Here is a 288,358-nt window from a genome sequence, read left to right on the forward strand (position 1 = left end):
TCAACATAGTTTAATAAATCGAGAAAAAAAAAATCTAAAATAACGTGGATTATACTAGTGAACTAGTATATTCAACTAGTGTTGAATTTGGACAGGAAAGGAAAAACAAAGTCAACAAAATGTAATAAATAAATTGTATAATGACCTGTTAAGTTAAGTACAACTACTACTGGCAGTATGTGGGAGGCAACAAAGAAAGAAAAAATCAAATTTTGTTTTGCACGCTTCTTAAAGCCTTGCATGACAGCTCAATGTTTGTGTGGGACATTTGGGGAAAAAAAAACCCTCAAAAAAACATGATGGATCTTTAATTTGGGGGAGGAGTCTCAAATGTAAGGCCCAGCAGCCAGAATCTGCCCTGTGAAGACTCAAATCCAGCCCACTGGACAGCTTAAGAAAATGTGAAGAAATGTATAGATTTAGAACCTTTAACTGTGTTTTCATGAGAGACTAACTCTGGACTTACTAATAGTGTCAATTTAAATATATATATATATATTATAGTTACAGGATAGTCTGCTTATATTAATAAACAATAAACCATCATGACTTCTTGTCATTTTATGCATGGAGTTTCACTGGTCTTCAGATCAAACTGGGCTGTATCTAGCCCACGATGTAAAATGGGTTTAAGGGATAAGCACAGAAAACGAGGGGACAGCTGTAGGGGAGGCTCCAATTTCAAATACTGGCTTCTTTTTGACTCTTCCACATTTCTGTCTACTGCAGGAACTATTTAGCTATTTTTAAAGCTTGTCTGATTCCATTAGCCTAATAATCCAGTGTTACTGGGTTATTTCTGAATGCCAGAACTAAAACCTTCTAAAATTCTCACAATATAAAAGCCTAGAAATATGCATGTCATGCATGACAAACAAATTGTAACATTATGTTGACAATAATGGGATTCTGATACAGTAATGCGGAGAAAGACAATACAGAAAGCATCATATTAGTAATAACATTTACAGAATGCTTGTATTAATGTTCTTGCAAATGTAAAAACAGAATGTGTGTGAAAAGGTAAAGGTTATTAAATATGGACATCAGCAAGCCTCCGGCACAACAGCAGTCTCATGTGCGTCATACTTATCCACTTCAACATAAAGTACATGATTCAAACACAAAAAAAAACCCACACCCTTCTCTTTATTCAGTGAGAATTTAATACACAAAGGAAAGAAGCAGCATGACTGCCCTCCTTGTAGATCAAAGCACATAAGCTCATTCTCAGTCTTCAAAGATATCCATGTCAAGCAGTTTTTGCAGCTATACAGAGAAGCTGGTACAATTCCTTCTTGCAATTCCAAAAAACACTTTTCTTTTAGGCTTTTCAAAACATACACTTGAGTAACACAGTACAAAAACTTTAAAAAGGTCTTGATCCTCTTTCTCTCCTCTGAAAATAATCTGTGTGCTGACCACTAACTGGGCAGCATATAATGCTAATCATAAGATCACTATCATCAGACTACATCCACCATCAGTTCAGTATAACAACACTAAAATGATCCTCATATGAAAATTTCAAAGATTGTATGGTGCTGATAATAACATTTAGCATGCAATGGATGACATAAAAAAACCTGATCATACCACCTTTGAACACACATAAAGAATGTGGTACTGTTTCGATCACATTATGTTAAAACTGGGCACCAAGTTTATGAAAAAAAGCCATCCATTTTCTTAATCGCCTATCCAGTTTAGGGTAGTGGGTAGGGATGGGTACCGGTATCATAAACGGTAGTAACCAGACCGAAAAGCAGCGCACAAGCCGAGAAATGCGCCGTATTTGATAGCTTGCTGTGAGACCTCACACCGTGCACATCTACTGCGGGTGGGTTGTCTGCTATCGGACCTGGAGTTAGCAACATCCCCCAAAAACCCGAAGATTAGAGTCCTGGCCCCTAGCCCTGCCAGTGTAGCAGAAATGATGACAGATGATGATGGCAGCAGCAGCCGTTCTTCTCTGGGTCAGTAGCTTAATGTTGTTCGTGTGTAATTTACGTTGAGTAGGCTAACCACGTTATTACATTAAATGCATGTAAGGTGAACTAGCAGACATCATCATAGCTACATGCGGCTGTCTTCTTGTTTGATGGCAGATACTCCCTTCACCCTGGCCAAAAAGGCTAAAATGACCAAAGAAAAAGTGGAAAACAGTTCAACATGAGAGGTTTTTGGACAAAGTTTGTGTTTTTTCCATTGTTTAAGCACTGCTTCCAGCCAAGAATGATACCATATATGCTCCAAAGCTGCAGAAAAGGCTAACATTGTTATCTTTTTACAAAAAAAACAGCTGAACATGAGAGGTTTTTGGACCAATCTTGTGTTCCCTATTCTTTAAGCACCGGTTTGAGCACCGGTTTGAGCACCGTTTAAGCACAGGCACCGTTTCAAAAGTACCGGTTTGGCACCGGTATCGGATAAAACCTAAACGATACCCATCCCTAGTAGTGGGGGTTATGGAGCTTATCCATCTGATCCTGGTTCAATCAATCAAATTCAAGCTTTATTATCAGTTTTAATTGTTTTCAGGGGGGGGGGGGGGGGGGAGTACAGACATTCTTTACTGAAGTAGAAGTACAGATACCTGTGTTTAAAAAAAAAAAAAAAAAAAAAAAAGATCCAGTACAGCTACTTTGTTATTGTACAGATATGTACAATAACAAAGTAGCTGTACTTCGTTATGTCCCACCTCTGCTAGCTTTACTATGCTTGCTGTAATGTGACAGTGAAGCTAATGAAACTAGAGATTTATATGCCTTAGGTGACAACAAGGGACGAATCTTCAATCACCTCTTATAGCACATCATCCTGTGCTTCCTAAATAATTTAATTTCCCCTATTTCCCTCCTCTGTCATCTCTAGTATTAGTTCATCTTGGAGAAAAAATAACTATCACTACCTACTACATCACAGAACATATTTCTAAACTTTGTTTTGCCAACATTTGACTTGCATAATGATTACAGTCATACTGGCAAGGCAATTTAGCTTGTAATTCTAGTGATATTACATAAACAGAAATTAATCTTACTCCATTGAACTTCTGTGGGGAAATAATTATATTAGATCCACTGCTGAATGTATATGTTTGCTCACAAAGAAATGAACAGTCTTTATTTTTTATGGTAGTCTCATTTTAATGGAGAGAGACAGAACAACAACCAAAAATCCAGGAAAAACAAAAAAAACAAAAAACATATTATATAAAAGTTATGAATTGATTTGCATGTCGTTAATGAAATAAAAATCTTGTCCCCTACAACCCCGCCAGAATCCCTGCTCCCACAGATTGGAATTTGACACAACCAACAAACCAATCAATCACAGAGACTCCTAATTTCAACTTGAAATGTGTATAAAGCGCACCTGTCCACAAAGTCCATTTCTTCCATTCCAACCTCTCCACCACCGTGGGCAAGACCAAAGAGCTGTCAAAGGACCTCAGGGACAAAATTCTGTAAAGATGAGTCGGCCAAAATCCCTCCCTCACACTCTCCTGCAAACTACAAGAAACATCTTACTGCCGTACTTCCCAAAAAGGGTTTCTCCACTGAAGAAAGTAATAAAGTCTCCAAATACCAAGTCATGCTTTGCATGCGGCTCAAATACTTTACATTTACTGACATACAAATCAATTTATAAATTTTATGTAATGCTTGCTTTTATTTCTGAAAAAAAAAAAAAAAAAAAAAAACACAACAACAACAACAACAACAACAAATAGACATTTAAATCAAGCTTTCTAAATTAGGATCCCTCCAGCTGCTTCTCAGTGATTGCATGCTGAATATTTTTTTCTGTAGGGCAATAGAGACAAATAAAAAATAAAGATTCATTAGTTCTCACAATGCATATTGACTCTGCAGTGCTAACTGGAAATCATGCCCTACAGTGCATTGGATCTGCTTAAGATAGGCGCATTTCAAATTGATATAAATTGCAGCCTATTAACTTTGCCTCCGAACACAGAAGATATCATATTGCATGTACTTTATTGTCTTTTATCCTAATTTTTGATCTGGACTCAATCACTTTGACTTCTGACTGAAATGGTAATGACCAGTCCCTCACTGAGTCTCCTCACCCAAACATGACTCAGTTCAGTTAGCCTTCAAAGAGTCTTGTAAGTAAAAGCCAGTTAGTGCCAAGAGTAGAAGAAAAGCTCACTGTCTGACAATCACAGAGACCTGGCATGACTTTTGCTGCCATGATGCCAGGTCTCTCTTGGAAATGAGATTTTTAATCTCAATGATTTTTTTTTTTTTTTTTTAACCCGGAGAAATAAAGGACTAATAATTATAAAAAAAAATGTTTTTAAAAATTACTAACAATGGTGACACAAAGGGATATTCAAGGTCATCCCTTGAAGTTCAGTTTACTACACAACTTTGGAACTTCTAAACTTGTCTGTATCTGTATCTAGTAAGAGTCTCTAAGATAGACCTCCCCATGTTAACCAAGCCTACCTTAGATATGAGCAAGAGAGAGATAGCTTAAGCCATACTGGCTTGGACATCACCTGAATTAAGAAGGAACCATCATGGACCCAGGCCCATGTGTGGTATGTACCACCAGCAGACAGAAGAAGTGACTGACATCCAGAAATCCTACCACTGACCAGACAAAGCTGGACTGAAAGTCAGCACTAATCATGGCAGGAACAAGCCGTAAGTACAAGATTCATAGAGGCAGGAGTCTACACTCGAGGCAAGACCCCAGGTGCAGGCTGCAGAAAGATGCTCCTGAGACAATTCAGCACATGACAGCCAGGTGCAAAAACGCCATAACCAAGTGGCCGGCATAATATACAGGAACATGTGTGCCGAGTATGCCCTAGAAGTCCCGAGGTCAAAATGGGTGGGTGGTTGAGCTAAGATCCTGTGCGACTTTCAGATAAAGAAAAACTGGAGATAGTAGTGATGGACAAGCAGAGGAAGACAGCGCAGTGATAGATGTAGCTACACCGAGTGATATCAACATCAGGAAGCAAGAGAAGTACCAAAGCCTGAGAGAGGAGAAGATGTGGAGGATGAAGGCAACAGTTGTCCCAGTGGTGTTCGGAGCACTCAGTGACCCCCAAGCTAGAACAGTGGTTCCAGTAGATCACAGGATCAACATCCAAGATCTTTGTCCAAATGAGCGCAGTCGTTCTGCACAGAACCCTCAAGCTCCCAGGCCTCTGGTAGACTACCCAAGCTTGAAGGATAAAGACCACCCACAGGGGTTAGATGGGGACTTTTTATATATTATATAAAAAAATGTATAACCATATGTTGGCAAATCAAAGGTATCTAAAACAATTGTTTTATTCTCTGTTCATTAAAATACAGCTAGCATAAGGTGTTCTCTTTTAACCACCACTCAGTGTTCGCTATAATGAACCTGTGTAATATATGGTGGTGGTTTAAATGAGGCATTCAAAATGCAATTTTGTAAGACAGAGTGTGGAAAGTTATGCATGAACAAAGGCTAAACTAAGCCTTAAAAAAGAAAAAGAAAAGAAATGGGTAAATTGTCAACTTGCTAAACTTTCTGCCATTGCCTTCCCATTGTTTGGAAATGTCACAGAGTCATACTGTGAAGGTCAATAGTTTAGAGCATAGAGAAGCAGACAGATACTTCAATGTTGCTAATTATAGAGGTTTTCAAACCATAAAGTTCATCTATAAAGTTGCAAAATATTTTCAGGTACAGGGTCAAAGTAGATGCAGAGCAGAAATACTGCCTGAGAATAAAGTGGCCCATAGTAAGAGCACCTCTACTGATTGTGACACACAAGCCATGAGGACTTTTTATTGTCCAAAAGTTTGCATAAAGAGTCTGCAATCAAAAGCAATCATATATATAGAAATATAAATATATATATAGAAATATTAGAACTAAGTGCTAGAGGCTGGTTAACATACCAGAGTAAGAAAATTGAGATTTCAGCTTCTTTAAAAAAAGGACTTCGAAGTTGCTGAGTCTTACAAAATATAACTTTATAATATGAATAGCCAGTTGTTTGGACAGAAACAAGAGCCCAATGCAGCCCCATGGACAAGGATTGAGATTTTGAAAAACAAAGACAATGTGGCTGTGTTAAGAGCAGCCAGAGCTGGAAAAACAAATTCTCTGCAGGGGTCAACCAGCATATTTCTACCTCATCATGGTGGCAGGAGTGCACAAAAAGCACAAATCTCAGATGGAAGCTCAATGTCATGCAGCATTCTCATCCCTACTACACTACTAAAGACCCACAAAGACAGAGCACAGATTTTTGGTATACCAAAAGAAGCAAAAGCCTGCATTCATGAGACTGCTACCCTTTCACAAGGAAGCTAATAATGGATGAATACGGGGATCTGAAGACTGTGTCTTGAAACTTGTTTTAATATTAATTAAGTTGGTTTCCAATTGTCATAGTTTGTTACATCATAACGTTTACTCTAACTCAAGTTATTAATGATGAGTGACTACTAAACAGGAACTTAGATTTTTTTGACATAGGAGGAATAAATTCAATACATTTTCAGGGGTGCCTTTGGGAACTGGATTTCGTGGAGAGTTAACAAAGAAGAGGTATACAGTTCTAGAGTTATCAGGCTTATATGGTTGATTGCGAGTCAGCTAATGTAAAGTTTTCTGATATTTCCTATGCATTTATTACTGATTACTATTAAAATGTTGAAAGTTAAACGTGTATATACACTCAAAAATAAAATTTACAGTGTGCAACCTGGATATCATGTTAATGAGAAATGGAAGGACAACCTAATATATTTCCTCTATATACAGCTGTTGCTGGCTCAGAGGCATAAAAATATAGATATAAAATGGTTTCATATTGATGTATTTTAGCTTGCTAGCATTTGTAGAAAAAAGCAGAAAAAAGAAAACATTGGGGCTAATGGGAATGTCATTCAGACATCTGATGCCTGTATAAAATTTCAAGGCAATTCATCTGACAGCTGTTAAGATATTTCAGCATCAAGCATTAGCAATAACAAAACCATCAGCACTTTTCTTTCTATCATAACTGAAAAAGCCACAGCGAGACAGAGCTGGTACAAATATCTAAAAGATAAATTGATAACCTTTTAAAGCGGGATAAAAATATATATGTACTCTACTAATTTTTAAGTAAGTCTGAAACACATCCATTATTCCACAAACTCTGAACCGTCTTTTCTTTTCTTTTTTTTAAACTGTTGAGTCATCTTTTTATTACTCTTTAATCTCTTCAGTCTTTATCTACCAAAGGATCTCACCACCACCATCCTTGAAACAAACTACAGAAGGGACTTTGTTCAGTCCTTGGAGTGGGTACACAAACAAATCTGACATCTAACCAGGCTAAACTCTTCAGGGAAACTTGGTGGCAGCCGCTTGCCATTACTCTCATGATTGGATCAATATTAATACAGCGAGTGAGTCAGAGACCTTTTTTAAAGGTGTGGAGAATGGGAGAAATAGTAAAGCAAGTCCTTCCCATTATTAGTTGTTTTTAGTGATAATTAAATGTGTCACCTTAAGAGAGCATTTAGTAACTAAATCCTCCTCCTGAATAATTGACTACATCTCCAGATACAAAAGCAACAGCTCTCCACCCATAACAGACATTAAAGCTAAAAGCATTAGATGCCTCCAGAGAGCTACTCCCACTACCAGTGCAGGGAGAAACACACAGAGAACAAAGTGTTTCCAATGTCAAACACGAAACACTCATGTTCTGTGCTGTCAGCTGTGGCTGACTGATAATACACTGAGTGCTGCTGATTTCCATATATGCACGGATATTTCATATTTGTACATTTTAACTACGAAATCAGAGAATTAAAGAACAGCGCCTGGCAGATAGCTGATGTAAAGCACTTTTGTAGTTCTATAAAGAGTTTTCCCTAAATATTTCTATATTTTTTCTATAAAATATGGACAATGTCATACACTGGTTCCATTGTGGACATTTGTCAGTCGCAGTGTAATAACCCTCTAAACCATACACTGCTTTGTCTGTTTACTTGAAACTGGACCATAAATTATCATCATGCTATACTGATTAGGACCTGAATCTAGCAACTAAGACAACAAACATAAATCAAGTGATCACTATGGCCACTTTCTCAAATGTCTACACGTGTATTTATGTATCTGTTTTTGGCAATTTTAAGAGTTGCCCCCATTACCATATGGTTAGGGTGGAAGGTTTACAGCATTTCTAGAGCTTATATGAATCCTTCATATACAAGTATTTGGTCTTGTGCACTTCTTGTTGGTTATGCTCTGGGTTTCTGTGGGTAGGTTCATCTTCTGAATGCCTCCAGGATAAAATGAGGCAACTTTCTCCCTCTTCTACACAAGATGTTTGTTTCTGTGTTTCATGGTATTGCAAGCTGGATTTAAAATGTAAAAAACAGCTTGAAAACTTCACAGATGGCTTAAACTATAACTTGATGAACCTTATAATGTTGAATTTTATTCCAGCTTTAAAGATAGGGTGATGTCTTCTCCACTAACCTCAAAGTTTTAAATTAAAACCCCAGTTTCATTTTATTCATTCATTTTTCTTTTGCGTGTCTATAGGCACTCCAGTGTTTACACTGGACATTATTTACTCAATTTACTGCTGACTTGACTTGAATCCAGAAATCTGTATTTTGACTAGTGAATACATCGTAGCATGTTTAAATTCTACTTTTCATATCTTCTTTTCTAGCTGCTACGCTGTAAAGCACAACTCCATTTTTAACTGAAGGCATTTCTTTCCCATTGAAAAGCAGATTTAGCCAACACCCTCCTTGGTTTTTTGCCAAACTGGTGACAGGTTCTGTCTTGATTTAGGTATGTGAAAGACAATGGGAGATTAATAAAGATACAGTCAATGATCTCTAGGACAAATCACCCTCCCATGTCATCCTTGTTTCCTCAGCCTTGTCCTTGTGCCAAGGCCTCTTTATGATCTACCAGCTGACTGAGAGTAAGGAAAGTGCTGAGTATCCCACTAAAGCTCTCACACACCTTAAGCTGAATTAATCTTATGTTAACATTCAGCTGACGATCTGTCTGTTTGTGTGCATACAGTAAAACACTGTCACGCCAGACACAGCAACAACTTTTGCGTTATGACTACACTCATGCAGCATTGTGTGCATCTTCAGCTGTTTGTCAGTTTGAAGCCACATTAAAGCTTGCCAGTAGACACACCCACAACTTGTTCAGTGCGTCTGTGCCTTCTTTTATGCCTCTTGTATAACATTACAATCCCATAAAACTGACAACCACCACCACACTCAACGTGTTTCATTATGTGCCAGCAGGGCAATATACTGTACCGAAGGGAACTGTTGTTTTCCAGAAACAAAGACGTTAATGAGCTATAATGCACTTCATGTTCCTGAGGAATAGCAAAAAAAAAAAAAAAAAAAAAAACTGGCACAAGAAAGAACTTTAATATGGGACCCCAGTAACAGCACCTCTGCAGAGGTCAGTGCCTCACTCTGGTGTGTTGAGAAACAATAATGTACGAAGGCTTACCTTGTGTGACACGTGAGATCCCACGTGGAGAATTCATGGTCATCGAGGTTAGTGACTACCTTGGCTGCCCTTGGCCAGACGGCGTGACGTTTGATAGGAACCAGCTCTTGACCGATCTCCTGTGTGGGGTCACGACTGCAGCAGGCACCCATCCTTCGACAGCAAAACACTTCTTTGTTTAATGACTAGGTGGTTCAACTCTTACTGGTATCTCCTACGGGTTCCTGATTTGCTTCCCACCATGCCAGCTGTAAGCATCTTACTCCTATTGTCCTGTCCAGTGTCACCAGTCCTCTCTCTGTCCACTCCCCATTTCTGACCACCCTAGTACGCGTCAGATGATTTCTCTCTCCAGGCTACATTACAAATGTTTTGGTGGCCTGCCCCAGGCAACTTTGCCCTCCTCCTTATTCTGACAGAAGTGTTACTGTCTCCCACAGCTAGCCAGACTTTAAGGGCCACAACATTGTATCAAGCATCTTGTTGTTACTCTCTCTCACTGTTTCCATCTGAGGCCTTCAATCCCTCCTTTGTGTCTGTCCTCGTTTGCTCAGTGAGGAACACAGATGGGCGCCCCACACTTTCCAGTCCCGAGCTTTGCTTTTTCTTCATAGACAACAGTCATGTAGAAAAGAGTGAGACAAGTCAGTCCTACGCTGCAGCGATGTGTGGGCTTCTCATGCGGAGAAATTCAACAGTTGCAATAAGATTTGGCTCCATGTTTCCATTTGTAGGCTCTACATTTCATGCATTTTTTTCCCATGTCTGAAGTTTATTATAGCACAATCTTCTGTAGACCTTTAGAGAAAATAAAAACAGACTCTTTCTAGTCTGTGTTGAGTACAAGGTATTAGAATTCTGCCTTTTTTTTAAAAACAACAACACATCTTTCCTGTCCTTTATTGGCCACTTTCAGACTCTAAAAGCTGAGGATCTTTTGCAGTTTCTTTTTATGGACAATAGATCTGCTTTGCTATGCCATTGAGTGCCAAAATTTTAGCTCACAATGTATTTATATATATTGCTACATATTTGTAGCAATTCATCAAACAGCTGTTAAACAACCACAAAATACTCTTTGTGCAGTCAATTCCCCTCTCTTCCACAACTTCTTAAAATACATGTCTGTCCTTCAAACTCATCCTCCCTCCTACAAACACCCCAACAACATCCTTTTTAGTGTTGTAACAAAAAATACCTTTCCTAGTTAACTGGGTTTATTTACTCAAAGATAATGGACATTATTGTTTATTAAATTATGACAAAAAAATAAATAAAATATTTCTATCAAATACAGCAACAATGCCTTTTACTTGGATCACTGCCGTGCAAATCAATACACATGCGAGTAAATAAGGGAAGTTACTCGCATGTGTAAGAGAAGCAAATACAGTCAAGACATAAAAATTATTGTTGCTTTTTGGTTTCTTCACCTAGAATCACCTGCCTAAGAGAGATCATGTTGACTTGTTGTTCACTGCCATGACTGCGTTATCTATCGTTCGTCATAGTGTGGCTTGCTAGTGTTCCACACCTGCTATTTTCAGGAGCAGGCAAAACAGAAAAATTTAATGGGGGGGTAAAAAAAAAAATCAAAGGATGCAGAAAAAAATACAAGGGAAAAGAAGGGAAAAATCAATGTTACGCAAAGCCAAGGTGACTTCAATTTATGAAGATCCTGGGATTAGGAGAGGTTCCAACAATCATTCAAGGCCACAGGCCCAAGAACACTTCACTGATGTAAACAATAATTAGCACATCTTAAAATTCAGGTAGTGTAAAATCAAAGGATTTATTTCATGAAGTCTACTATTGGCAAAGCAGCTCTGTAACAGAAAAAGCCAAGGCTGATGTACTACACAGCCAAAGGAAAGTAACCAAATCAAAGACCCTGTCTTTTTAAGTTGCTTTTTAAAATAACGCAACCTGATACAAAGCAAACCATATACTTTGTATAGAAGATGGGTGTAGCCTCCAGACATGAAAAATTATGCCCTGATGCTGCATTCTTCTTAGAGTCTGCAAAGTATAACAGCAAAAAGATTGTGTATAGAAAATTATCAATACACAAACTAGCATATGACCTCAATTTATAGTTTTATACTGACTGCTAAAATACTGACTTTAGCATAACTTGTTGTTCATTCTATAAATTACAATCTCATTTAGACAAAGCATAGTATGTTTAAGGGTATTGGTATTGAATGGTTGATTTCATAGACTGAGCCACCCCTCGAACCAAGATCATGATGGCATGTTTGTTGTGGTATTTCCCCTCTTTGTTGTGATCACTGTTGGAGTTGTTACTTTAAAACATCATTATTACAGATATTACACAGAACACCTTTCTTAAAAGTAATGCAGTACATTACTTCATTACTCGAAATGAAGTAATGTAAAGGAAAAAGGGTTCTTGGCTAGCTTAGCGTTAGCATGCTGCCTGTACAGATGCTTGCAAAGAACCGAAGCTGTGTTACCAGAATAATGCAGTCGTTTGTTTTCTGGATGCAATTTGCACTTTACCATTTATCTCATCCTTTTATGCAATAAAAATAAACGTCCATATCCATGCCACAGACTCCGTCGCCATTTCCCTCCTCTGACACGTCAACTGAAATTAGCTGACTGCAGCGCAAACGCAAGAAGCTGGATCGATGCGCAGGCAGACTAACAATTCAAACAAACTAGACTACCAGACACCAGTTTTCTACAAGAACCGGTTCTGGAGTCCCATCCCTACTGTTAACAGTGTTAAAGTTTATTTTCCAAGCTCAAATAAAAATTTAGATTGACTGTGCAAAAGGGGAAGCAGCAAGAGGTTAATGTTCTCTGATATGAAAAATAGCTGTTGAGTACAGTGGCGGGACATGACAGACATAACTGCACTCTCATCTTTCAACATGCAGGAAATCAGATGTGGCTGACATTTCAATAGATGGTATGTGAGTTTATGAATGTTTAAATGGTTCTTTTTTTGTATTTCCTTTTCATAATAGAAAAAAAAACAAACTCATTTTGAACTTTGTACCCCTACACACTGATTAAGACAAATGAAAAAGGCACCAGTCAAAAGTCAAGTGTGTTCAGAACATTCTGGACTTTGTAAATGATCACAACAGGACACTTTGTCATTAAGAGTTCAGAAAAGATCTGCAATTACCAAAAGTATTATAATGTGTAGTCATGTTTTGGATCGCAATCCCTTTTAAAATGGAGGACCATTTGGAGCAGTCATTTTAAAATTGTTCACATGCACATAATCATTTTACGGCTGTAAGCCTCTTAATCATTTTAATAACTTTTTTGGGTGCCTGTGGCTATTTATCCAATACCAGACCCCTTTCTCTGTTTGTCAGCATATGTATGAATTGAAAAGCACACAAAAAGCTGCACAGAAATTTTATGTGCAAATTGTCATCCTGCTTTGTTTTTACATCTTATCCATCATATTCCCATTAAATGTCACAATAAAGCACATATCAGCCTGCCAGATCAGTGCTGTACTCAGATTCTCTGTAAGAGTCTGTGGATTAATACCACAGCCTCAGGGCAAGGTTAAATATTCAAGAGATCCATTTTCAGACCAACTCCAAAGATGGTGTTAAACACACACACACACACACACACACACACACACACACACACACACACACACACACACACACACACACACACACACACACACACACACACACACACACACACACACACACACACACACACGACCCTAAAGACTAAGGTCTTTCCCAAAGAGAAAGACAAAAGAAGAGGAAAAGAAGAGAAGAGTCCCTTAAGAATACTGAAGGTGCACTGTCAGGAAAACTACTCCTTGAAGAAAGTGCCAGTATGTGGATTGTGGAGTCTGTTTGACACAACAATGAGTTGAGGAAACGCATAAATTATAGTTAAGAGCAAAAACCTGAAATGCTGTGAGTTTGATGAGGGCCTATCACTGCCACATTTAAAGCCCAGTAATTTACATATTGGGTTTCACTTGTTTAATCCACACTAAAAACCAGTGGGTAAAAAACAGTGAGCTGGGCAGTTATCCCTCTAATCTCTATAATCTATATAAAGCAGCACATACATGTCTCTTTTCTGTAGATGCTGTACTATTCTCATGATTTAAAGCTCATTAGATACAAAGGAAATAAATCAGTTTTCATATATGTTCATCCATACACATAAGATAACAACCTTTTACAAAGGTATTTAAAATAAGTTTTAGGTATGGTTTGATACAAAGGAATTTATTCATAATGTGAAAATGTAATTCCAGAAGAAACTGCAGAGAAACAAGTGTACCATGCAAATTAAAGGTCACAAATATCTGTTAAATTTTGATGTGCTATTGTCTTTATTCAGTGTTGCACAAAGTAATATGTCAATCTCATCTTTGCAGGTCATGTACACTTAACATCCTGTAACACCGACATTTGAAAACAGTGCTTTGTGAGTGCAAAGACATAAACACTTTTATCAAAGTGCAGGTTGCAATAAGTATAAAATGAGTCTAAAAGGATCAAAGAAGTCTTTCAAGTTGGTCAGAGTTAAGAGTTTCTCCAGTATTACGAACCAGTGAAAGAATGTGATTAAGCACACAAACACACAGAGAGCTTTTTTTCAAATCATTAGCCAGTGGAGATGCTGTCTGAATCTCTGTGGGTTTTCAGGATGAATAAAGTGAGTCAGATATAAACACTGACTCATCTTGTGTCTTTTCATTGATACCTCCATCTGCAGTTCAAAGTTTTAAATCTCATTTTTTGATCTTACTTTTTTTGATCAGAAACGTCTTTATTTTAACTTAGGCTTTCGTTACCAAATTACTTCAAATAACTAAATTGGAATCATTTGAGAAACATTATTTAGACGGGTGCATTTTTCCACCCACAGTCCCTAAAACCTTGGTTGAAGGAAGAATTTAAGGGAATGGCTCATCGTTTTTTTTGGGCGCATTAGCTAAAAATGTCCAAAATGAAATGAGGCGTAATTGTCAAAACCTGGTGCAATATTAGCAATACTGAATAAGTGATGACTGGATGCTTGACTCATCCAATTTATATAGAATTCGTACAACAATACCAGAAAAGTATTTTCATTAGGTGGACTTCTGTGAAGACTTGCTTATCAGAACATTTACTTTTTTATACTATAGTCATGACAAAAAGCAGTGTATTAGATCCCTTGGCAAGGCTTTCAGGACTGAAATAACTCTTCACAATTCTCACATTGATAACAAAGAGTGGTGAGCAACTGAAGGTAAGAGAAACAGAGAATAGGTAAGACACTGACCAAAATCAGCTACTGAAACATCTACTAAGCTACTGCTTTTCACATACCGTGTATGTGAAAAGCAGAGCCTGGGGGAAACCGTGAAAGAAAAGGAAAAGGTAATAGGAGCAGCCTGAGCAGATGCCATCTCATGGGAAGGCTTCTAAATTCTGATGAAAATGCACTCATCTTGTTTCCAAAGTCATTCACTACAAACATCCTCATCCTATAAAAATCTCTCTCACCTTATGAGGCGAGCAAACATCAAATATTTGCTCCACTCCAGAGCCAACATTCTTGCACAGGGAGATTTGGGATTTTTTAATGCTTAAAAAAAGAGCATGGTCAAAATGAACTAAGTGCTGCTTAAAACTGTCATATACATAAAACTGGCATTGTTCTAGTCAAATACCAAAGAAAAAACACTGTGACCTCTACAGCTTTTAGCTATTTAGAAGCAAATAAGTTAAAGCCCAGAGCAGGTGAGAGAATTATTTACCTTTCGACACCTTGGGAAGTTACTAATTTACATTAAGTCTATATTAGGTGTGTTAGATGACAGTCTGAGAGGCAAAAGCATGTCAGAAAACCAATATAATCCTGGCACATGTTAAGAAATAGTCCTTTGTAGAGAAGCAGGTGTTAGAAGTAAATATCTATAGGGAATGCTATTAAGAACAGAAAAAAAAGCCAGTGAAGACCACATTAGATATAAATGTTGTCCTTGGGCTGACATTTGCATGAAATAATCTTTAACTTTCCTGCTGTTCTAGGAAGAAAAGCAGAAATCGCTCAGCACTCTCAACCAATGATAACAATAAAATTAAAAACAAAATCTGCTGTTGTCAAAGCTTTCTCTTCCAGGCTTTATTTGTCTGCCAGAGAACTGTTGATTCTTTGGTTTAGCCAGGGCTCCACAGGAAAACAAAGCCTCTTTTTCACTTAAGAACAAAGGGCTCTAGATGGCGAGCACAAACCAGCCCTATGTTCTTCAGTTTTATTAAAAACTCGAAAAAGATTTTCCATCAAAATGAGGAAAAACATGCTTTTCCTGTGTATTACTACCCGTTTCAAGTCACATCAAAACGGTCTTTCATGCGGATTCAGATTTAATACAGCAAAGCCTTCTCTGTACATAACACCTATATTTAGGTCCATTCAGCTTCGTGTTCACCTAGGGTGCAAGCACTCATCAGAAACCCAGGGTCTGAGAAATGAAAAACACTTGTTAATACATCACCCAGCTTACATCCATAATACACCATCTTTCCAGGCAAAAATACCTTTTTTGCTGTGACTCATTACTAATCTTGTCATTGCGTCCTGTTCATTGTTTGCTTGATAATAATTCAAGGCTATTTTACAATGCAGAGAGAGAGTAGGAGCACTGTATTCTCTTAATGGAAATGCTCTTTTTCCCTTTTTCCATCAAGACTACAGTCATGCTGGGTGGGTTGAAGGTCTGAATGTGTGACACTGATAAAAACTGGAACCCACACACTGCTGACAAAAAAAAAAAAAGCATACCTGTTCAGCAAACCGTTTGAAGGTTTAACAAAGTCAACATTACAGGACAAAAACTACTCAGCAGCAGTGCCGATGCTATCTACAGCCAATGTAACTCGGAGCCTTAAAGTGTTTAAGTCTTGCAAGGCCATCCATACTCCCGACATTATTGTAAGCTGCTTTGAGAGAAGCCTCTTTGTCACGGCTTCGTGATACTATCATTGTGCTTACCCCGCCAATCACGCCGAATTCAAATGACAGAGGAACCAAACTAGGGCTGCCACAAACGATTATTTTGATAGTCGATTAGTCACCGATTATTTATGCGATTAGTCGACTAATCAGATCATCATCATCCACTGGACGTAAAACTAGCTTATTGCACCAGCAGCATCTGCTCTTATATAACTATCATTAGCTTACAGCTTTAAGCTTTTAAGGTGCTAACTAAAAATAAAGACAAGATGATAGTTTATTCAATTTTAATGAAATTTGCAGATTGTTTCGGTGAAGTTTAATAAACTCCTTGCTATCTAAAATATAACAGGACACTGGAGTATATTCTCCAGCATCTCACACTTCTGATAATCAGCTGTCTGCTTGACGTTTATTCAGCTGTGTAAAAACTATAACTTTAATCTCAGACAAACCGATTTACTCAGGAACAAATAAAATACTAAAAAAAAAAATAAAAAAAAAAGCCAAACAACAACATTTTTAATTTATCTAAGTGACTCATATATATTTAACCTGAGTAGCGAAAGACGGCGGTGGGTTTGAAAACGATTTGCGGGGAGTCCGGTGTTCTCACGGCGCTAGTGACCTAGCCCCCAGCTAGCTATCGAGCTAGTGGGTAACAGACGTCTCCGAAAACGTCGGAGCGCTTTTGAAAATATGTGGTGTCCTGATAAACTGAGCTGATATTTGAAGTTTACACAGCTACATTCTCGGCTGAAAATATGTTAAACGTTTATTTTGTGACCCAGAAAGAATAATAAGAGTAACATTAAAACTAACTAGCTGCCGCCATTGTTGGAAACTGCGCTGGGCCGCGCTATGAATTCTGGGACACAGCTTCTTCTTCTTCTTCTTCTTCTTCGGGGTTTAACGGCAGCTGGAATCCTTGTATATGCAATGCTGCCATCTTCTGTTTCAGTCCGTTATTACACTCTTAAATCCTGCTACTTATTCCTGCGTCTTTTGGGATCTTACAAAGCTTCAAACGACGCGTCGACTATTAAATCAGTCGTCGACGATTTTGATAGTCGACGTAATCGTGACTAGTCGACAAATCGTGGCAGCCCTAAACCAAACACAATTTTGAAGATCATCATCTCATCACAACCTGCATCCTTAGTTTTTCAGTGTCAGTGTCACGGTCGTTCAGGCAAAGCTCGAGTGTTTATATTTGTAGCAGATTTTACAGATTTTACATATCAAAATATCGTTATATCTAAATAACGATAATAAATCGTCTGGTCCTTAGCAGGTCTAGAAATTAAGTAAATACAATCTCAGATGAACAACAACAAGATGACATATTATACCAGGTCATCATTTCGAAACTGAGCAAAGATGCAGAAGCAGTATGTGAAAAACTAAGTCCACATTTACTGCTTCCATGAGAATTAAGAGAGAAAGTGGGAGCCAGGTGCTGCTAATACAAATGTACTCGATAACTGACAAAGTGTACCTACCCCTATAAAAGCAGAGGTGTTGGCAGCAATCAGGAAACAATCAGGTATCCAGGAGGTAATCAATGATCTTAGAGAAGGAATTGTTGGTTCCTATCAATGTAAGAAGTGTTATAAGCCCACTTCCAAACAATATCAATCTATGGTCAGATTATTCACAAACAAGGAAACATTTAACACAGCTGCCAGTCTTCCCAAGGTGGATTTCCAAGAAAATTTACCCCAGAATCTGATTTTGCAAACCTGAATGAACTGAAGCAACTCTGTAGAGTGGGCCACAGTTCCTCCAAAATGATGTGCGAGACTAAAAGTTATACAGAATCATTCAAATTATTGCTTCTGAAGATGGGTCTACAAGCTACGGTATCATGGGGTATACTTAGTTTCTTCGCATACTGTTTCAGCATTTTAGCTTTGTACTTCCTAGATAAATAAAGAAATGGTAAAACCTGTTGTGTTTTGTTCTGTCTGAAGTTATATTCAAGTCATTTAAGGAGCTCCTAAGGACCACATGATTTATTATGAAGCACTGATGGGTAAAACTTTTTTTTTCAAAACCATGACTGCAAACTTTACATCTAAGAATCCTAAAACATTTGGTATTTTTGTTTGATAGAGAAAAAAAAAACACATAAAACATTAACAAGTTGGAAAAAAGCTACTTCCAGATAAAGTAATATCCAGGATAATGGCAAAAGACAAGACTGAAGCCTGCAGGACTGGGCTAGCTGATCTACCCAACAGGAATCTGACATCTCTCAGATCTGCTCACTTACTTCTTTGTTTCACTGTGTGTGTATGGCATTGGTTTCAGTTTTCCTCACTGCCCCCTGCCTTCTTTCAATCCCCTCCAGTGAAGCTATAGTCATGCAGCCTTTCCTGCAAGAATTTTATCCCTTCTTGGGCCAGACTGGCAATGCTCCCCACCTCCCTGTACCAGGAGCCCCCTGCTGGGTGTAGCTGCAGAATAAGGGGGAAGAAAATCTGTTTGTAGGCCCTTCGGGGGAAGACAGAATCAGACATCATGTCTGTGTGCATGCACATAGCTACGAGGGCGAAAAAAAAAAAAAATCACAAAACGGGTACAACCAGGGAACTATTTCAAACATGCTTAAACAAACAGCCTCGGGACAACTTCTGAAGAGAGGTTACGTGAGAGGGTCTTGTCTGCAGCAGAGGAACTCGTCAAACAAACCCAAGTCATACTTACATCCCCCTTGTCCAGGGGAGAGTATAAGAGAGGATTATTAAAGCAAGTCCAGGCAAAGAACAACTGTATCCGAGTTTGGGGACAGACGGAAATGAAGTAACCAAGCAAACAGCCAGGGGCAGACAAACGATCTGGCTCTTGATTGTTGTCTACAGTGAGCTCATCAACAGTTCTGGGAGCCGCACAGATATGTTGAAGACAATCACGTTCTTGTGTCGCTGTGACAAAAAAATTAAACATTTTCACCTGTGACTATGCTCACACTGTGACTCCAGTCACCAAGCTAGACACAGGTTATGCACATAGACAACAATGAATGAAAAAGAACTGGTTTATAAGAGGTTACAGAGTACACTTTCACGCAGTCTCTCCAAAGAGAGAATTCATAGCACTGCATTTGGTTAAAACTGTCAGAAATATCTAAATAATGCAGGAACAGAGCTGGAAAAAGATGTTCAAACCCTGCCCGTTTCCTCACCTCCACAAATCTGCAAGCAGACTTGAGATTACATGTGATACAATCAACTGGTCGGTACATCCAGTCCACCTTAAAACAGGACATCAATAATAGGTGCTGTAATGGGGAAAGGAATAAAATTGAGCTGTTTTTCTAAAAAACACGCTGTTAGCAGTGTCACGGAGTGGCCAAACAAAATCCGCACAGATACACAGAGGGAGCTGCATCGTCCTTTTTGCGAGTAATAAAAACATGAAAAGCATTTTTCCAGATAGATGAGGCTCCAACAATGGAGTCCTGGGGGGCTGTTACATAAATTCGGCCTCTAGATAAATAGTATGGCTTTGACGTGGAAAGGATATTAGATGTCAAGAGTGTTATTAATTCACCATGGGTTTTTTTCTGTTCAAAAAAATATCAGCCATAAGCCAATTAAAACAAGGACAAACTAAAATGTTTGTTCCTGTTCCAGACGTATCTCTATCATCTTAAGAATACCTGAAATACCTGAAGCTTGACCCCCCCAAAGACTCAGGAATGTGCTTATTGTTATTTCACTTGAATGCTTGAGCGTCACTGAAGAATGATGTGCATGTAATGCTATAAATTACTATTTCTACTGCGGTTAACCTAAAGAGCTGAAAGCATCGTATCTACTTTGAATCCCAATCGAGGTATAATGAGTTTAAAAAAATACATTACAGATACATGTTCACATAGTTTTCAGCAAAGCAGGAGGCTTCTTGTTTTCAAGAGTTAAAATCTGGTTGTTGTTTTTTTAATCCACATTTGTATTTGCATATTTTTCCAGGTATGTTTAAAATTGTATTTTCTTTCATTTTTATGAGTTATCTTTATCTAAAGAAAATTTGTTTTAACTGAAACAATGTAACAAATACTTTTTCATAGGACTGTATGTACTACAATTTATATATTTATATCCAATTCCAAGCTGGACTGGAGAACGTTCTGGAACCTGTCCAGAAACTAAATAGCTGGAGTTCGACTTGTCAAAGGTTTGCAAATAATTGCTGTTTAATAGATAAATACAGATAGACTGCCAACAGGTTGCCATCAGTCTGAATGAATCAAACGTCAGAGGGATGTGTACTCCTTAAGATATTGCAAGCTTTGACACTTTACACTGGCTAAGTCTATTTTTGTCTTTTAGGTTGCTGTTTAGTTTGGGGATTGTTTTTTTTTATTTTTTTTTATCATCTCTGATCCAAGCCCAATTGCATTGTGCTCTGTATAATGACACTAAAGATCATGCACTCTTTAACCATCAAACAGGTCAAATCCCCACTACAACAGAAAAATGAACTAGCATTTCTACAAACGCACAGTCGCACTAAGCCCAGAGACACCCTCCTATTTTTTGTGTTTTGTTTTGTGATGACGGACCAGTGAAGCCACTCCCCACATTCATTTCAGAGAGTTCAGAGATGCGAGTGTGAACATGTATATGTGCACAGGAGAGCATGCGACCACATGAGTCCCACGTCCCAAGTGTGAGTTATACGTGGCATCTTCATCAGGCTCGCAGAGAGCTTTGCTACAAGGACGTCTAGTATGAAACGAACTGTTGAGACAGAAATGGCTCCTCAAGAATATGTGGCGCAATGCGAGGGTGCATCACAATCAAGACGACGCAAAGCATCAAGGCTGTGGTGGTGGTGGTGGTTGCACCACATACTTTGAAGCCATATGCATCTCAAACAAAGAAACTGCCTGCCAACAGCTTGATGGCCAATTACATCACAGATTGAGCGCTATGCCAAGCTAAATCAAAGTGTTGCAAAAATAAAAGGTTTTATTTAAAAAAAAAAAAAAAACATACACTAGACTAGATATTTTTAAAAAGACAGTAACTGCAGATTTTATGTATTTTCAATATCCCCATTCAGGATTATTTTTAGACAATCCCAACCAAAATGTATATCCCCGGTCACGGCTTACAAGATTTTTAATTACCCCACAAATAGTGATCTGCAATGAAGCAGACAGTATTTAAACATAAGCCAAAAAAAAAAAGAAAAAAAGAAAAGAGCTTCCACACAAAGAAAACCATAAAGTGCAACATAACCAATCGTTTCTCTCCGTTATCTGCAATGCCACTTAATTCTCTCAGCACAGAGAAAATGTAAAGCACTAAATCTGCCTGAGGGCGTTTTAAGGACATTTCAGGACCTTAAAAACACTGATTACTGAACAACTGAGTGGCCCATGAGCGCTCTAACAGGTGTTAACCTTCCTTCCTACAGAAGCTTATGTAAATACCTACACAGAGGAAAAAAACATGAATGCTAAACTAGGTTTCCAAAGATATAAACAATCAGTAATAAATGGTGGTTAGCCATTCAACAGACTGGAGACCTCTTTAGGGTTACCCCTGCTCTCTTTATGGCAGCTGGGATAGGCTCCCACCCCGCATGACCCTGAATTGAATAAGTGAAGGAAAAGGGATGGCTGGATGGATAAATAAAACATTTTTATTGTTTTGCTTTTGCACCAACCCTCTACATGTCCTCCTTTGCTCCATCCATGAATCTTCTCTGTGGTCTTCCTCTTTTCCTCCTGCATGACAGCTCCATATTTCACATCATATATCCAATATTTGCACTCTCTCCTCTGCACATGTCCAAACCATCTTTGTCTTGCCTCTCTAACTATCTTCAAATAACGCAATCTCAAACTCAGTGCATACAATAACTCTGTCTACTGCTAAAATTCCAGCTAGTTCCAGCTGTTTATTGAATTCCCTCCTGACTTTCAATCCTCTCAAAGTTGGTAGGAAAAAAAAAGCCTTTACATGACGATTTGTCCAGTCCTTGTAGGTCTCAGCGTGTCTTCACATTTGCAATCTGAAGTCTCATGTTTTGAATGAAACCCAGAGTGAAATTCCGAGTCAATACCACCAAAGTCCCAAACTTTTCTGTTCAGGCACTAAACAAGTGTTTTTCCTTCTCTGTCTGCTGGATTACACTGCCAAACACACAAAACTATTCTGCTCAACCGATCTGGACTCTTTACAACAAAGATATGGTCTGAATTTCCAAACTCTTTTTATGACTCTTTTTTCATAAAAAGATCTTTTTAAAGTTTAAAGTCGCCAAATAACTGCATCTTAAAGTTTTACCTCACTGAGAGGACAAAGGAGGGTCAAAGAGCTTTTTTTTTTCTAGTGAGAATTTTGCTTTCATTTCATACATCACTGAAGATGCAGAGATAAGCTCCTGCATCAGGGATAACGAGGCAGAACACAACACAGCCCCAAGACATTCATCTTTTTCACTTATCAGATATCAACTAAAAAAACAAAACAAAAAACCAGTGAGCATCTTTTGTGAGGTTTTGTAAAACAGTTTCATTGTTGTTTTCACTGCAGTCAATTTTTGGCACTTTTCTATAAGGATACAATTACGCAGGACAGTAAAGAAATAATGTTTAGCAGCTAATGCACTGAGTTTATATCCACACTCCCACCATAATTCACACATTTATTGATTAAGATCATGCTGATATTTACGGTGTTTATCAATTTAGAAACACCTTTCAGTATTACTGTGCATTTTATCAGCATATGACAATAAACTTTAATCTCATTCAAGCAGTTTCAGCAAAAACTCAAAAGTGTAACCAAGTAGATCAGTATTCCTGGGAATTTTGAATATATATATATATATATATATATATATATATATATATATATATATATATATATATATATATATATATATATATATATATAGAATAATCCATCTGAGACACTAAAGACAAAAACAAAAAGGTTTGTCATTACTCCTAATCTTATAAGTCCGTCACTGACGCCCAAAAAACCCCATGCACTGTTATCCCCCCCCCCAAAAAAAAGAAAAGAAACCATACCTCACACTGCAGTGAACAGCTGATACCGAGAGAAGACTACAGACTGTGTCTCAGCAGGGGGCCTGACTCTCACATAATCTGAGTTTTAATAAGCTTTTCCGACCCTACAATTAATTTGTAGGGTCGGAAAAGCTTATTAAAAGACCGCTGATTAAGGATCAAATGTCAGTAATCAGGTTACTAAGATTACCTGCAAACCATAATATAATATTTACACTGTAAAATTCTTGATAATACAGATTATGTCATGGGTGTAGGTATGCATGTGTGTCTTCAGCTTGTGTTACATAAGAGTCAGTCTGCCAGAAGGGTTTAATTGTTATGTACGCAATGAGAGTTGTGTTTCTTTCCTACAGCTGTTTGTAGGAGTCTTTTTATTTGACTATGTTAAACTTATAATACAACTTTAATATGATATGAATGCATTTACAAAACAATGCATTCAAACAACAACAGTAATTATCTTTGGCAGAGCCCATCACTGGCCCATAGCTTTAACAAGTCAATTAAACACTGACCTAATTACCAGAGTCATTAACCTGCCAATTTTAAATGCCTTTACATTTAAATCTCAAGTTAAAGATATATGGTGGAAAACCTATAACACATCTATAGTATATTGTGAGCCCAACAACCAAACCATACAGTTCTATACAATGGTTAGTAGAACCTGATCATAGAGGGTTAGTATTAAGAAGCTGCAAGTCTGCTTACTGGTAATCTTGAAAGAGGTCACATGTCCATCAGGATTTCTTTATTACATGGTTATCAGCCTAAACAACTATCTGCTGCCCTGTAGTACACAATAAACTCTGTAGGTTATCCAGGAGCTAAAATATGCAAAAAAAAAAAATTCAAACTACTTCTGGGATATGAGGAAGTTAACCAGAGATCATCTCTTATCACTGTATAACAAATTAACTCTCGTAAAAGCTCGCAAACACACGTGAGTGTGGGTCTGTACCAAAAGGCAGAACGCGAGAACATGACAAACACCTGATAGCCGCTTCTCACGCACAGCACAAATGAAAGCAGTGAGGTCATTAGAGGTTCAGCAGGTTAGCCCCAGGCACACCCCATTTAAATCCGCACTGTCCCAGCGGTCATTATTCCTGCTAGTAGCAGGGAGTTCGAGCCAGGAGCCATATTAAGCTGCACGGCAACTTCAAGTAACGCACAGGTAGCAGTAACGGAGACGGCAGCAGTATATGTCTGTAAGGAACTTACTTTATGAAGTAACTGGCCCCTTCGTCCGTAAAACCTTCCTCCCATCCGCAAGGCAGGTCTAAAATAAAACCAGACAACAGACTTGTTCGTAACACTTGAAACTTTGTCGGGCCCGGACCGTATAGTGAAGTTAGCAGCGACAAACACCGTTAAATAAGCAAATATGCGAAATAAGCACAGGTGAAACTGCCCTGGAGACCTAGCTTAGCTAGCTACCTGAGCGTATCATGTGTCCAGAGTTTACAGGTTGACCGGAGCGGGGATGGAGCCAGGTAGTGGTCCGTGTCTCATCGCTGCAGCACAGACAGAGAGAGGAGGGAAAAACACCTGTTACACCGCCGGGAAGAAAACACCGGGCAGACCCCGCCAACTCCCGTTAAACCGGGAGAGACGGCGCGATAAAGCGTTTGTTATCCCACTCACTTGATGAAGAAGACCCTGCCGTCCCCGCAGACACCGTAAGACCAGTGTTCAGGTAAGGTGTCCCGCCCGAGAGGCGCCGCCATGATCCGGCTTCAAGTCCTATTTCATCTCATTCCCTCTCCATGAAGTCTCCCGGGAGCTCAATAATCACTGCTAGGGCCAGCGCTGCCTTCAGGGACTCATCGGAAGCCCGTACATCCGAGCATCAACATGATCAGGCAGTTACAGAACAGGGCTTTAAACAGATGAAGATTAACTCCAAAATTTCTGGAAAGCAGGTTTAACGATTTTTTTTATGCATTGGTGTTTTGAACATTACCAATATAGGCAATATAACTGAATATAAAACGGACAGAAGCTGAAGTATTATATAGCATCCAGGCTTATATGTATATGTATTGAGTTTGTGTATATATAGTGAAGATTGCAGGGTTGTTGTTTTTTTGTTTTTCTGTTTCCCCGCCTCGCTTCTTGCCTTCTTTTTTCTTATAACTAATTTGCCCTTGTACTCTTTTGTCACCTCAGTAAAGACTCCTCTAACACATTTTTTAAGTCTTACTCCCTGTTAATCTTTCTCACCTTCACATTATGCTGACACAAGTTATTTCTCGTTATCTCTTATCTCATGGTTGTTACTTTCTAACCAATTACTTTATTCCCTATTATACAAATTTAAATTTAAATGGCAGCTCAAAGCTTAATCATATCTTTGCTTGCTTTCCAGACTCAGCAGTCCGTCTTGCCTCCTTTTACACTCATAGCTCCAATTAATTCAGAGATAGAAAAGCTTTAAACCCTGAACTGTCATTTGATAGCTTATTCCTTTCATTTATTATGACCAGAGGCTCAAACATTACCTCTAAACCTGTTAACTTCAGTCTGTGTATTCACATAGACACACATTTAGATTTACAGTCACAAAACATATCACCCAGTGTTTAAACAGATTTTAGGCTAAATTTAATTGAAAAAAAAAAAAAAAGCATTACAGTGAAAGGAATTTTCCAGTTTATTCTTGTCCATTTCTTTGAGTGTTGAGACTCTGCCAAAGCAATCTGGACTTAATGTCTATAGTCCTGGCTGTGGCTCTGTTTATGTGCTGCAAGCTTGTATGAGAAGCAATCAGCCTGAGCTCAAAATTGTGACTTTTAAGCGATTATTATTTTCACAGTTTCACCAGTTCTAGTCCAGTCAGAAACCATCAGTCATCTTTGCAATGACATCTTTGTGTCTTTTACTAAATGGTCCCATAAATCTGTATAAAATATACAGTTTCCACAGGAAACATTTATAAAGAAAAAAAGCCTGATTTGTTGCCCTTCTACAGCCATATATTCAAGTGCTGTGCTTTAAGTAGAATGTTCAGGTCTCTGTACTTTACTTCAGTAGTACTTGAGACAACTGTGTACTTTTACTCCTTACATTTTGAAAATGGACTTGTTACTGTGGAGCAGGGAAATTATTTTACTGCTATTGTTAAATAATCATCATCATTACCATTGCATTAATAATATAATCTGCAGCATTGATATTGCATTCAGAGGTTTAAACAGTGTGTGTCTTTCAGAAAGACTAAGTTGCAGGAGTTGACGGGAAGTTGCAGAGAGTTTGCAGAAGTGAAAGCAGAGTCTAAGTTATTCTGAGGAGCAGGCTAGACGAGGCTATTTGAATTACTAGGTTATTCAAATTGTCTGTTATACTTTTATATTCTTTTATTAAGCTTTTAGTAGAGGTTCTTGATTAAAACATTTATTCAACATAGTACATATAGTTTGAGTTAGGTTATTACACATAAGGATGAGCCTCTGGTCTGGTAAAAGGTCAGAAGTGCAACGGGTGAGATGAGAGAGCATGTAAGGTCAACACATACACACACATACATTAGTTAGACTCATTTATAGGTGAGAAGTTGGTCATGTTTGTCTCTGGAAAGAGGAACAGTGTCTGGCAGGATGTGGGGCTCGTGTTCCAGACGAGATAGAAGACAACGTTCTTTTAAACCGTGTTAAAAGTCATTGTGGTTTTGATTTGACGTATGTATATATTCTGTCTGTGACGTATGAAGGGGCGTCATTAATTCAAACCCTGATGCTATAAAAATCTGTGTATGCTTTGATTAAGTCGAAGATCAATTGCTGTCTGTGGTGATCTTCCCACGCGTGTAATCATTAAAATCAATTGTTTGACCAAGATCTTCTGGACCTGGTTGTTTGTACTCTCCTTCCTCAATCTTTGAACCTTAACATTACTTTTGCTTTAAGTCATTTGAGGGAAGTTATTATTTCGTCAATGCAGGCCATTAAACATCAAACTGATCTGAGTCTGAACAGCAACACAGGAAAGGAAGTCCTGTTCACCTATTAGTCACCAGGGAATGTCACATAAAAATAGATAAAAGAGCCAAAATGGTGTGGAATAGTCAGGGGTTAAAGTGGGCCGGTGTTTTTATTTATTTATTTATTATGCACAACATCGGAACGACTGCAGGTCGTGGTAGCAGTACTTCAGCATATAGCTAGCCCAACACAATATGAGCACAATATGTTTGAAGTCTTCTAGTTTTCTCATAGTGGTTTTGAGTGTTTGTTTTCTTTGTATTCTTTGTCTGTTTCCCCAGTCATGTCTCTGTTTATTGTCTCCCTTTGTGTTTGTTATGTCTGTATGTCGCACTCTCAGTGGTAGTTTCCTGTTTTATTTTGATAGTCTCTTGTCCTGCTTGTGTTATGTTCAGCTTTGTCTGACTTAGTTCACCTGTGTCTTGTTTTGCCCAGCCGTGTTGCATCTTCCTAATTACCTCATGTGTGCATTAAAGTCCTCAGTTTCCCTGTTGTCTTCATCATGTCATTGCCGTACTCCTCCATGTTGTGTGCTCAGCTAATGTTTTTGTTAGCCTTGCTGTTTCTACCTAATAAAGCTGCACTTTGAGTTTACTTTTGTCTGAGGGTTCCTGCATTTTGGGTCTGCTCTCCACCGGATGATCTGATATCCTCGTGTTGGTGTTGTTCCCAGACCATCATGAAAATGTTGTTCCAGGTTCAACATTGCAAGTGACCAATCACATTGTTGTGACGTTATTCTTTTGCGCGCCAAGCCATTCGTGCATTTATGAAATTCCAATGTTGCAAGGACGATATCAATTCTGCTTACTGTTTATTAAAGGGTTACGGTTAGGGTTAGGGTCAGGGTCCGTTGATCGGCGGACAGAGGCGGTTTCACGCAGCTTTAGTACAGTTTTTTGTTTTACGCCGGTTTTTCCCGAAGTCGCAAAAGTTTGACATCACAACATTCTGATTGGTCACTTGCAATGTTGATCCTGGAACAACATTTAGTATGATGATCTGGGAACAACACCAACACGAGGATATCAGATCAACCGCTCTCCACCTACCACCCAGCATGCCTATGCAATTCTGACTTTTTCATCAAAATTTCTTTTTTTTCAGAATTCTGAGAAAAAAGTCAGAATTAATAATAATGGATTGGATTTATATAGCGCTTTTCAAGGCACCCAAAGCGCTTTACAATGCCACTATTCATTCATTCGCGCATTCACACACTGGTGGAGGCAGCTACGGTTGTACCCACAGCTGCCCTGGGGCAGACTGACAGAAGCGAGGCTGCCATATCGCGCCATCGGCCCCTCCAACACCAGTAGGCGGTAGGGTAAAGTGTCTTGCCCAAGGACACAACGACCAGGACAGAGAGCCCAGGGATCGAACCGGCAACCTTCCGGTTACAGATACGCTTCCCAAACTCCTGAGCCACGGTCGCACCCCGAATTCTGACTTTAATCTCAGAATTCTGAAAAAAAAAAATTTTGATGAAAAAGTCAGAATTCTGACTTTTTTCTCAGAATTCAAGAAAAGAAGAAAAAAAAAGACGTGCCCACTTTTTTTTTTTTTCCAGTGGCCCTAATCCTCTTCCGTAGACACAAGTAAAATGTAGCCAATTGTGTTTATTGTCCCCCCCATCCCCCTACCCTGTGGTAGGGAGATGGCAGAGAAAATGGAGGGGGGATGGGGGTGGGCTTGTGAAGAAGAGAGTAAAGGAAAGATAGAAGAGGAAAAAGCACTAGGCGACAGTGGGGAGGAAAAACTGCCTTTCAACAGGGAGAAACATGAGGGTGAGGGTGAAAAAGAAAAAGAATGAAAAGGTGAGGGGAGAGGTTTTAGGAGAAAAAGGGAAAGAGGGAAGCAAGGGGGGGGGGGAGAAGGGGTGAAAATTAAGATGGAACAGAGGTGGAGAAAAAGGAGGCTATATCAGGTGAGGAGCAGCAGTCTCCCTCTTCTGGAAAAAGAGGAAGCGTTTTTGCTTCTTTTTCAGGCACTGATCCGGCACTTTTTTTCTCTAGGATGAGGGTTTTCAACTCATCGATTGTTTCTGCATTTTGTGTGTCAAGTTTCTTGCATCTTTTCTCCACTTCTGCAAATTTTGCTTCTTTTTCATCAAGCTTTTCTTTTAGTTCTTTAGATGTTGCCTCTTGTATTAGCTTTGCCTTGTGCATTTCTGTATTTCTCTGTTGTGCATTTCTTCTAACTGCTGACTTCTTTGGATTTCTTGAAACATACACTGCAGGTTTTCATGCGATTTTTCTTCTTGTTGCTTTTGAGCCTGTATTTCAGTGTTTTGGGACTTCAAGTTGTTAGAAAGTTCCTCAAGTTGTCTGTTTTTTCTCAGCATTTCAATGATCTTACTCTGCATCTCTGAGCATTGTTTTTCCAGTTTGTCCTTTTCTTCTTCCAGTTCAGTTGCTTTGTACTTCATGTTATTATAAAATTCTTGTATTTTTTTATTTTTCCTCTCAAAGTCCTGGAGAAGAGGAAGTTTTTCTTCTTTCTGTGTTATATTCTATTGCTCTTTATCTTGAAGAAACTCTTTATTTTGTTTCATCAAGCGTTATTTAGAGTATTTCTCTTCCGTGTCTTCAAGCTTGCGGTCCATTTCTTTCTGTTTTATGTCATGTTGCGTTTTCTCTTGAAGCAACTCTTGATTTTTGTGCAGGGTTTTATCAAGGCTTACCTGCACCCCACTGTATTTTCTCTCCATGTTTTGGAGTTCACACTGCATCTCTCTCTGTTTTATGTTCTGTTGTTTCTTCTCTTGGAGGATTTCTTCATCAAGCTTTCCTTGGAGCTCCTGGAGCTTTTTGTCTATGTCTTGGAGATCTCATTGTTTCTCGCCAATAATACCTTCCTTTTCTTGAAGTTGGTCGGACAGTTTTTTTAATTCAGCGCTCTTTCTCTCATTTTCTTCCATGAGGAACATAATCTTCTCTCTGTTCATGAGATTTTCATTCTGCATTTCTTCCAAGCGTTACTTGTTCACCCCAGGGAAGAGAGCTGAGGTAAGCTTGTCTTTTTGGATCTTCTCTCTGAGACATGCTGGAGTCTGGATACAGTGACTTTGAAAAGGATCCGAATGTTTCAGAATGCTTCTCTGGCAAACGATTGAATGCTGCGAATAATGGACTAAAAGTTGTTGCTTCTTACTTCACCGAAAGCCAATATTGTTCCGTTGTCATTCACGCCACAGCTTAGGGTCGCAATTTATTTGTTTTCCAGATGTTAACGTATTAATCGTGTTTTAGTAATACGTGAACATCTGTTATAGTTACATGTTTTCGTGTCATATGTAACTTCAGTTTAAGTGTTTTTCTTCTACACTGTCTGGACGTGTAACCTTGACAATACACAATGCAAGGTGCTGCAGTCAAGTGGCATGATTCATTATTGAAGAATGTCATAAATGGTTTGAAACTATTTTCTTATCAGTTTTTGACATTTTTCATTAAACGATTATCAAATTTAACTTAATATTTGAGTGTTTCTTAGTTTTAGACTAGCTGGTTAGTCTTCTTTTCCCCCCCTTGTTTAGTCGACTAAGAAATTAATTACCAGGAACATCCCTAGTGTGCAGATGTTTTGGGTTGTTTTTTTTAACTGAGTGGAGATCTTGCCATTGAGAAACTGATACTGTGAACCTGAGCCACCACTAGGCAGAGGTGGGAAGTAACGAAGTACAAATACTTCATTACTGTCCTTAATCTCTGTATGCACACAGAAATGCTTTTAATAGGCGAGAGAATGATTAAGGTGATACTGGAAATCAAATCAATCTCATTCTGATTTACTGCTGTATTCCTGTTTGCACCCAAACCTTAAAAATATGAGGCCAGCTATGATGGGTTTGGTGGTTCTATGACGATACAGAAACCCAGATTTCTCCTGACACTCTGCTAGTGTACGTGTAGGAGGAATATTGACAAAGCACATAGAATTAGGATATAATGTAAACACAGAATTCCACAGAATTTCTTCATGTAACTATTGTTTTCAGTTGGTACACTGACCTCAGTGAACGCTATTACGATATAACAAACCCCAAGAAGTCATTAAGGTGAAGAGATTTGTGGTCATTTCTGTTACCCGTTACCAGTGTTACTAGTGTTTTCATGATTACAAAATTTTAGCCAGTACTTAAAGGCACCACACTAGCGGGCTCCCACAGTGAAAAAACAGCAAAGCAAGAATGGTGCTCTGCCAGTGCTGTTTCTGAAGGTAATGGGCAGAGGGCATGAAAAATGTGCTGATTGTGGGCTCTTTTGAATATTTGCCACTTAGGTGATTTAACTAGGAAAGGTCTGATTTGATTTTATAAATGCTGCACACAGCTTGATTCCCAGCCAAGTCAGACACTTGTTGCCCACTTCTTTTTTACAGGGTCTTTAAGTAGGGCTGTTTCATTGTAGTTAAGCCTTAATGCTGCTATTTTTGCAAATTAGTTTCATAAGGTGAAACGCTGTTGTAATTTTGGTTTAAAAATAAAGTTTAGTATTATCATGAAACATGGGAGGGGGACTTATTATATCTACATTTACATATTTAACTTTGCTTACGTTTCTTTGAGCTTACCATACAGTTTCATTGTTTTTAGTGCTTTGTTATTGTTCAACAATTTAGAAAATAGTTTCTTAAAAATAGATGTCTTAAATTTTTTTGCATGTGAAGTTGACAATGTAAGTGGGAAGCTATGTAATGACTGAACACACAACATGATAGATACATCCATCCATTTTTCTTCCAGTTCAGGGGTCACAGGGTTGCTATATTCTATTCCAGCTCTCAGAGGGCAAGAGAGTACATCCTGTAAAGGTTGCCAGTCTAACACTGAGACCTACGCAATCATTTATGCTCACATTCACACCTACCACCAACTTCAAAACACCTGTTAACCTAACATGTATGTCTATGGACTGCAGGAGGAAGCCCGAATAATCGGAGTACAAACTCCACGCAAAAATAACCAGTGGATTCAAACTTGGAACCTTCTTTCTTCAAGGTGACAGTACTAATCACTGTGCCACCTGCATGATAGATGTTAGATTTTTTTTCCCAGGGGGGGGAAGAGAGAAAACAAGAGCTTGTATGAAAGAGTGAATGAGACATGCTGTATAAAGCGCTTGTATAAAGTATAAAATGCTGCCAAGAACCATCCATTTACCAAAGAAATGTCCAATTAAACTCCCCCAAAATGGGTTTAGTTTTTATTTATTATTATCTTCTCTTCTCTTTCTGTCTGTAAGCTAGAAAAGGTTTTACATTGATTCTAAACAAACTTTTAGGGGTGTAGAGTGGGGTCATGTTAAATTTTTGTAAATTTGCCTTATATCCACTGAGCATTTCAAGGTTAACTTAATGATTTATTGGTTGAAAATTGGCAAATAAAATTTAGAATAACTTACAAACTATGATTCTTTCAAGTGTGGTGTGTACTGTACATAGAGAAAGTACTATATAAAGATTCAAAATATGTTTCATACACTTACACCCATAATAAGATGACTGTCTAGACTTGTAGTTTGAGACTGTAATGTTTACTTGCAGCAAACATGTTATCGTTGGTTTTCCTCGGTGGCTCATTAAGATAAATACGAGCCTCCATCAGCTGTCAGACGCTGTTGTTCTGAGTCACTCATCAGGAACTCTGAGCTCACTGGAATTTCATTTTCCGAAGTGACTCCACATCCATGAGACATGTGATGGCATGCTTATGACAACATTCTGACACACCTTCCATGAAGACCTGTTATTTTGAAGTCCACATTTGGGAGAAAACAAAACAAAGCGTTCCGTGTGAGCTGTTGTTAAGTTCACAGTCAGGAGAAATCTTCTCACCAAAAACAGTCATTTCCTAAAGGGTACAATGCAGTGTGAAGAACACAAAGCCTTTGTTGATATTTGTCACAGTGGTCTTCATTTACCACTCCCTGGAGCCTATTCTAAAAACACAAATGTTTTCCATTGATTTCCAAACACTAGAGCATGTTAAACTCCATTTTGATTTTGATTTTGTTGTCGAGTTATAACAATTTTCCAATTTCAACACTTGTTTCCAGCAGGGAAGCATGGCCAAATAATCTGCTGGTTTAATTTTGCACATTTTTCACATCTGGGGATTTTCGAGTACATGTGTTTGGTACCCTCTCCCCTGTCTGGTTTCAGTTGCCAGCACTTGCTTTGTGGAGGCACCGCCAAATCAACAACAGAAACTCCTGACAAGGCAGAGTGAGCTGAAGGGCAGGTAGAGGTCGGCACGCACAGCCTCGGCCACTGAAATCCCAGGGGATTTTTCTACCATTTGGAGTGTATTTGTGTGGAAAGATAAAGTGCTCGCATATGAAAAAAACAATGAGAGACTTTTCCAGCCAAGTCATGATATCACAGGCTCACACGTCAGGAAATTGACGCTAACAGCTCTGCAGCACTATATGTATGTGTTGAGGTGCTGGCCCACCTAACCCTGAACTTACAGTATACACATACTGCAGATTTGCATACCAGAACATTAAAAAAAGGCACAGCCCCACTAAAATTCAATATTTGAGAGTTTTTTGTCTTTAAGGCTTTCTTTTTTTAAAAATATACGAATAATGTTTGTGTGTTACTAGCTGTCAGCTTTCACTTATTAAAATGAATGATTGAATTTACAAAAATGCATTAGAAGCAATATACATGGCCCCAAAACGCTTAAAAGTAGACCTTAAATGGCTTTTGAGGTCTGCATATGTACTCGAATATGTACTCAAAATGCCCTAAACCCTGGTTTCATACAGTTTTTTCTCTCCTTAAGGTCTTATGATGTCATTAAGAGTGGATATTCTTCATTGTACACATGGGTGGAGTTTCTGGGTGAGCACACAGAAGCATATAAATAATCATTCGTTTTGAATTTTTCAATCATGCAAAGCTACTTACATGCAATCAAACAAGCATGATAAGCATGGTAACTCCATTTAGCATGACTGCAGCAACATGGTACCGGCCCCCAACCAGTCATGACAGATGGATGACCCGTCCTTAAGCCTTGTTGTGCTGGATGTTTGTTTGTGTTAAAAGGGAGTTTTTCCTTCCCACTGTCACCAAGTGCTTGCTGGGGGGGGGGGTTCTTTATTATTGTAGCATCTTTACCTAACAATATAAAGCGCCTTGAGGCAACTGTTGTTGTTATAATGAACTTTTTTTTCCCTCTTGGGTGGCGTAGTACATCGAGCTGCAAAAACAACAGTCGCCTATCATCACTTGACAGTTGTTGCTGAACCTGTTAGTAAGTGATTACTCTGTTTTACACATATTGCAGACACAAAGCAACATAATTATCCCAGTGCAATGTTTTTCATGGAAACCCAGTCAGTGCTTAACTGTCATCACTAAATAGAATCAGATGCCAGTTCTTTGTTGGGTCTTTGAAATATTTTGTTTTTCAGTTATAAATATAAAATGTGTATTACTGCAGCTTAACATCTGTCAATATGCAGATTACACGGTACAATGATTTTGCACACTGCTGTTGAATCTGTGCATATCCTTACTGATAAACCACCTAGAAGGAGGCCCTGGATCCTGCATAATCCTCCTCTTTCTTTCTCTTCCTGCATCCTTCTTTAACATGAGTGCATGCAATGTCTAATACACAGTGACACACACATAAAAAGATACATCTGCTCACCGACTGCCACACTCACTTCCCTGATGACTCCATTTCCTGGATTAGGGAGACTCAATTATTTTGACTTTTCTTTCATGCATTTTATTGCAGCATTTTGTCATTGTGCTGACATTTTTATTTTACTGTGCTTGTCCTTGTCATCTTGTGTTCACTCACTGTAATTTGTTGCTTCTCCACTCCAACGCATTCTAGAGAATGCAGTTTAATTCCTACTGGTTTTTGGCCCATTCAAACTCTATGCTATCATCTGGAGGAAAATATCTACTATGTGAAAAAAGTGGTCTCATCTTATGCAGTTTGACTAGAGAATAGTGTGGGGTTGTTGTTTTTTTGGGTTTTTTTTACAAAGCAGACAGCAGCCAGCTGAGGTGTTTATCAGCCTGTGCCTGTTGCTCCCCTTCTTTTATTTATACTGCACAAAAACAGCAGTCACCAGGACATCCATTATTGCCAGTAGTGTGTGAAGCACTGAAAGACACAAGAGAAAACAAAGAAAGCAAACACAGAGAAACAAGACACCCGGATCTGGATGCAGGATGGGAACACTGTGGATCTGTGTGTACACAGAGCTGCCAGCGAGGCAACAAAAATGCAGATGTGTGTCAAAGAAGCGGAACGGTTGTGGACCAAATTTTGACAATTGTGACGATACCTCACATAGAAAAGTATATTTTTATACACATGAAATTCAAAGACTGAAATGAGTGACCATCTGTGGAGATTTTAAATGGGAAGTATGCTTGAATAAAATGACTCATATTTAATTTTTGAACCTCTAAAATCATCCACCTCACTTAAAGAAACAGTCTCTTTTTTAGAAATTATTTTCTTGATGCATCTGTCATGTCAAAAAGTTGTCTCTGAAAATAGCAGGCCAGTGGGGTAAAGAATAGTTTTCAAAATTCTCAAGCAATAAAACCTGCCTCAAGAAACAGATCGATGTGAAAGTAGCGAAACACACACACACACAACAAAGAACCACACTAAGTAAACGCCACTCTGCTGACTTTCAATGAAGGACTCGCTGTTCCAATCCAGAAGAGAAACTGCAGCAGCAGTTTTACATTAGAGATGTAAGACTCTTGATGTGTGCCATCTGCAGGTAAGGAAGGCAACAGCTGCAGGATTTTGACAGCTGTGCCACCTACAGACGGCTGCTGGCTGTTTTTATCACAAGGCTGAACAACAGAAATCTAAACATGAGTAGTTGCAATTCACTGAGGCCAGTAAATGATTTTTCAGTGTAGAAGTGTAGCTGTTTCCCCAGAAGAATGTATCTTGGTAATTGCCTGAAAAGCCTTAGTTTAATGTCAACTTCAGTGCTTTTAATAATGCAAAATAAATAATAACAGATCCAGTCTCCAGGTTGAAAGAACAACCAAACAGATGCAAAAATTAATTGAATTTGACAGTTTTGTACCTTTTGGTATTTGAGGCTTTATTTCAGGTTTCATCTGTGAGGTCTGAGTCGTCACTTTAAGTTTAACCCAAGATTTTTTGGGGAAAACAGGACATTTTTTGAGGGTCAAGAATGTCTTCTTGATCATTTGGAAAGTTAGAATAACAAATGATCAAGAAGCACTCCGAGAGCACAAACCTCCGACATGGCAGCTCACTTACCTTTAAGGAAATATCACAGTGTTTTCTCTGTATTCATTTTGTTTTCTTTGAGCTTTTTAAAAATAATTTAAGAAATGTTAGTGCAGTAAAAAAAAGTGCAAGCAGTTGTTGTTTTCCCTGTTGAAACCCATTTTTATATACCTGACATAATTTTGACTATAATTATTTTTCATGTGGATTTATGTGGACATAACACACGTGTAGCATTCATTTCACTGTTTGGTAAACTTTGTTTAAAAGTTTACATGAAAGCTAAGTGGAAAACGTTTTTGATCAAAGGTTTATGTTTTCCAAAATAAAAAATAGTCAGGAACATTGTACATGTATTTAAATATTTGTATTGTAACTGTTTGAATGTATTTAAACAGTTTTAACCATTCTTACTGTAATGAACATAACAAAGTCATAATAAAATGATATTTAGAACACCTGTATGTAATTCTCTATATGCAGTCAATACAAACAATGGCAGTAAGAAACATAGTTTTGAATAGCTCTATATAGCATTATTATCACTTTGACTTATCTATTGACCTTGAAGGAGAGGTCAGAAGTCAAATGTGACATGATATTTTAAATCTTTATGTGATACTTTCTATATGTTAACAATTGTAAGAATACTAGTTTCTCAGCTCAGTTTTAAGGCTTTTTGTTCATTTTCAACTACTAAATCATTAAGTTGACCTCGAAGACCTTGGTGGATCTGAGGCAAATTTGAATGGATTGTTAACATGACCCCATTCTGAACCCCTGCAAAGTTGGACCAAAATTCATTCAAAACCTTTTGTGCTGTTGTGTTTACAGACGCAATGACAGAAGGCACGCCAGCAAATGCTAACAGAAAAACATAACCTCCACCATGGAGGTTAAAAATTATCCGTATCTAATTGCCTGAAGGTAGCGCAAGAGTTCAAATTGTTGTAACAACAGATGCAAAGTACCCTTGACTGGAGGAGGAAACATATTTAGGGTATATTGAAGCTGCTAGGGCCCTCCTGAAAGATAGCTTGCCCAGTGATCACCTTGTCTCACAGTGAGCATTGTTTTGTGGAGAATCTGTTTCCTGTCCAGCTTTCTCTGACACTTATTCTGGTGCTTCTGGGACTATTTTGTAGTTTTGTTTTAAATCTTCAACTTGCTCATTCACTCTGGTGAAACTGCTAAACTCGGTTAATGTGTTCAAAATAGCAACGCTAATATCAACACTTGAGCGCTTATCTGATTTCTTTCTGACTCAACACAAAGGCATGCCATCACAGGAACATAACAGTATTACTTTGTGATTGTTTGAGCATCATATTACATCATTTGTCACCGTGAAGGAATTCTGAAGTAAGTCATGGCCATTCTAACCTGTGTTTTTTCAAAAATGCCAGAGAACCTGGTTTGGCTTTAAGTCCTCAGTAAACAGAGCTTTCAGACAGAAAGATAAATGTGCACAGAAACTATCAGCCTTTATCTGCCCGCTCCCTTCTTTGCTCTCTCTTCTTGTAATGGGTAACCAAAGCTTTCATGGATTCGAGGATGAGCCTTGGGGTCTGTGCCCTCGTCTAGATTGCGTCAACAATTGTTGGCAGAACAGCAAAAACCTCAGGTGGCAAAGAGATTCACGGGAATGTTCAGAAACACTCTTGATACGCCAGATAAACACACACAAACACACAGTTCAGCCATACACTTTTTTTGGCACCGTTCTCACTATTGTGTCTTATGTAAATGTGGGCTGAATAATGCATGGCTCTGCTCCATACAAGGGTTTGTAACTTGTGGAACAGCCCGCAGGCCTGGCAGAGCCTCACCCATCCTGTGTGGACTTCCTAAATGTTAAAAACATCACCTGGAAAACCAAATTTGGAGCTTCACTTTTAGACTCCAACAACACAGAAAAAAGTAAAGTCACTGTTCTGTTAATTTCAGTCTTTCCAGCGTTCAGCTGCTGAAAATGTGGATGTTCTGGCAGTATTAGTGAAAACATGTAAATGCAAAGTTTACAGTCAGTTTAATGAAAAAAGTCATACAATCATCACAGTTAATTGTGCTTTCTTTGCTGTCTGTGTTATATAAGTCATAGTTAACTTTTTTGTTTTGTTTTTTTTAACCTTTCTGCAAATCATGATCATCACCCGATGACTCATGAAATGTGTTCCCTTCACTGAGGCTGTTAAATGTGGTCAAAACCTATAAATTTGTCTTTCTCTGTCAAAAAAGACAAAAAAGGTTTTCTCCTTAGAAAGAAATCTGCCTGAAGTGAAAAGGTCAATATTTCTGAAACAATTTCACTATAAGTGTGAATTCTCTCCACTATGCTGCTCATATTTCCATTCGAGTTATGAGAAATTATCCAGTCAGTTTCTTCAGAAGACTTGTTGATGCCTACCGGACCATCTGGGACATTTTCAGCGTTGCTCTGTCTCCCTCTGGTGGAGTTCAGATGGCATCTTCAAGCTGGCTGTAGAGCAGAAAGCATATTAAGCTTATCATAATTGTCTTTTTTAGCTGATCTAGTATCCATTTTCCCCGTAGCATATGTCCGAATTTAAAAGGATATGCAAAAATGTGTAAAAATTGTCATATAAATTCTACAAACAAATAAGTTAATTTACATGAAAATATTGGCTTGTAGCTTCCTTTTACATCTGCATGTGTGTTTGTGTGTCAGATCCAGGGCTCAAATGTAGGAATCTTAAGGCAGCACAGCTGAGTCAAAAAGTCTTCCTGAGCAGCACAACACATGACAGACAGGCAGTAAATACAGGCATTCTGGCAGAAGACAAGGAGAGACTATCATTACCTTTTTATAAGGAAAAAGAGCCAAAAAAAAAAAAAAATCCCAATTAACATATGCACTGTATGTTGCAGGTTACAGTAAAACACACACACACACACACACACACACACACACACACACACACACACACACACACACACACACAATCATTAATTAGTGTGCCCCTCATCTGCATTGATCATTGCACTAATATGCCCCATGGACAGGCTTAACTTCCGGATGTCATCCAGTGGGGTGGCTCCCACTCTTCAATCACTGCTGCCTGGAGTTGCTGCTGAATCTGTGGAGGAGAAGCTCTGTCACTCAAGCGACTCTACATGTTGCAGGGCAGGCAACATGCCTGGTTGCCTGCCCTGCCACGACCATTTCAATGGCACGATCCCAGTAAGGTTGCCCCAGTTGTGGCATTCAATAACAGTCAGGCGTGACCTAATCCCAAATGTTGGTTATTATTATAAAAGCACATATTTTCCCACGCAACTAGTTTTTCTGATATAAAAAAAAATCATATTTTCATGATATAAAAGGATACTGGGAAAGCCTGGAATACTGTAAATGTAAAAAAAAACAATGACTTTAATATATCTCTAAAGGCCTTTACTGAAAAAAAATTGTATTGATTGAGTTAGCTGTAGGATAAACATCAAAATAATTCAGTTCAGTGTAATTTATACTGCATAATATAACAACAGCAATCACCTCAAGGATCAGTAAGTTACATGATAGGGTGGGGCAAGGTCTCACAATGGGCTCACTTGAAACCTTGGCTGATGGAGATCCACACTGGTTTTCACACCTTGGCTCATGTGATTAGGCAGATGATCAATAGTGGGTCCACGACCCTCTTAGGAATGCTCCCAATAGGTCTTAAAAATCTGACACGCTCTACCATTTGCCCTTAGATCTGAAGGAGCTTTTCGGATGAGAAGTGAAATATCTTCAAGAAACTTAAAGAACTACAGTCACTTTTCTCTCCAAGCTCCTTAGTTTACCATGACCTGGATGACTGAGAACCTTCACAGACATCACATACTTAAATGTGAGGCTTTATGGACAAGAGCTCACCTTTTTAATAAGACAACACTTCTAGTGATCCTGGTCAATCAGAGGCCTTTCCATCAGCTGGGTCAGTGCAGGATCTCACAAAAACCAGACTAGATTGGATTAAAGGGTAATTTGTTCTGTTTTCCCTTTGACAGCATTGAAAACTGGCGAACACATAAGAGAGACTAATGCAGTCTTAGTGCCTAAAAATCATGCTGAGCACTACTGTCACTACTGTAACCATCACCTTCTCAAACACCAGTGGATTAGTTGGTTTTGCAAGTTGGAAAAATCATGATAATAATAATAATAAAAATTTAAAATAAATAAATAACCCTAAAACATTGCAGTAAAGTATTGTAAATGTCATTTTGTGCTACGGGGACTGAATATTTGACCGAAAAAATGAACTTCCTTGTTTTGTATCCAGCAGGGAATTTTGTTGCATTTCATTACCTCTCTCTCTCTCTCTCTCTCTCTCTCTCTCTCTCTCTCTCTCTCTCTCTCTCTCTCTCGCCCCATTCATTTCCTGTTAAAAATTAAGCCAGAGTCTAGTTCCTTAAAAGTTGTGAAATGTGCATGCCTTTCTGTTTATTTGCCTTGCACAAACAGCTGTTCCCTTTTGTATGCAGGTCCAAACAAATTAAAACTCTGCAGATACCTTAATCTAATTTTAGACTCAGGCCTAACATTGGCCTAAAACTGGGTTCTCTTTTGAGTTAAATCAACAGCAAGTCATAGAAAAAACAACAACAACAACATCAACAAGAAAACCCTTTTGCCGTGATGTTACCAGCTTCACCACATGAGGGCAGCAGACCTACATCATTTCTTTGTGTCCACATAGCCTTGTGTCTCAAAGAGATGACTAATGACCATACTGGATGTCCAGATATGGTCATCTAGTTGCGGAAGTAAGCACCAAATATACATGCCATTCCAGGAAAGAGACTATTTTGAGTTACAGATTAATGTTTCAGAGAAGGCTGGAAGCTAATAAAAAAACAAAACAAGAAGTCACGTTATAAATATGCTGTTGTCGGTTTTAAACGGCGAACCCTTGAATGTGAATAACATGAATAACTGATGCATTCACGTGACTCTTAAAAAACGTGACAGGGGTCTGCAGCACATCTTGTAGCCGTTTCTTGCAGTCATCAATTAGTAACCATGATGTCTATGTGTGCTATGTCACGTACCAGAAGACGGTTGAAGAAGGCAATGTCCCCTAGTGGTTAAATTTAAACACGACATCTAAATTCAGCTCCAGCTTGAACCATCTGTCTGTATCGTCTGGGTGTTGTTCAGACGCACTAATCCACATAAACGGGCTATATACTGCCATGGATCACTGTTTACCACATAGCTTCATGTCTGACTATGCAATACTTCACACTTACTTAAGGAGGTGGATCTTAGGGAGAAAATAATAGGGAGAAAGATAATAACAGTAAGCATTTCTTCTATTACTGTTTTCATCCATGCACTTAAATTGGTGGTGAACCACTCCTTATGTTGCTCTCTCTGGAGCCAGTTGAAGGGCCCAGAAAGGACCTTTTAGTTGATTTTGTTGATCGGTGAGTGAGACAGAGTATTCTCCCTGGCGCATTCAATTTCAATATTGAACAAAAGGGTTGTGAAATAATTTGAATCACAAACAGCAAGTTTAAAAGGGAACATGTGTCTCAAAGAGAGAGTATAGATGAACCAAACACCTCATCTTATTACACAGACAGCCTGGATCGCGTAATCCATGTAATGGGCAGGACAAACAGACTTGTTGCGTTTTGTATTTCATGCACTCTGTCTGTATGAGGTGGTGTCAGACACAATAGCTGCTGGTAGGTTGCATCATCAGCTAATTGTGACCCAGGAGATACACTTCTCTGGCAGGCGAGTAAGAGGGGGCAACCGAATGTTTGTGTGTGTGTGTGTGTGTGTGTGTGTGTGTGTGTGTGTGTGTGTGTGTGTGTGTGTGTGTGTGTGTGTGTGTGTGTGTGTGTGTGTGTGTGTGTGTGTTTGACTGAAAGCCCACTGCCTCTGCTGTTGCTTCTGCTTCCACCACTGCTGCAATCACCTGCAATCCTTTCAGCGCCTCGCCACTCCTGCCGGTTGCCTGGAGACGGGGTCGCCTAGGCCACTGAGCTAATGGTACTGGGAGCAGATGAGGAGGAGAAAGATGGAGACAGAGATACAAAGAGAGGGGAGTGGGTTATAGAAGAAAATGGGAAGGAAGGAAGGGATCAACGAAGGAGAAGCTACTATATTCCCGGAATGGTGAAGTGATGAGCTTCATTTGGCCCTCATCACTGTCTGTCTTCTTGTAGTGCCCTTGAGCAGGACATAGAATCCTTGGTTGGTTATTCAGTGTTAAGCCAGTCAAGTCATGTCTGACTGTAAAATCAGACAGGCAGGCTAAAGGAAATTAGAGGGACAGATGTACCTCCCCCACCTTCACCACCCTGTATGCAAACACCAAAAAAAAAGAGAAAACCCCATAGATGTGAAAATTTGTTTTCCAGCTTACAGACGACGTTATCAGGCCAGCCTCTGAGAACAAAAGCAAAGCATCCAGAAAATGTACTCTCTTAACAAAATTCATTCCACAGCCTTGCACTCTGAATAACAAGCATGTTTTGATGTCTGTAAAGAACATACACGCAAGGACGGTCTGAGCACATCGTGTGAAAGACTTTCACATGTTTTTAGGGCTAAAAGAATAAATTTAATAGCAGATCATATTTAGATGAAAGGCCGTCACAAGCAGTACAGAGTTCTTGTTCCCATAAAAGCTCTGTGTGTCTGTCTGGGTTGTTTGAATTTCTGATAAATTGATTTCATACTCTTTTCAGATTTTTAGACTGAGTTAAAATTAAGTTCTGGCTTGAACTATTTTTGGTGCGGTTAAATGTATGAAATAACCCAAGTTAGTGATATTAAAGTATAATGAACTCCACTCAAGGGTGGGTGCAAGACTGAAGCAGATGGTGAATAACATACACAACATGCTGCAAGGGGAGGAGGTGGTGGGAGATCAGCAGTAGGCTTACCGCTGCGTTGACACAGCAACAATGTCAGTGATTGCTCACCTTTGCACCATGGTGTGTGCACATGTGGGAGGGGACGGGGTGGGGAGACCTGCTAATTGATTTCATCCCTCAGGAAAGTCATTTCATCATACTTTGTGTTTTTAACCCTCGTCTTACGACAGCCTTACGGCAGCCACTCTGCACGGAGACTCACGTCCCAGTGGGAAATTATTAGCTCCTGTGTGCATGTGTGTGGTAACATGTAAGGGAAAACACATGAGAAGTAAAAAAAAAAAAAAAAAATATATATATATATATATATATATATATATATATATATATATATATATTCATATTCATATTCAGATAGGGAGCAGGCCAAAGTCAGCACTTTGTATACAATAAAATTGTCTTGCAGACCTCCAGTTACCAAGCAACCCTTTTGACCTGTAAATCACCTTATCAGAAATGCACTTACCTTTATCTCTTCAGTGGTTGAAGTCCACAAAGGCACATGCTTTGTTGGAAATTTCACACCCTGGATGACCACACTTGGGTGTGTCCAGATGGGGTCAAAAGGTTAAACCAGTTTGTTTGGTCAGAGTCAGGCTGGAGGTGCTGATATCCACACTTTCTTTTCAGAATGTAGAGAAACTTGTCTTTCTCTGCACATTTACACAACCCCACACCATGTTTGTGCCATTCACGCTTTGAATCTCATCACTTTTCCAGTGATTTACTTATTTTTCAGCATTGTGTTGTTTGCAAATTTCTGGGACCTCAGGGCCACCTTTACTTCACCAATTTCTCATACGTATGAACTCATTTCTTTTTTTGTCCAATCATTTGTCAGGTTGTGAAACAAGCCAAACAGAAAAAAAGTTACAATGTAACAAATTTTATTGATTCAGAGCACCTAATGATCAATTTGCTCGGGACAGTCTGGCCACACAATGTTATTGTGACAAGCTGAGTGAGTCACAGAGGACAAAGTGTTATGCAGCAAATACAATCAGATAAACGCCCATCTTCACAATCAGCACTAAAAAGCTGCCATTTATGTGCAGGAATATAAGAAAATACAAGACAAAGACTTAAATATCAAATCCTAAAGTTGTAAGACAGTAAGACAAGAATTGCACCAGAACCTGACGCGTATCCATCATGCTTAACAAAACTTCTCAAAACACTTTGCAATATAAAGCTCTGCTTTTTTTGTGATATCCTTTTCTACTTTTTTCTAGAGTCACGACTGTGGTTTCTTCACACATAAAAACTGCTGAAAACAAAGGTAAAAAATAAATGGCAAACTTCACCAATAAGTTACATTACTAGGTCATTATATAAGGCATACAAAAACAACATTCCACACAGTAACGCGGAGCTTAAAATGAGAAAGTGTCAGTCAGTGCAACAGTTACACAATGTATAAAACCTTCTGAGGTACAAAGTTGTTCAACTCGACACCAAACATTTTACGTTGGCCTAACATCAAAATTCTAATTGGCCTAAATCAAAAATCACTGTTGCATTGCAACCAATCACAAGTTCTCATCCTAAAAGGAAATGAAACAGTCAGTGTTCAGGACCCTTTTGTTTTTTTCAAGGCACTGTCCAGGTAGGCCCGCATGTTCTCTCTGTGGGTCTGGGTGAAACAGTGGCCAATGACCTGCTCCAATTTATCAATTCGCCTCCGGAAGCGGTCACGGTCTCGTGCCATCTCTTCCCAGTGTCCTTTACGAGACGCCTGCCGCGCAAACGGCCAGGTCCGCAGGACATGGAGTTTGACAACAGGAGAAAATCGAACCTGAAATTCAGAAGAATTATATTATAGTTTATTGAACAATACTGGAAGTCATATGACGTTTAAGTGCTTGTATTTAGGGATCATAAACTCTAAATATCTAAAAGCTACATTTGAGTCAACTCTTTCCAACTCCAAGTACTGATTTTTCTAATATGACGTGACTTTGTCCAATCATAAGACCTTTGTGCTAACTTTGCAATACTGCTGCAACTCGATACACATGGAAGTCAGTCTCTCCTGACTCGCTGGTGTCACATGACTGGCTTAGTCATGACGACCAGTGTTGCTAAGCGAAAACAAACAACTCAGCTTAAGACACTCAGTCTGGAGGAAGGAATAAACAGTTATCTTTATCTCTATCTCTGTTTCACACACACGCAGTACATGAGTCAGCAGTAGGCCCTCCTCTTCATGATATTAACATTCTAACTTTAAATATGAGATCACCTCCTCTTCTATATTTGTCTGGGTCAGGGATGGGCAACTCCAGACCTCGAGTGCAGGTGTCCTGCAGGTTTTAGATGCGTCCTCGATCCAACACAGCTGATTCAAATGGCTAAATGACCAAATCAACATGTCTTGAAGTTCTCCAGAGGCCTGGGAATGAACTAATCATTTGATTCAGGTGCGTTGACACAGGGTGATATCTAAAACCTACAGGACACTGGCACTCGAGGCCTTGAGTTGCCTACCCCTGGTTTGGGTCAATGAACTGAGTGTGATTTCTGACAATATGTTTACACACTCATTCAGTTTAATATATTTAGCCCACAGCTAAAAAACAATAATAAATACACCAAAACTTTTGTATTTGGGTTCCTTTAACATCTCCATGTGGAAAAAGTGAAAGAATAAAAAGAAATTATCAGACAATTACCTTCTTCTGGGTGGTGTCAGCCTTGCTTTCTTTCATCTCTGAAGTTGGTGTGGGTGTTTGTCCAGATCTTTTCCAGGGCACTAGTATAGTCTCTGGATGGGAGTGATGCTTTGTCTGTCTCTCTGGCAACACAGGCTTCTGGGGTGCTTTTGCCCATTTCTTTGCTTTTGTGGATGAATTTGGTGTGTGGTGAACATTAAGAATATCTGAATCATCGTCTTGCAGGAGTGTTCGTTTTGGAGAGCTCTGAAGGGGTGCCTGGAAGTTCAAAGGGTGGTAAGGGTCATCCTTTAGGCAGAGAGATTTCCACAGTGATTCTTCATCCTCTTCGGATGAAGGGGGGATGGTGCTCTCCTTCTCCTCTGTGTCTGTGTCAGATTTTGGGGTTTCGCAATTAGATAACATGGTGGCTTGGGGAGCTGTGCTGCTGATTGTGCATGCAGTGAAACACATGGGATTGTAAGGGTCTTCAGGACTGCTGAAGAAGTCCCACAGCCTCTCACTTTCCTCCTTGTCGATGTCAGGGCTCGAACCATCCGAACTGGCCCAACTGCTCCAACTGCTCTCGCTGTCGGAGCGACAGACCCAGGTCTTTAGGCCCTGAGACCCCATCATTTCCTCACTGGCCTTGCTTACGGACATGAGGTCGGTGTCGCTACAGTCTTTTACTTCACTTTTTCTTTTGCCCATATCTGTGTTAGTTGAAATGCAGGCGGAGAAAAAGAAAGGGTTGTAAGGATCACTGGATTTTGACAGAGATTCCCAAAGTGCTTTACTTTCGTCACTCTCAAATTCTACTGTGTTCTGGTCTTCCTCACTGCTCCAGTGAGAGTTTCTATCTTCTTCTGATGTGTCCTGCTTGAAAGCTTTTTCCTTGGAAATATCCCATTTGAGGTCTTCCTCACTATTTTTTTGGCAGGTGTCGTTTGAACCCGAGTCCTCGCCGCTCGACACAAAGAAGTTCCAGTCGCCAGGGAAGCCCATTTTCCAGCCAGATTGGTGTCCCAGAAAGATGCCCTCTTCGTTGCCAGCTGTTCTGGACACAAACTCATCCACAAGCCCGCAACACAGGTCGTCAGCACGGAGACTGGACAGCAAGGCCTCAGCAGTGGATTTCCCAGCAAACGGGTCACCAACGTCTGCACAGAAGTTGGAGAGGGGATTTGAACCACCAACCATGTTGTCTCCCTCAAACAAAGAGGTGAAGAGGAATGATTCTGTTGGGTTTGTGGCTGTGGTCATGTGCTGGATATGCTGACCAGTCTCATCTGTGATTCTCACGTGAACCTCAAACCTGAACATTTGGAAAACTGGAAGAAGAAAACAAAAAAAGCTTTTAAGTACAATAAAATGTAATCAAGTTAAATTTTCTGAAGAAATAATTATTCCATTCATGCTATGAGGCCAAGACAAGGTTTGTGTTTGTACTGCAGTTTTATGTATTATTTCAAAGAAGGTTTACTGAGTGTAACATACAAGTCCGTGTGTTGTACTTCAAGTGTTTTACAGGAAGTGTTACTGTGATGTCTAAACAATGTTCAAATGCTGAAAACGCACGTAAACATTGCGGAAGTTGGAAAAGAAACACCATCTACAAAAAATAAAAAATCGAGGAACTATTCAGACAGTAAAACACAGCATAGTGTCAGCCCCATAGAATATTAAGTTTGCTAAAAGGTATGTCGTTTAATGAGTTACTATATTAAAAAAACTAAACATATCTTACACCTACACAGTGGTCTTATAATTTCCAACATCAGTAAACACACCAAAGGTTAACCTTAGCAGCTATAAAGTGGGCGTAAGACGCAAGGAAAAAACTTTTGATTTCGTCTCACTCTTACCTGACAGGAAAGTGTAGTAAATGACTTGAACCAGCAACCGAAGCTGTTCCCACAGCACGGTGAGCATCTGTTTAGTCCACGGCAGAATAGCCATTCCTCCGCTGCCAAACCTTTCCATCGCCGTCCGCTCAGAGCTAGTCTGGGAACCAACAACCGTAGCCATTTTCACGTCTTTCTTCTCGAGTTTCGGCGACTGTGTTGAACACAACTCCTCACGTATTCTGGTATTCCTCGTCGAAAACCAAGAGATTTCGCGTATTCGTCGGTGACAGATATGCGTCGATGTTTTGTCGCTTCATTTTTCGGCAAGACTGTGCCATTTTTTGGTGTCCTTCGTCAAATGTTCTCATGTATTTTCTCCATGTTCTTCAGCTGTATTTTCGTCGTTGTAGTAGCAGGAGTTGAATGTCGCGAGGTTGCAACACTCCCGTTAATATAAACATACTGACGTCACGCTGCACCGTGATTGGACAGAGTAACTGTATTCGCTTAGATCCCTACTCGTCTGCTAACTCCTCCCACAGGTAACGTAACGTGTGACGCATAGAAAGTGCCCGTAATTTCCTCAGCTTCCTGGAAAACCCGGGTTTAAAAGTGAATTTAGATAATAACGAAAACTTGTAGAGTTTCCCAGAGATAAAAACAAAATGTATAGAGATTGCAGCATTTCATTCATGAATGGACTTTCACTTTCCTTGCGTGACACGTTTTTTGGTTGTTTTCCTATACAAACCTATGTATAAAAACAAAAGCCTATTGGTTAGCATAAAGTGATGCAGAGAAGAAATGTATTTTTGTTAGATTTTACTCTCACTTATTCCACCTTTTGTCCCAGGGAAGTGGAAAAAGAGTTAACTTTGGAATTAATATTGAAACATTAGGCGCAAATTATGTTTTAGAGTAGAAACATCTGATGAGTAGCAGTTGTGCTCAAAAGAGTTGTCACGCTGTTATAAACAGACAACACTGGAGTGCGCTAGCTCTTTATGTTTTGTGTTTACATCCACTGCCTACTGACCAATCAATACTCCAGAAAATAGCATCATCATTCCTAGAAGATCCCTTGGACCTCTGTAGGGAGAGAAGGAGGGAACGTCATTCATCGAATGCAGTTTAACTTTCCTTTTGTGACACTTTCTTGGTTGAATAATTTCTTTTTCAAACCCATGTACATAAACAAAAGCCTATTGTTTGGCATAATGTAATGCAGATATCAAAGCAGGGAGATCAGTGCATAAATGGCAATGTACTCAATCAATGTATTTTTGCTAAAGTGTACTTTCTATGTCATTTATCCCACATTTTTGTCTCCTTTGAAATGGAAGAAGAGTTAACTTTGGAATTAATCTGTGAACATTTAGACACTGCAAATTATATGTAACAGTAGACAGTTCCCCAGATGAGCTTCATATATACATATAGATGTTTAGACAAATTTAGTTCTCAATTTCTTCTTTCTCTTGGCAGCAAGCGATATTCCAGTAATTTAATTTAATTTAAAAAGAAAAACACCTACACTGTACTTGTTGACTTCATATAAAATTGTGTATGTAAACTAAACCTATGTTTGAATTATGTTTTTTATATATCATCTTTACTCTCAAACCCTTATTCAGCACAGAGTTTGCAGCTGAGAAAATAAAAAATAAAAACTGTTGGGAGCAGGTTAGGTTTATAATAAGCAGCGCACGCTGATTGATCCTTTTATTCACAGCATGTTTTAAAGTGGACATGAAACACTACATGTAGGGGAGACCGGGGATAGTTGTAACATTTTTGACATTTCTGTCTGTAAATTGAAGCTCTTTTAAATTATGTTATTTGTATGTCTATGGGGATATATTCTGTGTGGGTCTTTAGTGCTAATGTTTTAGCCGTTGGCTGTAATGTTAGCTAGTTCATGGCTATAGGAGTCTGGGTCAGTTGTAACAGCAACAGTCTGGGTTAGTTGTAACAATGCAAATGTTACAAGTTGCCACACTATTACTTTAACTTATATTAAACAAGTTGGGGCAACGACATCAGCAGAGAGAGGTTCACTGGTCGCATTTGTATATGCAGTTAATGGTAAATGGCCTGTATTTATATAGCGCTTTTCTAGTCCCTAAGGACCCCAAAGCGCTTTACATATCCAGTCATCCACCCATTCACGCACACATTCACACACTGGTGATGGTAAGCTACATTGTAGCCACAGCCACCCTGGGGCGCACTGACAGAGGCGAGGCTGCCGGACACTGGCGCCACCAGGCCCTCTGACCACCACCAGTAGGCAACGGGTGAAGTGTCTTGCCCAAGGACACAACGACCGAGGCTGTCCAAGCTGGGGCTCGAACCGGCAACCTTCCGATTACAAGGCGAACTCCCAACTCTTGAGCCACGATCGCCCGTTAACCAGCCAGAGCCCAGACTTGAACCACTGTGTCAGAGATGGACCAGTAGGAAGTGGAAATAAGTCAGGATGGGTGCAAGAAACAGATTTCCTCATCTTTCTGAAGCACTTTGCAAACCACACCAAGGTAAGCCATGATAAAAAGTAATGGAATTGCCATGCTGGTGAACAACTACATTTTTTCAGCTTCATTGTTATGTTCAAAATTGGTGCAAGAGTTGTAGGTTATAATGCCCACTGAGCCAATGAGGCCAAACTCAAGGAAGACCAACCAAAATGAATGAAATATTCAGTTGCAGAAATTTCCATAATTTGTCTTTTTTGGGGGGTTGGAATATGTTCAAAAGCTAGATTTCTGCATTCTGTCACACACACACACAGCTACATAAATGGCTCTAAGTGCATTCATGTGTTGAATAAACAAAGATTACATGTTAATGTTTTGTTAGTACCCTTATTTCATTGTGTTACATTTCACCCCAGGATATGTTACAACTAACCCAGACTATGGGGTTAATTGTAACATTTCACTCTTCGTGTTTGAGACCATACCATGCAATGGGTAATTGTGCTGCAGAGAAAATAGCTGCACTATTTAATAGCAGAGACATGTAAATACTTTGCATTACATTTTGAATCCACTACCTTAAGTTTGATGAGTTTAACTGCAAAGCAGATAATGCTATTACAAATTGAAATAAAGTAGAAAAACTTACTTTTTGGCATATAAATTACTTTTTTTCGTGTTAAATTGTCTGTGTTTGACAAAATATGCTGATTTTTCACATGTGATAGCAGAACTGAGTTGGGCATGCACAGGATGAGTCACATCATTTGAAACTTAGCCCTGATTGGAGAAATTGGAAGTGTTACAACTGACCCACGTTACAACTATCCCCGGTCTCCCCTAATAATTATTTTATAGAAGAAAGCTGCAGCGCTAATTTCAAACAGATGAACACTTTGAATATGAGACAGGATAATACCACAAAAACCCAGCATTTATTACTGGCTGAGCCTAATTAAACTGATGTTATGCTTAGATGTCAACAAATGCATCGGTGGAGGTTCTCCATCCTTTCTTTGAGTCAGACCAGTGATCGACATTCAGTTTGAAACCACAAATGGGGTTGGGTAGGTTAATTCAGCAGCAAAATTACTACTCCTTCTGCTTACCTATCCATTTTGATCAAATTTGGTTAAATTATACACACTAAATCTGTAAAACCAAATACTTATTTAATTCTGATTACAACAGCTTAATATTTCAAAACCGGAGGTTTCTTCCTGTTAAAAGGGAGGTTTTCCTCCCAAGTATTGCCCCACTAAGTGCTTGGTCATAGGGAATCGTCTGCTTGTTGGGATGGCCAATACTTCAGAGCAGCCATTGCCAAAGAATACTGCAGTCCACTTGAAAAAAATAAAAAAACAAAAAAACCCTGAGGCCCACCGAATCTTAAATCTTCACTCTGATCAAAATACAAGATAAAGTGATGAATTTCCTTGAGAATTTAATTAGAAAAACATCAACATCATAGGCTGTTGGTTATAAATTGTTAAAGCAACCCAATCATATGCTCAGTGATAAGAGCAATGTGTGACCCACTAGCCAATGGGACACAAAAGTAAATTTAACTTAAAGTAACATCCTCCTATTAACAGTTTTAATTCACTTTTATATAAATCAATGAATGTATATAAATATGAAATTGTACATACTTGTAATTTCAAACTGCAGATTTGCACCTCACACTTTGGGAGCCCCTGCTATAAGGGGAACCCCCCAACCCTGAAAAAACCCTATATGATTTTGAACTTGGGCACAACTTGGGTGTAGGCCCAGTAAGTAATCACTGTGTTCAAGTTTCACTGTTATAAGAGGAGCAGCAATGTGGATTATGGAGGGATCAATGGGCGGACATCTTACCATTGCATAGCTTCATCAGTCTTTGCTACATCACGTTAACACAGACAATTTAAATACAACTTACTGTCTTATGTCACGATGAATAAACCAATATGAACTAAATGTTGTTTGTAATTCTTAAAAAATACATGCAAAGGCCTTTGACACATGGCCTGAGGAAATTCAATGTCACTTCTAGAATCAAGTCTTTTAGTATCTTCCACATATCCCGCTTTGCACACTGATGCTACAAATAGAATGAAACCTCAATACTTCAACTGTTTTGCTCTAACCGCTGGGTAAATTTTAATAGTTAAAATTATATAGTTACATCTTCGATTATTTAGTACTTCATTTTTGTTTAAAGACAAGCTTTAAAAAGAGATCCTGAAATTCCTCATAAAATGCTGTGAATGCAAACTACTCTTCGTGTATTCAGCTGCTAGTTAGAAGGAGCTGTATGCCGGCCTGTTTTCAATGGTACCCTGTGAAGTACCTATGATCTCAAAGAGGACCCAAAAACAGCACTGTTGGTATAGATAGTATTGCGAATGAGTATCTAATTCAAAAGTAATTTTCTTAGTAACGATTACCTTCCGAATATTGATTTTTTTGTGACAACCCTGAAGGGATCCTACCTTCCCAAACACAAACATGAGCACGTCGGCAGTGTTTCAGGTAGGTCTCAAAATTTGTGGCCATCTGAACTTATAAAAGTCTAATAAAAATAGTGCTTACGGTGTTCCTTTCTTCAGTTTAAATTCCCCACAATCAAATTAGGACATACTGGTTAGTAAAATGTGCAAAGACCCAAATAACTTCTCTAAAATCAGTCTGATCCAGGGTGGAATTTGGCCTTTGCTTAAAGAAAAGCTACTCCACTTTATATTACATTAAATAAACAGAAGCAGCCACTGTGGGGAAAAACATTACATTTACAGAAAATTAGAATATTAACCTTTGGTTTAAGTTAGTGAGCTGATAACCAGCTTTATGTGACCTTTTATCCTGATGTTGGTAAGTGATGATGAAAAGTGCCCTGGGTATGTTGAACTTTCCCTGTAGTATAGGGCCCTGCTCTCAATGGGCATGTATTGCTGCATTTGTTTTCCCCTAGGTGGTAGAGCAGGTCACCTACTATTCGGAAGGTTGGTGGCTAGACCAGTCTGTGTGCTAAATATCAGTGGGCAAGAGTCTAACCCCAAGTTGCTCTTCCATGAATCAACTGGAGTATGAATGCGTGTGTGTGTTACAAAGCACTTATGTAGAAAGAGCATTAAAAAAAAACAAAACATTGCTCGTGTGAATGAGGCAAGTTGTGTAAAGCGCTTTGAGCGCTCAGAGTAGAAAAGCACTGTAAAAGTACCGGTCCATTTAAATGTATTCTTTTTTGTATTCGGTGTTTGGCCTGTATTTCAAGTGCATCTCTAAATCTTAACATACACACAAAAAGACAAACAAACAACTCCCAATTTAAACGGTTTTATTAATCCAAAAGTGTAGAATTTATGCCACCAGAGCAGAAGCTGTAGAGGACTCACTGTAAACAGAAAGGGGAAAAAAACATTAGTAAACAAAAACCTTTGACTTAAAAACAAAAACCCATTAAATCTTCATATATATTTTTTTAGGGGAACAAGTATAACCATCTCTTTCCTATTACTCACTCATGATTTTTACTTTGTTGTAATTATTTCTTTATATTCAAAATTAAGTTCATGTTGGCCACATAAATTACAACCTGCTTAAAACGCCACATGTGCAAACCTACAAAACTACAGCTGAATAAAAAGGACCAAGTTGTCTTTTTAGAACATCAATGTGTCCATCCACACTAAACCACACATGTACACAAATAGTTTCACTGTGTGAAGGGGACTGGCAGAGACTGCACCAAGTAGCTGCTCTGCTAATTTACCTCCAGTTTTTCTCTAGCACAACAGAAATATCAATACTCCTAATAAACAATGAGGAGCATGACAATGAATTGTGCACTTCCATGTATACACTTAGTGAACATTACAATACAGTTAAACGATTAGTGTTGTAATAAAAACTACCATTTGTGACAATTTTTTTTGATAACAAACAGGTAACCGACATGCAAAAATTTAATTTTCCGATCCAAATAACAAGAAAAGCATCTCCAAAGCATCACAGATACATACTACTTCCAGTTGGGGGCCAGTACTCTCTTGGTCTTGTAGTAACGGGCCAGCCTGTGGATCCTGCTCTCAATGAGAATCAGGCGGAACTTGGCATCCTTGTCCTGCAAATATAACAACAACGTGTTGCATTCAATTCCCATTATATTTCAAATTGCTTGCATTCCAAAGAATAAAAATCCTTTAAACTGTTGATGACAACATCAAAATTACATTTTTAATTTTACATGGAAAACAAACTTATCTTCCAAGTTATGCTATAGGATCTTGTTCCAGGTCATTGGCCTAGCTTTGCTGTACCTTTCTGTTTCTCTCCAGGTGCTTCCTGACCGCCACAGCCTTCTTGATGAGGTGGTACAGATCCTCTGGCAGGTCAGGGGCCAGACCCTTGGACTTGAGGATCCTCAGAATTTTGTTGCCAGTGACAAAACGTACTTGGGCAACACCGTGGGAGTCCCTCAGAATAACACCTAGAAAGGTTTATAGACATGATAAAACTGAAACAGGCATGGGATTTTGCCAACAAATTAAGTTTTGCATAAATCTGCCAAAACAGTCTTAAAACAGATTTAAAAAATTCCAGAGAAATGAAGACTGCATATTGATTCAAAAGCAAAACTAAAAAATTTTCAAAGTGAGTAAATTGTGTTTCCTGGATTTATGTAACACAAGTGGCATCTGGCTAATGTAATTTTCCTAAACAGAGAAAGAGTTGAAGTTTTCTCTGAATGGCATCACATTTTTTTGTCACTGATGACAAGTCATTTTATTCAATGATTGTTTGCACAGTAAGATAAGTTGGCAATAATCTTTGTAGGACTTTTCCAAACGTTTTGATTTGACATGAGTTTCTGTGGACCCTTGAGGCCTGTAGCTATCAGTCAATAGGAAAATGTATACCTGCTCCATCTCGTCTTTACTTTACTCACAATACAGACAATCTATCCTAATTTGTAAATATCAGAGAAAACAACATACACTTCTTATTAGGGCTGCTCGATTATGGCAAAAATGATAATCACGATTATTTTCACTGAAATTGAGATCACGATTATTTGACGATATTTATTTAACCCTTTAAGACCTACCATAGAACCAAGTCCACCAGAGCTTATATTATTTTTTTTACATGCTGTAGTGCCATTTGTGGGAGCATTTCAAGTTGCTATACATCAATACAACTGTTATAGCCCATATTTTAATAATATGTATGCATTAAGTCCATAGTAATTACATAAATTGCAAAAAAGTGCAATAAACTACAAAAAAAATTGAAAATCGCTTTTGTTTTGTTTACATATATTTCTACTTGGAGAAATTTAAGAGGTTTATCTCTCAAAACTTTAAATACAATAAAGTTGCAAAAAATAGTTTACAACAACAGGAAATTTATTTTGAGTGTCTTCATAGTTTTATTTTGGAGATACAGTTTTTATATACTGCAGGAAAAACAAAAAACAATCCTATGATGCAAATTTGCAAAGAAAACAGCATGTGCATCATTTCACTGTGGGAAGTGTTACGAACAGCTGATGGATCGGCAAAGCGTGTTTCTGGAATATTATGTTTTTGTTCCTGCAAGCGCTTTTTATGCAATTTTTGCAAAGCTATATGTGGAAGGAAACCGTGACCGAGGACAAGCTGATGGCATCAGATGTAAGTACAACTCCTCCGGTTTCATATGCAAAACAAATTATTGCGCTAGCTTACACGGTTCAGGTTCTACAGGGATTTAAAAATAGTTACACAACACGGAGCGTGCTGCTCTGACCGGATTTAAAGGGTTAACAATGACTTTAAAAAATAATATAACATAGTGTGCAACACCACTGAAGTTTTTTTACCTCTCTTTTCAACCAACAGCAGTCACTCTCCTCTCCAAATAACTCCTGCTTAGCTTTCCGAGCTTCCCTCGGGTCCTCTTAATCAGCGGTCTCCAACCTTTTTTGCGCCACGGACGGTTTATGCCCGACAATATTTTCACGGACCGGCCTTTAAGGTGTCGCGGATAAATGAGGGAGGGGCTAATAATCGGCTCAGTCATTTTTAATGATCGTTGAAAGCCCAGATCGTAATCGTGATTAAAATTCGATTAATTGAGCAGCCCTACTTCTTATTGTATTATAATGGCTTAGAATGACAGTGTAAAAACTTAAGACTAGACAGTGTGTAATACATCTGGTTTACATTGCACTGAAGCTCAGAGGACAAAGAACAACAAGAACATGATAACAGCAACCCCAACGTTTACAATTATGAGAAATTCTGAATTAAAAATTACTGCAGAAATTTAGCATAATGGTATCAACATCATGGTCAGCCAAATATCTGGAAGGGCATCTAGCACAAGTAATGTGCAGCCAAACGTTTTTAAACTGCTCAGCAATATCTGAGTCTGCCAAAAGTTGTGAACTGAACTGTGGTGATCTTCAATTATTATAGTCATGTCATGTAATTAATCTCAACATCTGCATGTTGCAGGGAAGAAAACCTAAACTAGCACTTACCAATCTGGGAAGGAGTCAGACCCTTCTTGGCCAGCTTGAAGATCTGCTCTTTGACATCATCAGATGTGAGCTTCAGCCACTACAAAAATGGGGGACGGTATTAAAATAAAGGACGCGTGTTCAAAAAATGTGCAATAATCACTTCGCTTTAGCGAAATATAATGAATGTGTACTCACAGTGGGAACACTGCGCCTGTAAGGCAGAGCTGACTGGGACAAGCCCTTTCTGTAAGCGAGAAACAAAATCCCGTTAGTAGTGAGAACTTGACAGTTTGGTCAGAACAACGCAAAAACTATCGTCAAGTCAACAGGGGAAAAAACGTTAGGCCGGGTTATGCTCGCTTCATACTAGTGCTGGCTTACCGATCATGAATCTTAACTAAATGATCAGTTCACAGTAAATTAACTTTATCAGTAAGAAGAAACACGCGTGACTTAAACTTTGCAAGTTATACATTTATATGCAACATGATGTACAACTCGGGGAGTTAAAATCGTTTCGATGCGCAAATGTGCTAACTTGGCTACCACAAGCTAGCTAAAGGAGGATGTCGACTGACTGTGTGCATGTAAGTCAATTTCTCACTTTTAGGTTGAATCCCAGATTTCATTTTTGACCCCAGTCAGCCACAACATGTTTAGAAACTATCTCCTGCAAACAAAACCAGTCTACAGAAGGAAAATACCAACTTTAAAAGACAAAAAGAGAGCTCACCCGGGAGCGTGCATGCGACCCATGATGGCGGTAGAGGAAGAGAGGCCGCACACGCGACAGAAAATGGTATTTTGCGCCTGCGTCGGAAATGACGCAATGACGTAGACCGGAGTTTTGTTGACGCTACCTGACGTCAACAAAACTACCCTAGCTCAGCTTTTTAGTATCTCCCTCATTCTTCTTCAGTCTGACTGAATACTTGAGTTTGTAATAGCTGAACAACGATACCTTGTAAAGGACGCTAATTTTTATCACACTGAAACCGCTTTAGTTAGCGCCATTTTTTCTCAATTGAAGAAACTGGCCACTGACATGTGAGCGGAATTTGTGGGACACCAAGCTCAATATACATTGTGGAGGTAAACACAGACAGTGGTCCACCGCAACATACGATTTTTTCGTAAAATAGCTTCTCTTCATATCTGCAGAAATTAAGGTATTTCTCATCCAGCTGTAGTGTTATGTAGTACTGTGCAAAAATAAAACGGGAAATGGGAGCAGTAATTTAATGAAACGAGGGAACACACATGGAAATCCAGAATATAAGGCTGAAATAGAGTCTGTACAATTTCAAAGAGTATTTGTTGATCACCTCTATTCTTCACGGCAGCCTGAACTCTTGAGCAAGCTTTCTTGTAAATTCAAATATCTTCAGAAATAACTCCAGGCCTCTTGAAGGACACATCCTTTGGAATTTAACTGCCTTTTGTTCTGTTCTCTGTGAAGATGATCCCTGCTTCAATAACATTGAGATCTGAGTGCTGTGGAAATGCGAATGCCAGTCCATGACCAATGGATTGGAAGTGTGTTAGGGATCATTATGTTGAAAATGATGCTGTTGCCAATCAGATGATTTTCAGCTGGTATTACATGGTGGATGAAAGCCCCCACAATGTTTTAGAAATGGGTCACTGTTGTAACTCTTTTCTGACCTTCTCCATAAATAATGACAATGACTTAAACCAGTCATTTGAATTTAGATTCAACACACAAAGACCTTTTGCCACTGATTTTCAGTGCAGTTTGTAATTTGCAATACTTTCCCTTCATTTCTCTTAATGGCTGTAAACCCTTACATTGAAACCATTTCTCAAGAAAACAGATGTACTCCCAGATTCTTTATCAGTTATTAGATTATTTATTTTCTTTCCAGTTTAAAGAATACCGTTTACAGATGTTTATCTGCACGTTTCCAGGTTTTCTCAAAGTATCCATAACCATGACAAGATATGCCAAGTTTCTGGTTAATAGTCCTTTAGGAATCAGCTTGTTGGAGGAAAAATACTATTTTACGCCTGTCAAACTGAGTGATCTTTGGCAATTTGCATACATTCAAATGAAGTAAAGTGAGCAAAATACATGCAAATAAGACGATGGAAAATTGGTTCTTGTTCAATATGTAGATACCATACTGGTTTCCATTTTTATGCTTGAATGACTCACAGGTCAGAGTTAAGTAGCTTAAACACAAAAATTCTCAGAAGATGGTTGGGTACAAAGACTGAATTCAAATTGAGGGAAAGAGCAGGCAACATCCAAATAAAAACTTGAAAAAGCCACTCAGGAAGCCTGAAGAATTATTGTTCAAGAACAATTAAAGAAAAAATATATAATAGAAAGGTCTCTTGGGAGCAAAATATAAAGAAATTAGGGGGTAGCTCAAGACATTTGCACAGTACTGTACCTAACTTGCGGGCAAAAAAATTGAAACAATAGAATCAGTAAGCAGGTTTGTGTAATCTACCTTCAAACAAATTTCACACAAAGACCACAATTTTGACACATACGTTCCAAAAACATTTAATTTGCTTTAAGAAAGAAGGATTACAGTACACACTGATCCATTCAGGCAAGAGGTCACCAATTAGGAATAAATAACTGGCCATGTTAATACAAACTATGCTTCCTTTCTTTGTACAGCTGCTAAAAGAACAAATGAAGCCACTAATGATCATAACATGACGTTGTCTTGTGGATCTCTAAAAAACTTTTTAGAAACATTTATCTTAATTTCTTTATTAAACATTAACAACAACTTTAGATTCATAGTTAGGCAAGTAGAGAAGAAAGCAGCTAATCTCATGCTCACGATTCCTGTTCCCTTTTTGTGAAGACGTTTTAAGGTAAAGTTGTCCTTTCAGTATCTGATTTGTGTCGTTTTGCCAAAGCATTCCCTCAACTAAATGTCACAAAACCTGACTTGTTCTGGACTTCACTGGCAGCTATTACCATCCAGTGACTCATGGCATTGTTACACCAGTATTAGGCACTAGGGGTGAGTGTGGCATTGCTGCCCAAAGGTGAAACAGCCTCAGGTCCAGACTCCAGAAGTAACTCAGTTCCTGACTTGTGGTTTTGAACCATCTGAAGAACGCACCAAACAGACTACCAATCAGTGTCTTCAAACAATCATAATCTTCAACCCGAGCAAGTATAAAAGCATGTTCTGAAGCTTATTATACAAATTCCCCTTTTAAGGTGTGCTGTGTGAAAACAGTCAAGTAATACCACGAGTGAAAGACCTAGTATTGTGCATTTAGTGGCATTCCACTGTCACAAAAAAGGTTGCACTCCCACACTTAGACCTGCTGTGGAAGAACTACTGATATAGCTTTATAGAATATAGATTTTTCTTTAATAAGGACATCACATTGTTAATAAAATATAACCTGTAATAAGGCCATGTTGAGCGTGAGCACAAACAAAGGCACCTTGATGAAAGTGTGGTTTGATTTACTGTCCTTTTCATTACTTTTGGCACATTTTTGGGGAATATTAAGGTCATGGTTGATTTCCTGGCGCTCTGCTCTAACCCAGAGGTATCTGCTACAAAGCAGGAAACCCTGATGCCTCCTATTTGTCTATATAGAAAATAAACAAGGAAAATGTCAAAACAAGCCCCTTTTCTATTACTTAAAAAATAAATGTGTCAGCCTATATATACTCTTCTGAAAGTAAGCCGTTTTGGTCCTCTAATATCAAAATGTACAAAACGTTACAGCTCTTTGTTACACTTTAGGAAAACTGAGACAAAAGGAGGAGATTGTTTGTCACAAAAACAATCTTGATTAGCTGTAGAGGGAAGAAAAAAAGAAATGGTGAAGAATGAAGACCAGGCTCCCCCGTTTGAAGATTTGTGAATTAGCCCGAACGATCGCCCTTTGAGGGCACGTCTGAAGGAGTTTTTCACACATTCACGTCATATGGGAATAACCTCAGTGGCAACATAATTACATGCAACCTCATGGTAAAATTCAGCAGAATGTTGTTGCTCGTGGTATATGTTTGTCAGCAATGAGAACATAAGTATTCTTCTTATGAAATCTTAAGAATACTAATTACAACACAATTCATGTGGAAGAAATAGTTAATTTGGTTTAATAGATTTGAAAGTAAAATATTGCAGATTATTACTGAACGATCTGAATGGTAGGAAATTCATCCATAAAAGAAAAGAAGGAAAAGAAAGAGCAGTGCTGAAGTGAACTGAAAGCTGAGGTGACCACCATTTTCAAGTAAGCATCTGCTGCATTTCCCATATGATTTGAATGCAGCGCTGTTTTTTGTTTGTTTTTTGCTTGAAGAGGCAGAGTCAGAACTGTTGCTTCGGCAGAGGGAGGTGGGCAGGGGTTAGAAGTATGGAACGGCCGTTAGTTTGTACCACTTGACCGTCTCGTTGCTGAGGTCAAAGTCTTTGAGCCTGAGCGTAATGCCACCCAGGAAGTAGTTCTCACGCAGCGACTCAGCACTGAGCACGCTCAGCTGCAGCTCCCGAAGGCCCAGAGTTTCTTTGCTGTAGCCGCTGTACACCAGCTGTGGAAGAAGAGAATGGAAAAGTTAGCAAAGTGAGTGTCTTTAGGCAGCTGACCATGAAGTTCTTGGATTTCAGTACCTCAGTAGAACATCTTCATATCAAAAATAAATCTGTAAATATCAAAATAGTCTAACATTTTTACGATCATGGTTCTTAACAATGCCATACTAGATAATAAATATAGCTTATAGTATTTCCTAACCATCTCATTGAAGGTAGGATTCCTGGTTTTCCTTGAGATCTTTGTCTTGCGTTTGGAAGTCTTGTGTGGATCTGGAAGCAGGTAAGTCTTCACATACGGGTTGGGATCTGTTCCATCTTCAGAAACCTGACAGGAAAGAGACGGGTTAATTGTATGACAACAGAGAGAAATAGAAAAAGAATGAAATGACATGAACAGATCAAAACAGTATTTTAAAATATATATTTAATTCTTGAAGCCTACCAGGTCTCTGATGTGCATGACCATGATGAATAGAGTACTATTCCTGTAGGAGATTGACAGCTTCACTTCTCCTTCCACCCGACCAGAAGTGGGACTCAGTGGAGGCTCTGCAACAGTCACACGCCACACATAACTCTCATGAATCTGGATGCATGCAAATGCATTTTAAAATGCATATGCATTTTAAATTTTTATTCAATGAACCATTAAATATTTTTGCCTACAAACTCAGAGTGACTTGACAAACTGGTAAATTACTTGTCGATATTTATAAACAGTACATGGCTTAATGATAGCACAGTAATGAAAGCAAAAGCACAAACAGTGTCAAGAAAATGACAAACAGTAAATGGAAATGAAAAGTGATGGTATTTACCAGGTGCTTTGGCCATGGCATCCACACCTTCTGTCTTGTCATCCCGCGCAATTGGATGAAAGAATGTGTAGATCAGGTCACACTAGAAGAAGACCAGAAAGACTGAAAATCTATTCCTGATTACTATCATTCCAGTATACGGAGTGTGTTTGTTTGTGTGTGTGCATACCTGGGTAACCTCTGTGGAGCTTCTCATCAGGTTGTGGACATAGTTATTGAGCTCCAGCTTCCTCTTGGCTGCTACTTCTTTAATTTGGCTTCGGCCAAGCACCATTTTGCTGGGGAAACTAGAGAAAAAGAGAAGCAAGGTATGATTAGCCGATCTACTTTACAGAATCTGATGTAACACTTAGACCGGCAGTCACAACACTGATTACAAAAACAAAACAAAACACCAATTCATTATTAGGCTTACAGCAGGATGGCATTTTGGGAGTGTTAGCGAAGATTGCATCATCTCCAAAACATGATAATTAACTGGCCAGTTCACTATCTTACAGGTTTTAATTAGATTGATGACATTGTTGGATGATAAGGGAGTAAGCGGGTGGTGACAAAACTACCTTGGCAGCTTCCAGAGAGGGAAGAGGATAGTCAGTTTATTGTGGAGCTCTTGAAACTCGTCAAAAGTGCGGAAGACAAACTGTGGCTCATTCTGACCTTCCCTCAGGAGTCTCACCACATAGATCTGCACAGAGCGGAGAAACAGCCAGTTTACAGTTTGGGCAAAATCCAGTATGAGACGAAAAAGGAAAATCGAAAACAAAATGAGACTTCACTGGTGCTCACATAGTGCTTGTCTGGGTTATATCTCTTCTGAAAGGAGAAGATGGAGGCGTGGACGATGCGTCCCTCTTGTTTCAGAGTATATGTCTTCGGGGAGAAAGAGAGGATTGGCTCGTCATTGGCCGGCAGACCAGAGAATCGTAGCTGGGCAAGGTTGTGGATGAAGAAGTTGAACTTGGTGGCCACACTTCCTAGACTGGACTCTATGAGCCTGGGACAGTTAGAAAATAAGGGGAGGAAATCTGCATTAGATCAGGTGAAAATGAAACTAAATATTTAACATGCCAAAGACACAATTTTTAATTATGCTCCCTTGACCTTTGGCTATGTGAAGAAATAAACATTCAAAGCACATTTCCAGTTTCAATCCAGTCTGACTGGTCTTTCAAAAAACAAGCATGCCTTGTTCTGGTTGTACTTTTGTTGTGTTGTTGCATAGCGAGATAGCAGCTATTCCTGTTTTGCTCCTAATCATGTACTGCCACCTGGTGGACTTTTAGTATCTGACATCATAAACTGTACACTAAAGTATATCTTGCTACAAAACCTGCCACGTAGAGTGGAATGAATCAGAGAAAAGTATTAAAGTTGAACAAAAATGTGCTAAAAACCCCCCCCAAACAATAAACATGTCAAAATGTTTTTAGTTTTGTTTTTTGGACTGGAGGAGAAAGATGTTAATACATTTACCTGGTAAAGAAGATGGTGGCTTCAGCATCTGTGTTGTGTGGCTGCAGTGCATCAAACACATACTTTAAATCTTGAGAGCCGGTCAGCTCTGGGAGACCTGATGACATCATCTACAACAGACAGAGAAACACATGCCTGATATTTGAGGTGAATACCACTTGGTGACTTTTTTTGAGTTATCTGAAGTAGTTTTCTGCATGTTGGCCCACTTATTACTCAGAACTTTCTAACTCTGCTGTGTGTTCAGTTTGGAATATGTGCTTACTGGTGCTGCTTAATTGCACCGACAGGTGTGTCTACTATTTTGTTTGTCCAATGTATAATCAGCGAGGTCAGGCAAAGAATCAGTATAATTCAGTTCAGTTCAGTGACACCAAGACTGTCTCCGTTAGAAATGCAATAAACAGAAGTCTTTTCACTTAAGCAGAGCCTCTAAGTTTATTGCACACAAATTTCTAGGACAGAGAGGCGTTGATTTATTATGAATGCTCTTGGTTTGCATATCTTGTTATTTTGGCTCTTGCAGGTGTAAAAGAAAACAAGGTGACAAAAAGGAGGCCAATACCAGTAATAGGGACAGATGAAGATGTTAAATGGCACAGTCAGCAGTACAAAAGTACAAGAACAAAACTCGTTTTACCATCAATGTGTGTATGAACAGCTAGAGTGCTATGTACTATGCACATGTGTGTATGTACTCGGGCTTGTTTGTTTTGTTTTCTCTCTCACCAGTGACAACAAGTTAAGGAAAAGCCCGGAGTTCTTGCGGATGAGGTTGTAGGCTTGGCAACACAGGTCCACAAACAGCTGGAAGCGGCTGGTGGGCCGCTCGCCTCCGTTAATGACGTACGCCATGTCAGAGGTCAGAACAAACGGAGCTCGGTCTCTGATGGGAAAAAAGGGTGGAGACAAGATTTGACATCAGCTTCTCATAAAAGAGCAAAAAGTTTTTCATCACTTGTTTAAACCTCTGGGAAAACATGGCCTAAATTGACATCCTCCCTCACGTAAAACACTAAAAAAGGAGTATGTATGAATTAATACATAAATAAATAAATGAATGTATAAACATTTCAGCAAGAAAATGTTCCAAGGCCAAAAATAGAAGAGTGTAGTTGTAACAGAGCCAACCTGGACACTGTGTGAAAATCTCAGTTAAGAATCAGGTCATGACTGAAAACACACATTAATCTTACTGTGCTCAAAGTCATTATCCTCTGCTCCTGAAATACAGTCACCCACAAAGGAATTGTGGGGCCTTTGAGCACAGGGATGTACTCTAATATCTTACTATGCACAAAGTCTTCGGTGGGGTAGGTATATAATTTTTCGGGATTTGTTTGTTTTTTCACCTCATTTTGGGTGCTTGACATACCTTTCATCCATAAAAGTGAAGATCACACTTTTTAAATTGTTTGTGACAACTTAACACATTAGTTCTAAAGGCACTCAAAACAAACAACAACCAAAAAACACCTGTGTGCTGTGGGAGTCCCCTGGGAACTACGAGGGTTGTAAATCAATCATATCACTACGGCACACCTTCAAAACTTGATAGCGCGACAAAGCATCCTTTATCTATAGCAATTTCACACTTGCATCCATGATACATGTGAGATTTGATCATCACCTCTTGAAGCTGCCAAACATCTGGGCATGGCCCAGGAATTTGCCAAAGTCGATGTGAAACATGTGACCAGTGGAGCGCAGCATGATATTATCATTATGACGATCACAGATGCCAAGCACGTAGGTTGCAACACAGCATCCAGCACAAGAGTAGATGAAGTTCTCCGAAGCCTAAAGGAGAGGAGAAAAGGGTATTTTAAGCATGGCTAAATAAAGCGAGTACTGCAATGAAATTAAAAAAAAAGAAAAAAGGTTGCATGTTTGGATTAAGGATTCACATTTATAAGGGTCAAAGGTCAAACAGACTAACAAGTGCTTTAAATTTCATGAGAATATGTATCACCTTCTCATACTCATCCTCAGCGGGGTTGTACTTGCGAAGCCATTCTGCCAGTGGTTTGTCCTTAAAAGATCCTGTCACGCCGTACTCCACCTGGATCTTTCTGAGGGTGTCAGAAGAAGGCACCAACTCTACCATACCTACACAACAGCAAATCTTTTATTAACACTACACTGGCTATATAGTATATTTAACTGTAAATGTGGTAATTGGTTTACTCAACAAATTAGCTACATGGCAGGAATGCTTTCTAATAATGCTAGGAGCAATTTCAGATTAAACAGACAAAAAGGTGTAGGAGTATTTTTAGTACACATGTGTGCTTGGTTTGTAAATGGATATTTAAAGCCGACTGACGGGAGTGTGTCTTTATGTGCTTGTCTGTTACCTTTGTCCTTGCCAGTGGAGATGCATTTGAAATTTACAATGCGGAGGTCTAGACCCTCCTGCAGCCAGATTCGGTCCATGATGCGAATCATCTGCAGAGCCAGCATGTCCTGCCTCAGGTCTTCTCCGACCTGATGCATGCAGGTAGATCAAGAGAGAGCTAGTTTATACACACATAGGGAATCTTTTCTACTCTGTGCAATAAGTCTTTACAAAATTTGTCAATCAGAGAATCCTTAGCACTCCATTTTTTAGTTCAGTATAGTATTTATTTAAATACCTTGCACTGTTTCTTACAGTAAGCACACTATACACAAGAGTAATTACATATTATTTTTACCCATTTTTATTTTATTGAGGCACTTTAATTATCAAATCATTTGTTTTGTTATTCTTTTTCTGTTGAGATATTTAATTTTTTAAAAATACATTATTTTGTTTTTTTATTAAGCCACTTCATTTTGCATTTGTTGTTTGAGTAAACTGTATCTATCAATTACTGGCTGGTTTAAACTTCAGCCACCAGGGGGTGCAGTGTTCATATCAAGACTATGTAAACAGTTACAACATGTTTGTGTGCTACTGTGGGCTCCACTCATAAAACATGGAAACATGCATGAAAGACACACTCGAACCTGTTCTCAGGCGTTGTTTGACTTGCTGATCAGTGTACTCATTTTCAGCATTTTACATTGGGCGTGTGTGATTGTGTGTCTGCGCATACACTACCTTGAACATAACATTGATCTCTTCTCCCAAGGGGTCGGCGTTGACCAATGCCAGTTTGAGGGGAACAGCGTTAGAGTTGAAGAAGGAACAGGCCTACACACAAACAGCAATATCCTCTGCATTACATCACACTGTTATGTTGTCTTCCGAGACACATCCCAAAGTGATTTAGTGATTAGTGATTTCTCTACGGTTTTGATTTATTCGAGGATGTTTTTAAACCTGCATGTTACTCGGAAAAGACAGCCTGTGAACATTTAGCATTTTCTGAAATGTTATCATCCAGTAACTTCAGCAGGATAAACAAAGTAATGACTTTGAATAATGTAAAGACACTTATATATTAATTTTTTTTAAATTGTGAAAAATCATGCCTGCATAAATCATACAAGCTATATAAAAGGTACAGCAAGGTTTTGATTAAGGCTCACAGGATGGGGGCTCACACTGGCAGCTGTCATTTTTGTCGTGGTTTGTAGTTGATACCATAAGAGAAAGTAGCTGTAGCATTTCTTAATACAAGCTACATTTACCAGTGCTAGAAAGCTTTATTGTGCAGTGGTTGGTGGAAGAGAGTGGCTACAATTAGTCCGGTTCAGGACTTCTTCATCAAATCATAATGTGCACAGTAGTACATTTTGTCCTTTTTGCATTCAAGAGGACAGAAAATGTTAACAAAGACCAAACTTTGAGAGCCATGGATGTAAATCTTAATATAAATTTATATTTAATTGCAAATTAACTTATAGCTGGCAAAGCTGAAAGCTAAAATGTGCAGATGGAGGCAGGCAGCATGAGTCACCAAATGTAATCCTTTGTGTCTCATCTCTCACAATTCCCATTGTGCCAAGCAGTGATCCTCCTCTTACTTAGAAGAGTACAGCATTTACAGAAGTATAAATACATCATTTAGGGGATCTCATTAACCATGATAACCATCTCTGTAATATTTTGGAACATTTGTTCACATGCTTTATATTTTGTTCAAGTTGTAACTTAAGAAGCTCATTTCTTCAATTGTTTGAACTGAAACATTTACAGCAGCAAAATTCAGTTGAGGTTTTCTTCTATTCCTGCTCTGTGGTTGGTTCCATTAAACGATTATTTTATTTATTCTCTACACTTGATAATTTTGTCATCAGATATAGTCAGTATAGTGTAAAAGGTCTGCTGAGCTGGATACAATTTTAAACAACGCATAGTTAATGCATAGAGCGCAATCCTTTTTCTTCAGGTACAGCTAATGGTTTCAGATAATTGTTTAACTGTGTTTGTGTGTGTTACCTTAATGTTTAGCTCCTTTGCCACCAGACTGGGGCTGAGGGGCAGTCGGCAGCTGTTCCTCTGAAAGAAGTTCTGAATGTTTTCAAGGCCCTCCTGGAGTGCAACCTAACAAACGCAAACATGCAGATAGGTAAATACACATACACGTTTAGAAAGGACATTCTACATGGCCTTTAACACATGCACGAACACACATGTGCACATGCTAACCTGTCGTGTAGATCCACCAGCCTGTCGGACCCTCTCAGCAACGGCTCCCAGCAGCGTGACCAAGTGAGTCTGCTTCTCCAGCTCTGCCCTCAGCCTGGCTCCGCACAGACACAGCAGGACACCCAGCACCCGCTCATAGCGCTGTCCCCAGGTGGAATCTTGCACAGCATCCTTTAGCAGCCTGCAACCATTGTAGATATGGTGATGACCACTTTTTAAAATACATTTTCTTCACATCTATCACATGATTTCTCATATACATGTTCTTAAAGTCTTTAGGATTGTAATTTTTATTTATTTTTTGGCTGTACACTTACCAATAGAGGTAGTGTGCTATGTTTATGTTGCCTTGTGCTCTGGACAGCAAGAACATGACGAGGGCGTTTTTTAGGTGACACTCAAACTTTATTGCCTGGTGGGCATATGAGGAAACAAAAAACAGACTTTGAATTTTAACTGAAGGAATTGTGAGTGAGCACATGAGAAAAAGAATTTTAATAAAGAGGGAATAAATAGATTTAAAGTGGATGTAAAGCACATATTTTAGTGCAGACCTTTGTACATATAGCTATACCTGTACGAGCTGTGGCAGGTAGTCAGCCAGCTGATCATCGCTGCTCTTCTCAATCCAACTAACAGCCACGCTTCTCACCTCAGTATCTGCAAACCTACACAAACATACATTACAATGAGAGATGGGAGACAACGCACACATTCTATCCTCCTTTATATAAGTAAGGAATTTTTGTATTTGTAAAAATCTGTGTGTGTCTAAGTACTGAGCTCACGCCGTACTTTGAGTCAAGTAGCTCCAGCGCTGTTACGGGGGGCAGGGTGGGCCAGTGGTGCAGCAGGGAGTGAATATGAGCCATGCTGGCCCAGTCCCAGCTGGGCGCACTGGCCAGTACCTTAGGGAGGCTGCTGGGGTGGTCCCTCCGACAGTGGAGCCTATGGTCCCACAGCAGCTGGTGGTCTGCTCGCTTCAGCCTGGGGACAAAGGAGGAGGGGGGGGGGGGGGGGGGGGGGGGATATGTCTAAATGCTGTTTACATAAAATTAAAAGAAAGACTTCAACTCAAAAGTTTTTGAGTTACACACGTGTTTAAAAAGATTTGGTCATGACATCTCAAAACTCAGAAATCTCAAAATTATTAAAGACTCAAAAGTGATATTTAAAACAGACTGGGCCCTTTCAGCAGAATCCTACATAATGCAAAGCGAGCAATAAAATCTCTATAGTTGCAATGCACGTTTAAACAGGAAACTGAACACAAATTGGAAGGACTTCCTCCTTTTATGGTTACATATCTGTCGCATGTTTCACTAAGGTCGACTGCTAGTCCCTGAAAGACAACTAAATCACTTTTTGATGCTCTGCTTTAAACCCAAATCCTGGAGATTACTCCCCCCCTCCCCCCCTGACCCCTCAAATAAAAAACTCCAACTTGTACCTGACCCCGACCTTCCAGTAGTAAATAACAATTAAACTGCCTGCTTCAGGGAGTAAAGGAGTGTTGCACACACAAAAAAGACAGCTCCCGCTAAATAAGCACTGATGTGGCTCCACAAGCCCTGTGTCCACAGAGGCTACAGAAATGAATGGACAGGACAGCAAACAGGCGGTGAGAGCCCAGTGAGAGAGAGCTCTGCGTTAAAGTGCCGGTTGAGTCTCGCGGATGTTGGCAGCGTGGAGAGGAGATTTGGCTGGCAGCAGGCATAAGAGAGCATTTAACTGGGCCCGTAGCAGCTGGATGAACACAGACACGCTGGAGCAGACAACAGAGAGGCATGTACTGGGAACTGTGGCTGGCAAAGTCAGCAGCATCTTTTTAAAATCCCTTCTTAAATCTATTAAGTCTAATGGATTTTAGGTGGCCTGAAAGAAAGCCAAAAAGCTGCCTGCTTAATGGGAGACTTAACTAGAAATACTCTTTCTGTGCATATCTTTTTAAACTCTCATAACCCCAAGCACTGCAAGTCTAGTACAAGCCTAACTGGCATCAAAAGGGCAACGATTAGAATTTGAAAGCGTATACATTAAATTTGATGAGGTGAATTCTATTACAAAGACTGCCTTACACATCCTATTTATAAGCTTTAGAGTCATTTATCCATTTGCATGAAAAGAAAAAAAAAAACAAGGAAAAAATTAATAAAAAGAATATTGGGTTTTGTTGGATTTTGGACATATGAAGACAAAATAATTACAAAAATTGAGAAGTTATTAAATGCAGTAGTTGCTTTGAGCCTCTTGAATAACATCTGTTACGTGCATCAGGCTGAGTAACTCCAAGACTCGCTCTCTAGTGGTTTTAACTGATATCAGTGCTTTTATTTGACACCGCAAAATGCTGATACATTAACTGTTAAATACTTCTGAATTCTGCATTACAATCTTTCCCTTATACTTTAGAAAAACACAGGGAATAATCTCCTACCCAAAATTGGAAGCTCGGCTGCAAATTTTCTCCAGTTTTCGTCGGAGGTCAGGGTCCAGCTCCTCCAGTGTGTGGGGCTCAGGGCTGGGGGCTTCTTTGGGTCCAACATACAAAACATCCACTGGTGAGTTGGGGAAGTTCACCTGAAGGTAACAAAAAAACACCAGAGCAGGGCTCAGTTTATTAATAGGACTAAATTTTTAAGCGGAAAGAAATTTTGAATCAAGGTGTACAGCAACCTCACATATTTCTGCAGAGGAACTTGCACACCAGTATCTACTTGTCTTTTAAAGATATTCTCAACAAGCAAAAGCTGAAGATGTCTGCAATCACCAGGAAAGCTACAAAGTGTCTGTTGATGTTTAGGGGTCCAATACTTTAGGCAGTCATTGCCGGCAACAGATTTTCTACTAAACGTGATGATCCTGTTTGACTTAAAATGTGTCCAGTTGGTTGTAAACAACTACAGATGTACTATATGTTAATCCAACACACTGTTCTTTGTATTTGATGTAAAATGACTTAGTTCAGCATCATGAACAGCAGTGCTAATACCAATCATATGCAATCATGTTTCCAAAGAACATTTGTGATAAAAAAAAAGATAAAATAAATAAGATGTAATGATTTGCACTACAAAGAAAATACATCAAAAATGGAAACTTTAAAAAAAAAAAGAAAAAAGATAGTTGGGAAGAAGTCTGCACTAATGTTGTTGCCAACCTGCAGTACGATTCTTTCTGTTGGTACCCTCTTGCGGCTGCCTGCAGAGCTGGCAGCAGCGGCTGCTCCCTGGGCAGACGTCCACAGACACAACAGTCGGGTGCCCCTAGCAAGCACTCTGCAAAAACAGTCGGCAATAAACAACAAGAGCAAGCAATCCTAAGAAGAATGGCAAGAATATAAAGTTTTATGATCCTTTAATGTTAATTTCTGGCTTGCTAATTTTTTTTATATTTTTTGTTTTAGAGATTCAAAAAAGTAAAAGTTCCTTTACTTTCATCGATTACTTTTAGTGATTAAAATAACATGTAATAATACAGAACGTGTGATAACTAATATGAACATACTAGGTAAAATAAGTGAAAAACATTAAAACATAGGTACAGCCTTTACCGGCTGCTCTTCTTTCCTCACCGTCTGAAATCAAAGAGTGGCATTGAGACCTTGCCCAGCAGCTCTGGGGCTTTCCTTTGCTTGTTTGAGTCTGGGGAGCCACTGGCATTCTGATTCAGCACCCCAAACAGAGCCAGGCTCAGTATGGACTCCAGTGGGAGCACAGCTACTGCTATGGGGAAATTGATCCTTGGACAGACAAAAAGCAGTGTCAGCAGCATGGACAGACAATAATATTACATTATTGTTTGAAAAAACAGAGAAAGAAAGTGAATTGAGTACACTGAAAAGGAAAGACTTACAGTTCATCCCATTTGATGTGGTAGAAGAAGCTCTTATACGTGCCCACTCTCTTGGACTGGACTGGTTTAAACAAGTTCTTGCCATTGTGGGTGAGGGAACACACCAGGAAGTACTTCTCGTAACTGAAACAACCCCAGAAAACGTGTGGTTATTTGTCCACAACTAACTGCATATTCTACTGAACACAGAAAACATTGGGCAAAACACGGAGTTCTATCTAGTAGAACTCTAGTAGTCTGTTGATGGCATGTTGCTAGAATAAAGGTATAAAAAAAAAAGTCATCCAGTATTTAATTTTTCACACAGGTCTGTTTTCAAAAAGTGATTTCCACACGTGCACCAGAGCATGTCTTTTCTACCTAACAGAGAGAATGTAAATTTGAATGGCAATGATTGAAATTGAAGGTGTCGAGTGGATGCCACATGTCCTGTCTCCAACACAATCTAATTGGCGTTTTCAGTAATGACCTTGAGTCTGATGCAGACCATATTCTGTTGTATACTAAATAAATAAAATATACATGTAAATAAAAGAAAACTGATAATGTATTTTCACTACAATCAGCCTGATCTGCTGCTCAGAGCCATCTGTGCTGGCAGCTCTACCACTAGCCGTGGTGTCTCAATATGCTGGCTTCTACTGACACTCCAGATGGAGGACATGCTAGCAACAACAATGCCAAACGCTCAGCTTCAGTAAGGCAGCACTGGTATAACACCACAACACAAACATACTTAGCCACTAATCTGGGACCAGAAATATTGGAATCACTGTGTCCCTCTGCTATAAATATTTTTGGAGGGATCCTCGGAATAACTGTCACTGCAGCAATGTTTGGTGCTGGCTTAAAACAGCTGCTGGAAGAGGCCAAACCAGAGTAAACAGGCCTGTTATTAGACAGTTCCTCTCTTTATAAAAGGCCTAAACGGATGACCAGAAAATTACTATTGAAGGCACACTGCAACAATCCAAAATGATAGATTAAAAACTCTTCCCGTCTTACTGTCAGGGTTACAGCTCCTTTTTTCTTTGATAAGAGCATACAAATTCTTTTCAGATCTTTAGAGATCCTAACGTGGAGGGGGCTTGTCAGAAACGCCCTGATGCTGTTCACCAATGCGTGACAGAGCTGGGAACAGAAAATTCGGTTCAACTGTGTTCCAGACGCACTGAAACTGGACACTGGCATGGAAAAATAAGACACGGGGAGCAACACCAGTGCCATTTGTTTAGTAGAAGAAAACAAGACATTCTGTGACAGTACAGTTTAAGTGACTACTGCTTATTCTGGCACCAATGAAATATGCTCCTCATTCCTAGCTGCTAAACAAATTGTTAACTCTATAACACCACATTTGTTGAATCTTATATTGCTATTTGCTAAAAGAGAATTTATCGCTTCTTTGTTCTTGTAAGCATTGCATGCACCTGCAAAATGAAGCAATTATAACTTCAGATAAGATAAGATAAGATAAGATAACCTTTATTAGTCCCACACGTGGGAAATTTGTTTCAAACTGCTTTCCACCACCTTCTGTCTTTCTTTGATCTTATCTTGCATAAGTAAAACTGGGTGAAGTGTGGGTGGTACTAATAATACCAAGCAAGTGGGTGATTGTTCATCCATTTGTTCTTACCTAAAAGTTTTAATTATCCTACAGGAAAGAATAAAGTTGTTCAAAACAGCAGCCTTGATAAGGTTTGGTAGAAAATAAAATGTTTTGTTGCAACAAACTTTCAACTTCAGGTTTCATGTGGCTTTCAGCTGTATGCACAAATGACCAGCAACTGGATTATAACAAAGAAAATGCAGATGAAAATGAGAGATCTGTACTTTGTAAAGTGTGACCTACTGTATCAGCAAGCAGGAGTTAGTTTGTTACAAACACCCAAAACATGTAGATTTAATAGGTGTCCCGCATAAATATAATCACCCCACCCAGTATGTTTATATTCAGATCTGCATTCATCCACTGACTGCTTACCTGCTGACCCAGTTGGCTGGTATGCCGTGCAAGGCAAACAGTGTGAACTGAAGGTGGTCTGTGGTGCCAGAAGCTTCTTTGCTTCTCTTCACTTCCACAGCGTCTCCATCGGTAACCTGGGGCAATGGAGGGGAGTGGAAGGAGGAGGATGGAGAGGAGAAGGAGCGCAGGTAGAGCTTGGCCAGGTCATAGATGGCCTGTGTTAGCAACGCCATGCTTTCCTCCACAGGACTGGTGAGACCTGTGGATCCATGTTAGGTCAATATGTTATTAACAATGCATCTACAGCTCACTGTTGCAGTGTATTATAGATGGGAGAGCAAACACAGTACATGATTTTAACTTCATTTTCCTTAGACTGCAAATAATTTGCCAAAATTGTAACACTTTTCAACAAAAGCTGTTTCATCGTAAGGGGTGACAAAGAACTTTGAGCTGAGCTGTTTGAGTCTCACTGTATATTATTTATAGAACTTACCATTTGATGACTGGCCAGATGATGTCAATCCCATCTAGAAAGGAAAGCATGTTGGTCTTAGAAAGGCAAATGAAACTAAGCAATGGTATGAATGAGCTAGCGTGTGTGTGTGTGTGTGAAGTATATATGAAGAACGAACCATGGGTGAGCGTGTCCTGGGTAAATTGACAGAGTGTCTTAGTCTTTTGACTGCCTCTGTGATGGCTTGGGTCTCCACCTCATCTAAAGCACAGCACATGTTCTTTACAGTCTGCACCAGCCGATCCACTGTCTTATACTGGGTACTCTAAACAGAGACACAGAGCAGGTTAGTACAGCAACAAACTTCTGCATGCTAAAATTGCATCATTTAGTAAACATTATTTCGTTCTGGAGAAGGTAGCTCAAACACATCTTGAAGCACTCATCAGCAACATGCCAGTTTTAGGGTTGTATTGTCTTCACTCCCCCATTCAGGCTGCATTCAATTAACTCACAACAACAAGCAATGGCTGAAAAACATTTTTGTAGAAAACTGCCTTCCAAGAATGACCTGGTTTACTAACACGCATTTCAACAGACACAAAAATGGGCAGGGAATTTGAAAACAATGTTTGGGGTATTTTACGACATTATTAGTTTTTATTAGACTAAACTTTGAAATTTTTTTTTTTTTTAAACAAACTACCATCCTAATCATTTAACAATATTTTCTCTAATTGCACGTACCTCATTCTGTAGACAGATGTTGACTTGATTGTGATAGCCTTCCAAATAATCAGCCAGACCTTGTCTTCATGAAGATACACAGATATTAGGCGTGATCAAACAGTTCTTGAATCAGAGACATTGAAAAAGACACAAAAAAATCCCCCTCCAAAAACAGATGAACCTCATGTGATTTAAATTTGGCGAATCCCTCCATCAAGACAATCTTCTTGCTGACTTTTGCTTTTAGTGCAGCTGCCATTTCTAGATCGCTCTGTGAACATTCTGCTTGTGTGTCCCTCCACTGTTTTAAAACCATTACCTTTCAACTTAATTTCCATTTTGGGGAACGTGATGAAGTAGTAGGGATACAAGTCTGGTGAGCAAGATGGGACAACTGTGCTTATGTGGCAAAAAAACAAGAAAAAAACAAAACAAAAATCATATTTGTTTTCAATGAGTCATGTTTGACAAGTGCTATAGTTCTTCTCCCTTAGACACCTCAGGAAATTACATAGGCAACATCATCACAGTGCTGCCTTCTTCTCTTTGAATGAAAGCTGCTGAAAAGTGCTCCATTCAGAGCTGGGGACTAAATTTTCAACACCATTTGATGAATGTATATTTGCTCTTGGCATACATTTGAGAACCAGAGTGCAGAATGGCAGAGTGCACAGTAAAAAAGGGGTGAGAAAGAGACTCCCAGGGAGCAGTCTAAAAATAGCAGCAGCAGTGGAAGCCACCCAGAGGAGAAGTAGACTTTGAAAGAAAGCCAAATTAATATCAGGTAGAGTTTATGTTTCTTCTGGGGGTTTTTTAAAGGCAGGCTTCAATTATTTTTTTAATCACATCTAACTTTTCTGGAAAGAGCCAAGAGAGGATTTAAAATAAGTAAAATAACAGTAGGAGTGAAAATACAGGACTAATCATCAACTGAAAATGGAATACTAAGTCTGCTTGTTCTGAAGTTGTTTGTGACATTTCTAACTAATGTAGGATGCTCAGACCTTGTGACATTCTCCTTAAAAGGCCTCTCCACCAGGCCCAGGTGCTTCTCTAAGTTTATGGTAGACTTGTCATCTTCTGCCTAAGTAAAAGAAGGAAAACAGCAACAGTCTACCAACCAAAAGTATATCAGTCAAAACACGATTTTACCATATGAAGACTGCATGTTGTTGGTTTTCAGGAGTGGGTAAGGAGCCCATATGATAGGATGACAGAGTAACTCACAGTGCGTGCCAAGTCCCTTCTCATAGTTGAGTGAGAGAGCAGTTGTAATGTGATCTCATTCTCCCACTTCCTGCAGTTCTGAACGTACTCATGGCTGCCCAGGCTGTGTTTACTGTGGCACGTAGTGACAGATAAAAAGGGTTTAAATCAAAAAAGAAAAGAAAAAACAAACAATTATATGTTAATATTATAGAGCAATTGTTGAAAACATTTTAAAGGAAGGTTTTAACAGAAAGGGGTTAACCCACTGATGGTGTATACATTTCTCTAAAAGACAAAATAATATTTGCTTATATTTGTGCCTATTTTTAGCAAATGGGCCATTCAATGAAAACAAAATCAATCAATGCCAGTGACAGAGTTACAGACCCTCGAAGAATAATTTCATCCCAGAGGTGGGATAAAATTTTGCACTTTTTTTCCCCAGCATTTTTTAACCACGATAATTTCTTAACTACAGAAGATAGACATATTTAATGTTCAGGGCTAAAAAACATTTGTAAGCTCTGTTAAAAACAAAATAAATAAATCAGTATTTTTATACTCGCAGTGTCAGATTCTAAAGGGGAAAAAAAAGATTCCTTTTATATTTAAAGAATCCAAATCTCTGTTTCAATAACAAAACTGTGTCTGTGTGACAAAAACAAGCACTGGTACCTCACATATTTTTATCCATTTTTGATGAAAACTCTGAAAACTGTATTTTTGGTAAACTCTGTAGGATCATATTATCAAGTGGGATATGGTGCTGGTCAAAACAAGTTACCGTTCTCCTTAAAGGTCTTAAAACACATGTTGATACCAGACTCGTATTTTTTTCTAATACAGTAAAAGTTTTCCTTGCTAGCTTACTATAAATTCCAATAATCCAAAGATGTAATCCATAATAAAAATACAAGCACTTAAACAACATATGTTTAAAAGTATAAAGTGATGGTTACATACATAATGATTTTACAGTAAATGGTATCGTAGTTCTGAGTGTAGCCAGTGCAAGATTATTAAGCTTTATTCCAGCAAACGGTCGTGCAACAAACACAGCATTAATTTAGCCAGCAACTGATGACAGATTAAACACGTTGCCAAGATAGGAGACTCACAGACAAAGAGATGAAAGAGAGAAACTGAGAAAGAGAGTAAAAAAATGGATGAGAAAATAAACTTATTAGAAACTCCTGGGAGAAGTGGCTTCTCACATGCCAGTGTATTAGAAATACTCACTTTTGCAGCACCTCCTCCCGGCCACAGACTTTGAGCAAATAGCTGGAGAAGTCTACCTTGTCCAAGTCATCATGGACCCAGCACAGAGTCTGACTGATCAACAGCTCCACTGGAGAACTCACTTAAGGAGAAAAAAAAAAGGTATGAGAATTATCCAGAGACAATAATGAAGAAAAGAGAAGAAGGTAATCATGAAAGAGAGGTAAACGTGGAGCAGAGGCAAAAGATGGAAAGATCAACAGATGGAGAGGAAAAGGTAATTATGGAACAAAGCTGAGCACACGACCTACTGGGTTAGCATTAAAAAATACATTTGGAGCATTCTCAAAACAATTCACCACAGCATACCTGACAAACAAAAAAAAGACTAATTTGAATTAGAAAGATTAAAAGGTAAATAGCCAGTTCCAATGTTGCTTTTTTTGTGAGACTTGACCACAATACGTTTCTGAGGCTGTTAAAAAGCTGTTTTTGCAGGTGTAGGAACTGAACTCTAAATCTTATAGTGATCAAAATTCCTTTCTAACCACAAAACACATCCTCCCAGGTTCTGAACAGTTCGTGTTTCATATTTCAAATCAAACCAGTTCTCGAATCAAAGGCATTACCGCAGAACGCTGTGAAATGATATTAAGGGGGATTCTAGGCATTTGCGTGTCCTACGATACCTGATGTATCAGGCCAAGCGAAGCTTAGGTGGAGAGCGTAACTTGACACACAGCAGATTATTCTGCTGTTTACCTTCTTCAACTGAGTTTTTAAGCACACTGAATATACATAAACACAGGCTGACAGATAAAAAGACAGACACAGACTCTTCACACACAGAAACATCTAGACGTTGGATTAAGCACACATGCTCAGGTTACTTAAAAGAAGTTCATATTGACACACACGGAGCTGGACCACCCCTGCCTAAAGCAATAACACACCACCCTCCACCCTTTGGAGGAATGGTGAGGCTTTTCTTGCTGCTTAAGCAAGCACTGCAATGCCTGTGTGGCAATGGTGGTCATATATGTGCTACAAGAGCATTTTATAACAATGCAATTACACAGACTATGCCTCATTTTGGAAGTATTCTGAACTGGTAATGGAATTCCCAGCGGGCATATTTGAGGGCACCAGTTACAAGAGGAGAACATTCCGAAATCACATGTTAACCATTTCACACATGACTGGGGAATGGTGTTGGTGGAGTCACACTCGAACAAAAATATTAATGGTTGATTTAGTGCACATGCACGCACGCGCACAGAACTGAAAACAAAGTGAGACCAACAAAAGTTACTTTTTGTTACAGTGCATGTCAAATCCCTTTTATGTAGAATCCGAGTAAGAGGGTCAGAAGTCACTCTACACTTGTTAAATCTACAAGGCAAAGATCGGAAAGGTGTGAAGAGAGGAAATAGAGATTTATATTTTTGTAACAAGTCCAATTGTCAGAGAGAATCAAAGAGGGGGAAAAAAAAGAAGAAGAAAAAAAAAAAGAAAAAGAGGCCCACAACAGCAAAGGGAAAACCACAATAAGAAGAAAAGTACCATGCTAAAACATAACAGAAAGTGGAAGAGTTTAAAGTTGATAATTAAAGCATACTGTATTAGTGATTCTATGATACTAAGAATTTCAGGCCATCCATCCGTCCCATGGGGGCAGCAGCCTAAGAAGACCTCCAGACTGCCCATCTCCACAGCCACCTCCTGTAGCTATTATGGGGCGAACACCATGGCATTCTCAAGCCAGCTGAGAAATGTAATGTCACCAGTGTGTCCTGGGTCTAACCCAGGGCCTCATTTCAGTGGGACATGCCTAACACACCTGACCTAGGAGGCATCCTAGGCAGAGGGCCAAACAACCTCAACTGGAGAGCCCTGACAGCTTTCAGAGGAAACCAGTTTCCGTTGCTTGTATCCACGCTCTTATTCTTTCAGTCACTATCCACGGGCCGTGGCCAAAAGTGAGGGTGGGAATGCAGATTGAAGAGTACATCTATAGCATCAATTCACCACAGCAGACCGGTACATCGCACTCATTACTGCAGATGCTGCACCAATCGATCTGTAAATCTCTTGCTCCTTCTTCCCTTCCTCTTGAACAAGACCCTGAGATACTTAAACTACACTTGGCAACTTATTCCCAACTCCAAGTGGGTACTCCACCCTTTTCCGGTTGAGTACTATGGGCTTAGACTTCTAGGTGCCAATTCCCATTCCAGCCACAGCCAGTTTGATTTCTGCATTTTAGTTTAGTTAGACGTTACCTATTAAAAGTTCTTTCTGACAGAGGTTTTTTTTTGTAGGTGAAAGATTTAAGAAACATGGTGTTGTCGCCTCTCCAACACCCTCCCAGCAGCAGACGACAACCCGGGTCTTAGAATTTCACTTCTGTCATTCTCTACACATTTACTTCTCACTTCAAGCAATTCTCATTCTCTTACGCGAAGTCTGTACCTTTGGCACAGAGTTTCTTCATAAATATCATTCTTTGGTTTCTCTCCTTTATAAATCATCTCTTTACTCCCTTTAGCTTGTCACATTTTTTGCTCCATCCTCTTTTGTAATTCTTAAATGTATTGCTTCCTCCCCTTCTCACTCTCTTCCATCTTCCCTCTTCAGCCACAGTATGTAAGGAATCCCTGAGAAGGCAGCAGCAGTTCACAGCCAAACTTTACAACAATCAGTTATTTCTCTGTCGGCCTGTTCTCTACAATATGAGCACAGTCAAAGATTTCAGAAGGGCACAAACATTGTTTTTAATAAAATACACTTTCATTTATAATAAGAAAATCAGCTGCAAGTGGATGCACCACTAACAAAGTCACAAAATTTTGAGGCTTCCACAACAGATAAAAGATGAGCTACTGGGTGATAAATAAGAGAAGATGAAGATCAAATAGAATGTGTGAAGAAAAGAAAAAACTGAAAAAGATGGAGACAAGAAGGTGCAGAGTAGATGGGAAAAATTTCTCATGTGGCATTTTTAATTTGTAGTTTCTGAAAAAAGGACAAGACCAAAAAGTGGGTGAATGAAGAGCAACACTGAGAAAGGTTTAGGGTTAGCTTTGAGTTGAACTAATGAAAAAGACATCACTCATGGACAAAAGAACCCTATTTAGAAAGTGACTGGGAAGACAATGTAAACTATGATAAGAAGCAGGAACCTACAAAAAGCAAAAAAGTATTAAATACATTTCTCATAGGTTTTTTGATTTTGAACTGGGCTTTTCAGAGTGGTGCCTATGTCATAAGTAATATATATGTACACACTAAGGCCTGAGAACTTGTCTATGTCTAAGAAAATATGTTTGGTGTTAAAACGAAACAAGCATCATGGTTTTTTTTCGGGTATGGACACAGACAGTAAGATGCAAAATAATCTAGATATACACTCACACACAGACACACTGATCCTCAAAGACCCAGACAGTGGTGAATTTGGTCACACAGTTGGAATAACATGTCCAACAAAAGAGCGCAGTGGACTGCCTGACAGCCTCCAGTGTGTTTGGCTTCAGATCCTTAAAGACATGTCAGTCAGAGCGGTTGTAGATTTGTATGTGAATAAGGAGGGGTTAGCCAATTACAGCTCCCCAAATAAACAGGGAACTAAACCAAAATCCTTAATAGGACCTTGAGGAGGGAAAAAAAACACAACAAAAACTAACTCCACTTCCTTTTGCCCAACATGGCTACTGAATGGTGAGGGCACAAACCTTTATCTGTGTGGAAAAGGAACATAATATAATTCCCACGACAGAAAAAAAATGAAAAGAAAAATGTGTGTGCGAAGAGTTTGGCAACTGTGAATGTTGTTTCCTCCTTCAGAGCTCTCTTATCTGAAATTGGAGCTGCTCGCTCTTAAAGGCAAAGAGGCACAAGTTTCCTTTTTAGCCAATTCACGTGGTGTCCCATCCGTACAGGAATTTGGCATTTTGCACCAGGAAGCACTGTTTTGAAAGTCGCTAAGAATGGATCAAGCAATTGTCTGAAGAGTCTGAACCACAGGTTTGAATCATCACCAGTTTTTCAGCTTTCTGACTAACAAAGACATTGCCTATGGACCCCCTGCAGTAAGGAGATGTGCGAGTGTATAAATTGGATTTATGACAGTAGTTTTTTTGTTTTTGTTCTTTTGCACCAACAGCAAACTCTTTGGGCTTCTTAACAGGTTATTATGCAACAATTTTAGAACAGTTTGAGATCAAATAGGGGTGCATCCAACAAATAAGCTAAAACAAACTTGACACCTCTTTGGTTCCTTCATAGTGGCATTTGTATCACGTGACGTATCAAGCACATATTCTGTCCTTTCATCCTGTAAAGAACTGATTGAAACACGGCTCATAGAACAGACAATTTCTGACTTTGTTCAGATGCTTACCGTCACAGGTGAAGGTTACAGGCTGCTGAGAATCAGAGATTTCGATAGAAACCTTGACAGAACAGCTATTATCACCACCACCATTTCTCTGGGTAATGACAGGGCTAAGGACGAAGCCAGGGTTGGTTGCAATGTCATCATGAGGGAATTTGGAACGTAGGCTGGTAGGGGGAGAATAAAAATGTTAATAAAGAAAAAAAAATCAGAATACAAACGTACAGCACTTTCTGCTATTCATATTTTGGTCTACTTGGCCAGTGAAAATACATTAGGGGAAGCCAAGGCAAGCCAAGCATATGAATCAGCTGGCTTGGATGAGACTACTAAATGCAGGATGGGCAGTGTAACAGGAAAAATGGATGGAGGGGAGAAAGGAGAGCAAATCTGAATAGCACATTATGATTACACACATGGAAAAGATCCTATAAAATCACTGAAAACCAATTACTCTCCAGTCCCAAGAAGCTTCCATAAGGCCTCAAATTAGTCATCTGTAAGTGTCTGATGTTGACCGACAATGTTATGAAAATGCCCCCCCTACCCCCCCACCATGTTCTCTCAACAGAATCCATGCAAACCATTTGTTGACCCACAAGCATGCAGGGAAGTTGTTTGGCAAACGACAGTGGGTGTTGACTTTATTAACACAATGAAAATGGATTCTCCAAGCAGAGCGTCATCTTTACTCCACCCAAAATAACTACCGGAGTGAGAAATTCTGTACAGCCTCAAGCAATGAAGAGAATTGAAACCATGCAATTAAGCAAATGCATGCATGAAATTCTATATTTGGTAAAAGCATCTTTTTAGGCAGTTACAACCAACTAAAAGTAATTTCTGTGGCTGTGTGCTTCACTGCCTACAGGCCGCACTAAAGGGGCAGCCTTTGGATCAAAAAAAAAAAAAATGAAACCAACATCCAAGGGCAAAAAACTGCAGTTAGTGTAAATGTCACTTAAGACTATCTTAAAATTGACAGAATCCCACATGCCTAACTAAAAATGTGTATTTATAGCCTGGAACAAAAAAAAAGAAGCCTTTGGCCACTGTGGATCGTTTCATTTATAAAAACTATGAGGAGGGTGAATGGATCCTTCAACAGACAGGTGTCTCGACAAAAGTAGCAGTAGCCTACAAGGACTCCCCTTAAACTTAACTATTGACTTGTGGCTCCACTCTTTCATCCAAAGATAGTGATTCTTTTGCTCTGAAAACCAATATGGCGAAGAACTGAGACTGCAAACGAGTAACATCTCCCTACATTCATACATTTCTCTACATCCATCATTTACACCGTTTTAACTTATCAGTAGAACTAATGGCTCCAACTTGTGAAGATCCTGTGGTATGTGAAACGTGACTTTGTGAGCGGTTTAATAAATTGTTTCATGTTTATATTTAAGCATATAAGAAAGGCAATGGCAAGAAGAGGGTTCTTACGATGCTATGTCTTCACAGAAGGCAACGATCTCCAGGTTCTGTGCATCCTGTTCTTCCAGGGCGTCATTCTTTACCAGAGCGTTTCCTTTTCCCTTCTCCTACAGGAGCACAGTCAAACATGTAGATACCGAGTCAGAGAACTAGAATAAAACATGAATAACCTACCTACATATTTCAAAAGACAAGCAGGGCACAAAGAAAGCAGCGGGGGTATGGCTTCAGTGGCATTCGCTTTTAGTACGTTCAATTAAAATCTCCATATATCAGTGTAAAGGTGCTAAGGTTTAGCAATGCTAAAGGTCTTCACGGTGATTTGTGTTGATTGTTGGTGGTGGACTATTGAAAGGGCAGTTTGATTAAAGACAGCTCAGAGCTATGAATCCTACAGGGAATGAACATGTCAGCAATGGCAAAAGCTTGATGCCTATATAGTTTCCCAGCTATTTTATGCTGCTGCCTCTTAACCTATGGTCAAGCAGTAGTTTGGTTCAAGTCAAAATAAACATGACAACAGCTGAACTGGATATTTCTTACACACAATTTTTTTCTTTTTTAATCTCAAAATAATTTTAAGAAGTGAGAGTTCTAAATTTGTCTTGATCCAGCTCTGTCACTCACAGCCCAAATCCTGAGACAGCCCACTGGGAGTTACTCCAAGATTCCTGGAGGCTGGCCCAGTGCCGGGAACTCACAGTTACACTGTGCTCTTAACTGTGGTTCGACTGCCAGCAGCTGAGGAATGCACTTCCTGTGGTACAGGAAATGAGAAGTGAAAGGGTCCTGCCCCTTCCGGTGCTAGGCTCTAGGCGGTCTAAATAAAGTGCTCAGTCATGCGTTGGAAATCTGTGACTCTGACATAATTCCCAAAGAAGTCTGAGGACTGTGGGAAGGGAAAGAAAGAAAAGGGATGAAAGAAATATCTTAAATGCCATAATAAGAGTTTGGTTCTCCATTCAGAGACTTCTGAGGAATTCTGAATCCAGTTTTTTGAGGAGCTTGGTGGGGAGTATGGAGCTGAGCTTCTATGTTTTGATGACAATAAAACTGGACAATTAGCTTTTTTTTTCTCTCTTTTTTTTTTTTTTTTTACAGCTTGTAATGTCCTGCTAATTTAACCCACACAATTCCTTTTATGGGAATTTTTTTTCAGATTTTCTTGAGCTGCTCCTGGATCAAGTCTTGTGGGTTTTATGGAAGTCATCACGCAAGACTTGTGTAATGACTGAATAATTAAACAATGCAAATTAAAAAATTAATGAACATATAAACGAGCAAAAATAATAACAAACAAACAAACATACGGTAACAAAGAGATGGAATGTAGTCAGAACTGACTGGATTGCACTACCGGAAGGCAACATTGCAGACATTGAGGACAGCTACAAGTACCTGGGGATCCCACATGCAAATGAGAACCACTAAGAGGCTGCTAGGAAAGCTGCAACCACCAAGTACCTGCAGTGGGTCAGGCAAGTCCTGAGGAGTCACCTGAATGGTAAGAACAAGATCATCAACACCTACACCCTGCCGGTGATCAGGTACGCTGCTGGGATAATAGGCTGGCCAAAGGAGGAGATGGAAACCACTGACATCAAGACAAGGAAGCTCCTGACCATGCACAGAGGGTTTCCACCCCAAATCCAGCACCCTGAGGCTGTACACTAAGTGGAAGGAGAGAGGGGTTGGGGACTTGTGAGTATCACAATCATTGTCTAGGATGAGACAACAAACATCCAGGAGTACATCAGGAAGATTGTCACAACTGACCATGTGCTTAGTGAATACAGGCAGCAGAAACCCAAGAAAGAAGAGGATCAAGGGGAGGAACCATCATGGAAGGACAGGCCCCTGCACGGTATGTACCACCGGCAGATAGAGGAGGTAGCTGACATCCAGAAATCCTACCAGTGGCTGGACAAAGCTGGACTGAAAGACAGCACAGAGGCACTAATCATGGCAATACAGGAACAAGCTCTGGGCACAAGATCCATAGAGGCTGGGGTCTACCACACACGGCAAGACCCCAGGTGCAGGCTGTGTAAAGTTGCCCCTGAGAGAGTCCTGCACATAACAGCAAGGTGCAAGATGCTAGCTGGCAGGACATACATGGAATGCAAGTGGCCGGCATAGTATACAGAGACATCTGTGCCAAATATGGCCTGGAAGGACTGAGATCAAAATGAGATACGCCCCCTAAGGTGGTCCAAAATGACCCAGCTAAGATCCTGTGGGACTTCCAGATACAGACGGAAAATTGGTGATGGTTACCCAACCGGACAAAGTGGTGGTAGACAAACAGAGGAAGATGGCTGTAGTGATAGAGCGAAGCGATACCAAATGACACCAACATCAGGAAGAAGGAACATAAGAAGTTGGAGAAGTATGAAGGGCTTAGAGAAGAGCTCGAGAAGATGTGGAGGGGGAAGGCAACAGTGCTCCCAGTGGTAATCGGAGCACTCGGTGCAATGACTCCCAAGATAGGCAAGTGCCTCCAACAGATCCCAGGAACAACCTCTGAGACCTCTGTAAAGATACTGTGCAGGACCATCAAGCTCCCAGGTCTCGGGTAGAGGACCCAAGGCCAAAATTTGGGACCGAAAATCCCTGCAGGGATGAAGTAGAGTGGGTTTCTGCCCTGCAGTTTTTTTGGTGTCAAACTTTGTCTTAAATACCGTATTATCATCTACACATTACTCTACTGGAGAATAGTAGCAAATCTGTCAACATGGTATGTCTGAACAAAACATAATTATCAAGGTTGACTAAATAAATAAATAAATAAATAAATAAGGGTCAATTCTGTAACCCGAAAAGTACTGAGTGATCACATTTTCATATGTTTTACTTTCCGCATACGTGAAGGAATCTCGGTTCGAAGGGGGAAAAAGTTTTAAACAGCAAACAAACAAAAAAAAAAATCAATAAATACATACAGGACAAACAGAGTGAGAGAGAGAAAGGTATCAAACAAAAAAGAGAATGAAACTAAAAAACAAAATAAACCCAAAAAACAGGATCAAAATTGCAAAAGGAAGAAAATGCGAGGAAAGGAACAAAGTAAACCTCAGAAACCCAGCAAAGAATGAGACCAGTAGAGGATATTTGAAGTGTTTATGTTTGGAGCAGGATTGCTGCACCAAAAACAAACATGAGCAGATAATCCAATGAGGTCGTGTGAGCTGACAGGCATAGTACATCTCTCTCTCTCTCTCTCTCTCACACACACACACACACACACACACACACACACACACACACCGGGCTGTACAGTGAGACAGGCCAGTCTTTGTTTTGGTTGATCAATTTTGTTAGACCCAGACTGAGAGATCCTGGTGTCCAGAGTCATGGGAATGGCTTCGTATGCTTCACGAGCTGATTAGTCTTTAACGCTCCGCCTCCGTTTACTGTGATGTGTGATGACATTGTGTTTCTGGTTTTACAGTCTGAGTACAACAGATTATGATCGTCATGGTGGCTGGCCTTAAAGGACACAGAGAGTATGCTGTGGGACTGGTCACATCAAACCTATCAGTCATGTCTTGAACAATTACTTTCATCTCAGATTCTTACTAAAGACCAAATTTTCCACAAGTATACTGGTGTTACCAAATTTCTCCAATGAATGCACCAGTACACAAACTAGTCAAACACCCTTTCCTTCTAGTACAGCATGGTATTATTCAACCTTGCATGCTAGCTTTATTTGCATAACCTAGTTTTGAATGATGTATGCATTGATGGTGAGTGGATACTACATAAAAATGAAAAAACTTTAATATTAAAAAGGTCATGGATCCCATGACCCTTCGCCATAAACAATGGCTGACAATATAGGTAACGTCTTAAGAACGAAAAAAGAAAAGAAAGGCATGTTTGTTTTTGCCAGCTGAAAAGGAGCTGGGATAAGTCGAGTTTTCTCCAGCTTCAAAAGGAGATTTTCAACAACATTGGTTACCAGCGTTGTCTCACAGCGAGAAGTTCAAATACCTTCATCAGGTCAGACTTTTCAGAGCATAATTTGTATGTTTTTCAAGTGCCCATATGGGATTTTTCTGGCAACTGACTTCCTCACACATATTCCAGGACAGTCATTTTAGGCTAACTGGTGACTAGAAAAGTGATATATATCCAATAGTACAGGGGAGCAATGGTATCCACAGAGAATGTTGTGATCTGCGATGTTAGCCACTTAAGTAGCTTATGTGAACCACTCCCTTTGAAACTGCTGACCTTCACTGTTGCTTTCAAAGAGAGGAAAAGTCAAAGTACAAGCAAGATGACAGCCAGCTTCTGCTGATGTTGGGATTATACTCTGCTGTGTACATGAACACCATGAATAATGACTTCTTTGAAGTCCACCTGAATGGCATAACCATAGATTCTGCACTACAATTTAGTGTCTCTGTCTGAAAGAACCTTCCTGCTCATTCCCTAGCACACTCATGGACGGAGAAATTCCAACAGCAACATTCTCTGTTATCCAATACTTTGTTTCATTGTAATGTGTCTCTAGTTTAGAGAGTTTTCTACAACACACAAAGCATTCCCTTTTCATCACAATGCAATCACAAGTACTGCATTAACCACTGCAGTTGAAAGAAGCAGTCTTTTTTCTTTTCTACTGGTTCAGTTGTCATTTTCCCACCTACACTTTTACTCTCTTCATCAGCCATTCGTAATTCAGGAGCTTTCTTTGGCTTTCCCTCTCAGTCAACGCCCTTCTCATTCTCTCATCCCTCTTATTGTGTGTGTGTTTTTAATAAAAGATAAAAGACATCTTTGTAATGTTATTTTATTTCTGGCAATTTGTTTACATGTACTCATGACAAGATATAGTTAAGGATTGACCAACTAAGCCAAAGAACAGAAAAAAGTTCTGCATTCAAAAACAATGGCTACTGCGATGTCTGCCTGTGCTTGAGGGGCGCCAACATAGCCACAAATGTGGTCACAGGTAACACTCAAACACTCTCAGAAAGGCACTACTAACTGTTGTCAAGCTTACCACTTTACAGACTTGCAGGACAGATCTTTATTTTGGTGCACAAAGGCTGAAAAATTACATGAATATGTTTTTTTCTGAAACCCAACTTTGGTGAGAATTTCTTCCAGCTAACAGACAAAAAAGACTGAAACTTGTCACAAATTATTTCTCATAACTTTCCAAACCTGCTGAGAGGTTTGGAAAAGGTAGAAAATATAACCATCCTGAAAAATGTCCCTATTGGCTCGATTCAGTTCGGGGAGACAGGCTTGTTTGTCCTTGATGTCACGCATCAGTTAGTTGGCCACATTCCGCTTCAGACTGAGACACATCAATTATAAAACACAAGACTCCTGCTTAATCAAAATGACAGATGTAAAATTATCTGTCTTTTTCCTGGGGTTATATACAACAGTTATACAACACAGGCATACTAAATAACACTGAAAGACATAAAATTTCAGTAATATCTTCCTCAGCAATTGTTTAAAGAGAACACCTACGGCAGGGGTGTCGAACTCCAGGCCTCGAGGGCCGGTGTCCTGCAAGTTTTAGATCTCACCCTGGATCAGGACACCTGAAACAAATGATTAGCTCATTACCAGGCCTCTGGAGAACTTCAAGACATGTTGAGAAGGTAATTTAGCCATTTAAATCAGGTGCGAAGGAATCAAGGACGCATCTAAAACCTGCAGGACACCGGCTCTCGAGGCCTGGAGTTCGACACCTGTGACCTAAGGGCTTGAATCTATCCACGTTTTACCAACATTAAGACAGTGACTGACCAGAGTTATTTCTGAAGATGAGCAGCCATCTAAGGCATGCGAGACACATGGCCTAAATGTATCAGAGCACTTTAACTAAGTTCTTGTCAGACAGTCAAAATGCAGCTTTACCTCCAACATCCACACCTTTCCGCTGTCACAATTTGTAGTTTAGGTGATGTTGACGAATGCCTTCAGGAAAAGAGTACTTGAAAGTCTGCCTTGAGTCACAATCAAACATTTACTTACATTTACTAATTTTTTATTTTATTTTAGGATAAAGATAAACTTGATAAACAGTACCAACTACTTCTGGCCTAGTTGACTAATATTAGCATTCAGGCAAATGGCAAATAAGATGACCCATATTTATGTGCTGTACCACATTGATTTCACACTGGTTGAATGTTCAATGAACATGTGAAATGCTGAAACACTTTTAGAACAATTCATTCTCAAGGGTGGACAGACAGAAAAAGACTAGCATGGATCTGACAATTAGAAACCATAGCATGTCAACGACAAATGTGATGTGTAGTGTTGACAGATGAAATAACTGGTTACCAAGTTATGCAGTGATAAAAGCCAGCACCAATGGGATACCACTGGTTAGCATATAACCAGGTGGTGTAGTTAAGGTGTGCAGAAACAGCCACCTGATACATGCAACAAATGACAGCCCCCTGTTGCACCATTGTGATGTTTAGAGTAAGACAGATAAAACCCACTGCAGAATAGTGCGGCCTTACAGCACTTAGACCTAGAAAAGTATGTCAGCTGTCTAGAGGCCGTGTCACATTAAAATGACATAACCACATCCTGAACAAACATATAGATGCTAACCTACCAGAAAAGAGAATAGATTGTGCTAGCACTGCTAACATTTGCCATACTCCGTATACTAATCTGGCATCGTGTTTTTGCGCAGCAAAGTGCCACAGATATTAGCATTTGAAAGATGTTTAGTGACAAACATAAAGAGTGTGAAAAGGCTCAGGAAAAAATAAAACAAAAAAAATCCCTAACATTTGTATATGTTTAGCCATTTCTAATAATCTGATCTTCATTTTGATAGTTCTGACAGAGTAGCCAGGAGAGTGTTAAGTGTCCAACTGGAGTGGTATTGGCCCAGAATTTCACAATTGATGCAACCCTCACATATATTTTTTTTTTGCTTTTTTGTCCAGCTGCTGAGAGCAACTATTCACACTTTCACTTGTGGAATGACTGTAGGACTTGCCCTTCCCTTCAAAATTTAATTTGGCATGCTGATCCCATACAGAAATGAGCTGAAATGTAGCACAAGGAAAATAAAATAAATAAATAAATAAATTAAATTATATTATCATTTAACCATGAGCAATAAATAACTAAGAAAGGAAAAGCTAATTTCTTAAGTGCATGAATGAAGGACCATGTGCGTGTATACTACATATGCAGTCTGTTCATGCTTGTTTCTAACTGAACAAAGTGGCAGTACAGTTTCAGCTGGTGGCTGGCAGTAATTCCATGCCCAGCATCAGCATTGAGTTACAGTGTGTATCTAGACACCAGATAAGTCCTTACCTCTATGTGCAAGCCAAATGAGAATTACGCCTAGACTGTCAACATGAAACCTGCACACAAATAGTATTTGGCAAATATGGATATCTGACCAGCCATAAAGTTTTGAGAAGTTACAGAGTAACTTGAAACTGCTTAGCAAAAAAAAAAAAAAAAGGCTGGCCAATTCAAACTTCAGATTGTGTCAGAATAGAAAAAATATTGAATAATTAATATTTAACCTGCAAATGACCGCGATTCAACATGGAGGGCAAAATAGAACTACATTAGTCATCGGCAAAGGCCAAGGTGTAAAAACAGAGACAGTCTGACTTACTGCCAACATGTTGAAACATGGAAAACCATTCCAGACTCCCAGGTGTGCTTGTCTGGAAATACACTCAAGAGATGCTCACAGAAAGTTTGTCTTCCTAGAAGACTTATTGCCCTGAGTCTGAGTTGAGGTCAGGTGTAAAAAAAATATCTTTAACACTATTTTACCCCTTCACCTCTCTTCCTGGTATTTACCTGAAGTGTAGATCTAAGGATAAATTTTCTTGCCAATGTCAAGAAAATCAATTGGCAAACCCACACCCAAGTTTTTAAAGATGGAACTAGGAGGAAGGTAGTGAGTAACCTGGCACACAGATCCCATCCTCTGAGCTGTGGGAGATACGATATAATTCCTCTGGCAAACAAACACATATTTACATACTTTAAACCAAGTGCCACCAATATTCCAAACTCTCTAGTTCTTGGTATTGTCTAGGTTTTATATTCCAATATAAATTAACATAAGGAAGGGTAAGTGAGGCTTTCACAGAGTTCGAGCAATTACTGATAGGATATTGCTTCCTTTTAATGGGTTGTGTATACAAGCAGCTTCCATTAAGCTAAAATGTTTGAGCTTCACATACAAGAAAGTCTTTAACAATTTGGAGGCTGTTTCAACAAGAAATGCTGAGCTTTACATCAGAGGAACAAATGGCTTCGAGAACACAAATCTACTTCTTCTTTCAATAAGGAAGTGACCAGTGTCTATCGAAGTCATACTTCCTGTAATAAACTGAAACACCTAGCTTAAAAACCCCAAACAAACAGTATCTTAATGAACAAAGTCTTCATGAAGCAGAGACTGTGACATATTCGTAACTGGAAAAAGGACTTTGTCCGAAACATTTCCTAATTTCTCTTACATCTGTTAGCAGGATTATTATTGTGTGCATTAGTATCTCCCTTCTAATTGCTTAATTACTCTTCCACAATACTCTTCTTTTGTACCAGTAAGGAAGTTCAAAGGTTAGAAGACAGACAGCTGTTTCCCAGTGAGTCAGATATTTAACTGGAATGCACGTCACATCCCAGCACTGCAACATCTTCTAATAATGCATTTGGTTGGAAAAGAAAATTAAGTCTTAAATGCACTTTAGCACTTCACTACACTTATTCACAATGTATAATTAGACAATAATAAGAGAAAATGTGGCAGTGTGGAGGTGTGAGAGAAGTAAAATAGGTTGTGCGAGCCTTTAGATATGTGGGGGAAGAAAAGATTTGTCTGTGTGATAGATTTAACAAAAAGAGAAAAAAAAAAAAAAAGGTACAGTGTAGGCTTCAATACACACCACGCATTGTGATCTTCTTTCACAACTCACATTCAGATAAAAATGGCCTGTGGAGATAAATCTCCCTGCAAGTCTTTTTAATAACAAGAGCATGAGCAAACAGCCGCACACATGCTTAACTAACCTGCACTGAAAGACCAGAAGTGTTTGTGTAATTTAACACTACTCCCCTAAATTTAATATTATCTACTAACAATAGTCATACTGTTCATTATCAGTTATAATACTGAAAACTGAGTTATTTAGGCAACATACAGGCTAATGGTTTTTTAAAACAAATCTTTCGTACATCTTTCAATTCTCTGTAGAGTTATGAGTTAGCCTCATTTCAGACAATTTATGCATACAGCTAATGAAAATGTATATGGCCTCAATACCCTTGAAGAATGATGCATTTCAGGGCCCCTTTGCAAAAAGCAAATGCAAGGCCTGAACAGACACTGATGCTTTAGGGTGTATCACCGGTTCTAAAGAAAGAGAAATTACTTTGCTGATTACCATTAATTTACACATTTGATCCTAAAAAGCTAAACTAAGAAATCATAGCTGAGCACTGTAAGCCATCAGTTATTTAACAGACTGAAAACTATAAGAAATTGAAAGGAATGAAATTGACACCAGTAAGAAGTAACATACTGAAAGAATGCAAGGACACAACAAGCCAGAGACAAATAAAAATGACAGAATGAAAAAGGAAAGACAGAAGACAACACAAGACAAAGGGTAGGGGCAGTGTAGTAGAAAAGGAAACAGGGGCAGACACAACAGCCGATCGCTTGATTCTGACTCAAAGTCTTCAAGTTCAAGCACATTTGTTCCATCTTACACCCCATCTGCCCACACGACCGCATCTTATAATACATTCTTGCCAGATATAACAAGGGCTGGCAACCACAGGCTAACTTAAAGACATTCAAACAATAATCTTGGGAATGTCTTGTGATTTCTGACATTTGCTGGTATAAATTCAGCTCATAAACAACATTAAAACAGAGCACTGACAATCACAAAGCAAGTGAAACCATATATTTCAATATATGTTGCTGTGCTATTGAAGCTTTAGAGGTAGGGCTGTGTTTAATATGTGTACTGTGTACGGGCTCTACTGTAGATGTTTTCTGTCATAACAGATACTTATTGATGGTAAGTTCATTACATCATATTATTGTCTATTTGTCGGTAAGTTATCTAGCATCCAGTTGTCCAAATGAACAATATAAACAAGGTCAACCACTCCCAATAAAAAATGAGTTTACAGTGGTCCCTCGCTATAACGCGGTTCACCTTTCACAACCTCTCTGTTTCACTGACTTCTTTTGGTGCAATTTTCCGTTTTTTGGGTTTTTTTGACAGTGCATTATGTTCTGCATCCTGATTGGCTGTAGACCATTGTCAATAAAACTCCTACCGTGTCTCCTATACAGTACAGAATGCATTCAGCTTGTCAAACTTGCATAAATCTTCGATCGCTAGCAGTGTGACTCTGAAGTGCTGTACTGTATGTTTGTAAGTTTTCTCCCCAACAAACACAACAATGTTGACGAAACATTTTACAATACTGGTTTGATAAGTGCTATACAAATAAACCCTCATTATTATCATCACTGACTTAAAAAATATTATTACTAACTTTAAAAAAAATGAAAAAGTCTTAGACAGGATTTGCATGCATGGTGTGGAGGAAATTTACACCCTAGTGTGCAGTCTCAGACATGGTTTAGCAATTCCTGCACAATGTGGTTTGAAGTCTAGTTTCACTACTAAGTTCTTGTTCATGTCTTACAGACTATAGCCTCACTGTTTTCTGTTTGTCTTCTAGCTACTTTCTTTATTGGTGGCTCAATAATAAAGAGGTTTATACATTCACCTGACATGTGAGAAGACACAAATACCTAAACCAAGAGTCACCTGCTGTGGTGTTATCTTGTGAATAAAGGAGGAGTAAAAAAAAAAAGAAGCTAGCTAGCCACTTTCTGTGTCAAAATACATTTAAAGAAAAAGAAAAAAAGTAAATGAAAAAACAAAAAAAACTGGAAGATGGGAAATGTAAGCCAATTTGTTTTCATTACATGCTCAGAACACAGTAGCTAAGCAGTTCTCCCTAGTGAGTGTAAACGAGTGGAGCTGGCATAGCAAGCCAAGAGGGCAATCTGTTAGGTCATTCTGTTGCTGCTGTAGGGCACTGGGGATCTGTGAAGACTTGTTCCTGTTTATAACAGCACGGGCACCAACAAGCAAGCAAGCAGATTGAACAAGGAGAGATAGCAAGTACACACATCATCATCGCCTCACATACACAAAGAGAGCAGACAAGATTGAAGCAGATAAAAACAGAGTGTAGAGGGACATATCTGTAGTAGGCTAAGCTTTAAAGGCTCAAGTTACACGGCACAGTAGACTCACCACATGCTTGACCCTAGGCCTAATATACATGCAAGAGTAAGCAAGCAACCACCGTTTTATCCTCCTGAGCAAAAAGAGATCAACTGTGGAATGAACTGTATACAAGCTGCCTTTGATAAAAGGCAAGGTATGTCTGTATGTCCTAAGTACACACTTAAAAAAAACCATTTAACCATGCCAAATTATGTGTGAAATCCTTAAATAAAAAAATAAAAATAAAAAAAAAAGGTGGGGGGGGGGGGGGGGGGGGGGGTATGATACTCTCTATATATCCTGGTGTGACAAAGGCACCCAAGACCCATTGTTTGGTACTGACACACTGAAACACAATGACCAGGAAGTGGGAGCTTTGTCTAAATAAATTTTTTTTTTTAAGAATCAAGATTTGCAGGTGGTTTTGACCACTGTGAGTAAAGCAATGCAATATTTGAGTAAAAGGATCGGTGTATTGTCTGCATTTACATTACTCGTTTTTACCAGCTGTAGACAGTAGTAACTAAACATACCATAGCACCTTTTTATATTCCAGTATGTCTGAAAAGCACTGCCGATTAAACATTTTCATTTCAAAGTAGGAGCGTTTCAGAGTAGAAAGAGGAACATATAATGACACATGTATATTTTTGCTAGTAGGCCTCAGTATGGCTATGCTACTCTGTACAGAAATACTTGTCTCGCAACCACAACTCAGAGCTAAAGCCAAACGATGACAGATGGTTGTTCAGTTTTAACAAAAAAAAAAAAAAAAAAATTTGAGAAAACCCATGCCACTTGCCCACAGCACTGTCCCAAATGAATGATCTAAATAATCATTTTGAGAAATTAGATCACTCCCATCCAGCACGGCAAAATTATTCAGAAAATGGAGCTGTGAGGAAATTGTGAGGTGAAACGGTGGGCAGCTAACCACAATGAAATACTTAATTACAGGGAGCAGAAGTAAGGAGGATGTTTTGCTTGTGAATGAATAAGGAATATAGATGCAGTTGTAAGCAACATGTTCATGGGTGTTTTGGTTGAACGAGGTAATCTGCTATCATCTGCTCTAAAACAAAATATTTAAGCCCACTCACTCACCAATGTTTCAAGACCACTTGTTTTATACCCTCACTCATTCTAAAATGCACGTTTGCAATTATGCTGTGAGCACTCTAACAGTGGATGATAAATAAGGTCTGGATAAGGTAAATGGTTGGAAGTGACGAGTAGCAGTGCTTAGTATAACTGCTGATATTTAATTGATGGTGACCTGACTAAACAGGCAAACAACTAAACAACTAAACCATGTTGAGACATAAAATGATAAAAATTTCTCCTCCTTTATAAAATTGTGTAAACACTAAAAAGATGATTAGTGTGAATTAAAAATTCAAACTTTTCAATTTTACTGTGTTCCCACCTGATTGATTGTTTTGTGCTGTGACGAGGTCTCGGGGATGTTGAGTGAGTGACTCCTAGCGACGGGCGCTCCTGTTGATGCCCGCCTATGTTGTGACCGACCTGTGTGAGAAACTCTGCCTTCCAGTTTGGGGCTGCTGCTACTGTTACTACTGTTGCCTTTAGTCTCAAGCACTGCATCCCAGGGATCGCCCGCAGAAGCTCCTGACACAGTCTGTGAACTATCTACCGATTCCAGAGGTGCTTCCTCATTCTCAGACTTTCGCTTTGTAAGTGGGTCCAGATCCAGCCATTCAAAACGGCTGATGGAAGAAGATTCCATAACTGCCGGTTGTTGTGGTGGTGGGTTTGGTGCCAAAGAGGCTATACCTGCTTGAGAGGAATTAACATCAGTGCTGGCCAATCTACCATTCTTCAAGTATTCTGAGGTGCTAGCAATCTTGTCAAACAACTTAGCCATCTCTGGGTCTACAGTTGGCTGTGGGAAGACCATGGCAGCAGCAGGCTGGATGGGAGTGAAAGCCATGGTCGGCAAGGCCATGAAAGGTGTCATGGCTGGAGTGAATCCATTTTGAAATGTTCCTGGTTTGGGAAATGGAGCTGATGGGAACATTGGTGTGGGCTGAAGGGTGGGAGTGGACACACCAGAGCTAGATGGATTGGACAGAGCAGGTGTCCACTGGCTGCTCTGGAAAGGAGATGAGCTACAAGCATGGCCTCCAGGATAGGAGGCACTGAGGTTAAACCCCAGAAGTGACGAGGGGCGGGACACTTTGGAGCTGTTAGCTCCAAAGTTTTCATCAAGTAGGAGCTTTTCGAGTTCCTCATTGGTCAGTTTTTCAACATCAATATCCCTGAACGTATCCTGTTCTGCCTGTTTCTTGGTCTCTGGGAAAACAATGAGGTCCTTGTCCGGTCTATTAGTATAAGTTGAAGGCTGAGGAACAGTAGTGGTAGATTTAGATGGTTTTGGCTTAGAGGAAGACGAGGATACTGCTCCAGAGGAAGATGAGGAGGCTGTAGCTGTAAGAGTGTGTTTCTTCTCCCTTTGCAATTTTGCTAAAGCCTCTTCTTCCATACGAAGGGCTTCCTCTTTACCCACAACCCCCTTTGGCTGGGGGACATCCAGCTTGAACCCATTACCACTTGATATCTGGGCCATTCTGTCAAGTGGAAGGTGCCATGAATATGATGGCTTTTAAGTCAGCGTGGCCCAAAGGGTTGAGGAACAAGGTTTTAAACACCTAAAAGAAAAAAGAGAGAGAAAAGCTATTTATGACAACAGGATGATGTCAAACAGAATCAAAGCAAGGAAGAAGGAATTGAAATATTAACCTATAAAATTATTGAATAATTCTACCCATTAAGCTACAGATATCCAGGGGCCACAAGTAGTTGCATAGAATGGAGACTGTGTGCCCACCATGCTTTTTTTGTATTGATCAACTCCTAGTTTCACATACGCAGAGCCAATAATTACTTATGTGTGTTTTGAAGCTAGGGGCATCAATTAGGTCACATAACTAGCCTGGGCTACATCATAGGCCTGTCACACTGACAATGAACCTGATTCACTCACTCATAGCCAGAAATGATATTTTTATACACTTCTATGTGGTGTACATTACAAATATTTGTAAATGATCATAATCAAAAATCTAAACAATATTTGCATTTTACTTTTTTTCCCCAAATCCAAACTATTTATGGCTAACCTTCCACAACAGGAAACGACCAAGAGTTACGTCTATAATATGTGAAAAACATTGCTGCAAAGAGTGCTTTGTGATTCCAAAATGACACAGCGCCTACTCAAAGCAACCATTCATCGAACGATCACAGCCCTGGGGTTGAGTGAGTTCCTTCTCTCCCCAGGCGTCACCAACCTCTCCTGAGCTTCCCCTCCCATTGTGGTGGAGAAGGCTGGCTGTGCTGGAGCTCAGTCTAGCCTAACACTATTGTGCAGCTGAGGAATTTGGCATGCTAAACAGCCCAATGGCTCTCTCTCTATCTCTCTCTCTCTCGCTTCCTCTGGCTCTGTCTGAATCTGTTAGCATTATGTTAGCACCATGGCCCAAGACTGTCTTATTCAGCTGTGCAAACCCCAGCACGCAGTGACAATGTGGCTGCAGTCACTGAGCAAATGACTTAGATAGGTTGGTGCCAACTTTACCAAGAAAACAGCTCGGAGACATTAAATGCATGAAAAGTGTCACAATCCTTTGGTCCATGCTGCCATTGATGTCATAACTCCCTGCAGACATGCCAGACGATTTAGATATAACTGATTTTGCACTGAATGTAGAATGCAGCTTAGTGTTTGTTTATGTAGTCATAAATCAAAAAGGTCTGAGCATGTTAACTGCTAGCACACTGGGCGCTGATCACTAAATAGTAGCTACTTCCTGATTCTGAATGTAAACACTAGCTTAATCTGAGAAAGCATGTTCAAAAATACTATTCTGGTTTACTTAACTGTTTTGCACTGCAGACTGAGCCGATGAACCAACATAGGGAAAAGACTAAGGAAAATAAAGAATAGATTAACCTAATTTCTTTTTACTAGAATGATCCAACACTACACTGATGCTACACTATAAGAATTATAACAACGACTGCATTCAGGAGATGCTGAATTAAGATAGGAATGTGCGTTATCATTAAACATACAAGGGGAAAAAAGATTCTAGAGAAGAAGCCAAGAAAGAAAAAAAACAACTAGAGCCAAGTCAAGCACTGCAAATTGTGCCATCTCTCTGTGGCAACTGATGGCAGATACCAGGATGTGCTTAACCTTAATTCAACATCTGAGCATTACTTCACTACTGCTAAATTATTCAGAAGAGAATCAGTCTGCTGAGTCACATCCAGTAAAAATTATTGCTTAAGTGAAAAGGTTTATGGACAAAAAAAATCCACAGTTCTTCTTCTGGAAATGGTGATTTCAGAAAGCCTCAATCATGATTTTAAATGTCTTCCTTAATTTTAATTTACCTTTTAAGAAGCTTTACCTGTCACTATTATGTGCATTTATATTGTTTATTAGCTTGTTTTCATGGAATTAGATTTACATACTGAGATATACACATTTATCAGTTTTTAAAAAAGTTTTATTGTTTTGAGCAACATTTGGCTGCACAACATAGCACGATGAGGTTGAACTCACACTTTGACTTCAGCCCTAATGAGTGACAGGCAGTCTACACATCCAGTAACTAAGAAAAAGTGCAGAAGTAAGCAACACATTGTGGAGCTGTTCAAAGTTCAAGTTGTTTTTGAATAGTAAAATAAGTAACAAGTTTTTATTTTCTGTTTTCGGTACTAGTCACTTTGTTGCCAAGGCAGGAATCCAAGCCTGTAAACTAAAACAAAAGCTGACAGGATTATGCTGTATAACCTGGTGTTAAACTTCTAACTAGTTCTATTCTATGCCATCTCTATGCTTTGGGTGCAAATAATGTACTTTGCACATCATACCATGTATTTTAAAGCTTAAGTTACTTACTATTTTTGCAGACTTAAAAATATAAAAAGCCAACCATTTTGATCTCATTATATAATATTATAAGAAGTATATACATTAATATATACTTTTTAATATAATTATTGATTTAATATTGGGTACTTTGAGTATATTTTCATAGTTAAAACTTTCTATTAGGATTTATACATTGTATAGTAAACGATTTATTTTATAGCACCTATTTAAAAATTCTGGAAGCGCCCCTGCTCCACAAGCAGTTCATATTCAGTTTGAATTGATGATATGTTCAAAGAAGGTACGACCCTCAATTGATAATCGTCTTATAAGACCAGAGTGCTGAGTAGTTTTTCTGATACTATTAAGATCGTGTTGTCGTAATCCCCCGGCTCATCTTTTTGGGAATAACTTCAAGGAAGACACAGTTTGGTCCCATACCCTGTGTTTGTAGCTCAGATCTGTTGTTAGAAGCTTAGCTCTGTGGCCAGCCAAGAAATGTAGTATTACGTAACACTTAGAAAAAGATTGTAAATACGACGCGTTTGATAAAGCATGATCTGTACGTTAACAGAACAATATCGAGCAATTTCTGGCGTTAACAAACACACATATATTATTTACAGATTATTTTGACAGCTAGCTAACACGTCTGCTGATGCTCACCTGACACCAACATGATGTGTACTGTCAATAAATCACGAACATTTAGTATTTTCCCATTGTACACATCTTAAAATAAAAGCCAGCTTGTGATAAACAAACGAGAACAGTGACTTTTAACCAATAATAACAAACTTCTCTTGCAAACATCCGGTTAGCTCGGTTTAACTCCACTCCTTGATACTTTTAATGGCTGTTTTATTAGTTGTTTTTTTTAACTATAACTTTTGCCTGTGCTGGATGCTAAGTTAGCCGCTAAACCTGCTAAATGCGCGAACACAACAACCAAAAAGAACGGAACTGAGAGTAAACATAAAACACATTTGAATTTAACCATACAAGGACAACTTACAGGACTGTTCCGTGAGAGACAATGATTTAATATTTTAAAAGTAACCGGGCAACTGCTCTGGTCCTGCCAAGTACCCACAGTAACGAAGAAATGCTGATTTCCTCAAACGGGAAACGGTCGAACGCGACTCAGACACAACCGATGACTGCAGGCAACCACAAGATCAAACTTTTACAGGCAGACATGGGCTGTAAAAAGCTTTATTCCTCACCTTTTAGCGGTGCGGCGTTTGGAGCCATTTTTCCTGCAGCTGCATTTTTCCATCCACTTGCACAGAGGGAACGTCAGTTCCTGTTGAGGTCGTTGGTGGACTTTTGGTTGGACACAGTTGGGTAGCTTTTCTGCCTGGCTGGGTCTCGTTTTCATTTTGTGACAACAGCTCCACTGTGTGGACTAAAGTGGTCGGTGTCGAAAAGTTTTCATATTTCTATTATTTATAGAAATTCTATCATTTCTGAGGGGTGCTTTGGGGGTCTTTTAAATGAACTGGAACGTGTGAGACCAAGAACAAGGCAGGGAGGGCACAGTAAATAAGAATAATTGACCAGAAACAAAAAGAGTTTAGAAAAGTAATAAAGAAAACATTGTGTACAATTTTCCAGATGTCAAAACTATCTTGTGGTAATAGTGACCTTTAGGAAATAATAACAGTTGTCTTGCAAACTAACTCAGTACTGGCCAGTAACTGTTTATAAAGGTTTTTCACATTTGCACAGTTATGCTCCAGACCATAATAAAAACATAGTACTTGAAATCTGGTTCTGATTAAGAATGACATTTATTTTGCATTAAAAAGCTGTTTTTCAAAGTTAAACAAGTATTCAGATACTTTAATTAAGTAAAGTTTTGGAATTTGTAAAGTTCCTAAGTAAAAAATACATTATGCAGAATCATATACATTATGTTATTGGATCATAACTATTATATATATAACTTTTCTACCCATATGGAAAAGAAATAGTAAAAACATATATGATTTACTCATGAAAGTGGCCACTTTCATGAGTAAATCATATATAAATCATATAAGGCTTACATGATTTACTCATGAAAGTGGCCACTTTCTCATTACTTTCATATATTTTTTTTAGTAGGTATACAAAACATACAAGTTTCATTATATAATTTTTCAAGGGATCTTATATGTGTTTTCACTCTTGTATGCTTTTCATACAAGTTTCATACAAGACAGATAAAAACTTTATAAGATTTATATATATCTTTTCCATATGGGTACTCTGCTTGAGCCTTCAAAGTGCTTTATAAAACCTGCCTTAATCATACAAGCACCTATTTTCTACACCAAAGTGCTTACTACCCAAGATTCATACTTTAATGAAGACATCTGCTGGGAGCAACTTGGCGTTCAGTATCCTGCCCAAAGATACTTAGGTATGCTGACTGGAGCAGCCAGCCTTCCGATAACTACATGACCTACTGTACCTCCTGGCCCCAATACTTTAGCAATGCACTTTAAGAAAGTTATATTCTGTGGTGCATGAACACTTGAGATTTTTTTTAGTTCAGTTCATAACAGCTGTTTTAAGATTAAGGTCTTATTGTATAAGAGAGACAACAATCAGATAATCTATGAGCAAGTGCTTGGCAAAGGTGGAGAGAAAGAACTACCATTTGACAGGAAAAGAGTGCCACGAGAACCAGACTAGTAGCTCCTTAGGAAATGAGGGAAATGAAGAGCCAAAAGAGGAGCATAGCAGGAACACAAACAACAAACAGAGCAAAACACAAGCTTTGAAAAAGTTTGTTGTTGCTGATTTCTGTTAATTCACATCCTGGCCTGTTGGCCTATTGTTACCCAACAAATTGTTTTTAAAGACATTTTTAATACCTTTTTATGTGTAATTCAATGCAATTCTTATTTAATACAGTAAAAGTCAAGTAAATAAAGCACACATTTAATGAATTCATGTTGTGTTCTTATTGTTTCAATGCATGGGATGGCTGAAGCTCAGGAGATAAAGCAGGTTCTCCACTATTCAGAAGGTTGGGGGTTTGATTCCTGGTTGCTCCAGTCTGCATCTATCAGAGTATAAATGTATGCGAATGTTAGATAGAAAGCACTTAAGCATAGAAAAAAGAGAATGTTAATGTGGAGTATATATGAATGTGTATATACTCCCTGACTAATGTTTGTTTAATACCCCTTAGCGAGTTTCACTTTTATGAGGTGCTTTTGGTAGCTATCAACAAGCTTCTGGCATAATTCTGGCTGGATATCTGAGCACTCTTCTTGGCAGATAATAGTGGCATTCCCCATCTAGCACTGAGAAATGAACTTCAGTGATTTATCATCATAACACATTCGTTTTACTAACCACCTTGGCCAGTGTGTTTTATGTAGAGAAGATCAACAGTTTAAACATTTTATTGCTTCTTTTCCTAAAGGAGTGGTTTGAATAAATGTTTATTTGGTAACTTTTGGTACATTTGCCTTTCTGTAAAAGTAACCATAGGCCACTGACATAAGTACACGTTATTCAGATATGTCACCATCACTTTGCAAAGGTCTGGAAGAAAACCCAACTATCACCCATAAATGAATAGAAATTAGTAAGGATTTTCAGGTTTCAACCCTGGAACCACCAAGTGTTAAGCCTGCCATGAACTGGAAACTGCTGGAAGACCAGCATCACTGTCCAAACAGCATCACTGATCCATCTTCAATATCCATGAAGATGGATTACCCTCCTAATCGGATGCTGACCAAAAAAGAAGCCCCTGTTCCAAAATCAACACCTACTTTTAAAATGAAAATTTTAGCTGGCCACATGAACACCCCAAATGCTTTCTCAAGAAAAGTTTTATGTTCAAATAAGACAAAGCATGAGCTATTTGGCTATGATGACAAGAAATATGTTTAGAGGAGCACAAGTGAAGATTCTAGCCTAAAAGACTGTACCAGTTGTCAGGCATGGTGGGGGAAGCATCATGCTACGGGTCTTAATTGGTTGTAGTGGTACTGGTACATTGCACAAAGTGGTGGAATAATGAAAGAGGAGAACTACCTCCAAATTCTTCATCTTCACCTCAGATCAACAGCTAGATAGTTGGACATGTAAACATTGATATAGTAGGCTAACATTAACCATTTGAAATAGTCTTCCCAAAGCCTAAAATTCAACCTGTTGAAAAATTGAGGACATGGATCCATGCCAGGAAACCAACCAATTTAAATGAAGTGCCAATTTTGCCAGAAGGTTGTTGATGGGTACCAAAAGTGCCTGGTCGAGCTGTAGCTAGCTAACAGCCAAATATTAGTGAGGGTGTATGTATACTTTTCACCCTGCGAGGATTAAAGAAAATGCTAAATAAATTCAGACTTGATTAATGCATAAAATGCATTTAATTTTTACAAGATACATTTGAATATTAAATGGAGAATCGTGTTTTGGTTTACTTTACTGTTCCAGTAAGTCATTTCTTACTGTGAACTACAATTCACTCTTTACTCAAATTATTATTATCTACTCTTACTACTTTTTATTAGTAAAAGTAGCAGTAGTAGTAGAAGTACTTCAGCTGCTCCTCTTAAGGATCATCATTCAACAGATCATTTACTTTCAACTCACCTTGTCCATAGCATCCTCCTCTGTAACACTGACCCACTGCATGTCCTCCTTCACTACATCCGTGAACCTTCTGTGTGGTCTTTCCACTTCTCCTTGCTTGGCAGATCCATATTCAGTATCCCTTCCCACTATGTCCACTAACCCTCCTCTGCACCTGTCCAAACCATGACTGATTGATTTTGTCTTCAAACTGCTCAAGCTAATCTGTGCCTCTGATGTACTCATTTCTAATCTTGGCCTTTCTTAACATTTTCTGCTCTTCTACTTTCAGCTTGTCTTCCTTTCTTTTTGCTAGTGGCACCATCTCCAAATCATACATCATAGCAGGTGCCACTACCATCTTATTAACTTTCAGTTTCCCTCTTGTATTTCCCTCTTTAGACTATTATTTAGACTTGTCCACCTTCACTACCTCTTTTGTTGCAGCTTCACTTTTCCATCTGTCTCTCTTTAATTTACACAGGTATATCTAGCTTTTACTGACTTTCATGTCTCATCTCTCCAGTACATACATTCATGTCTCCAGACTCTCTTTCACTTGCTCCTTACTATCACTAGAGATCACAATGTCGTCTGCACACATGATCGTCTGTGGTAACTCTTGCCTGACCTCATCTGACAGCCTGTCCATTACAATCACAAACAAGAAGTAGTTCTGAGCAGATGCAACCCCACCCCCACCTTGAACCCATCTGTCACTCCTACCTCACACCTCACCTCTGTGCTGCTGTCCTCATGTATGCCCTGCACCACCCTCACCACTTCTTTGCTACTGCTGACTTCCTCATGCAGTACCACAGTTCCTCTCCTGGCACCTATGCTTCCCCTGCATCCACAAAGAAACAGTAAAACTCCTTCTGACCTTCCCTAGACTTCTTTATCAACACTCTCAGAGCAAACAACTGTGGTCTCTTTCTTGGTTTGAAGCCGGCTGCTCTTTGATCATCACCTTTCTTCTCAACCTAGCTTCAACAACTGTTCCCCATAGCTTCATGGCTCCGCAGCTCTACCACTCTGTAGTTACTACAGCTCTGCGCATCACCCTTGTTCTTGAAAACTGTTACCAGTATACTTATTCTCCATTCCTCAAGCATCCTCTCCGACTCTAAGATTATTTTAAACTGCTCTCTCTCCCCAAAGCCTTGACCCTTCACAGGTATGTCATTTGGACCAACTGGCTTTCCACTCTTCATCCTCTGCATAGCTCCCCTCATTTCCTCCTTACTAATCCTCTGCACTTCCTCTCATTTTCTTCATTCATCACCTTCTCATAGTAATCCTTCCATCTTCTCAGCACACTCTCTTCACTCATTAGTACATTTCCATCTCTATCTTTAATCACTATAACCTCTCTCTCTCAGTCTGTGCTTTTCTCCTTCCTTATTGTTCAGCCTCACATACAAATCACAATAAGAGTTTTCCTTCGCTTTTGCCCCCTCTCTTTTTGCTGAACACCTTAATTATAAGTACCCATTTCGACTTTCTTAAACTCACTCTCTCATTTTTCTCGCCAGCTTTTTGCTGAAATAAATAAATAAATAAATAAATAAATAAATAAATAATAGTTGACTTAATATAATATTTAAATGCAGGGAGTTTAAGAGTTTTTCTACGCAGTCTCATTGCTTTTTTGGCCATCATTTTAATAACAATAATAATTCTTAAGGCTTAAGGCTTCCTGCTATGTTTTCGAACGAGTGTATTTTCAGCTCTATGTTGGTCTGCAGCATGTCCAAGTGTAATCTATATTTAATTAGAATATCTAAATGAAATATAAGATGAAATAAAACATTTATGTTGTGTATCCCTACGCGTATCCCTAGTATTAAATGTCATTGTTAAACAGTTTTATAATATGAGTAGTGTTGCACACTAACTCCGCCCTCGTCTGGGGTTGACCGAACGCCACGTACAGTTTGGCTCAACGCACCTTAAGCCAACGGGGGGCGGTTGTTGATACACTATGAGTGACAGGTGTATTGACCAATCGCCTCTCAACGCGACTGTTTTGTGAAAGACAGTATACTTTCTTAGGCCAATAAGAGAAGCCAGAGGCGGTGCGTTGCCATGGTGAACACAACCTTTTTATATAGGTTGTAGCCAAGGGAGGCTTGTATTGGTGGTTAACAGATGACCGTTGTAAACAAGCTCCGGTGAAGCTCAGGCACTTTGAGGAACACTAAACCGTGAAAGCCAGGTGAAGAATAAAAAAAGAGGAGAGCAAAATAAGCTCCACGTTACAAGTAAGTATTATTTCACGCGAGGTGACGTTTACTAACGCCGTTCTCTCTGTCTGCTGAGGCTTAGTTTAGAGCATTTTCTACATCCATGTAGATAATGAATTAGCTGGCATCCTCACTGCATGATCCCTACTGAACAACCTGTTCCTTAAACTACACACTCAGTCCGATTTTGATTCACTGTGACTAACAGGTTCACAGCGTTCAACTTAGAAATCTCTAAGAAAATATTCTAAAGTAAGCCACCAAACACTTGTGCTGCACGGGCCCTTTCTTATGGGAATTGCTTTTCAGATTAAGAGTTATTTGCATAACCTTATCAGTGTTCTGTCTCTATTTGAAGTGTTGACTTGCACCACTTTTTAAAATTACATATATATATATATATATATATATATATATATATATATATATATATATATATATATATATATATATATATATATTTAATAAAGATACGGCAAGTGCTCATTTTGTTCTGACTGCAGAGCTTTCTAAAAGATGTACGATCTTCACCTAACCTGAAACTAACTCCTATCTTTTTTCTTATCTATTTTATGTATGCTTTGCTTGACCAGATGGTGAGGAGTAAAGCCTTGGCCCGCTGTGGCCTTGTTCTGCTCAGTTTGTGGCTGTGTATCCAGTCAGTGCCTATCAGTGTGGACAAGACCAAAGAAAAGGCTAAAGAGGAGGAACTTGGTCCACCCGAGAGTGCTGTGAGTCACACGGGCAGTGTGAAATAAAGGGATATCCTATTAAAATGGAGTCTTACAGCTAAGTAGATAAAGCTCAGGGTGATCCAGACATGAAGTCCGCTGTTTCAGACACCTTTCAGAAATGCTTACTGACTAAAGATTGATTGAAAAACAAACAAAAGCAGTGTCTGTTAAATTAGGTGTAACTGTTCATTAGAAGAATTAATTGACTGGGAAAAAATACCCATAATCGGACTGAATAATGTTATGCATTGACAAGCTAAATGTGGTCTATTTCTCAGGACACTGGGTTGCACTACGACCGCTACCTCAGGGAGGTCATTGAGTATCTTGAGAAGGACCCCCACTTTAGAGAAAAGCTCAAAAATGCCAATATGGATGACATCAAGGTGCACACTTGCAAAAACAGCCCAATATTTTGTAAGCTGGTTGTCGACGTGGACATTTTTTATTGAACTATGGTATGTTGACTGTCTGCTTGCAGCAAGGCAAACTTTCCAAAGAGCTGAACTTTGTTCAGCACAATTTTCGGACCAAGCTGGATGAGCTAAAGAGGGAGGAGATGAACAGGCTGCGAATGCTCATAAAAGCTAAACACGACATCAAGGAAGGAAATGGTAAGTATCTTAAAGAAAGGGGAAAAAAATGATGTGTCACTGAGAAACTTGAACTTGAAACTTCATAAGTTTGCACAGCAACTTCCGCAGTTTAAGTCAGTCCATTAGTTATGTTATTGAATGCAGAACTTAACTCTTGAAAGAAAATTATTATTCAAATTTAAATTTTGATCATTAATAGAGGAAGCTGTATAAATGTTCATACAGAATAGATTAACACAAGTGTAGGTAGAGAAAAGAAGCAAAGATAGAAGTCATAGGTCAATTTATTAAAAAACAAAAATGCATTGATATTCATGTAATCCTTTAACGCTTTCTAGAATAAATGTATTAAGTTTTGGTACAAAATGTGTTTGTAAAACCCAGCGGAAAAGAATAACCATGACACAACTCCAAAAAACCAAGTGTCTTTGTTTTACAGTTGAATAAATCTAATCATTATTCCTTTTCTTGCAGGCCAAACAGTGGACCACCAGGCCCTGCTGAAACAGTTTGAGCACCTGAACCACAAGAATCCACACACTTTCGAGGTGGATGACCTGGACCGTCTCATCAAATCGGTACACATACACCTAGTCATTAGCGCAGCTACTTGAAGGTTAATACTGACCCTGTTTCTCTGCACTGGTATGGCACAGTCACATTTATAATGACAGTTGCTCATGCAGAAATATTGCCATACTTAGCATAGCGTATCGGGAATTTCAGTGAGGGATGTTTAACTAGTCTGGCTTTTTTTTAAATTTTAGATGTAATAAGTTGGAGGCATTCACAGCTTTGTTCCCTTTGTTGGAGAGTGCTGACTCATTAGAGGTAAATGTGTAAGTTTTGCGAGACCAACATGTTTCCTGTGTGTGAAATGAGTATAAAAGAATAGTAATGGGGAGGCCGGCTTAATGAGTTTGCATGCCTCTGTAGTTTTACAACAAAGCTTCCAGTCATGCAGATGTAAATCCTAAAAATATTTTATATAAGTTTTACTTTTCTGTAGCATTTAGCTTTGCTCTATAATCATTGACCTACTATTTTGCCTTGGCACTGCTTGAGAAATGCAAAGAATGGTGATAAATGAGCATTTGCTTTGTTTTGTATTACCATAGCATTTTCATGTACTTTATGCTGAGCAAGTCCTTGCAGGGTTCTAGAATAAAGAGCCACCCAGAGGTTCTAATAAAATCAGGCCAAAATAATAATTTTAAACTCACAGATCCAGATTTTGAACTATGACAACAGTGTATTTATAGTACTCAGCAAAAGGTACAGTCACTATCAGAAATCCATCCATCCCTACATCCATATATCCATACATCCCTTTTCTTCCACTTATTCATGGTTTTGAGGGGCTGAAGCATACCACAGTTGTCATAAGGAGAGCGATAGGGTCCACCTTGAACAGGTTGCCAGTCTGTTGGCTAACACATAGTAAACAAAGAGGTACTGGTAGAACTTCAAACAGAAACGCCCCCATGCTGTGAGGTGGCAGTGCTAAGCATTGCACCACTGTGGGGCATTGTCTGTTATTAAGCCCTACCAATACAAAGAGCTTTTAGATTCTAGATACACACACCAGAATACTTTTGCAATCAAACCATTTGTCCAAATATGTTTTTTTTATAAATCAACTTATTGTTACTGCAGCTCTCAGGTTTAGGAAGTCAGAGGTACTGTTTATTCATACCCAGTTAGCACTCACTAGTATCCACTAGTAAGCATGCTAGCACTAAATGGATGAATAAATTTCACCGCATGAGCTAAATACAAAAAGCATGCTATATCTGCCTGGGTTGTCTCTGCATTCAATGCTGAGTGATGCTAAGACTGTGACATGGCTAGTAATTATTCAGCTCAACAGTTTGCTTCATCCTCTATGGAACAACTCTGATCAGGCATCTGGATGTTGAATAGAGTCCATCTGTTTCAACGAGGTGCATAAATCTGCAGAATTAAGAGGTGAATTCCACTTCCCAACTTTTTGTTTTTACGTCTAGGCGACTAATGACCTGGAGAACTTTGACAAGGACCGCCATGATGAGTTCAAGCAATACGAGATGATGAAAGAGCATGAGCGACGGCAACGCCTGAAGAACTTGAATGAGGAGGATCGCAAGAAGGAAGAGGAACACTACGAGGAAATGAAGAAGAAACACGCAAGCCACCCTAAAGTCAACCACCCTGTAAGACGCCAGCTATAAAGCAGTTCATTACGAATGCTAAGATTATAGCCAATGCGGGGGAACAAATGACATTGAAGCTGAATGATATTATTTGGAAAACATGAATGTTTTTTTTTTTTTTATGATAAAATTAACTCATTTAGTTGGGCCAATTTTATTTAGATTTATATGCAAGCCATAGAATAAAGATGCTAAATAGTGCTAAATACAAAACAAGAAAAAGGAGAAACCTTGATGTGTACCTCTGTGTGTGCAGGGCAGTGAGGACCAGCTAAAAGAGGTGTGGCAGGAGGCAGATGGTTTAGATCCAGAAGATTTTGATCCAAAAACTTTCTTCAAAATGCACGGTAACCATAGACCATACACTGAAGGTCGTTTAAGAGCAAAGAATGAATATAGCATTCAAATGTTGTCTTATTTGCTAGTGTGCCAAAACTATGGATGGTTAAAATCAGACACAGATTTCCGTTGTTTGTTTTGTGTTGCAGACAGCAACGGAGACGGCTTCTTTGATGAGAGTGAGCTTGAAGCTCTCTTTACTAAAGAGGTATATGTTTTATGTCTAACTCTGGTTCTGCATAGTCTGCGATAATGTAATCTGCAAATGAACAAGTCTCTGAGGTAAAATTTGTGCATTTCATTAAGCTGGAGAAGGTTTACAACCCAGAAAATGAAGAGGATGACATGGTTGAGATGGAGGAAGAGAGACTGCGAATGAGAGAGCATGTTATGAACGAGGTGAGCCACCACAAAACTATAAAATGTACAGATCATTGTCATGTTTATTAGCATTTCTAAAGTATTGATTAGTATGTTATGAAGGTATTCTCTGTTGTCAGAATACAATCATAATGTATATTTCATAACAAACGTGTGGCATTGCTGCCTGAAATCTAATGAATGAATTTAAACATCTGTGTGTGGAGTAGCTATTTTAGCAAGGAGCTAAAGGTCAGGGCCTTTGGGACGTATCTGGTGAGTGATTTATCTCGATGACAGTTGTTGCTCAAAATTGCTTCATGTATTGACATTCAGGTGGACACCAATAAAGACAGGCTTGTATCACTGAGCGAATTCATGGCAGCCACAAAGAAGGAAGAGTTCTATGAAAAAGACGAATGGGAGGTAAGAGCTAGTAAGGTTTGGCTTCCCTCCTGGCATTTTTGTGTATAGAGTAGTATTAAAAATTAATGTGAACCCAATGTTATGTTAGTGTATTAAAATTCAATTCAATTATTCATCAATATGAGCTATGAAACTATGAGCTTAGGCTCGCGTAAGTGCAACACAATAAACAGCTGTTTTCAGAAATTGTCTACAAAGGGTGAGATTCCAAATCATTAAACTCCCCAAGAGATTTAACAGCTGACATTATATCATGAAATCAGAAATGTATATGATTTCTTATCACATCATTTATTTATGTGCCCTCTGCAGACTTTAGATCAGAACCCATTGTACACCGAAGAGGAGCTGAGAGAGTTTGAACAACAACTGGCCAATGAGGAGAATGACATCAACAAGAAGTCGGCTGAGCTGCAGAAAGAGAGAGAGGAACTTGAAAGAAAACAGGAAGAACTTGATGCTCAGAAGCTGGGGCTGAAACAGGTGAATTATCTGTCAACTATCCATAGCAGATGAAATACAATCTGAAAATAGGATTTTTCTATACAGTTGCTTGACCCTTTCTACAGATGTAAGAATCTGGCTTACAGTGTGAAACATGCTGAATTGCACTTAAATCTTGTTTTAGAGACTTGTAGACTTGAAACATGCAGGCAATAGCAAACAAAGTCTTAAACCATTTTTATGCTCTTAACATTTTTTTGTCCTTCTCTCGCTGCTCAGGCAATGGAAGAAATGGAAAGGGTTAAATCCCAAAGCTTAAATGCTGATGTAAAACGTGAGTATGAAATTTATGATAAATGATGCTGGAAACAACAAATCACATGATGTTAAAGGTCTCTTAATTGCACTCTACTTCCATTTTAACATTTTTTAAAATCAAGTGAAAATTAACCACCCAGTCGAAAACCTGCATCCAGATCCACAGAACAGCCAAAATAAGTTATTTACTTGTGCATCCCCAATCAAAATACACTTAAAAAGATGCAGTGAGGGAAAAGCATTGTTATCCTTTTTAATAAGACGAGATTAAAAGCTTTTTATCATATCCTAATAATGCACATATGAATCTTTGTTACAGAGCCTGCAGCTCCTCTAACTGCAGGTGAACATGCACCAGTTGTACCAGGAAACAGTCAGCCACCTCCGCCTGGTCACCAGCAGCAAGATGTACCCGTGCCTGGACATTCTTAGCAGGCCTCACCACCCTGTGTGCGATGTGAGTGAGCATGCAAGTGTGCTTGTGTTTTCATGATTTCAATTTTGGGTTATTGTTTAGAATTTTCAAAACACACAGCAACACATAGGGGGGGGGGAAAAGATCTCTTAGTGCCAATGATGCCCTTCCTTCTGCTGGTTAAATCAACTGAATGAGCCAGCCTGGAAATGTGGAGCTGCTCCAGTTTTCTATGTGGACAATCAACCCTTTTGTTTTTGTTTTTTTTAATCTTGTATCACAAAAGGACTCTGTTCTCTATTGGAAGTTCTTTGGGGTGAAATGGGGAGGGCAGCTGGCCTGATAACTGAATGTTTAGTTTTGTTCACACTGTAGTTTCACTGCCACTTTTTCCTTAAGGAAATCCTTTCAGAATATTATTTATTTTTATGGTAAATTGTGAATTATTTTGGAAAAAATAAATGCCAGAAAAGTAAGATTAGAGCCGAAATGAAGTTTTATAGAAAAAGTGTTTCCTTCAATGTCTTTTCAAGCTGTTGTGACCTCTGGATCAGATTAGTGCAGAATAAGAGATGAAGTTAAATATATACAATATGTATTTAAATGTTATAATTTTTAATAATTGTGTTTGTGATTGTGACAATTGTATGGATTATGAAGTGGTTGCCTGGATGTCAGTGCTTAGGAGTGTCTGTGAATTTGTGTTTATTTATTCTCGAACCACTGTAAATGAAATGAATGCAGTAGGTTGAAATTTGCCTTGTAAAAATCTGAATTAAACTCCAGAAGGAAGCACAAGGTAAAAAACAACAACTAATTTTTTTTTCACTACAGACTAATAGCAAAGAAAAGATGGACACAAAATACTTTGAAGAGTTGAAGTAAAATACACTGGTTACTTTATTTTCAAACAACAACCTCTCTCCAACCTGGTATATGTGCTGAACAGTTTATGTTTATGTGACTTGTTAAAAAAGTACTTAAATGTCCAACTAATGTCCTGTGAAAAAAAATCATGAAAATGATGTACAAGGTTTGAATGTCTAAAATTAAGGTGAATGAGCTTGCAGATACAATGTTTCTGTCTCTTATTTTCATCACAAACCTCAAGTTCAACTCATCTTATAAACACAGTCATAAGTTAACATTCAGTTTTATAATTACTGTAGAATCTGAAGTGACATAATCATACTTCTGACAATAACTCACTGAACATGATTTAAAAAAACAAACAAAAAAACTTTCTTAATCAAATGGTCAGAATGGTGGGTTCAAATTCAGCTTCTTCCATATGATTCATTGAATCGCTCAGTGAGATAGGCGCCTGCTGTAACTGGCGGATATTTGTTGGAGCCATCACAGCAGGTGATCAGAGCCTCGTCATCCGGCTGGACAAAGTAAGCCAGAGACTGCCGTGTGCTGGAGTCTCCGACAGGAGGCAGCAAAACCCTGTGGAGCTAAGAAACAACAAGCAACACTAAACTATAATCCTAATGCCATGGCCATATGCAAAAACTTTTTTGGGAAGCATTTTAACTCTGTTGGCTTCAAAAAAGATCATGGGTCACAAAAACATATCTAAAGTTAAAGTAGGTGAGACCTTTCTTATTTCCTATAAATGACCCAATCTGACATATGTAGTCGCATTTACTTTTCTAGTTACAGTGCATTTCCATAACCTTGTCATAAAACCTTGGGGCGGAAATATCCCCTTCACTCACCACAGAGACGAACTGATCGCTCGTCCAGCGCTGCATCAGGTCAGCGATATTGATGAGGATGGCTCCGGGGATACAGGGAACAGGGATGAATTCACCTGAGCGTGTACGCACCTGACGGTCAAAAAGTGTCAGGAGGATAACAGGATTATTTGATACTTTGCTTGACTTTAACACATAATGTGTTACTAACTAAGCAAAACACATGACTTACAATTGAAGAAACAGTGATGACAGCTGTTTAAAGTGGCACACCACAGGAATTCCAGCTTAAGTGAGTTTGTAAATTAATCAGACCCTTTTTCAGTATGTTACCAAGCAACTTATGTGCTTGTGTGTCCCAGTGGTACAGGCCTTACCTGCAGACCTTCTGAGCTCTGGAACAGCAGAGTAATGCTGCCATAGTCTGAATGCTCTCCACATCGCAGCTGGCCCTCCTTTGCTTTCTCACAATTCACTGGTGGGTAGTAGAGAGATCGCATCGTAGTGCCATTTTTGTCAGCTAGAGGAGACACAGCAGTGTTGTCAATGCAGTGTATCTCTTGTTTGTTTGTACCAATTTATGGACCAATCCTCCAAAACCGTAATCTGGTCTGCCTTGAGGTTACACTTTACAAAAAAGAAAAAAAATTCTTTCCCAGGATTAATTTTTGTTAGATTTTCAGTCATTTCCCTCGTTTGTTACTCGCATTTACATGTGTCTTGTATTTATATTCATTTTTCTTTTATTTTGTGCTGTATTTTTGTTATTTTTTAATTTAGGAGAAGAGCTATATAAAGTACTAAATAAATATAATATATAGTACATAAATTAAGCTAACATGTCTTGGTTGAACATTTTGCCCTTATTAGTATTCTCCCTAATTTTGTAGAATTAGATACTGCCAGTTTGTGTGTGTGTGTGTGTGTGTGTGTGTGTGTGTGTGTGTGTGTGTGTGAATAAAACCTTCTCACAAGGTCCATATGATCTGGGATCAGTGACCGCCCCTCATGACATGTAGCTTGAACACTTAGTAAAACTGATCATATGCCACTGTACACTGGGTACAGTGTATGGGGTAAACATACTTCCTATTAAACGGTGTGCACGCAAGAAGACTTCTGGGTCGAGTCCCAGACTGTGGGCCATCACCCTCAGCAACCGAAGACTCAGCTCTTTGCAGTGCAGAAAAAAGGATGTCTGGAACTCCTGAAAACTTTTCAAACTGCCTGATGATGGCCATTTCTACAACAGAAAACAACAGAACCACATCAGAGTCTGACTAATGATAATACTGATATTGATATCTTAAAGTACCCATAGTATGCTCATTGACCTACTTATAGTTTCAGTGTTATAATAAGATGGGTTTATGCTTTAATGTTCAATACATCAAAATTTTTGGTATCCTGTTATCCTGGACTTTACTGTACCAGCTCGTGTTGTTTTGTTATAATGTGTATTTAATGTAGAGAATGAGTCTGTAACCTTGCTGGTACTATTAAAAGTGCATAGCAGCTGAAAACGGATTCCAATTCTGATGGCTTGTTTGTATTACTCTCAACGGGGTGTGTTTGTGTCACTATTTTAATGTTTGTTTTGCTGTCAAATAACAAAGAATGAAATATGTAAAAAGAACAAGTTTATCTGGAATTTTGTGATATTAAGATGCAGGACATGTCAGTGACTTGATGTGGATTTTGGCTTTTAACTTCAAAATCCAAGAAACAAGGACACTCTGGAGTCCAGAGAAAAACCACCCATGTTTCAGCACCTTGTACGACCACCTGTGGTAGTAATATTTAAAGTACTGCCTTCTGTGCCACTCTTTCAGATTGTGTTACTGTTCACACTCTTCATTATAATGTTGCTCCAGTTCATCGAGGTGTGTAGTTGTTTTGCTTATGCACAGTTCTGTTAATGTCCCACCACATAATTTCAAACAGGTTGAAGTCTGTACTTTGACCGTGCCGTTGCAACACTCTCATTCTCTTCTTTTTCATTCATTCAGTTGTAGATTACCTGGGATCTTTGTCCTTTTGCATGACCCTATAGCTGTTGGACAGATGGCCTCACATTAGACTCTAAAATACTTTGGCATGCAGGGGAGTTCATGGCCAACCAGTGACTAAGGGCCCAGATCCTGTAGCTGCAAAACAAGCCCAATTTATCACCTGCCCACCAGTGTGCTTGAGAGTTAGGATGAGGTATATGTGCTAATATGCTGTTTTTGGTCCCTGATAAACAAGGTGCTGTGCACTGTAGCCAAACATCTCCACTTTGCTCACATTCGTCCAAAGAAGAGATTGAGGAGTCTTGGACAGAAGAGTCTTTGTGCTGGCAACCCTTATGAACAAGAAGCCATATTTGTTCAGTCTTTTCCTAACTGGAACTTCATGAACTTTAACATTTAACTTCCAACTGAGGCCTATGGAGATGTAACTTTATTTCACTAAGAACTGCATGCTCTGACCTTGGAGTGAACTTGTAGGATGTCCATTCCAGGGATGACTGTGTAATTGTGTTAAGATTAAGGAAATGCCTCTGGAGAAAGTCTCCCCCAGGTCAGCAAACTGCCAAAACCTCTGCTCATATAGAGTTGGTTACACTTGCTGATTATCAGCTAATTATGTGCATTTGATGCAATCAAGTGTATTCAATAAGCAGCACCCCTGCTGCTACTTTCCTCTTAATAGGGGTGTACATAGTTTTTCAGTACTGCAGTTCAACATTTATTTTCCTGATTCCTCTCCAAACTTAACAGAGCTTTCTCTAAAGTAACAGATACTGAGTAACTTGTACTTTAACCCCCTGACTAATAACCTTGTGGCACCATGCAGTTGTTGTGTCTGAGCCCAAACTCTTAAGGTTAATCATAAAATAAATAAACTGATGAAAACAAACGATCAAGGCTTTTGCCTCCGAGTTATTACTATATCAGGATGAAGGGAGGCAGTGTTGAAAGACTCCTTCAGGTCCCCAGGTCGACGTGGATTCAACCTATAAAGAAATTATCCGAATTTAAACTCTCTTCCGCAGATACACATTAAAGTATAAAACGTATGCTTCCTACCTCTCCGTCTCCAATGACACCCAACCGTGGTTAGGGTTGTTCACGAAACTTTTCCTGCTGAAGGGTTGCTTCAGTTCATCTGGCTGCAGGAAGAATTTCTTGGATATCTCCATGACACAGTCCACCTGTCCAAACACACCAGAAGAAAAAGACGGATTCCAGTGTAAGTTCCTCGATAATAATTTTATTCTATCTAACTGGCCTCACCTCCTCCTGAGTAATCCCCGTGTTCCTCAGAAATGCAAAACCAACATCTCTAAATGCTGATTTCAACTCTGTGCTTAAACTCTGCCACTGCTCGTCAGCGACATCCTTCTCGCTCAGCCTGTAGGCGCCGAAATCCACAACTGGGATGTTCATTGTAAAAAAAAAAAGCTAAAGTTTCTTCAGTAAAAACAGCGTCGGGTTAAAAGACAGTCTGAGCTGAACACGAACAGTAAAAATAAATCGCAAATGTCCACCACTAGTATCTAGGCTTTCGGTCACATGACATTGTCTAGCCAATAGGAAAAATTCTCTTAATAATGCCAAATTGTGCAATAGCGGACTATCTTCTCACCTTTGGGTATCCTCAGGTGTGTTGTTGTAAATGTGGCAGCGGGCAATAACTGAGCTAAAAAAAAAAAAAAGAATTAGTTTCTGCCGTACATTTTCCTTCTCAGAACATTAATATCTCAAATGTTTGATTTGAAGAAAGAGTGGAGCATCTCCTTTGCAGGATGCGGGTTCATGGGGATTTACTATGTTGGTGCCACCAGTTGTATCCTTGAACGGTTCCCTCGGTTCATACAAGACGCCTCTAAAATCTATGGAGCCTCTGCAGGGGCTTTGACGGCTGCTGTTCTTACTTTGGGAATACCACTAGGTGAGATTTTAGCTTCTTCTATACCTTCACGACCTCCATTTATCTTCTATGTAGACAAAACATAGTATCTACTTTGATTATCTAATAGGCAGATATAACAATAGTGAAGAAAGAGGCAATGCCGCTATCAGCATAATATATATATATATAGTCTTTGCAAAACTGCAGTTAAGTCATAAATTACTTTTTTTTTATGATAAAATGTATTGCTGTTCCGATGGTGGAAAACTGAGCACAAACAAACATTTATGGGAAATTACAAAGTATTGCTAGAGCTAAATCAATTGTCTGAATCATAAAAAACAACCTTTGCTGTTTAGTTATAAAAACTAACTAAAAGATTTGTGTCCTATGTAAAAGAGCCACTGTGATGGAAAAACTGAGATATGCAGTGTACTTGTATGTGTCTGATATTATTAAAAAAGAGAAGAATTTATATGCAGATGTTGGCCCTTGAACAAAAATGACTCTGGCACCCCTAAGTTATTGTTTTAATTCTCACGTTTTTCCTCTCTCCCATCTTTGATTGTCTGCACTTTTTTTTTTTTTTGTCCCGTTTGGATCTTTAGCCATCAGAATTGTTGTCTTAAGGCCAAGAAAGATGCCAAGTGGATTTATTTTACCAAGTGGATCATCATGGCCTTGCCATATTGGTCCATTTGATTGACCTTTATTATAATTATGAATTTATTTTATTTTCAGTTGCTACAAACGGGACAGACATGACTGGGGGATAGGACAGGGAGAAAGAATGAAAGAAAGAGAGGGAGAGAAAGAAAACCAAAGGGGAGAAGAGACGGTGAGAAGGGGGGGAAGAAAGAAAAAACAAAACAAAAAAACCCCAAAACACCTGGGTCACCTGTATGGAGAAAAAAAACAGAAGAGAAAGCAAACAACAAAGAGCAACATAATAAAAAAAACAGCACCATCACAATAAACTAGCTAGCAGTAGATATCAGTAGATACTAAATAATAAACGATGCAGCACGCAAGATAGACAGCGCACAATGTGCTTTGAGGCAGCAGCCAAGAAAGCTGTAGTCCGCGTCTGTGAATACCCGTGTGTACACCTGTGTGCATACCTGTGTGGATCAGCATGCTTGCATTCCAAAGGTTTCTCCATGTAACGATCTGCTAGGGAGTGTGGGGAGCCACAGCCCCGTCCTCCAGGGCATGAAGCAGGTATGGAGGAGATCAAAACTCCAGACATCCAGAGGCCCCCAGAACACAAGAGACCAAGGAAGACCAACAGAGGGGCAGCCGCGCCACTGTTCCAGTAAGAGCTGAGGAGAGTCCCAGATGAGGGCTCACTCAGCAGCCGCGGAGCAGAAGCCAGGGGGAGTTGCAGTGACGCGCCCGTGAGCTCCGCCGGCAGCCAGCTGCGCCTGAGTGACCGAGCCCCAGGCCAAGAGGCCGGGGGCACCCCACCTCCGAAGTGGCCCGAGCGAGCCCCAGGCTCCAGACCCCGATAAGCGGCCGCCAAGGAGTGAGCCGGTGTGTACCTGGACGCCCACCCCCAGACACAAAGAACCACCAACGCACCGACACCTGAGGGAGTCCGCCACTGGCAGGGGAAGTGGTGGTGGGTGGAGATAGGCCTCCAAACCTTGGAGGGCCTGAGATGTCCCCAGAGAGGTGGCGCCTGATACCCAACCTGACATATAGACACAGACATACAGGCACACACAGATACAAACATCCATTCCCACCCTCATGCTCTCATATGCACTTACTCCACACTCAACCAACGTGGAGACAGACATAAAGAGACACTGTACACACGATCACACTCCCCAAGCGTACTCTACGAACCGGGTCTAGGTACCCTTGCCCCTGGAGGGGGGAACTGCACCCAGACCCAGGTGGTGTTACCCTTTTCCCTGCGGTGGGGAGAGGCAGACCACCCCGACTCCACAGCAGCAGGGAGGCCCCACACTCCAGACCGCAGTCGGACGGCCAACTCCTCCTCCTAGCCCCCCCGCTCCAGCAGGCTGCAGAGAATGGGGGTGAGAGAAGACTCCAAACCTCCCTCCACCCGCTCATTGTAGTGTTGATGCATGTGTGTTCTGAAGTGCATTTAAAACCCAGGAGGGCATGGAGCTACCTGCCAGAGAGCAGCAGGTAAGCGCATGGTCCCTCCTGCTAGCCCTCAATGTCTACGTGTATTCAAAATTGAGAGGTGGGCAACGACGCCAGGGGTGAGGTGTACACCCTGATGGTAATTTGGACTCCGTGTATCGTGCCCACCCCCAAGATCCTATATGTATGTGTAATGAGAGTGTGAGTAATGTGAATGTCTAAGTTGTGGGATAAAATTGAGGCAGAGGCAGCCAGAAGGGGACAGAGGGGGGGGGGGGGGGGGGGGGGGGTAGCCTCCTCTGCACCCTGGTGACATACCCCTACTCCAAGGCCCTGCATGTGTGGGTGGTTGTGGTGGAGCGGGAAGAGGGAGGCAGCTGGAGATGGGGAGGGAAGGAAGGGAGGGGCAGGTGACCCCTCCCTGGGGCCAGCTCCCCCGCTGACCCCAGTAGGCACTCCCATACTCCGCGACCCGCCAGGGAAAGGGGGCCCAGGCCCATCCAGACCGGGGCCCAGTGCAGGAGCGCCTCCCGGCCCCACAGAGCCCGGGACAGTCCACCCAACCCCACCACAGATAAAACTGCACCCACCCCACCATCCACTCATCTTCCAGACTACATGAGACAATAGACGCCCAGGCTGATTGTCTGCACTTTGCCAGAGATGGTTCTAGTCCCCTCTGGTGTTGCTGCATCTTATTTGATTTAAAGAAAAACACATACACAGGAAAAGTAAAGTACATTAGCCTAGTGAGCTTACTCAGTATCTCTGATTGGTGACAAGGGAAAGGAAAACAACTTTAGTACAGTGACTGAAGAATTGGCTCTCCGAGTCTCTGTAACAGTTATCGGCTATGATTTTTCTAATATCTTGTTCTGTATTTTTTTTTTTTTAATCTGGTGATGTTTTGAATCTGGTGAGTCTATTTGATATTGGATTCACATCATTAAGACTTGTCTAACCGTTCAGTGACCCCTAACACCCTCTGGATAGGGAATTGTCTAGCCAATAGGGTGAGGTCTTTTCCAAGCCTAGAAGACACTGATCCCAACAAGCTATAAATGTTTAATCACAGGATAAAGGTAACCATTCAGAAAAACTTTGCATTCATTTACAGCAACCCTTGTGTCTTAAGGACCAAGTGGACCCAAGGATCAAGGGTTCAGATTTTTCCTTTAGCTAGATGCAGAATCACTCATGTGTTACAGTCATAATAGGTCACTTTATCTCAAATCAGCCAATTCTTAAAATCTTTCCTGCTGGTACAAAGTTTCTTAACATCACAATGAACCAGGCTCTATAGTTTGAGACGGACATTAAAATGTGTGATAACTTGCTAGTTAAAATATGAAAAAAGTCCAGTGCTCCTGCAAAGTCCCATATTTGAGCACTCATTAATAAAAAAAAATTAAAAAGGAAATTAGTGACAGTTTTTGAATGAATGTAGCTGAATTTTACAATACTGCAAAATAAAGTATGAAGACTTCTTTTTTGCCCGAGACTCTTAGCCACAAGCATGAAAAAAAAAATCCCTTTTTATTCAGCTTTCATGCTGGATTGACCAAGTGTGACAAGGTGTACCACAAAAAGAAAAATATCAGAAGATAGTTTCATCTAATTCAAACAAAAATCTGGAGTTTTCAGATAGTACTTTAATTTATTTTATTTGCAAGATTTTAAGTTATCCACTTGTGGAATATTTACTGTTAAACCTTCCCTAATTTGTATAAAAATGTTATCATTTATAGTGTGGATGTAGAAAGAAAAAAAAGTAAACTAAAAAAAAAGCAAATTATACAATACAATACAACTTTATTTATAGAGCACATTTAAAAACCAACGGTATGCCGAAGTGCTTCACATAAAAGACAGAAAATAAGACAAAAATATTATAAAAATTAAATATTATTAAATATTATAGGACCATAACAAAGTACCAAGTATGCTAACAGGTCAGTGTCACTAATACACAGGAATACCATAAAATGCATATCAACTAAAACATGTTAAAATGACAAAGCCATTTAAAATATGTATAAAAGGTAAAATAGACGAAGTCCAGGGATTAGATACAGGCATTAACTAGCAGGAAAGGCAAGGTTAAATAAATAGGTTTTTAACCGTGATTTAAATGATTGGATAGAATCAGATGCGCGGATAGCAATAGGAAGGTTATTCCATAAATCTGGGGCAGCCAAGGCAATTGCACGGTCACCTCTAGACTTCAGACAAGATCTTGGCTTCACCAGGAGTAACTGAGTAGATGATCTCAGTGCTCGAGCGGGAATGTACGAACTAAGGAGCTCGATAAGGTAGCTCGGGGCTGCCTTGTTGACAATTTTAAAAATAAGCAGCAGTAGTTTAAATTGGATGCGGTATTTAATGGGTAGCCAGTGCAGGTCAGCTAGAACAGGGGTAATAGAGGTATACCTCCCAGTTCCGGTCAGAAGGCGTGCTGCCGCATTTTGAACAGCTTACAGTCTATGAAGAAGAGCAGAATGATCAAATCAAATTTAAAAGAGCTATCCAGCAACACGCCCAAATTGCTAACAGTGTCAGAGAGGGAGCTGGCAAGGGAACCAAAGGCATCACGAAATTGTCTGTGAAGGATATTGCTATCAAATACCATGATTTCAGTTTTCTTATCATTTAAGATAAGGGTTTCCTAAGAGCCACTCTTTGACCTCACACATGCACTCTTGAAAGCAGTGCAGAGACCAAGCAGGATCATCAGCAAGTTCAAAGTAGATCTGTCAGCATAACAATGATAAGCGATATTGTATTTCTCAAAGATTGCGCCTATAGGGAGCATATACAGTGAGAATAGAATAGGACCCAGCACAGATCCTTGAGGCACGGCACAGTAGACAGGTGTAGGGGAGGAAGAGCAGGTGCCCGGGTTGACCGAGAAGGACCTATTGAAGAGGTATGATTTAAACCAATCAAGGGCAACACCTCTAATGCCTACAGTATGCTCAAGCCTCGCTAACAAGATGCTGTGATCCACCATGTCAGAAGCCGAGGATAAATCCAATAGAACTACCGCAGAGCATCCAGTATCAGCAATTAGAAGAAGATCATTTAGGACTCTAAGCAAAGCTGTTTCAGTGCTGTGACGTGGTTTAAAGGCAGGCTGGAATTTATCAATAATATCATTCGCATCCAAATACGACTGGAGTTGTGAAAGAACTATCCTCTCGAGAATTTTAGACAGGAACAGGAGCTTAGAGATCGGTCTGTAATTCGCATAATCATTATGATCAAGGTTTCTTTTTTTTAAGACTGCGGCTGGACTACAGCATGTTTAAGAGCTGACGGGACACAGCCAGAGAGTAAAGAAGAATTCATTAAAGATAAAATACTGGATCCAATTACGTCGAAGCAGTCCTTGACTATGCGAGATGGGAGGATATCATATATAGGATTAGTATTCTTCAGTTGCTCAACTAATCACTTGAGAGCAAGGAGTGACACGGGCTCAAACTGATGGAAGGTTGATGAACAACCAGGAGTAGAAACAGGGCTCGACACTAAAGGAAGCGAGGACTTAAGAGAAGAAACTTTATCTAAGAAGTGAATGAAAAATAGTTCACAAAGAGCCGGAGAGCACACCAGCGGCATATCAGGACGGGGATTGACCACAGAATTACAAATTTTAAATAGCGTTCAAATGTTGTGACCATGAGCCAGGATAATTTTTGATAAGAAAGCCACTTTAGCCATTTTAGCAGCAGTTTGAAATTTCGAGCGGCTGGCACGTAGGATTTCATAGGATACCTGGCGTTTATCTTTTTTCCACCTCCTCTCATCACGGCGGCAGACGTTTAACCAGTATTGGGAAAAGGTTCTAGGGTGCTTCAATTTACTAGGTGCAACAGCGTCAAGGATAGAGGAGCATATGGATACCCGTCACCCAGGTTCCAATATGGATCTGGGCGATGTGAGTAAGAGAATCTGAGATTTAAAAGTGTTTGTCTGTCGTAGGTTATTAGTGCACAACCATCTGCTGAGCATAAAACCAAAAAAATAAGGAGTACTATGCCAAGGTCCAGTAAAAGGGGTAGGGAAGGTAAAAAGCAGAGGCACAGACGTGGACGAGGACAGCTTGCCATACACATCGGCGCCATCTTTGAAAAAGAAGTCCTGAGAGATTAATTAAACAAAAAACACTTTTTTTTCCTTTTTTTTTTTTTTTTTTTACAACAAATAACCATTCCAGTGCATGTGATATTGAGTTACTTTTCTTTATGCAGAGAAGTGCTGTGCCGACTTGATGTCAATAGCCAAAGAGGCTAGGAAGCACAAACTGGGACCCTTGCATCCATCTTTCAAACTGCTTCAGAGAGTGCAGGACACTCTGCTGAAGCATCTACCAGAAGATGCCCTTGTTCGAGCCTCTGGGAAGCTCAGCGTGTCCCTGACCAGAGTGTCTGATGTGAAGAACGTACTAGTGTCAGAGTTTGACAGCAGAGAAGAGCTCATTCAGGTATATTTTACAGCTTGGAGCCATTTTCATCCAGCAAAACTCTTCAAGGTTCAAGATTCAGAATTCCCAACTTTATAAGTATACAAAAAAAAAAGGATCAGATATGACTATTGACCTGAAAAATTTGCATTTCCTGCGAAAATGCAGTGTGGATGCCTTAACGCTGAAGATGTAATTTGAAAAAAGCTGAAAAAATTTAAAGTCGAAAAAAATGCTGCCCTGAGTAGGATTCAAACCTGGCCATACTGGTCTAAGGGCAGCGACTCACCTCACTGCGCCAAACTCATTCTCACAAAGAAGAGGTGGAGAGACTGACAATTCTGGTGAAATTAGCAGAAGCTGCTTAGAATTGTGCTGATAAGAGGTGAAAAGGCTAAAAAAAATTCAGAAGAGGTGAATAAGCAGAATTTGGGCAGAAAAGAGGTGAATCAGAAGAATTTCTGCTGAAAAGAGGTAAAGAAGCAAAAAGATGAGCTGAAAAGAGATGAATCAGCAGAATTTCTGCTCAAAAGAGTTTTTTCTGAAAACAGCAGAAAAAACTGAAAATTCTGCTGAAAAGAGTTCAATCAGCAGAATTTCTGCTCAAAAGAGTTTTTTCTGAAAACAGCTGAGATTTGTGCTGATAAGAGGTGAAAAGGCTGAAAACTTTGCAGAAAAGAGATGAATCAGCAGAATTTCTGCTCAAAAGACTTCAATCAGCAGAATTTCTGCTGAAAAGAGTTCAATCAGCAGAATTTCTGCTGAAAAGAGCTTTTCGCTGAAAACAGCTGAAAAAGCTAGTATTTGTGCTGAAAAGTGGTGAAAAAACTTAAAATTCTAATGAAAAGGGGTGAAAAAGCTGAAATTTGTGTCGAAGAGAGTTTAAAAAAAGTTTAACTGTTAACTGAAAGAAATGTTGCCATAAGCGGGATTTGAACCCCGGTCTCCCAGTCTGAGAACGGATGCTCAACTCACTGAGCTACAACTCAATAGCATCCACACAATTATACAGCTATCACTGTTTTCCTCATTGCTAAAATGGATTTAAAGGCACAGTGTGTAAAATCTCAACACTAGATGTCAGTAGATAGCAGTCACTCGAACTCTGTTTTATTACTCCTTTCCTGAATTTCTGTTTTTTATTTACACTGCAGGAAGCTATAAAACTTTGTTACAGAAGTCAGGTCAGGTTGCTGCTGTTAGCTGCTGTTAATGAAACTTTCTTTAAAGTGGATCTAACATACACTGAACAAAAATATAAACGCAACACTTTTGTTTTTGCTCCCATTCCCCATGGGATGGACGTAGAGACCTAAAATTCATTCCAGATACACAATATAACCATCCCTCCCAAACAGTGGTCACAAATCAGTCCAAATGTGTGGTAGTGGGCACATCTGCCATATTGAGATAATCCATCCCACCTCACAGGTGTGCCACATCAGGATGCTGATCTGACATCATGAGTAGTGCACAGGTGTACCTCAGACTGCCCACAACAAAAGGCCACCCTGGAATGTGCAGTTTTGTCTCACAGCAAAATGCCACAGATGCCACAAGCAATGAGGGAGCGTGCAATTGGCATGCTGACAGCAGGAATGTCAACCAGATCTGTCGCCCGTGCATTGAATGTTCATTTCTCAACCATAAGCCGTCTCCACAGGCGTTTCAGAGAATATGGCAGCACATCCAACCGGCCTCACAACCGCAGACCTCGTGTAACCACACCAGCCCAGGACCTCCACATCCAGCAGGTTCACCTCCAAGATCGTCTGAGACCAGCCACCCAGACAGCTGCTGGAACAATTGGTTTGCACAACCAAACAATTTCTGCACAAACTGTCAGAAACCGTCTCAGGGACGCTCAACTGCATGCCCGTCGTCCTCATCGGGGTCTTGACCTGACTCCAGCTCGTCACCGTAACAGACTTGTGTGGGCAAATGCTCACATTCGATGGCGTCTGGCATGTTGGAGAGGTGTGCGCTTCACGGATGAATCATGGTTCACATTGTTCAGGGCAGATGGCAGCTGAGAATGTCCCAGTTCTTGCATGGCCAGCATACTCACCGGACATGTCACCCATTGAGCATGTTCGGGATGTGCTTGACCGGCGTATACGACAGCGTGTACCAGTTCCCACGAATATCCAACAACCTCGCACAGCCATTGAAGTGGAGTGGACCAACATTCCACAGGCCACAATTGACAATCTGATAGACTCCATGCGACGATGTGTTGCACTGCATGAGGCAAATGGTGGTCACACCAGATACTGACCGGTTCTGGGTCCCCAGACCCCCAATAGCGCAAAAAACTGCACATTCCAGGGTGGCCTTTTGTTGTGGGCAGTCTGAGGTACACCTGTGCACTACTCATGATGTCAGATCAGTATCCTGATGTGGCACACCTGTGAGGTGGGATGGATTACCTCAATATAGCAGATGTGCCCACTACCACACATTTGGACTGATTTGTGACCACTGTTTGGGAGGGATGGTTATATTGTGTATCTGGAATGAATTTTAGGTCTCTACGTCCATCCCATGGGGAATGGGAGCAAAAACAAAAGTGTTGCGTTTATATTTTTGTTGAGTGTAGTTGGACTTGAACAATGAATAAACTCTCATATGATGTGAGAACGTAATCAAACTGTTTATTAGACGGAAAGTGTGATTTTTAGGATACTCAAACCTCACGTTAGTTGGCATAATGTCAGCTTACAACCAGCTATTGTTGTTGTTTGGCCAACTCATTGTCAGCTGTGCACAGACAGGAGGGTCACATATTTAATCTTCTGACAATAAGTAACTGCAACTAGGAATAAACAAGCATGTTTAAACATGTTTTCATGTGATAGAAACTTGACTTCAGTTCAGGAGATGAGGCCTGAGGTGAGAAGAAAGAGGCTGAGGTAGAAATGAGGGAGGAGAGAGCAGTGGAGGAGGAGAAAGACATGATGGCAATATACATACTCATAAGGTATATATGTGCTTGATCTCTAGCTGCATCTATTAGGTGGATCAGTGACGTCTGTCTCAGCCACTGTATTCAAGATGGGAGAGCAACATGGCTCTTATTTATTTTTAAAGGATTTTCAGAATCAGAATCAGAATCAGAAAGGGTTTTATTGCCAAATGTTGAGCAGGTTTACAACATTAGGAAATTGCTGCGGTGCTTCAGTGCAAACATGCTGTCATAAATTGCGCTTAAATAGACATGAAAAAATAAAAGTAAGAATAAGAATTAAAAGTGCTACGTAGAAAGATATATGCATGAGATATACATGAGATATATACATGAGAATAAGAATTAAAAGTGCTACGTAGAAAGATATATACATGAGTGCAGGTGGTGATCAGTGCCAAAACATGGAATCATGCAGTGAACACAGCGTAGGGTCATGAGCTAGTGGTGGGAACAGTCATACGGTTATTGTTCATGTGACCAACAGCAGAGGGGAAGAAACTGTTCTTATGGCGAGAGGTTCTGGTGCGAATGGACCGGAGCCTCCTGCCTGAGGGTAGCAGGTCAAACAGACTGTGTCCAGGGTGAGAAGGGTCAGCTGAGATCCGAGCTGCACGCCGCGGTGTCCTGGAGGTGTACAGGTCCTGCAGAGATGGGAGTCTGCAGCCAATCACCTTCTCAGCAGAGCGCACAACACGCTGCAGTCTATGTTTGTCCCTGATAGTGGCTCCAGCGTACCACACGGTGATGGAGGAGGTGAGGATGGACTCGATGATTGCAGTGTAGAATTGCATCATCGTCCGTGTTGGCAGGTTGAATTTCTTCAGCTGCCTCAGGAAGTACATCCTCTGCTGGGCTTTCTTGATGACGGAGGTGATGGTGGGCTCCCACTTCAGGTCCTGAGTGATGGTGGTACCCAGGAAGCGGAATGAGTCCACAGAGATGATGGGGGTGTCAGTCAGGATGATGGGGGGGAGTGGGGCTGTGTGCTTCCTGAAGTCCACAATAATCTCCACTGTCTTCTGGGCATTCAGCACCAGGTTGTTGTGGCTGCACCAGGACACCAGACGTTCAACCTCCCTCCTGTAGGCAGACTCATCCCCGTCCGAGATGAGTCCAATAACGGTGGTGTCATCTGCAAACTTGATTAGCTTGACAGACTGGTGGGTGGAGGTGCAGCAGTTGGTGTACAGGGAGAAGAGCAGAGGAGAAAGAACACAGCCCTGAGGGGAGCCGGTGCTGATGGTCCGAGAGTCAGAGACATTCTTTCCCAGCCTCACATGCTGCTTCCTGTCCGTCAGGAAGTCAGTGATCCACCGGCAGATGGGATCAGGCACATTCATCTGGGAAAGCTTGCCTCGGAGATGGTCTGGAAGGATGGTGTTGAAGGCAGAGCTGAAGTCCACAAACAGGATCCTGGCGTAGGTTCCTGTGTAGGGCCATGTTGATGGCGTCATCTACAGACCTGTTGGCTCTGTATGCAAACTGCAGGGGGTCCAGGAGGGGGGCCGTGAGGGTCTTGAGATGCGAGAGAACTAGGCGCTCAAATGACTTCATGACCACAGATGTCAGAGCCACGGGTCTGTAGTCATTTAGTCCAGTGATCCTAGGTTTCTTGGGGACAGGGATTATGGTAGAGGACTTGAAGCAGGCAGGCACATGACATGCCTGCAGTGAGGAGTTGAAAATGCCAGAAAACACTGGGGCCAGCTCGTTTGCACAGTGTCTGAGGGTGGCAGGAGACACACCGTCTGGGCCGGGAGCTTTTCGAGCATTCAGACTCTTGAACTGCTTCCTCACATCTGCTTCATGAATATGAAGAGTTGTGGTGGGAGGAGGTGGTGTGAAATCCTCTTTTGTGTGGGGTGAGGAGGGGGGTGTTGTAGGTGAACAGTTTGAAGGTGGTGATGGCTCTATGGAGGGGGGAGAGGTGGGGGAATGAGTGTCCAAAGTGTCTCTATTGTTGGGGCCGTTGGAGGTGTGAAGGCTGCCTGATGGCTCGTCAAAACGGCAGTAAAAGTCGTTGAGGGTGTTGGCCAAGAGCAAGTCATCAGTGGAGTGGGGGGTTTTAGGCTTGTAGTTTGTGATATTCCTAAAACCTTTCCACACAGAGGCCGAGTCATTCTCTGAGATCTGCTGCTGCATCTTCTCAGAGTGCTGATGTTTTGCAATGTCCACTTCTTTAGTGAACCTGTACTTGGCCTCTCTGTAGCAGTCCCTGTCTCCGCTTCTGAACGCCTTTCTCTTTTCCAGCCACAGCTTTTTGAGTTTAGGAGTAAACCAGGGTTTGTCATTGTTATAACTCACCCTGGTGCGTGATGGCACAATGCTGTCCTCACAGAAGTGGATATAGGAGGTGACAGTGTCCGTAAACTTATCCAAGCTGTTAGAAGCAGCCTTCATTGTGTCCCAGTCTGTAGACTCCAAACACGTGCGAAGCTCCTCCACAGCCTCGTTGCTCCACAGTTTTTTTGTCCTCACGACAGGTTTGGAGAGCTTCAGCCTCTGTCTGTACGCGGGGATTAGGTGGATCATGACGTGGTCAGAAATCCGAGTGAAGCGCGGGGCACCGCGCGATAGGCCCCGCTGATCGTGCTGTAACAGTGGTCTAATGTCCTCTCCTCTCTGGTCGGGCATTTAATATACTGCTTATATTTCGGAAGCTCATGGCTCAGATTGGCTTTGTTAAAGTCCCCAAGAGCAATGATGAGAGAGTCCGGGAATGTCCGCTCCATGTGGAGTATCTGCTCCGCGAGTGCGCACTGAGCTGCCTGCGCATCCGCGTCTGGCGGGATGTAAACAGCGGCCAGGATGAATGAAGCAAACTCCCGCGGAGAATAAAACGGTTTGCAGTGAATAAAAAGGTATTCCAGAGAGGAAGAGCAGTGCTGAGCAATCACTGTTACATCTGTGCACCAGCCACTATTAATGTAGAAGCAGACACCTCCACCTTTGGTTTTACCGGAGAGAGCGGCCTGCCGGTCCGCGCGCAGCAGATGAAAGCCCTCCAGCTTGAGCGCGCAGTCCGGGATGTCCTCACTGAGCCACGACTCCGTAAAACATAAGACACAGGAGGAGGCAAAGTCTCTGTTCATGCTTCTCATCAGGGCCAGTTCGTCTATCTTATTCCCGAGTGAGCGTACGTTGGAAAGGAAGATCTCAGGAAGAGCAGTTCGCAGTCCGCGTCTCCTCAAACGCACGAGTGCGCCAGCTCGCTTCCCTCTCTTTCGGCGTCTCTTTAAAGGATAAATTCAAGTTCAAGAACGGATCAATTTGCTGGAAGATGTATTTACACAATAATTAATTTCTGTTTATGAGTACATTTTCTTCTGTTAAATAACTTAAACAAAGTACCTACTGTACCGTTAAAGGCTGACCAGAAAGACAAGAGACAAGACAGGACAAGTAGAAGAGAATTTTTGAGAAACTAGGTAGAGGAATAATTCTGTTGTCCTCTCTGGCATGGATGAGTTTGTGTTTCTACATCCAATGTGACATAATATCTGACCTTTCCTAGGCCCTCATATGCAGCTGCTTCGTCCCGTTTTACTGTGGTGTCATTCCACCCAGATACCGTGGAGTGGTAAGTATATTAGAAAGGTTGAAATGACAACCCAGTTGACATTACAGCACATAAACAGAGTTACACTTAGTTGTGTAACAGTATTCTGGTTTCTATCTGTGCAGCTGGCAGCATATGGAGACATCTCAAAACTCTGCTTGTGTCTTATCCTGATTCGTGAAACCAAGTTGAATTAAAGTTCTGGATGACAGATATGCTAAAAGTGATTGAGCCTTCATCAGAAACTGTGTACAGTTTTTTCAGTGTTAAATAATCTGAATATCTGGTTCTATGTGGTTGTGACATGGACCAAGATTATACCTAATGACAAACAGCTTACTTTTCCATTCAGCACTATGTGGACGGTGCCATCACTGACAACCTGCCCGGTTGTCAACTGAAACAGACAATCACGTTCTCGCCATATGCTGGGAAGAGTGATATCTGCCCCCGGGCAAGCACACTAAACCTCCCTGAGGTACGCTTCAACAATGTCAGCATCCAGGTCAACTCAGAGAACCTCTACAGAGTGACCAGCACCTTCTTCCCTCCAGAGCCTGAGGTGTGTTACAGATTTGTGTAGATTTCTATTATTTTCATCAGTTTTCATCAGTTTGAATTTTTACAGGCAATGGCTGAAATTTGCAACAATGGCTACAGGGATGCTTTTCGTTTCCTACAAGAAAACAGTAAGGACGTTGATAATGGCGGCTAAATATTCATGAGAATAAACTGGCTCCAAAAGATTCAACTCAAAATAAAACAAAAGATACAAAATAGACCATTCCATAGAAGCGTTTGTCAGATTTGTTTTTCTTTACTCCTTATCACATTGGACTTCTTTGCTTATCACAGATCTGATCAGCAGTGAGTGTCCCATAAGAAATCTGGCGATCGATTCATTTAAAAATGTCTGCTGTGAAGTGGTGAAGGAGTCCAGCGTGAAGGCACAGCAGGATGGATTGAACACACTTCGGGAAGATCACTGGTGGTTGGATCCACACCTCGTAGAAAATCTCCCGATTGAAATTCAAAGGGGTAAGGACAGTTCGCCTGTGATGAGATCAGCAGGGAAAATACAGCAGACAAATAATATACCATTGAGCCAGTGCAATCATTTTTTTAATGCAGTCAAAGTAAATATGTTTTTTATTGTATTTGTGTCAGTGCTATGCGTGGCCTGCAGAGAGACACGTACTGCTGATGGTCTGTTCTCCTACATGACTGGGTACCTGCCAAAGAAAGTGACTTCTTACATACAGATCCCCTATTTTCTGCCTGTTGAGTTGGTCAGCTCTCTATCCCAGAGGTACTTACTTACTATTCTTTATGTTGGATCCACAACATTCAAATGAATTATGCTTACACTGAGCCCTTTTCTTCCCTGTGATCTTAAAATCAAAAACTGTTCTTTTGTTGTTGATGCCAAAAATGTATTTTTCATTCTCAACTACTAAACTAGGCAAACATTATTTAGTTTTTACTGTCAGTTATTTTTGGCAGAAGTAAAAATTTAAAAGGGATTTTCATTCTGGACCAATATTTCAGTCTAACCTTTAATGTAGGATTTTATACAGATTATTTCCCCTTTAGTGATAATGCCGATTTTACTTCAAAGTGCCAAGTGCTTTGACCTTTCACAGCCATTATGGATTAATGTGTTTCTCTCTCTTTGATTGCTTCTTTCAGATTAGTTTACTGGATTCCAGATCTACAGAGGGACATGAGCTGGCTCTATAGCATGGTTGGAGACATATACAAACAAGCATTGAAGGACAACAAGGAGGAGAGTGATAGGTAGGCAGTGAAAGGAAGATATGCTGTGCATTCTTCCACTCTTGATAAAAGGATGTAATGTGATTTCACTGGTGCAGACATGATATCATATGTCAAAGTACAAATGTGATAAATGTAGTCCTTAGTTTTATAGATGTCCTGAACCAAAGATTTGGATAACATGATTAAAATCTAGATAAGATAATTGTTGAAAAATCTGTCGTTAGATTTATTTCTTGGAACAATGGCCATGAGATGTTCTGACAGTGGATTCAGAAGATTTTCCACACATATTAATTTCAATGTTTGTTTTTCCAGTGAACCACCTCTGCGCAGATCTAAAAGCCTGACGTTAGGCCTGAACCTGTGCAGTGAAGGAGAAGGAGATATAAACAATTCCTCAGTGACCCCAGAAGCCACTTCTGCCTCTAGCCGTACCTTTACGTGCAACACACACAGTACATTGGCTCACATGCTTCTGATACCACCCACTGGCAGCGGCACGTCTGGGTTTAATGAAACCACCCTAAAACCAAGTGCAGGTAGAGGCTGGGGTTTGGGCAGAGTTACGGGATGGCTGGGAAATTCAACCAAACAAACTTGAAATCTCAAGGAAAAAAAAAAACCATAACAAGCAAAAACAACTGTGATTGTGTGTAGCCCAGTCTGAGAAACTGCAAGACATATTATCTTTATGCCAGCAGCTGGCAACATCAGCTAAACAAAGAAAACAAATAAATAAACAAATAATGAATTACAATAATCTTTTTTGCCACTGTAATAGGATATAATGAAAAAGAAAATCATTTATCTGTGTCATCATGCCTCAATGCCCTGTTTACAAGCTTAGATAAATCATCTCTTTCTTGCCTACAAACTATGCAAAATGGCATGGCCGGATTACCATGTTCTAGTAAGCAAGCTCACATTGCTCATTTTTTAAATTTAAAAGTATTGTATTTACGCTAAATAGAGAGGCTGTAGTCTATTTACCCCATCTTCTCCTTAAACACACTGCTATTGGCTCAGTCAGTTGTTCCTCACACATCACTGAACACTAAAGAGTGGACAGAGCCTTTCAGACACTGGCACTAAGGGCTTGAGATGGTCTCCTACTACAACTATACATACCTGACTCTGTGGACTCCTTTAAAATGCATTTGCAAACTTGTCTTTCATATGTATATATTCCTGCTATTTTCTATTGTGATTCTTCCAAGTTTTTATTTTGTTTATTCCGTAAACTTGTATGGCTCTTTGTGACTACATAGCTGTATAAGTGTTTTATCAATAAACTCCTAATATTTTACTTACATATGAGTATTTAATGTTTACTTGGCTTTCATTTGGATCCATTCTTCTCACACACAGCCATAATGCTCAAATTGGAGCTTTTGAGCATTAACAAACAAATGAACAGTTTGATGTAAGGTCCAAGTGTCAAGTAAATAAATAGAAAGGTGTGTGTGTGTGTGTGTGTGTGTGTGTGTGTGTGTGTGTGTGTGTGTGTGTGTGTGTGTGTGTGTGTGTGTGTGTGTGTGTGTGTGTGTGTGTGAGAGCTGGGGTGTATTACTGGAGCTGTAAAAGTAAATATGTATCTCATGGTATTTTTGATTTTGATGTTGTTGTTTTTTAAAATATCTATTATAGCTCTTGTAACCACATAAATATTTTTCAGATATAAACAATACAAATAAGCCAAATATTTGATTTGAACAAAGTCACACATTTATGTTCAATATTGGGGCAAATAAATAGAATCACTTTATTTATTTTTTATTTATTTATTTTATTTATTTATTTTTTATTGTTTATTTATTTCACCTAATACAATGCTCATTGGCTAATATGATATAACACACACGTGTTTCTTGGATTTTTTTGTATCTCATAAATTATAGCCCTTCACAAACACCTACTAACCAGTCAGAATGGTCATGGCGTTTTCCCACTTGTGCCTCCCATATTTTTGTACACAGTGCGGAGTTGTGTAACTAATGAAAACTGTATCACATGTCATACAGCGGGCCAAATTACAGTTAGTGAGCAACTCCAGCTTGTTTTCTATTTTGAAACGTTTGAGCCTAGTAAGTTGTGCAATACCACACCATAGCCAGCTAAAACACTCCCCGTTTACATCTGACTGTAGTGCAGATAACGCAGGTCAAGTCAAACCTGGGAGGTTCCTAAATGCACCAGCTGAACTCTGAGACACGACTGACAAAATGACAATATTATAGATATCGTTCTGAGTTTTAATTAATCTTACAGTCAATGGAGAAACCAGGTAAGATGTTTAACTGGGTCGAGGAGTGGAACATCTCTTTTGCAGGCTGTGGATTCAGGAGCATTTACTACGTGGGAGCTTTGAGCTGTATCCTGGAGCGGGCTCCACAGCTGGTTCATGGTGCTTCTAAAATTTGTGGATCTTCCTCTGGGTGTCTCGTGGCTGCAGCTCTCACTGTTGGCATTCCCATTGGTGAGTCACATTTAATGTACACTGCAGATTACAGTTTGTCCAGCTCTTCAACAGTTTGTTTCTTAAAGAGAAATTAAAGAGGAATTCATAAATAAAATGTAACTCTTGGTATCATTCTCATACACAAAATTGACCAATAAAAATATGCAAGTTTATTTTATTTCTACATGCCTTGTTGAATATATGAAAACATTTTGTGTGACATAATTCATGTTTATTGCAATGCGTTGTATTTTTGTATGAAATTTTTGTCTTTTTTTCATTTGCACTTGAAGTACCCGTCCATTCATGAAGTTCAGGCATATCTCAAAACAAATGGTGTTGTATCTGACACTAGGCAGTGTATTTCATAAGTTCCTGACACACAAACAGCTGATACAACAGTGAGAGCAAATTCCATAGGTCGCACAGAATTCAAGGTCAAGTGAGCGGACTGTAGAGGAAAACAACTGCTGTGCAATAAAAAACAGACATGTGGATAATGCAATGATACATCATAATGTCACTGGTTCTCTACATTAGCCTGAACATTTGGTTCTGCTCCATTTTCTCCCTCAGAACAGTTGTGTGCTGATATTTTAACCACAGCGAAGGAGGCAAGAAAACACACCTTTGGAGTTTTCCACCCGACCTTCAGCCTGCTCCGGACAGTCAGGGACTCCCTGCTGGAAAAGCTTCCAGAAGATGCCCACCTCCGGGCTTCTGGAAGGCTCTGCGTGTCTCTCACCCGAATAGCTGATGGGAAAAATGTTTTGGTGTCCGAGTTTGCCAGCAGAGAGGAGCTCATTCAGGTTGATCAGATTGGTGACTTTACAGAAAAATTGTTGGGATCTTTTAGGCTTCTCTGTTCTAGTGATCTAACCTCTTTACCTTTGCAGGTTCTCATGTGCAGCTGTTTTTTCCCTGTTTACTGTGGTTTCATTCCACCTTCATACCATGGCATGGTCAGTAGAGCTTAACTTTTTTTTGTATGCTTTCTTTGCTTTTACTGGTCTTATTATTGAAATAAATGAGTAGAGATTTCTGTGCCATAGACCATAGAGAATGGGAAAGAAAAACCGCTTCAAAGCTACAGGAGCATTTTATTGCCAGATTTCAGAGGCAGGTAAATTTGGGAATCATAGAAGTGGAACGGGATATCATTCATATATCATATCAAATCCTTTCTCATCACGCCCTGTTGCAGTTGAGCGAAGACAACCATCTCAGCAGTCTCAGCAAGTTTCATAACATAACCTTACTAATCGGTCGGTGATGTTATGGTGGGCATGGCCATCTAATACAGTCTATGGCTTTCTTGGCTAAAAGACGCAATATCTGGAGGCTTTGTTACAGCCAAAGCTTTTAATTTTTTTCTCTGCTCACACGTTAATTTTAAACTCATTCAAGGTTTACATAAGGTAAGTGGCATAGAGCACACAGGTAAAGAGGCAAGCACACTTTAAATTATGATTGAGCATACAAACAGAGCACACAGCATACGTATGATCTTTATTTGAGAGTAGTAATCCACCTTTACTTTATAAATGCTATGGCTGCTTGGTATATGAGGACAGTTCGTGACATGTTTTTGTCACACTAGATCTACTTCGTCATCTCAGCTTGCCATCAATTTTGATCATTTTTCTTTCTTCTAAGCGCTACGTGGATGGAGCACTGAGCAACATGATGCCGTTGTCCGAGCAGAGAAACACCATCACCATGGCGCCATTCTCAGGAGAGAGTGACATTTGCCCCAGAGAAGGGTCATACAATTTCTTTGAAGTCCACTACGGAAACGTCAGCATTCAGGCCAACACAGGGAATGTATATCGAGTCTGTACATCCTTCCTCCCCCCCAGACTTGAGGTGGGTTCATGTTCAGAGCTCACGACTTTAAAGCAGTAGAGTGTACAGTAATGTTTAACTGTTTGTTTGTTTTTTGTGAGGCAGAAGCTGGCTGAGATATGCCACAACGGCTACATGGATGCTCTTTGTTTCCTGAGAGAGAAAGGTGAGATTTTTCCACCTTCATTTTCTTTAGCATTTCTGGTTTACACCATAAAGTTATATTAAAACATGTTATCAACCAACTGTCTCAGATCTGCTTACAGCACAAAATATTCACAGCAGTGCAGTGGTAGGAGCCAAATCTCCTTGCTGTGAGCAGACGAAGGAAGTGGGTCGTGCAGAAGAGAGGATGATGAAGTGTCACAAGGAAAACCATCTGGACCACAGAGTCATTGAGAACCTCCCAGTGGCTATCAAGAAAGGTAAGGAGGTCAAATGAGACGAGCTGATCATCAGATATACAGAAGTTTTTGTAAGACTTTATTTTAATTGAAAAAAAATGTCCTTGTAAGAGCGCTGGTTCAAATGGTAAAGAGGACACAGAAATGGAACAGGAAGAGTGTAATGATTTGGTATGAACATAAAACAATCATCTTTATGTTCGCCTTTCATGGCCATTGGTCCTGGATAAACCCCAGTGGAGGTGGTTGCATTGACTCACAAAACATCAGTTGTGGTGTACAAACCTAAACAAGGGGTCCTGAAAGCCTTTTCAAAGATTAACTTCTGACAGTTAATGACATTTAGTTAAATCGATTATATGTTAATGCTAACAAATTGAAAAAGTATTACATTAGGAGGGCATTACTTGCATCCACCATCTTGATACTGCTGTATTCTTCAAGGTAAGAAGATAGAGGAATCTAATGTAGCTCATATTTAAATAATCATAAAATATTTCTTTACAATATCCTCTCTGCTTTCAGTAAAATGGTAGGCTGTAACAGTCTTTCTGATCTATTCGGTGGATTTATATAGACTGCCAGGTCCACTGAGCAGCAGAATATGATGTAATCTTAAGATTTTAAACTAATGATTTAAATTTCCCATTTTATGTAAAATGTATTAAATTGAGGTTTAAATGAATGAACAGTGTCATTTATACCACACACTAGGTCTCTCACAGGTAGCATGACACATAATTTTATGTAATTTCCACCCTTTGTGTGTCTGTGTTAGTGCTATGTGAGGCATGCAGGGATAGTCATGACAGTAGCAGCTGGAGGCCGCATTACAGGGACTTCCTCACAATGAATTTGTTTACCCATCTACTTACCTTCCTCATCTTACCTGTTGAGCTGACCATCTTTTTTACCAAAAGGTAAAGTGTGAACTGTTTGATCTGAGAGTTCCCTAATATCCTATTCTCTACTGGGCTTTGGAATGAACTTGGGTTAACAACAGCAATTAGTACTTCAATTTCTTTCTTTTTTCTGTGTTTTACTGTGACAGCATGGTGTCATTCAGCTGTACAGCACTTTGCAGATTGTTACTGTGGTCTGCAGATTTCTACAAGCAGAAATGGAGTATTAGCAATGATAGCATCAACAGGTATGTGTACATAAAAATTCACAATTTTACCTCTTTAAAAAAAAAAACTGATTTAACCTTAGGATTATTAAATCTCATTTTTGGCTTTCTTTACATATGCCATGTCTTTGTCACTCCAACAAACTGTATCTGTTGCTAATATTATAAGGAGGTAACATTAATGAAAAGCTCATCCTTTGTGTGATTTTCAGTTTTTTTCCTCTTCATATTCTTCAGCGCATCTCAAGAGAATAACTGCATCTGCAGGTCATCTGGTTCAGACAGCAGGAATCAGAGAGGACGAGACATAAATACACAAACTCTGAAATCAAAGATGACCTCAAATTCTAAAATGAATCTCTGCTGGGACACCAATGGCAACATGGACCTTATGCCCCCAGTCTCAACTAGAACTGCATCTGGCCAGGTGATGTTAAACACACCAGGGAAGGGACGTGTAATCAACCATAAAGAAAGTGGAAAAAAGATTGATTAAAGGAAACCAACAAAGGAAAACAAACAAACAAAAAAACTTCAGCATTTGCTGAACTTGTTGACATCTTATCAACACCATGAGTCTAATTGTAATGTACAACAGGAAAATAAAAGGAAGCCTTTTTCTTCGCAAAGATTGAACAATAGCTACCATGTGATATTGAAACAAAGGTAAAACAAAAGTATAGAAAAAGCATCATCAGTAAATTTTAATGGACAAATGAGTCATTCCGTGTGACTGATATAATCATAAACATAACATAATTCTACAATTCCTAAAGCAAAATAAAAATAAAATAAAACCCATTATATGTTTCGTAACACATTTAAAGGCTGGTGAGATGATGCCTCTGCAGGACCTCTGACATCGAGTCATCACTTTGCATCTCATCAGTTCATAGCACCATGAATGTAACATTTTAATGCTAACCAAGTCCTCCCTGCAAACAGAGGATCACACAAGCTCACACTGATCAGTCAAGTTTATAAAATAAAATTTCTGGAACTTATCTGCTGTTTAAACAGCAGATGTGAAAGTTCTCATTTACTGCATTGCAGTGCAGTGCAGTACAGTACAGTACAGTAAAAAGGCAAAACAAAGGTTTAAATGATGTGTGACTGTCTTTGAAAAGACAGTCACACATCATTAGCCACTTTCAGACAAGTATTAATTTGTATTCATCTTACAGCATCTTATCAATGGGCACCCCTGGTCACTCTGTTCTAAAAGTCAGAAGGGCAATCTTATTGGGCCAAACCTAGTAATATTTACGAATCACTTTAAGAAACAGACAGTATAAAAACTGGTGCTGAAGCACCTTAAACCAAAGGTCGGCATAATGATTCATGTGGTTGTCAAAAAAAATTCTCTGGAATAATGGTATGTGTGAAAAAAGCTCTGAGGAACATTACCATCACTTATGTCAGGACAGAGCACCATCGATGTTGAACGCACTGTGTCTGAAAGAGGCTACTGTCAAGTCCCTGATTTCACATATTTAAAAAGACTGCAGTGAAGACGATCATGCTGTATATGTTTACAAGATCACAAAGAATTAAAAAGGTGCAGAAAATATATTCTGCAAATTTTCTAAAAAGTCCACTATATGTTTTTTTTTAATATTCCACTCAGACACTAATTAAAAAGGAATTTTAAAACCTGACAAAAAAAGAGGTAAGAGCTAAGTTTGCTCAAGTCTCTGTGTGTAGCACAGGCAAGCCCTTTTCCTCATATGCTACCATCTTTTGGTCCGCTGCCTATGTCTGGAATCTGATCTGCAAAAGACTGGGTCATCCACTGTCCGTCTGGGAGCTGGCCATCAGCTGTTTGTGATACAGTCGCCTCCTGCGCTCCTTCTGGGGGTGGAGAACACAGAAACAGAAGCATTTTTCTATGCATGTAAGATGTGAACGAATGATGTCTGTAGCAAAGTTCATGCTCATGGTTACTCCAGCTCCTGGCCAGGATTGTGCCATCACTTTAAGACAAATTACATATGTCCGTGCAATTACATAACGCTACATTCACATCTGAGTAACAGACGGACTTATAAAAACTGAAATTTATACAAACTACACAGATTTATGCAAATCATACAAACTCAAGTGTCTCAACAGGTGGAGAATACAACTACCTGAAACTAGGAACCATAAGCGCCGAGGACTGTAGATGAATGTTAGGTGCATCCGAGCTCGCCCTCAGGCTCACCCTATCTGAATGACTTACCTGTATTTTCAGCAGATGAAAACGTGCAGTGACCGTTGCTCTGGCTTTCAGCTTGGCTTCCTTCAGGTCCTCTCTCGACATATGCTCCGCCATAGGCATCTTCATAACCAGGGTCGTATTGTTCTTCCTTTATTGCCAGCCTCTTGGCATCCTCTGTTGATATAAAAGGGGAAGAATTAACAAAATGCTTTAAAAAATTAATAAAATGGACAGGATATTAAATTAATGACTTCACTAATTTTAGTGGCTTTGAGGCATTTCTACAATATTAAAAGTAGGGAAAGTATCTATGGTAAATAACAGCGTAGTAGTTTTACTTTTTAAAAATTGAATTTTAATTAAAATTTCTAATTAAAGCCGCTGTAAAGGTACTTAGTGGTGAAATTCAGGTTAGACAGCCAAGTTACACATTTTTTTAAAAGAAAAAAACAAAACAAAACCCAAACACGCATACGCATGCACACACACACCCACCCACCCAGCCCTGGTCATGCTTACCCTTGGCCAGCTGAAGGTCAAACATGTAGTTGACCTCTTGGATCTCTGTGCTTCTTTGGACACCCTTCAGTTGGTCTCTGAGTTCTCTCAGTTTGATGTAGAAGTGGACTTTGTCCTGAGCACGAGGGAATTGGGCGCAACGAGCACTGGATGAAGGCATCAGAAACAAAGCCTGCAAAGAAGAAATAAACTCTTAAGTAAAGTCTTCAGAATGAAGTATCAGTTACTTTTAAGTATCACACTTGCAGTTCTTAATTTTCTAGTTGTCTATATTGATTTCCTTTGATATCAATATGTTGATCATATCACTTCTAACACAAAATATAAAGGCTTGCACATTCAATTTCGGGTCAGTTCCTATAATTACAAATTTAAGCCTTTATGAACAACATACTAGAAAAATTTTATTATTCTTAATATTATTTTCACACTTTGAACATTGTCTATTAAATTTATTGAATAAATACAAATAACAGATGAAAATATTTCTTAAATATTCTTGAAGAACAGCATGTATCTGTATCATTTCCACCAATATCTGAAGAAACTTTTAAAAACCTGACTGAAAACTGAGTTCTCACCACGTCACAGTCGGGGATCTTGTGTGGCTGCAAACCAAATTCGAGTTTTTGTGGTTTTTTACCAAACAGTTCTCTGCAGAACATTTCATAGATGCCTGTGGACAAAATAAGATAACTATTAGCTTAACTGACTTAAGCAAACTGTTTTATGGCAACTATTGCTCTTTGTTAGTAGGTGGGCTTACATTTTCCATTGAACACAGCAATAAGTGGCTTGTATTTTTTCAGCTTCTCCACAAGAATTTTGCCTCCTTCACGCAACTCTTTACTGGTGAGATGAAATGAAAGAAAAAGGTTTATGAAACCTATAAAATATTTATTTTCTAATATGATGACTGAAATCTTTTACAGTCATATACCTTGTAAGATCTTTGCTCCCTGGTGTTGCCCTGGCCACCATGTTGGTGAAGCCCATTTTATACTTAACAGGTAGGACGGTGTCATGCATGTGGTTGAGCTGCTCATCAGTAAATCCAGACAGAAACAAACACTTCCCTGAAATCAAAAAGTGACCAGGTGATTCAGCACCAAAGGCTAATAAATACGGACATTTTATTGAACCTGTGTACCCAGAAGAATTCCATACAGGAAGAGAATTTACAAACTTCACAGAGAAAGGACCAGGACATGTTTTATTCTGTAAGGTAAAAATCTGCACCACTGTGTCAGCAAATCAATAACCTTTCTGAAGCCTAAGATCCATTTTTATGTTACCACAAGACAACTCAAAATAATTACAGTATCATAACTTACAGAAATGATTTCCAGGACCTGGAAACCATCTTCCAATGAAAGCTGCCATCAGACCTGGATTGATACCAATCTGAAAGCAAACCGGTGAGGTTAGCCACGCTTATGTTCACATTATGGTCTAGCAGTGAACTAGACATAATATATAATTATCCAACTAAAAAGTGAATCTTACAATGACATAGTCTAGGTTGTAGTCCAGCAGGTCTGGTAGAGTCTTTTTCATGACCTCCTCCTCTGACATGCCCTTGAAGCGGTCTACTTTCCTCTTTACCTTCTTGAAAGTTTCATCAATCTTCTCCTGTTTCCCATCAGCCGGAGCTGCCTTTTTGGGCTTTGGACCTGGTTTTGCTTTAGGTGCATTTGGGTCTTTTGGTGGCTTTCGTGCCTTTGGGACTTTTGGTGGTGTGGGTGCCCCTGGTTCCTTGGGTTGAGCTGGTCTGCCTCTCTTTTTAGCTGGAGCTACAAGAATTGAGAAAACAAAAATAAAAAAAGATAAGAGACCATGATGTAAGTACTGTTGGAAGTCATTTGCTCTTGTGTGGTGTTAAACTGCAGTTTTGGCAGACTATTTCTATATATCATCATGCCCTAATATACAGCAAATAAATTCTATTAAAAAAAAACACCATATATAATGGTAAGACTGTCACACTAAACTAACATTAGATCCTAAACTGAGGATAAAGTGCAACAAGGGGAAAAAGTTTATAACCCGCAGTAGATTTTTCTTTGTGAACAGGCTGCGGTCAGCTGCCCTAGCAAAGCTTCCTCCTTCCTCCAACTTATCAATACATACTTTACACAACTGAGTTACTGACTACACAATATTCATGCTTTGGTTAATAAACTTACTTCCCTTGTCACTGTCTATGAGCAAAAGGAACTCTGAGCGACTGTAGGAAGGAGGAAGCCTTTAAAGCTGAGCACATCATGCTTAGGTGTAGCTCCAGCCAATTTACCTGCTCCTGCTGAACATCATGCAGCAGAAAACAAAACATAAAGGCCTAGTGCCCAGATAGGCAATTTAACTCATAATGTTTTGATGACCCCTATCAGACTAAATTACAGATTAACTGAAGGAATATCATTCCAGCCCATTTTAAACCCTGATCCTAACTTATAACTAGGTGTTAACACAATAAATATATCAAAGTACGTTTTGTCAAGTTGGTAGGTTCCAGCTGATCCATCACGGGTTCCGGATTAACCATGTTTGCCATAGCTGGCTCTCCAGCTTGATGCTCTGTATAGTGAAACTGATGTTCAGGAATGACGTCTGAATATTGAGCCTGGAGAGCTTGAAACTGCTGGGCAGACCGAACCCTGAGGTGGAGGAAATTTAGAAAAACAAAACAAAAGCACAAAATGGTTAAGTATTTTTACAACAATCAAGTTGGCTGTGTGAGATGCACTGTGGAGTTAAAACAGATGTTAGCTGGATTACATAAACTATGTGCTTTTTGTTTAGGTCTTTTTGTATTTAGCTGAGTGGTGATAAAAGAGCAAACACATTGATTTTAATCATCTAATTACTAGAGATGGCAAAATACCACTTTTTTATGTCCGATACCGATATCATAAATTTGGATATCTGCCGATACCGATATGAGTCCGATATAGTGTTTTTTAATCAATAAAACTGTTTTTTTAATATCTTGCTGCATTTTGTATAAGTTCATACTCAAGTTAAAATAAACAACAACACTAAAGCTATTCTGTTATACCTGTATGTAAAAAATACACTGCCCACAAAATATTTCATAGTTCAGCAATACTGATCAATCAAATAAACTTAAACCTACTCCATCCTTCCTATTCTGGTATTTTAAAGAGTACTTAGCAGAAATATTAAGCAACCTAACTAATAGGGTTGCAAACTCCCAGCAAAAAAAAAAAAAAAGGGAACCACCCCCCACCCTCATGATGCTTAATCGACGTAATCAACTATAATTTGATGCAGTGTGAAAAAAAATGCACAGAAATAAATTATTTTTCAAGAATAATTAAATAGATTCAACACCTAGTGGGCCAAAAACAAACAAGAGAGACGGACTCGCGACAGAAAAGCCAATCAGCTGATCATTAATCAGTTTCACGATTGAAGTAGCATCAGGAGAGTGAGAGAGAAGAGGCAGTCGCTCCATATATCGGTTGTTAAGCTTAACGTGGGAATGCTTTACAAACATTCAGAGATGAACTTACACACTTGCTTTACTTCTCTCTGGGATAACTTCATCGGAGATGAAATGCCGGTTTGGTAGTGAGGCTACAAATACACACAGCCGCTCTATCACGTGAGCACACTGCTCCGACGTGCCTATGAGCCGAGTTACACCGTGTCGCAAGTTTTGTGAGGAGCTTTTTTTGATATTTAATGGATCGGATTACATTTTTTATTTCTCTCCGATCCAGTAATTTACGTCCGTATCTGACCGATACCAATACGTAATATCGGATTGGTTCACTTCTACTAATTACAAGATCCCACATGTTTAATTTCAAGCATTTCTGACAGTAGTGCAACTTCATAAACTATTTAGTATAGCACAAACAGATTAAATCTAATTAAAACTAAACAAAAACATCAACAGCCTTAGTGGTTCTGCTATAAAGCAGGTTTACTGTGAATTAAATCACTTCTAAATATAGTAGGTAGAGCAGAAAAACTGGCACCTGACTCTATACTCTTTTCAAAACATTTAATATATGTCCGATTCAACTGAACTTATGGTTTTTGCTTAAACTCCCCCCCCCCCAAAAAAAACCCCCTCTTGATTCTTGTGCCTGAAGAAAAGCAACAGCTTGAATATTAAAAAATCCTGTAAATGAACTGAAATGATTTTGACATCTCTGTGTTAGCAAATCAAACACAACCACATTTTTCCCCCAATTGTGTTCCACGTATCAGATCACATCATAAGAACACTGAGCTCTGATTAAAGAAAATATACACCTTTATAACAATTGTTCATGATCCCAAATGGCATATTATTAAAAATAATGATGTAAAAAACAATACAAAATGTCAAACGGGCAACTATGTGCACATGCTTTCATTTCATAGTATCACACTTTGCCAGTTAGAGGGCAGCTGACATAATCTGGGTCCAGTCTGGCCACACTGTGGTGAGGAGGAAGACTCACCACTGTTGAAGGTACTCCGGAGATACAACAGGCAGTGATCCATTCAGCTTTTCTTCCATCTTTTGGGTGGTTTGACTTTATTAAATAAATCAATACGGATGTTGAAGAAACACAGCTAGGTGATGTACATGTGGTTTAACATATAAGAGTTTGGCAGTACATGAAATTGAACGCATGTGACAGCATACTTTAGTCAGGCTGTGGAGTTGTACAAGACATAAACCAAAACACAAACACCAACAAAAGATAATTTAAATGGCCGTGATACATTAAAGTAAAGTCAAATTACTAATAGCCGAATAGATTTAGTATTTATAACAGTGGATATTTTAAATAGAGCATACAGTATACACCTGCTAAAATGTTTACCCTTTTCTTCCATGGCTATGCTAACTAACAAGCTAACATGAATTAAAACGGTTATACATTTCCTGTTTTAAAACAGGTTTAGAATACGGTGCAATGAGGTAAAAGTTCGCGTTTGTGGCTATCAATTCAGATAATGATGACTATTTGTGGTAATATAAATGCTAAGATTTAATGCTATTCAGTAGCCGTGCCACAAGTACAGCTAATGTTAGCCAACGGCTAGCCGGGCAGTTAACTTAGCATGGATGAATGGCTTCGCTTCCACTAAGACTTCTCCCCATGAAATTGTAAACAATTTCTTAATATTATTACACGTAAAACATACCTGTTGAGGGCACTGATGAAACACTTCTTTTAAGGTAAGATGGTTATTATTTTTCCATATATTCACACACTTCTATTCATAACATTTGAGGTGGAACAGATGCAACAAAGACATGACAATCCTGCTACTCAACTTTGACACCGGAACATCTTAAGGGTAAGATGTAGGGATGAATATGAAAACTGTTCGTTATTGTAATAGGGAAAAATAGCCCTATTGAATATTTTTGCATTATAAAATATTTTTTGATATGTTATTTTTATAAGCATATCGGAGAATAGTGTTTTTAATGCAAATTTGACGGTATAAATCGTTAGAAATGAAAACGACACGCCCCTATTTTCGGATTGGTATGAGCTGCTCAGTTTAAACTCCGTGAGGTTGCTGTCTATTGGTTGACATCAGTCCCTAATTTTGCAATTAGGTGCAGCATTTCTGTATTAAAATATTTTATTTACAACTAACAGTCCCACAGCTATGACAAAACAAGGAAAAATAAGAGGACAGTTTCATTGTTTTTACAGAATTAATTAGAAATGATAAGATGATTCATAACAATAAAGTAGTAACAGCTCAGCTACCACTATTGCAGCATCTTATTACATCTTACAGGTTTAAAGACTACATTGACATACATTTCTTGTTTATTATTAGTTATTAATTATCTCCATTATTAAATTCATGCTGGATGCAAGAGTTATGCAAAAATCAGTAAATTTAGCCTGCTAAGACCTTGTTTTTAGGAGACTTGTATGCAAATTAACAGCGACTATCCCGCTTTTCAAAATGAGATTCATTATTCCCTTTAGAAGCCTAAACATTTTCACACTCAAGCGTTTTTAAAGACCAGTGCAAAATAAAAATGCAAAATTCTCACAAAATCATGAATCAGGTATTTTGATGCAAGTATTTCATTCAAGGCTTTCAAGAAGCATGAGAGAAACTCTAAATAATGAAATGCTCCTGTTCTCATCAAGCTTTGAAAATATGTTTTTTTAACTCAAAAATAAGCATTATTCAGTCTTTATGAATGCTTGACTGTGTTTCTTTTCCTATAGGTTATAACACATTTATAGCTTCTCATGATAACTCAAACAATCAGAGAATAGAAACACGCCAGCGTTAATTTACAGATTTAATAACTCTGCACTTACACATTAGAAATTCCAGAGTATACAGTCAATAAATCAAAAAAATACAAGTCTATGAAAATACAAAATAAGTCACTGGAAACATGTTTAATAAAAATTCAATAAATAGTATTTAAAAAACAATAACACCAAAAACATGCACATGTGTGAGTGCTGTGGGGGCTTTTCTGTTTTGTGCGTGACACTGTCTGGGGAACAGAGGTCTTCTTCTCTCACAGTGTTACTTCTCATCCTTGGTGAGGCTACTAGGTCAGCTGGTATTTGGTATCTGTTGAGCAAATGTCCCGAGGTGTTACACATCATTATAAGCTGATGGGCCTTTATGTGTGGGGTTTACATGTTTTCGCCATGCTCGCATTGGGTTCTCTTATGGTACTCCAGCTTCCTTTCACAGTCCAAACACAGACAAGGGTTAGGTTGAAAGAAAACTCTTATTTGGCCCTAGGTGGGAATTTGAGCATGAAAGTTTGTCTGTCTCTAGACCTGTGATTTACTGGCGACCTGTCCGAGGTGTACCCCGCCTTTTTCGCTGTGACTGGGATAGACTCCAGCCCCCTTCCAACCCTAAATTGGATAAGCAGAAAAAAAAAAAAAACAACAACCAATGGATGGATGGACACGTAAGCTACTTTTGATAGAATAAACACACAGATTAAACAATCTCAAGTTGTCAAGTTTCATGTGTTTTATGTCATTTGCTCCAAACTGTTTAATCCAGTGGTTCTCAAGCTGTGGGGCAGACCCCACTGATGGAGCACAGAGCTACTGCAGGTGGGATGTGGTTCCAGAGTAAAACCGTGAAGGGAAACTACACTGTATGAGTATTATTCTCTTTAGGTAAAAGAAACAAACAAAAGTTCACTAATGCTAATGTGCCAACCTTTATTTTACTAAAATTCACACTTGGATTTTTTTTTCTTTTTCTGAAAGGAAGTGCCAGAAGAAGTACATAAAAATCTCCTTAGATTTTTATATAAAAGTTGTTTAGTTGTCCCATTTCATCAACTTCCGACTACATGATAACTACACTACCTGAGTGCTCCAGTAGGCAGGCTTGTTTTTTCTCCTCCCCTGAATCTCTTTTATTTCGAGGAGTTGTTGCTGTGCCTGGTTTCTTCATGCAGTGCACTACAGCTTTCATACTCTGGATCTAGCTGCTCCTCTTTGATTGCAATCCTTTTAGCATCCTCTGCAGAACAAAAACATCAGCAGGGAGTCAATGATTTATTTAAGACAAATAAATCTGTGAAAATTGAAAAGACGCACATCTTTTTAAGCAGGTCCCTTTCTGAATTTAACTGAGATAAAGACGGAATAGCAATCGAATGCCTCATGTTTCAGCTGTACTGTGCAGCTGTGACATTTACCTTTAGCTAGCTGCAGGTCAAAAGAGTACTCTGTCTCTTCCACCTCACGGCTCGGTGCCAGGCCTTTCATCTGGTCTCTCAGTTCCTTCAGCTTGATGTAAAAATGCACCTTATCTTGTGCACGAGGAAACTGAGCACAGCGGGGGCTCGATGACGGCATCAAGTAGCACACCTGAAAAGAACATCAAATGCTATGAAGTCTGTTGTTTGTATAGCTGAGCAGATTTATGTTGAAATCATTTCCTGTTTCCACCTACCGTTTCAGTTTCGGGAATTTTGTACGGCTGTAGTCCAAACTCAAGGTTCTTGGCCTTCACACCAAAGGTTTCTTTGCAGAAGATTTCATAAATACCTGTGAAATTTACACAAAAATACCTTCAAAAAATAAAATCAATCAGCTAGTGCTAGTATCAAAACACTTCAACAAAAATGGAAAAAAGAAAATTGTTTGCATCATTTTACCTTTTCCATTAAACGCTGCTATTAATGGCTTGTATTTTTGTAGCTTCTCAAGTAACTGTCGGCCTCCTTCACGGATCTCCTTACTAGGACCAAAAAAAAAAAAAAAAAAAAAAAAGAGGACAAATTTTATTTTAAGTTACAAACTGTCTGTTTTGCATTTAGTTGTAGTCGCTTTAGTTAACTTTACCTGGAGAGATCCTTGCTGCCAGGTGTGGTCCTTTCTACCATATTGGTAAAGCCGATGCTGTATTTCTCTGGCAGGCTCTGGTCATGCATGTAGTTAAGTTGCTGGTCAGTTAGACCTGACAGAAACAGACATTTCCCTGGACAGAAAAGAGGAGCTGAGTATAAAAACAACCAAGTGGCCGTCTAGCACAACACTGGACTCAAACCAGCTTTTTTCCTCCTGATTAATCATGTTTTCCAGTTGTAGAAGCTCTAAATTTACAGAACTGTTATCAGCAGACATTGCTATTTTTTTTGTTTTTGTTTGTTTGTTTGTTTGTTTTTTATACCATATGATCATAGCTGATCAACACTACTTTGTAAGGCAATAAGCCTGCAGAACAAGCATGGAGCTACTTCAGGTGAGATATATAAATATATTTATTTTAAAGTAATGATCCATGTTGATATTTTACATCCTGAAGTTGAAATAAGCAACAGAAAATTTTATAGCTAATATTTCTAAGTAGCTACATCTAAAAATGTCTTGATGCATGCTCAATCATCCAGGTAAGTAAATCGACAAAAGTTGATTCTGTTCATCTGGACGTAGCGTTTTCAGTCGGAGAAAGTGCATCCCAGTCACGGAAGCGTTGGATGTAGTCTGTAAGAGATTACAGGATGCCCCCAACCTCAGCAACAAAACCACTCTCGGCATCGACCAAGTGTGTTTGCTTTTGGAACTTTGTCTTAATTCCACCTATTTTACATACAAGGGTCAGTTCTACTGGCAGAAACATGGGTGTGCCATGGGCTCCCCAGTTTCACCCATCGTGGCCAATTTGTACATGCTATCCTACCCTGGAACACCACCAAGTCATTGGTTCAGATATGTGGATGACACCTGGGTGAAAATCAAATCTCAGGATGTACCACAATTCATGGATCACATTAATTCAGTGGACCAACACATCAAATTCACCAGGGAGGATATGAAAAGTGGCAATTTTCTTCTTAGACTGTGAGACTGCATTTCGTTGCCTTGTACTTGTGACGTGTGCAATGAGAATAAAGTTGAATTCTATTCTATTCTATTCTATTTCCATCAGTAATGGGGGACATCTAAAAGCTGATGTGTACTGTAAACCTACGCACATGGATCAGTATTTAAGGTTTGACTCTCATCATCCACTGGAGCATAAACTGGGTGCCATCAGGACACTGCAACACAGAGCAAACACCATCCCCACTGACACAGCGGCCAGGGAAGCAGAAGAACATCACATCAAGAAGGCCCTGAGTAAATGTGGTTATCCCAGCTGGACATTTGTCAAAGCTGAGAAGGCGCCTAAAAAAAAGCTCCAGCCGATCTAGGAGAGAAGGACAACTGCAGCCTAAGCAAAAACCTGTAGTGATCTCGTACATGTCAGGAGTATCGGAACAACTGAGACGCATTTTTTCTAAACACCATGTCTCTGTGGCTTTTAACCCCAAAACATGCTGTGCCAAAAATTGGTCCCCCCCCCAAGGATCGGGTCCCCCGACACAAACAGAGTAACATAGCGTATGCTGTTAAGTGGCAGGAGGATTGCCAGGATTTATACATCAGGGAAAACAAACAACCTCTGGCGAAGTGGATGGCACAACACAGAAGAGCTAACTCGTCAGGCCAGGACTCTGTAGTCTATTTACACCTACAGGCCAGTGGACACTCTTTCAATGATGAGGATGCACACATCCTGAACAGGGAGGAACGCTGGTTTGAGCACGGAGTCAAGGAGGCCATTTACGTGAAAAGGGAAAGACCATCTCTGAATCGAGGAGGGGGCCTAAGGGTACATCTTTCGCCAATTTACAATGCTGTGATTGCAGACATTCCCCAACTCTCTGTGAATGGTACTCATGACCATTGATCACTGGTCTTTGATCACTGAGCTTTGATCAATGGTTGTTGATCAGTGGTCACGAGAATTTGCATATTAATGATCAAGGAACCAACCTCCCAGCCCATTGTTCATTCAGTGGTGCTAGTTTCAGTCATTATACAAATGTACTTTTTATAAGATTGTTGAAACCTGCAGTCAGCTGAGACTGAAGAAGTCACCTAGATGAGTGGTAAAACGTCTCTTTCACTGAAAACGCAACATCCAGATGAACGTCCAGAATCAACTTTTGGGGATACATCTAAAAACTTCAAGGACACTCCCTTATTCTGAAAAACCTACCTAGCAAATCCTAATACTCTATGGGGGATACATCAGAAATAGTGTTGCATAAATGTTTTGCTGACTCTTTAAACATCAATATTCACCTTTGAAAAGCTCTTTAAAATTTGATGTATTCTGTTGCCTGCATTCAAACCTGACAAGTTACAACATTCAGCTGCATTTCATCATCATATTGGCATCTTGGCCACCTTTAAGGTCTCTTAGAACAAGCCTTAGCTATAAAACAATAGTGACAATGCACCCAGAGTGGGTCAAACAGGGTAGAACTGAAAATGAACACTGGCTCATATTTATTATAGTCGGTAATGAAACTGAATTTAAACGTACAGAAATGGTTCCCTGGGTTTGGGTAATGATGTCCTTTGTAAGCTGACAATAGGCCTGGATTAATTCCAATCTGAGGAGAGACACAAAATAATTAAAGACCTAAAGACTGCAAGTTGGCCATGTCACAAACCTAAATCACAATTAGAACAAAAAACAAAAACACAGAACAAAACTGGAAATACAAAATAACTCACTATCAAAATGTCGAGATTGTAGGTAATCACATCTGGCAGTGTTTTAGCCATAACTTCAGCCACTGACATGCCGTTGAAGCGGTTGAGAGCTCTCTTGGCTTTTTTGGCAGCCTCAACCTCGTCGTCCTCCTCACGTGTCTCACCATCCTCCGCTTGCTGTTTCGGAGGTCGACCTCTCTTCTTCTTCACTGGTGTCACGTCTAAGAAAGAAGAGGAATTTATTGAGTACTGAATCAAAAACAAACAAATAAAAAAAAGACAATTAAAATACAGGCGACAGGATCTCAGAGAACGTATATTGAACAACCTATTGAGGAATTTTGATTTGTATTTTATGATGTCTTTTGTCTGGTTCATATGCAGCTCATTCCTTTAAACTGTAGTTAAATGTCTCCAAATTATTCTATGGGAAACAGAAGGCAAAAGTAGTTTTTTGTACAAATGGCAGCACACATATTTAAAATACATCAGATCTGAAACTTCTTGGGAAGAACTACTGTGATTGTAGCATCTTCCATTACCTTTAGGTGGACCTGAAGGCTGGTGCTGAATACTTGGCCCGTGCTGCTGTGTATGCTGTGTGTGTTGAGCATGCTGTATGTGTTGTGTATGTTGATGCCGTGGGTGGTGCAGGAGTGCAAGATCTGGGTGCTGCTGGTGCTCTCTGATGTTCTGCTGAGACACCTGCTCCGGGTAATGATTTGGGGCTGGAAGGTAGTTCGTGTAAAAAGGTTCCTGATAAAAATTTGGATCCCGGTGAACAGATAGCTCGGCCATGACAGGCTCATCCACGGGACCTTCAGTGTAATGGTCCATGCTGGGATAGGGTGCCACATGCTGTACCTCAGGGTACTGCTGGCTGGACTGGTACCTAGTAGAGATGAGGGCGTGAAGAAGTTAAGCAAAAAAAGAAAAGAAAAAAAAGGGACATGAAACAGGATCCAGGTACATCAGGAAAATGTGGTGTGTGGAGAAGTGGGTGAATAAAACTTAAACACAGGACACAATACTTGCAAAAACACATGCGCTGACATCCACTAGTTCATATTTTCTGCATTTCATTTACTGTTTTTTATGTAAAACAGGCACCTCAATTATTGTTCATTGCTTTTATCTAGTTTACTGATCATTTCTGATGATGCAACCTACAAAAACTAACCTTTTTGCACCTCTAATTGTGTATTTTTACAATAATCACAAGGTTGACTAGAATGGAATGAAGATACTTTTGCAGAATATGACGATACAAAGACAAACAGAGGCCAAATGTGTAAACTATTCATTTTAACCTTGCGTGAACTGACGTGACTCTCTACAGGTGACAAAGTTTACAAGTGCAGTTAAAAAAAGGCCTGTAGCAAACAAAGGTGTAATAAATGCTGGATAATGCGCTGGTATGTTAAAAATGTAAGAAAAAATATTTTAAATTAGTCAGACAAACATAACAGAATATATCAAGATATTCAGATTGTACAAGTATTGTTTTTCTTTTGCATGCCTAAATTTAAATCCAGAGTATTTCTGTTTCATATTATTCCTACATAATTACCCCTACTTCCCTTTAATCAGGAATCATGGATTACGGTAGTCAATTATCCTTCACAATTACACTTATCAGTTGCTACAATCCTAAATATAAAGTATACAAATGTGTAGGCTATGATGTCGAGTGTCAAATGACATTTATTTTCCTCCATCATGCATGAAAATGAAAACGAGTCGAGGAGATAACATGACAAGTTTCCCCAGACCTCCTGCCACCTCCAACACCAACTCACCACTGCTGAAAATAATCCGAGGGAACCGTCAGTGAAGTAAACTGGTTTTCTTCCATCTTAACTGTTGACTTATTTGAATACATTAACATTTATTCTGCTGCCAAACTCATGGATAAACATGAGAAATGTAAGCGGTAAAGCGCACACAGTAGCTTGTTGGCACAAAGGCAGATGCTACAGGAAGGTTTAGCTAACAGCAAACTGACGAGATTTCGAAGTTCTACAGTTGTTTTAAAAACGCAATTTAATATTAACAAACATAAATGTAAATGGGTAAAGTAACATACCTGTCATACATTTCTTTAGCTTTCAAATAAGGAAATAGGGACTGGGAGTCTTCCCAAAACAAAGACCATTTAAACGCTCAACATTTCGATTTGATCCGGTTGGCTGAAATGCTTACCGCCGCCTTGTGGTCACTGTGCGTACTGCAGGGATCGGATTTCGACGAGTATTTTAAATGCATCGGTGACGTCATATAATCGATAGAAAACTAAGAAGAACATTGCAGATCATTTAGAACTGTATTCGTGAAATCTGACACATAACACTTATTATAGAGCCTTGTACTAAAACTTTGCGAGATAACGCAAGCTACCGCTAAGCGGCGACAGACGGCACTTATCGCCGTGTATCAATACGAGTTTATGCTGTAGAAGAGTACTGCAACCGAAGATGGTTTATTTCCGGAAAGCTCATTACTTCTCCATAAAATCAGAGGCGGATTTATCGTACAATTGAGAGGAAATAAGAGTCCATGGAAAAAAAGACAGAGTGAGGACTCTCTATCAAAGAATTGCCAGTAGTTAGATAAACGTCACGATCTGCTTCTGGTCCTCAATGACAGACACTTGACTTTAAGCTAGTAAGAATGAGCTTTAGACTGTGGACATTTACTTATTTGTGACGGGAACAATTAAGTTAAGGTTTTAAAGTGTAGTTCTGTGTTAACAGTCTCCGTGTTTGGATGTTTTTAAACAGCGTGTTTTATGGCTAATCAGTAGCATCATGTGAATGGATAGCGGCTGTGGATGTGTGAATTATTCATATACAGTGCATCTGTACAATATGTGCAGTCTGCCATACATTTGTAATATGAAAAGGGATACTTTAGCTACATGGTAGTACTTTGACAGTGCTGCATGCACAGCGTCCCGGCGTTGTATTGAGTTTTTAAACATCTTCAACTAAATGGCAGTGGTGCTAATTTTAGTAGACAGCTATAGTTTTATTTAAGAAGAAAAGGGGATGCTTATATTTTTAGCACCAGATTGAAAAGGAGAGCTGAAAATGTATTGTTTATCTATACTAATTTCTATCTCTTCATATATTGTGTGCTGTTTTTGACCAGTGTTTTGAACCTGGTCACTTATCTTTTCCTCCAGGTTGAGTCAGATCAGTCTGTGAAGATGCCAGCTGGGGTGTCTTGGGCTCGGTACATCCGGATGTTAGGAGCCAGTGTTTTGGCCATGTTTGCAGGAGCACAGGCTGTCCATCAATACTACCTGCCTGATCTGGTGAGGGACAAAATTAAGCCTTAGGTATCAACAGAAGTAAACAAAGGCCAAAACTGGAAGCTTCTATTTACCAAATCGACCCAGGATTGTACTATACTGTCTAGTATGGGAAAACATTGTCAAACATTGGCCTGGTCGAACAAACACTTCAGTCTATCCTATGCAGAGACCTTCATCAAGGATGCCAAGATTTAGGTTTTCTGGTCACCAGAAAAGTGAAGCCAAAATTCAGGGAGTTGTTTTCTTTGGTCCTGAAATCCCTGAACTGGTGCATGACGATGAGTTCAAAAAGAAAGTGAGTAAGCAGCATGGGAAGCATTTGTGCAGGCTAACAGAGTTTTTTACATTCTCATCTCTCCTTTTTATCTGGAAATCTTGATGATGTCAGCAATGAACACGGGAAATGATTTTGTAGAAATATCAAAGTAAAAGAAAACCAATAGCAGCGAAAATTTAATCTGAGCATAAACTGCTTGTTCTTGCAGAGAGAGACGGGTGTGCGGTCCAAGCGTATAAGCAAGTGCCTTAAACCTTTTTGGAGCACACCGACTTCTTTTTATTTGGAATTTAATTAAACAGAAATAATCTTTAAAACAATTTTGGTGGTACATTCTTTAAATTCCAGATGTTTTATTATTATATTACACTGATATTGAAAAGTTTCAGAATGTCAGTGACGTGTATCTCAGAAATCTGATCAGTAAGCTTATATCGGATCGATAAAGAGCTGACGTTGTGAAGTTATAAGTAGCAAACAAAAAATATTTTTTGTAGAGCAGTGTTATGACCAGTTTTACAGCCTCCTTACTGACAAAGACATTACCATTGGCCCACCATACTATATGAAAGTACATCTTTATTGTTTCCTTTGATTTCAAAGGAAGACTGCAGTCTTTCTTTGTATTGATGTTGCCTTAATGTGGGAAAAAAAGATAATGTTGAAATCACAACAACAGTCTTCTCAAGGCGCTTTATATTGTACAGTAGATCGTACAATAATAGATACAGAGAAAAACCCAACAATCATATGACCCCCTATGAGCAAGCACTCTGGCGACAGTGGGAAGGAAAAATTCCCTTTTAACAGGAAGAAACCTCCGGTTGAACCAGGCTCAGGGAGGGGCGGCCATCTGCTGTGACCGGTTGGGGTGAGAGAAGTTTGCGTTTACTACCTGTTGTGGTGGTCACTCAAAATCCATCAACTCAGCCATTCTGCTGAGCATCACATCAAAAATGGCATCACTGCCAACCCAGACACCTCAAGCTGCTGTCACTGTTTCTCAGCTGGAAGTATGTTGATGTCCGATTCTTTGGTTAGAGTTGACATATTATGCAGGGAAATTGTGGTTGGAATTTGTGAGCAGTTTGTATTCACAGATGCATCCAACCAATGAGCTTTCACCTGTCAGGCTGAGTTAAACGTGCTTGCTGTTCTCTTTCAGAGTATACCAGACGTCCCACCAAAGCCTGGTGAGCTTCGAACGGAGCTGCAGGGCTACAAAGTCAGAGAAGAAGCCTTAAAGAAGGTTAAATCTGAACGAGATACCGGCTGATGTGGATCTACATCCTCTGTGTGACAGACACTGAAAGAAGCGGATAGCACTAGCCCCACTATTTCATGTGTGGGATGTCTGCACATAAATATCTTCTGTGGTTTCTTCTAATGGGACAAACAGGAGAAGAATAAAGTACCATACCATTGGCTATCAGGGATCTTAAGGATCTTATCCGGATTGTCTCTCTCTCCCCCCCCCCCGCTGTTATTGCATTTCTTCTTCCTTCTTGAATGTGTTTGCATTGTTGAAGTGCAAAATACTCTGAGGTTTTAATCATGAAAACATATAGCGGGAGTTGGAGTCATGAAAGAGTTTATGGCCTCCACCATGGAGATAAAAATGTTTTCAATTAAAAAAAGACATCAAACAAGAATTTTGGCAGCACTTTGTGGTACATGAGAGTGATTTAAACTGAAATGCATACAATTTCCTTTTTTGGAACAAAAAAATTTAATAGATATTTTTTTGGGCGGGGGAGTTGTTCCACTCATTGGATAACAGCATGAGACTTATGATTTTTAATGTTGACTGTAATTGGTTAGGGAGGGGGATATGAAGTGTTCTTAGTATAGTGTGGCATGCAATGCATTCATTTGATCACATTTTTTGTTGTATTCAAGCTTGAAGTGCTTTTCATCAAAATAGCTTTTGACAGTCCTTTTTTTTTTAAGATCACAAGTCTAAACTCCTACATGTTGGCAGGCGTAAAGTTTAAGTTAAGGTTAAATAACAATGGAAATAATGCCTTTCAATTGATAAGTGCTACAGAGAAGTAGAGTGTCAAATTATTTTTTACGAAGGAGTACATAAGTAAAGTAATAAGACCCCAACACTGATTGTTTGAGGGAGCTCCTATCTATCAATACAAACTGACATTATAACTGAGAGGGTTACACATAAGCCAAGATGGTGTTATAATTTCCAGAGGAGAAAGGTTTTTTTAAAAACTTTAATTTGGGCCTAGCTTTTACACATTTATTAATCGTGTTCAGTTGATAGTTATATAAATGCTGTTTAAATGGCTTTACCATGCAAGTATTGTAGATAATGCTTCAGGCAGCATATTTGATGGGAAGACTGGCTTCCGATCAAATATTATTGCCCTGCTTCTCTTCTGACCAGTTCATAAGCAAGTAAGGTTTATTTATGTAGCACTTTCCAAGAACAAACTTCACAATAAAGTACTTTACAAAGTGGTAAAAACCTGGTGGTCACAACAAAAGCACAGTCACCAGTACTTGTATTGCTCAGCACTGTTGGATAAGAATATGGCTAAGACAGAAGGAATGTAACTTAGTACGTTTACTCAAGTACTTTACTGAAAAACAGTACTTCATACTTTATTTACGTATTTCTGTGTTGTGCTACTTTCTGCTTCTGCTCCGCTATATGGATGCAGATGTCGTGCTTTGTACTCCATGCCGTACATTTTTAAATTGTAGGTTCGATAGTTTATAGACAGATCTTTTCTTCCCTGTTCATGGTTTCGGTGTGCCAACCCAGTGAAAACATCCTGGACACAGCCCTGACCCCGACCTGCGTATCATAGCAACAGGTTCAAACAAAAGGGGAAAAGATGGCGGCGCGGAGGGAGGAAGACGCAGCTGTTTATCTGGAGAAACACAAACTCATCGAGCTTATGGACAACCTGACTAGCATGCTCTTCTTTTACAGACCCGGTTAGAGCTTATTTGGTCTTTTCTTATACAGACACTGCATCCGGTTGTGCTAAAAACAAAAAGCTACTGCAAAATCTGGAAAGTTAGCTCATATGTACTTACTGGGAAACTAAAGGACTAAAACACCTGTTTGTTTACCCAGAACAGTTTTTGAGCAGGGGATTATAATGAACTGAAATCCAGCTGTAAAATATTGCAGACATAGCCTTTGTTGCTCTACATACTTATTTTGTGCTAGATAAAATATTCATTGGTTAACTGCTCTTTCTCTTGAGAGAAATGTCTGTTTTGTGTTACTCTAACATGGTACTAACATTTTGCTTTTAATTTTCATCACCATATGTCCACCATGATTGTTTTGTTTTACATTGTTTCTTGTGTATTTTTTCAGAGAAACCCAGGGAGTTTCTTATTGAAAAACTGGAGCAGCTAAAGCTGTCTCAACAGAGTGGTGTGATTGGGCCAAATCTGTTCGATGACTCTAACCTGGATGTAGTCTTTAGGATTATGGACCCTGATAATAAACAATACATCTCTTTTGTCCAGTACAAACAAGGTGAGTGCTGAACTACAGGGACAGGAAGCGACACCTTAAATACTTGGGATGGAGCTGAATGAGACGTAAAATGAAGGAATCAACAATGAAGCACTGTTGCTTTACAACCCAAAGATACTGGGTTCAAATCTAGTCTGGGGCCTTTCTGTGACGAGTTTGAACGTCCTCCCCTTATTGTTTCTCTTCACAGACCTCAAAATTATGTAGCAAATGTATTCATTCTTTATATAGCAAAATGTTATTGTAATAATAATAACCATTCATCCCCACAGCTTTGACAATGATGGGCATAAAAGACATCAATGAATGTCCCGATGGTGTAAATGAAGATCGGATATCCCATGAGACGTTCAAAACAGAAGCGTAAGTAGAGCTTAGCAGTGGTACAAACACAGTGTTTACCAGAATTTTAATACTCGGCGTTTTGCGAGGGCGATTGTTAACTTATTTTTCTGTTACAGGACACAAGGTCTGGAGAGGTGCTCAGCAACTTATGTACAGCTGTGAAGTGTTGAGGCTACTGCCCAGCCCAGCTTTGAACTGTTTAGTTTGAAATGTTAAAATGTGTATCTTTATCTACCAATAAATTCAAACCAAAAAAGGCACAGCATTAATGGTTTGTTTTTGCCTTTGTTTGTAGTCAATACAGCCTGTTGAAATGACCTCTGTCTGTCATTATCCACATCTATGTTCATGTTTAACATTATATTCACGATTGTTAGTACTTCTGCTAGCACTAGAACCGCAGTAAAACAGTTTTTGTGGAATAACGACTGTATTTATTGCAGTTTGACTGCGTTCCCTTTATCCGTCGTGGTTGTCTTGAACGCGCACTGGTAGAAGGCGTGGTCAGGAAGTGACATGTCCGCGTCCTTATACGGAGGACCCTCGCCTTTCTCCGGTGACTTGTAGGTTAAATTAGTTTATCTTTTTCGTCTCAAAGTTTCGTCAGTTTTTGCTGGGACAGCGCCCTGCGGAGCTCAGCATGGGTACCGTCCATGCCAGGGTAAGCAAAACTCCGCTAAACGTGCGAGCTGGGACTTTGACCTCCGTGTCTGTGTTTAAGTGAGTTATCTGACAGAGCGGCTGCTGGAGTGAGAGGCCCTCTGCACTGTAATTCAACAAGATACAAACAAGGCTCAGGCATTCAGCTCACTGTACAGAGACTGGATTCATTCAGGCCACAAGTTGTAGTTTTTTATTAACCACGGTAAAATGCTAAGAAGCTATTCCAACTGTGTGTTTTAGACTCCTAGCATGCTAGTGGTGTCTTTCCTTTTGCTGCAGTTTGAAAGGCTTTGGTGTGCTTAATGAACTTAAGTGAGGGTTGTTTTTTCCCCCCCACTGCTGTACTTATTATGTTTATGTATTTATCTAGTACAGGGCTGCGGGTATGGGTTTATTAATAAATGGGTCATATGTGAATAGGATAACGAGTGTCTCACATGTTTTATCGATGATACCATATCTTTAAAACTGAGCCAGATAGATGCAGTTTACTGACTTGCTTTAATAAGTAATAACAACAACAAAACTGTAAAAAAATTTTTTACAGTTTTGGTTGTAAGTAGTTTAAATATTTGTTTTGATTTTTTTCATCTGAATTTTGGAAATGATGGAGAACTTTTTTTTAATTTAAAAATTAAAAAAAAAGAAAAGTAAATTATTGTAATTCCCGTTATGAAACCTTAACCTTTTAGAAGTATTTCCACAGACCTGACCTCAATGTCCCCAACAGTATATAGAGCCCCAAGCCTGAATCACCCTGTAAAAATAAAATAGATTCTATGCACATATTCACATATATGCACAATTAATTTCACAGTCATTTTTGTTTGTTCAGTAAAACACTCTGTGAAGTAATTATATATCCAATTATCCAATATATCCATTTTACTATGTCCTGCAGAGCCTAGACCCTCTGCCCATGCATGGGCCAGAGTTAGGAGTTCAAGCTGACGACATTGATGCTCCGGAGATGGACCAAGAGCCGAAACAAGAAGTTCTTGAAAATAAAGATGTAAGGTTTATTCTGTGCCAGATTGTAAATGGGACGTACTCGGATTACCACTGTCACATTGCAATACCCATCTTTACACTATAATTACACTCTGCTTGATAACTCTTAAAAAAGGTGTTTTCTTGACAATATCATTGTTTTAATATTATTTAGTATTATTTATATATATATATTACAATTAGCCAATTTATCTAAATAATAACATTTATGTAAATACAAATATATAAATAAATGTATATTTTTTTCTCTTTGGGATCTTTACCATTTTTTTGTGCGTCTGTCTTCTCTGTTTTTCAGGTTGTGGTTCAACAAGTGCATATAGACGGGCTTGGAAGAACCAAAGAGGACCTGCTGACTTATGAAATCTCAGATGTTTTCCAGGCAAAGAACTTGATTGATGTAGGTACATATTAATATGTGTGAAATGATTGTTTCCTGTTCAGCTTATGGTTGTGAGTAGTTGTAACACATGGTTCAAACTGTTGTGCAGGTTATGCGAAAGTCCCATGAAGCGCGACAGAAGCTTCTGCGTCTCGGGATCTTCAGAAAAGTTGAAGTTGTTATCGACACCTCACGAGGTACTGGCAGTCACTGTGTGGTCTTCAAAAATGACTTTGTTATGATTACATATCAGACATATTACAATGAAGTCTTTATCTCAAACGTATAAGAAGAAATGGAAGAAAGCCAACCTATTCTCGTGATGAAAAATGTTGACCATGTCCTGCTCAAAAAGACATAGGAGGAAGCAAATGCTTGTTCATTCATATCTCTATTTAACTCATCATATTTCTTTTTGTTATAGAGTGTAATATATACATGCACACAAGCTTTAAATGTTAATAGTTATGACACTAAACTTTGACCATTGCAATCAAAATTTAGAGTTTAAGTATTTAACACCCTGTCTCATCTAAATACTTCTTTGTAAGTGTTTTTAATATATTCTTTTAACTGATTAACACACAGATTTTGTGCATCTGTTCAAATTCTTCTCCATACTATTCCAGATTTACTCCATAGACAGCTATTCACATGCTCTTCCTTGTTGTCCACACATAAATCTAAAAGTTATGACTGTCCAATTGCAGGCTTATTCATGTGAGATATAGTGGCAAGAAAAAGTAACTGAACCTTTTTGAAATGTTGTATTTATGAATACAGTTGTCTTAAAATATGGCCAGCCAATTTTCTGGGTCACAGTAATGTATAAACACAAGTTAGTTTTGACTAATAGCAGACAATTGATCTTATTGTTCATGCTGAATACATTATTCAAACTCACTTTTAGGTCATGGGCCATATACATGCCAATTTGCTCTCAAGTGGGCTGGAGAAATAAAACCAATGCATAATAACTACATAATTACAATGTTTTTCCTTCAGTTTTCACCTTTCTGTAAATGCAAAACAAGTTTATTCTTAGGACAGATAATCTCATCATATTTAAAGCAAAGTTAAAGACAGCTTAGTCCCCAAAATCTGTGCAATAGAGCTCTGTTTTTGTATGTTCATTTTCTGCTGTTACTAGATATACACATAAATTTACAGATCATATTGGAAAAGGCACAACTAACTTGTATAGAACTAGAAATACTTTTAATTCTACATACATTTTCATGCTTGTGTAGTAACAAACATGAAAACAGTGTTTTACCACCCTGCAACTTTCACAGTTTACATCCAGTGGCCCAAAGTTGACCTTGTCACTTGTCTGGATTCAGAATATGAATACCAAGACTACTGACATTTAAAGTGGAAACTAGAGTTGGCAAACCTTTAGTCCATGAAGTGAAACAACATTGATCTCAGGTTCAGGTCTCTAGATTCAGCTTAAGGTTTAAATGAGTTATAGGAGCTGGTTAATGTGCCAATACATGTCTCTACAATATGCAGGTTACCATGTTGACACACAACAGAAAAAGCTGTTTAAAAAAATTGTTGCACTTCTGCAGTTTGCTCACACACACACTCCACATCAGTTTATACAAGTTTATAAACAAACCCGGGTAACTGGAAAGAACTCTACTACTTCCTTACTGGTACTGCATTGATGTAATTGCTTCTGAGTAAATGTATAGCAGTTAGATATTTTGATTTGTTTTCTCTTCAGGGGAGGATGCTCTTCCTAATGGCCTTGATGTGACCTTTGAGGTCACAGAGCTGAGACGTATGACAGGCAGCTACAACACAATGGTTGGAAACAATGAAGGCAGTATGGTTAGTGCCAAAAAGAGCTTATGTCATCTTCCACTCTCTGAAAGTAATGCAGTGTTGTATATTTTTCTCTGTGTGTGTTAATGCAGCTGTTTAGTTCAGTGTATTTTGAATATTATAAATATTAGGAAAATGCTGATCAGTTTGTTGATTCTCCTTCATTTCAGGTACTAGGCCTAAAATTACCCAATGTATTGGGTCGGGCAGAAAAACTGACATTCCAGTTCTCCTATGGTACCAAAGAGACATCATACGGTCTGTCTTTCTTCAAACCCCAACCAGGAAACTTTGAACGCAAGTAAGACATGAAAATGATGTGCACATAGGCATTACCTGTATTGAGTCACCCAATATCAATGTAGAAACAAGTTAAACAGTAGAATTTACATTTTTTTCAGTCTAGAAAATTAAATATTTTAAAATGTATTAAATCATAATGTTATACGTGTTTCTCTACTTGCTGTAAGTACCCTCACTATGCTGTTGTTGACATTGTGGATTAAGTAGGTAAATGTTTGAGCACTCTTTGCCGTAACTTTCAGTGGGTGTATTTTGTAATTGCAAAGCATTATTGTACTGATGTTTTCCACTTTTCATATCATTTTCAGTATCACTTTGAATGTCTACAAAGTCACAGGTCAGTTTCCATGGAGTTCACTGCGGGAGACGGATCGAGGCATATCTGCAGAACTGAGCGTAAATACCTGCCTATTTCTGTTTTGTACAACTAAACCTATTTAAACTGGAACATTCTTGAACATGGTTTTGATGAATTAACACATTTGAGTAATATTTCAAATTAGATGAGTTTAAGAAAAACTACCAGAAAGTATAAGAATGTTTTAAGAGCCATAAAGTTCATTTCTGAGTTGCAGTATTGCTCCAAAGACATAGTTTGGACTTTTCTTGCATAATCTAAAATAAATATATATATATATATATATATATATATATATATCTTGGATAATATGTTGTCTCTAGCATTTCATAGGCCTTTATTTAATCATTATTATTTTTTACTTGTAAGGAAACTGCTATATTATAAATATAGACATATATAAAAACTGGTGCTGTCAAAATTAACGCGTTAACGTAGATTAAGCCGCCATCACGATTAACACGATAAACATTTTTTAATGCTATTAACGCATCTGGAGTATGGAGGGCAGAATGACTCAAAATTCCTGAAATGTTTCTGTCCACACATTTCTAGCAGTTTGTCCAAGTAGTTACATTCGCACACGCGCAAATGGGCAGTAAATCTGGTAGTGACGGGCAGCTGAACCAATCACATTGTGCAAGAAGGAATTTTCTTTTTACTGAAGCACTTGCAGCTTAAAATATCACATTGACGCGAAGCATACTCTAGTCAGGGATGCTGCTAGGACTTTGGCTAACACGTCATCCAGCTTGCGACAAACCACTCACGGAGCATCGGGGGCTCAGAAAGTCTACCTCGGACATATTGACTAAAACAATTGCCAAGTGAATTACAACAAACTGCAGACCTTTTAATGTCGTTGAGAACACGCGCTTTGGTTCCTCATTTCAAGGACTTGAAGTGCCTCCCCAAGCGTTACACAGAGAGAGAGTGGATAAATGTTTTTTTTAACATGAATGTTCAAGATGTTCAGTAAACATGTTAAGTGCATATATTTTACCTTTTTTTCCGAGTCTGTTTGCTCATGCAAAATGAATTGCAATTAATATAGATTAGAAATGAATGATATATATATTAAATACAGGGAGTGCAGAATTATTAGGCAAATGAGTATTTTGTCCACATCATCCTCTTCATGCATGTTGTCTTACTCCAAGCTGTATAGGCTCGAAAGCCTACTACCAATTAAGCATATTAGATGATGTGCATCTCTGTAATGAGAAGGGGTGTGGTCTAATGACATCAACACCCTATATCAGGTGTGCATAATTATTAGGCAACGTCCTTTCCTTTGGCAAAATGGGTCAAAAGAAGGACTTGACAGGCTCAGAAAAGTCAAAAATAGTGAGATATCTTGCAGAGGGATGCAGCAGTCTCAAAATTGCAAAGCTTCTGAAGCGTGATCATCGAACAATCAAGCGTTTCATTCAAAATAGTCAACAGGGTCGCAAGAAGCGTGTGGAAAAACCAAGGCGCAAAATAACTGCCCATGAACTGAGAAAAGTCAAGCGTGCAGCTGCCAAGATGCCACTTGCCACCAGTTTGGACATATTTCAGAGCTGCAACATCACTGGAGTGCCCAAAAGCACAAGGTGTGCAATACTCAGAGACATGGCCAAGGTAAGAAAGGCTGAAAGACGACCACCACTGAACAAGACACACAAGCTGAAACGTCAAGACTGGGCCAAGAAGCCAGCAAGGTGGAGGTGGAGTACTGGTTTGGGCTGGTATCATCAAAGATGAGCTTGTGGGGCCTTTTCGGGTTGAGGATGGAGTCAAGCTCAACTCCCAGTCCTACTGCCAGTTTCTGGAAGACACCTTCTTCAAGCAGTGGTACAGGAAGAAGTCTGCATCCTTCAAGAAAAACATGATTTTCATGCAGGACAATGCTCCATCACACGGGTCCAAGTACTCCACAGCGTGGCTGGCAAGAAAGGGTATAAAAGAAGAAAAACTAATGACATGGCCACCTTGTTCACCTGGGCCCTATTTCAGGAAGCCGGTTTAGAAAACTCAGAGTGAAAAACGATACTCAGGGTTGAGTAACCCCGAACTGTCCAACTCGGAATATTCGGTTTCAGAAAGGCTGATAACAATTAGTTCAATCAACGCGGAGTTGCTTTAACCCCAAATTAAGCGCGCGCACGAGGATACATAAAGCCCTGATTAGTGGAGCACAGATTAAGCGAGTCACCATGGAGACGGAGGGAAAGAAGGCGCGGTCAATGTATTTTACAGCGCTTGAGGCCGAAATTCTGATGGCAGTATATGCCGATAACATGCAAATTTTGCAGAAAAAAAGTAACACAGCCTCAGCTGCAAAAGAAAGGGAGCATGCATGGCAAAACATAGCCGACAGAGTCAATGCGTGAGTGTTAATTTAAACATTGATCTAGGGATTTCCACCCATTTAACACGTTATTTTATTATATTTTATTTCATTTTTTATTTCATACATTTTATTTTGTGACGTGATGTGAGCGCAGGTGCAACCCAACAGGCCCCAAACGTTCCTGGCAGCAAGTAAAAATGAAAATATAGTCCAAACAGGTAAGGTGTAATTGTATTATGAGCCATAGTGCTTGGTCTGTTTGTCCGATGTAAATCAATTGCAGTTAGAGGCTACATTAATTTCCCCTCTGTAAGCACTTATTGAAATTATCTGAGCATTACAAGTACATATTTGCTTACTCTGTATGCTCAAATGTGACCCGTTATGGCCACTAGAAAAAAAGCGGAGGCCCGAAAAACAGGTGGGGGTCCTCCTCCACCACCACCACTCACAGAGCCTGGCCACTTGGCTTCCACATTTGTGATAATGTTGGCAGCATCACATATGATCTTCACAGTGCAGAGAACACAAATTAGCATCCATTACTAATAATGAAATAATTTGTTAGTTTGAAATGCTACAGGGAACTATGTACCTGTACATTAATGCTGTGGAAAGACTTCCTGTTCACATAGTCTCCTTCATTTACTGAAGGAGCAATGATTGGAATGTGAGTGCCATCTATACAGCCAATCACGCCTGGGAACCGTGAAAATAAATGTAAAATTTAAGTAGTAGTTCAAGTATCACCACATCATGAATTAAGTTTTGTTCATCCTGCTACCTGCAATTTTGTGGCATCCCTCTTTGATAAATCTTGTGGGTCTATGACCGGGGAACACCACAGACGAGTACAGGAGACGTTTCAGTGCAACTGTAACATTCCTGACTGCCCGACAGACGGTAGCCTTGGAAACGTGCTCAGCGTCACCAATATTATACAGAAAGCTCCCGTTTGCAAAAAACCGAAGTGCGATACAAATAATATGTACAGAACTGAGAGGATGTCCACGATGTGTCACATGAGCAATATTAGGCCTGAGGATGTTATTCAAATAAATTGTAGATTGTGCTGAAAAACGGTAACGTTCACACAGGAAATCATCAGGAAATGATAAAATGTCCAAACGCGCTCTAATCACTCTCTCCCGGCGGAGAGCTCTGCGGAGAATTTGGGCTTCAACATCTACTGGCTCTTCAAGGAAGGAGCACGCCATGTCTGACACTTCCTACAGTCAGGTTTCCGACAAAGAGGCGGAGAAAGTCAGGGTTAGTTGAAGTAAACCTGCTAGGGGGCAGGTTAGCTTCACGGAGTGTGTCATCATAGTAACTCACTCAGAATTAATCTAAACTCGCTTTGTGAAACCGAAAACCCAGAGTTTTCGTTAACTCAGGGTATACTTACTCAGAGTTTGCACTAAACCGGCTTCCTGAAATAGGGCCCTGATCTGAACCCCATTGAGAACCTGTGGTCCATCATCAAATGTGAGATTTACAAGGAGGGAAAACAGTACACCTCTCTGAACAGTGTCTGGGAGGCTGTGGTTGCTGTTGCACGCAATGTTGATGGTGAACAGATCAAAACACTGACAGAATCCATGGATGGCAGGCTTTTGAGTGTCCTTGCAAAGAAAGGTGGCTATATTGGTCGCTGGTTTGTTTTTGTTTTGTTTTTGAATGTCAGAGATGTATATTTGTGAATGTGGAGATGTTATACTGGTGTCACTGGTAAAAATAAATAATTGAAATGGGTATATATTTGTTTTTTGTTAAGTTGCCTAATAATTATGCACAGTAATAGTCACCTGCACACACAGATATCCCCCTAAAATAGCTCAAACTAAAAACTACTTCCAAAAACATTCAGCTTTGATATTAATGAGTTTTTTGGGTTCACTGAGAACATGGTTGTTGTTCAATAATAACATTATTCCTCAAAAATACAACAATAATTCTGCACTCCCTGTGTGTGTGTGTGTGTGTGTGTGTGTGTGTGTGTGTGTGTGTGTGTGTGTGTGTATATATACATATATAGTTTTTTTTTTTTAAATTGTATTTCACAGGACCGAACCTGTGCTAAAAGAAAACTATTAAAATTCTCTTTGAGTGTAAGCATACATTCTTTGTGTTTATTCCCCATTGACTTCATTATATTGCATAAATGTCTGTTACAAGCTTAAATATAAAGTTGAAAAAGTGTAATTACAGCTATCAATCAAGTAATTGCGATTAATCACGATTAATTACAGAAAATTGTGAGATTAATTAGTTAATTTTTTTAATCTATTGACAGCACTAATAAAAAAATGAATGTAGCTTCTGGAAACTCTGGAAAGTCAAGCTAAATCTGAAGAGCCATAAACCTGATCACCAGTAGCAGGCGTCTCCTCTGCTTGCCAAAAGAAGTTTGATTAGATTGTGTAGAAGTGGAAAAAGGGCCATTTAGCTCACTCGGTAAACAATTTCCTGATAAATTCAAAGGCTCAGTCACATGTTTGAAGTCTTTATTTTAAACAACAAGACTTTCATTTTGTAAATTACAGCCCCTACTTACTGCTTTAGGGTGTGTCTCAGTCATCGCGTGATTGACAGTCGTTACCGTTTCAGACGTCATTGTTCTTTTGTTTCTCAATCAGATCCACCCATCGTTCATTTCATCCAGTTTCTAAACAATCAGGAATCAACACTAAAAATGCTTTCACAATGGGTTTTCATTAATCAATCGCTGATATCAAATTGTCCATCTTTTATGTATAGACTGTGGTTATACAGAATTGAATTCTATACAAACAACAGTTATTAAATGACATCTGATTATCAATACCCATAGTTTCCTGTGTGGAAGACCAGCCAAACTCTGAAGTGGGAAGGAGTATGGAGAGAGCTTGGCTGTCTGGCCCGCACTGCCTCTTTTCCTATACGGGAGGAGAGCGGCCATTCTCTGAAGTCCTCACTCTCGGTATTTCTCTGTTTGTTTTTTGTTTTTAAATTAAAATTTATTTGTTTTACAGTGAGGTTACAGTGAAGTTAAATGCTTATTTTGAAAAGTGGAAAAAGCCTGGATTTTCTCAAAGGCTCCATGGAAATAAACCTGCAAATATGATGTTTTGAATTGCAGCATGGTATGGTGATTGACACCAGAAACTCCTCCATCCTTCCCAGGAAGGGTGGTCTGTTGAAGATCCATCAGGTTTGTTGTTCACCACTAAATTAGATCTATTTTAAATGCTATGTAGAAAGTTAGTGACTATTATCATACACAAGCTTGACATTTTGTTTGGTGGTTGTGTAGGAACTTGCTGGTTACACTGGGGGAGATGCCAGTTTCTTAAAGGAAGACTTTGAGATCCAGCTCAACAAAACACTCTTCTGGGACTCAGTGAGATTTTTCATTTTACATTTCAGTCAGTTGCCACAAAATCTTCCCTAAAATTAGCCTGTTAAAAAGGCTGTTGTGCTGATTAGATAGCTTTACTAGCCAATTCATTGACTATATATGATTAATGATTATTGATGTCCAATAATAAAGTAATGGAAAAAATGGCCTGTTAACGGCTGGCCTCTTTTTGCTGATTCAGCTTGACTAAACACTGAATTTTTCCCTCAGGTCCTTTCTGCCTCATTGTGGGGTGGTTTGCTTCTACCCATTGGTGATAAGCCGACAAGTATAGCAGACAGGTAAAAACTCACAGCACACTGGCATTACTAACCAGAGGTTTGATGGTCCTAGAGCTTTGTAAATTAGGCTGTTGAAAGTGATGTTGCTGTCCAACATCTATAATGGTTAGCATTTAAATCTTTAAAAGACCACTTTTTATAATGGGAAACTTGGGTGGTGTCTGTAGTTACAAATAGGATCTTTTTCTACTAATTCAAAGCAGATTTATCTGCCTCCCTTAATGACTGTCTGACTCTGGTGTGGCTCAAAAATTTAAACTGTCTAGTCTTATCCCTAAAACCATCCATCAATCGTTTTCTTCTACTTATCCAGTTCAGGGTTGTGGGTGGGCTGGAGTCTGTTCCAATTGCTTTAGCAAAAGACATATAAAGTTCAGTTTAATTTAAATTTGTTGTGTGTTTTGTACTTTGTTGATATTCTAGGTTCTATCTTGGTGGCCCCACCAGTATCAGGGGTTTCAGTATGTACAGTATGGGCCCACAGAGTGAAGGTGAGGCATTATCTCAGATAAGCTGCTTGGTAACCAGAATGAAGTTTGATGATTAATTGAAAGGTTATGTGCTGGCTTTACTGGTATGGCAGGTGACTACCTGGGGGGAGAAGCCTACTGGGCTGGAGGCCTCCACCTCTACACCCCTCTACCCTTCAGACCAGGCATGGGAGGCTTTGGTGACCTCTTCCGAACCCACTTCTTCCTCAATGCCGGGAACCTTTGTAACCTCAACTATGGTGAGCTTTTAAAACAGATGAGCACTATGTGTAATTCTTCTGACAATGTAGTGTTTTATTCTATTGTATATAATATCTTATTCTTATTATCCTATCCTATTCCATTGTTTTTCTTAATTTTTGCTACTGTAACTTTGCACTGTCCACTTTCTGCAACAAATTTCCCACGTGTGGGACTAATAAAGGTTTATCTTATCTTATCTCTCTCTTATGCTTATTTTTTACCAAGACCGGATTAGGATTTTATGTTGTTAGGACAAGTATTGCTCAGATTATGAATACATGCATTTGCCTATATGGTTGGGTTCATATGTACATTTTTGTTCAGGTGAGGGGCCACAAGCGCATTTGAAGAAACTGGCTGAATGTATACGTTGGTCATATGGACTGGGCATTGTGCTGCGCTTGGGGAACATTGCCAGGCTTGAGCTGAATTACTGCATTCCCATGGGAGTCCAAAGTGGAGACAGGTAATGCTAATTTTATCAGCTAGTCTAAGCTAAGCTGATTGGGACTTATTTACGGTTTCTTTAAAGAAATATTAGGCCAATAGAATCACTGTAAATAGATGATGAATGATGAATTTTAGTCTGAAAAGAACAACACATTCTAACTGACCGCAATCAAATTAAGTATAGTGGTGGTTTCTTTAACGTCACTAATTAATTTACTGTACATTACAGATCTGTTTAAATGTGACACTAAAGAACTTATTACTCTAAGTTTGACAAGTGTGAAACTGTGTCTGAACATTGCTATGGGAAAATTAAGAAATGGATTACTTAAAAAAAATCTGTATTACATTGCAGTTGTAATGATGTGCAACAGAAATAAGCTAATAATTGTCTTTCAATTACATTTCAATGATTCTTTATTGTCTTTGCAGGATATGTGACGGGGTCCAGTTTGGAGCGGGAATCAGATTCTTATAAAACTGCATTTCTTTCCTGCCAGATAATTGCTTGTACATAATTGTTGCAACCAGTTTAGTTCAATAAAACTATTTGCACTGACTTTCTGTTGTGATCTGTGTTTTCTTATCATTACATTAGTGAGAAATGAAACAACTGGTCAACAGACCTGACCTTGAGTATGCCACAAAACTAGCTACGGATGGACAAAGAAAGCTCTATGAATCTAGGTCTTTATTTCCAAAGACTAAATTAAGACCTGTAACTTTGCCTTGTGGGCATATACAAATACATGCTACAAACCGATGGGCATTCAGCCTTAAACCACTGCCTCCTTCCTTTTGTGCAACTAGAATTTTTGTGTGGCTGATTAGAAATATATTTTTTTAAAAGAAACATAAACGTGTTTACACTGCCTATACAAGCAGTGTAAAACAAAAAAAAATATGTATATATAAGGGGCATTATACCAATAAAAATAGTATTACTTTACCCGTACTTATTAGTTAATGTATTATCTGTTTACGCTTAGTTTAGGGCCACAGACCACACAACTTCTTGACATGAGTAGTTTAACTGCGCATCGATTTGGCGCACACTCGTGTCACGTGCCTGCTGACGCTATGCGATTGGCCAAACCCGCGCATGCGCTGCACTCGGTATTCCGTAGCTTTTTTTAGCCAGCACGCCAGAGAGTAGCGCGAAGAAGACAGGCAGTAGGGGTATTCATTCAGGGGCTTCTTGAAATTTCATCTTTCCGTCCCGTTTCCTGACAAGGTAGCTCTCCACATTACGGCGTTGTTTGTTTCGCAGTCGTCCGGCGCGGAGCAAAAGCAACCTGCGACGGGTTTTACTTTGTGGATTTTTCAGAGGTCTTATCTGTGAGTAGCAGTCGCTTGAAATCACGCTGATGGCGGTCACAATTGAGGATCTCTATCGTAGCTACGGGATCCTTGCTGATGCCAAGGACAACCTCAGTCAGGTAAATAAACATCACCTTGTACGTTTTAAACTGAACATTTTCATGTTGCCTTGCAGCAGTGTATTCTTTTACTTTCAACGTTGATAACTTTTCTGGTTTACATAACATTTGTTTGTGTGTGCTAAGCTAACTGTAGCTAGTTATAGTAATGACCGGGCTAATGTTAATAGCTTCGCCGTGGCGATCCATAAGCCAAACCAAGTTTACTACTACATTCATTATTTTCAAGATGAAGTTTTAAACTTGTCCACTCGCAAAACACTTTTTCACTTAGGCCACAAATAGGAAGCGGCGATAGTTTTATTCAAATTTCACCGCGATCTATCTCATTTAGGATGTTATCCTATACGTGGACATTTTGGTCATATACAGAAACCATGATAAAGCTCAGGTTTTAGAAATTAAAAAGCTAAATGAAAGCGTTATTAAACATTTTGACATCTTAAAAAATATGTTGGATATATCTGGGGTGCATATGTTTATTGTGACTGAGCTAGATTTTTTTACAAAGTGATTTCATTTTAATAACTATTCATATAATAAGCTGAAAAGATTAAGTGAGGTAAACTTAAAAAAATAAGCAAACCCATTTTGCAAATAAACTGAAAACTACAGAACTGTAATCACTTTTTGTGATTTTTTTTTTTTTCCCCAGACCCATCATTAGATTGACTTTTGAAAATCAGTTAACCGATTTTTGTTGGTAGAACAACAAAGAAAGTGACTAGTATGCTGTGCTCCTTCAACATGTATGCCATTTTTATTTCTTTATTTCTTACCTTTTAGTTTTTCTCGAATCCCCATGTCCCCAGAGTTTAACTCGATCTATACTTAACCTTGGGGTATATTTATTGTCCCAAGTAACGACTGCCATGTCCCATCATTCTGCAGCACAAAGATGCCTACCAGGTAATAGTGGATGGTGTGAAGGGTGGCCCCAAGGAGAAGCGTCTGGCAGCACAGTTTATTCCCAAGTTCTTCAGCAGCTTTCCTGAACTTGCAGATGCAGCTATTAATGCCCAACTAGATCTCTGTGAAGATGAGGATGTTTCGGTGAGTATTAACTAACATATGTAGCCATGAATCTAAATACCTCCAACAGTAGCTACAAATTTTGATTTGCCTGTTTCCAGATTGATATTGGGGATCTTTCAGGGACTGAATGTGTTCCCGATATTCATTTTTATTTTATTTATTTATTTTTCTGTGTACTTTTCATTGACCAGATCCGACGTCAGGCCATCAAAGAGCTCCCGCGCTTTGCAACTGGTGACAACATCCCCAGAGTTGCAGATATTCTCACTCAGCTTCTTCAGACAGGTAACAATTTTTCAGATTTCACAAAGCTACTCAGACCCCACCAGTATTGTTTATCTCTGCTAATGTTTATTGACGTTTTTGTGCTTTCAGATGATACGGCTGAGTTTAACCAAGTGAATGCAGCACTTATTTCTATCTTCAAAATGGATGCCAGGGGTGAGTTTCTCTTTCCCCTGGGGGAAAACTGAAATGCAGCTAGGCCTGTTTTAATTATTAAAATGGACGTTGTTCACCTTGCCAGCTTTTTTTCTGCTTATAACCCTGGGATATTGGAGTGCAAACATTTACCTGAGAATATATTTACTTATTTACTTGTGCGTAATATCATGCTGTAACACATGTATTAAATGTTTATTCAGAAAGGACACTCCATATATATCACAACATTTTTTTTTTTTTTTTGTCATTCAGGAACCCTTGGGGGACTCTTCTCTCAGATCCTGCAGGGAGAGGATATAGTGCGAGAAAGGGCCATCAAGTTTCTGTCAACTAAACTGAAGACCCTGCCAGAGGATGTCATGACAAAGGAGGTGGAGGAGTACGTCTTTGCAGAAACAAAGAAGGTTTGTAGATAGTGTAGAACTGATTAACGAGTGATCGTTGCTCTGTGTCTGAATGTAACAAGGGTAATTTACATGAGAAGACATGTGGCTGTCTAGACTAGGGGTGTGTATAGAGTGCTGATTGTTTTGGGTGTGCCTGATGATCTTGTCTTTGTTTTGTTAATTACTGACATCGACTAACCTGTGACGATGTGAATCCCTCAACCCTTGCTTAATCCATTTAAGTGCAGTTGTTTTGGGTATGACCTTAAAAAGCAGAGGTGAGTTTCTCTCACTTGCCTATTGGCTACTTTCATCGAAACTGAGCTACCCTTAGTGGTCCTTCGTAGAGAAGGGCGAGTAAACACGTAAACAAGCAGCTGTGTTTTTTTTTTTTCTTGTTTTTTTTTTTTTTTTTTAATGTAAATCAAAGGACCAATTTTGAGTGTGCCGTATCTTCCAAAAAACACTTTAATAACGACGGCCCGCTAACATGCTCTACCAAAAATAGTGCTTTGTCGTGTATCTGATGGACGAAAGCTAAACCAGTTCCACACCACTGAAGTTGCAGCATTTTTACAAACCAATTCTGGTTCATCCGTTTCATTCAACAATCCGCTTTCGCCCTTCTCATTCTCCATCGCCGCCATGTGCGTATGAAAACAAAGGCACTGCGCATGCGCGTTTTACCCATATTCTATCGCAATATTTAATTTTCTTATCGTTGCCCAACATTATACCGGTATTAACGTGAACGGTATGATATGGCCCAGTCCTTCATTGGCATGTATAGCTGTCCAGTAGGTATTGGACCATGCATTTAGCATTGCAAAAAAATCTTTGTTGACCAAATTTAGGTTGGCTGTAGGAAAAAAAAAATTGACAAGTCACAAATGAACATTTTTGCATAACAAGACAAGAACACATTCTGAGCAGTTGTTTCTCTTCTCTGCAGGTGATGGAGGATGTGACAGGAGAGGAGTTTGTGCTGTTGATGCGTGTAGTGTCGGGTCTACGGGTACTGCAGACTGTAAATGGGAGGCAGCAGCTGGTGGAGCTGGTGGTGGAGCAAGCTTTCCTGGAGCAGGCCCTCAACCCAGCTGACCCTGACACTGTGGACCGCCTGCTGCAGTGCACACGCCAGGCCCTACCACTGTTCTCTGTAAGTACAACTTATGCACTTTAAAGCAGAGGTGTTAAAATCAGTGGTCTATTCAGTTAAAATGTACTTTTAGTTATGTTACTTTATATAATTAGTCATGTTTTTTTGGGGGTTTTTTTGTCTTTTGTAGAAAAATGTCCATTCCACACGTTTTGTAACCTACTTCTGTGAACACGTCCTGCCAAACCTCAGCGCCCTGACAAGTCCTGTGGCTGAGTTGGACATTCAGTTGGAAGTGAGTACCTTTAACTGTAAATGAGTGATCCTGAAGTGAGTTTAAAATGTAATACTGGTTAGTGTATCACGCTCACTCTTATGTAGTTGTATGTGGATGTTGTGAAATTAGTTTAATATTAATACAGTTGTGTATTATCAGTATTTATATCTTGTAAGAGGAAATCAACCTGCTGGGTGTCCCTCTCTCAGTGATCTCTAAAGATGACAGAGCACCTATCAAGCGCAAATTGATATCACTATGTTGAGTACAACAAACTTCCTCAACCACATTCAGATCACACCCTCTCAGACTTTTCTGGTGGAAAACCTGTAATTCTACCCCCAAATTTCTGCTGGTCAGTAGCGGTGCACACAAAGTATAGTTTTCTAGGTTGTATTTATTCAGCTCAGCCCAGCAATGACTGGCATGACAAATATGGTGACTGGTGTGAGGTCAAGATTCATAACTTTTGACATTTGGTGAGTAGTTGTAGTAGTAAACAAAGGCAGCATGACAGCCACCTGTTAGGGGTGTTAGCCAAATGCATGTTGCTAATGGGTCATTAGTCTGCACCATGTAACAATGCTTCTCATTAGCGATGCATATTACACTGAGATCTGCTAAGCTCTCTCTATCTCTGTCTCTGTGTAGGTGCTAAAGCTGTTGGCTGAGATGAGTCCGTTCTGTGGAGATATGGAAAAGCTGGAGGCCAACCTCAACATGCTGTTTACCAAGCTGCTGGTAAGAAAGACTTGTCCTGTTTTACTTGGACTGAATAAGGAATACATGGAAATGCATCAGAATCATCCAAGTCCACCAGTAGTTTCTCTCAGATTCTGAAACGTTCTTATTTTTTTGTTTTTTTTTTTTGTTTTATGTTAACATTTATGCAGGCTGGTCAGTCAGTTTTTGCTCTTTCCTTTTCCATGATTACATTGTTCCATATCCTCCTGATAATCAGCCTATTCAGTTATGTCCTCTGGACATTTGCTTTTGGTCTGTATCTTTTGACTCATTTGAGCTACCCTGCTTAGTCCTGATGTACTAAATAGAGGACATCTTGGGCTTTCCATTGATATCGCATGTGTTTGGGTGGCCTCTTTAAGCACCAAAGAGGAAGGAAATCACCAAAAAGTGGGAAAATTCTTTTCTTTTTTCTTTTTTTTCCCCCTTGGTTCTCAGAAGGATATGGTCTGTTTTAGTGACAATACGATCCCCAAAATGTAGTCGTCAGTACCAATATAAATAGAATTAAACCATTCTCAATACCTAGTTTAATATAATAAAAAAAAGGAATGCTCTTCCCATGTACTTAAATAACAATAAAATAAACTCCTTTTATTAAAAAGTTGTCTGAAAACACTGACATGCTGGCACATCATTTGTTTGAAATGTTGTTTTAACAGATGTTTCCAGTGTCTGAATGGGGAACAGTCTAATATTGTATTCATTTATTTCAAATCACCATGAAAGTTTGAGCTTCCTCAGACAAATGCTGCGTTAATCCAAATAATATTTTCATTATTTTTCATACTTTTTTTTTTTTTGGTTTATTTAGGAGTTTATGCCGCTGCCTCCAGAAGAAGTGGAGAATGGTGAGAATTCGGCAAGCGAGGAACCCAAACTACAGTTCAGCTATGTAGAGTGTCTCCTGTACAGCTTCCACCAGCTGGGCAAGAAGCTGCCAGACTTCCTTCTTGACAAAGTGGACGCTGAGCGCCTTAAAGACTTCAAGATCAGGTGAGGAATCAACTCAGTTTGTTGATAAAATCAAATGGTTTACACGAAGTGTGAATTTTAGCAAGTCTGTTGTGTTTGACGTAGATCATCAGCACACTTTTGACTAAATTAATAGAGTCACTATAAATTTAAATGTACTTTCTGTTTTACAGGTTACAGTATTTTGCCAGAGGCCTGCAAGTTTACATCAGACAGCTGCGAGTAGCACTGCAAGGAAAGACGGGAGATGCTCTAAAGACTGAAGAGGTAACATCTGTCAGCTGACATGTAATTGTTTAATATACTAGGAACTAGTTAACTAAGCAATCAATGACAGATCAGAAAAGGGTAATTTTGTTCTTTCAACAGCCCTGCTGTAAAGTATCATTGACTAAGTTGTGTTTATGTAATCAGAACAAGATCAAAGTGGTGGCCCTCAAGATCACAAACAACATCAACGTCCTCATCAAGGTAAGGCGTGAGCCTGTCTAATTTAATAAACCACACTAGGTTGCTTATATTTTGTGGTCAGTTAATAAACCAGATGAATAAAATGTAATTTGCTGATTGCTGTGTTCTGTCTTCTAATTGGTTGGGTTTGTTTTCTTTCTTCTTTTTTTTTCGTTTCTCCATTGCAGGATCTCTTCCACAACCCTCCATCATACAAGAGCACAGTCACTCTGTCCTGGAAACCTGTACAGAAGGCAGAGGCTGTAGCGTAAGTCAGCTCCTCCTTCTTGTTAATGTTACTTCTAGTCAGAGATGTTAGAAATACTTGTAATGTAGCAGTGAGGCTTGATGTGTGGAATCTGAATTGGAGCTTCATATACCTTTCTTCTTGTTTTTAGGCTTAAGCGTCCATCAACTGAGGAGATGGGATCAGGAGGCAGCACAAAAAAACAGATCTCTCCTCAGTCCCGGAGGGACGCACGACAGATCTACAATCCTCCCAGTGGCAAGTACAGCGCCTCCATTGGAAACTTTAACTATGGTGAGTGTTTGGTGGCACTTTGGGGTTTTTACACTGTTGTGTCACATGTTGACATTATTTATTTTATGTCAAGACAGCTATAGTAGAGGAAACAAATAGAATTTCCTTTCTGTATCTGGAATCTGCAGTATAACTTTGGATAACTGCCCAGACTTTGGGTTAATCTTGGAACCCTTAACTTGAGTGGAATTCACATGTGGGTCATTTTGTGGACATCTTTGGCTAGTGAAGAATTACTAGTATGCAACTTACCCAGACACTCCTCCAAAACAAAACTGTGTGTAGCCCCATGATATTGATTGTACACTACCACTTGGAGAAAGTATACAGTTAAAAGATATACTGCATTTGAAGTTCATGTAGCCAAAGACTGCTCAATGACAGTGCTTAGTACTGCTCTGACTACAGTCTAATGTAAGTCAGAACATTTCCACCACCAAATATCCTGCCCTTTGTCTACAAATACCTACACTACTGTACAAATAAGTTCATAGTACATTGACAATAAATATCAGTTTACGTATCAATGTTGGGCAACAGGATCTCGTTTAGGTAAAAGGATGGCTTACTGGAGAAAAACTGCACATTTTAAATGTGTTTGTGACACACAACTCCCCATCAGATCACTGCCACACTCATGTTAAGACATTTTTACAACGTGATTGAAGTCCAATATGACACTAACCTGCTTGTTTTTGACATTTTTCACTCTAGAGCAGCGTGGTGGCTTCAGAGGAGGCCGCGGAAGAGGTTTCGGAGGCAGAGGCAACAGGAGCCGAGGCCGGATCTACTGAGGCGGACACACAAACGCAGAGTACATATTGCTCATAGAACTGCATCACATCAGGATTTTTTTCCCACACCACCACGGACTATTTTTCATCTACTTAACTTTTTTTTTAATTATTATTTTTTTTAACTTGTACGGAGGATTTTTATTTGCTATGTTTTGGGAGGGGAGGGGAATTCTGCCTTCAGAACATCAGAAAACAGACTTTTCTACTTGCCACTTCAGCATTTACTTCCTGTATTCTTCTCATGTGTGGTCATAAAAAAAATGTAAATGTGTTTTTGCCCCTCGAGTTTTAAACATTATTCTGTGTATTTTTGTGGAACAAAAGACTGCCAAGTTGTAACCGATAAATATTTTTGTCAGATTGTAGTAGAAAAAGATGATGATCCTCTTGTTTTGCAACATGTTAATGAATGCTTTTTGTTTCTGTTTTATTTAATCTTGGTTTTCTTTTTTTTATTTGAGTTTAATTTCAATTGGCTGATTGTGCTACTTTGTATGAATCAATGAAGTAGTTTCATTGGATTTTTATGATAAACTTGTATGGAAGTATGAACTATAAGGTTTTGTTGTATTTGTTGTCAGATTGCAAATTTGGTATCACATCAGGATAACACAAAACACCTCCACCCTAAATCTTCAGATTTTTATCAGAGCACTACTTGAATCAAACTTTGAAACCTTTTCCAAGCTTGTTGAATTCTCCTCCTTCCATTCTTTCTGCCCCACCACCTTTTCACTCACAAACCTGTTCATCTCATTTGGCATTTCTACCCTCCTGCCTTTCCTTTTCCCTTTTTCTGTTTGCTCTCGTAAATCTGTACCAAACCAGAGTGAAGACGGGATAAATTTAGCCCACGATTTCTGGCATCTACAAATAGAATACACATGAGTGCCTTCTCCCCTGTCTATATGACTGCATCAGTCTTCCCCTCCCCAATCGGGTAAGTGTGTGTGTGTGTGTCTCAGAGCTTTGAAGAAGAAAAGGGTAGAATTTGGCTCTCAGTAATAGAAAGGAATATAAATAGTTGCTGCCTTGTTTAAATACAGACTTTATTTAAACACCCAGGTGGTGGAGGATGTGCTTCTTTTAGGCACATTGAGACATGCATACAGGCATCGTAATAAGAAGGGGCAACTTGTGCATTTTTAGCTTTATATTTTTAGTCTCAGGATCAACTACAAACTTTGGTTTACAGTTCAACATAATAACTTATAAGCCTTTACTGGTGCTTGATATAGCCCCAGTTCATCTGCGTGTTTGTCCTTGAAGCCCAGAGTTGTGATTTGGCTTTTGCCTAAATACTTCACCTTATAATGTGGAACTGTGGTCACCATTGATATGACTGCCTTTCCTGCACAACCCGTGCTCGTGATAAGATTAAGGAATATTATTCCTTGAATATAATTGAAACTGGTGTTTTAGTACATGTTATTTTTTAACACACATTTAACCGTCTCCCTCTAGTCAGTTGTTTGGATTCACAGTTTAGTGACTGAATTTTTGAGGATAAAGGGTTTTGTACGTTGTTTTACTTGTAATTGAAGCAACACACGAGGCAAGCTGTACTGGATTACCTCAGTCCATCTCTAAAGCAAACCTAACTTGGTGCATGGCTGTCGTGATTTCTAATCTTAAATAGATTTTACCATGTATTTATGTGTTTAATCTTGCTTCTTGAAGTTGAATAGTAACTTTAAAGCAAGTCCTAAAATGTGTTCGGGAAAAAAACCGTTCAAAACTTGTTCTAATAAAGATTCAAGACACAAACACATGCACACGGAGTAAGCTCTCAGTGGGCGCTACAGGTCCTCATGTGAAAACACGTGTGCTGTGTGTGTAGGTGGATGTTTTGAAGCAGTGGGGGCGCTCAAACTCTCCATTTTTCTGAATCGTCTGTGGCAGCTTTTTACAGTGAGAAAATCAAATCGTCCGAACGGTTAAAAACAAGAAAATATAAGCCTACAGGTTAAGAGAGGAGCGCAACACAACATTCAGCTTGTCTCACTGCTTGAAATGCGATCCAAGTATAAGGTGGAGGAACATTTAAATTACACTGAAAGAATGATCCGGCATTCAAAAGTGATCATTATATAAATGTGGCATCTTTTAATATGTTCTTTCTGGTTGCTTTACTGCAGCACAGCTGCTGCAGGAACAAATAAGCGTTGTATTTTCTTACTGAGTTGTATATAGCATTTGTATTCTATTGTATATATTATTCTATTTTATTCTATTGTATATAATATTTTATTTTATTGCATTCCAGTGTTTTCTAATTTCTGCTACATAACTTTGCACATAACTTTGCACTTTTGCTGTAACGAAACAAATTTCCCACCTGTGGGACTAATAAAGGTCATCTTATCTTATTTTAAATACAAACCAGACCTGTCCACAGGTTGCCTCTTGTCTTTGCAGAGTTTCCCCCCTAGAGGGCGACCCAGGCCAGGGTTTTCCTCCCAAACGTTGCCAGATCTATTTTTATTCCACCGAACGAGTCACTTAAACCTTCCACGGTGTCTTTTTTGTCTCTCTTTGTATTGCTGCTCGTGTTCAGGCGCATGGAGGAACACTGAGATCCGGGCAAAGAAAGTAATAATATTCCTAAATCACTCACCACCACCCTGCTACCCCCATAAGCTTCGCCCCCTTTGTCATGACTGAAGGTGAATTATTTACCACCCGGTCTGTTTGTGTCGGTCACTGCTTGCCATGTAGAGTGCTGGTGTACTCTAGAAAACTGCTAATGGTCCACGAATAACCGACATAAATGTCTGTGATATAATGGCTAGCACAATTTCGTGGTAATGTACGTTTTCTCCCTTTCTTTATTTCATTATTTTTCATTTCTTGAAAAAAATATATTTACACTAAATATAGTCTGATCGTTTCTGTTTGCTCTTACTGTACCGTTTTTGTCTTTATGTAGCGTTTATGGTCTAAGTTTATGTTTATGGTAAGCCGTTGGGGCAGAGTTTGGTTGGGGACAGTAGGGGGCGCTATGAGACCAAGAAAAACCCTCCCTTCATTGATCGTGACCAGGTATTTCCCAAACCAGCCTGCCAGCCGCCAGCCAGCAAATGCCTGGCACATGCGTTTTGTGTGGCACGCACGCACACACACGCACGCACACAGACACCAATGACGGAGCTGAAAATAATCAAATGGTGGAGGAGGAGTGGGCGGCAGCAGCGGGAGAAGAAGCGAAGACGACCCTCAGAGAGAAAGAGAGAGGGAAGGAGCGACTGTACGAACCCATGTGAGAGTAGAAGTAAAGGTAAATCAACAGTCTTGAAGCTCTCGGTGGAACTCGATGGGTTTCCTCACTTCATTAACAACCTTTGAGAGGGGGTGTTGTTGGTGGGGTGATCAAGTAAGGCCTTCATACCTCAACGGAGCTGAGACCAAATCTACACCTGTCATAAATGGGTGTGTGTTGGTAAACATACTGCAGTTAAGCTTATTCCGTGTATTTTATTGTTTACTGCTATGAGCATATATGACTTTGTGTATTGTGTACATTTAATTGTTGCAGTTCTGACAAATGTACTAGGTTGTGTCGTGGCACCTTGTATCATGACTTTTAACAAGCTCCTTGTTTGTCCTCCAAGCTCCACTCATGTACACTATACGATGCAGAATTGTGATTGACTGCAGTGGAATTTTGTTTGTGATTATTTTTTCAGGAATGCATGCATGAAAAAAGAGAATTTAAAGTTTGAGTATAAACTGCAGCAGCTGCCTCTGAAGTTAAGGAACAGACATGAGGGAGAGCAGTAGACAGGAAGACTGCTTCTTGGCAGTAAAGCAGTTTATCAGGTTTTTTCCTCTATCTATTCTAATATTCAAGTGTCCTCTCTATACCCAACAGCATGAAAAGCCTCACATGAACTCTAAATTTAATTTATAGGGGTGCTGTTTAAATACAGAAGTTAGAATGGGAATAAGAGTGAAGGGGATTTTTGCGGGGGTAAGAACATTAAGACATTAAGAATGACCAACCAAAGGTATCTATGAGAAATCCCCTGAAGTAATAAACTTAAGTGCTCCCCACTTTTGGCATCAAGCATCATTAGGTTAACTCTTTAATGTAAAGAAATATCCACCACAGATGACCGTTCCTGGATTTTCACCCTTCCCTGCCCTCATGAATGTCTGTGTGCCTAACGAGAGCTGTCCAAGGTGCTGAAGCTCTCTGGGCGTAGATGGAGCCTGAAGAAGTTGTCTTCGATGCTGAAAACACAATGTGTAAGATTTACCTCAAACTGCACCTAAAAGAAGCTTTGCTTGCAGCAACTTTTTTTATTTATTCAATTATTTTTGCTCTGTGACAGCAGATTTTGACTAAATTGTCGTGGAACGGCTCGAATTTAGAGGACAAAATTATGTGTCTTTTCAAAGTGTAGAAGGTGTGAGTTTAACAACAGTGTGCTCATCCAGAATAAAAGTGTAGTTTGATTCTTTCAGCTGTCACCTGCAGACTACACTTTCATTGCTGTTGCCTTTTTTTCAATCACACATATTTTTCTTCTTAAATCTTAAATCTTTTATCTCATCGCCCTTTATTATTGGAATCGTGACAGCCCTAACTGCAGCGTCCCTGAATTAATAAGGTGTCAGTGGCAGAAAGCACGCCGGAATGTGCGTGCAAAAATAAATCACTTGTGAGAAGGGAACTTTTTCTTCCCTTTAGAAAAAAAGCCCGCACCGTCCGCCCCCTCATGTACAATGCTGGGAATAGTAACAGCACTGTGAGGCTGGGCTAAATATAGCAGCCAGTGAGTGTTAACATGTCAACTTCAGCAGGAGTGCAGAGAAGCGGCTGCTGCACGTGTGACCGCTGTGGATGTACACAGTTTCGCTATAAATACTAACTCGCCGTTCTCTCCGCTGCCGTGTTTTAGACGCACGCCAAGCCCGGGGAGGGTTTACATGTGTGTGTACGCGAAGGCACGCTTTAATCCAGTAGGTCGCAAAAGACAAACGCAAATGGCCAAACAGGCAAGGATGGCTTGGCTTTTTTGGGCAATCAAGAGAACCTTTAGACCCTATAAGCACTACAACCAAGAAGCACGCATGAAACATTTGTAGACAAGGGAATGGCTTATACGCCTCACAACAGAGCCAAAGTCGTGCTTTAGGATGTAAAAGAGGGGCATATATCGATTTCTATGTTTCTCGCTTTTGGGCCCTTGGACCCCCCCCCCCCCCCCCCCCCCCAAAAAAAAAAAAGAAAGAAAAAAAATATCAGGCCGTAAAGCGACAAGATGACGTGCATCATCTGCAGGTAGGAATTTGCTTACACTATCCTGTTAATGAAAGATGTGTTTGAAAATATGCTTTCTGAATCTGTGTGTGTAGGGGTGGTGGGGGCATGAGGGGTTTATCACGAGCTCCTTTCAGAAAAAAAAGGTAGTAAAAAAAAAAGACCCCCCCCCCCCCCAAAAAAAAACAAAAAAAACAAAAACAAAAAAAACTTATGAGTTCTTCTCAATCGAAGAGACTTGTGCAGCAAACCGTGTATTTATTTGTGATGGAAGGAGATTTAAACACCCCCCCCCCCCCCCCCCCCCAAACCCACCACCACCCAACTACGTTACGTAATCTAGCATGTGAATGTCAAGAGACAGAGCGGCTCGAGTAGAGACAGAGACAGAGAAAAAGGAAGAGAGAGAGAGTATTGGTCTATGCGTACAGCTTCCAACCCATACCCAGGGAACACTATGTGCTCTGTGGTCCCGTGAGACTTAATATGTAAGACACCCCTCGACCCCTGACCCCATCCCCTCACACCCGCACGGTCATGCGTGTGCACATGGACACGACCTGGAGATTCCAACGGCACGGAAAGTATACCAACCAGAAATGACAGCAGCTGAACAGGTTTCTTCAGCGTTAAACTCATTTGTCTGTCCATTCACAGACTCCGCGGGAAGAAAAGAATTCTGTGAATGAGTGAGCGGGAATGGGATGAATGAATGAAATGAGTGAATGAAGAGCAGCGACAAAGAAGAAGAATAAGAACTAGAGGGCGCGCTTAGCTTCTGTCCCTTTTAATGGCTTCTCTCTCTCTCTCTCTCTCTCTCTCTCTCTCTCTCTCTCTCTCTCTCTCTCTCTCTCTCTCGCCCCCCTCTCCTTTTCCTCCTGCAGAGGGAAGTGCGCCTGCACGGACCATAACCAAGCATGGAAAACAAACACATACAGTACACACACGACTGATGCTAAGGATGCCTAGCGTTATGTGTGTGTGTTTGTGGTGGTGGTGTGTGTGTGTGACAGAGAGAGTGAGAGTGTGGGAGGGGGGTGTTCTATAAATAGCACTATAACTCTGCTTCCATTGACATCATTTAGGCAGGAGAGATGGAAAAATAAATAGGTGGCAGGGAAGGGAGGGGAGCAGAGGGTGCTTAATCTGGGCTTGAAATTCAAACAAAACCTGGCCAGCCATCCCTGTGTACACACTCTCAACAAAAAATGGTTCTACACAGTAAACATGGAAATGCATCTTCTGGTCTAGACTCTCCTTTGATTTTGGGCTTCATTAAGTTTTTGAACGAATCATTAGAACCAGAAACTTGAACTGCCGTCACCCAAATGTTACATGGATTGTATGCTACCAACCATCTGCTTGGACCTGGCAAAATAAATAAATAAATTGCGATATATATATATATTTTTTTTAGATCCTTATTTTTCTCTTAATTTCACTTCAAATTCATACTCCTTTATACATTATCTTCATTTTTTATTTATGTTTAGGGCATTTTTTTTAGACAGACTTATATCAAGCCGTCTTTCTATATTTGTGATGGTTGCAGTGCCTAAAGCATTGCAACCATCTTGCTAAGAATCTTTTGCAGCCCTCTTTTTTTCCATGTGCATGCTTGCTTTCATCTCCAGGGCCCAATAGTAAACATCAGATCAAAACACCGACTGTTTCCTAGAGAGACTGCAGCCCCCAAGTTGAAATGGAAAGCCATGAGACATCAAACAAATTAAAAGGACCTGTGTGTATACAATGGATACACAGCCATATACACACATAAGATCCAAGTGGAAAAGATGAGGGGCCATCACACACCCAAAGCTGATGTTTTTGGAAGGTATTATTGTTGACATGCCCTAAAAGGGGACAAGGCGGAGGGTTGAAGCTTTATAGGCTACAGTGAGAGAGTGGTCTTTTCATTTTGCTCAAGACTAACATTTCCTCTCAAACAGCCTGAGTCGTGTGTTTATGTTATTATGGAGGAGGAAAGGACAGCACACCGTTTTTTCCATGATTGGAGTGTCTTAGTCACACCCAGGATCACTCTCTGTCTTTCTATCACTGTCGTCAGCCTTGGCACTGACCCCTGAGTGCTGCGTGACTTCCACTGGTGCTGATGACGTCTTCTGTGATACATTTCTCCCCATGTGGGTTCCTCAACATGTCCTGTGATTACACATATCTGAGCCCCACATCCTGTACCTGTGACAATACTTCTTTCCATGTTGTTTCATTTTGGATTTCTTATTGGATAATGAAAGGAAACATTTCATGCGCACAGAGGTTGAAGGTTAGGTGCAGCTACAGAACCTCCAGAGCAAAGATTCTTAACCTCCTATAAGACCCAAGCTCTTCCATTGCATACATTTGTAATTTATCTTTGATATTTGGGCATATTGGGACCCAATGAATGTAAAAACAAAGAATTACTAGATTTTTGTTTTTAAGAAAAATGAGAGCCACATATGAGGATATTCGTTTAAAATTTTGATAGAACAGTGGAAGTATAATGTCCTCGTAAGTGGATATCAGGCCCTTCCAAAATCTTGTATTTTGGTCTAGACAACCCAAAATGTCATGTCCACATATATGGACGCCAGGTCCTAGGAGGTTAAGGACACTTAAGATGACCTATGTTTTCTTGATAAACCATTAATCTGCCATTTCTTTTTGGTAGTAACTTAAGCTGCTTAATGACACATTCACAAATTTAGGTGAAGATATAAAATCTTTCTTCCCTGTTGAAGATTACATACCTCACCTTCCTCCTCCCAAATAGCACTTACACCTTTTTTTTTTTTTTTTTTTTAGAATATTTGGCACACGATTTCTCACAGGATAAACCTAAGAATTGTAGTGTTAAATTGTTACAGTGTTTGAATTATGTGCTTCTCAGTTCAAGATGATGAATCATAAGGTCTAATTCAGTTGTGATAGTGAAGTATTTTAGCCATGGTCTCTTGGTTTGCCTCTTTTTCTACCTCTTGTCATCACATTCTCTCTCGTTCGTTTTTTCCTTCTCTTTCATGCTGACTTACTGAAGGCTGCGTGAATGGCAGAACAACCTTTCAGAGGAGACATGAGTCTAAAAATTCTTAAACATCATCTGTTTGCATTTGTGTGCTTTATAGCCACGCATGTGTCATTGACGCAAAAGTTGGCAATTACTTTTGATATCCTTAATGTTGTATAATGACAACAAAGATAGCAGCTTGTTGTCAAAACTTACTGGAATTTCTACTGATGCTTAATGGAAATGTTGTTTTTGCCCTCTGTGCTGGTTAAAATGTCCCACTGAAAACAGGACAGTACCCTTTAGAGATCCAGCATCTTAAAGGACCTGTTAAGTGCTGACAGTAACAACTGTCCTGTGGTTGCAGGCATACATTAAGAATTTAAGCCAAAGTTAAAACAGTGAAAACAATCAGTCCTATTTTAAAAGGAGTTGCCTAATTACATTGCTAAGTGTCCCAACAGGCTGTAAAATTATTGTTAGTGAGACCTGTTTGTCTCTCTCTCTATCTGTCTTTCTGCATGGTGTTCCGTCCTTGGACCTCGAGAGCTGCAGGTTAAATGGGGAAAAGGTTGTCAACATAGTCAGCTTGAGGCTGGAGGATATATTTAGACTGGAAAGACCAGAGGAAGGCAGGGAGAGACAGACAGGCAACAAGGAGGGAGAAATTCATTTTTGACCCACTTTCTGAAGCTGTTACTACCTGTATATCTTCTGAATCATTTGTATTTGAATCAGTGTTCTGCTTATTTGTGCTGTAATTTATCCATGCCTATTTGTGTATTTGCGGCAACAGTGGCTAATAAGGGTATATGAAATTCAGTTTGAATTAGAGTTCGTTTTTTGTGTCTCTCCCTCCCCACTGTTTAGCACTCAGACATGAGGTGCCGGGTCTAGCGCTCAGCCCCAGTCATGGTGGTGAATGGGGGTAAAAATCTTCGAATAAAACATGCTGGCACATCTCATCCACACCTACCCACCAACCCCCCACCCCAAACGCCCCAACCCCAAACACTCATAAGCCCCACCCCTCTCTTCTTGCCAGCTGAATTAATCTGATACTATTTTTGAAAGACAGTGTTTCTAAGGGATACCTAATGACGCAATGACGTCAATGCAGGTCAATAGCACACTGCTGGAGAAGAGGACCAGGGAGGAGGAGAGAGAGAGAGAGAGAGAGAGAGAGAGAGGCACAGAGAAATGGAGAGGGGGAGAAAGAAAGGAGTGGAAGAGAGGTGCTTTCAGATCTCGTTGTCGAAACACCCAAGACAGTTCCCAGTGTTTTTACACTGACTGTTTTTCTCCTCCTGAATCATTTATTCATTTTTTATATACTTTTTTTTTTTTTGAAATTCCAATAACTGCACGAGCTTTCAGTCGGGCTTACCCTGCACCATTCATGCTTTCCGTCCCTGTCTGGAAGTAATTCACACACGCAGACCAACGCACGCCTACGCATAGACAGTAAGAAAAAAAAAAGAGTATTTGGCGTGAGGTGAATCGTGTGGCGCGCCTCCCCGAATGCGTGAAGTCCCCCTGATTTGGCGGGCTATTTCTATAATCAGGCGCACATTTGTAACTCTGTGCTCTTCCCCTCCTGTCCGGCTACCACCGCCACCTTTACATTTCCAAACCCCTCACCCCTCCCCGAGACCATCCATCCAAACCCACCGTTCTTTTGAGCAGGGTCCTTGAATCTTGAATGCAAACACCAAATATTTTACCCTCCGACAACAACAGGGAGAGGACGCGCAACGGACTGACTTTCTCCATCCTGGCGAAGGAGGAGAGACTGTAGGCTGCCCTGTCCCCCTTTCTGCTCAAATCATGTATTCAAACAGAGTTTATAAAGACACAGAAAGCAAGAAATATTGCAGGTAAGTTTTTTCTGTTATTTGTTGCGCGAAACCCAATTCGTGGGCAGCTAGTTAGGGAAGTTTGCAGCCTGACCGTGCTTGGATATTTTGGGACTTAGTCACCCCCATCATAACCGGTTGATCTGAAGACAAAGGTAACAGCATTCTCACGAGACGTTCTGTAGTGGCAGGGAACGCCATCCAAAGTGAGGTTCGCCTTCACTGGGACTCAAAAAAAAAAAGACCGCAATGTTATGCAGATCATTTAAGAGGACGTATTCATTGTTGCCTATCCGTTTACATGCTGCTTGTAGTCGTGAATGTTTGCCTGCTAAAGCTTAACCTCACCACTTGTCTTTATTCCCTGCAAAGGGGATACTCAGCGCGACTTTTTTTAAGGGTCATTGCAGGGGATGCCGTTTGGTGTCTGCGCACTGATAACTTTGGGAACGTTCAGAATAGGGTATTAAAAATAGCAGTGAGACGTTTTTTGTTTTTGTTTTTTTTTGGTTGTGTCTGTGTGTGCATACTGGCAGCAGATGGGATTTTGCAAACACTCAAAGAGAGCGGGCTGCGGTAATGCGTAGGAGTATTCACGTGTTGGGGATCCTCTGCTTCAGGCTGCCTGATCTACTGAGATGCCTAGTAACTACTAAGAGATAGACAGAGAGGGAAACTTTGGGAAAAAACACTTTTTCCCCCAAGGCTGTGTTTACATAATCTGTATATATTTATGGATTTTTCTTTTACGGCCTCAACAACGGCGTTCTCCCCCGTCGTGACAAAGAAGTAGAACTGCATGGTAGATGCTCATTCGTGAGTATTAGTTATAAACTTATAGGTTATGCGTCCTTAGTCCTCCACATGTAAACAACTTTCTGCAGCGGACTTGCGTCAGCCCACACGTGTCGCCAGCTGCCTCGGAGGTACATGCTGTCTTGTTTTCTTTCATGGCCGCGATATAACCGCATTTGTTAGTCCCGTGAGTCTCAAAATGCTACTTGCATTCGCCGGAGCAACATAAGGTGGCGTCGTTATAAAACTCAAGTCTGGGAGGGAAGTTAGAAGATTCAGCAGAACAGGCAGGTTGAGCTGCCCTCACATGGCTCAAACAGCGACTGAGCTGTTCAGCACCACGGAGAGCTCCCTGTTCGTTTACGCACTCACATCCTAAGGTAAATTAGAAACTGTGGTCCAAAATGTTTAATGACGTGAAAATAAACGCATAAGGCTGTTTTATTTTCTATAGTTTGTTATTACTTCTTTGATGCTGTGAAAACGAATATTTTAAAGTTGTGCCAATGCGGAGAGGTTGTTACAGGTTGATGATAAGTTTACCTCGTACAAAAAGCGGTAATCGGAAACTGAATCAGTAAGTATTTTGTGTAACATTTGGCTTCAAGTCAGCACCACTTCACCTACGTTCATTTGTGTACACATTTTGAATATCCTTGACAAAAACTTGCCACAGTTACTCTGTGGTTTCAGACTGTCATAGATCACAGTTCTCTGGATGCCACACCATCGGTGCCAGGACTTTTATTTCTTCTGGTTGCCGTAGATAGTTCTTTATATCCTTGACTTTATGGTTGAACTCGTTGGCATGCGGGGGGGGAGGAAATGACTCAACGAAAACTGCTTAGAAGCAGCTAATCGCCTCGAGTGGCTAAAGCCGCTGCACAGTACTGTTCTTTTGCCTTAAAGGTCGTTTAAAAGTGAATCTTTTGTACTTTGTGCAGGTGTGGCCGGTAAAATTGAGAAATCCATTTGACAGACTTGGTGTACAAAGATCTTTGTGTGGTTTTTGCAGAAGGCACGCCTCCTGCCTGTGTCGGAGTAGTTGTGATAGTGAAAGGAACAGAAGGATGAGCAGTACCTTCTCGTTGTGATGTGAACTCGGACAAAAAGTGTGTTGTGTCTTGGTTTTCGCTGGAGTCAGGAGTGCCGGTTTTTTTTTTTTTAATGTTTTTTAATGTTTTTTATTTTTTTTTTTTGGAAGGGTGGAGGTGGCGGGGGTAGACAAAGTTTGGGTTAAAATTAAAGGAGGTTCTCTGGTTGGGTTTGTCGACACCACGCGGTGATCACCGTGCACTGCGCTGGCAAACCTTGGCTTCATCTCCCACTGACACTGCTTATTCCTTGATTGAATGATTGTAGACCACTGTATGTGCTCATACGTGCTTGCATGTAGTGTAGCCAATGTTTGTTTTGTGTGAGCTAAATCAGATATTTACTTGCTGTGTCATGTTTTATACTCATACATTTGTGATAAGAGCCAAAGAGACTACAAAATACGCAAAGAATAAAACTCCTTTTTTCATTTTTTGATTACTCGGGGTGCATTTTTGTCATCTCGGTATTCAGGATATCCTAAATCCCTTCTCTGAGCGTGTCCCTATACATGCATTCGCCAGCAGTCACGGACATACAGTTGGCCTACAGGCAGGGATAAAAATAGCACAAACCGATGCGACGGGCGCAGCCCTTTTCTCTTTCAGAGCCGACTTTTCTAGGTAGCTGCCACTCAGTTGGTACTCACTGCCTTCATTTCTAAAACCCTAGCACCATCCACCATAGGCCAGCCCGCCCCATCGGATAAAGTCTCGTGAATGTCCACGCGGCATGAGTGCAGATGGACGGCCTGGTGCGCGTAAAGAGGGTCTTACAGTAAAGATGTTATAGATACAGAAGAGGGCTGGGAGAGAGATTGAGCATACTGTGGAGGGAGGTTTGTTTGTACACCTTTGCACCGACAAGTGTGCGCTCCCGGGGGTTTGTTCCGTGGGCGAGCGGGGTCTGGTGCGTGGGCACGACCGGTGGAAAACAGGAGATTAAGGTTGTGTTTTCCTCTCCTTTGCTGTAGAGATACGGGTGTTTTGCCCGCCAAATGCACTGGATGCTGGGATATAAATTCTCCAAGACCAAAACAGCACCGACACTTGGTGTGTGGGGAGGGGGGGGGGGAGACATGGGTGGGAGGAGGGTGGCTGGAAAGCCAGATGCTTAGAGGAGGGTTTTCACCAAGAGATAACCTACTCTAAAGCTGCAGTTTCCACGAGTCCATACCATATTACCCACCAGTATATCCTCGTGTTTTATCACTCATATTTTTTCCTTCCACATGGCAAATTTTCGAAGAGAGCTGATGACAGAAAGGCAGCCTTTAATCAGACTCTCCGGGCTGTAAAGTGAGAGAATCTGAACGTGACGTCAATGCCTAGTAACTGACGCAGCCCTTAGAAAAAAGAAAAGAAAAAAAAGGCTTTTTATTTATTATTTTTCGTCTTCTCGTCAGCAAAGCTTAATTATTAAATATAAGAGTGCTATGTCGTATGTCGACTAAAAGAAAAAATAAAATCCTTCAGGGACCGCCGGGCAGTCCGTGCTGATCAGCATTTGGACCTATTTAGCGTTCATGAGTTTCAGCTGCTGAAGTGACACTGGGACGAGAAGATTCTGAAGAGGGCGACAAGACATCAAATATTGTCGATGGTAATGGCAGCGTCGACGAGTTCCAGATTTCAGTTGTTAGGTGGTGAAAGTGGCGTGTTTTAAGGAAGAGACGGACGTGGTGGTGCTGTTGAAGGCACGCTGGGTTGAGAGGGGGGGGGAAAGGAAAAAAAAAATCACTGCAATGATGCAACGGAGGGGACTCGGGGATCTTTGCAGAGTTGGAGAAGCAAAATTAATTTCCATTACATGCTCTTCACGTAAAGATCCCAAGCAGTGCCTTTTTTGTGGGTGTTTTTTTTTCTTCTTCTCCTTCCTTGTACTGTGACCTAAAAATAGCATCATAGTTTTGATCGTGCGCCAGAAATAGACAGACGGGTATCACTTGTATAAAAAGGAGGCGATCCTGAGCAAACTTGGACGTGCCACTGTAAGCCTACATAACAACAAATGGAGGACTTAATCTGTTGCATTTCTACCAGACTCTTGTTGCGGCTTCTTCTTTTTTCCCCTCCCTTTACTAAAATCTCAATTCTTGTCTTTCTCTTTCTGCAGTGTCGAACAAGGACGTGACTGCAAACTGGTGAGTGAGACGTTTGCACACACACTTATTTAATTCCGTGTACTTTTTGTTGTGTGGTAATTGCTTGTGCATGCTGCCGAGTGTCTGTGCGGTTTCTATTCCTCCAATTTTGCCTTACACTTTGGCTCATGCACAAAAAATAAAAAATAAAACTTACAAAAAAACAACCCCTTAACTTACGGTCCTACGCATGGATTTTGCTGGCATGCTTTACTAGCCATGTTTGATTGTAGAGCCGAAGCAACCCTTCCTGCAGAGTAGGAATCACCCCTTTTAGTAAATAAGCTAGTGCAAAAACTCCCTTTGTCTATTGGCGCTGTTGAGTCTCTATCACATATTTATTTTATTCCCTCCCATCTCTATGCTTAACCGCGAAAGCGAGGGGAACCCTTCTCTGATGAGCGCTTAAGGACGCCTTTCCCCCCGTCTTCTCCCCCCCCCCCCCCCCCCCCCCTTTTTTTAAAAGAGGAATCTTACTGACAGAAAAGCGACGCTGGAAGAGGAAGAGGAGGGAGTGATGTGAAGGAGCTGTTGCTGCAGCAGAGACCAGGCACACCGCATGGGGAAACCCGGGAGCTGTCCAGCAGCAATGGTGCTGAAACCACACCAAGTGGCAGTAGTGGGCTGTTGCTGGTGTGCTTCACTGTATGTGCGTTTGTATGGATGCGTGTGTGTGTTAAGGGGGCTTGTTGGTGTTGATCCCGGCAGCCAGAAGCTTTGTTTACTCCTGTTTGGAAACCAGGAGCTCGTATACTGAGCGAATCATCTGTCCTGGAAAGAGTATTGAAGCACCCCACCTTATCTAAGTTGCCCAAATCTACTAATGAGGGACACTCGCCGCCACCCCCCCCCCCCCCCCCCCCCCCCCCCCAAAAGAAAGATGTTTCTAATACAGTTCCTCCCGCCTGTATAGTTTGAACTGGCTCGACGGATGCCATGGGCAGAGAGAAGGAGAGAAAGAGGTACAGCCGGACTGACTTGGATCAGCTCTTCTCCTGCTGGCGTCAGCCTCGTGATTTCCTGGCGTGCCAGTCAAAATCATAAAGGATATATTCTCGCATCTCGCATCCCTACCAATCCAGCGGTTTGAACTGAAAGAGTTTGCAGTGCTCTTAAGAGCAGCTGCGAAATAGCTGAGGGTTTTCTGTGGGTTTTTTTTTCTTTCTTTCTTTTTGAGAGCTCTTCCCACGATAACTTTTCATCCCGGCGAGGGCTTCTATCAGAGCCATCTACTCCACGACAAATTGTGAAGGAATCAGCCCGTTTTGTTTAAGGTAGCTGTGTTAAATTAGCGAACGGAAAGATCACAACAAGGCTACAGGCGTCTGCACAGCTCTGCAGCCCGACTGGGGACTCGACGAGCGCGCTCACCCCGAGTCTGTGCACGACTTTGGCCAATTTCCTCAGTACATTTGCATTCTGGCTAAAGAGCTACAGTGGATTAAAACGAGCAAACAAACAAAAAAATAACAAAACAGATAAAAATCAACCAGCCACCGGTATTTGTCATACAAAAATCCCGTTCACCTGCGATACACTGCTCCACCTCTCCAAACCCCCCAAAAAGAAATTCTCATCAATTCTGTCGTTCTTCTTCGGGCAAAACCCGCAAATACGCACTCGAGGGACCATATTTTGCTCAATAATTCAACGCCAAGAGTGTAATTTCGGTGAAAAAAACACGGATTCCCGAATCGTGACTGCTAAAGTGAGTAATGTGCGCGTTGGCTGCGTCAAGAGAGGCAGTCACTGTGCAGTGCAGACGGTGGGGGAGAATCGTGACTGACTGGGTTGCAAATGAAAAGACCACCCAATAAAAAAATATCTACACCGGGAGGAGGGGAGGGTGGGGGTAGGGGTGGGGTAGAGGGCGCATGGCGAGAGGGAAGAGGATAGGAGTCTGGGGTTGGATTTGCACTAACCATTGCCCCCCCGACATTCCAAATACCTCCTTTCTCCATAAGCGTGTGATTAGTGTGTGCTTGCTGGGATGCTGGGAGCCAAGTTGAATGCAGACCAGTGTCATCAGTGATAGTGGGGCGGTGAAAATATGAGGGGGGTATACAGTAACTTCCAGGTGCATGGAGTTGAGGGGGTTATGTAGAAAGGGGGGTGGGAAGGGGGTGCACTGAAAGCTGCAACTTAGAAAAAACAAATTAAACATGGAACTTTTCCAGAGAAAAGAGGTAAGTTGTTCTTTTCATTTTATTTGTCCTTCCTCTAAAACGAAGATCATTAAAGATTCTTTCAACTTTTTGTATGTGTGAGGACGAGTGGTTTACGGTCGTGATTAACTCTTTGACTCCTGACGCCATGCTCAGCAACGTGTTGTTGTTTTTGTTAAGTTAAACATTTGTTGCTGTGTGAGCTGTGAACTACTGCAGTGAATCGCATGCCATATGGTTAATGTCATGTTCGCTTCCCACCTGTAAATGACTGAAGGATCGTAGGGACTGAATTTGTTACACGGAGACCCCCGTGTCGGTTTTTGCAGTGGTACCCTCCGGTGAACTCTGTAGGTGACCATGAGTCGCCTCAGATGCTACTTGCTAAGATGTGACGCGATGTAGAGGGCTGTACAAAGCTTGTTCGCACTTGTCCAAAGTCCGGTTGCTATTATTGTTAGCTTTGTTTTTGTACCATATTTTCGTTTGTGTGCATTCCCTCATTATTTTGTATACAGCTTGTAGCTGGCGCGTAAGGAAAGTCCAGGATGCCTTTACTTCTGATGAGGTGAAAATAGCTAATTTCTGTTGTCACGTGTCATGTTTATTATTATCGTCAGCGTTTGATACGTTTGTTATTTATCACACTATAAAACGCGTGGAGCGACGGTTGTTTTCGCAGTCTCGTTAGAGGCTCTGCAAACGCAAAAAGGCTGAAAAATAGAAACTGCTAACACTGACATAGTCGCATCAGAGTCGTAGATCCTAATATAAATGCATATATCCAAAGTATAAACTCTGCCATAGACCACAATTTGGTTAGCCATCTTTTTTTTCCTTTCTTTCTTTTTTTTTTTTTTTTTTTCAAAAAGGGGGGTCCCTATATGAGCGAGAAGCCGATTGGCTGATGACGAGGTTTAGTTTGCTCCAATAAGATCCCTCCCTGCTCTCTATTTATTGCCAGCAGTTTACAGCCTTGCTCCCTCCTCACCAAGCGCTCTGGAGCGGCTGCAGAGCGCCAGCGCTTCACTATAGGGAGACACACCACGGACCAGGGAATATAATACAGAGCACACTGACAACAAAACGCATCGATGCACAGCTCCCGTGGATCACACGGGCTTTGCACATCCGAGCGTTTGGATAAAAAATAATTATAGCAAATAGGAGAAAATATGAAAGAAACAGAGTAAGAGGGGAAGGGGAGAGGAGAAAGGATTGGTTGAGAGACGAGAAGGGAGATAGAGGAGGATTTAAACTGGAGGAGTGGGGAATCAGAGCGAAAGGACCTTGGACAGCTCTCAGTTGCAGCAACCGCCTTGGCATCCGGAGACCCCCCTCTTTCCACTGTCTTTCTTTCTTCCATCCTTTCTCTTCCTAATCTGTGTGTGTGTGTGTGTGTGTGTGTGTGTGCGCGCGCGCGCGTGCGCGCGTGCGTGCGTGCATGTTGGAAGGATACACTCGCCTCGGGTTTCCGAAGGCTGGAGATATAATCAACCGAGTCGGGATGGGAGATAAATTCACGGAAGCAGAGAGCAGAGGTGTCACGGAGTCTCCGTAGGACGGCAGCAGCAGTAGCAGCAGCAGATAATGTCCTTCACGAATCTTTTTGCGGTCTGGGCTTGCTGTTCATAACTATTAATCTGGGAAGCCCTTACCCCAAAAAGCATTTGCGGAGGGCGCAATCGCCGCGCCGAGACACCGACATCAGAAGACAGCACTCTGGAATTTTACAATCTTTCCTTTTAAGGGACTTCTTTTATTTTTTCTACTCAGATTTTCCTTTTGGTTCATATTTGTCTTTATTTACTCTTATCGTTTTTATCATTGCCACGGCTGTGGGGTTTTTGTTATGTTTGTTTTTTCAGCCCTAAGTGTGTCCTTTTTTCGTAGTCAACAGTTTTCTTCTTTGTTAGAAATTGTGTCGAAGCTCTGCAGCCACGTCGCACCCAAGTTTTCTTCAAACTCTTGCGTGCCTTTGTGCTCATAAAACAAAATAAATAATACAGTTTTGGTAACAAACATTTCGGCGGACCCCAAACTTCGAGCAGTGTAACATCAAGTCATTATTTCAGCCAAACACACCCAAACCCAACCCCGTCGACCACGCTGAACAAGTGACAGCAGGCCCAGCAGTGCAGAGTGTAAACATGGGGAGACCCTTGCAAGTTGCACGTGGAGGTGTGTGTGTGTGTGTGTGTGTGTGTGTGTGTGTGTGTGTGTGTGTGTGTGTGTGTGTGTGTGTGTGTGTGTGTGTGTGTGTGTGTGTGTTTTGGAGGGTGTGGTGCTTGGACGTCACTGAACCCCTAACTCCCTTCAAAAAAGAAACTGTGGGAAACATTCAAACACACACACACACACACACACACACACACACACACACACACACACACACACACACACACACACACACACCTGTAAGCAAAGTGCATATGCAAGGGATTCCCCAACAAGACCATCCAAACTGGCAGATGGAGAGGAATAAGGAACAGCTGCATCCCTGTCTCATACACGTAGTTACTCTGTGTGTGTAGCGTCCGTGAACATTCAAACAGCCTCCTCTTTAAAACACACACACACACACACACACTGAAAATGCACGTGTCTCCCTCACAGTTTTGTGAATAGTAGTTAATCCACCTCAAGCATCGCCCACCACTGTTCCCCTGTCAACGTTCCCCACAAAGAGCACACAGAGAGCCGGCCACGAACACGTCCTTCCAGTACGAACCAACAGATTACAAAATAAAAAATAAAAAAGATGAAAAAGATCAACTTTAGTCTCGTCAGCTTAGCGATTGGGTCATTATACTACCAACTTCAGTAGCACGAAACTATGGCTCATGAAGCTTCGTGTGAATGCAGTAAGTGGTTTCTGCAGCAAAAGTAGTCATGCCGATGAAAATAAAAGCAAGACATGAGCACCAGCTCTTTCAGAAGACACAGTAAAAAGAACGAAAGGAGATTCAATTCATTTTAGGGCGGAGAAGAAAAAACACACGCGACTTTGTGCCCTGTTTCCTCTCTGCTGTCCCATCACAGGTAAAGGGAATGAAAAGTGTGAATGATCAAAATCAAGTGTACTAATGATCCTAATAAATAAACATTTCCGCGTATTTGCAGTACAGATCCACAGAGCAGCAAGTGTAACCCTAGGATGGAAAAAACGGTTGGCTAAATGTGCTGAGTCCCACTCACGCTGACAGGAAAATATAGTTTCAAAAAACGAGGAAAAAAGTGTAGTTCAGGGAACAAAAACGACTTAATCACAAAGCGCTCAGTTGCGGCCCCGTGTCTTTTGGCTAAAAACGCAGAGTTCCCAGAAAAATGAACTGAGATGGGGGTGGGGGGGAGGAAAAAAAGTTCGTGACGTACTAGATAACCCACCGTGTAAAAATACATTTCCCAGAACATGTTTCTAATTTCGAGAGTGACGTTTGACCCAACTCTTGAGCAACGCATAGATCTCAACGAGGCACTCTTTAGATAATCCAAATTATCTAAAGAGTGTAAAACATAGAGCAGGGATTAATGAACTGGCAATAAAGTGTAAGAAAGCATAAACACGTATTGAAACGACCACAGAGATTACGTAAAACAAAAAAGCGTGACCTCTGACCCTCGGACTCGCCTTCCGTTTTTCTGCCTTAATAGCCATAATGATAAAAAGCCACACCTGTGTACAAGAATACGGGGCACTGGCTTGTCTCCTGCTTTCTGGGTGGGGATGTGAATGAAAACTTATCTTGGCACCTTTCAAAGGTGGCTTAATTACTGAATATTTACTGCGAGGATTCGCGTCATTTCAGCGCGTAAAAGCGGTTTTCTCAATGGTTTGTGGTGATGCGTCTGATGATAAGTTGCCCCCCCCCCCCTCCCCCCGTCCCCAAATCCCCCGTTCACATTATGTCTTCCGTCTGTCCCTTTAGGCCTGCGAACTTTTAGACGATTAAGTCTCACCATGTGCGCTTTGTCCATTTGTCTTGCAGGAGAGAACAATGACAACATGAGTGAAGATGGAAACGGGGTGACTTAGGAGCTCAGGTGGACTTGACTGCTGCTGCTGGAGCCTTCAGCTGGGCGCCGGTGAGAAAAGGTGACCTACGATTTGGATGTATGCACCGAGGATCGACTGAAAGAGGGACCGACCGATCGACCTTCCTTCCTCCCCCTTTCCTCTGTCCTCCCTCACCTTCTCTCTCTCTCTTCTCCATCTTGAGACAGGTAATTGCACGGGCTGAAATGTGTTTGAGGATGACGTCAAACACAAATCACCCTTCAAATTGTGTTTTGCGTAAGGCTCGTAATGACAGCTCGGTGCATGTGAGCAAGAGTTGTGTTTGTGTAGGGTCTCGTGCTTCTAGATTTCTATCATTTATATGTTAAAGTTATCATGGAGCTTTAAGTCAAATGGAAAATAATTGCCGTGATCTTGTGATTTATTGAGAAGCTGGAAGTAGCACAATGTAAATTTGCACTATACATCTGCATTGTACTTTGTGTATTAGTGAGTTAGTGGTTTTTCGTGTTTTAGTTTTTGCTTTTTTTCTGTTTAATCTGTCACACGGGTCCGTCGTGCTTTTTAGCTATATCACCTCTATATGTGCAATAGTATGAAAGAAGCCCATGCGCAAGTTTTAGCTGTCAGTCTGATGTTGTAATTGTCGAGTTCACGTGGTTTCAAGAGAACCGATTAGATACTCCGTGGTATTTGTGGTATGGGTTTCACAGTTGGATGTCAAAGTATATGATGAGCATTTGCTTGTTTGTAATTTCTTTTATTTTTTTTTCTATCATAATCTATATTGGAGTTGGTGTGAGCGTGGGTGTGCTTTAATCCTGTCTATAACTTGCACTGTATCTGGCTCATACTGTATGTTTTTGGCACCAGAAGATGTAAATTCTTACCTGCTATGTCACCTCTCATTGTGAGTCATCATATCGTACACAGTTCAGGCAACACCTTGGCGTCATGTTAGATTTACTTGCCTTTGTGATAACTCTGTAAAGAGGGGGGCAAAAAAGTGTCATCCAGCTTCTGAAAATCCATTGTTATTGTTGAAGTTATTATAAGTTATTATATGTTCCCACTGTAAACTGAAAAATGAGATCAAGTTAAATGTTATGGAGAATACAATCATGTCTGATCATGTGTAATGACTGGTGTTTGCCCTCTGGGTAAATTAGTTCTTCCCCATGGGGAACCTATGGAAAGCTTTATTTTTTCATCTCTGTTATATAACAGATGGTGTATTCAGGTGTTCCACAACTTTTTAGACAGGAAGTGGTAGTTCAAGATTGAGAAATATGCTGTAACTGTCAAAATAATAATATGGCTGTTTAGCAGGTGTAAGTGTGTGTGTGTGAGGATAAAAACCTGAAAATATGATTTTCACACAGCTTAAAGTAGCACAACAATTAGTTTCACAGCGCATTGCAGATTTGAATTTCTTACAGCTGTTTCTTTAGCCTGATATTAGTACAAAATTGTCATAATTTCTTCGTGTTCAGTAAATGATCATGGCTCTGAAAGTTAGGGAATTTCATGTGGGATACGTGTGTGTGTGTGTGTCTGTTTAGTCAGAAAGACATCTTGGTTTTTATTTGAACATATTTTGAAATTTCCATCTCCAGTACTTTTGCCTCCATACAGCAAACCTGTATGAAATAATTTATCATAATAATCTGCAAAATACACTATTTCTTTGGTGGAAAAATGTTGACACATAACACCAAGTCTAGTAAGTTGCTGTTGCAATTTTCTAATGCTGTGACCACAGCAGAACTCCACTTACCAGTAGTTTCCATTTGGGCGGTGTCAGAAATCTCACAGAAAAATCTCAAAAGCAAATACACCTGTGGTGATGATCAGACAGATTTGTGGGAAAATATCTCTATTTGAAATCTAGGCAAACAAACCAGTTAACTGATAACTTATGGCCTCAGAGTTCTCGTCACACCAAATTAGAATAAGGGAACGTCTGAAAAATATAAGCATCATTTTCTCTGAAAATTGGCATGTTCTTTTTCTTATTTTTAATCACACCACAAAACCATTTGATGTCTTAGCTCAGTGTCGTATGATGCTGTTGGGACTGTAGCCGTATCAAACTGTATGCTGACATTGCTTCCCCCCTCTTGTGCACAGAGAATCAGAATAATGTTTCAAACAGTAAATCACCACGATGGAAAAGTAAATTGGTAGGGGTAACAACTGGCAATGAAAAAATGTGATTGTGTTCATGCTGTGGAGTGTAACATAATTTGTCATGTGATTGTCACTGAATGTGTCCATTGTTTTAAAAAAACACAAGCCAAAAATCTCATCGCATTTTAAAAACTGTATACATATCAACTACAGGTCAAAATACACACTCTGCTGTGATCATATACTCATAATTTAATAGTCTACTCACCTTCATAAGAGTCACGTGATATATTTTACCTGAAATGAGTGGTGAGCATTTTTTCCTGACATCATCCCACCTGTGTATGACAAATCACAGCATGTTCCTAAATTTCCTCTTGTAATCTTTTCTGTTGTTAGCTACCAGTGCGGAGCTATATTTAGGGGGATGACGTCATGGTTAAAAGTGAGACCAAAGGGCTTTGAAGACATGTGCTACAAAAAAGAGGGAGTTATGTTAAACTCCGGATGCTAATAACACATCGGGTGTGTGCTTCATTATAGCTTCTCATCAAAAACAGATAATAAGCATTTATCCTTGAGGATTATCCCATGGACAGCAGCATCCATTTGGTTTCAGCAGTCTTGAAAACCACATGTGGATGCACTCAAAATTTATGTGGATTGACTCAATAGGCTAAGCTATCGTTCAGGGCTTTATCACAGACTGCATTTTATTTTTAGTGTAACCTCAATATTTGCCGTCAATCAACTATTTGAAATACAAACACTAAAGGTAGTCATGTAACAGAACTAAACAACAACAAATGGTTTTTTTTCCATGACTTTTGTTTTTATCCTTCTATCTTTTTTTGCAGGGGGATTCATTCATAATTTTCATCATTCGTTTCGCAAGCAGGAAAAATAACCACGTCCGTTTCATATATCTATCAAATCTGTTTTATTCACAAGCGCTGTAAATGGCAGCACGTTTGTTCTGTCTACCTTATGCTGGACTGAAGCCATATCAATCTCACCTTTGAACATGGATGAGTTGTCTCTGTTTATTTGTGTTTCTGTGGTTAAAGATTGTAGCTTCTCTGAACAAGGCTTGTGCAGCTCCACATTTTCCTTGATGGGAATGTTCATAGTGGAAAGACCAAAATCCCCGAATGACATTAATTGATGCTAATAAAGAGTGTATGCCAAAGCCTTCCACTGTATATTTTCTATCACTGTCTCATAGTTTCTTAGAAAATGGTAAAAACCCAATGAGTGACATGTTTGCACTAAGCGACACACTCCTTCAGGATGAGGAAAGTGGCTACTGTAGTAAAGTTTGAGTCAGTCCTGCAAAGGCATCCCCTATGCGAGGAATATTGCATTTAGCAAAATGGTTTGTGTTTCAGTCTTGAAATGGAAATAGTCACCAAATAAATTTTTTTGCTATTCTATGCCAATTAATATTTGTTTTGGAGAATGAGAATAGATGGTTTACATTGAGTGCTTTTGTCTAGGCTACAGAAGCTTAGTGCTTCTGATACCTTTGATTTTGTTGATGCTATTGTTGATGTTTATTATGGTTATAATAATAAGCATGGATAAAGTTCGAGGGCAATTGCGGCAACACAAAAAGGAACTTTTAATATGAAACAGAAAATGATTCTCAGTCTGCGCAAGCTGTGCGATTTATTGACCTGTCCATCCATCTGTTGGGCTGCTAAGTTTTTTAAGATCACTATGTGAGCAGTGACAACTTCAGTGCATAGTTTATAACGCTTTATTTTAGAACTCAGTCAAATGTAGCACTGATATAAGTCACTAACCTAACCTACTATCCCCAGCTAATGGTTAAATTTGCATCCATTAGAGAGAAAAAAGGTTTCATAGGAATTTTTCATGCTTTCTTAAAAATGACAGGTGTATGTAGTCTTAAAACATGCGCATATGTTTTTACCATGTAACATCCTACAGTTACGTTCCCCACTCAGGAGGTGTAATAGTGCAAGAGACTGCCACGGACATCACTGAACTATCACCATTATGCTACATTAGTGGAAAACCCCCAGATCCTCCTTTAGATACTATTCTAATGGAATTTGGAATTTGAATTAAAAACAGAGCTCCTTAGTTAATACCTTCAAAATCAAATTAAACTTCATTCATTCTAATGCTTATTCATATATTTTTGTACGAGGCATATGGAGTCTTTTTTTGTGTGTGTCACACGTATGATTGTGTTGTGTTGTAGTGGTATTAGACGCAAGTCTTCCACAGCTTTAAAACACTGAGAGCTGACGTGATGAACACTGATCATGTCTTTAAAATACAGTGTGCAGCTGGGGCCTTGGCATATATGTGCATATTACTTTGACATGCATTAAGTGCCATATTCATAAACAGTGACCAAGCACACACCACACGGGAGAGCTTCCTCCCCCAGCAGGGCTGTTCTACCATCCACACAACTCAGGAATGGCTGAGAAAAGCTCAGGGGATTACTTGACCTTCAAACTCCCTAGTCCCAGTCCAGTTGAACAAATGATCGACCCAAAATGACCACAGGACACCCTAAGAACTCTTGTGTTTCTGCCCTGATAAGTCTATTTTGAGTCATCCCATATGTAGAGTATGTTAACATATGTCAGTTACAATTACTGTTGTTGTTGCTGTGACCAAGTCAGTTTTTCTCATAAATTAATCACAAATTAATCAAGGTATCTCCTTCTGTTCTTTGTCAGTCTACTAACATTAATGTAATTCAAAAGTTGTACTTGGCAGATGTATTTGTGCAGATCCAAGTGACCGAGGCGACAGTCTAAACCACTGCGCCACTGAGTCCCAACCAGTTGTGCTGTCAAATCTGCTGCTGGTATCTTTTTTGTTTTTCTTTGAACTTACAGATAAAATCGGTGTATTTCAGCAAATCCAAAAGGGGGAATTAGCTGTTGTAATAATTAACTCCACAAGAAAATCATAAAAGCACAACTCATCAGAAGCTCGTATTGGCCCCTTTGGTGCAAATAACTTCTTATATGGTTACCATTCTCTTAATTCAGCTTTCTAAAATTTTTGACTACTCTTCCAAAATCCCTTCAGTTGCAAGATGTTTCTTTGAAAGTATTGCTCATTTCAGCAAGATTGAACAAAGAACATAATTGTTGTTGTTTTTTTTAACCTTTTCTATTTTTCCTTTGATGGATGCTTTTGTGTGTTTAGGATCATTATCTCAGTAAAAGCCTCACTTTTGCTTCGACTTTGCTTCAACTTCAACTTTCAGACATCAAGTGCTCTGTGTATTTTGTATGATACAGAATTCATAGATGAGTCAGTGACTGCAAGCTGCTCAGGGACAATGAAACAAATGCAAAGGCATGACTCTGTTGTGTAAAAACCCATATTGACTTCCTTTGTTTAGCTAGAGCACATTAATCCGATTAATCCGGGGCGATCGTGGCTCAAGAGTTGGGAGTTCGTCTTGTAATCGGAAGGTTGCCGGTTCGAGCCCTGGCTTGGACAGTCTCGGTCGTTGTGTCCTTGGGCAAGACACTTCACCCGTTGCCTACTGGTGGTGGTCAGAGGGCCCGGTGGCGCCAGTGTCCGGCAGCCTCGCCTCTGTCAGTGCGCCCCAGGGTGGCTGTGGCTACAATGTAGCTTGCCATCACCAGTGTGTGAATGGGTGGATGACTGGATGTGTAAAGCGCTTTGGGGTCCTTAGGGACTAGTAAGGCGCTATATAAATACAGGCCATTTACCATAATCCAAAAGTAACGGTCTTTGTCTAGATGTTCGTGAGAAAACTAGTTTTATCTGATACACTTTGACACAAATAGTTGCCAAAGATTTAAGTGCAGATCCTGTGATGGAAACTATGGGGCTCTAAGAAAGTCTGCTCTTGAGCTGCATGTGCAGGAGTGGCCGGTCATGAACAAAGTGACAGTCACTGCAGCATTAGCACAGAATTAAATACTGTGCTGGTGTTGGCCAGTCAGTGTTGAGTGTTGAAATTCATTCAGTTTTACTAATTAAATTCAGGTTGTAACTGAACAGTTTATAGCTGCCAGAAGAAGAAAACATTTTTTTTGTAGATCAATCTTATATCAATATGTTGGCTAAAATTCTCTACAAAATCCATTTTTCCCATATATTCAACTGGTGACTTTTTCTCTCTTTTTTGTTGAGAAAAAAGAAAAAAATCCCTGCTTGTCATGCAAAACTAAAAAACTAAAAAACAAACAAACAAACAAACAACGAGTCCACCCATGGTGATGGTGATGAACCTTGGCATACTGACAAGTATCTATCTAAGAAAACATGCATAACAAAGTGATAATAATCCTCCCTTCAAGTGAAATTTCGCTACAGGGCTTAACTTTTTTTTCATGGGTTCACAATTATAGTGTGTTTGATTGTTTGTCCCATTTCATTAATTTTTGCGATGCGTTATCCATTTTTTAGGTAACTATTCATATGAATAAAATGTAAAAATAAATCTAAACTTCAATATTATAAACCTTAAATAGAAGTAGCGTGAGTTTAACGGGGACCTTCAAGAGACAACACAAAAATGAGCCCTTTCTGCATAATTGATGCTTTTGTGTATTTTGTTTGTCTTCTAATAATGGCTGAATATTTTTGTCTGGCTCGCTGCAGTGTGTGTCTCACTGTGTAGAGCAAAGTCTTTTGGTGCTTCTGGAGATCTTGGTGTGATGATGCTGAGAACCGGATGGTTCAGCATTTGAATGGGGAGGAGAAACTGTGATTTTGGCTCTGTGTGTGTGTGTAATGGGGGGAGTGTATCGTCACCACCACTGCTGGCCGTGACTCACAGCGCACAATGCTTTTCGCTTCTCTCTCGAGCCCTTTATTTATTTTTAGCTGAGCAACGTTTTATACGCCCGAGCTGTAGGCCTGCACACAAGATGAAACACACATGTGATGCAGAACATACATTAATTTATCCACACCAAGATACCACAGTGTGTGTGCATTTTGTACTTCTTTTTTTTTTGCATTGATATCTGAGCCTGATGAGCTTTGCTGTTAATCACATTACTTGTATGATAATTATTTCAGCCTGTGAACAGACACTGGAGTATGGCTACAATGGATTATCTTGAATATGAAATGAATTCTTCAGATTATAATTGCAGATTGAGTGTATGCATTGATTTGGAAATCTTCAGGTTAAAAGTCTTCTCAATTTCTTACAAACACCAGCCTATATTTAGTTAAAAAGTTTAAGTAGTTGTATTCTGGTTCTCATTAAATTATAGACATTAAATGGCTGTTGTAGCAGAACCCTAAATATGTGGAAGTGTTCAACCTGCACATTACTACATTAGTTGTATGTGGCTGCACACTGGGTTAATGTGCGTGTCTCAATTAAAATGTTACCATTATGTACAGATTAAGTATCTATCTGTAGTAATGTATAAATGTGTGTCAGCATGGAAAGATCATACACAAACCTCAAATTTGTACCTCCGTGCTCTTTAAGTAAATACAGTCAAGTACGTACTCACATATCTGGACATAATAACAATAAAAAAAAAACTCCTGGTCCTTAAATTTAGGCAATTAAACTGGTTCTTAAATAGCGCTCTTCTACTCCACTTGAGCACTCAAAGTACTTTATACAACATGTCTCATTCACCCGTTCACACACGCATTCATAAAAACACTGTTTTTCTACAAGAGCTTTCTAACCTTAACACACATTCACACTCCGATGAACGCATTAGGGAGCAACTCAGGGTTTAGTATCTTGCCCAAGGATACTTTGGCATACAGAGTGGTGCAGCCACCAACAACCAGCCTTCTGATTTGTAGATGATCTGCTGAGCGGCAGCCACTGCATCGACAAACTGTCTCATCTGAGTTGACCAACACATGACATACCACATTATTTCATGTAATTGGCAAAAAAAATTAAGAGAAAAGGTGCATCCTTACCACTACCATCGGAATTAAGACAGTAAGGAGAAGCTTGTAGTGATCTTAGAAAGACTGGAAATACATCAGCAATGAAGGATATTAGAGGAGCAATTGTTGCTTTCTCTCAATCTGGGAGGATTTATCTGGTCATTTTCAAATGATCTGATGTCCATCATTCTGCAGTGAAAAAGATTATTCAGAAGTAGGAAACATTCAGACAGTTGCCAATCTTGCCAAGAGTGTACATCCCAACAAATTCAAGGTCCCAAGGTCAGACTGTGAAATGCTCAGAGAGACTACAAAAAAGCAAGAGCAACATCTCAGTTAGCATTTTAAATGATAAAGTCATGATGGTATACTAAAAAAAAATGAACAAGTATGCCTTGTTTGGATCTTTTCTCTCTAAAAAAGTGGCTTAGGTTTGCAAAGCAGAATCTAAATAAACCACAAGACTAGAACAATGTCCCTAAGACAGAAGAGACTAAGTGGAGCTGTTTGGCCATAGTACCCAATTAAAACCAAATCAACACAAACACCTCAGATCAACTGTCACGCAGGATGAATGGTTTGGGCTTGTAGTGAGGCCATCTGTCCGATAGCTAAAGTTTAACCAAAACTGGGCCATGCAACAGGACAATGATTCCAAGAACATCAGGTACAACAGAATAGCTGAGAAAAAGAGTATAAAATGCTGCAATGGCCCAGTCAAAGGACAGACCTTAACCTCAGAGCTAGTTGTCGGACACAGAAGTTGACAGTTCCTCTCTGTGTATTTTTGAAGTCCACAACGAAACTGCAAATGCCCTCATGAAAGTGGTCAGAAAGAGAGTTCAGGATAATATTCTAAAGGCATAGGAAACAATACCTTCAGCCTCTGGCTCTACTGAGGAATTTCAGAGATGCGTAAGGAGGCAACCTTGAAGTGGACTTTAGCCAAATTTAGAACAAGTAAATATTGCTAAAGATGGGCAGTAGAGGAACCTCTTAATCACAATCATGTATGTGTTCATTTTCACCACTATATATAAATTCACATATTTTATGATTCCATGTATCTTACAGCAGTACATTATCACAGCACAGCAGAGCACAGTAAAGCTGGTCACTTTTCTGAGGAGGTAGAGGTATCCAGCTTGCCTCCTGCAGTGCATTATTTAAGAGCTCACTATAGCTACTCCTTCTAGTTATAGTAGTGCCTTAAAAAAGTGCATATGCTTATGAAAAATACCATATTTTGGTAGGCAAAACAAAAAATATGTTACAGTCCTATTTGGCTCTACAAACCTTCATATTGCTTTAGTTCCTTATTCCGTATTATGCGAAGTTGCAGAGGTAGGAATTAATTAGATTATGTCAAATTAAAAGCAAAGTAAATTACAAAATGATTCAAAATAAAAATGGCAGCTTTTATGTGGTGTAAGAAGTGTCAGTTTTGGATTAGATAAGTTGCTCTGGATAACCTATATCTCATCATTATCGGTCAATTCCCATATGTGCAGGTAATCAGAATACAGGACAGGTGTGGAAGACCAGTGCCGGTGATTGCATGTGATTACACTGCTGACCATGAATGACATATAAAAGGTTTGAGGGTTTAGGGACATTAGAAAAAGACATATCATCTCATCTGGTAGCTACACCGATGCTACCTGTAACTGTCATCTAGTCCATCCCGTCCCTTATCACCATCCTTTCTACTTTGACCTGATTTACAGTTTCATACTGCTTTCCTTTCTTTTCCTTTTTTTCTCCATGTTTTCAAGTTTTTGCCTGTATTTATTTATTTATTGTCATTGTCAAGAACAATGAAATTGCGTTTGGGGCTTCCATACAACCCAAAAAAAAGAAGAAAATAATAAATACCCCTTAAAACCCAAGTGTACATATTTAACCCAGTGTGACTCCAATGCAATAAGACAATCCTTAGCAATAATGTTCGTAGAAATTCAGACAAAGACCTGAGAAACATGACAAAATACAACAATGCAACCCATTCAATATTATTGTACTGTGAGATATGATATCAGATATGATAGTTATCTATTTAAGAAAGAGGGGGGGGCAGGAGGGGGAAGAGAATAAAGATATGATGCACCAATGCAGACCAGTTCATTGCTATTAAGAAGTTGGATATGGTTATTGTCCGTGAGAGGGGGGCAGAGAGTTCAGGAGCCTCACAGCCTGTGGATACAGGCTGTTGGCCAGTCTGGATGTTCTGGCCTGTATAGACCTGTACCTTCTCCCTGAGGGCAGCAGATGGAAAAGGTGGCGCGCAGGGTGATGTTGGTCCCGCAGGATACTGTGCACCCTCCTCAGACAGCGAGTGGGGAAGATATTACTGATCTCTGGCAGACTTGTTCCAATAATTCTGCCAGCTTCTTTCACCACCCGCTGGAGTGCTTGCTGATCGGCCTTGGTGCAGCTGGGGAACCACACTAGAAATCCATACGTCAGAACGCTGCTGATGGCACAGTTGTAGAAGTTCAACATCAGAGATCTGGGAATGTGTGCGCTCCGCAGTCTCCTCAGGTAGTAGAGGCGCTGTTGGGCCTTCCGTACAACTGAGGTGATATGGTTGCCCCAGGACAGGTCCTCGGTCACAGTTACCCCCAAGAATTTAAAACTGCTCACCCTCTCCACCGCCTCACTGCCAATGAAGAGAGGCAGATGGTTGTTATGACCCCTCTTCCGGAAATCTACAATGATCTCCTTGGTCTTTTTGGTGTTTAAGACCAAGTTATTGTCGTGGCACCATGACTCTAGTTGTTGCACCTCTGTCCTATAGTTTGTCTCATCATTGTTGGATATAAGTCCGAGCACTGTAGTGTCATCTGCAAACTTAACAATGAGATTGGACGCGCAGGAGGAAATACAGTCATGGGTGAAGAGAGTGTATAGCAGAGGGCTCAGAACACACCCCTGAGGGGCACCGGTGTTGACCACAAGGGTGGAAGAGGTGTTCTTACCCACTCTGACACTCTGTCTACGGTTAGTGAGGAAGTCCACAATCCAGTTGCACAGAGAGGAGTTAAGTCCCAGTTGGTGGAGTTTGGGACGGAGTTTGTATGGCCGGATGGTATTAAAAGCCGAGCTGTAGTCTACAAAGAGGAGCCGTGCATAGGTGTTCCTGTGTTCCAAGTGCTTCAGTAATGTGTGCAGCACTGTGGCGATCGCATCCTCGGTTGACCGGTTCTCCCTGTATGCAAACTGGTGCGAGTCCAGGGATGGTGGAAAAGCAGCTCTGATGTGTTTAATGACCAGTCTCTCCAGGCATTTGGCGGGAATGGGGGTGAGTGCCACAGGTCTGAAATCGTTCAGACATGTGACATTTGACTGTTTTGGGATGGGAACGATGGTTGCTGCTTTGAAACAGGATGGTACCAGTGAACAGGACAACGAGGTGTTATATATAGAGGTGAAGACGTCCGCCAGGTCCGCAGCACAGTCTTTTAGCACCCGGCCCAGCACTCCATCCGGCCCGGCCGCCTTCCTGGTGTTAATGCTCCGGAACACACGCCTCAGCTCATGAGTGCTCAGGACCGGAGCAGGGTCGGTTGAGGGGAGAGGGGACAGGACAGGGTCGGTGTTCTCCCTGTCAAAACGGGCATAAAAGAGATTTAGATCCTCAGCCAGAGTAGAACTGTCGGCTGAGGGTGATGGTGTTCTTCTTTTGTAGTCCGTGATAGCCCTGATGCCCTCCCGGACCTGCCTTGGGTTTGTGTTGTTCTCAAACCTGGCCTCGATACGCCTCCTGTGCTGCTGCTTGGCAGTCTTGATGCCTCTTCTCAGGTTGGCCCTGGCAGCACTGTATGCCTCCTGGTCCCCGGATTTTGAAAGCTGTATCCCTCATCTCTTCTGCTCCTGTTTCCAAGTTTCCATCTCACTTGTGATTCCCCTCTCTCCCCCTTCCCTCTCATCTGTCTCTGTCTCTCCCTCTCTTTATCCTTCTCTCTCATTCACTCCATCTCTCTCAGGGGCCTGAAGTGAGGATTGACAGAGGGGAAATCCTGACTGACTGAAACCCAGCAGATGAGTTCTTCTCTTCTCTTCTTTCTTTTTTTTTTTTTACCTCCCACCCCTTCGCTTTCTGCTCTTCCATTTCTCCACCCTGAATGCCTGCTACTTTGTCTCTCTCGTCTCCTTCACACCCGTGTCCTTCATCTCCTCACCCCGTGCAGCTAATTGTTCCTGATCCAGCCTTGGCTTCTTGGATTAAGGTACATACATACTCCCCCTAAAAACAAAAACAAAAAACAAACAACAAAAAAAGAACATGTTTTTAGTTGTAAGGTCAACGCTGTCATCCTGTTAATCAAAATCAAACATTTTTGTATCATCACCAGATACGTGTCTCAAACAAAGTAACAAACAGACACTAGAAAAAGGAGAGATATTAGGGAATGGACTACATTGACAAATCACACCCTCTTTTTTTGAAAACATTAAAATTATACTCAGGGCTAATTTTTACCAGGTACAACTGTATAACCTAAAGCAATCCAATGCCATAACCTGTTTTACAGAGCTCATTGTTCAGTTAGCAGTGGGGCATTGTTGACTGCCAAGTTTAAACGTGGTAATCTAGTGAAACACGATCATTTTGCCTTTCCATTTATATGTGATTAGAAACTTGTTGTATGTGTGTTTGATGTACATGACCTTTGTCCTGAAAGACTTCTGTATCAGTAAAAACAAATTACAGGCATCTGAACATCGAGACATGTTTAAAAAACTGGCCACAAGCTGTATGTTACAATATTTAAGACAGTGCATAACTGAACTGTGGTGACAGATGGAATAGCGTTAGGAAAATTCTCAATATTTGAATTACACAGGTTTACCTCAATGATGGAGATATTACACACTGTGAGCACGTCAGTCCTGTTTGTGAATATGTTATCATGAAATCAGGCCAGTGTTTAAAGATGTGTTACTGTTTTTAAAATGATATGCTTAGCGATCATCATTATGAAAAAACCTCAGATGTCCATCTCATTGGACTTTTACACTTGCTCTGGCCTTCCTTTGTTCAGTAACTTTTATACCTTGACAATACTTTCATAAGAAAGATCCATTATTTTAATCCTTTTAATCCTGTTTTGAAGCTAAACAATTTGTTAAGTTGCTTTTGTTCCTAAACTGAAACAAAATAAGGTGAAAAATATCTATCTCCTGTTTTCTGGTTGGATAACTTTTTGAGGTTGACTTCCAGTTGGAAGTTAACTTGTTTTCTGTATTGAAGTGTCTATGCCAAAGGTCTTTGGTTTTGTACTCTACAATTCAGAGACTAGAAATAAACCATGGTCTTCAAATAGCAGACTGAAATGTGTCATTTAACTAGACACTGAATGAACGCTTTTAGCACACTTTTGATATTTTTTTTAGCAAAACAAACAAGCTTTATTATTTGTCACGTAAAGTATCATGCAGAGTACAATGTGTAGTGAAATGCTCTTGCAGACAGGCTACAGATGTAGCTGTGCCATTCCAGGGCTTTCTGGTTAGCATGAGGGGTCTAGCCAGGACCCTTACTGGGTACTGGGTGGGAATCAAACTTGCGACTCCTGCTCCAAAGATGTGTAGTCTTACCACTACACTATCTAGCATGCATAACTGTAAACTGAATGCATTTTAGTTTTGCACTGTCTGACATATAAACTAATTTTCTATGTCAGTTATATGTCAGTTTATATGTGCATTGATGATGCTATATTTTCTTAAAGAGCTTTAAGAAAAGTAAGACCCTCTCTCTCTCTCTCTCTCTCTTTGCTACTAAATCCATGGAAAGTTGAAATTGCCTTAGCATCATGGTTTGATGACATCATAGAAAAACAGCAAAACATTTAACTGACCAAAACATTGGCTTGAAGGGCTGGTTACTCCAGTTTGCTCTGTGTGTATTCACTACAAAGGATTCGTATTTGAACAAGACTGGATTGTAATATGATCTCATCCTATGTATATACACAATCAGAAATCTGCATTTTGTTTTCATCGCTCTTGCTAAATTTCAAATAAAAACAAAAACCCCAAAAAGGTGACACAAGAGGTGATTAAAGTCTAAATATTTTAAATGAGTATTAGGCTACGTTCAGACTGCACGGCGAAAGCGCATCAAATCTGACTTTTTTGACCCTATGTGACCCATATCCGATCATGGTATGACAGTTTGAACAACACAAATCCGATATTTTCAAATCCGACCTAGGTCACTTTCGTATATCGTACCAAATCCGATAGATATCTGATGTTTTAGAAAGCAACTGCTGTTTGAATGGCTGTTTGAATGGTCATGTCGCATTAAATCCATCTTTTACGTCACTGACACAAGACAGCTGCCAATTATCAGCGCCAGAGAAGACAAACGAGAAAGCATGGCGGCAATTGTTAAAGCACAGGCTCTCTTTTTTCTCTGTGTCCTTCTTTCTCTAATTAATTTGTCAAAATTCTGTCGGTTACGACTGTGCAGACACTGATAGACTGCTGCAACAACACCTACAAGCTCTGTAGCTGCCATTTTTACTTCCGTAAACAGAGTGTGTTGTGTGTGACGTCTTCTTTTGCGCATGCGGCCCGCTTTAAGGGCCATGAACCGTTCACACTAGAGCGCGTTTGCTGTCACATTTTATTTGTAGCGTGAACAACCAGACAAAAAAAATCGGAGTTGATCAAAAAATCGGAATTGAGCATTAAGACCTGCAGTGTGAACGTAGCCTTTGTTTAGCAAGTTTGTACTATGAGAGAGATTGTATTTGAATCTCACAAATTTCTTGCATATGTATATTTCTATTTAATTTTTTTTTCTTTTTTTCGTAGGTGTATCTTATTAGCTCAACTTACAATACCATGGGAGGATAGGCTAGCAATTTTAAACCAGCAAAACAAAGCAAAGTACCTGGACTTGATAGGTGAAGCTGTCATCAAAGGGTGCCATGCAAACATTTTTCCCATTGAAATGGGCTGCTGAGGTCCTATGCAACATCCATACTTTCTGCAAAAGCTCTCCTTGCAACTGAAGCACTTAAAGAAAGTCATTTAGGGAAATAGCCTAACCGCCTTTTGAAGAGTACAGGTTAAGGAGCGAAATGCTATGAACCTGAGATACCTGCTGATGATGCAGAAGGGTCCTCAGCATACAGGAAGCTCCAACAATCCTCCCACCAAGTGACATCAAGGAAATCTTGCTATGGTCTAGCTCCACCATATTTTGTAGCTACAAAGACGTCAGCTTGTAGCAATGCATTGTCAATGTTTATCTCACTTGCATTCTTGTGACCACGGGGAAAGGCCCACTGGCAGTGGGGGAAGACCCACAGACATCTGTGAAAAAACAGAAAACAGCTCAGAAAGGCAGCAGGCAATAGTGTTAGAGTTAGCACTCTGCATGAGTAAACTACAAGTACTAAAGAAAGAGAATAAGGCTAGGCAGATTGGGGGTATTACTCTGCCAGAATGGACAGACCATGTAGCCAAAAACCCGGAAAGCAGCGTAAGAACTACAAAACTAAACTGGGCAAAAGAGGTACGTGAGGTAAAACGAAGTTGCTCCAGCTATGGCAGAATATTTAAGCATCAGACTTCACCAACTGCAGCAATGCAAAGGACCCAGAGGGCAATCTCTGAGTATATGAGTTATGCTTGTCAGTCAGTGGAGGACCTGAGCCAGGAGGCACACCACAGTGCTCTGGCCCTCTGGCAACTCATGTTGCTCAAACAAGGAATGTGAATGGAGAGAGTGTAGTGGTAGCACATGATGATCTCTTCAGAAACATTCCACTGGTGGAATATCCTTACCAGTTACCAAGGCTAAAGCCACACATCCAGTTTAACATAGCAGGATTTACTATGGACAAAGTGAGACCAGTTGTGAAAAAAGCCCAAGCAGGGTTCACCCCTGGACCATCAGGGACCTCATATAAGATCTACAAGAACTATCCTCAGCTGAAAAGTTTATACAAACCCTTACACACACTCTGGAAAAAGAGGAAAGAGCTCAACCTCTGGACACTTGCTGAGGGCTGCTTTGTACCTAAAGGGAAGATGTCAGTTGGGATTGAAGCGTTTCAAGAGAATTCACTACTGGATGGTGAGGGGGAAATATTCTGGTCCACTGTTGCTAAAAGACTGACATCTTATTTGTTCAATAATGAATACATTGATCTTAGTGCCCAGAAAGCAGGAGTTAGGGTATTCTAGTTGTATGGAGCATGCATCAGTGATTGGCTAGATTAATAAGAAAGCAAAGAGTAACAACACTAAACTCTCTAATGTATGGCTGGATCCAGTGAAAGCATTACCTGAATGTAATCCAACAGCTCGTTCAACCTGCATTAGAGAACTATCTAATACCACCAGAGATAGTGCAGCTTGTAATGTTATACATGAATAGATTGAAGATGAGGTTCGCTGTGGAAAACTTTACCTTTAAGTGACATAGGCTGGAGAAGGGCATCATAGCAGGATGTACAATTTCTGTTGTCCTGTTTGCAATGACTCTACTGCTAGTGGCAGGTGGATAAATGGCCTGTATTTATATAGCGCTTTACACATCCAGTCATCCACCCATTCACACTCACACACTGGTGATGGCAAGCTACATTGTAGCCACAGCCACCCTGGGGCGCACTGACAGAGGCGAGGCTGCCGGACACTGGCGCCACCGGGCCCTCTGACCACCACCAGTAGGCAACAGGTGAAGTGTCTTGCCCAAGGACACAACGACCGAGACTGTCCAAGCCGGGGCTCGAACCGGCAACCTTCCGATTACAAGGCGAACTCCCAACTCTTGAGCCACGATCGCCCTTGAGCCACGATAAGGTAAAGAGTTCCTAAATCAGAGGACAGCACAAGACATCCTGCCTGTCAAGTGTTCTTAGACAATCTAACTGTGATGACTTCATCATTCCAGGGCAACACAGTGGATCCTGAGTGCACTGGAGAAGATGGCAACATGGACATGGGTGGAATTTAAACAGGAGAAATCCAGAAGCATCCTTAATGGAAAATGGGCAAGAAACACTTTCAGTAACCTTCAGAGATTCTAACAACTCAAGAGCAAGGGATCCAATGTCTTGGGAAGAATTATGATAGCTCCCTGAAGGACACCGACAATCCCAGGGATGCCAAATCTCAGTTAAGTACTTCGCTCAAATCAATTAACAACAGCCTGCTGCTTGACAGTTCAAGGTTTGGTGCTTTCAGTATGACATCATACCCAGACTACAATGGCTATTCCTACTGTATGCCTTCCCCATGCCACAATTGGAAGCAAAGGAAAGGCTGTGCAGCAAATTTCTGAGAAAATGGTTGGGCATTCTAATTCCCTTTAGCTTGGTAAACCTGTAAAGCACTTAAAAGCCATTACCAGTTTCATCACTGGTGGAAGAATTCAAAGCTACCAAGGCAAGAGCAGTGGGTACACTCCTCCCATCAAAAGACGAGAATGTCCAACAGGCCAACAAATCTATTGGATGCAGCAGGAAGTGGAAGTCACAAGAAGCAGTATTGGAGCCAGAAGCATACTGGAAGCCCCAAGAAATCATCAGTGTGGTCTGTGAAGGTTGCTTGGGTGCAGAGGCAGCAGAAGATGACTGCCGGGTGAAGGCGATGGGGCTTGCATCTCCAGGCTTTTGGATGCAGTGGGACCAAGCACTTGCTGGACTAATGTCCTGGAAAGAACTTCTTACCATGCACCATGGCTGATCTACCAACTCCAAGCAATTTAAAGATCTGGGGGAAGGAGGAAAGCTCATCATGCCTGCAATGTGGCGCAGTACTGTGCACACTGAGCCACATCTTGGGAGGATGTCCAAAAGCACCGGGAGAGAGGACATGACAAGGTTCCAACAGAAATCACCAAATAGGTGGGCTTCCAGAAAGCTATAGCCCACAAGAACCGGGTACCTCCTTGTGTAGCCATCCATTTTCACCTTCAAGGCAACCAGGCTCCCAGGACAAATACAACAGCCACGAAGAGGGGGGAAAAGCTAGTGAACCTGAGATACCTGCTGATGATGCAGAAAGGTTCTCAACATAGAGGAAACTCAAACTATCCTCCCACCAAGGGACACCAAGGAAATCTTCCAATATAACTCCACCATATTTTTGGAGCTCCTACAGTATCAGCTTGTACCAATGCATCTTTGATTTTTATCCAACTTATGTTTCCCCATAGACATGGGGCAACAACAAGCCTTAGAACTCTGGGTCTGTGGACCAGATTGTGTTCTGAGAAGGATGGAATGTATATATAGTATGAAACCAACAGTACAGAACTAGAAAAAATCTGAATAAAAATGTTCTTGGTCTTGCCTTTTTTAATCTAAAAATAATAATTTTGCCAAACAAATGAAAATATTCAATTCTTTCTGGTTGTATCCAACTATTCAAAAACAGACATTAATCTATTAAAAATGTGAGATGAGGTGCTGGTTGTACAGCTGCTGTTATTGTGTATATATTTATTTATATTTAGATTTCTTCATACATTCTTATATAGTTCTATATTGTGTATTGTGTATTTTGTTGTACAGTTATTTTATTTTCAACTTTAATTTATATATTTATCTTTATCTTATTCTTCCCAGTTAAATTTACCCTTCATTCTAATTTGTGTTGTACAGTTATTTCATTTTTAACCTTAATTTATATTTTATTCCTTCCTAGTTAAATTTACCCTTTTTAATTTTTCATATTTATTTCCTATCTTATTCATAGCCTTTTCCTTTTTTGTTTTCTTTAGGTCATGAGCAGTTGTCCAAGCATTTCACTACATATCGTACTGTGTATGACTGTGTACGTGACAAATAAAATTTGAATTTGAATTTGGTTCTGTGACTATTCTGCAATCTTCTTTTTTTTCTCAGTTTTAATAAATACCATAATGTTAATCGCAACAATCATCTTTTACAATTTATTTATTTATTTTATTTTTTATAAGATACTAATTATTATTTCAATTATGTGACATGGTGAGTCAGAAAGCTCAAATCATCATACAATTTGCAAGCTTTAAATACAGATTAACACTGGCGGTTGCAGAGGTTATGGCCAGTGTACCGACCATGTGTATGGATGATGTTAATTTCCAACACCCGTCCCTTGATAGGCATTAACTCATGTAACAGTCTGAAATGTATTTTCTATAATACCAGATTAAAGCAAGTACCTACAAAAGAAAAAATAAAACACAGCACACAAACAGAAAGAGTTTTCTATATGAAAGAGTTCGTATAGCTAGCTTTTATTTATTTATTTTTTTAAATTTATTTATTTATTTATTTTTTTATTTTTGCCTGTCCCATTTGGCTCTTTTGCCATCAGAATTATTGTCTAAAGGCAAAGAAAGATGCCCAACGGATTTACTTTACCAAATTGACCATCCCAGCCTTGCCGTAATGGTCCATTTGATTCACCTTTTATTGTTTATTTTATTTTCACTTGCTGAATATGGGACAGACTTGACTGAGGGAAAGAAGGGGAGAAAGAAAGAGGGAAAGAAAAACAGCTGAGAAGAGGGACGGGGGAGAAGGGCAAAAGACACAAACCAACAGAACGGGCAGAGAAAAAAAATGCGTATATCAATCACCTGGATCACCTGTTGAGAAAGAAAAAAGAAAACAAGCAGAAGAAAACAAGAGTAATAGAATAAACAACATCACAATGATATATGGGAATATGACAGTAAATACTAAATATTAAACATTATTGTGCAGCACATAAGATCAACAGAACACAGTGTGCTTTGAGGTAGGAGCCAAAAAGGGTGTAGTTTGTGGGTGTGATCACCCGTGTGTACACCTGTGAGCATGGACGCGCTTGTTTTTTTAAAGGTTCCTTCATGTAATGATCTGCTAGAGGGTGTGGGGGGGCCACAGCCCCGTCCTCCAGGGCATGAAGCAGGTATGGAGGAGATCAAAACTCCAGACATCCAGAGGCCCCCAGAACACAAGAGACCAAGGAAGACCAACAGAGGGGCAGCCGCGCCACTGTCCCAGAAAGAGCTGAGGAGAGTCCCAGATGAGGGCTCACTGAGCAGCCGCGGAGCAGAAGCCAGGGGGAGTTGCAGTGACGCGCCCGTGAGCTCCGCTGGCAGCCAGCTGTGCCTGAGTGACCGAGCCCCAGGCCGAGAGGCCGGGGGAACCCCACCTCCGAAGTGGCCCGAGCGAGCCCCAGGCTCCAGGCCCCGATAAGCGGCCGCCAAGGAGTGAGCCGGTGTGTACCTGGACGCACATCCCCAGACACAAAGAACCACCAACGCACCGACACCTGAGGGAGTCCGCCACTGGCAGTTGAAGTGGTGGTGGGGGGAGATAGGCCTCCAAACCTTGGAGGGCCTGAGATGTCCCCAGAGAGGTGGCGTCTGACACCCAACCTGACATATAGACACAGACATACAGGCACACACAGATACAAACATCCATTCCCACCCTCATGCTCTCATATGCACTTACTCCACACTCAACCAACGTGGAGACAGACATAAAGAGACGCTGTACACACGATCACACTCCCCAAGCGTACTCTACGAACCGGGTCTAGGTACCCTTGCCCCTGGAGGGGGGAACTGCACCCAGACCCAGGTGGTGTTACCCTTTTCCCTGCGGTGGGGGGAGGCAGACCGCCCCGACTCCGCAGCAGCAGGGAGGCCCCACACTCCAGACCGCAGTCGGACGGCCAACTCCTCCTCCTAGCCCCCCCGCTCCAGCAGGCTGGGGGTGAGAGAAGACTCCAAACCTCCCTCCACCCGCTCATTGTAGTGTTGATGCATGTGTGTTCTGAAGTGCATTTAAAACCCAGGAGGGCATGGAGCTACCTGCCAGAGAGCAGCAGGTAAGCGCATGGTCCCTCCTGCTAGCCCTCAATGTCTACGTGTATTTAACATTGAGAGGTGGGCAACGACGCCAGGGGTGGGGTGTACACCCTGATGGTAATTTGGATTCCGTGTATCGTGCCCACCCCCAAGATCCTGTATGTATGTGTAATGAGAGTGTGAGTAATGTAAATGTCTAAGTTGTGGGATAAAATTGAGCCAGAGGCAGCCGGAAGGGGGGGGGGGGGGGGGGGGGTAGCCTCCTCTGCACCCTGGTGACATACCCCTACTCCAAGGCCCTGCATGTGTGGGTGGTTGTGGTGGAGCGGGAAGAGGGAGGCAGCTGGAGATGGGGAGGGAAGGAAGGGAGGGGCAAGTGACCCCTCCCTGGGGCCAGCTCCCCCGCTGACCCCAGTAGGCACCCCCATACTCCACGACCCGCCAGGGAAAGGGGGCCCAGGCCCATCCAGACCGGGGCCCAGTGCAGGAGCGCCTCCCGGCCCCACAGAGCCCGGGACAGTCCACCCAACCCCACCACAGAGAAAACTGCACCCACCCCACCATCCACTCATCTTCCAGACTACATAAGACAAAAAACACCCAGGCTGAGATCTTCCTCCACCTCTCCTGTATCTCCCCCTCCTGCAGAGAGAGTTCCTGAAGAGAGGAAAGCTCCTGCAAGATGTGACAACCTCCCCCAAGATGTGACAACCTCCCCCACCAGTTGAAGAGCCCCCCAGGTGGCTCGACGCACCGGCGGCACCCTGCGCCAGGGCTGGGCCCCCATGCACCCACCCGCCCACAACCCCGGCAACACACCAACCAGGACCCAAGCCCCCGAGGCCCAGCCAGGGCCCCAGCCCAGAGACGGAGCGCCCCCAGAACCTCACGCCCATCCCGGACCCACCCAGGGGCAGCCAGGCTACCAGGTCAGTAACCCACGTCCGTCAGCACAGACCCTCCCCTAACCCCGCTGCACGCAGCCACGAGGAAACAGTCACCTGAGAGCCAACAGAGCCCCTAATTGGCCATGACCGCTACCCCGGGTAGGTATAGCTAGCTTTTAGCTGGGACTTCACTGTTATACAGAAAGTTTTAAGAAGCTGCTTTGAACTGGCAGGTAGCCAGTAGGAAATGCACTTTGTATAAATGAAGTGTCTAACGCTACACTTTCTCCATCATGTATATTTTAGGTGTTAATGACAGTTTACATAAGTCATAAAAGCATTAAATTGTCAGCACTATGTATTTTATGTACAGTCTTAAATAAGTTAAGTAAGTAATAAGTAAGATTCAACTTGGAGTAATTAAAAAATAATTCAAAATTGAAAATCTTAAGTCATAGAACATGTTATTAGATACACCTTTCTAGTACTGGGTTGGACCCTTTTTACCTTCAAAAATCCTTAATCCTTCATGACATAGACTCAACAAAGTGCTGGAAACATTTCTCAGAAATTTAGTTACATATTGACACGGTGGCATCGCACAGCTGCTGCAGATTTTTCAGCTACACATAGATGATGTGACCCTCCTGTTCCTCGACATCACAGAGGTGCTCAATTAGACTGAGATCTGATGACTGTAGAGGTCATTTGAGTACAGTGAACTCACCATCATGGTCGGGAAAGGCACTTGTTGGGGTTTTCTGCTTCTGCTACTGTAGTCAAGCTGCTTTGCGGTTTGAAATATTGCATGCTCAGAGATCCTCCTCTGCATACGTTGATCATCACGAGTGATCAATTTAGTTACTGTCAGTTTGAAACACTCTGGCCACTCTCCTCCAATCTCTGACATCAACAAGGCATTTTCTGTTTGTCAGTCTGAAATATTGAGATTGAGAGTCCATCTGGCACCAGCAACCATGCCATTTCATTTTTAAAGTCACTTAAATTACCTTTGTTCCCCATTTTGATGCCATTTATTTGGCTGATTAGATAATCGACTTAATGTACAGGTGAACATACTTACCTAACAAAGTGGCTAGTGAGTGTATGTGCAGTGATGAAATCTAAATTCTACCTTGGCCAGGCCTTTGATAGCCTGATTATTGATCGCTGTGACTGTTTTAATTACATATGGTCATGCTTGGGACCAAGAGGGTATACAGCATGAACTATTAAGAACAGTTGCATGAATGAAAGCTACATGAAATTATATGCAGTGTCTTGCAAACAAGTTTGGAGACTTGCCCTAACATTTCTACTTAGCTGTTTTCAGGTAAACCATCCTTATTAGGGAGACCAAAATACCTATAATTCATATCTTTAATTATCACCTTTAATGTGAATGTGTCATGTTATAACTTCCATCTAAACTGTGCAGATTGGTTTCTAAGACACCTCAATGATCAATGTGAACTACCATTACCATATACAAAGCTGAACCATTTATAGAATATAAATAGTTACAACTATCAGATATTAGCTATAAGTTAACTGTTTTTTATATCGAGTCTCCTCAACAACAAAAAAATCACAATAAAAAACATTCATATTTAACTGATGTGTCACTTAACTGGCCTTGTGATCACTTCTGTCTGTCAGGCAATTAATATCTTGTTGTTAAAATATTTTCTCTTTCTTCTTACATATCATAAAAAGATAATGGGCTTCAAAGTGTGTTGCAAGAGACGACTGTTCATTTCTCACACCCTGCCAGCAGTTTTTTTTTTTTTTAACCATGACTGTTCTTTATTTGTATGGCTGACGATACTCTGATTTTGAGTTATTGGTAGATTTGTTAGAATATGTTCAAAATGTACAAAAACCCCAAGAGCTATTCATAATAAATATAATACATTTTTATATCTCTATAAATATTCAGTTATTCTGTGATATTTTATCTCTTTGTGAGCTGATGACACTGATTCTGTTTTGTTATTAATTATTATTATTAGCTATTTTACAGATTAAGTAACATCCCTTAAGGATATCGTTCCACTGTGTGCATCTCCCGAAGTCTGCACTTGCCTATTAATATTGTTGTGACTTTTAGAAACTGTATATAAAGTGGGGCAAAAAAGTATTTAGTCAGCCACCGATTGTGCAAGTTCCCCCACCTAAAATGATGACAGAGGTCAGTAATTTGCACCAGAGGTACACTTCAACTGTGAGAGACAGAATGTGAAAAAAAAAATCCATGAATCCACATGGTAGGATTTGTAAAGAATTTATTATTTTATTTTCTATGGGGTTGAGGTCTGGAGACTGGCTAGGCCACTCCAGGACTTTCAAATGCTTCTTACGGAGCCACTCCTTTGTTGCCCGGGCGGTGTGTTTTGGATCATTGTCATGTTGGAAGACCCAGCCTCATTTCATCTTCAAAGTTCTCACTGATGGAAGGAGGTTTTGGCTCAAAATCTCACGATACATGGCCCCATTCATTCTGTCCTTAACACGGATCAGTCGTCCTGTCCCCTTGGCAGAAAAACAGCCCCATAGCATGATGTTTCCACCCCCATGCTTCACAGTAGGTATGGTGTTCTTGGGATGCAACTCAGTATTCTTCTTCCTCCAAACACGACGAGTTGAGTTTATACCAAAAAGTTCTACTTTGGTTTCATCTGACCACATGACATTCTCCCAATCCTCTGCTGTATCATCCATGTGCTCTCTGGCAAACTTCAGACGGGCCTGGACATGCACTGGCTTCAGCAGCGGAACACGTCTGGCACTGCGGGATTTGATTCCCTGCCGTTGTAGTGTGTTACTGATGGTGACCTTTGTTACTTTGGTCCCAGCTCTCTGCAGGTCATTCACCAGGTCCCCCCGTGTGGTTCTGGGATCTTTGCTCACCGTTCTCATGATCATTTTGACCCCACGGGATGAGATCTTGCGTGGAGCCCCAGATCGAGGGAGATTATCAGTGGTCTTGTATGTCTTCCATTTTCTGATGATTGCTCCCACAGTTGATTTGTTCACACCAAGCTGCTTGCCTATTGTAGATTCACTCTTCCCAGTCTGGTGCAGGTCTACAACACTTTTCCTGGTGTCCTTCGAAAGCTCTTTGGTCTTGGCCATGGCGGCGTTTGGAGTCTGACTGTTTGAGGCTGTGGACAGGTGTCTTTTATACAGATGATGAGTTCAAACAGGTGCCATTCATACAGGTAACGAGTGGGGGACAGAAAAGCTTCTTACAGAAGACGTTACAGGTCTGTGAGAGCCAGAGATTTTCCTTGTTTGAGGTGACCAAATACTTATTTTCCACCCTGATTTACGAATAAATTCTTTACAAATCCTACCATGTGAATTCATGGATTTTTTTTCACATTCTGTCTCTCACAGTTGAAGTGTACCTCTGGTGCAAATTACTGACCTCTGTCATCATTTTAAGTGGGGGAACTTGCACAATCGGTGGCTGACTAAATACTTTTTTGCCCCACTGTAAAAGATGGAGATAGTACTGTGCCATCACCCATTGGTTTTTGGACCCTACAGTTTTAAGACTTTGTTTTATTGTAGCCAGAACTTACCCTTCTGAAACACTGGTTGGAGTGAGATCAGCAAGGTTCAATAGCAATACATTCATTGAAAATATGAGTTTAATGCAGAGGCACACAAGTCTGCCAATTAGTGCGAAGTAACAATGTAGCAAAATGCAAGTGTTTCATTCAATAAAAGTGAAGCATAAACTTCTTGTACAGGCTTTACTACTCAGCAAGCCATTTTATTTTTTTTAAGAAAGTTTCCATTAAAAATCCTCTAAAGGGTCCCATCACAATCATCACAGAGGTCCAGTTCAATGACCCATGGACCTACAGCTGTGTGTTAGCAACTTATCAATTAAAGGAGGTACACCCATAAATTTGAGTCCTAATTGTGTCTGTGCTACTATGCTATAAACAGACTTTTTTTCCCCATGGGAGTCTGTGAGGGCTGACTTGAGTTGGAAGGCAGCTTCAAGTGAAGACTCAAACAACTGCAGATTTTGGCGCTTTTCTGTTGGCCTCATCTTTTTGTGCCACAGGTTGCTATTTTGTCTTAAGTGAGGATGAGGATGAAATTCTGGGACTGTAATCTGTAAATGTCAAAAGTTACACACGCTCCAGTATTAGAGGTGTTCTCTTTGCTGTGATATGTTTGTGGCTTTGGTGCTGAAATTGTTTTGTTTTTTTTAAACATTTTTATTCTCTTCATGTTAGAATGCTAAAATAGTTTTTAAATTACTCATGGATCTAAAATATAACATTTAATAAAAATATTTGCCTTCTTTTACCTTTGTTGACTTACAAAAATAGAGGTAATCAGGTGTGCTATTGTTTTGAGTTCTGTGGTTGAACTTTTGGTTTGAGCTGTCTAAAATTTACTGTTCCATCAAAGCATTATGAGTAAATCCACAAAGTGTTTGGTTTTCTAAATTTGTCAATCGTATGCAGTACTTTGGATGCTATGGCAACCATCCAGCTGTTTCAGCTTCCCTACTGATGTCATCCACACTTTTACATGGTTATGCCACTTGAGCCTTGAAAGACAAGACAAGCTTTTACACTTACAAATATTACATTATCATTATTTTGCAACTCTACTGAGACTTTTCCTCCCCTTGTCATAAGCTTTTTCATTATGTATTGAGTCTGGAGTAGTAAGATTTCATTTGTTATATGGTTTAATATGAGTTGAAATGAGAAGTCCAAACACGCTGTCATGTTTTTATCTCTTTAACACAATTTCTAATTACTGTAAATGCGCTTCATGCTGATTCACTTTTCAAGTATTGTTTCATAGAGTTATATGACATTGTGAGAGTTCTCAGGTTATTTTCCCGGGCTATGTGTGGGTATCGATACTATCTTCTTCAGCTGAGGTGTGTAAATCTCCTGTCATCTGACTCACAGGTGGAACTATTAAGGGACTAATAGTGGGACTATTTCCTGTGTTTTGATTTCCTGTTTAGAGTGTTGCACAAATTTTAAATCCACAGTATTCCCTGATCAGGATAGTTTAAGGATTAAATGTAATCCCAGGAAGTTGATTCTCTTCACGCGGACGCAGCATTTTCAGTTGCAGAAACGTTTTGCCAAGTGACCTCTTCAGTCTCAGCTGACTGCAGGTTTTCCCAACCTGACCAACAGTATATTTGCAAAATGACTGAAACTAGCAGACTGACTAACAATGGGCCGTGAGCTCAGTGAAACTGAAACTGTCATGATGTCCAAAACATCATGACCACTGATCAATGGCCATGAGTGCCATTCGCAGAGTTGGGGAATGGCTGTAGTTCCAGCATTGTAAGATGGTGAACTCAACTGAACTCTTTCAGGAATGGTTGTTCTCTTTTCCCGTTTTAGCATCTTACAATGCTGCACACCCATTCCCTAATTACCCCCCTTCATGACATTTTGTATATTAACGATCATGAAACAGAACTCACAGCCCATTAGTAGGCAATGGTGTTAGTTTTGGTCATTATGCCAATATACTTTTTATAAGGCTGGAGAAAGCTGCAGTCAGCTGCGACTGAAGAAGCCTCTTGGATGAGTGACGAAATGGTTTCGCCACTGAAACTGCGGCGTCCAGATGAGCAGAATCAATTTTCTGTGATTTCCTTACCTGGATGATTGAGTGTGAATCAAGACCTTGGCTGTAATATTGTGTCTTTAGTTTAGGCTATAACCTTCAAGCCCCTTCTCACACATGTACGATACCTGCGTATGCAAACACCTCACATGATCATGTAAAGTTATGCCAGGTACTTGTTTCAGTAAGCATAAGGGGTACCCAAGATATGTGTTTGATTAGTCTATGTTAATGTATGTCCCAGTTAGAGTACATAAATAACATGCTCCTCATATGAAGCAGCTCTCTTGCTCAAATCCTTGATCATCATGGCACAGACTCTTGGTCAGCATTTGCTTTCTTACAGCTAACAAGCAAAAGAAAAACACCCTTTTCTGGAAAATAAAAACAACTCCTTTTTTGGATTAGGCTCATCTAAAAAATGTGGAAAATACTCTTGTTGTTTTTTTACAGCTGATTATTTTGATAAAAGAAGGGCAATTTGAGCCTTTGTTACCTTTGAGAACCATGATAAAACTATTAATTTGACAGTAATGTCTATTAAATTTAAGGTTGTTTGGTATAAAGTTGGCATATTTTTAAAAAGACGTGTGGCTCTGTGTCTGTTATCCATGTAATAGTAAAGGGAAAAAAGGCACAGTTTAGATCACCTCGTCTGCATGTCCTGTAGCCGCCTTTCCACCACCTTGTTCCACCCTTCTGTCTGGTTAGGGGAGCACTGAGCGACACTTTTACTGACAATGTATTTGACTTTGAATCTGAGGCTTTTATCTGTTGTCTAGCCTCACCTAACCAACACAGATCTGCTTTTTTTGTCAAGTGAGTCAAAAAAATTGCTTGTCCAAATAGGTGGTCATGAAAAGTGATTCAGCAAAGTAGGAAGGAGGGAGGAACACATGCACTCAGACAAAAACACACACACACACACACACACACACACACACACACACACACACACACACACACACCAGTGCATGTCCGGACGTCAACAGCACTCTGAGGGTGTCTCTGTGGCTTCATAGACAGAGATGAATAAAGCATCACAGCATACAATCCATTTAATTCTCACACAGACGCACGCAAATGCACAAATATAAATAGACAAAATTTCACATCCGAGCCTTTCTTCCTCTAACCCATGCAAACACTTACGTCAGCGGGTTAAATTATTCCTTGAAATATTTCACTGATGCTGTCCCATCAATGGGCATACATGCACATGCACATGCACACATGCATATGTACAGACAGGAGCTATTAATGGTTTTCCTGTTTTGCAGCTGTTACTTTGAGGACTGAACTGTCGATGAGACAAAACAACTTTTAATAGAGTAACTTCACTTTACTTTTTAATTTAGTCAGTTCAAACTATAAAGTCAAACTATAGCTTAGTCTCATACCTCAACTTTATTTAAATAAATATTTCTTTTCTCTTTTTTCTTTTTTCCAAAACAGGAGATGTTCACGAACAAGTTGAATCAGACGTGATAACAAACTGTTCCTCACTTTGTCTTCACAGTTAATGGATGACGGTAAACACACACACACACACACACACACACACACACACACACACACACACACACACACACACACACACACACACACACACACACACACACTACTCTCTCGCAAGTGTTTGCATATGTCAGGAATACACAATTTCACAAGTAAATTCTCACTCGTATACTGATGCTTTTGTACAGTTACTGACTCACTCTCACACTCTCTCTTCCACTTGATCTCTCGTCATCATCCCTCTCACTGCACGCACACACACACACACACACACACACACACACACACACACACACACACACACACACACACACACACACATTTATTAATAAATCTGCTGAAGTACTATCTTGTTTATTTTTTCCCAACATGTAACGTAGTCTAAAACAGTAACAGTGAACAAGCGGACTTTTAACATTATCATTCATTCATGAACACAGGTATGCACAAATAACCTTACAGCTTTGAAAAATTCAAAGATTTAATTTTTATGAAATTAAAAGTTAAATAAAAGTGTTTGAGGTAAGGATAAGAAAAAAGATTAAGCAGTGTGTGTGTGTGTGTGTGTGTATGTGTGTGTGTGTATGTGGCTGAAGGTGGGGGTGGATCATTTTAAACCACATGTAGCCAAATAAATACGCTTTTTAAAATGTATGCTTGTATTTTCTCATAACTATAACTTCTCTTCTTACAAACAAGAAAGCACAGATGCAGACAAACATGACAAAATATGTAGCTGCTGTTTTATTGTTTAATCTTTCTATTAATAACAACTCATCCAGAAACTACAGTCCTTTCATCAACTGTTTCAGATCCATTGTATTGTAATTCATGTGTTGTCTGATGTATTTAACATTTTGAATGTGAGTTTACTTATATACTGAGTCCACATGAGGCCTTTTCCTTCAGAGACTACAAAATTATATTTGCCTCAAAAAACACTATCAGTAGCTACAGCAACACACAGAATATTTCATTAAAACTCCCTCACTGACACTTGCAACAAAAATTAGAGGCTCCTGACTGAGTTTTCTTCTGGGTACATTTTATCTCAAAACTTAAAGGACTAATGCATAAAAACAACATATGACTTTTTCTTATAGTTATAATGGTTCTAAAAAATATTTGGGAAGAGAAAAAAAAAACAGAACTAGAAATTGCTGCAATTTTTTAACATTTAAGACATTTTGAACTTTGCCTTTTCATGGGTTTTACCACGTGTGCACCACGTATCAAAATGTATAATTAGTCAAGGTAAACCTAGAAGAAAATATAGAACTTTAAGGTGAATTTATTAGCAGCAAATCTTAATCTTTGATTTTAAGTTTTGTTTGGGCAGGATAATTTCTGCTCTTGTAGCAGGTTATGTCCTCCATTACTGTAAATGTTGCTTTGTGGGACACATAATTTTTTCAGTAGTAGGCCCAAGAGCAGGCAACAGAGACAGTTAATATACATTCAAGATTTATTGGAAATTCACTTACCTGCCACCGCACAGATGTAACCAGCATTATTTGTTCTGGAGGTATAAGTTCAGCTGGAACAATGTGAAAGATTTTAAAAGCCATTAGTGTCATATCAGGAAACAAAGGCCACAGGCCTTAGCCAAACAAATTTAGGATCAATTCTTGTAAAATTTTTATAAATAATATGTCTGAACGACATAAAAATATTATTCTCTGAAACATTCAATTTGAAATAATTCACAGTCTAACTTTAAATGAGGCCTCGACTAAAGTTCAATCAAAGCCTAAAAATTATGTGCATTGAAATCCTATGGAGCTAAAGAATGAGGCACCACGAGGCTCACTGATCGCTAACTCTCAAAATGTTCCTGTCTTGAGCCTCTTGAGGAATGTGTTAACATATGAGAGGTACAGGTTAATGTTACTAGAAGCAACAAAGTAAATATATGGGAAAAATAATTTTGAGAAAAGTATTGTTTTAAGGAGGACTTGACCTACCTTGATCACTTTTCACTCAGATAATAACACAAGACCTTACTGCAATACGATGATTTCAGTATATTTAAATGTTTTCTTTATTCTAAACATTTAGAGTTAATACAAATTGGTTTGTGTTTTATGTAGAAGACTGTAATTGCAATCTAGAAGAAGACTCACCGTTAGACTGAAGGAATTTAGAGGATTTAGAGAAAAGGGTAACTGTGCACATACTGTGGGGTGAATATCGAGACATACACCTAGACTGACTATGAAATTTAACATCTTCAAGGTCACTTGTGTAAAGTCGCAGTTAAAACCAAAAATATATTTTTCTCAATTATATCTAGGAGTTTTAATCTTCCTAAATCAGTTTTACAATAGTTTTATTGAAATTACTTACATTTTTAATAAACTTTGAGAATGACCGATTGCATAGTGGCAAATACATATACAGGCACACACACACACAAAAACTCACACATAAATCAGTTTATAAATTTTGTTAATAAATTTATTTAGTAAACACAAGTAGTAACTAGTAACAGAAATGAAGGTTTAGATAAGCAGTTCATGAAGGTTCTCACTAAATTTAGACTCACCCACTGAGGGGAAAATTGTATTATTCAATTACTGCGTGTATCTAAACGGTAGACAGAAAAGTGGTCAACAGGAGACCAAATAAGAGTAGTTATAGCAGCAAATTATATGTGAACCTAACTCCAGCTTCCTGCGTACACTTTACAGATTTGCCCATTAAAGACAGCCGTTTTTACAGGAAAATCTGAAAAACAAACTGGTTTTTTTTCCTTTTTTGCTCTGAAACAGCATGCTATTTGAAGTTTATGCAGTCACCTTTGAAAGAGTTTTATAACCACAGAGGTCAACAAGGATTCTCGGTTCAAAACCAGCAGTAAACATTAAAACATGGTTGTGTTGTCCACAGGGAAGAGTAAAACTTAAATCTACATGATGTAGTTCTTCTCAAAGCCAGGTATGCATACACTCATTACAGCTTGAAAGAGAAAGAAATACAAAAATATTGTCACATTTTACACCAAGCTTTTTTGATTAAATGATTTTTTGCACAGAATGTTACAATTACCTCACTAATAGACATTTATTTGTGTATAAAAACAACATAATTTTGATTGAAAATCATTAAAAAAAAGCTTGAGCTGACAAACTGCATCACAGTTTCACTAAGCCTAGAGCAAACAAGCAGTGAGTCAGCATAGGAAATAATGGTGTAAGTAATATAAATTAAAATATATTTTAAAAAACCCCAACTCTTTTCAACTTATCGGATCTTTATAACATATGAGGATCATAGTACGAGCAGTGTGACTTGAATTGTCCAGACATGTACAGTATTCTTAATCTGCTGTCTTAATTTGCCATTAGGATGTGAGTCAGACAATATCAGGAAGATTTAAGGTCTTACTTCAGGAAAAAGGGCTGGGAATTTGATCTCCAAGATCATCATTACTCCTTTTAGTCATTTTAGCTAAAATGCATAACTAAAATCAGTATAATTTTATTTAGTCTAAGTTGTAAGGAAGTTAATGGATCAAATCTATTTTTTTTTTCACAGTTTGCTCTCATACCTATACTGTTGATGGTCTGCAATAGCATTTTAACATATATTTGGAATTTGATTCTTGGATGGGTCTAAGGTGCACACAAGCAAAGAAGAAATCAACAGTGTCACCAAAAACCTCATTAAAATCTTTACAGGTTCCTACAAAAGTTCAGCTTACAGATCATAGCAATGAGACAAGAACATAAAAAGCACTGCACGTGCTTCTACACTATGAAAGAAAATGCAGAAATGATTCTGTAAGTATACAGATGATCTTTTCTCAGCCTGAGATGACTCAGACAAAACTAAATAACTTTTTTCTTTCTCTCTGTCACAAGCCTGTACAATCTTAAACGGTGTCCACATACTATGTGCGGATGCCTCTGATCTGGAGCTGCCTGTTTTTTGTTTGTTTTTCTTATTGTTCTTTTAAGAGGAAGCTACTTGTGGATGTTGTGGGCACATATTTCCTTTGATTTTACTCACGAGTGTATATTGTGTTAAACTGTACAAAGTGTCCAAAATGTGCTTCTTGGGTATTCGTCACATTGTCAGGACACTTTAATTGATAAAAAGTCAAAATGGTGCATTTAAAATAGCGCAAACATCTTGGTGGCCATGTTTACTATTTCCTCTAGTTTAAGATAAAAATCTATTAGTAAAACATATAATTTCTTTTAGTTGGTTAACAACAGTGCTGACCCTAATCCAACAGTCCACACTGGCTGCTATATTGTTTATGGGATGTGTTAGAAATTTAACTTTATACTTTAAATTTGAAGCTCGGACAGGATTAAGATGAAAGCAGACAAGAAGGAAAACGACAATGGGACAAAGTTATACTTGCAAAGCCTAAAAATGTTTTGAGATTCTAATAAAAAGTTCATGTCACAGATCAAAACAAGAGAAAATGTATATGCTGGACAATGTATTTTTTTAAATAAACGAGTACAAATGCATACAGTTGAGTACAAATAATCTTACAAATAATTTTACTTAGAAAAGGCAATTTTCCTTCACTTCTATATCTTCGTCACTTTGGTGGAAAGTACAATTATGTTCACCTGCTCCACTTTTCCTGTTATTTTCATTTCAAGAGGTCAGAGCTAAGCTTGTAAACTAACGAGTTTTAATGGACTCTTGTGTGCTTAGAGACTTCTGAGTGGTTTTGTCTGCTTACTTGGAAAAAGATTTCTTTGCTTTTATTGACAGGTAACATTCAATTGTTCAGTGAACTTGTAAACAAACTTCTTCTCATCACACTATCAGGAAACTCTTTAATTTGTCGAAAGTCAAAAAATAAAATATAAAATAAAATATAACATTTATAGATAAACTGGAACAACTATGATTGCCTTTAATTGGAAGTAAACAGGAACAAGAGAATTTGAAGATACTTGCACAATGAATTTATTTAAACAAAAGAGTACAAAAAAATGTAAAATACAAAAACTGATTCTTAAAAAGAATCTTCTCAGGCTGACCTGATTCAAAGAATACAAGGGTACGTTTTAAAAAGTGTATTTACTTTGGCTACGTGTGGTTTAAAATGATCCTCCAGCCACACACACACACGCACAAACGCACACACACGAAATGCTGCCTTTCCATTTTCCATTTATCACTCATAAAATCTCAAACGTCATATGTGGAAATGTCCCTGCCCTGCAGCTGCTCTCTGTTTGTTCTTGTTCTTGTTGTTTTTCTTTTCTTTTCTTGTTTTTCATACGTTTCCTTCCTTTGGATGTTTTTAGCACTACTTTACTTCGTAAACAAGGTAATTTACTCAGGGCATAAATGTGAGTTCTTATGTACTGAGGGTTTGACACTGGTTGCCTCAAGCCCACCTGATTATGGTGAGTTATGAACTTTTTTGAGTGTCAAAAAGAAAAAAGATTTTTCAAATAACTTAAATATTCTGTCTGTCAAACTAAGACATATATTTATTTTTCTGTCTAATTTAGCTTCTACTTTTCCTTAATTCAGTTTAATGTAGAACTTGGACAGGAGAGAGAAAACCAAAAAAATAAAACTGAGTAACCAACCTTTTTTGTGTTTAGAACCATTGGTTTTAGTTTCATGTAGTCATTCAGTGTAGTTATTGGTTGTAGTCTGAACACAGCAGCAGTGATAAACAGGGTGCATGAATGATGACGTATATACATTCTTTTAGCTCATTTATTTTTCTTGTGTAAATGCAGTTTTTCCTGTTTTGATGATGATGTTTTGATGCATTTAGTCTTTTTTGTACTGTCTCCCTGACATGAAAATTCAAGTACAGTGTAGCTCTAGAAAAATAAACAGGATCAGCTGATCATCACAGATCACCCAAGAGCCTCCCCACAAGGTTTTAGGATACTAATGTGCAAGTTTAATTTTATGACTAACCTGGTTAGATTCTTCCAGCCATACCCCCTCCATACTTTGAACTAAATGATCCAGAAAGATGTGCTCTAAGTTGTGATACTAAACAGTGCATAAACAGGGGGGAAAACTGGACAGGAGACTAAAATAAGAAGGATTCAGGGTTTGTGTTTCCTTGACTAAAAGCTGTGTTACACAGATACACTGATTACAATTAAAGAAAACCACTAAAAAAGCATGTTAAAAGCAGTATAATACAACTGTCAGCTCAATTTATGACACACATGAAAAAAAGAGTAAAAAAAAAAACAGAAACTAAGCTTTGACTGTGTTTCAACAAATCTAGTCACAAAGAATGTGATAAATTATACTGGAAACAACTGAATTAAAAGATTATGACATGCGGCTAAATACTTTGACCATATAGTGTACATGACATTGTCAGGATACTTATTTAAGAAAAAAGCATAGAATTGAAATAGTCCTCTCGTTTACTACTTTCATTAATTCTAGATTTTAAAAAAATGCAATAAAATAAAACAAATTAGATTCAAATTATTTAGAGATCACTTTTGGAAAACCATCACATCAAATCCACTGTCTTTTCCCAGTATGCCACTCCACTACAGTCTTTCCACAGGATCAGAGCAGTGCTAAACTCATATGTGTCTTACTTAGTGGTGTGCATCAGTAATTCAACATTATAATTTAAATTTGCAGCGTGTAACCAAACTGACAAATTGCAAAGCCTGTGCTTTATTATTTTAGATTTTAACATAACTTATTAAAACAAAGGAGTAAACATAAATACAAACAATCTTCAAAGTAATTTTTCTTCACTTGCATGTGTACTTCACCTTTGCATAAATTCTAATTGTGTGACTGTCTTCAAGTGCTCATCTTGTCTTATTATTTTCATTTTTCAAGAGACTGAAGCTAAATTTGCAAACTAAAGAGTTTTAATGGAGTCTTGTGTACTTAGAGACTTCTGAATGGTTATGTGCAGATTTTTGTCTTTGCTTTTCCCAACAGATGACATTCAATGAACTTGTAAACAAAGCTCCTCAGCTGTTGGGCACTCAAATGTATAAATAAAAGAAATCTAATTACATTTAGGCAAAACTGGAATGTGGAAAATGAACAGATTAAATCCACTGTCTTTTCCCAGCATATTCACTACACTAGTTTTTCCACAGCACTAAACAGTATTGCATTTAATCCAGCAGTCCAGACTTACAGCTTGTTTACTGTTGATTGTTTATGGTATCTTTTTAACTTTAAAGTTACAGTTTGGAAAAGAGTACGATGCAAGCAGGTAAAGAAGAAAACAAAAGTTTAAACAAACTTTGAAAGCAAACCTGCTTAAAGGTTCATCTCACATATGATAATGTTTAGATAAAAACGGAGAAAAAATTCAGTTAATTTATTAAATAGAAATGAATACAAAGAATCTTAGAGATAATTCTGTTCTCAGAAGCTCCAATTTTCCTTCACTTCCACATCCTTTTCCCTTATGTGAAAAGTGTAATTGTGGGGAACTCTTCAGCTGCTTCAGCAGTCCTGTTATTTTCTTTTCTAATAAGGCTGGAGCTAAATTTGTAAGCTAAAGAGTTTTAATGGATCCTTCTGTACCTGAATGCGTCTCAATGGTTTTGTTTGCTTTCTTGGAAATTGTTTTCTTTGCTTTTATCTATAGGTAACATTAAGTCACTTAGCAAACTTGTAAACAGAGCTCTTCTCTTTTTGGACACTCATCACACACGAGTACAATTAAAACAATGCACGCATCATCACGTGTGCGACCTCCAGTAGTTTAAGATCTAATTTATACATAAAATAAAACAAATGCGATTATGTTTAGCTGTAGCTGGAGTAAAATGTAAGCAGACAAAGACAACATGCATTTTTACATGTATTCTGCTTACAGGGAGGGCCTCAGCTTTCCATCTATCACTATCACATGATTTCAGATTGAATAAAAATGAATGTCCTTGGTCTGCAGCTGCTCTTTGCTCTCTCTTTATCCTGGTTCTTGTTTTTAGAGGTGGCACCAAAACTTTGAGCAAATGTTTTTGGTTTTGAACAGCAAAGTTTTTGAATGTTGGACCTGTTATTGTGCAGATATGGACAGATGTGTTCTGTGCTGTTAATGACAGATCAACCTTTGCTCAACATTCAGTGCTGATCAAATGTTTTGCTACTGCACGTACATCACATTGTCATGACATACTTTAGTTTGTTGAGTCAAAAGGTTTTTCATCTGTCTCACAGCTCCATAGAGCTGATGAATCCCATTTTTAGGCAATAATATTTTCATAATTTTCATAATTTCCTCTTTTTAATATATATTTTAGATGCTATGAAAAGTCACAAATACTCACACTACCTTTACTAAAAGGGGCATTTTGCTATTTTATATGTGAATTCACAACATACTGACTGTTTGACATAACTTTAAGCTCATCTGATTGTAGGAAAACTGTTGAACGTAATAACAAATACAGGATTTTTAAACAACTTTATATTTTGTCTCTAATGTAGTTAAGTGTCTCTAACTCTCATTAATTGCTGGCTTGGGTATAAGTCAGAAAAAAATAAACAAAACAACAGCAGCTATCCAAACTTAGGAAAAGCAAACCCTCTTGTGTCCTAATCATCTTGATAGGACATGGTCACTGTAGGGCCTCCTGTACTGTTTCAGCATCATTAGTCATTTGCGTTCATGAATAACCTGTTTAGATCATTTTATACTGCTGTGATTTAGGATTTTTACACTTCACTGTGCAAATTTCATGCTGTTTTAATCTAAAACTTCAGTCCTATGCTTACTTACCTACTTCGGAATACCGAGTTTCATCATGTCTCCTTTATGGATTAACTGAAGGCTGACATGATGATTTGAGTTACACCATTCAAAGCCATGTTGAGGAAAATTTGTAAATCTTTTTTTATACAATAGCATCTTTTTTTACCTGCTATGGTACATACTTCAGTATTTTTCTTTGTCAATTTTTAAAAATGTTTTCAGTTTCTTACTTAACTATGAAACCATATGCAACACAGCTTAATACTTTTTCTTCGTTGTGTATATTTTCCTAACTGTGATTCTCTGTCAAGGCTTATGCATTCTACACATGTAGCTAAATCCATAACTGTTTTAATGGATGAGTATGTTGATATTTTATTATTTTATTTTGGGGGGTTTCTCTCTCTCTCTCTCTCTCTCTCACACACACTCACACACACACACACACACATACACACACAAAAAAGAACGTAGATATCAACTTTAAAGTAATTTCATGCAGCTAGTCATTGGTTGGCTATAACTTAGCATGCAGACTTATTCATCCACTATCTGGAAGGTTGATGGTTCAATCCCCTGCTCAGTCTACAAGATGCTGGTCCCCAGAAAACTGCACATTGATATATCTTCAGTGTGTATGACAGAAAAATATGAAATAAGTTCTATGGGAGTACTGTTTGTAGTTTATAAAGTTTTTTGGGGGGTAGATTAAAGGTCTAGAAAGGACATTGCAAGAAATTGTAATCAACTTTCGATTTCCACACTACCATGGGATTAAGAACCACACAATATTTATTTGGTTTTACAAAAGAGGTAAGAGTTACTTCAGCTGTACCCTGTGTTGGCTCTTTCAAGCAAGTTAATTTAATACTGGTGCCTGACTGTGGGACTGTTAACAATCACCAGGAGTGCAGAAACTTTTCTGTCATGAATACAAAGATTCAGTGCTTAATGTGCTGAGATCAAACAGGGAGGAGTGTTATTTCCTTTAAGATCTTATATGCTCTTACTTGTTTGTGGAGATTTTTATGATTTAAAGGATTAGAAACAAAGGAACAGATGTACGTCAGTGTTGCGGCTTCAAACTTCAAGTCAAATTGTAATACCTGATTTTCTACAGGAAGCTTGTCTCAGTGTGGATGGAGAAAGAAACACCATAATTTCACACCTCATTCAGCTAAAAGGTTGTTTTAAATGTTCTGTGAGTCCCTTGTTTGATTTTATCCTTTTTAATCTGCCTACTGAAAACAATTTCTTGTTTTCTGAATTCAGTCACATCACATGTGATACTGTAAGATTAACAACGACTATTAAATTAAAAACAGAAACAGAGCAGAAACTCTAATGTCATAGAGACAAAATTAGAGTCCTTGCTTTTTTATTTGACCTCTATTGAGACCCGATGCTCGGCAGCCATTTTGCTGCAAACACTCTATGGCTTGGTAGTCAGGCATATGAGAGGTTGGAGGATAAAAACCTCCTCTTGTGTCATTATTGTGGTTGTTTTCCATATCTCCATGTATCTTGTTTCCATATCTAGATGTAAGAGGGGGGGGGTTTCCCTAGCAAAATTGGCTATAAAAGCCTGTCATAAGCAGTGTAGCCTCCTCTAGTCTGACAGAAAATGGCTGACTGTACAGCTGAAAGCACAGAGCTTCTGAGAAGCAGAGCAGTACTCCTGCATCTCTGCTTTTATGGCAAGGATGTTCCAAAAAAGGTTGACATCAAACACTCAGAAATTAGAAATGATGGCATTTTAGATAACAGATGTTATGAAAGAGGAAAATTTGTGGTCATCTTTTTGAAAAGTACTACAGTTATATTAATATTGGTTTTACATTACAATACACAGAACATCAAGCAACATGCACATGCAGTGAGTGTGTGTCTGTCATAAAAGAGACAATAAAACTATGAGGATCTATACGCACAGACGCGCACACACTCACACACATCCTTGAAGGTTCACACTGAGACCTTAAAAATTAAATGGAGACGCTCATTTTAAAGAAAATATTAATTGTAGTAAACGTAAAAAAACAAAACAAAAAAACCCCATTATCAGTCTTAATCCACAGATACAAGCTAGGATTATATTTTATTATTATTATTTTGCTGTTCTAGGTTTAAGAAAAAACATGAATAAAATGTATATATATGTATACATATATCAAAAACAAGAAAAAAAACATAAAAGATCTGTATATAGTTGATATATGATACTATAAAATCTTCAACACACAAAACCATACTGAGTTTTGTGTGATGGGGTTCAACTACAACGTGTACACATGCAAACAGAAGCAATGTCAGCAGGTGAGAGGTGTACAATCGTCAGTTTGGAGTAAAAAACAAAAACGATATCTACATGATGTGCTTTAAATATTTGTAGTGATCACTGGCTATGGTTTGTGAATTACACAGCGCTTATTATAATTCATCATTGTTGTGTGTGTGCATCTGTATTTCCTTGCTGAAACTAATAAAAATCATCACATAGACTGACTGTGCATGTCAGTTGGTGTGTGTCTGCAATTGTATTCATCTGCTACTACATGACTATTTTGTGTAACTCACATACTATATAAAGTTACTGTCACATTTACTCAATACTTAATGTTTGTGTGTGTGTGTGTGTGTGTGTGTGTGTGCGTGTGCGTGTGTGTGTGTGTGTGTCACTATAACATAGCAGCAGATGCAAAATCAGTCCTGCTTAGAAGGCGAACTGTGAGCGGCCTGTCCTGTAGGCTGGAGGGCTTGAAAAAAGCAGGACACCCACTATTTGTGTCCCACACCAACAAAGAGTCCCAGCCCTGTTATCCTGGCTGACTGTTTTACCATTAATTACAGTCCCAACACCGAGCACTGATTAAATATGAAAGCTATACTTTTTTTTTTTTTGCATGTTTATTTTCCACTGCTTGATATATGTTTATGGCATCTTAGCTGTAGCCTGGTCATTTGCTGCACATAATTTGGGGTCAGTATGTGTGGATGTTCCCAACAGTGTGTGCACGAGATTTATCTTTAATCTTTGTGTGTATTATTAGGTCAAAAAGAAAGAAAATGGAAACTAACACGACCAATGACAGAAAAGAAGAAAAGGTTAGAAAACAAAAGCTCTTGGATCCAGCAGGGTGGGAGCAGCAGCTGGACGGGCCACACTCAGATCAAGCAACACTTTTGTTTCCATCAGCACCGCCTGAAATTCCAGAAAGTCAAACAGGTTTAAGTAAGACACATCCACACCCCCTGCACTCAGAACCAGTCAGAGTGGCCTAATCCTGGGGCAAAGTAAACAGGGTGTGACCTGTGATTGCTCTAGTATGAATGAAATCTTTTCTTATTGAATGTGAAGTTATAATTTTTGAAGAAACTACATTTCTCAAAATCTAAAGTCATTTCTTTCCACCACAAACTCAGAAAACAATTATCTCAGTTTCAAAAATTAGAAAATCAAGGCAAACCCTAAATACATTTGGCAAGTTTGCACAGGTACAGGTGGAAAACAAATTGCAAAAACAAGCAAAAAAGGTGGAGCAAGGAAAGGAAAAGAGCCCAGTCAAGTTCCAACAAGCACAGCAGGAATAATCTCAGTTAAAAAAAAAACATCTATAGCAATGAACCAACCAGTTTATGTCAGTAAATGCAGGGAAATTATGCTTCCGCTTAAGTACACCTCCAAGAACCAGTTTTAAACCACCTTTTAGACTACGTCAGCATATTTGAGACTCTTTAAAGCTGCAGAAAGAGAGAGACTTAGTCATGATTAAACAATGCAGGTAGATAAATTGTATTCCAGCTCTTAAGTAGCTTCTGGAACATAAGGCGAAAACACTACCCCGGCCTAATGTGACCTAAGGTGACATCGCTGATTATGGAGTTTGTTTGTTTGTTTGTTTGTTTTATTTCTTGTTAGTAAAACTTTGTTATTTTAAGACATTCTATCAGCTATTGATAAATTAAATCTCATACTAATTCTCTGATTATCAAACCAATGTCAGGGGTTGCTGAGTGGATGTGGAGAAAAGGACTGAAACGCAGGACTCACGGTGAAGATTCAGGGTGTTTATTGTGAGGGACGAATGACGAAAACAGGAGATGGCTGACTGACTGAATAACTGAATGAACGGCTGACTGATCTGAACTTGGAAGGCAAACATGGGTCATAGACAGCAGTGACAACATCAATGACGCGACGCCGACCAGGAGACAACTGAGGACTTAAATACACTGGCTGAACAATGACTGATAGGTGACAGGTGAGTGAGCAGCTGAACACAATTGAACTAATGATGCATGGAATAAGAACTAGAACATAATGCACACAGAGTAACGTAACACAAAACAGGAAGTGGAACGTACAGAGGATAAACAGTGAACATGAACTGAAAATACTGGGTCAACGACCCAGAAACCCTGACAACCAATTCTTTAGGGACCCCATAAAGGAACTTTGGATCCTGAATTAGGGAAGAGTTTTGAATTCCAGAATACCAAATCGGAGTTCTTTATCTTTCAACCACAAGAAAATATAAAAATTTGTATGTCGCCAGAATTTTAAACTCTATATTGAAGACTTAGGACATGAAAACAATGGGAAGACCACTTAAAAAAACAGAGAAGTTCAGCTTTCTAGGAAAAACGGCACTAAAGTCCCTTTAACATTGAAAACATGCGCTGGGTAAATCTCTGCCCTACAGGATTAAGTATTTTCTACAAAATTTGTAAAAATGTCTTGACAAGAAATGATCCGAAGGGTTTTTTTGAGTCTGTACCGATGCTTCTGTGTCTGGATTTAAGCTTAATGATTGCTTACACAGTCAACCACCAGTTTATAAGGTACGGCAAGGAAAGACTAACACACTCTGATACAGTTTGAATTCATTTCCCAAAAATATCTTATGAGGACTGTAAAAACTTTGATATTTGTAATAAAAATTGTTAAATGGAAAAAAGCGATATTGTGTTATACTGATGGACGGTTCTGTTTATTGATGTCAATAGGGTGGACAAAATAATGGAAACATCTTTCAGTATAATGCAATACAATACAGGATAAAGCTGAATCTAAACCTCTCTAAAACCAATCTTTCATTTTAAACCATTTTAAACCTTCAATCACTTTTTGTTGTACTGATTTTATTTACTGATTTATTGTAGGACTGTTGTATCATAATACCAAGGATTATTAATTTATTTTAATTTTGAAGGTTAGTGGCAAGGTTTGCAGAGAGACACCTTTAGAAACTGGCTGAATAAAAAAAAAAATATGTCTAAATCTTCATCATATTGAAGTATTCTTCTAAAGGCAAATATGAGACAATCTGAGAGCCTAAATTAACATATATATGTACTTACTGGAGACCTAAATACCTCACATATGAAGTATTTAGAAATTCTACTGCAGGGTCAGCACCTAACTCAGAGGTTATTGTGCCTTGGCGCACACTTGGTGCCAGGTGGCTTGCTGTCCTGTGCGTCATTTTGAAAATTCCTCACAGCAGATACAGTAAGAGCTGGTGAAGTGGCAAAATGGCATTTTGAGATATCGTACTGATGTTGTAAACGTCTGAAATGTCAAGCAGCAGATTAAATGTAAAAAGTTGTGTAATTTGAATGTAAATTTGAAACTGCTTTTAATGCAGATGTAAAACTGCTAATGCCAAACTTAAAAAAAATACATTTTATTTTAACTCCTTTAAATTTTGCTCACATGGTGGTATTGCTTTCTAATTTACTAGATTCTGTGTGCGTGTATGTGTATGTGTGTGCATGTTTATGTGTGTGTGTGTGTGTGTGTGTGTGTGTGTGTGTGTGTGTGTGTGTGTGTGTGTGTGTGTGTGTGTGTACAGAAATTCTGTTTCTGATCACTTTCGTATATAGCTACTAAATGTAAAATTGTGCACAGTGTGTGTAAGAATGACTTCATGCACATGAATGTCAATGCCTTCAAAAACGTGAGCGTCAATAGTTGTCCGTGTGTGTGTAGGAAATTGCGTTTGTCTAAATGTCTTTCTGAGCACCTACGTAGATATATTCCAAGTGTGTGCAACATAATACACATTAACCCACTCATTCCCACAGAGCTGGACATGAAAAAGTAACACTTCTAATAAAATTGTTAATGTAGAATTGCAGGAAGATACCTAGACATACACACACATGCACACACACTTCTAACAGCTGGAAATGGTGTGTGTGGAAATGAAGTGGTGTGTGTGTGTGTGCGTGTGTGTGTGTGTGTGTGTGTGTGTGTGTGTGTGTGTGTGTGTGTGTGTGTGTGTGTGTGTGTGTGTGTGTGTGTGTGTGTGTGTGAAATAGACAAAGCTGAGAGAGACAAATATTTAAACATATAACAGTAATAAATATATAATATTATATTAATTAAACACTAACTTTACCTGTGTGTGGGACTATGAGGCGTTCATCTATGAACAAAACTGTGACACGTATGACACATAAACGTGAAGCTTATTTTAAGGTAACCTTATTTTAAGGTTATGGTAAAAACTAGTTTGTGGTGCCGTCAAGGTGGACGGTGGTTTTAGAGTGTAAGTGGGTAAAATGTGATCAGCTTAGCCTCTGAAAATATGTCAGAATGAGCGTGTAGCTGTGTGGTGAGGAGAGACTGGCTGAAAGTTAAACATGAGCAATGCTTTGTGGTTTGGATTTTTTTAAAGGCAAAATTGAAACTGTAAACATGCAGAAGGATCCCCAGACATAGACACACGCACGCCTAACGGCTCCAATCTGTGTGTGTGTGTGTGTGTGTATGTAACCACAGCAGAAAAAGCTTAGATAGACAAATATTCAAACTTATAACCTTATATTTAATAATCCTTGGGTACAACTTTACAATTTAGGAAACACTAATTTTAGTTGTGTGTTGCACTACGAGGCATTTCTGAACATTGCTGAACAAAACTGAGACGTGTGATGCATAAATGTGAAGCTTATTTTAAGGTGGTTTGTGGTGCTGTAGTGTCAAAGTGGACTGTAGTTTTGGGGTGTGCATAAGTAAAATGTGGTCAGTGTAGGCTCTGAAAATGTGTGAGAAAGAGTGTGTGACATGCGTGACGCATAAATGTGTAGCTTATTTTTTTCTCTTTTTTGATATCTGAGAGAAAACTATTTTATGACAAACACTTTTTACAGAGCTTTGGGTAGAAATTAGCTGCTGTTCTGTTCATTTTAATGTGTTTGTAATGAAGGAGAGTCATTATTATCCAGGGTGATTTTTGCGTGCGTGCGTGTGTGTGTGTGCGTGCGTGTGTGTGTGTGGGTGTGTGTGTGTGTGTGTGTGTGTGTGTGTGGGGGGGGGGGGTGGTAAATTAGCAGTTTATATGTTCAGGGATGCTTTTTGTAGTTTAAAAGCTATATGTTTCAGGAGGTGCAGGGTGTGATGCTGTGAGTGTGTGTGTGTGCATATGTGAGAGTGGGAGTGCAGACACTGTACGTCTGTGTGTCTCCATGTTGTGGACATGCAGGATTCAGAGTTGTGTGTGTTTCTGTGCTCAGTTTCAAAATGGACATTTTTTTCTTTTCTTTTCATTTGTCTGTAATAGTAAGACTTTGATTCGATGGTATAGACAGGAATAAATATTAAATGTGGAATGTTTGGATTCCTTCTTATAAATATGTTTGCTTGCCCATGCGATTGTGTGTGTGTGTGTGTGTGTGTGTGTGTGTGTGTGTGTGTGTGTGTGTGTGTGTGTGTGTGTGTGTGTGTGTGTGTGTGTGTGTGTGCGCGCGTGCGTGTGTGCCATTGTTTAATGTGTGTGCTTGAGCATGTTTCACTTAGAAAAAAAAGACTCCACTGTATGTACAGTGACAGTAAATGTAATAGTTTGTAATATGATGTCTTTTCTTGCAGAACAATGAGATACACACATGGACAGAAGGCTGAACATGCTCATGGGTGGCTCTTCAGCTGGACACACACATGGCAGGTGATTATGTGTTGTATATGTTATCTTATAAAAACAGGAGTAAATGTATGTCCTGTCAAACTGCATGCATTTTAAAATAATCTATCCATAAGCCTGTCCTTAGAAACTGTTTATTAGCTAACAGAGGGAAACTGTAAATACTATAATTTCATTAGAAACAGCTGATTTTACCTTTTTTAAAACGTTGGGGCACAAGCAAAAGCAAACGTCTCTACTCTCAAGACTGTTAAAATATACTGTGAAGTATGGTTTTATATTTTAGTGTGTATATTATGCTAAAATTGCTTAAATTGTAAATGCAAAGAAACGACCCAGATGAGTCATATTTGCTGTGATGTTTCAGTCGTCAGTCATTTATAAAATATATGAAAATACGAGTTGCTTAAGATTGTTAGACTGCTTTGTTATGTTTGATGAAAATAAAATTTGACTCTCTCTCTCTCTCTCTCTCTGTGTGTGTGTGTGTGTGTGTGTGTGTGTGTGTGTGTGTGTGTGTGTGTGTGTGTGTGTGTGTGTGTGTGTGTGTGTGTGTGTGTGTGTGTACATATGTATTTGCCACTATGCTATCGGTCATTCTCAAAGATCCTGTGACCTTGTTACCGCCGTCGGACCGCAGGTATGTAAGAAATCAAAACATGTAAAACTTAATTATAATAGTTGGTAATGATATTGTAGAGAAGTTGCACTGAATTTGTGTCTCTTGTCATATATTTTTAAGGCTTTGAATATGACTCTCGGGGCAGATATTTGTGAATGGAGTGATCAGATTTTAGAGACCGTTTGCGTCTTCTATAAGTCCTGAGTGTTGCCACTTTCACGGAAAACATTGGGGGCATGTAAAAGGAGAATTACGCCCCATTTTGCTGTGCTGTGTTGCTGGAAGGCTTGTGATAAAAGTTGTGTTTCGGGCTGAAATAAACGTGCTGCTTTACAGACGTTATATTGTCAGGTAAAGAGGCACAAATGGGACAGGGAGTAGTCGCTGTGGGGTGGACAGCTGTGCGTAAATGGCATCCCAGGACTAGTCTGGTCATGTCTGGTAAATGTATGTCTGATGACAGACGTGGATCGACCTGTGTAGAGCAGAGGTCAGTTGTTTACTTTTATGAAGCTTTGTTCCCGTTGAAGGACGCTCTCTGTGCGTCTTAGGCCGTGCGCATTTCAGCACCACGGAGGTGGACAGCAACGCACAAAGGGCTCAGAATTAAAGGAAACCTCGACACATTGTTTGAGTCTCTTCTAAATTCTGGTCAGTGCTATTTAAATATAAAGTGAAATACTGCTAGAAGAAATATTTCATATTTTAAATGCTACTTATATTCATGTTAAAATATGAAATGAAAGGCTCCTAGCTTCAGCAGCGACCGTCGATGTCTCTTTTAATACTTTGTCAACGTCACTCGTTACTCTGAACTTTGTGTCGTTATGGATTTTTTTTATATATATATATATATATATATATATATATATATATATATATATATATATACACACATAGTGTGAAGCGCTTTGGGGTCCTTAGGGACTAGAAAAGCGCTATACAAATGCAGGCCATTTACCATTTACCATATACCTCTTAATTTCTAGCAATTGTTACTACCCTTATAATTCATGTTTCATAATCAATTTAGGAATATTGCAGATTACATCTGGACAAACTAATGCTGAAGGGAAGGGAAGAAAATATTGTGAGAGTAAAAACGGATTTGTGGTGCTGTGAAGCCAAAGTGCACAGTGGCTTTAGGGTGTGTGGGGGTAAAATGTGGTTAGCATAGGCTCTGATCATGTGTGCGAAAGACTGTGTGCCAGTGTGGTGAGAGGAGCGGGGCAGAAACTTAAACATGGGCAGTGCTTTGTGTTGTGCGACTTAGATGAGAGGTGCTAAGGGTTATCGATACTGGGTGGGGTGGGTACAATTTTCATGTACACAAAATAAAACCCTTGAAATAGGAACAAGCCGAAGCTGTGGTTATATTTGTGATTACGTGACAAGCTGGTAGAAACATACAAATAAAAACATGCTTGTACCTTTTGGTATATTTAATATTAAATGTGCCAAAATAATCCAACATCGTGCACGTGAAGAGTCGGTGGGGAAACTGATATGCAAATGTGTGTGGTTCACTTTCTCTGCGTGTTTAAAGTCTTACAGATACAGACACGTGTGAACATTTTCACGGGGAAATTGTGCACGTCTAAATCCTAACTTTTTCCCTCTTTTTAGCTATTGGACTGCGAGGACGTGGCCGTGACGTGACTGTGGACTTTCAAAACATCTGATAGACCGTGTGCCTGTGTGTGTGTGTGTGTGTGTGTGTGTGTGTGTGTGTGTGTGTGTGTGTGTGTGTGTGTGTGTGTGTGTGTGTGTGTGTGTGTGTGTGTGTGTGTGTGTGTCATTAGTAAAAATAAATAAAATTATATATATTTTTGAAATCCATTTAAAGACAATGTGATGCTACTATCTTTCTTACATAAATTGTGCCAGGGAAATGTAATTTCCCTGGCACAATTAAACATTAAGTCTATTGTTTTAATGTTAAGAAATTGCCTGCATATATTTGTTGAATAAACAGCCTTATGTCAGAGCCTGTGTGTTGATTATTATGTATTATTATTTAATTCAGCTATGTGATATTGGCTGTGTTGAGGTTGCAGGATGTAAATCGGTATTAAAAAATATTTTAAACATGTGTTTTTTAAAGATTACTTTGTAAAAGATGAGAATTTAACACGACATTTGTAAATGTATTTTATGTCTGCTGTATGTAAGGGTGATTGAGAGACAGCTAGTCACTATACTCTTAATTTTACCCTGTTTGAAGCTGTTACACAACTTGCTGCTCCTTCTCGTCAGTGTCACGTTGACTTCGATCTCTTCTCTTCTGTCAAAGAATACGAGCAGCTGCATTATGTCTACAAGCAAACAATCTTATTCGTATACTTTTGTCCCTCTGCTGAGTACATGACAGCCCTCGTTTTGTCTCGCAGACCTTTTATTTGTCACAATTTTACGTTTAATTTGCGTGTGTGTGAGAGAGAGAGGAAGCATGGCGGCAGATGGGTGTGCTGGAGACTCCAAAAGCTGCTGCAAATAGCCTTTCGGGGTCGGAGTTGGGGAAACAGAGCACATACTGCCGAGCTTAAAATCATGGCAGTCTGTTCTTGTGAAACATCTGGACTCTGTAAGCATGACTGGCTCATTTGTGTGTATGAAAATGTAGACAAAACAATAAAATAAAGCGACGGAACATTCACACGACTGTCTCAATGTTTATGTAACGCGCGCACACACATCTCATCCTTGCTCAATGTTTTGGATGATGGGGAACTTACTACGATCGGGCAATCTCGCGAGAGTGTGGCTAACAAGAGTGTGGTTGGGCATTGTAGTCTTCCCTTTTGGGGAGCACATTTTTGCATGTTACGACAGAAATGTCTGTGACGGAGTTATCTGGAACAAAGAATTTAATCGGGGCACCAAAAAACCCTTCGCCGCACTTATCTCTGCATATTTAGTAGTTATCAGCAGTGTGATGCAAACAGAATACCTAAAATAGATGACTAACTCGGATCTAGCTAGGAACAGGCTGACCTCACTGATTGGCAATCACTTCAGCCAATAAAGCATGTCCAAATGCTCTCCATTGGGCGGGAGGACGCGCACATTTTTCACCAATGAGAGCATCCTTTCATTCATAAAGTGGTGTGGGCAGTTTTTTTTCGCAGGCGTGGGTTTGGAGGGTTTCATAATCCTGACTGAAACCGTCAAACCTGTTCTGGTGAGAGCCAATACCTGACTCAGGATGGGAGCTGCCGTAATGTTTGTCCAATCACTCCTCATCCCGGTCTCCCTTTGACCCACCCCATTTCATACAGAAAATCGAATGAATGGGGGAAGCTCTGCTTTTGACTGACGCGCAAAGCAGCCTATAGAGGGGCTGGATCAATCGACGGGCACCTACTGCAGGCAGTGAGGAACAAGGAAGGGCGGTGCAGAGTAGGAGGTGGGCGGTGCACTTTAAATCAGGCTAGACAAGTGTTGGGGGAGTGTGTGTGATGCTACAACCTCCTTATAAAGGGACTCTCTCACGTTGTGGCTTGGAAATTAGAGCACATTGCCTAAAATTGAGGTCTCCACATACACACTCACACACACGCAGAGTCACCGAGAGCCGCTGCCGTGAACTGGATGAACGTTGAGGAAATGATCAGCTGGGCCGAAACGCCTCTCTTCTGGGTCGGTGCATTCACTGTGGCCTCCCTGACGCTGTGGTTGCTCTACAGGCTGCTCACAGGCTTTAGGATCTGGGTTTTGGGAAATGGACAGCTGCTGTCTCCGAAGCTAGGCAAATGGGCAGGTGAGTAGGGTCACATCAATTTCCAAGCCACCACAGCACATTCACGGTCACGAAGAGGGCAGCTCAGAAGTAGGCAGGTGGACTCTGCTCGAGCACCAGAATGAGGTTATTGAGCGCAAACTTGACTTTGGCACACAAAAAACTGCGTTCTGCGTTTTTTCTTTTTTTGTGGATTCATTCAAGGGGAAGTTGGTGTTGCGTAACAGGCGCAGGTAAGCAGCTGATTGACTGAGAAGATAATTGTCCTTATTACCTCCAACTGTTTTCATTTCTTCTCACGTCAAACACAGCACACAGTCTCCTGCCAAGGGCTCCAGTCAGCGTTTTCAAAGCACATTTGGAACGGTGCGGGGATGCCCCACATTGGTGAGCCAGGAGCCAAATTGCGCAGGCTATGCGCACTTTTCACAGAGCTGTTTTATGTGGGTGAGCTCTTAGCCGGAGCACTACTGAACCACATTAACCCATCCGCATGATGTAGGACAAACCCATATGCTTAATTAAAACGTGACCTACATCTAGATCATCTTGCATGTCATTTTCAGTGGTTTACCCGTAATTCTTGAAACGTGCCTGAAAAATGTGTTCCCCTTCCACAGCATATTTATACTGGCGGCATTTTTTGTATTTCTCATGTCGCCGGTTTCTCACTAATCAGGTCTTCTTGTCCTGTCCTTCGGTTTGCCTTGCAAACCTTTCTCATAAGATTAATGTGTCATTATTGGATTTGACTGTATAATTTACACTAAAAAAACGTTTTTGTCAAAACGGAAGTGACTTCGGAGTCATACCTAAGTGCGTTATGGTTTGATAGAGACTTGTCTCATAGGAATCGCCCTGCCATGGCTTGACCCACTTCTCTAGTCCCTGTTTGGAGAAGACTGCTGCGTCTGGAGCGTCTTGCTGCGCAGTTTGGCAGGCGCTCTCTTTCGCGTCGGGATAGGTGGATATTCTACCCCCTTCCTCTCCAAAAGCCAGGCGGATAATATAAATGCTTGTTTTCCTTTTTCTTTCAGTCACACAGATGTTTATCTGTACATTGTGGCGCACTTCTTGACGAAACCGTCAGTTTTGTAAAATGTATGTTTAATTGAGGCCCTTTGCGCCATTAGAGGGGCTGAAATGTATGACGCAAAGGTAGGGCGGTAGGATGCCTTTAAGAACGACTAATGCACGTTTTTAAGTGATTCTGATGGAATATGCGGAGGAATGTCGGTGCACACCGATGAGTCATGCGCTTGTTCATCGCTTCGTCATCCTTTGGCCATATAGGAATGCCACCTTCACGTCATCCCACCCACCCACAGTATGTTATCAAGTGCAGCACTAAACTTCGCATTAATCTTTTTCCTGCATTTTTATTTACCTCGAATGTTTCATTATACAGTTTTATTCTAGCACAGCCCATTTTGTGTGCGTTTCAAATAAATGTGATCTTCGTTATTTGTAAAGCTCCTGAGTTAGGGGCGTAAAGGATGCTCTAAACTAGAAGATTACATGGATCTTTTTTTTTTTTTTTTTTTTTTTTTTTTTTTTTTTTTTTTATTGGAAAGGATTCTTACGGAACTTTCCCACTCCGTCACATTTGTTCTTCTCTTACGCTTTACGTAAGATGTGAACATGCCACTCCCTGAAACCAATTGGTGCCACCAGTCTGACAAGTCTGGCGTACGTTTCCAATCACAACGGTCGGAGATGGCAGGACGAAAACAGGTGTGCGCGTTAGGAGAGGTGGGGGCATGTGTGATCGGGATGAGGCGTGCGCCTCCGCCGGTTACACCAGATGTGCGGGTTTGGCCAGTTTAGGCAGTGGTCTGGTTTCTTTAACGCATGCACGATACATCGTTTTACTACCGGTCCCCACCTTTCAGAGATCCTTGTTGCAACAAGTCCTCCTTCTTCCAGCTATTGGATAGTGTGGGAAATCGCTATTTATTTATACCCTTTGCAGTTGGGCAGCATGAATTTAATCTGTAGTGCTGTTCAGTTTTAGTTTCCTACAAGAACAATATGTCCTCTGAATTTATAACTTTTATCATTTTAGAGAATTTAGAGTTTCTATTTACTAATGACAGTGAATATTCCGTCTGTCATATACAGTTTCTTTGTCTAAGAACACATTTGAAACTGAACTGAAGTATTTGATCAGAAATGCAATTTAAACGTATAGCTTCTTAAACGTATGTGAAGTTGTATTTGGTGGGGGAGGGGGTCATTGTACTTTATTTTAGATGCATATTTCTAGAACGGGCTTGCTTTCTATAAAAATCTCAGAGGAGGCGACTAGTATTTCCTGCTGAAACGAGTTTCAACGTTTGAAGGTAGGTTTAGGTGAAGAACTTGCTTCGCTTTCTATTCAGATATTAGTTTGTAAGGTTTTGTTTCCTCGTAATCACTGTACACGCTGTCTGTGTTGGGCTAAAACTCTGCTGCTCTCATATGCAGAGCAGAGCAGGGATTTCTCAGGAGTTCCTCTGCCAGTGGTTTTCCCCTTAGTGGATGGGACTCCTAGTGGCTGAACAGCAGCGCTGCAGTATGAGTCAAGGCGGCTTCCCCAGCCTCTCTATTGCACTGTTTTCACATACTCACCCTCCCCATCCCCTGCCAGTCTGAACCATCTCTACAGCTCAGTTCTGTTAAAGATATTCAGCAAAAGAATGGCAGCTCTCTAAAAGACATTTGAAATTTACATTTAATTGCCCTTTTATTTATTTTTATTTAGCAGCTTTTTAAGATTATTTGTGGATTCATGGGGGGGTATATTGCACAAATCTGCCTTTCAGGCATTTGATAACAGTTTAAAGGATTTAATATTTGGTGGTATAATGTTATCAAATTGTTTAGCATTTAGCATTGCTTTCAGTTCCAGTAGGGAAGCTTTCCAGTCTAACATGCAGCAGCCCTCGGTTTTCTGGTTTTTCTGCTCCGTGCTCCCTCCTCCAGTCTTAGCCCCCAGCATCCTGTATTATGTAAGGGAGCCGGTGTCGGTCCTGTTGCATGTGTGTAGATACAGGGAAATAAACTGAACCAAAGACATGCCCCCCCCCCCCCCTTTCCTTTTTTGTTAAAGCAAAGGTGGGGGGCATAGTGATGTTACATGTGCCCTGGAATCCACCCCTCCGGCCCTGTTCCCCCAATTCCCTTGACAGCAGAGTTTATTGAGGAAAATGGTCCCATTATATAAGAAGGATGCAGCCATTCATCAGCTCAGCACATGAGTGACAAAGGCTTGGGTCAGCACTTATGCAAGAATTTTGCTCAGTTCGGCTCAGAGAATAAACCAGGGATTGCGAGTTTATCAACAGACCCAGCAGGCAAACCAGAGTTTCAGTGCTGATTATTATGGGAGAGTAATCTTCAGTGCATTTTTTGTGAATAGACATAAGGCTTCATTCATGTTAAAAAAAACAAACAAAAAAACATCCACATGTGTGAATGAAAGCCAGCTTTGTGTGTGTGTGTTTCAACTGAGGCAGGGTCTCCACTTTATCCTTGTGAATGTGCCTTCCCTTACTGCTTTGTGTGAGTGTGGGCGGAGAGGAGAACACTGCTGTTCATGTGATGAACACGCTCTGTGACACGTGCCTGAGCCAGGGATGTTTGGTTTAAAAAAAAGAGGGGGGGCAGAGAAAAATCTTCCTCATCTCAACCCCCCACCTCACTTCATTTCACCCATCTCCCCATACAGCAAGTGGGTCTGTTTATAGCTACAGTATATTCCTCTGAGTATGTTGGCTTCAGTTTTATTTTTGTTTCACAATTCTGCATCACTTGAAAATTAATGTATTGGGGTTTCAATAACTGAGGCTCATAGAAGAGCAGTTAAACATCTGATCCTTTCTTTGTATATTATCTGTATTTTGGATCCATTTGCGACTAAATTCTGACAGTTGTATTCTTGCATGATTGTTTGGCGTCTCTAGAACTTAGACAACTTTACTACAAATTTGTCTGTTGCTCCACTAAACATTTCTGCTTTCAAACTGCCACTTAAAGCCCTTAAGCTTTAAAAAAACTAGCAGAAATCCCTCCAAATGTTAAAATATGAATGAATTACATTTATTTGGCTGCAGTGTTTCTAGCTGAAGCTCCAGCACCTTCCAGATTACTGACATTTTAAGACATGCACACATAACCAAGATGTAGAACAGTTCAGCAACTGTCATCTGAAAGCGCCGTACTGGACCAGCAACATATTTCTTGTTGCTGGTTTTACTGCCTCGTGTCAGGTTACATCAGTAATTTGGTTGCGAGCCAACATGCCAGCGAGGCAGTTTGTTCAGTTTTAAGTGTCTGTTGAAATGAACTGCTAACATTTTGGGTGTCATTCTTTCTGGGTTGTACCTATGCACAATAATGTACTGTATCAAGTTTTAAAAAGGCCCAAAACATCATAAAAGACACCTCACATCCTGGCCACTCCCTGTTCGAACTGTTGCCCTCAGGCAGACGGTACAGGGCAATCAGAGCAAGGACTAACAGACTCAAACACAGTTGTTATCCAACTGCAATAACACATCTGAATACTACAAAAAAATGTCCATCACGCCACTCTTGTGTTAATCTATGCACGGTCTGAAGCATGTGTGTGGGAATGTATGTGAATGTTTTACTGTTAAATCTTATTAGTATTTTAAGTATTCGATCTATTTTATTTATTGAATTTTATTGTTTTATTTATATTTTGATATTGCTAGGGATGATGCAATGATTGGGGACCATTCTTAATTTCGTTGTTCTCATGACAATAAAGATTCTGATTCTGAAGATGGGTACATAACTAACTGCTACATTTACACTTGTTTTAAAGATGTAATCAAGCATACAAGTGGTTGAAAGCTATCATTTTTCTTTTTTTAGTAAGTAATAGAAGCATGGGTGTAATTCACTTTAGTTCTGTACAGCATGCTATTTCATTGTACGCTTTGTCTGAAAGGTGAAAACAAATCTCCTTACTGAACACACTGCACATTCCATCCTTGCCTTAGCAGCACACGGTCAAAGAGCAAAGTTTTTCCAGCTCAGAAATCATCTAGTCTCAAACCAAGTACTTGTGTGAAAAGAAATAGATTTTTAAACAAGGCATGTGACTGAAGGTGGGAGAGGGGGACAGGACTATTTTTTTTTGCTCTGTACCCAAATATAGATGCTGCTTCTATCTTTGGCAGCTCTGAAATACACATTCTCTTCTCTGTCTCACACCCACCCTCCCCTCATCTCTTCTCCCTGTTCAAGCTTATTTTATATCAACCATGTGACTTGCCTCCCCTGCTATTTAAAGCTGTGTGGGTGGGGGGCTGGAGAATAGGGGGGGAGGGGTATTTTGGTTAAGGGATGTAGACTTTGGAGGAAGGGGCGGGTTTGTCTTTGGCTCTTCTGCTGCATCCCTCCCTCCGTCCCCCCCTTTTTTTTTTTTTTTTTTTTTTTTTGGGAGACATAGGAGGGGCTGCTCGTTGATAGGCAAGTTTAGGGTGCGACAGATTACATAACAGTACGTAACAGGAGTGGGGCATACAAGGACCGCAGTCTCTCCTCACTGAGAATCTTAATTGGGGGTTTGGTGTTGGTGGCGGGGAGGGTTCTGGGGAGTTTATAGAATTATTTTAGTTTTGCCCTCCTGTCTGTAAGTTCATTTTTCTGAGATGAAATAAGACTACACCATGCGGGTAAACACCCCTAAAAACTAATTATTTTACTCTCATTGTGCCAGTGAATGATCGGTATATTAATAAAGATTGGATGTTGTGTCTTTGTCCTTTAACAGCTGCTTACCCTCTCATATAACAGCTCATGCAATGCAGGTTAGTCTAAACCGAAGATCCTTTAAATATCATGAGATGAAGACATTGTGCTCTTTGTCTGCCGCTCACCATATCCTTTTTGTTTTATTTATTTTCCCCCTAGCCTGCAGTGCTTTAGTTGGTGTTGGGGCTTCAGTTGGAGAGATCGGGATGCAGCAGCAGCAGCCTGGCTGTTGTGACAATGGTTGTGGGGGATCTTGTTGGTATTCAGGTGTTGCGGCAGGCAAGCAGGCAGCTCCCAGACAAGGCAGTGCAGGCGCTGCTATTTTTACTCCTCCTGCTGCTTTTTTTAGACCCTCGAAATAGTGAGCAGGCAGTGGCAGGGCTGCTCCACTGCTGAAGAGGGAGGGAGGGAGACGGAAAAGGCTGGGGGGATGTCAATACCTCAGGACATGTTGTGCAGCACTAAGCACAGCAGAGCTGCAGTGCAAACGCGCCCCCGTCAGGGCGCATCAAAGCCTACATGATGGACCAGTTTTCTCTGAGGTGTTGAAATGGGGTGGGGTGGGGGAAGACACACTGGGGGGGACTGGGTTCAGAGCTGAATGAGAAGCAGTGGTGCACACACAATGGTGCCAGCGTGTGGCGTCAGTGTTACGGTCACTCACGTGCTTGCTTGCATAGATCCTTCCTTGCGAAATTGCATCTGTGTGTCACTTTTGTTCACGTAAGAGCGATTCTCTCCTGCTGGGAGGCCACTGGCACATGGGTGTCACTGACTGAACTGTGTCTTTTGAACATTGTGTTCTCCGTACATAATTCCATACTTGTAAGTTTCAGGTTATGCAGCTTAGCTCCACTTATGATGGCTCAAACACAAAATCTCTTAAAACCAGAAGAACCGTGTCGTCATCCCACTGTACTAGCTTCCCCATTCTTCACACGGGTGAAGACGCACACATACACACATTTGACTGTCACTCAGTCCTAGGAAATGATTATTGAGAAAATGGTCCTATTATATAATGGGTGGGAGGAGTATAGTCATTCATAAGTGCAGCACGAGGACTTGGAGAGTGCGGCGAGGGGGCATAAGGCCTGGGGAAAGTGTGCAGGGTGGACTTGGTTGTCTGATGCACTGTGGAAAATCACAATTCACAGTATGGTGACCTTAAAGAGTTCTGATGAGTTCTGAGTATTTTTCTCTTTCATTGTTGACTTTAGTATAAAACAGTTTTGTTTGTTTTTTTTTTTGTTCCCACTTTCCTGTACAGAAAACAAATCACATCACCATTATAAACTTTAGGTTTCCACTCTCTAATTGTCACTCCAGAATCATTGCTCATCAAATGGAAGATAGGCCAAATGGGTTTTAAGGGCAGGAAAAAAAAAATGTTAAAGGTTTTTGTATTCTTGAAATGCTTGATATTCATAACCTGAGCGCATGTATCTAAGTGATAGATCAGATGAGTAATGTCATGTTGCAAAAGATGATGCATTTGTAAGGCATGCAAATGTATTCTTGCACAGGATCTTCTTTCAGGTTAAAGTTCAAGCAGCGTTGATGCGTACGCATTTCTGCTGCATTTTTGATGCATTCCTGCATACAAGTGTAATCCGCAGGTTAGTCATGCAAGAAAATGATACTCGTGTCCCAGCTGCCCATCTGTGGGGTGAATTTTCCCCAGTGTACTGAAACTCAACTGGTTCATCTAGTACTTTGGTTTCAGCTGTCATTCTTGTCATTCTTGGTTTCATGGCTTATCAGTTTGTCGTCCTTTTTTTTTTTTTTTTTTTTTTTTTTTTCCCCTTTTTAGTCAGGGCTTTTCCTCAAATGTTGATGCAAGTTGTTTCAGAAAAAGCTTTCTCTCTCCGTTACCTCCAGCAACCTTGTGACTCCAGCTGTGCTCATTTCTGTCATCTAAAATAGTTTCACACTCATCTTTGTTTGAGTTCATTATACTTGAACAGATGAGCACTAAGATCAAAACTCGCATGAAGGTCATCAGGAAAGAGGCTGCTGATCCAGTTCTCGCTAAGCACGTCTCATGGAAGGATGATGTTTTCACTTACTGTTATATTGTGCGTTTATGGCTTTATTTAAAAGAATAAGGCCTGTAGCTCACAGGAAATAAACCCCATCTGTTTCAGAATGTACCACAAAATATATTTTTATAGACATTTTTACCTTGCAGCGGCTGTCTTGTTGCCTTTTTAAGCTGCCACCTGCATCTGCATCAAGAGCCTGATTTGGTACATCCCATGCCCATTGAAGCTTTTCTGCTAGGAGCATTTCATTCGTAACATAGGGGGGACGTTTAAAAATAACCAGGGATCCTGCTCTCTTTTTCACTTCCGACTTTGTGCTACTCTCTCTCACTCCTTTCACTCCCCTTTATCCCCTCTACCCTCCCCATCTCCCTCTCCTCCACCGCAATCCCTATTCCGTGTCTTTCTCCTTCACTCAGTCGCTCTCTTGCTTCGCTCCTGTTCTATTTTTAGCCACCCCTAGGATCCCTCCTCTCCCTCCCCACCACTGCCACTCTCCCTACCCCACTTCCCCCTCCTCTTTCTCCTGCTCTATGTTCGTCATCGCTCCCTCCTCTCTGCATCCCCTCTCTCATCTTGTCTTTTTTTTTCAGCTCTTTGCCAGAGAATGTCCTATGCCTCCATTAATCTTTCATCATGCCTTCCTATTATATTAATGATTTACAACTATGTGCTTGTATATTTGTAAGTACCCCTCACACTCTCACAGCCTTTTTTTTTTTTTTTTTTTTTTTTTTTTTTTCTCCCTTCTCCCCACAATCCTCTATCAGTCAAGCAGAGGCTGGGGTTGATGGGCAGTGAAGGTTTAAAAATAACCGTTTGCTTTGCAAGGTGAGGGAAAACTCACTCTGAACATCAGCCTCAATCTCTGCATTGTGGTCTCCTTGTGTTTTTGGCATTTCTTCATTAATTTTTTTTTTTTTGTCTTGTTTTTTTTTTTTTTTTTTTTGTTAATCCTCTCTGCTGTTACCAAACAATTTCATTTTTGCTGCTTTCACCTACAATTTGCAATATATGCACCCCTTGTGCATATACTCTTAATTTGAAAATCGGTGAGTATTTAAGTCAAAATGGACTTGACTTATCGGAAAAGCTGTCGTCATAGAACTTAAAGCAAGGCCTCCCTAAACGGCAGGTGAATAGTATTGTAGGGCGTGTCTGCCACATAAATCAGACTTATGTACATGTCGTTCAGAGATTGACATGCAGAGATGACGTCCGATAAGATGGTGACAGACTGACTCCGTTTTGCAGTCACCTGCTGCTTCTGATGATGAATTGTGGCTCATTCAATTTAGTTTACCTAGATTGGGGAACTAGTTATTTCAGTCCTGAAGTCTTCCTCATTATTTGAATACAATTCAACTTGACCCCGGCCTTGCTGTGTCACTGTCTCAAGAGAATCTGTACTGAATCCTGGCTTCTCTGTTTCTCTACAGTTGTGACAGGAGCCACAGATGGAATCGGGAAATCCTATGCGGAGGAGGTGAGGCTCCCGAACCCTTATTTATTTCATTTCTTTCACTGAAAATCTATGACTCATGCACATGTGTGTGTATATAGATATACACCATGTACACTCGTAGGGGAGAGCTCTTAAAGGCCTATTAACATGTAAAAGTCCTCCCTCTCTCTCTCTCTCACACACACACACACACACACACACACACACACACCTCTCTCTTATTGGTGCTTGTACAAGGTAACAGCCACACGTTGAATAGGGGCTACCCTGCCACGTGTCTTCGCACATAACAGAGTGGGAGATCCGGCTGTATCATGGTCATGTAGAGCCTTTGACTCATACTGTTAGGGCTACAATGTGTCTTGTTGTTTGTCATGCAGTGATGGGCAGCATTTTGTTCCTTAAATGTTTAGGTATATTGGTAATTGTGCACAAGCACTTGATAGAAATGCTACTTTATTTGTGTATCGGTTCAAAATAATGAGATTCACACCAGATTCAGTCAAAGGGCTCGACCTGTGCTATAGAAGCAACAAACAACATAAGTGGTCAACAGGACAAAGATCTGAATTGTCACAATCGCTAGTCTAAAGCCTTTTTAGTTGGAAGGATTTCCACAACACAGTTGACAGAACAAATGTGTTCATATATGAAAGTTTGAGTCTTTGTACTGGATACTTTTTGCATTATTTTTGTATGCTGGGTTTCCTTCTTTGAAAAATTATTGTATTGTAAAACACAAATTTGCCTTCTAAGCTTTGTGTGGTACACAGTTGTAGTCACAGCATTCCAAATTACTGCTGTTTAAAGGCTGTTCTGACCTGATTTGTTATCTGAACTTTTGGAAACTCTGTGGGTTCTTCAGCTGAAAACCTTTTGCTCATGGTTGAAGTTCTGATCACCAGCAACAATCCTCCACCTTAAATTTATTTAAAGCAAGGTTGTGTACTCTGCACATGTTTGTGTGCCAAGAAATCACTGTGCGCAGTGAAAGTGGTTTTACAAACAGAATTTCCGGAGAGTGACATTTAAAAAGCTGCTGTGGAAGCAATGATGACAGGTTTGAGAAGATGATCTTGAATGGAAGAATATAATAGACTAACAAAATCTGTTGCATTCATCTGCAATGCTACAGAACAAACATTTACAGCTAATGGCTTGTTACCTACTGTGACAATGTCCTCTGTGTGTTGAAAGTATGGTTGAACTTGTGTCACTAACTGTTTTTTGTGCTCTAGTTGGCTCGTCGAGGATTTGCCATGATGTTGATCAGTCGTTCTCAGGAGAAGCTGGATGATGTGGCCAGGTCAATTGGTAAGCGTGCATAAAAGCGTGCGTGTGTGTATTTGTCTCTTCAACCTGTTCAGGGTTGAGAGCACAGCGAGTGGGATGATGAGGATGCGTGTATGACAGCGCAGTGCTGCCTAACGGGCCGTCAGCTACAGGATTTCCGTTCAAGTGTTTAGATATTGAAAATGAGGAGTTGGACTTTAGCCAGAAAGTTTACTTATTTTAAAACAAAAAGATCTGAAATGTTTCACTTTGTTGGGGAAGGTACTAGTGTGCATATTCAAAATTTGTTTTACAGACTGTAGCATTGTTGAGAGCAGTTTCACTATTTAGATTTGTTCTCCAAATCCCGTTATTTCACGCTTTGTGCACCCTGCCAACTCAAGGTTTACTCTGCTACAACACTGACCAACTTGTAAGCGAACAGAGCAGGGTGTGTTTTATTTCCTTTGTGGATTAAGGCTGACGGGTCAAATATCTGGCCTGATTGAGGAAACTCTCAAACGTATTCCTGTTGCAATATGTTTCACACGGATGAGGTTTCCCCATATTTGAGTACATGATGAATGGTAAATGAGTGTCCGTATGATTTTGGGTGTGGGTGGATAAAAACTTTTGTCCTCTCCTATTTTGTCCAGTTGCCAGATCTAAACAGAGACCCCCACCCCCTTTGCTGTTTAATGGTGTCCTCTCTGCAACTCTCTCTTTCCATGTCTCTGACGTCTCCCACAGCGCAATTTCCCCTGTCGTGCTTAAAGTCCACAGAGGGGGCTGATGGGTAGTCACGAGCAGGGTGCAGCGTGCCAAACTCTGGCACTCCTCCCTCACGATTAATCTGACAAAAATGTCCCTCCTTAACATGTAACCAAGACAACCCACCCTGTCCCACCTATCGTCATGGGTTTTTTTTTTTCTTCTTCCTCTCCTCACTGCAGTCATTTCATTTGACTCTCGATGGCACTCATCAACCACGTCAAATTACTTATCCCGTTCAGCAATCAGTGAATTAATATTTGTGCTTCATCACCACATCACCAGCCGCATTTAGCAATCTCACTGACAGTAGCTATGATGGCTAATGATGATCTGAAGTCGATAAACATTTTTCAGAGAGGCCCTCTGCTTCTTTTTTTTTTTTTTTTTCTTTTTTTTTTTTCTCTTCCCCCTGTAAATCTCGTCTCAAGTCTGACTGCACACACACTGACACACTACTGGTTTTGGCCAAGGCACATCAGAGGAATTTTCCTCTTGTAACTCCCTTGGCCGCCTATCAGCTAAACGAGTCTTTGGACAAAATTCTAATTGCAGCAGGCACGTCAAACATGACGAAGGAATGGGGGGGAGGGTGCATGACGGAGGGGGAGACCAGCAGGCTGGTTTGTTGGTGCACAGTGCCCTCTGCAGTTGATCTGTCACAGAGTGGTTTCATGCTGCTATCTACGTTCATTTGAAGGTTTTGAGACACAGAGCTGCACTGTTGTTGAGCCGTGTAATGAGCTTTTAAACAAAGTCCTGGATCATTTGTGAGACATAATATGAATATTTGACGTGAAGGCATCACCCACTTGCATGAATGCTTTTAAACAAAACCTAAGTCATGCATCCTCCTTGCCTTTTTTTTAAAACTTGTTGTCACACAATTTGTTCAATACAACTTGGATTTTTTTTTTTTTTTTTTTTTTTTTTTTTTTTAATGGTTTTGGGTTCTGGGGGGTTATGCTTCCATTCCTAAATATCACTAACTATGAATAACTGAAACGTGTGTCTGCTTCACAGAGGAGCAGTTTAAAGTGGAGACCAGGACTATTGCTGTTGACTTTGGCAAGACTGACATCTACTCGAAGATTGAGGAAGGTCTGGCTGGTCTGGAGATTGGAGTTCTTGGTAAGGGCTGACTGCAGCTTTTCTTCTTCTTTACCTTTTGATGAGGACAGCATTAAGAGGCTTCCTTGATCTTCACTTTACTGTAGACAACTTCACACGGCTTCTCTTTAGATGTCAACAAAAAAATGGACATTCCCCTATCATATACATTCAGTCATCATAAATTGCTTCCTTAGCATGTGGGTGCGATGTTTATCAAGCCGTGCTTATTATAGAATTTGAACTTGATATTGAAGATTTTGGTGAAGGCAGATGTTTCATACTTACGTTCTGCATGTGCGAATCAAATAAAAATGAAGTTGGTCTGAACTTCTTCTGAAGAGCAGGTTTAGGCACTTTTTTTTTTTTTAGTTTAACATTAAGGGCAAAGCTGGCGACTTGTACTTGCTTTTCAGTCATGTTTAGCGGTGTTGGGTCATCTTCAGCATAGTTTCATAATAATTTAGTCAAGGACTCGTTTCATATATTCCACCTTTCTTTTGTTTGTCCTGAGATTAATCTTCATGTGTTTCATAAAACAAGTGTTTTCAAACTGAATTTCTCAAGGCATGTTACATATTTATAGATGCACTCTTGGTTCAGCTGTTGCTTTTTTTTTTTCTTTATTGCTTAGGCTCCAGAATTCACACTGTCATTTTCAGCTTTACATTTAAGGAACCCTTTGTTCTTTTTATGATACCAGTTGTGCTCTACTGGTTACAAGGTGTGGCTGTGTCTACTGTGGAGTTGAATGCCCGTTTCTACCTTTTTTGCTTTTGCTGCCACCTAGTGGTGAATAATTGAGGTGGTTCCAGTTCTCCAGCTATATGTAATTGAATTAAAATAGCAGAATAATTGATGATTGCTCCCCTTTTGTCATTAACAGTTAACAATGTTGGTGTGTCTTACCCCTACCCGGAGTACTACCTCCACATTCCTGATCTGGATAATGTGAGTAATCTTTACTTAAAGATGGGAACTTTCAGTTATTGCATGTTTTCTGTGATTGCAAGTGTAAAGTCCCGATATTTTTAGTCTTTCCTGCTCGTTTAAGACATACTAAGTATTTGTTTCTACAACTAAGAGCAGGCAATCAACACAAATGGTGCTTTTTTTTTTTCTTTTTTTTTTTTTTTTTTTTTAGTTCATCACAAATATGATCAACGTCAACATGACCTCAGTATGCCAGGTAAGTGTGTTTCTGTCTGAAAAAAATTTCCGAATGGATTGAGCCCAGTGATTGCAAACTACATACACTTATGCATGTACTTGGTGTTTTGGGGTTTGTTTGTTTTGGCTTGGATTAGTTTTTGTATGGCTCAGGCTTTATTTCCCCCTGTTGTCATTGTTCTCCCTTTTCATTTTCCTCTTCTGCTGTTCCTACCATGGTACCTGCAGTGTCTCAGTTGTTCCCAAAGCAACGGTGAACTACACCAACGCTGTCTGTGCTCACCACCCACGCATCTCTCTCTCTCTCTCTATTTCTCTCTCCCTACTTTTAGTATTTCTTTTTAAATAAAAGTCTATCCTCTGTTTTGCCCCCCCCCCCCCTTCTAAGTTGTCATTGTCTCTGATTTTTCACTGAACTTGTGTTATTATTTTTAGATGACCCGTCTTGTGCTACCAAGAATGTGTGAGAGGTGAGTTATATGATGGGGCTTCCATGTTTTGCGACATTACTGCAGTCAAAATATTCCTGTAGTAAATGATGGATGGTGGCACCGAGCTACTCAGGGAATCTTTATATTTAACAACACCCCTCCACCCTTTTCTTTTAGAGCAGTATTTAGGAGATGACTGTAACAAAAGATGGCTTTTTTTAGGGGGGGGGGGACAAGAAATCTTCACCTAGCATTTTCCATGACTGCATCTCTTTCCCTCTCCTTTGTTCGCAATGCTGACAAGCTTTCAATTCACACAAAGTGCTCTTCCCACCCGATTGGCTGCTGCGTTCCCATGTGATTCCTGCCAGCCAATGGTAGTGCAGGCACATTTGGTGCCGTGTGAGGCTGGAGCGTCTCCACTACATCACTGCAGCAACCGGCTGCCATGGCAACGCAAACAGCCACTACCACACTGTTTTAGAGTGAGTGTGTGTGTGTGTGTGTGTGTGTGTGTGTGTGTGTGTGTGTGTGTGTGCGCGCAGTATCACTTTGTAATTGTCGGTGCAATAAGCATGCATAGACACAGGGCTTCCACGGGTAAAAATCTTATTCTGTGGATTTGATGATTAAAAATAAGGTCTTAAAGTGTAGCCATTGATCTGTGATCAATGTTTCAGGAAAGCTTTTTAATGTAGGATTGTCATGATACTGAAATTCCAGGTTTGACTTAGGCTTTGTTTGCTTGTTTGTTTTGATGTGGCAAATATGCAAGTAAAAATCAACCCTGTAATGTGTAATTTTAAGTGATGATTGTTCCTGGAACTTGATGATCTCTGTGTGCTGTAGCCCAAAAAGAGCCATCTTCATTTCACATACAAAATAAGTTCAACATTTACCTTCCTGTGCTTTCCCCAGGTCCAAAGGTGTTATCCTAAACATCTCCTCTGCCAGTGGCATGTACCCATTGCCTCTGCTCACTGTCTACTCTGCAACTAAGGTATGTACAGTGTGTTTGGCACTTCTAAAGAGGCAAGACTTCTTTTCTAGGAAATGAGAAGATGAACACAACCTTTTTTTTTTTTTCTTTTTTTTTTTTTTTTTTTTTTTTGTTTGTATATTTTGGACTGTCTTAGTAATTTTGGCGATCTTTCATTCGTGCAGGCGTTTGTGGATTTCTTCTCTCGTGGCCTTCAGGAGGAGTACAGACGTCAGGGGATCCTCATCCAGGTAAGTAGAGTCTGAGAAACATGACAATCATTGAAGCCTGGATATGAGTCTATGATCTATGAGAGACTAACTAGGAGCTTTCATTATTTGTCAGCGTGTGTGCACATTAACTTTTAAAAATGTTGTACAAAATCATGTAAAGGTCATTAAAAGCTTTTCTGAACTTCACTCTTTTGGACACAAAGTAAAGACTGGAGTGGCTGTTAGACCAAAGTCAGTCAGCCCTATTCTTGAAACAGAATCTTGCAAGTTTTGGAAATCTTAATGCACTTAGGTTTTTAATAACAAAGTTAAACATCTTTTTTCAAAGAGTCTTCATTGAAGGAGTAATGAAATGAACACACAGAAGTGTTCTGCTTTTAATGAGAAGCATTTTTTTTTTAAACCTGATGTTCCACATAAAGCTGGTTTGTTCTGTTTTTATAACTCTGTAGTCTTCACTCATGTGCCACCTTGTGGTTGGACCAGGTATAGGAGTTTAAGTATAACACAAAGTTCAGGGTCTGCCTTTTGTTTTTTCCTTGCATTCCAAATCATCACTTTACAGCAAAGATTTTGTCTTTTGGGTTAAAGAGCATGTTACATATTAAATATGGCTTACCCGAAGTTAGTTTAGCTTTCGTGATTTAAACAGTCTGCTGGGAGTGCTTTGCATATTTTCTAAGCTTGCTGCATCTTTTTTTCTTGCTCCTGCAGAGCGTGCTCCCCTTCTTTGTGGTCACTAAAATGACTCGTATCAAGAAACCCACCTTGGACAAGCCCACCCCAGAGCGCTATGTAGCAGCTGAGCTCACCACTGTGGGTCTGCAAAGCCAGACCAATGGCTACTTCCCTCATGCTGTCATGGTAAGAGATGGCAACCTCAACAAAATTAGTAATGTTGATAGATGTGCAAAATGTTGGGGCCCAAATGAATAATTCTTATTGAAAAGCTTGAATGCTGAACACATTTTAAAGTTGCAGTTTAAATTCATTTTAATTGTGAATCCAGGGCTGGGTGACCACCAAGCTGGTTCCAACCAGCATTGTTATCTTCCTGGGAGCCACAATGAACCGCCTGCAGCGTACGGGATACCTGCAGAGGAGGAAACTGCGAGAGCAGAAGAACGGACAGAGTTTGAAAACTGAATAGGACTGTGGCTGATGACGCTGCCAGCAGCCACATTGTTGTGACCCACTGCAGCATTTAAGGAAGAGGGGAATGTGTATGATTTATCCGCCAGGGTTGCCTGAGATTTCACCTTTTGTGCCTACAGTAAATTTGCACATCAGGGCACGTGTGGCTCTGACTAAAACTGCAACCTTCTATCCTTATATTTATCTGGGCAGACATGACCAAAGAAGCTTGGAAGTGAAATGAGGATAAAATGCTGCTTTTGGAAAAGGACATTGATATTAGTCACTGACACTGATGGTGGAAATGATACAGCCAAAAACAGAGGGATTTGTTAACCCTGCTGTTGTAAGCAGTGGAAAATGGTGGTGGGCATCTTTTTATATACATTTATAGGCTACACCAATCAGCCACAACATTAAAACGACTTGCTGAAAATTGATTAGGTATATCTTGTGCTGTTAAAACTGCTCCAGACTGTCTGCATGGACATGGGACCACTGAATTGTTTGCAGCAGATTATTTGGTGCTGTGGGTTGAGGACTGGTGCGTCTGTGTCAGTCTTTCTGGCATAAACCACGAATGCTCATTCAGATAAGGATCTGGGGAATTTGAAGGCTGAGTCTATATCCTGGATTCTGCTGTATTCCTTGAACTTTTCCTGAGCAGGTTTATGTATTATGGCAGGACGCACAGTCTTGCTTTAGGGGCCTTAGGGGTATGTTCGGTCTGCATAAATGTTTAAAATTTATATTGTGGAAAAATAATCAAATTTATTCACCTTACTTGGTGGTTTAAATGTTGTGGCTAAACGGTATTTATGATCTATTTATTTTATATTTGTATGAACACAGAAGCCAAACTCTGACTTTAAAAAAAAAAACAACAACAAATTTTTAACTTAGTTCTATTTACAAATTGAGCTGTTAAATGATGGCAGTGCCTGCTTTCTGTTGTGCCAGTTTATTTGCACCACTGAGCTCATCTTATGTTGCCTCCTTTTCTTTCTTTCTTTTTTTTTTTTTTTTTTTTTTTTTTTTTTTTCTGATTGAATGTTTAAAATGACACTTTGTGGTGGGTTTTTAATTGCATCAGTGTAATATTTGTTGTAAGCCAAAGCATCTGATGGTTAACTGCCTTTCTTCTGGCATTAATGATGGAAATGGTCTGATTTTGTGAACGGGTGCTTAATGGTTCCATTTATTATGAAAGGATGTTAACTGGTGCTACGTCCAAAGGAACTACTGAATTGTTCTTTTTCTTACTACTCTAATCAGTTTTTTGTTGTTATTTTGTTTTTTTGTTTGTCTGTTTTTTCCACTGGTTTTTTTTTTTTCCTTTTTTTTTTTTTTTTTTTTTTTTATCTGATTATGTTGGATAGATCATTAATTGTGTGGCAAATTTACATCCAGTTAGAGTTGAAATGACAAAGTGGAACATTTTTTTTTTTTACATGAAGACTGGTTCACATGACACCAAATGTTGGCTGTGAAAATGGGGGAACTGTTTCTCTTTATTTCCCAAATCAGTCCCCCATATTGAGCTGTACCTCAACTAAGTGGCTTTTCTAGCGCCATTCATTTCGTAGAGATCCAAACTGGAATATTTACATCAAAATGCACTGTTTACATTTATCTTGCCGATTGCAACTTGTCTTTTCTACTGTTTGTTAATAAAAGCTTTAGCAGATAGCACAGTGTCTTGCCTGGTGTTTGGTCTTGCAGATTTTTAACGACTTTAAAAATCTGTGATAAGAAATCACAATATAAAAGTCTTTATTTCTTGATGTAGCAAATTTAATTTCCAGACTTGGGGAAATTCAGTTTAATTATATAGCACCAAATAACAAGTTATTAGCAATTGTTAAATAATATTACAAAGAGAAACCCTACAATCATATTACCAAATATGTGCTCCCTATGAGCAAATTCTTAATATGATTAGAGGAAAGAATGGACCCTGGAAAAATCATGTGCCAGTAACTTAAGTTCAGGAACACGGATCTGTTGGAGGCATGCAACGGGAATCCCTGTAAGGAGAATGAAAAGTGGACAGGCTCAGAATATCCTGGAAAGTCTAATGCCTAAAGCATAGTCCCCTAATCAAGCCTTATCCTAAAAACATTTTGAAGCCCAATCTTATTAAGCTTGAAAAGGGAAGCTTATTAATTGACAACTGTCTTGCCTTCACCTGCAGCTTTTGGATATTCTAATGAATGATGGTCACTAATTAAAATGATTTATTTAAATTGTTAATTCTCACTGTCTAGAAACGTTCATTGTGTCCATGTGTTAATATACGTTCACTTTTTATGTGTTCTACAAAAATGTATTATTAGTTTTATTCGTGACATAGTTCACATTAAATTGTGCTAAAAATATATTTTAAAAAAAGAGCGGGAGAGAGGAGAGCTAGAGACGGAACTATAGTTTCACATCTCGGTTCCAGGTAGGATTTATTTTCCCTGTTACACTCTTGCCATGGCTGACAGCGCTACAGCTTAAATTAAAAAAAACAACAACCCATCTTCTCTTAGTTCTGTAGATATGCTTTAGCGACCACTTGGGTAAGTCATTCAAGTTTTTTTTTTCCCAACATTAGTTAGTCCTGGTATTTTCTTACGAAGTATGACATTTAAAAAGTGTTATTTAAAGTAACTTTTTGTTACGTATACTGAGCACCAAGCTAATCAAGTATTTCAGTTAAGAATAGCCAGTTTACTATCGAAATTATCCTTTAACTAAAAGGGACAGAAATTATTTCGTTTAATTATCGAACAATTTATTAAAAGCTGCTTTGTTCAATTTGATGGCTGCATATTTTATTCTCAGAAACCTTAAGATTCTACGACAAATCCAACAAATTGTGCTTTTCATTAGGCACAGAGGGAAAAGAACGTAGTACAACTACCACTCGAACAAAATATATAACTCACAACATCTGATTACGCATCACAAAGGACTGCAGATCTGAGCAGCACTCCACGCACTCACATAAAGGGAAAAAAAACTGCATGCAGGGGTAGACATTGATAAGACATTAGTAGGAGTGCCATTCTCCGTTCGACTTATAGAGTAGTATTTGGATAGTGGCAGAGTGGATTTTAAATAAAATTATGAAGACGTGATTGAAATTTAGATTTTTTGGATTGTGGTAACTATACAGAAATTACAGCCATTTTTTATACAAAGTTGCTCAGAGGTTAAAAGGTAATTGGACAAATGGATGATAAGCAGTTTCAGGGCCAGGTGAAGTCTGTTCTCTCATCTCATGATGGACTAAGAAGATAACATTTCTGGAGTTGTTTCCTTGCTTGCATATGATGTCTTTATTCTGGAACTCTCAATATGTGGTGTGAAAGAGTGATGCAAGTGTAGAAAATTCTCACAGAGGTAGGTCTATGGATCTCAGTCAATGGTGTACTTAGAGTCTACAGTCCAGAGTCACCTTCATGAATGTAAATTTACAACAAGGTGTAAATCACTGGTTACACGTAAAAACAAGATCAGGCTTTGTCCGAAAACATCTAAAACAGCTTTCACACTTAAGCTAAAAAGAATTCTGCGAACACATAAAAGCAATCTTAACCAGAATGACGGGAACAGAAGAAGAGAAATAACTCACAATTATAAGCATAACACATTATCTGTAAAACATTGTGGAGATAATGTTATCGTGTGGGCACGTATGGTTGCCACTGTAACCGGGTCACTAGTGTTTATTGTTAATGTGACTGCTGGTACATATAGCAAGATGAATTGTGAAGTGTACAGGACTATACTCTCTGCTCATGTTCAGCCAAATGCGGCAAAACTGGTCAGGACTTGCAAATGTATGATGAGCCAAAATAACCCGCAAAAGCAACCCAAGAGTTTTTCAAGGAAAAGAAATTAAATATTCTTCAAAAGCTGAGTTAGTCAGTCACCTGACACTTGGAGGAAACTTTAAATTACTGATGACAAAGGTGAAGACTGGGAGACCCACAACCAAGCAGCAATTGAAGGTGGCTCTCAAAGGCTGTGGGTTCTAGACTTAAGACAGTCATTAACTATAAAGCAGTATTAAAAACAGTCCTTATGTTTACAATTGTATTAATTTATCCAATTAATTTTGGGGGGCTATATATACGAAAAACATTTAAAAAGCTATAACTCCTAAATTTTTAATGCTGTATTTTTGTTAAGCCCCTTGAATTAAAGAAGGAAATCTTGATAGATGAACTGAACTCCAGTGTGGTGTTGTACAGGTGGGAGAATATTGTCCAAATACTTCTGGTTGTAAAAGATCTTTATCAGTTCTGATATTGACTCTTCATGATTTGTTTTTGTCTCATTATCTCACAGTGTTGAAACTGCTGAATAGAATAAAGGCTCACATGCGTGAAAACGTTCCACTGTCAAATGTTTGACATTCCCATTTTGCAATGTACAGCTGTCAAAAAAAACATGCCAGCATTGACTAAAAAGCTTGATAAGCTTGAGATTAGAGTCAGGTAGCTAAGATAATCTAGAACTGGTTCTTAGTTAGGAACTGTTCTCGATTCTTCCCTAATGTCAGTTTGTGTGAATTCCTTTTTATGATATGGCGTGTACAGAGCCAGTTTCTGTGTTCAAATAAAGAAATCCTATAGTTGTGAATGAATCTGTTTCTCTTCTTTCTCACATCATAGACTTGATGTGATGTCAGATAAGCGTCAGCGTGCCAGAGTTCAGGGCTGCTGGGCGAAACGACTGCCAAAACACTCAAGTCCAACAGGTAAATCAAAGTGTAGTGTGTACTGTGAAATGCAGGATTTGCATGCTTTTGCCAGCTCAGGTCATTCATAGAGGTAGATAAAAAAATATATATATATAAGGAATTTTCTTCCTCTCTTATGAAATACAGTTATGTGTTTAAATAAGTGTGATAAATTGGGCTGACATTTACGTAGGAAACAAGATTTTTATTCTGTTTTTTTAAACAGGTGCAGGCCCAAATTGCAATGAATCCAAAAATGCCAACGTGGCCTCTGGTTCTTGGGGTTTTGGGCCTCAGAAAACAACTAAAACCTTTGAGTTTCTCCAGCCCTCCCAGGTAGACTGTCCACGTGAAGAAGTCAAAATGAGTCTTTGCTGCCAATAAAAATGAATGTGAGGATACTACTTTTTATTTTTTTTTCCTTTATTGCAGCCAATTAGAGATGTGCCACCAGAGAAGATGATAGAGTAAGTTACTAATTTCAATCTTTACTTCCACAGATTTGTTTTTATGACAGATAACGTTTTTAATCACACAATTTTTAAGGTGGCTTAGTGAGTCCTCTACTACATACTTTTAACGTGATTCATTTTGTTCTGGTCAGACAGGCAGGTGATTTTGAGATCAGCCATGGACCATCAGGGGTGTCCAGGTGTGTAAAAAACAATTAAATGGAAAATAGCTGAATGTGTGTTTATTGAACATTGCACAAATCAGTGCCTGAGTTTTAAATCCACTAGGTGGCAGTGGTCGCATAATAAATATGCTTTTTCTTAATAAAAGTCATGCTTTTTACTTTATGGTCCCCAGTAAAACACATAAAATGAGCTTTGTTTTTAATAATTAAGTATATTTCATAACTTGTGCTTTATTATATAGTGGAAGGTACAATTAGGCTATTTTCACATAGATTTTTAGCATGTCAATTTTGATTTTATTGTTATTAGAAAAATCTGATTTACAGAGAGACAATGTTATTGTAGTCTGTATTTTGTTACCGAGGTTCAGTTTGAATTTTAGCAGGTCATTTTGTGAGCTTAACAGAATGGTTGTAGTGGATAATAAACCAAAAGTAACTGTCAGTCATTTGATTTTGCTATTTGATCTGGATGTTGAAAAATTTTACTATTTTACACAAGAGCCTTTTCCCTGTGTATTTAAGGTTACACGTTCATATTGTTAAGGAGGAATTTTATGCCTTACAGAAATAATTGGAATGCCCAGACTTTAAACTCTTAGAAAACCAGGGTAAAGTACATACTGTATACTCTTACTTTATGTTTATGGGGATTTAGTCTGTGTCTATTTATCTTTCATCTGTCGAGGCTGCGGCTGCTGCCTGGATTTCTCTCCCCAGAAGAGGCCGACTGGATGTTCAGTAAGCTGCTTGCAGAGCTTCCATGGTCCCAAAAGACCAACTACAGACAAGGTGAGCACTGGTTTCTTAACAGTGTAAACTAGGTGAAATGTGAGTTTGTGGTTTGTAGAGAGGAGCGTAAAGAAGGATTCCCCACTGCAGGAAGTTTGCTGTTGGATTCAGGTTTGTTCCTGTTTCATGTATGTGCAGTGGTGACCTTTTAAAACAGTTTTCGGTACATGTATTTTAAAAGTACTTAAAGATCTCTAAATAATAACAGAATACTTTTTGTTGGCAATAGATTTGGGTGATTGTTTAATATACTCTTTTTTTAAAATTATAGCTTTTTAATGCAAAGTTTTCCAAATCCAACTAGGTGCCTTGCTCATGTGGTAATTTGTGTATGAACTTTATTTTGAAAAAAAAGCTGACACTGAGAACACTCACATTGTATTCCATATACGGTGACAGACGATATACAGGGGAATGTGCTGAGATGAAGCCAGACTTTGCCTCACAATCGTCCTTTTCTCTCAGCTGGCTCTTGTCCATCTTTTGTGCAATTCTGCAGTAGCTACACAGCAAACAAACAGAATGATGAAGACAAGTGGTCATGATTTCCAAACACTCACCACAGACACAGGGTGTGAAATCATCAATGTTTGGGTTAAGGAAGAGTGGAAAAAGAAGTGGTGGCTGGCTCTTTAATGTATCACCACTCCTTCATTTATCCTGCCCTGCTTTAAAACAACCTTTAAATGCACTGACTCAGTTTTTCCGATCATTTGGTCTCACAACTTTGAAATGGATACTTTGAATGGGTTTGGCTTTTGCTTATCTTTCTGGCATTTGAGAGTTGATAAATAATAATGTAATAATGTAATAATTCAGCACCATAAAAAGCAATGGCTGCTCAAGCAGTTTGTTTTGGTTTCACCGTATTCTGATACCAGACGGCTGGCCAAAATACACCGAAGGCAAAAAATTGTTTCTTGGAAGAGAACTATTGGTTTCCCAAGAAAGGGAGGTACACTCAGACCCACAGAGGAAGACAGAGAAATTGGATTTAGATGTTTACGTGACCCCTGTTAGAAAACCAGTGACAAAACAGGCGATTATTGTACATGTTTGTTAGACACTGAAAGAAAATCCAGTAAGAACAAATTTGTCAGTTTTCTGCCCTGACTGAATTGCCTTCATCAAATTACTGACGCATATTAAAGGGTATAATGTGATATAGAGATTGATTTGATGGTTTACTCTATGAAACTGTCCACAGGCAGAGGTCTGGATTGGGGTTTGAGTGGTTGAGTGTTTTATACTCAAAAGACCAATCCATCCATTTCTGCAGTTTATCTGGGTCTGGGTTGTTGTGGACATCAGTCTAAACAGAAACACCCAGACCTCCCTCTTTCTGGCCACATCCTACAGCTCTTTAGGGAGAATACCAAGATGTTCCCAAGCCAGCCAAGAGGTGTAATCTCTCCAGTGTCTCCTGGGTCTGCCTTCTCCCTCACCTATAAGGTACCCATAAGGCATCCTGGTCAGATGCCCATCTCAAATGGCTCCTTTAGATGTGGAGGATCAGCAGCTCTACTCCAAGACACTCTTGAAGGGCCGAGCCCCCCACTCTATCCCTAGAGCTGAGCAAAGCCACGCTATGGAAGCTTGTTTCTACAAGTGTACCCACCCCTGCCTCTCACTAAGGTGCAACTCCAGAGTGAAACAGAATCCATCCCCTCTCCAGGAGACTGGTTGTAATTGTGTGTTCAGGCAAGCCTTACCATATCTAGCCAGTATCTCTCCACCTGAAGCGGTAGCTTAGACTTCTTCGTGTTCATGGGAGGTGGTGTTCCATATACCCAAAGCCCGTTTCAGCAAGTTTGAATCAGACCGCCAAGTCCCCCGCTTTTGACTGCCACCTGATTGCCTCCACAAATCACCACATCATTGTGGTGGAGGGGTTTGTGTACTCTGGTGATCCTAGGTCCCATATTGTTAGGGCATTTTGTCCCTGGTAGGGTCTCCCAAGGCAAATTGGTTCTAGATGAAGGGACAGACGAAGTGCGATTCACAAGACCTTTATGTAGGAAAAACCAGTGGGCCAGTGTACCACACTCAGATTAGGGTTAACGGAGCCAGACCCAAGGGTGGGCCTTGTCAATGAGCATCTGATGGTTGGGAATTAGCCTGCAGTGCTGGTCAGGCTCAGCTCAAAAGAGCCACATGGACACATTTCCTGTGGACCAACCACATGCAGGAGGGACCGTAGGGGCCCGGTACAGTGTGCATCAGATAAAATTTCTGTTATTAACCCGGAAATACTAGCACAGCTCTTTTATTTAAGCTTTCAAATAACCACGTTATTTTTTTGTGTGTGTGTGCACTAAGACTGGGTATCAAATATCAGCAGATTTTAAATATTCACAGAAATGTGTCCCCCACTGTGCAATACCAAAAAAAACTTTTGTCTCTTGTTTAATCTGGGCAATTTCCTGATCTGTTTGGATGTGTGGTCCAGGTGAAGCATACGAGGAACCCAGGCTGACCTGCTGGTATGGAGAGCTCCCATATACCTATGCTCGCTCCACAATGGCTGCAAACATGCAGGTTTGACAACTGTAACAAAAATGTGACAGAATTTTTTTTTTTCACACAATCTCTGGCAAAGTCTTTGGTTTGTAGTCTAATTGTAGGGAGAATAAAAATTGATCTAAACAGAGTGAAATATTTGCTTTTGTTATATTATTTTAACATTGAGTCTTTCATTTTCCTCATTCATCATTCTGTTTTTCTATCCTTTTGTCATACATTCATTTGCTGAACTCTGCGTATTGTTCTTGCTTTTTCCTCCAAGTGGCATCCATTGCTGGTAAACCTTTGCAAGGCAGTGGAGCATGCGACTGGATGTAGCTTCAACTCCCTGTTGTGTAACTTGTATCGGGATGGCCATGACAGCATTGGCTGGCACAGTGACGACGAAGCCTCATTGGGTCCCAAGCCAACTATTGCTTCTCTTAGTCTGGGCGACACCAGAGTCTTCAGTCTCCGCAAGCAGCCTCCACCGGTGAGTTAGCTCACTGGGTTTCATTCTTAACTATAATAAAAACAAGATGAAAGTATTCTGGTAAGATGAGATCGTCTCACAACTAACTTAACTTGTGAAGAAAGGCAAGACGAGTTGGGAAGTGATCCAATCAGAAGTAATCTCCTTGTGCATTAAAGTTAGATGGACACATTTGATCTGCCTCAGGAAACAGTACAACTTGGGAGGAAGAGTGAAGCAGATTAATGGACACATTTCACATTCGATGCCCAAAAAAATGAGATGCTTTGCAAACTGTGTGAAGCAAAGCATCAGCATTAGGTGTTTGCATATAGACTGAAGATTAACCTTTGGACTGCACTGTGTGTTTTTGTCCTTTAGGAGGAGAAGGGTGACTACACTTACGTGGAGCGGATTCGGATTCCTCTGAGTCATGGCACACTTCTGCTGATGGAAGGAGCCACACAGGACGACTGGCAGGTAGGCTCCACCAGGCAGGCAATAAAGTTAAGCCTTGATTACGCTCTCCAAGCCCGCTAAGGTTTGCTTAGGGCTGAGTGATGTAAACTTTGTCATCAAAAAGTGAGTGTGAGTGTAATAGTAATCGCTACTAAGCTGCTGGGTCTTCAGTGAGTATGACCAAAGCTTTATTCAAAGAGAGTCCAGCTACAGGATAGATTCAGGCAGAAATTAAGGTGCCGGGTCATTCGCACTACACCAGGGGTGTCTCAAGGGCCAGTTTCCTGCAGGTTTTAGATTTGTCCTTGATCCAAAACAGCTGATTTAAATGGTTAAGCATGTCTTGAAGTTCTCCAGAAGCTGCTAATGAACTCATCATTTGATTCAGGTGTGTTGACCCAGGGTGAGATCTAAAACCTGCAGGACACAGGCCCCTGAGGCCTGGAGTTCGATACCCCTGCACTACACGTTGCCAGATTTATTTGTTAGCTAACTCACATTACATATTAGAAATAAACTATACACATATTATGAGTTGGTTCCTGTGTTCCATTTGTAAGGATAAAGTGCAGAAAAATGAAAATATAAAACTCACATATTATTACTTCAATGTTTGGCTTAGCTGTTGGACCTAATTAACCTGCTTGGTAACAATGATTTTATCCATTATACTATATTTACTGTCAAAATGAACAACATACATCTTCAGATAACAGAAGAACACTGATAGTTTGTTTTTAAGGTTCTTTTCAGCCTGTTTTACATATAGTTTTGTACTGTGATGCTTTTGTAAATTATCTTTCTTGCACAAACTAAGTTATTATTAAAACAGCAACCTTGAAAAAAACACTTCTAATGAAACACTGGACATTCACACTGAATAGTCTCCTCGCTGTTGTGCGATAGAGGAGTGTTAGTGCTTCTGACTCACCATGTGAGCATATAGATGTGTGGTGAAGGCAGTCAGGTTCCTCTTCCCTGGACAACCAGTAACAAGGATGAATGGAGAGGCCTGGAGAGAAGAGTAAGGCTTCAACCTAATGAGAGTCTTCTTTCTTTTCTTTTCTTTTTTTTTACGATCAAAGTCAGAGCAGCCAGATTTATATGAGTGCAAGGCTCTTGTGTATGTAACAGAGAGAGTAGCTGGGTTCTGTTGAAAATAACTGGATCACACTCAGGTATGAGAATGAGTTATTACAGCATATTACAGCTGCTTGAATTTCATTATGGCCAAATCTGTTTGCAGAGCAGGTAAAATGGGCCATGCTGTTTAGGTATCTTTGTAAACTTTGTTCAAGGATGCATAGCAAAACATAGACGCTTGGAGAGACGCTCACACTTGGCTCTTAATTCCTATGAAAGCAATAAGGACACTTTCATATTTTCACTGGACTATACAGAGTTGTGTGGAGAAAAAAAATTCCACCTGACTGTACATATATAAAACGGTTTATTACATAAGCAAATTTAAACAAGTTTTGTCCACCGCTAGAGGAATTCAATGATCAAAACAATACCACTGATATAAATCAGGACGGGCTCCAAATGGAGCTATCCTCAACTTTCCACTACACAATGTTCACTTACTAAAAACTAAGTGAGGTGAGAGAGTGAGAGATACAAGTTGGGGCAAGGAGATGAAAAAGGTTTGAGCTGAAAGAAGGAGAGGATAAGGTCACAGGTGTTTTATGACGACACCCTCCTGAGTAACTTAACAGGGGCTTCATTACTCTCTTTCAAGAAAAAGATCACTTCAGACATTAATTCTATCTCCATTATTGCAGTCATGGTTGGCCTAACAAAACCATCTGGTTCACGGAGCAAGGTTTAGAAGTGGTGGCTAAATATTTAACTAAACCCATCAGTCCTGCTAAAGTACTTCACGTGTTTGAAAATGGATACAGGAATCATTCTGTGTTTACGTAGCTCTTTTTTTCTTTTCACACTGTTGTGTATAAGCAAACCTTGCACCTCCTTCTCAGATTTTGATGGAGGTGTAGTGGTGTTTCTGCACTTGTGTGTGTCGTTGAGTCCACAAGCTGCACAAAATGTATGAAGGCCATTATTTTCTTGTGCAAAAGGTAGTAGTGCTGGCTTTGCACAGGTGAATAAATCGGACTTTTCCATGTCTGATGGTGTTTCTCCGGACTGTATACTTGTGTTGTTGTTCGTTTGTTTTCTCAGATTTGTCTATTATCACTTTACACTCTTTTTTTCTACATAGAACAAAATATAGCTGGCCTAGCTCATGGCTATTCATGCATTTCTTTCTTTTGATTCTAGTGGAAAATTTGTAGATGTTGCCCATTAATAGAAACTTAATAGAGCAATACTTGCCCAAGATTGTTAATTGCTCATTTATTCTTTCATAAAAATGTAGTGTAACTTTTAAATATGTTGCTTATGAGTCTCTCTGTTCCCACCAGCATCAAGTGGCTAAAGAGTACCATGACAGGGGCCCACGCATCAACTTGACCTTCAGAACTATCTACCCGGAGCCAGAGGGCCAGAGGCCGGGTACCAAAATGCGATTCACAGCCAAGTGACTGTAAATCTTCCTCAGAGTCGGGTACTTGAAGCTGAAGAAATTCTGATTCTACATTTCAAACAGAGTGCTAGATCTGAGGTGTGAACGGCTCTGCTTGGATTTCCAGACTGTGTAAGTGATTATTAATATCAGTGTTGTGAGCAGTCAAGATTATCTGATATTAGTATTATATCAGAAGAGCCAAATGGCCCCTTTTACAACAATAACAGCCACACCAGCCCTGTGAATGAGAACAAGTTCCAACAACATCCATCTCTTTGGTCTGAATATTGCTTTGGTGAGTTACGTACGTTTATTTGATTTAACTTGACCTTTTGTTCAATTTTCATTTGAGCCACATTTTTTAGGCTGAGTTTTAGTTTGAAGCCAAAATGTGTGATGTCAATAGTACCATGTTATTGAAAAGTTTGTCCTAAAGCAAGATCTGAGTACTCACTGTAAGGAAATGTCCTTTAAGTAAATTTACTTAAAGCTTTCTATCTTTGGAGCTTTTTATAAAGAGCTACCACAAAAAGAGAAGAATGAAGTAAAGTGGCCACAACCACTGAAATGCATTTTATTTTTCTTTTGAATAAAAGTTAATGAGTCTCTTAAAGAGCGAGTTCATTTTGCATTGTTGCTGAAACATGTTCAAAGTCAAGGGAACACGACAATGTTAGATTCTGGAATTTATTTATTCAAATGAATGTATATTTGGTAATAAATCACTGGGGATTGCTGGAAACCTCAACTGTTCCTTTCTCTGTTGTATGTTGTGGTTCAGCTTGTTTGGTTAAAAACTCTGAGTTTGTTCACATAGAGATGACGGAAACTGGGTTTTCCATTTCAGAAAAAAGACAGATCAGGTCAAAATAAAATCTGTACATTCTCCTTCTTTATAGGACTGACTGCACTGACATTAAGGCAGCTGTCTATTCTACATAAAAAAAAAATTTAGACACAGCATCTGTAACATTTCTGTTCATTTTTTCAGATACATGAATGCTACCTTGATGAGGAATTGCTTTTGTGTCTTTGTATTCGATGAAAGCATCCAAAAAGAGAAGAGGCATTAAAAACATGGTCATGCAAATGATACAGGTATCTCAAATGCATTACACAAGGCAGATTCACATAGCCAAGGATGCACCAAGCAGCACACAGGGAAATGGTATGCTGCCATCCATGTCACTTTTTGGAATTGTTGGCAAAGTCCTAAAGCTAAAAGTTTGACCCTGTGTGGTTACAGCTCTTACTGAGCTTTCTGTATACTTAAGCTATCTTCCTGATTTTTTTTGTTTGGACATAAAACTACTATAATAATAAATTAGGGATACATTCTGTGTATTAACATTTTACTAGTAACTTTTTATGGAAGGATTGTTGTCCTGTTGTTGAATGAGAAGGCCCAAACACAGGACACAGAAGCAGGTTGAACATAAACTGATAATAGATAATAGTGAGCCTTTTTTGGCCGACTCAATGAATCCACAAGTGTAGCCCAAGAATCGTGAGAAAAAAAGGAGATGACAAAGCAGATTCTCACAAAGGGAAAGAGTTTGTACATCCTCATTTCCTCTCCACACATCTTGGTGTGGCCCACCAGACATGGAGGCATGCAAGCAGTGGAGGTGAAGGAGAATTATCCTTTATCCCTTTAAAGCCAAATATCTCCCCCATATACATACATGCACACATAAAAATGAAGACCAAGGAAATTAAGAAAAGCCTTGTTGATATATAAAGTTGTATTTATACAATGAAACACTGACAGAAACAGGCCACAGGTAGAAACAAAGAAGACAGACTGCAGACAGAGAAGATACAAGGCCGCGGTGAAAAGAAAGGGGGTTAAAGTTCTGGTAACACATAAGGAGAAGCGATTTCCGAAGAAGCACAAGAAGTGAACATTAGAAAGACAAATGCAGACTAGAAAAATAAAAGCCTTAGAAACACAGAATATCAACAGAATCAAAACAGCAACCAAACCTCCACGAACAGTAAGAGAAACACACGTGGACAACAGTCACACATGGACGATCATAATTTTACTTAGGCAGACTCAAAGTCCTGAGCTGTAATGAAAAGTTTGTCATGTAAATATTCTGGAATCTGAGCATGGTGTTTGCAAAATACAGTGAACAAGAAAGATGGTGCTCCAGGGCTGAGAAATTATGTAACCAGTGTTTTCATTATATCTAAAAAAAAATTGTGATAAATGTATTTAATGGAAAATTCTTAATCAGTTTATAGTGTGGCTGTAATACGATCATGTGCTACGGTGTACAGACAATGCCTCAGGGCAGTTTTTGGTGTGTTGCTTTGTTTTTTGTCCATTTAGGTCAAACTCAATAGATGGAAAGAGCAAAGAGCTTCAGTTAAACTGGCTTTCTTCTTTGACTGTGGTCAAGACAGGTTATTTGACTGTGTATACATCCACAGAGAGGAGTGTCTCTGCAGTCAGAGTCGTTCAGGTTGATAGTCCACATTCTTTAATTGATCAAAGCTTAAAAATAAACCTACAACTAAGGATCCATTTGAACAGTTGTAACCGAGTCTCTGGGTGATTCCTAGTGATATATAATATGTGTGTGTAAATTTAGATATTAGGTCACTGGCCATGTAACCTCAACTTGTTGGTGCAAGACCAATCATACCAGCCACTCTCTGTATAGTGTATTAATAGCTGTTTGTGTGGTATGGATTGCTCAAATCTAAAAGTTCAACATAGCAAACTGATCCCTTGGTAAACACATATACAAGTATGATTTAACTATTCTAGCTGCGAGGAAATAGAAAGCCTGTTCAGATACTAAAGAATCGCATAGCAGGTCTGAAGTGCTACCTCTGACGAAAAAAAGCTGGTAAAAACAAACTGTCCTGCAGATCCAGTAAGGTCTGTGAAGACTCTAACAGCCAAGATAGCTGCAAAGAAAAAATCCAAGAAAGAGATAAAATAAAATGGATTCAATGATTGATGATAAACCAATCATTATGTAATCAGCTGGCTACATACAAAGTAAGGTATCTACTACTCAGCAGAGTTGGTTCAGTCTTGACAAAGCTTCATGTTTTAAAGTACAAGTTAGTGAGATATGTTTTGATTAATGTAATGCGTTGAGTAACTTCCCTGTGATTAGCTGATTAATCTAATCAGCTAATCACAGAGAAGTTACTCAACGCATTTAGGCATGTAGTCAAGATCAAAACAACCTTAGTATCAGAATGGGTAAGAAAGAAGATTTTAAGAGACTTAACATCCTGTTATTGGTGAATATTTCTGCTGATCTGTTGGGATTCCCACACAGTCAACTCTTGGGTTTACAGAGAATGATCTTAAGACGGGAAAATATCCAGTGAGTGGCAGTCTATGGGTGAAAATACTTTGCTAATGCCAGAGGTGAGAGGAGAATGGCTAAACTGAGTTAATAGGAAGGTAACATTAACTCAAATAACCACTCTTTGCAAGCAAGGCATGCAAAAGAGCAAATGCATACTGCTATCAAGTCAATATAAATGATTCCAGCTCCTTGTTGATCTGTGTCATAAAGAATTAAAGTAGCTCTGAAAGTAAAATGGGATACAACACAGTATCGGCGAGGCGTAACTGCAGACAGAGAAGTGTGTTATGTCACTTAGGATTATTGAAAACTTTTGTGAGTTGTATTTTGTCATACCAGTTCCAGTTTATTAAGATGCTGCTGTTTTGTTTAGTCCTGATTTATTTGATAAAAATCTTTAATTTATGCATTTATTGTTCCCTTCACAAATTTTATATGACTAACAAAATGGCATCTCTACAAGAACAATTTAGTTCAAAGGTAGATTCTGATTTACCTTTTTAAAAAAAAAACATCTTTAAGATTTTAATATTTACCTTCACATATGCTGCATGTATGAAAGTTATTTTAACAACTTAATACACTTTAAACACTTGGCACTGCTAAATTGCTGCAAAGACTCATGGTAAACATGTCTCTCTTTTTTTACCCACAAACAGGTGCTCACCTTCACTAATAATTTAAAGTATTTGGTGCAGCTAAGTGGATGAGGGATGTGAATGGTAGGGAAGATGGACACTAAAAAATCAAATCTGTCAACCACCAGAAGAGTTCACAGGGATGCAATATTTGATTTTCTGTTTCAGATTGGGCCGTATTCAAGCACATTTAGCATTTACTACATTAAAAAAAAGAAAAGATTAGATTTCAGGTTTTGAACAGCCCTGTGGGATATAGTCACTGACACTGTAAACTCCCTGCAGCGCTCACTTAACTCAATTTTCCATGTACCTTTGCATCAGTACAGCACCTACGGTAACCATGACAACTTCCTTGATGGTCTAAACTGTCTGTAATGCCTCTCTGGAAGACTGAAGATTTTGAGAGAGTTAATGAGGGAGACCCTCACTTGTAACAGAGTGAATGTTACAAGTTGTATAACGGGTCCTAGGAAATGTAGCATGCTGTGCCCAAATTTCAGTGCCTGCTTAAAGTTGGGACTAAAGAGGCACAGAACATTTTGTATGTGACAGAAACATCACGTTGTTAGAAGGTTTGGGCTGAACACTGTTTGGTAATGTTCCAGATCACAGCCCATTTCCTGTAGCAAATCCTGCACCTGCTTCCCAATTCCTGGCTGCCTTCTAATTGCTCTGAAGATTTACATCTGTAATAATCAGAATCAAGAAATTAAGTAGAAGAATTTTTTATATGAACATTGTTGCTAATATTGTATAACAGCATTTTTCAATGTTTTATTAAAAACTTAAATAAATCATAATGCACTGATTTTTAGATGATTAAACAATGAAAACTTTGTATGGTGTTTCCATGTTCTCCCTGGGCCTGTTTGAAATCCCTCCAGGTACCCCAGCTTCCTCCCACAATCCTGACATACATTCATGTTAACTGACTATTCTAAACTGGCTGAAGGTGTAAATGTGGGCATCAATGATTGTCCGTCTCTCTGTGTTGGCTCTGTAACAGGTTGGTGACCTGTCTACTTTTGACTTTATGATACCTGGGATAAACTCCAGTCCATGTGAGATCCTTAAATGTAAAAGCATTTAAGAAAGTTGATGGATGGAGCATAAAATACTAAAAGGCATCAAATTCAAATGTTCGGCTCTTGAAATATGCACTAAATTCTGAATTCGATACAAACAAATCTTTGCAAATCTTTGAAAGAAGGATGACAATAGCCTGGGAAAGTTCTGTAATGCTAAAAAAAAAACCCCACACAACCCACACACACACCTGGAAAATCTCAATGTTCATTAGCTTAGTTACAGGAGAAAGTTTAATATTAATTAAAATTTGATTTTAAAAAGTCTTTTGGGAAAAGCTAAATACATAATCCCAATGTTAAACACACAGTTGGCGATATCATCACCTACATTACATTAATATAAGTAAAGATTGAGAGTATGATAAAACATGTCTGTATGATACATGCAAATCTACACCAAAAAAAAAAATGGGGCATTAGCTGGACTGGAAAAACATATCCTCCCACTTTTTAAAAAAACCAACAGCTTACACACTGCAGAAGCCAAACTTTACCTACATCTTGGTAGTGTGCAACGTTTCAATCCCACCCCCTCGTCATCAGACAATAATACACAGGCCATCAGTGGTAAATCATGTTGTTAGTCATGTAATCACATCACATGGACATGATAACCAATCAAAGTAATTTCTCATTAGTATCAAAGAGTTGACAGATAAATAATCATTATAAACCTCTGTGGCGACAGTCTGAAAGTTCATCAGGCTGTACACCTGAAGCATCATCCATTAAAAAAGAAAAAAACATTAATTAACATTATTTTGTGTATTTTTTTTATATAGTACTCAGCAATTTTTCTTTTTATATCCAATTAAATAATGATAAATGAAACTTCATTACATATAAGCAAGACTCATGTGGTTCCCTGTGAAGTAATGGGTTGACTCAGGTAGCTCTTTTGGTCTAAACCTGGTCAAGTGCTAAGACAAAGGCCTCCTAAATAAGAGCCAACAACCCACTCACCCTTGTCTGAATTCAGTGTGCTTCTCCAGGATCCATATCTTGGTTGAAGCTTCTTGGTTTTTGTTTCATATGAGTCTTTACACTTAGATCGCTTACTCACAAAAAGGTGTTGATTCATGATAGGCTGCTCTGTCTATGCTCCTGACTCTAACTATGGCCACACACTGTGAACAGACACAAGTGTCAAATAATAAACTTCTTCCAAACACTGTCACAGATAGAATGAGGTGTTCAGTCAATCAAGGGGATCTCAAAGTACAGCCGTTTCTCCTCTGGGTTGAAAAGATTCATCTGGGATCATCTGGGAGCCTGTCTAGGTCTTATAACCCCTGATAACCTCCCAGGTGAGATGCTCAAGGTGCTGTTAATCTGAAAATTCTGAGGCAGACTCAGGACCTATTTATGTTAGCTGATTTAGGAGTACCTCTACATCTCCCCCACCCTGAGAAGATCTGTAGGAAGTGAGGAAGGGAAGACATAACACGCCTGCCCCCAGTGACCCAGACCCAGATTAGTGGTGGAAAACTGACAGATGGATGGATAATGTACCTAATTAACAAAATTCTAATTAAAACTTATCATCTCCCTATATCTTCCTGTAACAGCAACACTCTAAATCTGCCTTGTAACAATTGGCATTTTCCAGGTTGCTTGGAAAGGAAACTGGAATGTAACACAATAGCTAAGGACAAAGCTGCCTGGCATTCCTGTTAGCCACTGTTTGCTTGTTCCAGATCCTGACACCTGTTGTGCAGAGCTGGAAACATTTGGATTTACAGGAGTTGCATCAGAACCACTGTTCCTGCTAAATCCTTTTATCTCTCCATGTAGCCACTGGAGCCACTTTGTGGATCACACTCAATTAGGCCATACTCCAAAGCTGTTCGTGTTCATGATGTTTACTGCTGCTGGTGCAGCCACCAGCCTCACATCAGCAGGCAGTTGTTAAATCTTCTCTAATTGCAAAGCTTTGAATAGGCTGTGTGACTTATAAGCCTCTGACAGGAAATCCACTGGGGAATATATATCCATGTAAACTAAGTACAGATGCCGTGTTACATAATGTTATAATTAAGTTACTAAGCAGCTTCCATAATGAATCTTAGGTAACGCCACTGTGCCCAAGTAAAGCTTCACTGAGGGCTGTACATTATGAACACCAGTTACAGTCAATAGTACAATTTAGCATGAATTCCCCACCCCACCATGACTTTTGATGCCCTTTAATGTGTTCTCTGTAAGAAGGGGCAGAAATTACTCAATTCTGCAATGATTGTTTTATTACAGCAGCAGAATGCATTTAGAGTTTGGTATCTGTATTCAAATCCATCTCTATAAAATTGAGGGGTAAAGAGTAACTATACACCCCCATAGGTTACTGTTGCAGGACGGGGTTAAATAGGACAGCAACAACACCGACATATACAAGCTTGAGATGGGAAATTTTACAACCAAAAAAGACTGTCCAGTTGTGCAGTTGTGTTGTGTTGGAATATGATTTGAAGAAAGTCAGAGATGTTTTGTTTTTATAACATAAGGCAACTAATCGCCTGGCTTAACTAGCTTACACTTTTCATTCCATATAACTACAGTCAGTAACTACATTTGTAGTCTCATAAAGAACCAAAACATTAGTGTTTGTATAGTTTTGATGCTTTTCGTGTTTTTGTTTGAGTGTGCTGCTGCTAACTTTAATAAGAGAATCGGTTACATGGAAAAAGAAAAGGGTAAGTACCAGCAGTGACCAACCTGTTATGTCTATTATGGGGAGGTTACATGTGTTTGATCAGTATAAACCCTAAACTTTGAGTTAAACACAATGCCATGGAGATATATAGAGTCAATTTAAAAGAGAATACTCCAGGAGCTTCTGTGAATGCCAGTGACAACTCAGCACTGGAGACCAGGTTATTATTGGTTTCCCAGACACTGGACACTCACCAAGTCCTTTCTCACAGGGGACTCCTGGGTTGTTGCAGAGCCTTTACCTTACACTACAAATTCCCTTAAGAGGGTCACTGCAGTGAATTGCAAAAGGTGAAACTTTTAACATTAAGTATCTCTTTATTAAAAGTCTACTGGGCTGACATAGTAAGCATTAATATAGCTTGAGAACCCCAAGCATAGGGAGAAGATGTACACTCAACAAAAGATTTGAACCCAGGACCCACTTACTGTGAGGCAATAGTTCCAACCACTGAGTCACCACGCTGGTTTATTTGGGTTAAAAAGCTTTCCACAGACCATCCTTGTGGACTGTATTGTTGGCTTAATATAAAATGTTGCACTGTGTGAGGAGATGAATTAACCTTGCTCTTGACCTTTGTTCTTTCTCTAACATGATAAACACAGAGGACAAGCCCAGAAAAACTGGGGCTTTCCATCATTTTTGGTTAAAAACATCGAAACATTTCACATGTCAGTTCTTCATGTTTTCATTTCAGTGGCTTGTGCCAGATTTGGAATGGTGGAAAACATGACCTCATCTTGTACTAATTTGTCTCTCCCGCTGTTTTCAGTATCTGCCCCCTGGCCCGTGAAGTCACGTCTTTCCTGTGTGAGTTTTAGAAGCAGGCGCTAATGTCTCATGTTAACAGATGCATCGTCAGTGGCATCTTATAACTGATTGTAATGCATCACCAACGTGCTAACGCTGCACAGACTTCACAGTGGTGTATACAGTCCATCCATTACAAGTGATCATACACGTGAATCCACTGACAGTAGCTTATTATCAACAGATCCAGAGTACACTGGACACAAATCAAGTAGGCGCACCTTAACTCGGGAATCAGAAGGATGGAAAGCAGGACATAACCTCTGAACAGCTATAGGAGGAAAATTCTTGAAAAGCCCTCAAGGTGGACGTACCAAGAATGAAGCCAGGGGTCTTCGCTGTATTTGACCTTTATGTGTCCTTGATGAAGCTGTTTTGATTTGTACCACTAGCTCGCTGTCAGAATGTGCATGAGTGAGCCAGTAGGGCAATTGATATTCAGATGTTTAACTTCCACTATTAAAAAAGACTTACACTTTTTAGCAAAAGCTTAAAGTGGATTTAAACTTTGCAAATGTAACCTGGAACGCATCTCTTCCTCTAATAAAAGTGCAAACACAAGAATACAACAAAAACTATCTTTTACCTGCAAGACTTACGGCATAATGTGTCTGTGGGTGCACGTGACTGCAGCATAAACAGACACGGTGTTCCTGCATGTGAATTCTTCCCAGTCTCAAGTCTCAGTTTATAAATAACCGTGTTGTCCCTATGAAGTCTTACGGAGTTGGTCTCCAGAGAGGGAGGGAAAGGGGACCAGTCCAAGGGCTAGAAAAAGAGTGGCTTGATTTTTACTAGCAGTTTTGGTAAACAGTACTAAACCCACGTCGCTTTATAAGACTACACTG

General features: G+C 39.8%; 16 protein-coding genes across 26 annotated transcripts in view; 9 read left to right on the plus strand and 7 right to left on the minus strand.

Moving 5' to 3' along the window:
- LOC308391691 (pleckstrin homology domain-containing family A member 7-like) overlaps positions 1-25,459 on the minus strand; it is a 146,222-nt gene extending 120,763 nt beyond the window's left edge. Inside the window, exons 1-3 of one of the 4 annotated variants that reach the window (XM_080874371.1) lie at positions 25,205-25,459; positions 24,998-25,074; positions 24,782-24,839 (exon numbers count right to left, since the gene is read on the minus strand). In XM_080874371.1, coding sequence (XP_080730497.1) covers positions 24,782-24,839; positions 24,998-25,074; positions 25,205-25,287 — 218 coding nt within the window. In that variant the 5' untranslated portion in view covers positions 25,288-25,459. The remainder of the gene's footprint in view (positions 1-24,781; positions 24,840-24,997; positions 25,075-25,204) is intronic. The other 3 variants (XM_080874369.1, XM_080874370.1, XM_080874372.1) reach the window with 3 other exon arrangements.
- Positions 25,460-44,581: 19,122 nt separating this feature from the next.
- LOC308391727 (uncharacterized protein) lies at positions 44,582-49,023 on the minus strand. Its single transcript, XM_080874429.1, has 3 exons — positions 48,219-49,023; positions 46,375-47,684; positions 44,582-45,497 (listed from the first exon to the last, which is right to left on the minus strand). Exons 1-3 carry the CDS (start codon positions 48,379-48,381, stop codon positions 45,273-45,275), a joined length of 1,698 nt encoding a protein of 565 aa, XP_080730555.1. The 5' UTR covers positions 48,382-49,023; the 3' UTR covers positions 44,582-45,272.
- A 4,959-nt stretch (positions 49,024-53,982) lies between these two features.
- Positions 53,983-58,010, minus strand: rps13 (ribosomal protein S13). Its single transcript, XM_080874430.1, has 6 exons — positions 57,904-58,010; positions 57,366-57,414; positions 57,189-57,267; positions 54,982-55,151; positions 54,685-54,785; positions 53,983-54,056 (listed from the first exon to the last, which is right to left on the minus strand). Exons 1-6 carry the CDS (start codon positions 57,924-57,926, stop codon positions 54,023-54,025), a joined length of 456 nt encoding a protein of 151 aa, XP_080730556.1. The 5' UTR covers positions 57,927-58,010; the 3' UTR covers positions 53,983-54,022.
- Positions 58,011-61,265: 3,255 nt separating this feature from the next.
- Positions 61,266-101,398, minus strand: pik3c2a (phosphatidylinositol-4-phosphate 3-kinase, catalytic subunit type 2 alpha). The gene is made up of 33 exons (XM_080875423.1): positions 101,293-101,398; positions 96,590-97,832; positions 83,873-83,970; positions 82,433-82,593; positions 78,052-78,172; positions 76,831-76,942; positions 76,608-76,687; positions 75,622-75,685; positions 75,053-75,199; positions 74,914-74,947; positions 74,436-74,676; positions 72,449-72,571; positions 72,168-72,335; positions 71,754-71,871; positions 71,031-71,173; positions 69,389-69,580; positions 69,168-69,261; positions 68,911-69,005; positions 68,594-68,774; positions 68,384-68,488; positions 67,100-67,192; positions 66,372-66,501; positions 65,987-66,123; positions 65,645-65,814; positions 64,744-64,900; positions 64,015-64,124; positions 63,328-63,535; positions 63,102-63,226; positions 62,708-62,825; positions 62,539-62,620; positions 62,163-62,269; positions 61,920-62,045; positions 61,266-61,716 (listed from the first exon to the last, which is right to left on the minus strand). Exons 2-33 carry the CDS (start codon positions 97,748-97,750, stop codon positions 61,534-61,536), a joined length of 5,184 nt encoding a protein of 1,727 aa, XP_080731549.1. The 5' UTR covers positions 97,751-97,832; positions 101,293-101,398; the 3' UTR covers positions 61,266-61,533.
- A 5,379-nt stretch (positions 101,399-106,777) lies between these two features.
- On the plus strand, positions 106,778-112,763 carry LOC308393055 (nucleobindin-2-like). Its single transcript, XM_080876515.1, has 13 exons — positions 106,778-106,914; positions 107,490-107,627; positions 107,909-108,016; positions 108,112-108,244; positions 108,701-108,804; positions 110,233-110,418; positions 110,675-110,765; positions 110,907-110,965; positions 111,064-111,156; positions 111,454-111,543; positions 111,856-112,026; positions 112,267-112,321; positions 112,625-112,763. The coding sequence occupies exons 2-13, from the start codon at positions 107,490-107,492 to the stop codon at positions 112,735-112,737; spliced, it is 1,341 nt and encodes a 446-aa protein (XP_080732641.1). The 5' UTR covers positions 106,778-106,914; the 3' UTR covers positions 112,738-112,763.
- Positions 112,764-113,995: 1,232 nt separating this feature from the next.
- Positions 113,996-117,959, minus strand: LOC308393058 (uncharacterized protein). Its single transcript, XM_080876520.1, has 7 exons — positions 117,699-117,959; positions 117,492-117,616; positions 117,352-117,418; positions 115,507-115,663; positions 114,798-114,940; positions 114,442-114,552; positions 113,996-114,177 (listed from the first exon to the last, which is right to left on the minus strand). Exons 1-7 carry the CDS (start codon positions 117,849-117,851, stop codon positions 113,998-114,000), a joined length of 936 nt encoding a protein of 311 aa, XP_080732646.1. The 5' UTR covers positions 117,852-117,959; the 3' UTR covers positions 113,996-113,997.
- Positions 117,960-118,169: 210 nt separating this feature from the next.
- Positions 118,170-134,021, plus strand: LOC308393051 (patatin-like phospholipase domain-containing protein 2; the record flags this gene model as incomplete). Its single annotated transcript, XM_080876508.1, has 9 exons — positions 118,170-118,356; positions 124,689-124,921; positions 131,383-131,448; positions 131,780-131,989; positions 132,056-132,116; positions 132,283-132,465; positions 132,595-132,736; positions 133,117-133,224; positions 133,522-134,021. The coding sequence occupies 9 exons, from the start codon at positions 118,170-118,172 to the stop codon at positions 133,805-133,807; spliced, it is 1,476 nt and encodes a 491-aa protein (XP_080732634.1). The 3' UTR covers positions 133,808-134,021.
- A 1,474-nt stretch (positions 134,022-135,495) lies between these two features.
- LOC308393057 (patatin-like phospholipase domain-containing protein 2) lies at positions 135,496-140,661 on the plus strand (the record flags this gene model as incomplete). The annotated part of the gene is made up of 9 exons (XM_080876519.1): positions 135,496-135,682; positions 136,241-136,473; positions 136,561-136,626; positions 137,321-137,530; positions 137,615-137,675; positions 137,764-137,934; positions 138,692-138,833; positions 138,965-139,063; positions 139,280-140,661. 9 exons carry the CDS (start codon positions 135,496-135,498, stop codon positions 139,536-139,538), a joined length of 1,428 nt encoding a protein of 475 aa, XP_080732645.1. The 3' UTR covers positions 139,539-140,661.
- On the minus strand, positions 139,721-147,090 carry LOC308393054 (G/T mismatch-specific thymine DNA glycosylase-like). 2 transcript variants are annotated; one of them, XM_080876513.1, is made up of 11 exons: positions 146,934-147,090; positions 146,240-146,314; positions 144,252-144,418; positions 143,268-143,554; positions 143,096-143,165; positions 142,702-142,837; positions 142,528-142,610; positions 142,343-142,437; positions 141,762-141,933; positions 141,264-141,416; positions 139,721-140,893 (listed from the first exon to the last, which is right to left on the minus strand). In XM_080876513.1, the coding sequence occupies exons 2-11, from the start codon at positions 146,296-146,298 to the stop codon at positions 140,766-140,768; spliced, it is 1,350 nt and encodes a 449-aa protein (XP_080732639.1). In that variant the 5' UTR covers positions 146,299-146,314; positions 146,934-147,090; the 3' UTR covers positions 139,721-140,765. The 2 variants fall into 2 exon arrangements, with proteins under 2 accessions (XP_080732639.1, XP_080732640.1); XM_080876514.1 differs by lacking the exon at positions 146,240-146,314 and having other exon boundaries at positions 146,934-147,077.
- A 383-nt stretch (positions 147,091-147,473) lies between these two features.
- LOC308393056 (G/T mismatch-specific thymine DNA glycosylase-like) lies at positions 147,474-155,043 on the minus strand. 4 transcript variants are annotated; one of them, XM_080876517.1, is made up of 10 exons: positions 154,893-154,971; positions 154,606-154,673; positions 153,349-153,698; positions 152,828-153,027; positions 152,634-152,703; positions 150,101-150,236; positions 149,914-149,996; positions 149,709-149,803; positions 149,452-149,623; positions 147,476-149,273 (listed from the first exon to the last, which is right to left on the minus strand). In XM_080876517.1, exons 2-10 carry the CDS (start codon positions 154,659-154,661, stop codon positions 149,167-149,169), a joined length of 1,269 nt encoding a protein of 422 aa, XP_080732643.1. In that variant the 5' UTR covers positions 154,662-154,673; positions 154,893-154,971; the 3' UTR covers positions 147,476-149,166. The 4 variants fall into 4 exon arrangements, 3 of the variants coding, with proteins under 3 accessions (XP_080732642.1, XP_080732643.1, XP_080732644.1); XR_013970912.1 differs by lacking the exon at positions 154,893-154,971 and having other exon boundaries at positions 147,484-148,648; positions 149,117-149,273; positions 154,606-154,879; XM_080876516.1 differs by lacking the exon at positions 154,893-154,971 and having other exon boundaries at positions 147,474-149,273; positions 154,606-154,879.
- A 219-nt stretch (positions 155,044-155,262) lies between these two features.
- uqcc6 (ubiquinol-cytochrome c reductase complex assembly factor 6) lies at positions 155,263-158,906 on the plus strand. Of its 3 annotated transcripts, none has more exons than XM_080876523.1 (3): positions 155,263-155,379; positions 155,991-156,122; positions 157,565-158,869. In XM_080876523.1, the coding sequence occupies exons 2-3, from the start codon at positions 156,015-156,017 to the stop codon at positions 157,673-157,675; spliced, it is 219 nt and encodes a 72-aa protein (XP_080732649.1). In that variant the 5' UTR covers positions 155,263-155,379; positions 155,991-156,014; the 3' UTR covers positions 157,676-158,869. The 3 variants fall into 3 exon arrangements, with proteins under 3 accessions (XP_080732649.1, XP_080732648.1, XP_080732650.1); XM_080876522.1 differs by having other exon boundaries at positions 155,369-155,470; positions 157,565-158,862; XM_080876524.1 differs by lacking the exon at positions 155,263-155,379 and adding an exon at positions 155,421-155,470 and having other exon boundaries at positions 155,957-156,122; positions 157,565-158,906.
- A 308-nt stretch (positions 158,907-159,214) lies between these two features.
- efcab10 (EF-hand calcium binding domain 10) lies at positions 159,215-160,527 on the plus strand. Its single transcript, XM_080876521.1, has 4 exons — positions 159,215-159,357; positions 159,749-159,913; positions 160,186-160,276; positions 160,375-160,527. The coding sequence occupies exons 1-4, from the start codon at positions 159,255-159,257 to the stop codon at positions 160,418-160,420; spliced, it is 405 nt and encodes a 134-aa protein (XP_080732647.1). The 5' UTR covers positions 159,215-159,254; the 3' UTR covers positions 160,421-160,527.
- Positions 160,528-160,678: 151 nt separating this feature from the next.
- Positions 160,679-172,564, plus strand: samm50 (SAMM50 sorting and assembly machinery component). 2 transcript variants are annotated; one of them, XM_080876510.1, is made up of 15 exons: positions 160,679-160,919; positions 161,823-161,933; positions 162,231-162,332; positions 162,424-162,511; positions 164,047-164,153; positions 164,318-164,448; positions 164,759-164,846; positions 169,974-170,102; positions 170,262-170,333; positions 170,436-170,522; positions 170,751-170,821; positions 171,245-171,312; positions 171,405-171,551; positions 171,880-172,021; positions 172,438-172,564. In XM_080876510.1, exons 1-15 carry the CDS (start codon positions 160,899-160,901, stop codon positions 172,481-172,483), a joined length of 1,410 nt encoding a protein of 469 aa, XP_080732636.1. In that variant the 5' UTR covers positions 160,679-160,898; the 3' UTR covers positions 172,484-172,564. The 2 variants fall into 2 exon arrangements, with proteins under 2 accessions (XP_080732636.1, XP_080732635.1); XM_080876509.1 differs by having other exon boundaries at positions 171,245-171,311; positions 171,395-171,551.
- Positions 172,565-173,155: 591 nt separating this feature from the next.
- On the plus strand, positions 173,156-180,750 carry api5 (apoptosis inhibitor 5). Its single transcript, XM_080876507.1, has 14 exons — positions 173,156-173,444; positions 174,336-174,497; positions 174,671-174,764; positions 174,855-174,920; positions 175,176-175,327; positions 176,262-176,468; positions 176,599-176,703; positions 177,337-177,426; positions 178,244-178,425; positions 178,578-178,671; positions 178,819-178,875; positions 179,043-179,122; positions 179,253-179,395; positions 180,110-180,750. The coding sequence occupies exons 1-14, from the start codon at positions 173,373-173,375 to the stop codon at positions 180,187-180,189; spliced, it is 1,584 nt and encodes a 527-aa protein (XP_080732633.1). The 5' UTR covers positions 173,156-173,372; the 3' UTR covers positions 180,190-180,750.
- Positions 180,751-250,136: 69,386 nt separating this feature from the next.
- On the plus strand, positions 250,137-268,485 carry hsd17b12a (hydroxysteroid (17-beta) dehydrogenase 12a). The gene is made up of 11 exons (XM_080875918.1): positions 250,137-250,441; positions 259,671-259,717; positions 260,935-261,010; positions 262,763-262,870; positions 263,736-263,800; positions 263,994-264,038; positions 264,455-264,489; positions 265,369-265,450; positions 265,615-265,680; positions 266,377-266,526; positions 266,672-268,485. Exons 1-11 carry the CDS (start codon positions 250,273-250,275, stop codon positions 266,810-266,812), a joined length of 984 nt encoding a protein of 327 aa, XP_080732044.1. The 5' UTR covers positions 250,137-250,272; the 3' UTR covers positions 266,813-268,485.
- A 763-nt stretch (positions 268,486-269,248) lies between these two features.
- On the plus strand, positions 269,249-283,700 carry alkbh3 (alkB homolog 3, alpha-ketoglutarate dependent dioxygenase). The gene is made up of 10 exons (XM_080875940.1): positions 269,249-269,360; positions 271,464-271,549; positions 271,758-271,867; positions 271,964-271,998; positions 272,136-272,183; positions 272,857-272,960; positions 275,410-275,498; positions 275,746-275,955; positions 276,316-276,414; positions 278,820-283,700. The coding sequence occupies exons 2-10, from the start codon at positions 271,474-271,476 to the stop codon at positions 278,937-278,939; spliced, it is 891 nt and encodes a 296-aa protein (XP_080732066.1). The 5' UTR covers positions 269,249-269,360; positions 271,464-271,473; the 3' UTR covers positions 278,940-283,700.
- The last annotated feature ends 4,658 nt before the right edge of the window (positions 283,701-288,358 follow it).

Source organism: Rhamphochromis sp. 'chilingali' (genome assembly GCF_963969265.1).
Source record: "Rhamphochromis sp. 'chilingali' genome assembly, chromosome: 2".
Classification (NCBI taxonomy): Eukaryota; Metazoa; Chordata; class Actinopteri; order Cichliformes; family Cichlidae; genus Rhamphochromis; species Rhamphochromis sp. 'chilingali'.

Coding starts and splice junctions, on each gene's coding strand:
- uqcc6 (XM_080876523.1), top strand. CDS start 156,015: ATGCCAGCTGGGGTGTCTTGGGCTCGGTACATCCGGATGTTAGGAGCC. Junction 156,123..157,564: donor AATACTACCTGCCTGATCTG/GTGAGGGACAAA, acceptor GTTCTCTTTCAG/AGTATACCAGACGTCCCACC.
- samm50 (XM_080876509.1), top strand. CDS start 160,899: ATGGGTACCGTCCATGCCAGG. Junction 164,847..169,973: donor GCATATCTGCAGAACTGAGC/GTAAATACCTGC, acceptor CAATACCCATAG/TTTCCTGTGTGGAAGACCAG. Junction 170,334..170,435: donor GTCTGTTGAAGATCCATCAG/GTTTGTTGTTCA, acceptor GTGGTTGTGTAG/GAACTTGCTGGTTACACTGG.
- rps13 (XM_080874430.1), bottom strand. CDS start 57,926: ATGGGTCGCATGCACGCTCCCGG. Junction 57,268..57,365: donor ACAGGCGCAGTGTTCCCACT/GTGAGTACACAT, acceptor CCATTTTTGTAG/TGGCTGAAGCTCACATCTGA. Junction 54,057..54,684: donor CTGGCCCCCAACTGGAAGTA/GTATGTATCTGT, acceptor TTCTGTTTACAG/TGAGTCCTCTACAGCTTCTG.
- hsd17b12a (XM_080875918.1), top strand. CDS start 250,273: ATGAACGTTGAGGAAATGATCAGCTGGGCCGAAACGCCTCTCTTCTGG. Junction 264,039..264,454: donor ACATGACCTCAGTATGCCAG/GTAAGTGTGTTT, acceptor TATTATTTTTAG/ATGACCCGTCTTGTGCTACC. Junction 265,681..266,376: donor GTCAGGGGATCCTCATCCAG/GTAAGTAGAGTC, acceptor TTGCTCCTGCAG/AGCGTGCTCCCCTTCTTTGT.
- LOC308393055 (XM_080876515.1), top strand. CDS start 107,490: ATGGTGAGGAGTAAAGCCTTGGCCCGCTGTGGCCTTGTTCTGCTCAGT. Junction 110,766..110,906: donor AACTTTCTTCAAAATGCACG/GTAACCATAGAC, acceptor TTTGTGTTGCAG/ACAGCAACGGAGACGGCTTC. Junction 110,966..111,063: donor AAGCTCTCTTTACTAAAGAG/GTATATGTTTTA, acceptor CATTTCATTAAG/CTGGAGAAGGTTTACAACCC.
- pik3c2a (XM_080875423.1), bottom strand. CDS start 97,750: ATGGCCCAGATATCAAGTGGTAATGGGTTCAAGCTGGATGTCCCCCAG. Junction 64,125..64,743: donor TCCTTAACTTGTTGTCACTG/GTGAGAGAGAAA, acceptor TGTCTGTTGTAG/ATGATGTCATCAGGTCTCCC. Junction 62,826..63,101: donor CCTCTCTGGAAGCTGCCAAG/GTAGTTTTGTCA, acceptor CTTTTTCTCTAG/TTTCCCCAGCAAAATGGTGC.
- LOC308393058 (XM_080876520.1), bottom strand. CDS start 117,851: ATGAACATCCCAGTTGTGGATTTCGGCGCCTACAGGCTGAGCGAGAAG. Junction 117,419..117,491: donor GTGTCATTGGAGACGGAGAG/GTAGGAAGCATA, acceptor ATTTCTTTATAG/GTTGAATCCACGTCGACCTG. Junction 114,941..115,506: donor TGCACACCGTTTAATAGGAA/GTATGTTTACCC, acceptor TGTCTCCTCTAG/CTGACAAAAATGGCACTACG.
- api5 (XM_080876507.1), top strand. CDS start 173,373: ATGGCGGTCACAATTGAGGATCTCTATCGTAGCTACGGGATCCTTGCT. Junction 175,328..176,261: donor TCTTTGCAGAAACAAAGAAG/GTTTGTAGATAG, acceptor TCTTCTCTGCAG/GTGATGGAGGATGTGACAGG. Junction 178,876..179,042: donor ACATCAACGTCCTCATCAAG/GTAAGGCGTGAG, acceptor TCTCCATTGCAG/GATCTCTTCCACAACCCTCC.
- alkbh3 (XM_080875940.1), top strand. CDS start 271,474: ATGTCAGATAAGCGTCAGCGTGCCAGAGTTCAGGGCTGCTGGGCGAAA. Junction 271,999..272,135: donor CCACCAGAGAAGATGATAGA/GTAAGTTACTAA, acceptor TGTTCTGGTCAG/ACAGGCAGGTGATTTTGAGA. Junction 276,415..278,819: donor CCACACAGGACGACTGGCAG/GTAGGCTCCACC, acceptor TGTTCCCACCAG/CATCAAGTGGCTAAAGAGTA.
- LOC308393054 (XM_080876513.1), bottom strand. CDS start 146,298: ATGGAAGAAAAGCTGAATGGATCACTGCCTGTTGTATCTCCGGAGTAC. Junction 144,419..146,239: donor CCGGAGTACCTTCAACAGTG/GTGAGTCTTCCT, acceptor CCTCCACCTCAG/GGTTCGGTCTGCCCAGCAGT. Junction 143,166..143,267: donor ACAACCTAGACTATGTCATT/GTAAGATTCACT, acceptor GTTTGCTTTCAG/ATTGGTATCAATCCAGGTCT.
- LOC308391727 (XM_080874429.1), bottom strand. CDS start 48,381: ATGGCTACGGTTGTTGGTTCCCAGACTAGCTCTGAGCGGACGGCGATG. Junction 47,685..48,218: donor TTACTACACTTTCCTGTCAG/GTAAGAGTGAGA, acceptor TTCTTCTTCCAG/TTTTCCAAATGTTCAGGTTT. Junction 45,498..46,374: donor CTGACACCACCCAGAAGAAG/GTAATTGTCTGA, acceptor TCTGAATTTCAG/GTTCGATTTTCTCCTGTTGT.
- efcab10 (XM_080876521.1), top strand. CDS start 159,255: ATGGCGGCGCGGAGGGAGGAAGACGCAGCTGTTTATCTGGAGAAACAC. Junction 159,358..159,748: donor GCTCTTCTTTTACAGACCCG/GTTAGAGCTTAT, acceptor GTATTTTTTCAG/AGAAACCCAGGGAGTTTCTT. Junction 160,277..160,374: donor GAGACGTTCAAAACAGAAGC/GTAAGTAGAGCT, acceptor TTTCTGTTACAG/GACACAAGGTCTGGAGAGGT.
- LOC308393056 (XM_080876516.1), bottom strand. CDS start 154,694: ATGTTAATGTATTCAAATAAGTCAACAGTTAAGATGGAAGAAAACCAG. Junction 153,699..154,605: donor TCGGATTATTTTCAGCAGTG/GTGAGTTGGTGT, acceptor CATCTCTACTAG/GTACCAGTCCAGCCAGCAGT. Junction 149,804..149,913: donor AGCAGCGTTTAATGGAAAAG/GTAAAATGATGC, acceptor TAAATTTCACAG/GTATTTATGAAATCTTCTGC.